At 34.9% G+C, this 231457-nt stretch overlaps 1 protein-coding gene across 2 annotated transcripts; it reads left to right on the top strand.

Moving 5' to 3' along the window:
* The first annotated feature begins 44330 nt into the window (after positions 1–44330).
* Positions 44331–219891, top strand: LOC101897309 (breast cancer anti-estrogen resistance protein 1). 2 transcript variants are annotated; one of them, XM_059118948.1, is made up of 5 exons: positions 44331–45068; positions 175825–175968; positions 183137–183487; positions 212556–213295; positions 214510–219891. In XM_059118948.1, exons 1-5 carry the CDS (start codon positions 44424–44426, stop codon positions 215639–215641), a joined length of 3012 nt encoding a protein of 1003 aa, XP_058974931.1. In that variant the 5' UTR covers positions 44331–44423; the 3' UTR covers positions 215642–219891. The 2 variants fall into 2 exon arrangements, with proteins under 2 accessions (XP_058974931.1, XP_058974932.1); XM_059118949.1 differs by lacking the exon at positions 44331–45068 and adding an exon at positions 125022–126420.
* Positions 219892–231457: the final 11566 nt, after the last annotated feature.

Here is a 231457-nt window from a genome sequence, read left to right as displayed (position 1 = left end):
GTTGTAAACAATATAATGAGCTGTCACTGGAGTAATTTTAACAGCTGTCGGACGAATGACTTAGAAACGACAGCAGTCAGAATTTGGTTGGAGTTTTTTCATATCACTCTGTAGAGATCTTAGTAATTTCAATATATTCCTCCTTTATTAATATTCAATAGATATTGGCTGAATTTTTCAACATTACTTCCAGTTGAATTTGAATATGGGATTTTTCTGGTCAATAAAATGTCAAAGTAGGGCCACCAAACCATGAAGCCGTTAGGAACATTTTAGTATAATTCTTTAATTGCGGTGGCTATGAATGATAACATTTCTTTTTATTTTCCTTTTCATGATTTTAGTTTCTTTAAAAATCGCTCACCTACATTCTTCTACCCTACCAGTATATATTTTTTTTCTTCTAAAATTTTATTTTATTATCTAATAAGCATATTAAAAGAATTTTACAAAAAAATATTTTTTTCTTTTAAAATTTTATTTTATTATCTAAGAAACATATTAAAAGAATTTTAAACCAAAAACCTTGCTGAAAATGTTTTTTTCAGAATAAATAAATAAAACAACTGCGCTGGTATACTTAATAAAATAAGGAAAGAGAACATAACTTCTAAAGCATCTTACAAATTAGTAAAAATAATTTTTATGTATACTAAATTTTAAATTTACATTTATCTAAAACAAAACAAAACAAAAAAAATTCTAAATTAAAAATTTCGTTTAATTGGAATTTTTGAAACCTATTAAATTAAATTTGAAACAAACAAAGAACAACAAAAATGAAATTTATTTGTTGTTTTAATTGGCCACAATTGGATTTAAACAAAAGGTTTGTTAATTTTGGTTTTTATTTTAGTTTTAAAATTTTAAATATTTTTTTTTTTTTCGAAAAAAATCTTTGTTCTTGAAAATTCACATTCGGTATTCTCTTCGAGAAAAATAGAGTCTCTATTTATTAGGCCATCCATGGACCTCGAAACATACATTTCAGACCCCACAGAGTATATATATATATATATATTCTTGATCAACACAAAAATTCTATGTCGACTTGGAAATCACTTTAGCTTCCGAACGAAATGAAGTAGGTTGATAGAATTTTGCTCAAATATATATTATGTCTGCCGGAATCTTGGTATTGAAAATGGGCCATTTAGGTCCACGTTTTGGTATAGCCCTCATATAATGGTACCTCCCTATTTTCGGTATTTTAGTGATTTAAGCGACATAATTCACCGGAAGAGTTTCAAATTTGGTATTTGAAGTTCGAAATGGATACTACAGCCTATGACAGAAAATTGTCGGTGCAGATCCACGTCTTCGTATAGCCCCCATATAACGGTACCTTCCGCTTTTCGGCATTTTGATGATTTTAGCGATAATATTCAACGGAAAAGTTTCATATTTGGTATTTGAAGTTCGAAATGGATACTACAGCCTATGACAGAAAATTGTCGGTGCAGATCCACGCCTTTGTATAGCCCCCATATAATGGTACCTCCCGATATTCGGTATTCTGATGATTTTAGCGATAATATTCATCGGAAAAGTTTCAAATTTGGCATTTGAAGTTCTTACTAGATACTACAGCCTATGACAGAAAGTTGTCGTTGCAGATCCACGCCTTTGTATGGCCCCCATATAATGGTACCTCCCGAAATTCGGTATTTTGATGATTTTAGCGATAATATTCATCGGAAAAGTTTCAAATTTGGTATTTGAAGTTCGAAATGGATACTACAGCCTTCGTATAGCCCCCATATAACGGTACCTTCCGCTTTTCGGCATTTTGATGATTTTAGCGATAATATTCAACGGAAAAGTTTCATATTTGGTATTTGAAGTTCGAAATGGATACTACAGCCTATGACAGAAAATTGTCGGTGCAGATCCACGCCTTTGTATAGCCCCCATATAATGGTACCTCCCGATATTCGGTATTCTGATGATTTTAGCGATAATATTCATCCGTTTAATTTATTTGGAGTTCGAAATGGATACTAAAGCCTAAAACAGAAAATTGTCTATACAGGTCCACGTTTTCGTATAGCCCCCATCGGTAGTTTTAAGAGTATAAAGGAATTTTTAACGGTTTTTTGGCTTTTTGAAAATGCCAAATTCGTTCTAATATGGTAGATGGTATTCAAAGTTGGGCCCGGCCGAACTTGCAGCTTTTTTACTTGTTTTTTTTTTCCAAAAGGAGATATAAAAATCCATTGGTTTTGAAAGTAGAGCTAAAAAGAGAACACATGCGAACGAAGTTTTAATTTTTTTCGCAAAGTAATCTAAATAGATACCGCAAATTTCCCCATCAATTTCTTTTTGATATGAGGAATGTTTTGGTAGAAACTTTTGATTTTAAGTTTATACGAGGACTTGGTTCTATAGTGCCCGACTTAAAATGCAATATACTTTTGACAGAAATATAAAGTTGGGACCAAATCGGATGTATCGCAATAGATTGGACGAATGAATAAACATAACCTGAAAGCTACATAGATCGGTTAATGAATTCTATCTCGAGGAAATGTGAAAGCGGTTCCGATTAGTTGTCCTTGCTGGAGGATCGCTATCCATATCGCGCTCTTAATATATCAAATTCAATTTCTTTAAATGCTTTAGATCGCTGTTAGAAGAAAATTTATTTATAAATATCCGCTATTGTTGTAAAACTCGTACATTGGGTTATATGGATGGGTCTTATTTAGATAGGTAAGGACACAAAGAGAAAGGTAACTTAACATTGGGTTGGTTATTTTTATACCCTCCACCTTGGAAAGGAGGGTATATTAACTTTGTCATTCCGTTTGTAAATATTCATCTTAGACCCCATAAAGTATATATATTCATAATCAGCATAAAATTCTTAGACGATATAACAATGTCCGTCTGTCTGTCTGTCTGTCTGTCCGTCTGTGTGTTGAAATCACGATACAGCCCACATTATTTGACGTAGAGCGCCAAAATTTGGCAGAGCAATTTGCATTGTGTCTAGGATGGTTGGTATTGAAAATGAGTTATATCGGTCCACGTTCTGGTATAGTCTCCATATAACGGTACCTCCCGATATTCGGTATTTTGATGATTTATGCCATATTTTTTCACGGATTTGTCTGAAAATTGGTATTTGTAGGTCATAACGGGTCCCTGTGCGTGTGGCAAAACATTGCATGTATAGGTCCACGTTTTGGTATAGCCCCCATATAAAGGTACCTCCCGATATTCGGTATTTTATTTTTTTTCCACATTTTTTTAACGGATTTGTCTAAAAATTGGTATTTGTGGGTCATAATGGTTTCCAGCTCCGGTGGCGAAACATTGCATGTATGGGTCCATGGTTTGGTATAGCCCCCATATAACGTTACCTCCCGATATTCGGTAATTTGATAATTTTTGCCACATTTTTTCACGGATTTGTCTGAAAATTGGTATTTGTTGGTCATAATGGGTTCCAGCTCCCGTGGCGAAACATTGCATGTATGGGTTCATGATTTGGTATAGCCCCCATATAACGGTACCTCCCGATATTCGGTATTTTAGTTTTTAGCCACATTTTTTCACTGATTTGTCTAAAAATTGGTATTTGTGGGTCATAATGGGTCCTTGTTCGTGTGGCGAAACATTGTAATTCACGTCCACGTTCCACGTTTTGGTGTAGCCCCCATATAACGGTACCTCCCGATATTCGCCACATTTCTTCTAATGTTTCTTTTACCCTAAGGTGGAGGGTATTAAAAGTTTGGCCAGGCCGAACTTAATATTTTTTATTTTATTTGTTTAAATTTGCATGGATTTAAGCTGAAGAACGATTCTAATACTCCATCGACTAGCTAGCTAGTCGGGAGTTGTTGCGGTGGCACCAATAACCCGAAAACCGATGCAGAAGGCACAATCCCCCCAAACTGAATACCGGTCCCGTAACAGTATGGCGCTCAATAAAATTTTGATCTGTTACTGTATGCCATCAAAACGTTAGTTAATAATTAATATACCTTCAAACAACATTCTCATGTTTTACCGACTGAACTAGCCGAGCTATGTTGCGGGCAACCAATAACACGGAGGCTGAAGGCTCAGTTACTGTATGGCGCCCAATATGTATTTTGATACATAAACCCACGCACTTAAATTTAGGTTCTCATCGACATAGCTAGACGGGCTTTGTTGTTAGGGAACTAATAACCCAAAAGTCGTGCCAGATGGCATTACCCCCATGTCGAATGATATGTTTGCATCCAAATATATAGCAAGCAGCCCCAAATATATACATACTATTTCGAACGTGTATTTTTCTGCGTGTATATTTTTATATATATATTCTTCAATTTGTTTTTAATCAAATTAAGTTGAACAACTCCTAAAATAAAATCTTTACAAATATTTTTTATTGTATATACGAAAATAAAAGTTCGAAGGATATTATGCGTAATGTTTAGGGATACAGTCAGTTTTGCTATAGGATTGTTGGAATTTAACAAGGTGCTTAATATTAATAATTATAATTAAGAAAATTTAAAAAGTAAACTAAACACTGAGAAAAAAAAACGATATGAAAAAACAACAAACATTGTATACGATTTAAGGACCTAAAAAAAAGCGGTTTATGTTTCGTCAGAGTAGTAGTGTACGCTCAAATATCGATTGCGGTGTAGAGCCATATGCAAATCGAGGTGAAAATGTGGGTAAAGAGAGAGAATATAAATGAGAAGAGTTTTTAAAACAGAGAAATGTATATCCATTCTAACTGATATCCTATATTTTGGTTGAAAACAAATAACTTTTTTCAAAACCAAAAAAAAATAATTCTAACAAATATGTTTTCTCATTGGGTTTTCAAATTGAATACTGAAGCTCATAATCGGTTATTTTATTATCAATAAATATTTCTAAAAATATAAAATTAATTTCTTGGGACAAGGACATTTCCTATTATTTAGTTTTAGTTCTTCAGGATGGTCATTTCATTCTCACATCCTCAAAATAGATATTTAAACCCAGGAGCTCTCTTTTCAAAGTTTATTTTACTCTTTATCTCACTTGTCGATATTTGAGTTAAAGTGCAATAAAAAAATAATATTTTTGTATATAAATTATATTTACAAAACAATACATTATAAACATTGAATTATCACTCGTTACAAGCTCTATATATAAAATAAATATACACCTTATTAAGAAAATTAAATATAAATTATATTTAAAATTAAAAAAAAAACAACTTATATTTATTGTAAAATTTTCCGAAATATAATGGTGCAATACAGAAAAAGAGAAACAAAATAACATTCAATTCAAAAAAAAAAAAGAAATGTTATTAGATTAATGTAAGAAAAACAAGAAAAAAAAACACAGTAATAATATAACTAAATTAAGATTTACAACTATATCTATACATACATGGTTAAATAAAATATTTACCTAAAGGCATAAATTCATTCATTCACACACACATGCATACATATAAAATATAAACTATATATATGTATAATTACGATAAACTTACTATCGATAACTACTATTATCATTAAGAACTGTATAAAATTTACAACTACAGTAACAACACTAACTGCATATTTATTTAAACAACAACCAAACAAAAGAATAAAAGGCAAAATATTATTAATAAAAATTATATTTATATATCTATATAAATATATATATATTTAGACTATAGGCAAAATATTGTATATACATATATACAATTAATGAATTAAACTAATAAAATATACACAAAGTTATGGAAATGATACAAACTAAGACGATGAAAGAAAACAAGCAACAACAACAACAAAAATACACTTGTGTTTTTATTAAATATTGGGGTTTTTAAAATTCGATTTGTTAAATGTGTGAGTATGGATAGTTTTAATAGCCCACCATGGATGGAGGGTTTATCTTTCTCCATTTCAGTACCCATCGGTTTTAGTAGATATAACCTTTACATGGTTGTCCATATTCGACGGACCCATCTGGCAACGCCATAATTTTTGACAGAGATGTCACATCGCTTAATGACATACCGCGTTTGAAGCGCAAGTCCAAGCAGATTTTTACCATGAACCAATACACGCCACGCAAGCGCTCAGAAATAGTTGAAATTTACAATAAGTCAATTGTGAAAACTCAACGTGCTTTTAAAACATTAAAAAATGTGAGAAGTGCGCCTTCTAAGAACACCATTAAGCGTTTATATGAAAAATTTTCGACTGGTAAGGCTCTTTCTAATCCGAAGAGGCCATATAAAAGTCGAGCAAGGCGATCGGTCGAGAATATCGCTGCCGTACGAGCCAGTGTTGAGAGGTCCCCAAGAACATCCCAAAAACGCCGTTCTCGGCAGTTGGGCCCGAGCCATGCCCACTTTACAACGGATTATTCGCATTGATTTGCATTTGTTCCCGTACAAAATTCAATTGACGCAAAGAATGTTGCCTGCGGACATGCCTCGTCGATTGGAATGGGCCCAAAGGTCTGTCGAATATGGGCAACCCTGTATATGGTACAAGGTGGCGTAAAAGTAAACTTCTGATGTTGTTATATACCCTACACCACAAGGTGGTCAGGTATTATGTCTCTCACATTCTGAGTCGATTTATGCATGTCCATCCGTCTCCGTTTATTACCCGATCCAGATGAAATTTTGCACAAATCATTTGTTTGGTCCAAGGACGAACCCTATTGAAATTGGAGATAATCGGTAAAAAATTAGATATAGCTCCCATATATATCTTCGTCCGCTTTGCCTTTTATTGTGCACCAAACGTGTAATATCAGCCCAAATAGTATGCACATATAACCAAATTAGGCCTGAAAATAAGTATGGCAAATTTGATCAAAATCGGTTCAGATATAGCTATAGCTCCAATATATATTGTTCATCCGATTTGTTATTTTAGTCCTCCGCAGCCGTAATATACACTCTGTAACAATAATTTTTGGGGAAATACATCAAATACAGCTCAGAAATACCTTTGCTAAATTTTATCGAGATCGGTTCGGATTTGGATATAGCTCCCATATATATATCAAATGGGCAATACAAGTCCGAGTTTAAGAGATACAAATGCTTCGGCATATTTAGTCTTTTGAACTTTAAATTATAATTATAATCATAGGGTGTGTGATTGAATTCTCCCATAAAAACTTTTAATTGTTGTGTGGAGCTCTACTAAATTAGCAAAGTGGTGTAGGGTATCATAAAGTCGGCCCGCCCGACTTTAAGACTTTCTTTACTGATTTTAGCTGCAAATAAAGAAAATGAAATACTTTGATTCTTCTTGTGGACTATTTTTTATTAGGTCCTTTAGTTTTTATACCCTCCACCATAGCATGTAGGGTATATTAAGTTTGTCATTCCGTTTGTAACACCTCGAAATATATATATTTTAGACCCCACAAATATCCGGAGATTTAGGTGGCCATTGTGCGCTGGAAATGAAGGGAGGAACCTCATTTTGTAAACATTCTTGGGTGGCGCGTGCTGTGTGCAATGGTGCTGAGTCCTGTTGGAATGTCCAAGGTTTGCGGCCAAATGTTTGCATGCCCAGGGCTTTAATACGCCCTCCAGAATATTTTCGCGATAATATTCGGTATTTATTCTGATGCCGCGGTCGATTAATACGAGCGGGGAGTGACCATCGGCTGTTATGGCGGCCCATACTATCACCGGCGCTTGAGTTCTGGTGACCCCAGATGCACATTTTCAGCGGACCCCTTTGGCAAGTAAACACGATCATTTTGTTTGTTTACAAACTGCTGGGCAACGATTGTTTTCTCATCGGAGAAAAGCAAATTCGGCAGTTCACCACTTTCGACCAGGCAAAGCAACTCTTTAGCTCTTTTGAGTCTATTTTCTTTTTGGCTATTTTTCCATTTTTCGGCCACTGCAACGCAACGGGTTTCGATCAAGTCGCTTCTTTACTTTTCGAATAATTTCTGCTGATGTTGCTGTTTTCTTCAGTCCACTTCCTTTACGTCGGTATCACGGTAAAGAGCGATGGTACGACACACAAAAGATTTATTCACATTTAATTGCTGGAGTGCCCTAACGATAGCCACTTGTGGTTTTCCAGCCAAATATAAAGAAACCACACTATCACGCTTGAATTCCATCACGAATAACTTTTTTTCCTGAAAAACTCTCACCAAAATGCTTTTGTACGCTTGTAAACAATATAATGAGCTGTCACTGGAATAATTTTAACAGCTGTCGGACGAGTAGCTTAGAAATGCCAGCAGTCTGAAGTTGGTTGCAGTTTTTTAATCTCACCCTGTATATATATTCTTGATCAGCATAAAATTCTATGTCGACTTAGCGATGTCCGTCCGTAGGTGGAAATCACTTTAGCTTGCGAACGAAATGCAGTAGGTTAATAAAATTGTACAGTGTTGCCCATATTCGACGGACCCATCTGGCAACGCCATAACTTTTGACAGAGATGTCACATCGCTTAATGACATACCGCGTTTGAAGCGTCAGTCCAAGCTGTTTTTTACCATGAACCAATACACGCCACGCGAGCGTCATCGAAATGGCCGAAGATGACGAGCAATTTTGGAACAAAATTATCATGTCCGATGAAGCCCATTTCACATTGAATGGGACCGTAAATAAGCAAAATTGCCGTTTTTACGCCACTGAAAATCCTCAGGAGATTCAAGAAGTGCCTCTTCATGACGAAAAAGTCACAGTTTGGTGCGGCGTTAGTGCGAAAACGGTCATTGGGCCATTTTTCTTCCAAAATGAAAATGGCCATGCTGTTACCATCAATCAGGAGCGTTATCGCGACATGATGACCAATTTTGTGATGCCAATTATTCGTCGAAAGCGTGTGAGGCAGTTCTGGTTTCAACAAGACGGCGCTCCACCGCACACAAGTCGCATAACAATCGATTTTCTGAAGAATTTGTTTTCGGGGTCCGTCGAATATGGGCAACCCTGTACTCAAATGTGTATTATGTCTGCAGGACTTTTGGTATAGAATTGTACCTCACTTTTTTGGTATTTTGGTGATTTATGCGACATTATTCACCGGAATTATTTCAAATTTGGTGTGTGAAGTTCGTAATGGATACAACAGCCTAAGACGAAAAAATTGTCGGTGCAGATCCACGTCTGCGCATAGCCCCCATAGAACGGTACCCTCCGATATTCGGTGTTTTCATGATTTTAGCGACATTATTTACCGAAATAGTTTTAAATTTTGTGTTTGAAGTTCGTAATGCCTAAGACAGAAAAAGTTTTTTTTCAAGTTTCGCATTTTAATATTGTAATGGTTTTTAACAAAAGTTGCCAATGCAGATGCACGTCGTCGTAAAGACCCTACTACAACGGCTACAATCGTAGGCATTTTTAAGATTTTTGAAAATATTTTTTGAACCAACAATACATTTGAATTCTAACGTTATGTGAGTCACCCCTTGCGATACGAAACATGCTGTTTCGATGTGTAATGAGTAGTCTAGACAACCATCATGTACTAAATGAGACTTGACTAAAATGCTACTTTCGTGGCACTAACCAATACTAGATGGCACTACTATCGTTTCATTCGGCAGTCGGCAAAAATATATAGCGATATTTTCGTTTAGAATTTTTATACCCTCCACAATACTAGGAAGGGTATATTAACCTTGTCATTCCGTTTGTAACTCCTCGGAATACTCATGCCAGACCCAATAAAATATATATGTTTTTTGATTAGCGTAAAATTTTCGATATGGCGAGGTCTGTCTGTTGTAATCAGGATATCTTTCAAACGAATTGAGATAGGAGGCTAACATTTTGCACACATGTGTATTTTGCCACAAGGTAGATTAATTTCGTAAATGAGTCATGTCGGTCCACATTTTCATATAGCCCCCATATAACGATACCTCCCGATATTCGGTATTTTGATGATTTTAGCGACATTATAAACCGGAATTGTTTCAAATTTTGTATTGGAAGATCTTAATGGGTACTACAACCTTTGACAAAAAAATTACTTATGCAGGTTCACGTCTTCGTATAGCCCCCCCCCCCACATAACGATAATTCTGAATATTCTGTATTTTCATGATTTTACCGACATATAGGTCGGAATTGTTTCAAATTGTGTATAGGAAGATCTTAATGGGCACCACAGCCTATGACAAAAAATTAAGTATGTAGGTCTTCGTATACCCCAATGCAACGGTCTTCATCTAGACAGTATCCTTCGACGATTTCTTTTTACATTTTTTAAGTTTCGTCCAAATGATGGAGGGTATTAAAAGGTCGGCTCGTCCGAACGTAGGTGATTTTTGACATATTTTGATTTGATTCTGCATTACCAACGTATAGAAGTACTTTAAAAAGGTTTTCGGCCAAAAGTCTAAGTATATATCGTATATTTGAAATAGTGATAGAAAGTTCCATCCTCATCCACATTAATATGTACGTACAGGGTTGCCCATATTCGACGGACCCATCTGGCAACGCCATAACTTTTAACAGAGATGTCACATCGCTTAATGACTTACCGCGTCGAAGCGTCAGTCCAAGCAGATTTTTACCGTGAACCAATACACGCCACGCGAAATAGTTTAAATTTACATTCAACAGAAGAAATCAATTGTGAAAACTCAACGTGCTTTTAAAACATTAAAAAATGTGAGAAGTGCGCCTTCTAAGAACACCATTAAGCGTTTATACGAAAAATTTTCGACTGGTAAGGCTCTTTCTAATCCGAAGAGGCCATATAAAAGTCGACCAAAGCGATCGGCCGAGAATATCGCTGCCGTACGAGCCAGTGTTGAGAGGTCCCCAAGAACATCCTAAAAACGCCGTTCTCAGCAGATGGGCATGGCTCGGTCCACTTTACAACGGATTATTCGCAGTGATTTGCATTTGTTCCCGTACAAAATTCAATTGACGCAAAGAATGTTGCCTGCGGACAAGCCTCGTCGATTGGAATGGGCCCAAAAAAAAAAAAAAAACAGTAAAGAAAGTCTTAAAGTCGGGCGGGGCCGACTTTATGATACCCTACACCACTTTGCTAATTTAGTAGAGCTCCACATAACAATTAAAAGTTTTTATGGGAGAATTCAGTCATTCACGCTATGATTATAATTATAATTTATAGTTCAAAGGACTAAATATGCCGCAGCATTTGTATATTTTAAATTCGGAATTGTATTGCCCATTTGGTGCACAATAAATTTGAAATCGGATAAAGATATATATGGGAGCTTTATGCAAATCTGAACCGATCTCGATAAAATTTGGCAAAGATATTTCTGAGCTGTATTTGATATATTTCCCTGAATATCGTTGTTACGGAGTGCATAGTACGGCTGTGGGTAACAAATATAACAAGTCGGATGAACAGTATATATGGGAGCTATAGCTATATCTGAACCGATCTGCACCAAATTTGACATACTAGCTTCTAGACTCTATTAGGCCGTATATGCCAAATTCCATCCCATTTGGACAAATATTAGACGTTTGGTGCACAATAAAAAGGAAATCGGACGAAGTTATATATGGGAGCTATATCCAAATCTGAACCGATCTAGATATAATTTAGCAAATGTATTTCTGAGCTGTATTTGATATATTTCCCCAAATATTGTTGTTGCAGAGTGCATATTACGGCGGCGGTGAACAAAAATAACAAATCGGATGAACAATATTTATGGGAGCTATAGCTATATCTGAACCGATTTCGATCAAATTAGGCATACATATTTTCAGGCCTAATTTGTGTGTATATGCAAAATTCCATACAATTCGGGCTGATATTACACGTTTGGTGCACAATAAAAGGCAAATCGGACGAAGATATATATGGGAGCTATATCTAAATTTTGACCGATTATCTCCAATTTCAATAGGGTTCGTCTTTGGGCCAAACAAATAATTTGTGCAAAATTTCATCTGGATCGGGTAATAAATTCGAACTGTACTTTGTTCAAAAAATACATGGACAGACGGACGGACAGACAGTCGAACATGCATAAATCGACTCAGAATGTGATTCTATGCAGATCATCAAAAGGAACTATGGGTTTATCTCGTTTCATTCTGCCTGTTACAAACAAATACACAAAGACATAATACCCTGACCACCTGGTGGTGTAGGGTATACACATGGGTCCGTCACATATGGACAACCCTGTACGTATATGTTATGGATGGAAATCTCCCATAAACAATATTTTTTGGTAAAAGTGTCAAAACAGGGAGGAACTTCACTCCCGCACCCCTTCAAGGGCATTCATACTAACAATTGTGGATTTTTAAATTTTTTAAATATTTTTTCAATAATAAGATTTTTTTAAGAGTTTTTTTTTTTAAATATATATTCCTCCACCGTCTCCGGGCGTCCCTCAGGATAAATGTCTATATATACTTTCTAACTTAATCATTGTTCATTTCTTTGAAATGGCATTCAGCTTTTATTCAATATTCTTGTTCATTGTTCGCTTCTTTCAATTAGCATTCGACTTTTGTTCAATATTCCCTTCGATTTATATTTTTCATCCAATAACTATTCGGAATGAATGATCACAGCCAGATTCCTTTCAAACTAAATGTAAATGTCCAATAAATAATTCCAAGAATCTGAAACATACTTTTTTAATTTACAGCTAAAAAAAATATCAACATTTTTCGCTTTTGACCATTTTAAGTGGGTTGGGAAATTTTCCTTCATTTTAAAGTGTCTACAACTGGTTGCATGGAAAGAATGAGATGGTGGCTGCCAGTGGCCACAATCTTTGTTCTCTATCGATTCCCCCCCTCCATATTTGCAAATAAAACAATTTGTCCATTTGTTGTGTTGTTGCAGTTGCTGCTGTGTAGCCGGGAATTGTTATTTCTATTTCTTTGTTTTGATTGAAGGCCAGCCAGCCAGCCAGCCAACCAGCCAAGAGACAACAGAGAGTCAAAGTAAGTTGGTCTGACTGTGTTTGGTCATGGACAGCATTTTCTAACAACGCATCGAAGCGGAGTGTGTGTAGCATATATATTTTGTGTTTCCATCTTCATATTTGGTAGTGAAACGTGTTGCTTGTTTACGTTTTTTTTTTCAATCCCAAAAGTGAACAAAGAAAGGCAGGCCACCAATTTCGTAAAACCAACCAACAGCCTCTGTGAAATGATTTCTTCTGACCGCTGGCGAATGCTGTTGTTGTCGCCGTCGTCGTCTTCTGCACTTAGCATTGGTGGAATGTTAGATTTGACCAAAAATCGTTACAATGACCCTAGATGGTCATTAGATGTGGCCGGTCGCTGTTAGATTTCTATGGGAAGGCTAGAAATAACCTCAATACACGGGCTGCAGAACAAATCAAAACGCGTCAGATAAAGTTTTGAGTAACGGCATGGTCAAGGAAACTTTGTGCCATGAGGAAAATTATGATTTTTCACATATCTAAAGGATACTACAGCCTAAGACAGAAAATTATCTGTGCAGGTCCACGTCTTCGTATAGCCCCCAAATGGCCGAACTTACAGCATTTTTTCTTGTTTTTTTTTCATAAATGAGATTTAAAGGTCTTTTGTCTACAAAAGAGCTTTGAAAGCCCTTATATGAGAGCTTTGAAACATGTTTTATCTATTAAATAGCTTTGAAAGCTCTTCTATGTCTTCTACGATTTTGAGAGTCATTTGTCTATAGAAGGGCTTTGAAAAGTTTTCCGTTTATAAAAGAAGATCTTTGAAGATCTATGAAAAGTCTTCTATCTTTAGAAGAGCTTTGAAAAATAATTTATCTCTGGAATAACTAATAATAATCATTGAACTGTGAAACAGGACTTCTGTATATGGAAAATAATTTAAAGGTTAATTGCCTACAAAAGAGCTTTGAAACGCTTTCTGTCTAAAGACATTTAAAATATTTTTTTCCGTAGAACACCCGTTAGAGGCCTTTGACTTTCGATGTGTATTTTATAGATAGAAGGAAAAAAATTAAGGTCGGTTAAGGTAAAATTTTTCAAGGGCTAACAATGCCAACCAACGAATATTATTTCTAGAACCACAAGCATATAGACCGTGGATTTTTTGAACACCTTGCAAAGGTCTTTTGTAGGCCTTCATTCTACGACCTTAGGACCAAACATTTGTTTAAGATCGTGGTGTTTTTGCGGTTACTTTTTTCAAGGACAACAAAGCCATCTAACGAACATTATTTCTAGCATCTAGGATTTTTGAGATTATTTTCATGAGTAAAGGTCTTCTGTAGACCATCAGTTAAGGTCCTTTAGACCAACTATTTTTTAAGGAGCAACGGTCATGGTATTTTTACGAACATTTGTTCAAGAACCAACAAGGCCAACGAACCAGAACAGACTGAATATATTAAATGAGTCTCCTGAAGATAGAAGAAGGGTTCTTAAGGGTCCTTTGTCTATTACAGGCAAAAAAGAGCTTCAGTCGAGAAAAGACTGTTAAATTGTTATTTGTCTATAGAAGATCTGTAGGCCTTCAGTCAAGGATTCTTTTAAGGTCGTGGTGTTTTCGCGGTTATTTTTTTCAAGGGCCAAGAAAGTCATCCAACGAACATTATTTCTAGGACTACAGGCCGTTTGGACCTTCAGACCAACTATTTTTTAAGGATTAGCAGACCAATGGTCATGGTGTTTTTATACCCTCCACCAAAAAAGGTATGGAGGGTATATTAAGTTCGTCATTCCGTTTGTAACTCATCGAAATAATCATTTTAGACCCAACAAAGTATATATATTCTTGATCAGCGTAAAATTCTAAGACGATTTAGCCCTGTCCGTCCGTCTGTCCGTGTGTTGTAATCACGCTACAGTCTAAACGAATTAAGATAGGAAGCTAAAATTTTGCACAGATCTCTCTTTTGTCTGCAGGCAGGTCAAGTTCGAAGATGGGATATATCGGTCCACGATATCGTATAGCCCCCATATAACGGTACCCCCACGGTATTCGGTATTTTGATGATTTTACCCACATTTTTCAATAGAATTGTCTGAAATTCCACAAAAGGAGTCCCTTGTGGGCATTTTACCTCCTCAAAAAGAATTGTCTATATAGGTCCACGATATCGTATATCCCCCATATAACGGTACCCCCCGATATTCGGTATTTTGATGATTTTACCCACATTTTTTAACGGAATTGTCTGAAAATCCACACAAGGAGTTCCTTGTGGGTACTTTATACCTCGGCAAATAATTATCTATATAGGTCCACAATATCGTATAGCCCCCATGTAACGGTACCCCCACGGTATTCGGTATTTTGATGATTTTACCCACATTTTTCAATAGAATTGTCTGAAATTCCACAAAAGGAGTCCCTTGTGGGCATTTTACCTCCTCAAAAAGAATTGTCTATATAGGTCCACGATATCGTATATCCCCCATATAACGGTACCCCCCGATATTCGGTATTTTGATGATTTTACCCACATTTTTTAACGGAATTGTCTGAAAATCCACACAAGGAGTTCCTTGTGGGTACTTTATACCTCAGCAAATAATTATCTATATAGGTCCACAATATCGTATAGCCCCCATGTAACGGTACCCCCGATATTCGGTATTTTGACGATTTTAGCCACATTTTTCAATGGAATTGTCTGGAATTCCACAAAAGGAGTCCCTTGTGGGCATTTTACCTCCTCAAAAAGAATTGTCTATATAGGTCCACGAAATCGTATATCCCCCATATAACTGTAACCCCCGATATTCGGTATTTTGATGATGTTCGCCACGCTTTCCAATAGAATTGTCTTAAAATTAACACAAGTAGTTCCTTGTGAGTACTTCACCCCCTGATAGAGAATTGTCCATACAGGTCCACGATATCGTATAGCCCCCATGTAACGGTACCCCCCGATATTCGGTATTTTGATGATTTTACCCACATTTTTCAACAGAATTGTCTGAAAATCCATACAAGGAGTTCCTTGTGAGTACTTTACACGCAGACATAGATTTGTCTTTATAGGTCCACAATATCGTATATCCCCCCATATATCGGCACCTTCCTATATTAGATATTTTAAAGATTTTAAAAGAATTTTTATTGGATTTTATTTTTTTTTTTAAATTTTCTAATTCGTTCTAAATGGTGGAGGGTATTCAAAGTTCGGCCCGGCCGAACTTACTGCTTTTTTACTTGTTACGAATAATTTTTTGAGGGCCAACAAAGCCAACGAACCAGCTTTATTTCTAGTACCACCGACGTAGAGATCGTAGATTTTTTGAGAATATTTTCTTAATGATAGTGGACTTCAAGGAATATTTTTTTAAGGGTCAACCGATCAGAAGACTTGTAATCGTTTATATTTTAAGAACTTCTTTTCAGAACCAAGAGAATATTTTTTCAAGGGTCAACAAAGCCAACATATTAATTATTATGTTTTTTGAAGAAAAATTTTTTGAGGACCACAAAACTAATTAATTTCAATTAATGCTTTTTTAAATTTATAAAAATATGTTTCAAGGACCACAGACCTATAGATCTTTGATTTTTTTGAGAATATTTTTAAAAGACCATGATTCTATAGATCGTGGATTGCTTAATAATATTATTTCTAGGATATTATTATTTTTAGGACCAAGGTTCTAAAGACCGCGGATTATTTTAGAATATTTTTTTAAGAACCACAAACCAATGATAGTGAATAGAGGGATATTTTTGAAGACCAAACGATCAGATGATCAACAGTTTATTTATTTATTATTTATTTATTTTTTTTTTGGATCAACAGACCAATAATCGTGGATTTTTGTAAATAATTTTTAAGGGCTAATAGAAGATGTAATGGATTTTTAGTCAAATGTTTTCAAGGACCAAAAGAACAATATTAAAAAATTTTTAAGAATATTTTTTCAAGGACCAACAGACATATAGTCGTACATATTTTAAGACCCACACACACCAATAATCGAGAATTTATTTAATTTTTTTTCAAAGGACCAACAATATGAATATTTTTAAGGACCGACAGACCAATGTTCGTTGAATGGAGGATTTTTAATAATAGACGGAGGAGGGTTTTTAGAACATTATTTGTATGACCAAAAGACTAATAATCGTGCATTTTTTTAGAATATCGTTTGAATAATTGTGAATTTACTTAAAAATATGATCGTGGATTTTTTATGAATATTTTTAAGGACCAATAGACCGATTTACGTAGATTTTTTTCATAGGACTAAAAAAGCTACTATTTATGTTTTTTTTTACGAAAGGGAAACTTACCAGTAATTATGGATTTTTAAGAACATAGTGAATTTTGAAAACATATGGCTGAGGCATATTAAGACACTTGATTCGAACACAACGTGTTCCGTCGAAATAAGGTCTCTTTGTACAAATCCGTTTCAGGACATTTAGAGTCGATCCAGCGAAGTTCGTCCGTCCGTCTGTCTGTCTGGCTGGTGTGCGCGATAACTCTCAAAGGGAGTATCCGATTTGATGCAAACTTGGTACATCATAATATTATTATCAAACTTAGATCTAGTTCGGAGATGGACAATATCGGTTCACTTCTTCTGGTACCTCCCCCACAACAGTTCGAAATTTTCAAATGAATATTTTGTTGCCCAGAAAGAGAAGGTATAATCCGATATTGCTTCATCTTTGCAAATCCTAATGTTTGTGTCAGGTGCAAAAATGAAGAATGTCGGTACACTCCATCAAATACCTCCCCCACAAAGGTTCAAAATTTTGAATAATTTTAACTCATATAAAATATCAAGTAAGAGTCCGATTGTCTTCAAGATACACACATCGCAATACAGGGTTGTCCATATTCGATGGACCCATCTGGCAACGCCATAACTTTTGACAGAGATGTCACATCGCTTAATGACATACCGCGTTTGAAGCGTCAGTCCAAACAGATTTTTACCATGAACCAATACACGCGCTCTGAAATAGTTGAAATTTACATTCAACAGAAGAAGTCAATTGTGAAAACTCAACATGCTTTTAAAACATTAAAAAATGTGAGAAGTATAAAAGTCGACCAAGGCGATCGGCCGAGAATATCGCTGCCGTACGAGCCAGTGTTGAGAGGTCCCCAAGAACAACCCAAAAACGCCGTTCTCAGCAGTTGGGCATGGCTCGGTCCACTTTACAACGGATTATTCGCATTGATTTGCGTTTGTTCCCGTACAAAATTCAATTGACGCAAAGAATGTTGCCTGCGGACAAGCCTCGTCGATTGGAATGGGCCCAAAGAGTCATGGGTTCGTCGAATATGGTCTGGTGTAAAGATGAAATATATAGGTCCACTCCTTCTGGTACCCCCCCACAAACGGTCTGTGAATATCCATGAGTTGAATTTTTTAACGTTTCAACGCCGTTCGTAATTATCAATAAAGTAAAATTCGTAACAGGCATTTATGACATTAAATACTTTCTTCAAACAAAAGATACAATAATTACATGCCGGCCTGTAACTGGGATATCATCAAAATTTCAAACACGTCCAATATAAACTGGAAGAATTCACACAAATCTTGACGACTTGTTGTGGTCATTCTGAAACTGGTAGGTTGGCTGGCAAGCCGCCAGGCTACCAGTCTGTCCGGCAGCTGTTTTAACTGCTACTGACACTGTCATCCACCTACTTCAAAGCTCTTGAAAATCTTTGCAATATTTCACATGTTTGGATATAATTCGCACAATTGTATATTAGGGTGGCTAAAGGAATAACGTGCTATTCAATTTTAAGAGAAAAATGAAAGGTCCGGTCGACACAAAAGTTGATGTGAAAGAAACACACTATTTTTTTTTAAAAATTTTCATTCACTCTTGTATCGTTATACAGAAATGGACCCTAATTTAAAAAAAAAAAAAAATATGAAAATCAATTTGAAATATCAAAATTCAAGTTAAATTTAGAAGCCGAGGTAATAAAATGTATTTTTATACCCTCCACCATAATATGGAGGGTATATTAACTTTGTCATTCCGTTTGTAACTCCTCGAAATACTCATGTCAGACACAACAAAGTATATATATTCTTGATCAGCGTAAAATTCTAAGTCGATTTAGCGATGTCCCTCTGTCTGTCTGTCCGTCTGTCACTCTGTTGTAATCACGCTGTCTTTCGAACGAATTGAGATACAAGGCTAAAATTTTGCACACAGGTTTATTTTTACAGTAGCCAGGTTAAGTTCGTAAATGGGCCATGTAGGTCCACGTTTTCATATAGCCCCCATATAACGGAACCTCCCGATATATGGTATTTTGATGATTTTAGCGACATTATTAATCGGAATTGTTCAAAATTTGGTATTTGAAGTTCGCAATGGATACTACAGCCTAAGACAGAAAATAGACCCTGTAGGTCCACGTCTTCGTATAGCCCCCATATAACTGTACCTCCCGATATTTGGTATTTTGATGATTTTAGCGACATTATTAATCGGAATTGTTCAAAATTTGGTATTTGAAGTTCGCAATGGATACTACAGCCTAAGACAGAAAATTGTCTGTTCAGGTCCACGTCTTCGTATAGCCCCCATATAACGGTACCTCCATATATTCGGTATTTTGGTAATTTTAGCGTCTTTATTCACCAAATTTTTTTCAAATTATGCATTTAGAGTTCGTAAAGGAAACTCCAGTCTGTGACAGAAAATTGTCTATGCAGGTCCAGGCCTTCGTATAGGCCCCATATACCAGTACCTCCCTATATTCGGTATTTTGACGAGTTTAGGTACAATACTCACCGAAATTGTTTGAAATGTCGTATTTGAAGTTCGTAATGGATGCTACAGAATATGACAAAAAAATGTCTACGCAGGTTCAGGTCTTCGCACAGTTCCGATATAACGGTACCTCCCTATATTCTATACTTTGATGATTTTAGCTACATTATTCGCGTTTATTTTAAGTTGAATTTGAATTTGGTAATGACTCATGACAAATAATGCCTGTGTGGGTCCACGTCGTATACGCACCAATATAACGTCAATATTCGGTACTTTTAAAATTTTACCAAATTTTTTTCAGGATTTTATTTCCAAATTCGTTCCAAATGGTGGAGGGTATTCAAAGTTCAGCCCGGCCGAACTTCTGCTTTTTAACTTGTTTAAAATTATAAAGTTTCACCCTGATAACTCCCTCCCTCCTATTATCAGACTTAATTTATGACGACTTGCCACTATTGTTGCCGTTGTTGTGATATGACATTTCTTCATCGTCATAATCATTCCAACATTTATTTTTTGTTGATATGTTACCATCCAACCATATTTGGTCTGATGATTGGACAAAAACAACAAATCCAATAAATCTCTACAAATCATTAAAAGGATCAAAGAACCAATACTTGAGTGGTTTACTGTCGCAGTCCGTAGGCCTTTAAGCAAGAAATTTAATGGAAAAAGTACGGACGGTATCGGTTTAGTGGGGCTGTGCTTGCCCATTGTCCGCCTGAATGTCTTAACGACAATGTCTGTCGTCAAGAATTTTTATGACAGATTCATTTCATCAGAAATGAGATTCAATGAAAATCACCCGCTTCTGTAACAAAAGAAATGATGTCTTTGACTGTTTTTGGTCACCTAAAAGATTGGCTTAGTATGGCCTCAGATGAGGTGGATGGTACTTCTGGCCACTACATGCAGGAATGATGGCCTGATTTAGGGTTCAATGAAATTGTGACACAAATACTAAACTTTTTAAGATATTTCACTATCATCATTAAATGATGATGCTTAAAAAGTATTCCTAAAAAACTAGGTAAAGAAAAAAATGTTATACAAAAGTATCTGGGTTCAACTTTAAACTACAAACTCCACTAAGATTGGTAGGATAATGCAGTCAGAGGGAGCCATAAAAAACGGGAGCCTATATAGACAATTTTATACTACTACCAAAATTGTAATCTATTGCGAGTCTTAAATACCAAATTGGACATAATTTCGTGGGTAAATGTGACTAAGATTATCTAAATACTGAATATCGGTCTATATATAACATACCGAACCGTTGTATAGAAACCCTTGACCAATATGGACAATGTTTTGGCACCGGTTGTAGAACCCATTATGAAGTACAAATACCAAATTTCACACAAATCTATTAGAAAATTTGGCTTAAATCGTCAAAATATCGAATATCCTAAGGTACCATTATATGTTCGCTATAGGAAAACGTGGACCTAGATATTCAATGTTCTGCCACCGGAGCTAGAATACATTAAAAACTACAAATACCAATTTTTAGTCAAATCCTTGGAAAAAATACAAAATACCGAATATCGGGTGGTAACGTTATACGGCGGCAGAACCGGGGCAAACTTAGAATTTTATGCTGATCAGGATTATATAGTTTATGAGGTCTATGACGAATATTTAGAGATGTTACAAACAGAATCACAAATTTAATATACCCTCCTTTCCAAGGTGGAGGGTATAAAAATTGACGACCTTTAGACGGTTGGTCTTTGAAAAAATTCTTAAAATATTCCCGATCATTGGACTGTTTGTCCTTGACAAAATATTTTTATGAAATCAACGATCATTGCTCTTTTGGTCCTTAAAAAATTATCTTAGGGAATTCAGGATTATTTGCCTGTTAGTCCTTGATTTTTTTTAATTCACAATTATGGGCCTTGAAAATATATTCTTAAAAAACACGATTGGTCCTTGAAAGGTTTTTCTTAAAAACCTTAATTGGTTATTGAAAGGTTATTCTTAAAGAAATACCACGATCGATCCTTGAAAGGATATTCTTAAAAAAACATTGTTCCTTGAAAGGTTATTATTAAAAAATTCCACGATTGGTCCTTGAAAGGTTTTTCTTTAAAAAATACAACGATCGATCCTTAAAAGGATATCCTGGAAAAAAAGATTTGGCCCTTGGATATTCTTAAAAAATACCACGCTTGGTCCTTGAAAGGTTATTCTTATAAATATATTACGATCGATCCTTGAAGGGATATTCTTGAAAAAAAAAATTGGTCCTTAAAAGGTTATTCTTAAAAAAATACCACGATCGATCCTTGAAAGGATATTCTTAAAAAAAACATTGTTCCTTGAAAGGTTATTATTAAAAAATACCACGATCGATCCTTGAAAGGATATTCTTAAAAAAATACCACGATCGATCCTTAAAAGGATATCCTGGAAAAAAAGATTTGGCCCTTGGATATTCTTAAAAAATACCACGATTGGTCCTTGAAAGGTTATTCTTACAAATATATTACGATCGATCCTTGAAGGGATATTCTTGAAAAAAAAAAAAAACGATTGGTCCTTGAAAGGTTATTCTTAAAAAAATACCACGATCGATCCTTGAAAGGATATTCTTGAAAGAAAAACACGATTGGTCCTTGAAAGGTTATTCTTAAAGAAATACCACGATCGATCCTTAAAAGGATATCCTGGAAAAAAGATTTGGCCCTTGGATATTCTTAAAAAATACCACGATTGGTCGTTGAAAGGTTATTCTTACAAATATATTACGATCGATCCTTGAAAGGATATTCTTGAAAAAAAAAACGATTGGTCTTTGAAAGGTTATTCTTAAAAAAATACCACGATCGATCCTTGAAAGGATATTCTTGAAAAAAAAAACAACAATTGGTCCTTGAAAGGATAGTCTTAAAAAATCCTCGAGCTTCGATAGTGATATTTTGGTCCTTAAAGAAATATTCTTTATAAATCCGCGTTTATGACGTTGAGGGTCCCTAACAATATTTAAAAACAAAACACATTATTGGTCTCACGATCCTTGAAATTATATTCTTAAAAAAACCACGATTATTGATATGTTGGTCATGGAAAAAATATTTTTTTTAAATCCACTAAATTGTCCACAAGGACAATAGAACCAGAAATGTGGATTTTTTAAAGAATATTTTACTAGGACATTCAGAGCCATAAACGTGGATTTTTTTAAAAATATTTTACAAGGACAATCAGATCCAGAAATGTGGATCTTTTAAAGAATATTTTTCAAGGATCAACAGAGCTAGAAACAAGGATTTTTTAAGAAAGATTTTTCAAGGACAATCAAGGCCATAAACGTGGATTTTTTAAAAAAGAGTTTTCAAAACCATTAATGTGGATTTTTTAAGAAATAGTTTTCAAGGACAATCAAGGGTATTCTTAAAAAATCCTTAAGGAAATATTCTTTATAAATCCGCGATTATGACGCTGAGGGTCCCTAACAATATTTAAAAACAAAACACATTATTGGTTTCACGATCCTTGAAATTATATTCTTAAAAAACACGATTGTTGATATGTTGGCAATGGAAGAAATATTTTTTTTTAATCCACTAAAAAATAAAAAAATTCAAAAATGCACAACAATGGTTCTTAAGGTCCTTACAAAATATCTTATAAAAAATGTCTTATAAAACTTTTACGGTCTTATGTCTTATAAAGACTTTTACGGTCCTTTGAAAAAATATTATTCTAAAAAATCCATTTCTATGTCCCTGAGTGTTCTTTGAAAAGTTATTCTTTAAAAAATCCTCTGATTCTTGCTTTGCCAAAAACAAAATTCAATGAATAATTCACAAAAAAAAAAAAAAAAAACGATGCGAAAAATATTTATGTCAAACAATGTAATTGTTATTAATTAATAATTGTCACACGCTTATACGTTAATAGAAACACACAGCAGCAATTGACAACCACAAGAATCATTTGGCCATTCCAATTCCACTATGGCCATAGGCCCACGGAAACGCCCAAATGAAATCTCCATCCATGATTGAGTCAAAAGGCACAACAAAGAATTGAGACCAACTACATCGAACAAAACTACAAACATACATACGCATTTGAAAATTGTTTAAAAATATAAATAAAAAATTGAATTTTTCGCTATTACGTTTCATTAGAAGCCATAGAAGACGTTGGAAAAAATGACTTTTTAATAGAAACAATTAACCCAAAAGTTAACTGGCAACAACATAAGAAAACAACAACAATTCAGACAAATCAACAATTCAATAAAAAAACCAAAATGATGAAAACAGCAAGACCAACCGAGGCAATAACATCAGCATTGAGGCATAACATCAAAAATGAAATGAAATTTAATCGAAATGTATGACCATAAGCCGCAAACGAAAAACGCCCAGGGAAAACGAAGACATTGTCATATTGAGAGCAACAACAACACCAAAAACATCACCATCAAAGACATCAAACACTGAACGATGGATCAGGTCGAACTTGAGATGAACTACATAAACCAATGAGGAGGATTTAAAAAAAAACAAAAACATTTTTGTCAAGACCCATCAGAGCCAGAAACCATGATTTTTAAAAGAATAGTTTTTCAAGGACACACCATAAATATAGATTTTTTTTAGAAAATTGTCACGGTCTTAGAAAGACATTAGCGTTGAGTACTTAAAAAATATTTTTCAGAGATTTTTAAGTGGTTGTTTTTAGTAAATATTATTGAAGGACTAACTGATATATAACAGGCAATAAACTTGGATTTTTAAAATAATATTTTTCAAGCATCGTGAATTTTTTAAACAATATTTTTTAAAGATGATCAGAGCTATAAACCCGGATTTTTTACACAATATTATCAGAGCCATAAACGTAGATTTTTAATGAAATATTTTTTACATGATTTTTTCAGAACCATCAGAGCCAGAACATGTATTTTTTAAACAAATTATTCAAGGTCCACAGGAGCCACAAACGCAGATTTTTGAAACAATAATTTTCAAAGATCATCAATACATGAACTTGGATTTTTTAACAAGGCCATGAACGTGGATTTTTTAAGAAATAGTTTTCAAGGACCATCAAGAACGTGAATGCGGATTTTTTAAGAAATAGGTGCATTTTTTAAGAAATATTTTTCATGGACCATCAAGGACATGAATGTGGATTGTTTATGATATATTTTTCAAGGTCGATTTTTTAAGAACTACTTTTCAAGGACCATCATAGCCAGAAACGCGGATTATTTAAAGAATATTTTTCAAGGACAATCAGAGCCAGAAATGTGAATTTTTTAAACAATATTTTTTAAAGGACAATCGGAGCCTGAAACGTGGATTTTTTAAACAATATTTTACAAGGACAATCAGAACCAGAAATGTGGATTTTTTAAACAATATTTTACAAGGACAATCAGAACCAGAAATGTGGATTTTTTAAAGAATATTTTTCAAGGATCAAAAGTACTAGAAACAAGGATTTTTTAAGAAATATTTTTCAAGGACCATCAATGCCATAAACGTGGATTTTTTAAAAAAGAGTTTTCAAGGACATTCAAGGCCATAAACGTGGATTTTTTAAAAAAGAGTTTTCAAGGCATTCAAGGACATAAACGTGGATTTTTAAAAAAAAGAGTTTTCAAGGACATTCAAGGCCATAAACGTGGATTTTTTGAAGAAAGAGTTTTCAAGGACATTCAAGGTCATAAACGTGGATTTTTTAAAAAAGAGTTTTCAAGGACATTCAAGGCCATAAACGTGGATTTTTTAAAAAAGAGTTTTCAAGGCATTCAAGGACATAAACGTGGATTTTTAAAAAAAAGAGTTTTCAAGGACATTCAAGGCCATAAACGTGGATTTTTTGAAGAAAGAGTTTTCAAGGACATTCAAGGTCATAAACGTGGATTTTTTAAAAAAGAGTTTTCAAGGACATTCAAGGCCATAAACGTGGATTTTTTAAAAAAGTGTTTGCAAGGACCATCAGGGCCATGAACGTGGATTTTTAAAAAAGTTTTTGCAAGGACCATCAGGTCCATGAACGTGGATTTTTAAAAAAGTTTTTGCAAGGACCATCAGGTCCATGAACGTGGATTTTTAAAAAAGTGTTTTCAAGAACCAACAGGGCCATGAACGTGGACTTTTAAAAAATATTTTTTAAGGACCATTAAGGACATGTATTTGGATTTTTTAAGAAATATTTTTAACGATTTTTTTCCGGCTCATCAGAGTCATAAATATGGATTTTTTAAGAAATATTTTTAACGATTTTTTTCCGGCTCATCAGAGTCATAAATATGGATTTTTTAAGAAATATTTTTAACGATTTTTTTCCGGCTCATCAGAGTCATAAATATGGATTTTTTAAGAAATATTTTTAACGATTTTTTCCGGCTCATCATAGTCATAAATATATATTTTCAGGGACCATTTTTGAGCCTCTAGAGCCATGTCACAAATCTGCAACATCCTTGGTCTCAACCTAAACATACATCCATATAGCTATAGGGTAAATTTAACGTGGTCTGATGCATATTTTGCTGAAATCGAATTGGGCACGAATGTAGATGATAATAATAATAAAACGCACGGAACGCCAAACTGATTGTATACGAAACAAAAATCACAAATGCACACATGTTGTTAACATGTGTCCGAAGCTTGTAGTCCATGCTGTCGAACGACGTTGATAATTGTCGCTCTGGCATGCCACGGTTTCGATCCCAAACAAATCCCAGACCAATACATTAAATGAAAATGCATTGAAAAAATATCCATTGCAGTCGGGCCGGGCCATTCAATTGGGGACAATGAACAAACCGGCACTGCAAAATGAGCATAGAATAACAAAAAAAAAAAAGCCCGCAATAAAAGCAAAATATAAAATGCGTTTATTTACATTCTAAAAGGTAATAAAAATGCTGGCAAAAATACACAAACGCATCGATGAAATGTTTATGAACCGTCAAAGAATTTTCAAAAAAAAAAATCATTTTTTTTTCTGGAGCATAAATTTTTGTGTTTTGATAAATTCAAACATATGGAAAAATGCGATTTTAAAATTATGCTTCGTATAATAGACACAGGTCTTGTGTCTATACAAACCTGTTAACGATCCTCCTCTACAAATTACTCTTAAATTTAGCATTACTTAAACTCACCTCCAAATCTCAACCTTAGATACAAACAGTTATCTACATTGCTCTGCTGTACAACCTCCAAGAAGCTACTAGTTTTACAAATTTTTTTTATACCCTACACCACAAGGTGGTCAGGGTATTATGTCTTTGTGCATTTGTTTGTAACAGGCAGAAGGAAACGAGATAGACCCATAGTTCCTTTTGATGATCTGCATAGAATCACATTCTGAGTCGATTTATGCATGTCCGTCCGTCCGTCTGTCCGTCTGTCCGTCCGCCCGTCTGTCCATGTATTTTTGTAAACAAAGTACAGGTCGCATTTATTGCCCGATCCAGATGAAATTTTGCACAGATAATTTGTTTGGCCCAAGGACGAACCCTATTGAAACTGGAGATAATCGGTCAAAATTTAGATATAGCTCCCACGTATATCTTCGTCCGATTTGCTTTTTATTGTGCACCAAACGTGTGATATTAGTCCGAATAGCATGGAATTTTGCACATACAACCAAATTAGGTCTGAAAATAAGTATGCCAAATTTTATCGAAATCGGTTCAGATATAGCTATAGCTCCCATATATATTATTCATCCGATTTGTTATTTTTGTCCTCCGCAGCCGTAATATGCACTCTGCAACAACAATATTTGGGGAAATATATCAAATACAGCTCAGATATACATTTGCTAAATTTTATCGAGATCGGTTCAGATTTGGATATAGCTCCCATATATAACTTCGTCCGATTTACCTTTTATTGTGCACCAAACGTCTAATATTTGTCCAAATCGGATGGAATTTGGCACTTACGACCGAATTGAGTTTAGAAGCTACTATGTCAAATTTGGTGAAGATCGGTTCAGATATATATATAGCTTCCATATATATTATTCGTCCGATTTGTTATATTTGTTACCCACAACCGTAATATGCACTCCGTAACAACGATATTCAGGGAAATATATCAAATACAGCTCAGAAATATCTTTGTCCAATTTCATCGAGATCGGTTCAGATTTGGATATAGCTCCCATATCTATTTTTATCTGATTTCAAATTAATTTTGCTCCAAATGGGCCATACAAGTCAAAATTTAAAAAATACAAATGCTTCGGCATATTTAGTCCCTTGATCTTTAAATTATAAATATAATCATAGCGTGTATGATAGAATTCTCCCATAAAAACTTTTAATTGTTATGTGGAGCTCTACTAAATTAGCAAAGTGGTGTAGGGTATCATAAAGTTGGCCCCGACCGACTTTAAGGCTTTCTTTACTGGTTTTTGATTTAAAAAAGGAAATTCGGTTATCGTGGTAAGAATATTTGCATTTGTTCCGTTTTGGAACAGACCAAATATCAATATCCCATCACCCAATACCAAAAATAGTAAAATTTAGTGCACATATTCAAAAAAATCTTCATTTCTCTATCCTAGATACCATTGGTGATCCTTTGTTACTTTTCAAACAATTATAGTACGCATTTGAAAGACCATCATCACCAGCTACCAAAATAGATCTTAATGCCAAATTTCGTGATTCCAGCTCTATACATCCACCAAATTTAGTAACATTAATTACTTTTCGAAGAATACCAGAAACCAACAGAGACCTTCATTTCAAATTTTGCGGATTCTGGAGCTCTATCTCTTCCCCCAATACCAAAATTTAGTAGTATTTAGTACGTTTCGTTCAATTATAGTGCATATTTCCAAAACACCTCCAGATCTCAATTCCAGATAAGAAATTTCAGGGTTTTAGCACAATCCCTTCACCCTTGGTATTGGGTATGTAATACCATTTAGTACTTTAGTGCCGCGAAATCTCAAATACAGATAGCATCAGTAATCGAATACTTCATCCAATACCAAACTTCAGATTTTAAGAACTATCTGTTCACTAAATACCACATTGTTCCATATGTAGTATTATTTGTAATTTTCGTACACCTCTTTATCACAAACCTACCACCCACGTCCTCTCTTTATTGAGGACTTCAATGGGATATGTTATCTATTGAAAATCAATAAAAGCCCTTCGGTCTAAAAAATACATTGAAAAGCTCTTCCGTCTAGAAAATATGTTAAGAAGACGCTTAAAAGCTCTGTGCTTATAAAATGCTTTCAAAAGCTTCTCTGTCTATTAAAGTCCATTGAAAGGTATTCTACTTAAGAAAGGCGTGTCCTATAAATGACTTCTAAAATCTATTCTACCTATAAAACACCTTTAAAAGCTTTCTGTCTATTTTGGAGCTTAATAAGGTATAGTATCTATAGAAAATCTACAAAAAATCTTCCGACAGCACCGTTTTTCCTTTTCTCTGAAAGTTTTTTGGAAATGAGTTCGGTTGCTGGAAGAAATTTAAAAGCTCATTGGTTAAAAAAAATGAAAAACCTCCTCAATCGACAAACAATTCTCAAAATCTTTTTTTCTCGATTGATCTTAATGGGATATTTATACTATAGAAAATCAATAAAAGCTCTTCGGTTTTGTAGATTATTTTTCAAAGATCTTTTGTTTATTTAAAACCTATAAAAATGTTTAATTGTATACCATCTATAGAGAACGTCTAAATGCCTTTTGGTCTCGATATACAGAATATATTTAGAAGTTTTCTTGTCGACATAATATCTTTAAAAGCCCTGCAAAAGCTTTTCGGCACATAGATTTTTTTAAAAAGTGCTTTTGTCGTATATCTAAAGAAGAAGTGTAATCCCCTTCTACATGGATTACACCTGTGACATTATAGAATACTTTTATAGAATAGTTTTGAAAAAGCTCAATTCTCAAGAGAAGACCTTTGACATATATTAGACCAATAGAAAATCTCTAAAAGCTCTTTGGTCTATTGGAAAATGGTATTAACCTCTTCAGCCATAGAAGACCTTTAAAATCACATTTTTTTAAACGCTCTACCATACATAGTATGAAGGGTATATTAAGTTTTTCATTCCGTTTGAAATTCATCGAAATAATAATTTTAGACATAACGAAGTATCTAAAGGGTGAGATGAAAAAACTGCAACCAAATTCAGACTGCTGTCACTTATAAGCCAATCATCCGACAGCTGTTAAAACTATTCCAGTGACAGCTTTTCCCGACAAGTGTGATAGTGTGATTTCTTTCTGGCTACGATATACCTTATTTTGTTCATATAAGGTCTTCTGTCTAGAGAACTGCGTCTTATTTGTGTTGTCTTCGTGACATATCACTTGTGCTGTCGTCTATTTTACGTTCAATTCAATTGATCTCTTCCCAGGTAATTGAAATTGTCATTAATATCATTTCTCGAATAACTCAAGTGTGATTATCATCTGTTTGGCTTTTAATCCGACACTCAAGTTTTATCCGAATTAGTTGATGTTTGGCACTTAAAAGCCATGGCTGGTGGTGGGTGTAAAAGGCATTGCTTGAACAACCATCACGACGTGAGCGTTGGAATCAAACGTTGCGCTTTAAACCGAGTAAACAGACATTCAATTCACATTCGACTGCAAATAAAGCAAACTGCAAAAACGAAGTTGAAAAGCTATAAAAACAAAAGATTTGTTGCAAGAGAACAAAGGGGTTTGTTTGTCGTCTAAGAAGAAGATGGAAAAGTAGTAACAACAAGAGAAGTTCAAGTTGGCACTTGAAAATACAACAAATAGCCCCAAACGGCGAGACTGAGAAGAGTATGTGTGACACAAACGACAAGGAACAACAAACATCAGCCATGAAGAGCCCAATGTTGCCAAATCAATCGTCGTTGCAAGACGCGTCGATTGTGTGAAATATCAGATACCCGCTTAGACGACATGGTGGCCCAAAGATTTTCCAACTGAAACAGCCAACAGCCACACAGACTGTAAGCCACTCAACCAGCCAGCCGGCTTAATGGCCTTGTATTTGTTACCATAAACGAGTACAACAAATTTATTTCAACTATAATTCTCTATTCTATGGATTTGTTTGTGCAAATTTATGTTCATTTTTTTTTGTTACACTAGTTTTTCGCTCTATTTGATGTCGACAAAATTGCCGAGAGGAGATTAGTTCATGTATCGCTGCCCCAACATCGCTCATTCACTCAGTCAGTCATTGTTTCGGAGGATGGCGTTGATATTTACAGAACAGCGAAGCCTATAATTTTATGGATCCATGGAGATGAAGTAAATGAATGGCCTGTTATGTCAATACCCGCGAATTTAGCTGTTTGCATAAGCGAGTATCGTCGACGCCGGGTAATGGCATGGAAAACTATATAATTGAAATAAATTATAAGATTGATTTGTAGCCACACACACAAACGCGGATAGACATACAAACGGACACACACATGTAATTTAAGAAATCTAAATTAATATAAATGTATGTCTTTTTTCAATTATGAATGGTCTCTATGTGTCTGTGTGTGTAATTTGTTAAACATTGCCACAATAGATATTGTTGGCAGACATTAAGGGGCAAGGTCAATAAATTTGCTGAATGCAGTGACCATTTAAGTAATAGTTAGAATGAATTAATTTCCGGCGAAAAAAGTAGAACGCTTTAAATAAGGTCTTCTCCTTGTATAGTATAGTATAGTATAGTATAGTATAGTATAGTATAGTATAGTATAGTATAGTGTAGTATAGTATAGTATAGTATAGTATAGTATAGTATAGTATAGTATAGTATAGTATAGTATAGTATAGTATAGTATAGTATAGTATAGTATAGTATAGTATAGTGTTATAGTATAGTAGAGTGTTATAGTATAGTATATGATATAGTATAGTATAGTGTTATAGTATAGTATAGTATAGTATAGTATAGTATAGTATAGTATAGTATAGTATAGTATAGTATAGTATAGTGTTAGTATAGTATAGTAGAGTGTTATAGTATAGTATAGGATATAGTATAGTATAGTTTTATAGCATAGTATAGTATAGTATAGTATAGTATAGTATAGTATAGTATAGTATAGTATAGTATAGTATAGTATAGTATAGTATAGTATAGTATAGTGTTATAGTATAGTATAGTGTTATAGTATAGTATAGGATATAGTATAGTATAGTGTTATAGTATAGTATAGTATAGTATAGTATAGTATAGTATAGTATAGTATAGTATAGTATAGTATAGTATAGTATAGTATAGTATAGAATAGTATAGTATAGTATAGTATATTATAGTATAGTATAGTATAGTATAGTATAGTATAGTATAGTATAGTATAGTATAGTATAGTATTGTATAGTATAGTATAGTATAGTATAGTATAGTATAGTATAGTATAGTATAGTATAGTATAGTATAGTATAGTATAGTATAGTATAGTATAGTATAGTATAGTATAGTATAGTATAGTATAGTATAGTATAGTATAGTATAGTATAGTATAGTATAGTATAGTATAGTATAGTATAGTATAGTAGTATTAGTATAGTATAGTATAGTATAGTATAGTATAGTATATGTATAGTATAGTATAGCATAGCATAGTATAGCATAGCATAGCATAGCATAGCATAGTATAGTATAGTATAGTATAGTATAGTATAGTATAGTATAGTATAGTATAGTATAGTATAGTATAGTATAGTATAGTATAGTATAGTATAGTATAGTATAGTATAGTATAGTATAGTATAGTATAGTATAGTATAGTATAGTATAGTATAGTATAGTATTGTATAGTATAGTATATTATAGTATAGTATAGTATAGTACAGTATAGTATAGTATAGTATAGTATAGTATAGTAAGTATAGTATAGTATAGTATAGTATAGTATAGTATAGTATAGTATAGTATAGTATAGTATTGAATAGTATAGTAAAGCATAGTACAGAGTGAGATGAAAACTGCAACCAAATTCAGACTGCTGTAATTTCCACTCGTCCGACAGCTGTTAAAATTATTCCAGTGATAGCTCATTATATTGTTTACAAGCGTACAAAAGCATTTTGGGGAGAATTTTCCAGAAAAAAAGTTATTCGTCATGGAATTCAAGCGTGATAGTGTGATTTCTTTATATTTGGCTGGAAAATCACAAGTGGCTTTCGTTAGAGCACTCCAGCATTTAAATGTCAATAAATCTTTTGTGCCTCGTACCATCGCTCGTTGCCGTGATACTGGTAGCGTAGCCCAACGTCAAGGAAGTCGACGGAAGAAAACAGCAACATCAGCAGAAATGGTTCGAAAAGTAAAGAAGCGACTTGATCGAAACCCGCGTCGCAGTGGCCGAAAAATGGTTCGTGTGCTGAACATATCGCAATATTCCATTCGGCAAACATTGAAAAATTTGCTCGGGGTAAAGCCATTGAAATCTCAAAAGTACAAGGACTTACACCGCAAGAGAAAGAGCTAATGAGTTGTTACGCTTGGTCGAAAGTGGTGAACTGCCGAATTTGGTTTTCCTCGATGAGAAAACATTCGTTGTCCAGCAGTTTGTAAACAAACAAAATGATCGTGTTTACTTGTCAAAGAGGTCAGCTGAGAATGTGCAACTTCGGTAGGCCACCAGAACTCAAGCGTCGGCCATGGTGATGGTGTGGGCCGCCATAACAGCCGTTGGTCCCTTGCCGCTGTATTAATCGACCGTTGCATCACAATAAATGCCGAATATTATCGGCACTCAAACATTTTGACCGTAGACCTTGTACCAATAGAACTCAGCACGCGCCACCGAGGAATGTTCACAAAATGAGGTTCCTAGCTTCATTTCTAGCGCACAATGGGCACCAAAATCTGCGGATACCAGTCCGTTGGACTATTGTATCTGGAGTATTTTGGAAAGCAAGGTTTGCACTAAAAAAAACCAAATCGCTACGGCGGGAATGGGCAAAAATACCGCAGAGCAACATTCGGATAGCGTGTGACAGTTTCATTGGCCGTTTAAAGGTTACAAGTCGTGCCAAAGTTGATCAAATCGAACAAATCTAAACTTATTCTAAAAATTTAAGCTATTTTCGAAATTTTTAGCTTTTATTCAATAAAATTTAAAAAAATAATAAATATTCGTTATAGACCCCATAAAGTGCATATATTCATGAACAGCATAAAATTCTAAGTCTGGTTGTCTGTCCCTCTATTTGTCTGTTGAAATCACCGAGTAGCCCATATTATTTCATGTGGAGAAAAATTTGGCAGAACAATTTGTATTGTGTCTAGAAAGGTTGGTATTGAAAATGAGATATACCGGTTCCACGTTTTGGTATAGCCTCCATATAATGGTATCTCCCGACATTCGGCATTTTGATGATTTTCGCCACATTTTTCCACGGATCTGTCTAAAAATTTGTATTTGTAGGTCATGATGAGTTCTAGCTCCGATGGTGAAACATTGTATGTATAGCTCCATATCTTGTTATGCCCCCATATAATGTTATCTCTCGATATTCGGTTATTTTTATTATTTTTGCCACATTTCTTCACGGATTTGTCTAAAAACTGGTATTTGTAGTTTGTAATGGGTTCTAGCTCTTGTGTATGTATAGGTCCACGTTTTGGTATAGCCCCCATATTACGTACCTCTCAATGATTTTTATGATTTAGCCACATTTTCCCACGAATTTGCCCAGAAATTGAATTCAGATACTTTTATATGGTGGAGTAATTTTTTTACTTGTTGAAAAAAATTCTTATATTGGCCATAAATTTATATTTAATTTTTTTACGGAGCTTTGTTTATTCGTTATACAAAATCAGTAAAGAAAGTTCTAAAGTCGGGCGGGGCCGACTTTATGATACCCTACACCACTTTGCTAATTTAGTAGAGCTCCACATCAAAAGACTAAATATGTCGAAGCATTTGTATCTTTTAAATTCGGGCTTGTATTGCCCATTTGATATATATGCGAGCTATATCCAAATCTGAATCGATCTTGATAAAATTTGGCAAAGATATTTCTGAGCTGTTTTTCATATATTTCCCTGAATATCGTTGCTACGAAATGCATATTATGGCTGTGGGTGACAAATCGGATGAACAATATATATGGGAGCTATTGCTATATCTGAACTGATCTTCACTTCTTTGTAAGTGCCAAATTCCATCATATTTGGGCAAATATTAGACTTTTGGTGCACAATAAATGGTAAATCGGACGAAGTTATATATGGGAGCTATATCCAAATCCGAACCGATCTCGATAAAATTTAGCAAAGGTATTTCTGAGCTGCATTTGACATATTTCCCCAAATATTGTTCAGAGTGCATATTACGGCTGCGGAGGACAAATAAAAAACAAATCGGATGAACAATATATATGTGAGCTATAGCTATGTCTGAACCGATTGTCCGTCTGTCTATCCATGTATTTTTGTAAACAAAGTACATTTCGCATTTTTTCCCGATCCAGATGAAATTTTGCACAAATCATTTGTTTGGCCCAAGGACGAACCCTATTGAAATTGAAGATAATCGGTAAAAATTTGTTAGTCCTTTGAACTTTAAATTATAATTATAATCATAGCGTGTATGATTGAATTATCCCATAAAAACTTTTAATTGTTATGTGGAGCCCACTCAATTAGCAAAGTGGTGTAGGGCGGGGCCGACTTTAAGACTTTACTAGTTTTATTATATTTTATTTGAATTTTTGGTTATTAATTTTTTTTTCTTATCTAGATTCAAAAATGAAATATTTTAATTTAATTAATCAAAAATATGACAACTAGGAATCTACGTGCAAAAATTTGGGTCTATCAATGGAAATAATCGAAGATGATTCACGGCAACCTTTGAGTGTGAGAACATGTACACGTACGCACCGAAATAGAAATCTGAATAATTTATCTTTCAATGTTTGACATTTTTGGATTTGAGTAGTACAGGTTTGTTTGGGGAGAGAAAATTTCATATGTCATATGATGACAGTTTTTATTTTTAAATGTTCAGCAAATAAATCAATGAGAATGTGTGTTTTCTATTATTTTCCCCCACTTTAAAAGAACAACAACAACAATACCAACAAATGCATCATTAAAATGCAATTTATGCATGTCGGTCGAGTCCGATGGACGGACCGTTGGCGGGTGATCGACTCATAAAGCGTTGTAAACACCGCTGGTAATTCAATACGCGCTTAAACTCAACAATGTTCAGCTCAACATAGTTTGGCTTAGTTTTATCGCGTTTTGGTGGAGCGATAAGATCTCGTTCACATACTCGCTGACATGTGCATACAATACGCTTGGGATTTGAACGTTACGGTGCAAACTCCATATCTAAAATTTTTCTATTTTGTTGCTGAAGACATGAAACATTTTGTATTCTACCTTCAACGAAACCAACAAAAAAAGAAAAAAAATGTCACAAAACTCTGTTGGTGGTCATTTTTGTCCATCAGTCAGTCAGCTCTTTAGTTGTCAGCGTCATTGTCATCATTTGTTGTAAGCAAAATGGTGTAACCGCCAACAATCACAGTGGATCTTCTATAACAAAAACCCTTCTTACAATAAAAGAACAGGCGGCCTTTTTATACCCTCCACCTTGGAAGGAGGGTATATTAACTTTGTCATTCCGTTTGTAACATCCCTAAATATTCGTCGTAGACCCCATGAAGTATATATATTCATAGTCAGCATAAAATTCTAAGTCGATTTAACGATGTCCGTCTGTCCGTCAGTCTGTCTGTCCGTCTGTTGAAATCACGATACCGCTCACATTATTCGACGTAGAGCGTCAAAATTTGGCAGAACAATTTGTATTGTGTCTAGGATGGTTGGTATTGAAAATGAGATCGGTCCACGTTCTGGTATAGTCCCCATATAACGGTACCTCCCGATATTCGGTATTTTGATGATTTATGCCACATTTTTTCACGGATTTATCTGAAAATTGGTATTTGTAGGTCATAACGGGTCCCTGAGCGTGTGGCAAAACATTGCATGTAGAGGTCCACGTTTTGGTATAGCCCCCATATAACGGTACCTACCGATATTCGGTAGTTTGATAATTTATGCCACATTTTTTCACGGATTTGTCTGAAAATTGGTATTTGTAGATCACAACGGGTCCCTGAGCGTGTGGCAAAACATTGCATGTATAGGTCCACGTTCTGGTATAGCCCCCATATAACGGTACCTCCCGATATTCGGTATTTTGATGATTTATGCCACATTTTTCACGGATTTGTCTGAAAATTCGTATTTGTAGGTCACAATGGGCAAAACATTGCATGTATAGGTCCACGTTTTGGTATAGCCCCCATATAACGGTACCTCCCGATATTCGGTATTTTGATGATTTATGCCACATTTTTTCACTGATTTGTGTAAAAGTTGGTATTTGTGAGTCATAATGGGTCCTAGTTCGTGTGGCGAAACATTATAATTATAGGTGCACGTGTTGGTGTAGCCCCCATATAACGGTACCTTCCGATATTCGGCATTTTAATGGTTTTTGCCACATTTCTTTTAATGTTCTTTTACCCTAAAGTGGACGGTATTAAAAGTTTGGCCCGGCCGAACTTAATGTTTTTTTACTTGTTTTCTAATACCCTTGGAAGGACTCATACTTATGGAGGATATGTTTTAGGTCATCTGTTTATAGAAGGACTGTTGAAGAGCTTTTATGTATTGAAGGACTTGCATAAAGTCTTGTATGGGTAGAAGACCTCTGGAAGATATTCTGTGGATCATGGACCTCGGAAGTTCTTTTATGAGGATCAGACCTGCAGAAGGTGTTATCTGTGGCCGAAATTTTCATAGACTTTAAACCGTATTAGACCTCTAGAACGTTTCTTATTAGAGGAAAACGTTTGATAATGTCAATTAAGGAGAACCTAAGGAGGTTCCTAAATATTTCCACCCACTGTGCTTCTGCATTGCCCCAACGTTGCAGCCTTCTTTACACGCATTTTATGCATTTAATTGTTATATTGTCTAAATGGTTATATGTTATTGTTGTTTTTTTTTCTTTGACACAACACTCATTCATCTGATACTGGGTTGAATATCAAACCATAACATTGTAGAACAACAATAGGAGCAGCCATGGCGGATGTGGCCATAGAATAACTGAAAATTTTAATGTCACCGGTCATATTTGCATAATAATAAATGTGTTGGTTGGCCGTTTGACAAACCAAGCAACCATCCAACAAACCAACCAACCATCTAACCGAACAACAACAAAAAGAAGTTTCATTTATTGTTCTTTCATTGTTGTTGCTCATATTTTGTTTTCCAAAAGAATGTCTGCACTTTTTGTTGCTCTGGTCTACGTCGATCTTCTTGTTATGGTCGCTGCTTCTAAGGTCGTCAATAAAATGCCATGGCGTAGGTGAACACTTTTTTTGGAACAAAATAGAGCGGAAAAATGATAGCATTTTTTTTGATGTCATCATGGCTATTACCAGCACCTTTATTTTCAATTACAACAACAACACTAGCGACCTCATCTACTTTTTTTTTTTTTAAAGAACAAAGGGCTCCAGTTTACATGACACTCGAATAGCTCTAATGAATGCTTAAATGGGTATTATATTTCAGTACAGAGTTGTGTGGGGGGCTGCATGGAGGAAAGGTATGAAGATCAAGCAAATGTTCAAAAAATATCGTTGGTGAAACATAGTACCTTGTTAGACTCAAAATTATTAGGATTGAAATTTAATAACGCATTTATGGCCGGAAATGTTATTTCTGAACAAGATCATAAATTAAACGCCATGAAACCATCGCCTCTTCCATAAGAAGAGCATCAGTTTTTCTGGGAGAGATTAGCTCTTCTGTGAGAAGAGCATCAGCGGTCTTCTCAAAAATATTGAGATTTCTTACAAAAAGATCATGAGCTTCTTTTCCAATGAAAAAAAACACCGATTTCTTCTATGAGCCGAAGGTCTTTTAAAGGAGGACCCTGAAGTCTTCTATGAGTAGGCCATAAGTTCTTCTAAAAGAGTACCATGACGTCTTCTAAAAGAGGGTCTTCTATAACAATGCCTTGGAGTCTTCTATGAGAAGAGCATGAGCTCGTCTATGAGAAGAGCATGAGCTCGTCTATGAGAAGAGCATGAGCTCGTCTATGAGAAGAGCATCAGCTCGTCTATGAGAAGAGCATCAGCTCGTCTATTAGAAGAGCATCAGCTCGTCTATGAGAAGAGCATGAGCTCGTCTATGAGAAGAGCATGAGCTCGTCTATTAGAAGAGCATCAGCTCGTCTATGAGAAGAGCATCAGCTCGTCTATGAGAAGAGCATCAGCTCGTCTATGAGAAGAGCATCAGCTCGTCTATGGGAAGAGCATCAGCTCGTCTATGAGAAGAGCATCAGCTCGTCTATGAGAAGAGCATCAGCTCGTCTATGAGAAGAGCATCAGCTCGTCTATGAGAAGAGCATCAGCTCGTCTATGAGAAGATCATCAGCTCTTCTCCGAAAATACCAGAGCTCTTCTCCGAGAAGATCAAGAGCTCTTCTCCGAAAATACCATGAGCTCTTCTCCGAGAAGATCATCAGCTCTTCTCCGAAAATACCAGAGCTCTTCTCCGAGAAGATCAAGAGCTCTTCTCCGAAAATACCATGAGCTCTTCTCCGAGAAGATCAAGAGCTCTTCTCCGAGAAGACCAAGAGCTCTTCTCCGAGAAGACCAAGAGCTCTTCTCCGAGAAGACCAAGAGCGCTTCTCCGAGAAGACCAAGAGCTCTTCTCCGAGAAGACCAAGAGCGCTTCTCCGTGAAGACCAAGAGCTCTTCTCCGAGAAGACCAAGAGCTCTTCCATAAGCTCTTTTCCGAGAAGGCCATGAGCTTTTCTTTTCAAAAAAAAAAAAAAAAAAATTAAATAAATAAAACTAAAAAAATAGCGCTTCTTAATGAAGAAAACCATGACCTCTTCTTTATAGTAAAGACGAGCTCTTCTACGAGAGGACGATGAATTCTCCTCCGAGAATGCCATGAGCTCCTCGAAGGAGAAGACTATGAGCTCTTCTGGGAGAAGAGAATCGGCTCCTCTGGGAAAATTGTATAGTGGTTTCTGGAAGCTTTAGCTCTTCTGGAAGAAGATAACTTCAGGTCTTCAACGGGACGGGTATCTGGTCTTATGAGAGAAGACTATAAAATCTTCTAAGATAAGGACACCTGGAGGTATATTAAAAACACAATCATGTGAATATATTAACAGGTATGTAGAGAAGAAAAACAGTTTTTAGAGAAGGCTACAAAGTTTTCTATCAGACCAATGCCCTTATCAATAGCATACGTTGAAATATATGAGAAGACCAACAAGATCTTTAAAACAGGGAATATTCGTCAACGTACCAACGTTCGTACCAACCAGCCCTTCAGAGGAACTCGTTTATGAGGATTTCTTAAAAAAATTGTGGCGGTTTGAGTTCAGAAAAAGGGATCCCTCTGACTTATATTCCAAGTCTTCGAAACATAATCCTTGTGCCCTACAGAAGAGCTGGTATATTAAGAATCCATGAATCTTTGAGATTTGAGAGACTACCTGTGACTCTAACAAGATTTATCTGCCTGTGGTAGGCCTGATAAAGTCCTTTATAAAGCAGGCAATATATCATATGAGGATTCATTTTTGAAATATCCGTCAGAAGTTTGTAGAAAAAGTTAAATTATTGAACTGAATTGGATGTAACATCCCCCTAGAGAACGTTTTGTTCAGTGAAAGTAGTAAAAACCAAAATTTCAATTTCGATAACAAATTATCACCAGTTTTCCAGAAATTTTCATCACCACTTCCGAACAACATCCATAAAAACTGTCATTTATCAATGCTCCAAGGAATCATTAAAAAATATGGAGTTAATAGCTAAAAGTTCTAAATGTTATAAATAACACACACACACTTCCATATATGTATCCTCACAAAGGGTGTGAATTTACTATCCATCCAAATTACGTTTTGGCTTCGAGCGGCAGGGGAAGGAAATCCATTGTCAAAGACTGAATCAACGACCTATTTGTAGTTGTAGTTTTTAACCTGTTCCTGTTCAATGAATTGCTGGCTGGCGGGCTTACTGTCTGTCTGTCATTGATTCGCAAAAGACAAAGCAACCAACAAACTGTCATTCGAGTGACAATAATGACAAAAACATTGATTCAACTGTGGATGGCGATAAAAATGCGCGGGAACTTTTGCAGAGATTTTTTTTTTTTTTGCAAATAAGTGATTGAAGAAAGAAGAACAGAAGACCGAGAAACAATCGAAAAAAACACCCCCACTTGACATACATGTCGATGGCTATAGAGACGAGTTTGAGGGTAATGTTTAAGGGCACAGTGTTCGGATAAAAAGTTTTTTATACCCTCAGCCATATGGCTAGAGAGGATGTATATCATTTGATACGGCCAAAACGTGCCACATGGAAGTAACGGTTTCAGACCCAAGGTCTCTTTGGACCAAATCCGTTTCAGGACATTTGGGGTCGATCTAGCGATATTCGTCTGTCCGTCCGTCTGTGTGGATGGCGCCATAATTCTCGAAGGGACTATCCAATTCGGTCCAAACATGGTACGTAATATTATTATAAAACTTAGATCGAGTACGGAGATGGGCAATATCCTGGTACTCTTTCCGGTAACACCCCCTCAAAACTTAAAAATTTTCAAAGAAAAAAAAAATATATAGAATCCGATTTCTCTCCAACTTTTCAAATCAACAGTGCTATGTCAGGTGAGAAAATGGACAATATCGGTCCACTCCATCAAGTACCTCCCCGATAAATGGTCAGCATTTTGAATAATTGTAACTCTTATAAAATTTGATGTAAGAGTCCGATTGTCTCCAAATTACTCATAAATATATCGGTTCACTCCTTCTGATACCGCCTCCACAAAGCGTCAAAATTTTGAATATCTGTGAAGCTCAAAAACAATTTCCAAAAAACCCGTTTCAATTCAGATTTCTATCAACGTTAGATCTGTTTAAAGTGGTGGGACCATTCCTTTTGGTATCTCCCCCCCCCCCCCCCCCAAATGGTCAAGGTTTTGAATAACCAAAACGATTATACAATCCAAAATAAGCACCCGGTTCTCTTCATATTTCACACATCCCGTTATTTCTACTAACACAAGACCTGCTGTGAAGATTGGATGATCAAAGGATAACAATTTTCAATACTTTTATCTGTCATAACTTGGGAAACAAGCCTGCGATGCTCTGCAACTGAATGTTTCTCTCAAACAGAAATCTGAGATGAATATGGAATTAATAATTTCGAACCAATTGTATATAAATCTTCGATTTTCTTGTAATTTTGCCAATACCAATATTTTTACCCTACACCACATAGTGATACGGGCATTATGTCTTTGTCAGTCCGTCTGTCCGTACGTCCATCCATGTACTCTTGTATACTCCTGCTAATATAACTCCAAATGACCTATATTTTGTTACATCCCACCGAATTCAGTCTAAAAGCAAGTAAATCAAATTTGGAGAAAATCAGTTCAGATATAGCTATAGCTCCCATATATATGTTTCATCCGATTTGGGGTTTTAAGTCCCTCACATGCTTAGTATGCACTCCAGAAGAATGATATTTGGTACCAAATATCAGATACAGCTCCGAAATATGTGTATCGAATATTGTCAAGATCGGTTTAGATTTGGATGTAGCTCCCATTTATATCTTCATCCGATTTCGGGTTAATTGTGCACCAAATGGCCAATATCAGTCCAAATGACCTGCATTTTGGCATATCCGACCGAATTCAGACTAGAAGCAAGTACATTAATTTCGGAGAAAATCGCTTCAGATATAGCTATAGCTCCCAAACATAGGTTTCATCTGATTTGCTGTTTAAGTCCCTCACATTCGTAATATTCATTCGACAAACATTGATATTTGGTACCAGTTCTCAGATACAGATCAGAAATACCTTTGCCAAATTTGATTAAGATCGGTTCGGATTTGGATATAGGTCCCATATATATCCTCAATCGATTTCGGGTTAATTGTGTACCAAATGGCAAATATAAGTAAAATGACCTGAATTTTGGCATATCAGACCGAATCCAGAGTAGAAGCAAGTACATCGAATTCGAAGAAAATCGTTCAGATATATCTTTAGCTTCCATATATATGTTTCATCCGATGAGTGTTTAAGTCCCTCACATCCGTAATATGAATTCGACAACAATGATATTTAGTACCAGATTTCTTATAAAGCTCGGAAATACCTTTGCCAAATTTTATAGAGAACGGCAAATATTTGGATATATCTCCCATATATATTCTTAATCCGATTTCAGGTTTATTGTGCAAATAATGGCTAATTGGCTAATTTCATATATATATATATATATATATATATATATATATATATATATATATATATATATATATATATATATATATATATATATATATATATATATATATATATATATATATATATATATATATATATATATATATATATATATATATATATATATATATATATATTTTAAATACAATTCAAGTGATATCATACACTCTGTAACTGCTCTAAATCAAAATGTTGATAGATGGAATGATCTACTTGAAATAATTTCTTTTGTTAAGGGATCTCTACTAAATATGCATAGTGGTGCAGGGTATCATATAGTCGACCCGTCCAACTTTTGGCTTTTCTTACAAGTTAACTTGTTTCCTCACTAATGCACAAACTAATTTGCACTTGGATGCCTGGAATTTCTTCTAGGATTTGCCCTTGAAAAATTCACAAATTCTATTACCTTCCCCACAAATGTCACACCGCACCCTTTAAAAAACAGAACACAGGACTTATTTCCTTAAAAACAACGAATCTTCTTGCCTCATCCCAAACACTGTGCACTAATGGTTAAGTCTTTTATCCCTCACCCCTCTCCTACATGCTGAGGCACAACCCTCGTTGTGTTTAACACGTTAAGGGGTTTCAATCAAACAATACTGTGAAATTATTTTTATATGTTTTGCAATTATTTTCAGCTCAGCTTTTTTGTGAGTTTGATTTGTTTCATACAGCGTCAGGCTGCCTGCCATCCTTGACGTCGATGTGTTTAATAGAGTAATGCTGATAATGATGCCAGAGCGATGGTAAACGTTGGGGGATGAGAGCGGCTGACTATGACTACGTCAAATCTATGTAAAATCCAGGGGGCGAACTCTCAGGAATAAAGTGCGCAGTTACAAAATGTACTTCCACCGTGTTGGTTTGTTTTGATTTTGTGTTTTTGTTGGTGTTTTTTGCATTGCGGTCTTTTGCTTTGCGCGTGGTTAAACTAGGCTGATTTTCGTCGAAGAAGTATTGCCATTTGTTGTTGGCGAAGTTAGTATGAAATCCGGTACAGAGCAGATTACAACGACGACGAGGATTTTTTTACGAAGTATCACTCACCGTTGATAAGAAAATTTTGGTAATTTCTAGTGTGTGCGTGTGCGTTGTTTGCGTGGCGACCGGTAAACATATTCGCAAGAGTATTGGAGATATTGTTTACAAGAAAATTAAAAAAAAAAATAAAATGTGAAAAAATATTAAAAAAAAATTAAAAAATGTTATCTATTTAAAACCTTTGGCAATTATTTTCTGCAATTGTTTGCAAAAAATATAAATAAATTTGAAAAAAATAATATTTTACTCAAAATATACCATATTGCCACAAATCTCTTTGAAAACCAAAATTAATAGCTTGTTAAATAGCCAGTGAAGTGAATTTTAGAGTCATATCAATGTCCAATTTAGAAATAAATAAATCACCGGCACAATTGCCGGCAACACCTCAAGTCCACCAACAAGAACAACAACAGCAGCCGCCACAACAACCTCCACAGCAAGAAAATGCAATTATGGCTGTTGGTGGTGGTCAACCATCGAAAACATCAACAGAACAAACAATGACGGCCAGCTCGTTATCGACCACAGACATATTAACCCCATCAACAGCCACCACAACAACAGCAATTGCAACTGCAGTTACCATAGAACAGAAGGAAATTGGCTGCAGCTCAATGCCGGCCATGGATGGTGGTGTACAGGATGAACAACAGCAGCAATCAAATGTGGTGACCGGCCAACCTCAACGCGACGAGTTGAGTATGGACGGAGTCGAAAAACAAGAATTGCATCAAACATCAAAAGAACAACAAACATTGGCTGTGGCGGCAGCATCATCATCCTCATCAACATCAACAAAACATCAATTTTTACCTACAACACCAATAAACATCAATAAATGCCAACCAACATCAACAACATCAAATCTTCAAACCTCGTCCAACTCAAATGTGGGAAATACTGGCGGTGGTGGCTCCGGCTCCTACACAACTTCGTCAAATGCCGCTTCGGCTACACCATCCTTTCGCAGTACTGCGCAGGTACGTATCCCTCGTTTGGCTGGCTGTAACAAAGGAGAAATTCCTAACAAGCTTTTAACTGACTCAACTCTTTGTTATTGCTGCGAGCGTTAGAGCTCTAGACCGACCACTACAGAGGAAAGCATTAAGCTTCGTCTTTGTTTTGTTAACAGAAGTAATGAAGAACCATTATGGGTGGATTAGTGGAGAGCATGGACAGCATATGAGGCATGGAATATTTCAAAATTGAACTTATTGGAATTTAATTTGCGAAACATCTCTGTGGGAGAGTTTCTCAGCAAAAAGTCTCATTGCAAATCTGATTACCACCCCACTACTTAACAAGGGCATGTTGCACAACATAAGTAGATATTTTCTGCGACATGGTCACGTTAAAATAATGAGTTGGTAACGAATACTTTTAAACTGTCCATTAAAGTATGGAGGGTATATTAAGTTTAAAATTCTTGTCCGTTCGTCTATCTGTCCGTCCGTCTGAGAAAATCGCTTTAACTTCCAAACGGTTCATAAATGTGTGTGTTTGGTCTCCAGGAGTTTTGGTATTGAAAATATACCATTTGATACGTCCAAAACGTGCCTCATGGACTCAGGACTCTTGAAGGAGTATCCTATTTGGTCTAAACTTGGTAAATTGAAATATTATTATCAAACTTGGATGGAGTTCGGAGATGGGCAATATTGGACCACCACCAAAGGTCGAAATTTCCAAAAAAAAAAAAAAATACAAGTAAGAAAACATTAAGTTCGGCCGGGCCAAACTTTTAATACCCTCCACCTTAGGGTAAAGGAAACATTAGAAGAAAGGTGGCAAAAACCATAAAAATGCCGAATATCGGGAGGTATCGTTATATGGGGGATATCCCAAATCGTGGACCTACACATGCAATGTTTCGCCAACGGAGCTAGAACCCATAATGACCTACAAATACCAATTTTCAGACAAATACGTGAAAAAAAAATGTGACAAAAATCATCAAATTACCGAATATCGGGAGGTACCGTTATATGGGAGCTATACCAAAACGTGTACCTATAATTACAATGACTCGCCATGAGAACTGGGACCCATTATGATCTATAACTACCAATTTTCGGAGAAATTCGTAAAAAAATGTGTCAAAAATCATCAAAATACCGAATATTGGGAGATACCGTTATATGGGGGCTATACCAAAACGTGGACCTATACATGCAATGTTTTGCCACACTTACAGGGACCTGTAATGACTTACAAATACCAATTTTCGGACAAATCCGCGAAAAAATGTGGCATAAATCATCAAAATACCGAATATCGGGAGGTACCGTTATATGGGGGCTATACCAAAACGTGGACCTATACATGCAATGTTTTGCCACACTTACCTGTTATGACCTACAAATACCAATTTTCAGACAAATCCGTGAAAAAATGTGGCATAAATCATCAAAATACCGAATATCGGGAGGTACCGTTATATGGGGACTATTCATTTTCAATGCCAACCATCCTAGACACAATACCAATTGCTCTGCTAAATTTTTAAATCGACTTAGAATTTTATTTTATTATTGTGAATATACATACTTTATGGGGTCTACGACGAATATTTAAGGATGTTACAAACGGAATGACAAAGTTAATATACCCTCCTTTCCAAGGTGGAAGGTATAAAAATACTGCACAGAAAGAGAGAGTATTATCCGATTTTGGTCCAACTTTCCAAATCCAAATATTTCCATCAGCGCTACGTCTGGTGCGAAAAGTACCTTTCCTATTATAAAATGTGATTAAAGAGTCTAATTGTCTTCAAATTACACACATTTTATAAAGATGTTAGATATCGAACCATTCCTTCTGGTACCTCCCCGCAAAGGATCAAAGTTCTGAAAAACCAACACGATTATAAAATCCGAAATAAGCACCCAGTTCTCTTGATATTTCACACACCCCATTTTATCCCCACAAACACAAGATCTGCTATGAAGATGGGATATATCGGTCGACTACTGCTGGTACCACCCCCAGAAAGGGTCAACATTTTGAATATTAGCTCATAAAACGCGAAAATAACATCCGATTACATTCAGACTTGGTATATCTTAATCAAAACCAGATCTTTTATAAATATGGTAGAGATCGGACAATATATTCTGGTATCTCCACACATAGGGTTCAAGATTTGACTATATCTGGTAACTTACACACTATTTAACATTTTCTAAAAATTATCACATATTTCATATAAAGTGAAGGAAACAGTCGAACAAATCTGAAACTGGCATGTATAGCTCAATAGAACTATGGCCCAATAGACAATATTGGTCCATTCCTTCGGAACCTACTCAAATGAGATGTAACCTCTGTGGACAAATGGCTGAAAGTATAACAAGTTAAAAAGCAGTAAGTTCGGCCGGGCCGAACTTTTAATACCCTCCACCTTTTGCAACTAATTTGGAAATTTTTAAAAAATAAAATCCTTAAAAAAATTCTTTTAAAATTTTAAAAATACCGAATATAGCCGTTATATTGGGGTCTATACGACGTGGACATACATAGGCATTGTTTGTCATAAGCCATTACAATATTCAAATTCGAAACTTGAAATAAACAGTGAATAATGTAGCTAAAATCATCAAAATATCGTATATAAGTAGGTGCCGTTATATCGGAGCTGTGCGAAGACCTGGACCAGAATAGACAATTTTTTGTAACAGGCTGTAGCATCCATTACGAACTTCAAATACCACATCTCAAACAATTTCGGTGGATATTGTACCTAAAATCGTCAAAATACCGAATATAGGGAGGTACTGATATATGGGGCCTATACGAAGACCTGGACCCGCACAGACAATTTTCTGTCACAGACTGTAGTTCCCATAACGAACTTCAAATACCAAATTTGAAACAATTCCCGTGAATAATGTCGCTAAAATCATCAAAATACCGAATATCGGGAGGTACCGTTATATGGGGGCTATATGAAAACGTGGACCTACATGGCCCGTTTACGAACTTAACCTGCCTACTGGAAAAATAAACATGTGTGCAAAATTTTAGCCATCTATCTCAATTCATTCGAAAGATAGCGTGATTACAACAGACAGACAGACAGACAGACAGACGGACAGACAGACGGACATCGCTAAATCGACTTAGAATTTTACGCTGATCAAGAATATATATATTTTGTTGGGTCTGATATGAGTATTTCGAGGTGTTACAAACGGAATGACAAAGTTAATATACCCTCCATAGTATGGTGGAGGGTATAAAAAGAACTTCTTAAAAAAAATAAAAATATTATGGAGCAGAGTCGATCTAGACCATGTTAATTTGTCCGTCAGACCATGTTAATTTGTAATCACACTGCAGGTCCCAATTTTGGCAAGAGCATTAAAAAATTTAGCATGGAGGTGGAGTTAGGACCAAATTGAAGCCTACTTTGAAGATGATGGCAAAATGGACCAAAAACAGAAAAATGTCATAATTTTGCAGTTCTAGAGTCATAATTTGGGGCTAGAGTTTAAGGCTGTGAAGAAGTCTTCCCTTTTGTCAAACGCACCATATCTTTTATATAAACTCGAATCTAAGCCCAGACGAAACGGCTGAAAGTAGAAATGCAGATCGCATTAATTGTCCGATTGAGATGAAATTTTGCAAACAATATTTGTTTGGCCCAAGAACGAACCCTATTGAAATTGGTGATAATCGGATCAGATTTAGATATAGCTTGCATATATCTTCAACCGATTTCGGATTAATTGTGCACCAAATGGCCAATATAAATTCAAATGATCTGAATTTTAGTTAATCCCACCTAATTCAGTCTAGAAGCATATACATCAAATCGTTTCAGATACAGCTACCGCTCCAGATATAGCTATAGCTCCCATATATAAGTTTTATCCGATTTGGTGTTTAAATCCGCCACATTCGTAATATGCACCCCACAGAAATTATGTTTACAGTCAGATACAGTCCAAAATTACCTCTGCCAAATTGAAATTGAAGTCGGTTCAGATTTGTATATAACTCCCATATATATCTTCAACCGATTTCGGGTTAATTGTGCGCCAAATGGCCAATATCTATCAAAAAGTCCTGAATTTTAGTACATCTGGCCGAATTCAGTTTAGAAGCGAGTGCATCAAATTCGGAGAAAATCGGTTCACATATAGCTATAGCTCCCTTATATATGTTTCATCCGATTTCGTGTTTAAGTCCCTCACATTCGTAATATGCAACAATAATATTTGGTACTAGATATCTTATAGATAGAATTTTCCGCAATCTCTGCAATTTACCAACTACTACTAATATGTTTTTTTAGAACATACGTACCTTCACTTTATTTCAAGTCCTGTAGGACTTACTTGTCCTGTCTGCCCTCTGTTATTTACACTATGCACACAAGCACACAAACCTACCCATAACAGTGGACGCAAAATCCAAATAGCCCCAAGTATGAAGATAATTGTAGCAAATGTAAATTCTGCAAATGCCGACCGGCCGGTCGGTCTGTTGGTTCTTCGGCCTCATGGCCGGTTAAATTCGTCTTTAAATTGCCTTTGTTTGCAATTCGTTTTGGTTTGTTTTTACTGCTGCTACAGAGTCTCGGCTCTGTAAAATGTCTATTGTCTGCAATTCTGCACAACGCATGCCATGCCGCCACACAGGAAGGCAAGAGGACGAACTCACATCACGACTACTGTAAACGTTGTACCAGTAATTGTTGTTGGGTTGGATGGTTGGATGGATGGATGATTTTAATGGCATTTTTCCCTTGACTTTGAAACATAAATTCATTTTAAAGCATTCCCTTTAGAAGTTCAACTTGAGTTACTCCAGTCAATCGTAGTGATTGCAGGGTTGGGACTGGAGTATGAGTTATTGGCCATTGAAAATTGAAATGTTGATGGAAAAATGATGTAAATGAAATATCGACCACAATAACACAATAGCAAATGAGAGTAAATTGACAATTTGATATGGGCCATTAACACATAGTTTTTGGGAACCAAAAAAAGGGACGTTTTATTCTGGTGAATAAAAGATAAATTAAGGCAATTATTTTAGAGATTCGAGGGGAGAAAAAAATCATTTGTTATTCTTTGGACAAAGGATCTTTTTATATCCACGATTTTTGATTTTTTTTTTGGTTCTTCAATGTTATCTATATGTAAGAGAGTTGTGAAATAACTGACTGACTTAACTAGAATCTACGCCCAACCGAAAAGGCTGAAGGTAGAACGAACCAGTAAAGAAAGTCCTAAAGTCCGAATGAAGTCCAAATGAATAATATATATGAGAGCTATAGCTATATCTGAACCGATCTTCACCAAATTTGGCATACTACCTTCTAGACTCAATTCGGTCGTATGTGACAAATTCCATCCAATTTGGGCAAATATTAGACGTTTGGTGCACAATAAAAACTAAATCGGACGAAGTTATATATGGGAGCTATATCCAAATCTGAACCGATCTCTATAAAATTTGGCAAAGATATTTCTGAGCTGTATTTGATATATTCCCTTAATATCGTTGTAACGGAGTGCGTATTACGGCTGTGGGTAATAAATACAACAAATCGGATGAAAAATATATATGAGAGCTATAGCTATATCTGAACCGATCTTCACCAAATTTGGCATACTACCTTCTAGACTCAATTCGGTCGTATATGCCAAATTCCATCCCATTTGGGCAAATATTAGACGTTTGGTGCACAATAAATGGTAAATCGGACGAAGTTATATATGGGAGCTATATCCAAATCTGAACCGATCTCGATTAAACTTAGCAAAGGTATTTCTGAACTGCATTTGATATATTTCCCCAAATATTGTTGATACAGAGTGCATATTACGGCTGCGAAGGACAAAAATAAAAAATCGGATGAACAATATATATGGGAGCTATAGCTATATCTGAACCGATTTCGATCAAATTTGGCATACTTATTTTAAGGCCTAATTTGGTTATATGTGCAAAATTCCATACTATTCGGACAAATATTAGACGTTTGGTGCACAATAAAAAGCAAATCGGACGAAGATATATATGGGAGCTATATCTAAATTTTGACCGATTATCTCCTTTATTTCAATAGGGTTCGTCCTTGGGCCAAACAAATGTTGTTTGGAAAATTTCATCTCAATCGGATAATAAATACGACCTGCATTTTGTTCACAAGAATACATGGACAGACGGACGAACGGATGGACAGACGGACTGATAAGCATAAATCAACTCAGAAAATGAATCTATGCAGGAACTATGGGTCTGTCTCGTTTCCTTTTGCCTGTTACAAACAAATGCACAAAGACATAATACCCTGACCACCATGTGGTGTAGGGTATAAAAAAATTTAAATTTTGCAAGAGGGCCAGAAATTCGTACTAAACGGTTACGAAAAGTTCTAAGATGGTACGAAAAGTACTAAAATGTACTAAAAAATTTAATACTTTGTATTAAGCAAGCGGAATGAGGTAGAATTCTGAAATGTGAAATTAGTGTCATTGATGGGGTGTAGGATAGGATACGCTATTTGGAAATTCGAACGTTAAGATTACGAAAAGTTCGAAAACGGTACAGAACTTTTTAAATTGTATCATTTTTTGTGGAGGCAAAAACTTGGCATTTGGTACGAAAATCAAGGTTGGCAGAGTAAGTTTGATGTATGAAGGAGGTTTTGGAAGTTAATACTAAGTGCAAACTGTACTAAATGGTATTAAATATGGTGTAGCTAGGCTTAGGACGAGGCTGGAATTTTAAAATTTTTGTATTGGGGCTCTTGTTGGTGGTAGGCTTGTGACAAATAGTTGGTTTTGGAAATGTGTATAAGCGCACGAAAAGTACTCAATAGTACTACATTAGTCACAATTTGGTATTAGGTGAACATATATTGTTTGAAATCTGAAATTTGGTAGTTGGGTCGCTGTTCATGTGCAGCCTGGACATATGGAAAGGTACTGAATGGTACTCTATTTGGTATTGGGTGAAAGGATATATTTTGAAATTTTATATTTAAATTACTGATAGATTTCGGTTTGGCGGTGGTTTAGAAATGCGCCCTATATTTGTACGAAATGCTCTAAAAAGTACTAAACTTGGTATTAAGTGTAGTAATAGAGCTCAAATCCCGATATTTTATATTGATGTCTCTCTTGGTATCTGGAATTAAGATATTGAAGTGGTTTTGAAAATGTATTCATATATTGGAGGACTTCTGAAAAAAAATAGAAATGGAAGACATCTCAAAAAATTAAAGGAAAAACATCTACCATTGTGTTCCTGGAGAAATTGAACAAAAAATGATGAAAATGTCCATGATTGTGTTCCTGAAAAGCATGGGAAAAATGTCCTTGAAAGGACGCGAGATATACCCTTAGTTACTTTTGAGGATCTTCATAGAATTACTTTTTGAGTCGATTTAAACATGTTAGTCCGTCCATCTGTCCATGTATTTTTGTGAAATGCAGATTGCATTTATTATTCGATTGAGATGAAATTTTCTGAATAATATTTGTTTGGCCCATGGACGAACCCTATTGAAATTGGTGAGAATCGGTTCAAATTTAGATATGGCTCCCATATAAATCTTCAACCGTTCCCGGGTTAATTGTGCACCAAATGGACAATATTAGACCAAATGACCTGAGTTTCGGCACATTCAACCGAATTCAGTCTAGAAGCAAGTGCATCACATTTGGTGAAAATCGGATAAGATATAGCTATAGCTCACATATATATGTTTCATCCGGTGTAGTGTTCTAAGTCCCTTTCATGTGTAATGTGCCCTCCACAACAACGATCTTTGGTACCAGATATCAGATAGATATCAAAAATAATTGCCTAAAATTTCAGATTTGGATATAGCTCCCGTATATATATTTATCAGATTTCAGGTTTATTGTGCACCAAATGGTTCATATCAGCTCAAATGAACTGAATATTGGCACATCCGACAGAATTCATCCCAGAAAAAGGTACCTTAAAATTGGTGAAAATCGGTTCAGATATAGCTCTCAAGTACATGTTTCACCCGATTTAATGCTCAAGTCCATCACATGCGTAACATACACTCGGTTCAGATATAGCTATAGCTCCCATACATATGATTCCTTCGATTTGAGCTTTTAAGATCCTCACATTCGTAATATGAACTCTAATAAATGATATTTATTACCAGATATCAGAAAAAGCCCAGAAATACCACTGCAAAATTTTATGAAGATCGGTTCGGATTTGGATATATCTTCCATATATACCTTTATCCGATCTCAGGTTTATTGTGCACCAAATGGCTAAAATCTGGCCAAATGAAATGAATTGTGGCACTTCCGAACGAATTCGAACTAGAATAAAGTACTTCAAATTTGAAAAAAATCGGTTCAGGCATAGCTATAGCTCCCATATACATGTTTTACCCGATTTGATGCTTAAGTTCCTCACATGCGTAACGTACACTCCATAAGAATGATATTTGATACTGAATTTTATCGAGATCTTTTCAAATTTTTATATACCTTCGATATACATCTTATCAGCCCAAGTTGGATAGATTTTTATACCCTCCACCATACTATGGAGGGTATATTAATTTTGTCATTCCGTTTGTAACTCCTCGAAATACTCATGTCAGACCCAACAAAGTATATATATCCTTGATCAGCGTAAAATTCTAAGACGATTTAGCCATGTCCGTCTGTCTGTCTGTCTGTCTGTGTGTCTGTCTGTCTGTCTGTTTGTCCGTCTGTCTGTCTGTTGTAATCACGCTATCTTTCGAACAAATTGAGATAGAAGGCTAAAATTTTGTACACATGTATATTTTGCCAGTAGGCAGGTTAAGTTCGTAAATGGGCCATGTAGGTCCAAGTTATCATATAGCCCCCATATAACGGTACCTCCCGATATTCGGTATTTTGATGATTTTAGCGACATTATTCACCGAAATTGTTTCAAATTTGGCATTTGAAGTTCTTAAGGGATACTACAGCGTTAGACAGAAAATTATCTGTGCAGGTCCACGTCTACGTATAGCCCCCATATAACGGTACCCCCATATTCGGAATTTTGATGATTTTAGCTACATTTTAAACAGATTTTTTTTCAAGTTTCGCATTTAAATATTGTAATAACTTATGACAAAAGTTGCCTATGCAGGTCCACGTCGTCGTATAAGCATTCGATATTTTTAAGATTTTAACAGAATTTTTAACGGATTTTATTATTATTTTTTTTTTTTGGAAATTGCCAAATTTGTACCAAATGGTGGAGGGTATTAAAAGTTCGGCCAGGCCGAACTTACATCTCTTTTACTTGTTTCATATTCAAACGAATTGTTTCATTTGGTGAAACTCGGTCCGGTCCGGTCTATTGCTCCAATAAATATTTGTTAATGTTATTTGGTACCGTCAAATTTGTTGAAAATCGATTCAGAGTTGGATATAATCTTTGAAAAATAGTTTTATAAAATCCTCGAGGTTCACGAGTTCTTGTAATTTCATACTGCCGTAGTTTTCAAAGCCAGACTTTCATAAAAAATGCACGAGTTGTAGTAGTTTTTAATAAATAATTATTTAAAAAAATAATCCTGAAAGGCTTTTAAAGTATTTTTAAAAAATCCGCAAGATTCAGTATTTTTTTGAAAAATATTAAAAAAAATCTACGAACTCTTGTAATCTTTGAATCATTGAAATCCGCAAGCTTTTATTAAAAATCTTAGATATTTCTTAAATTCAAAACATAATTTTTTCCAAATGAGGTTAACATATTTTGCTTTCTGTGCATTGCTGCGGAAACAAAAAACGGGTTTTCCCTGTGCTATGTGTTGTGCCGCTACTTCATAGGCATTGGGCCATGGTGAGCAGAAAAGAAAACTTGAGCTAACAGAATGCTCCACAGCAGGACGAAGGAAACACAACACACATGCACAGCAAAAGGAAAAAAAGAAACATCCTCCAAAAAGTTGTTCTTCGCGAAATTTCTGTCCGTCTGTGTGTCTTTCTCGTGAGGTTCATTCATCAGAGTGCTCTGATGTGGAATTGATTTGTTGACGCCATTATGATACGAAAGTCAGGAGGGAGACGAACGGCAAGACAGTAGGGTAAAAAAAAAAAAACATAGAAAACAGCAGAGTCCAACAAACTCGCTGGAGCATAACCGAGGATGGGTTTGAAGATGGGCTGACGGATGCCTTGTTGAGAATGGTTGTCATTCTTATCCTCCCCGGATTGTGCCTTCGGCCCAAGAAGTCATTGGATTGTTTTGGGCTTGAATGCGTATCTAAATGTATTTAAAATGTTATCGCCTCCATCCGTGTGCATATCCTTGCTAAGCGTCGTCTGTAAGTTCGTGGTACATTAACTTTGTGGCAGTACAACGACAACAGCAGCAGCAGCAGCGGCTACGGAACACAATTGTTTGACTTCATTTCGTTTCTTTTTTTGTGGATATTTGTTTAAGCCGTTTTTTATTGCAGCCGAGAGATTTATTCTATCGTTTTTTTTTTTGGATTCCCCAAAAATGTCCTTAAAGTCATTGCCTGAGTATTTGTGTTTACTCTCCTCATGGGTGTCTGGAATCCCTGGCAAGTGGAAGGTTCTTTTGTTCGAATCTTAAGGGACTTGAAAAGGGTGCAGATTTACTTACTTATGTACAACCACTACCCTCGTTGAGTTACTTTGGGTGGTTGTGGTGATGGCTCAGCCTGTGTGGGGGTGGTGGTGTTGTTTCCAAGAAAAAAAAATCCTGTCTTGATTTGTTGCGGATATCCTTGAAAATGTTAGAGATTTTTTATACCTTCAGAATTTTATTTGAAATTCCTACTGCATTTAATTTTCATTGTTGTGGAAGCATTTAGTTCTTCTTCTTCTTCTTATTTTCCCTCTCTTTTTCTTTCGAAATACTCGGTACCAAGTGTTCTTCTATTTACTTGGTTTATAAGGCAAATATTACCAGGCGAAATGTTTGCCCTCAATTGAACTTGTGTTAAGGACTACACCACACATCCCTGCTATCATCTTCCCTGCAAAAAATGGGGATGATTTTACGTGTTAGCATTGTGGAGTTTTCTGCTCATTTCCATCTGTTTACGTTGTTGTGTTAGCCCTGAGGGTATTGTATAAATGGAAAACAGCGAGGTAGCTCGCAATGTAGCTATTCAATGGTAGAGATGGTTTCGCAACTTAAACTTTAAACGCTTTAAAACATAAGTCTGATATTCCATCATTACCGGGGCCGTATGAATTTAATTAAAAAATTAGCTTAAACGTAAGCGCTTTGAACGCCTTCTGGGGCGTTAAGGCCTTAGAGGGGATGATTTTTTTTGCATTATGGAAATTAAGTAAAAATATTCCTAAAAGGCATATTGAAAGGTCCAAGAGCATATTTGGCTCTCGATATTATTTTCAAAAAATCCATAAGCTTTTATTGATTTTAAAAAGGATTTTCATATATTTTTAAGACTGAAGTCTTAAAAAATTACAAAAAAAAATAAATAAATAAATAAATAATTTAATAAATTATGAAACTTTATAGAATTTCATAAATTGTTTAAAATTTAAAAAATTTCCAAACAATTTACAAAAATTCTAAATAATTTCGAAAAAAATTGAAAAAGATTCACGGGCTTCTCCATTGTTTCAAAACTAATTTTAAAAGTCAGAGCAATTCCGGAAACTACTATGATCTTTAAATAGTAATTATACCCTACACCACATAGTGGTAAGGGTATTATGTCTTTGTGCATTTGTTTGTAACATGGAGAAGGAAGCGAGATAGACCCATAGTTACTTTTGAGGATCTCCATAGAATCACTTTCTGAGTTGATTTATGCTTGTCAGTCCGTCCGTCCGTTTGTCCATGCATTCTTGTGAACAAAATGCAGGTCGAATTTATTATCCGATTGAGATGGAATTTCCCACACATCATTTGTTTGGCCCAAGGACGAACCCTATTGAAATTGGAGATATTCGGTAAAAATTTAGATATAGCTCCCATATATATGTTCGTCCGATTTGCCTTTTATTGTGCACCAAACGTGTAATAACAGTCCGAATAGTATGAAATTTTGCACATACAACAAAATTAGGCCTAAAAATAAGTATGCCTAATTTGATCGAAATCGGTTCAGATATAGCTATAGCTCCCATATATATTGTTCAACCGATTGGTTATTTTTTTCCTCCGCAGCCGTAATATGCACTCTGTAACAACAAAATTTGGGCAAATATATTAAATGCAGCTCAGAAATAACTTTGCTAAATTTTATCGAGATCGGTTCAGATTTGGATATAGCTCCCATATATAACTTCGTCCGATTTACATTTTATTGTGCACCAAACGTCTAATATTTGCCCAAATGTGATGGAATTTGGCACATACGACCGAATTGAGTCTAGAAGCTAGTATGCTAAATTTGGTGAAGATCGGTTCAGATATAGCTATAGCTACCCAACAAAATTTGGGCAAATATATCAAATGCAGCTCAGAAATAAATTTGCTAAATTTTATCGAGATCGGTTCAGATTTGGATATATCTCCCATATACAACTTCGTCCCATTTACCTTTTATTGTGCACCAAACGTCTAATATTTGCCCAAATGGGATGGAATTTGGCACATACGACCGAATTGAGTCTAGAAGGTAGTATACCAAATTTGGTGAAGATCGGTTCAGATATAGCTATAGCTCCCATATATATTGTTCATCCGATTTGTTGTATTTGTTACCCACAACCGTAATATACACTCCGTAACAACGATATTCAGGGAAATATATCAACTACAGCTCAGAAATACCTTTGCTAAATTTTATCGAGATCGGTTCAGATTTGGATATAGCTCCCATATATAACTTCGTTCGATTTACATTTTATTGTGCACCAAACGTCTAATATTTTCTCAAATGTGATGGAATTTGGCACATACGACCGAATTGAGTCTAGAAGCTAGTATGCTAAATTTGGTGAAGATCGGTTCAGATATAGCTATAGCTCCCATATATATTGTTCATCCGATTTGTTGTATTTATTACCCACAGCCGTAATATACACTCCTTAACAACGATATTCAGGGAAATATATCAAATACAGCTCGGAAATATATTTGCCAAATTTTATCGAGATCGGTTCAGATTTGGATATAGCTCCCATACATATCTGTATCTGTTCAGTCCTTTGAATTTTAACTTTTAATTATAATCATAACGTGTATTATTGAATTCTCCCATAAAAACTTTTAATTGTTATGTGGAGCTCAACTAAATTAGCAAAGTGGTGTAGGGTATCATAAAATCGGCCCAGCCCGACTTTAGGACTTTCTTTACTGGTTTTATACTAGTAAGGAAAGGACAAAAGTCGGGCGGACTATATGATACCCTACACCACTATGCGTATTTAGTAGAGGTCCCGTATCAAAAAAGATTTTATTTGGGAATTTATGTGAAGTAGATCATTGTTGTATAGTATATTATATGACGTCGATGAGGATTATATTAAACAATATTTATTGGAGCAATTGATATACCGGACCGAGTTTAAACAAATAGAAAAATTCGGTTGAATATGAAAACATCTATTCAATTTGGTCTGATATTACATATATGGTGAGCAATAACCGTAAAATCGGATAAAGATCTATATCGAAGCTATATAAAAATCTGGACCGGTCTCGATAAAATTTTGCAAAGGAAATTTCGATGTCCGGTTTCAAATATTATTGGTGTGGAGTACATATTACGCATGCGAGAGACTTTATCACCAATTCGGATAAAACATAATATGGGAGCTATAGCTATATATGAACCGATTTTCGTTGGAAATGCCCAAATCCAGCCCATTTGTTTGCTGATATTAGCCATTTGGTGCACAAGAAAAACCTGGTATATGATAAAGATATATTTATGGGAGTTATATCCAATTCTGAATCGATCTTGACAACATTTTAAACACTTATTTCTGGGCTGTATCTCATATCTGGTACCAAATATAATTATTGTGGAGTGCATATACTCATGTGAGGGTCTTTAACACCAAATCTGATAAACATAAATATGGGAGCATTTGTCAAACAAATATGGTTTGGAAAATTTCATCCCAATTCGATTATAAATGAGACGATCTTCCATAGATTTTAGAAAAAAAAAATTAAAAAAAATATTACATGCTTCTCAGACTCTCAAAAATAATCTTAAAAATCCACAAGCTTCCATAGACTATTGAAATCGTTATCGTTATATTCGGGACTTATAGTCTTTCAAATACATTTTTATACCCTACACCACAAGGTGGTCAGGGTATTATGTCTTTGTGCATTTGTTTGTAACAGGCAAAAGGAAACGAGTTAGACCCATAGTTCCTTTTGATGATCTGCATAGAATCACATTCTGAGTCGATTTATGCATGTCCGTCCGTCCATCCGTCTGTCCATGTATTTTTGTAAACAAAGTATAGGTCGCATTTATTGCCCTATCCAGATGAAATTTTGCACAAATATTTTGTTTGTGCCAAGGACGAACCCTATTGAAATTGGAACCCTTTTGAATTTAGATATAGCTCCCATATATATCTTCGTCCGATTTGCCTTTTATTGTGCACCAAACGTGTAATATCAGTCCGAATAATATGGAATTTTGTACATACAATCAGATTGGACCTGAAAATAAGTATGCCAAATTTTATCGAAATTGATTCAGATATAGCTGTAGCTCCCATATATATTGTTCATCCGATGTGTTATTTTTGTCCACCGCCGCCGTAATATGTACTATGCAACAACAATATTTGGGGAAATATATCAAATACAGCTCAGAAATACATTTGCTAAATTTTATCGAGATCGGTTCAGATTTGGATATAGCTCCCATATATAACTTCGTCCGATTTACCTTTTATTATGCACCAAACGTCTAATATTTGCCCAAATGGGATGGAATTTGGCACATACGACCGAATTGAGTCTAGAAGGTAGTATACCAAATTTGGTGAAGATCGGTTCAGATATAGCTATAGCTCCCATATATATTGTTCATCCGATTTGTTGTATTTGTTACCCACAGCCGTAATATACACTCCGTAACAACGATATTCAGGTTTGGTTTAGGGTGAACGGTTGAAGCTGGAATTTTGTTTTGAAATTTTGTTTTATGGTCTCTGTTGGTGGTAGGTTTGTGATAAAGAGGTCGTTTTGGAAATGTGTACTACAAGTGCACGAAAAGTACTAAATAGTACTAGTATTTGTTACAATTTGCTATTCGATGTTAGGGTCGCTGTTCATCTGTAGCTAGGACATATGGAGGTGGTTTCGGAAATGTGTACTATAATTGTGCGAAAGGTACTGACAGGTACTATATTTAAAACAATTTGGTATTGGATGAAGGGATAGCAATAAAATTCTAAAATTTTATATTAAGATTACTGATGGCATCTGTGTTTCAGATTAGGCGGAGGTTTGGAAATGCGTCCTGTATTTGTACGAAAAGTATAAAATTTGTTATTGGGTGAAGGGATAGGGCTGAAATCCTGAAATATGATATATATGTCACTGTTGATGGCTGTGGTCGAGAGAAGGAACTGGTTTTTAGAAATGTGTACTATGGAAATGTGTACGAAAAGTACTAAATAGTACTAAATTTTGTATAGGGTATAGATAGGGCCGAAAACCTGAAGCTTATATCCTGAAATTTGATTTTGAGGTCACTGTTGCTATCTGAGGTTGAGATGTGAAGATTTTTTTTGAAAGGTGCCTACTTTAACTGTATGGAAAGAACTAAGTGGTACTAAATTTAAACTTGGTTTGAGGGAAAGATATAAAATTCTGAAATTTGATATTTATATAGCTGATGGTATCTGAGGTTGAGATTTGGACGTTGGTATGGAAATGCGTACTATAGTTGTTCGAAAAATACTAAATGGTACTAATTTTTGTTTCAGGTAAAGGGCTAGAGCTGAAACCGTGAAATTTTATATTGTGATAACGATGGGTGCCTGAAATTGAAATACAGAACGGTTTTCCAAATGAGTAGTAAACTTATATGGAACGTACTAAATGGTACTATATATGGTATTGAGTGATTATGTAGAGCTGTTGGCATCTGGTGGTGGTTTTCCAAATGCGTCATATATTTGTACGAATAGCAGTAAATGGTACTAATTTTGGTATTAAGTGAAGGGATGGGGCTGGAATTCTGGAATAATTTGATATTTAGATTACTGATGGTATCTGTGTTTGAGATTTGGCGCAGTGGTTTTTAAATGTGTCCTAAATGGCACTAAATTTAGTATTAGGTGAAAGGGTTGGGGTGTGGAAGGCTCAAATTTAATATTGAGGTCTCTGTGGGTATCTGGAATTGAGATATGAGGGTTGATTTCGAAAATGTGTAACATATTTGCACGAAAAGTACTAAATTGGTATTTTGTGAAGGAAAAGAGCTGATATGCTTAAATTTTATATGGATGTCACTGTTTGTGCCTCTGGTTGAGAGAAGTACTAAATTTGCCATTGAATGACTAGAGCTGAAATGAATCAGAAATTTTATACTAAGGTCCATGTTGGTTTTTACGAGACGTTGAAATAGTTTTGGACAAAAAAAAAAGCATTTTAAAATGGCTATTTTTCCTCTTTAAATATCTGCATTCAAAATGATGCCAAAAACCCCGAAATGTCAATATTTAAGGAGTTATGAGCATTTTAAATTTGGCTATTTTTAACCTTCTCGGTAAACTTCAAAAAGAAGGAATTCTAAGACTTTTTGGTGTAAAAGACAAACTTTTTCCTTTCCCAAAACAGAGAAACTTGAATATAAATTAGACCTTGAAAGTCTGAAAATGTTGTACGGTATATAAAGTTTTGATTAAGAAAATTTGCCAAACTGAACAAATCGCGCATTTAGAGTGCCAAAAAGGCCTAACACCAACTGTTGAAATGAAACTAAAATTCTTACTCGTGATTAATATGTATATCTATCTATTTTTACCTCGAAATGTTTGTCGTAAATCACAAAAATTATAATTATATATATTCTTGATCAGCTAAAATTTTTAAGTCGATGGCCTAGTCTGTTTGTTGAAATCACGATAGAGTCCATATTATTTAATATAGAGCTTTGAAATTTGGCACTAGGGGTGATTGGTATGGAAAATGGGCCATATGGGTCCACGTTTGTATTTAGCCCCTATACAACGGTACCTCAAAGACTTTTGGTGTTTCGAAGGTTTCTGCAACCATTTCCAACCAATTAAGCTAAAACTTCAAATTTGGGGAGGGGGTAGGTCTATTATCTCCTTGCAAAACAATATTCGCTAAAGGTCCACTAATTGGTTTAGCCCCATATAACGGTACCCCCTGATTTTCGGTATTTTCAAGTTTCTGCCACAGTTTTCAACCAAAGTAGCTGAAACTTCACAATTGGTGTTCTAAGTTAACATATTTTACTTTTTTATACCCTACACCACAAGGTGGTCAGGGTATTATGTCTTTATGCGTTTGTTTGTAACAGGCAAAAGGAAACGAGATAGACTCATAGTTCCTTTTGATGATCTGCATAGAATCACTTTCTGAGTTGATTTATGCATGTCAGTCCGTCTGTCCGTCCGTCCGTCCGTCTGTCCATGTATTCTTGTGAACAAAATGCAGGTCGCATTTATTATCCGATTGAGATGAAATTTTGCAAACAACATTTGTTTGGCCCAAGGACGAACCTTATTGAAATTGGAGATAATCGGTAAAAATTTAGATATAGCTCCCATATATATCTTCGTCCGATTTGCCTTTTATTGTGCACCAAACGTGTAATATCAGCCCGAACAGTAAGGAATTTTGCACATACAACCAAATTAGGTCTGAAAATAAGTATGCCAAATTTTATCGAAATCGGTTCAGATATAGCTATAACTTCCATATATATTGTTCATCCGATTTGTTATTTTTGTCCTCCGCAGCCGTAATATCCACTCTGTAACAACAATATTTGGGGAAATATATCAAATGCAGCTCAGAAATACCTTTGCTAAATTTTATCGAGATCGGTTCAGATTTGGATATAACTCCCATATATAACTTCGTCCGATTTACACTTTTTGTACACCAAACGTCTAATATTTGTACAAATGGGATGGAATTTGGCACATACGACCAAATTTAGTCTAGAAGGTAGTATGACAAATTTGGTGAAGATCGGTTCAGATATAGTTATAGCTCTCATATATATTGTTCATCCGATTTATTGTATTTGTAACCCACAGCCGTAATATGCACTCCGTAACAACGATATTTAGGGAAATATATCAAATACAGCTCAGAAATATCTTTGCCATATTTTATCGAGCTCGGTTCAGATTTGGATATACTTCCCATATATATTTTTATCCGATTTCAAATTAATTTCGCACCAAATGGGCAATACAAGTCCGAATTTAAAAGATACAAATGCTTCGCCATATTTAGTCCTTTGAATTTTAAATTATAATCATAGGGTGTATGATTGAATTCTCCCATAAAAACTTTTAATTGTTATGTGGAGCTCAACTAAATTAGCAAACTGGTGTAGGGTATCATAAAATCGGCTCCGCCCGACTTTAGGACTTTCTTTACTGGTTTTTTTTTTTGATAAACATTGTGGTGGAGGGTATACAAGCCCAAGTAAATACTTCAACTAAAATTTTTCCTGTTTGAATATGGTTGCCTTTTTGCTGGCCATATGTCGGTCATTTACATTCTGTGGGCTTTTTTATGTCAACATTATTATAATCTTTACGACGTCTGTCTATTTTGATTATCATATTATTATACAAAAAAAAAAAAAAAATAATACCAGGCCATGATAAAGAGATACAACAGGGAATATGACAAAATGATACACAAATCTCATCATGACTATAATGTTGAAAATTTATCATTTTTATTTTTTTTCTCTGGTGAAACATTATTGTGACGCATAATTAAAATGGAACACGAATTTTACATGACAAAGGAAAGCGCGTAAATTTTACCACCAAAAAAAAAATGATGTAAAGACATACCAGCAAAAGAATTACAAATTTTAAGGGATTTGCCTCCAAAAAAAATTCTGTTGCTTCTGTTCTTTTGTTTTTGTGGATGACAATTAAAAAAACACGCCCCCGCACGAGCTTTCAACGTAAATTTTATGGGGGGAAATTATAAAATTTAATATCTCTGGCAAACGATGTTGACAGTAGTTTATGCCGGTATTACCCTCCTACAGTAGATGTCATGGTGTTTGTGCGTAAATTGTTGTCAAGTCCTCCCCGGATCAGTCTTGTCAAAGACCATATGACGTCTGATGGTCTTATCTGTGACTTGGCCATTTTTTGTATTTTTTTCATAAATAATAACAAGAGATTTCATGACTTTTTAAGATATAATCCCAGGAATTTGTACATGTCATATGGTTTTGCTAACATTCTCTATTCGTCAAATAAAGATTTTCACACAATAATTTAAAGAAAAAAAATTAAATGTTTCAAAATATCCACTAAAAACCAGAAAATGAACTTATTTAATAAAATCCCCAGGATTTCCTGCCCCATATTCCCAATTGAAAACTAGTAAAGAAAGTCTTAAAGTCGGGCGGGGCCGATTTTATGATACCCTACACCACTTTGCTAATTTAGTAGATCTACACATAACAATTAAAAGTTTTTATGGGAGAATTCAATCATACACGCAATGATTATAATTATATCTTAAAGTTCAAAGGACTAAATATGCCGAAGCATTTGTATCTTTAAAATTCGGAATTGTATTGCCCATTTGGATAAAGATATATATGGGAGCTATATCCAAATCTGAACCGATCTCGATTAAATTTGGCAAAGATATTTCTGAGCTGTATTTGATATATTTCCCTGAATATCGTTGTTACGGAGTGCATATTACGGCGGCGGTGGACAAAAATAACAAATCGGATGAACAATATATATGGGAGCTATAGTTATATCTGAACCGATTTCCATCAAATTTGGCATACTAGCTTCTAGACTCAATAGACTCGTATGTGCCAAATTCCATCCCATTTGGACAATTATTAGACGTTTGGTGCACAATAACAGGTAAATCGGACGAAGTTATATATGGGAGCTATATCCAAATCTGAACCGATCTCGATAAAATTTAGCAAAGATATTTCTGAGCTGTATTTGATATATTTCCCCAAATATTGTTGTTGTAGAGTGCATATTACAGCGGCGGTAGACAAAAATAACAAATCGGATGAACAATATATATGGGAGCTATAGCTATATCTGAACCGATTTCGATCAAATTTGGCATACATTTTTTCAGGCCTAATTTGGGTGTATATGCAAAATTCCATACAATTCGGGCTGATATTACACGTTTGGTGCACAATAAATGGCAAATCGGACCAAGATATATATGGAAGCTATATCCAAACTTTGACCGATTATCTCCAATTTCAATAGGGTTCGTACTTGGGCTAAACAAATTATCTGTGCAAAATTTCATCTGGATCGGGTAATAAATGCGACCTGTACTTTGTTTACAAAAATACATGGACAGACGGACGGACGGACATGCATAAATCGACTCAGAATGTGATTCATCAAAAGGAACTATGGGTCTATCTCGTTTCCTTTTGCCTGTTACAAACAAATGCACAAAGACATAATACCCTGACCACCTTGTGGTGTAGGGTATAAAAATTAAATATTTCAAAATATCCACTAAAAATCAGAAAATGAACTTATTTAATAAAATCCCCAGGATTACCTGCCACATATTCCCAATTGAAAAACATCTTTTGAAATTTTCCCACTCAATTCAAAATCCCCTTTCCCCCGTGGTTTCTGACGTGGCAAATAAAAAAAGCGTTTTGAAATTGATATCCATTTTTTATTAAGTTCCATCAAATTGAAGTGACAGTTTCAAGTATTTATAGCTGTCACATAAACAAATAAAAAAAACGATGATCAAAGGTGATCATCGGTGGTGATGATGATGCTGCTTCTGCTGCATCCGTTTCCAAAACAAAGAAAATGACAAATTTCATTGCCTATTATTTGTTTAGGTCGGCTCACGCTTTACTTTTTGAAATTAATTTATTGTAAAATGTGTGGTCACACACATCAGAGATAATTTAGTGGCGATATCCAACATTGTTGGCACACTCAATCATTGCCATCTTTCAAAATGAATTTTCTTCTCTGGCCTGTCTCATTTGGTAGCGTTTTTCGGATGGCACCCGCCAAATTGACATGTCTCTATTTTTTTGTTTCTATTTTAATTCGATTATCTTGTTCTACATCAATTCGTAATCCAAAATGATTTCATATTTTCTCGTTGACCTTACCGTAGATGTTTGACAATTTTGGAGATGTTTCTAAATGATATTTAGGTGTAAAAAATGTAGCTGTATTTTTGGAACAGATATAATTTATTATAAAAAATAAACAACAGAAACAAAACAAAAATGAAATAAATTATTGGGGGTAAGATTTAATTTTGGGATATTTTCAAAAGAAAGATTTGTTTTAAACTTTAGTTTTTCAAGGACCAACATAACTGTATTTTTATACCCTACACCACAAGGTGGTCAGGGTATTATGTCTTTGTGCATTTGTTTGTAACAGGCAAAGGGAAACGAGATAGACCCATAGTTCCTTTTGACGATCTGCATAGAATCACACTCTGAGTCGATTTATGCATGTCCGTCCGTCCGTCTGTCCATGTATTTTTGTAAACAAAGTACAGGTCGCATTTATTGTCCGATCCAGATGAAATTTTGCACAGATCATTTGTTTGGCCCAAGGACGAACCCTATTGAATTTGGAGATAATCGGTAAAAATTTAGATATAGCTCCCATATATATCTTCGTCCGATTTGCCTTTTATTGTGCACCAAACGTGTAATATCAGTCCGAATAGTATGGAATTTTCCACGTACGATCAGATTGGACCTGAAAATAAGTATGCCAAATTTGATCGAAATCGGTTCAGATATAGCTATAGCTCCCATATATGTATATTGTTCATACGATTTGTTATTTTTGTCCTCCGCAGCCGTAATATGCACTCTGCAACAACAATATTTGGGGAAACGTATCAAATACATCTCAGAAATACATTTGCCAAATTTTATCGAGATCGGTTCAGATTTGGATATAGCTCCCATATATGACTTCGTCCGATTTACCTTTAATTGCGCACCAAACGTCTAATGTCTGCCCAAATGCGATGAAATTTGGCACTTTCGACCGAATCGAGTCTAGAAGCTAGTATGTCAAATTTGGTGAAGATCGGTTCAGATATAGCTATAGCTTCCATATATATTGTTCATCCGATTTGTTATATTTGATACCCACAACCGTAATATGCAATCCGTAACAACGATATTCAGGGACATATATCAAAAACAGCTCAGAAATATCTTTGCCCAATTTTATCGAGATCGGTTCATATTTGGATATAGCTCCCATATATATCTTTATATGATTTCAAATTAATTTTTCACCAAATGGGCAATACAAGTCCGAATAATTATAATCATGGTGTGTATGATTGAATTTTCCCATAAAAACTTTTAATTGTTATGTGGAGCTCTACTAAATTAGCAAAGTGGTGTAGGGTATCATAAAGTCGGCCCGCCCGACTTTAAGACTTTCTTTACTGGTTTTTAAAGATATTAAGGAGCATTATAACTGCAAAACACGAATTAAAAAGAATACCCCCAACAAGACCACACAACTTTGAATTTTTTAAAAATATTTTTCTGAAAACCAAAAGCAAAATCAACTTTTTTGTTTTTTTTTTTTTTTTTTGAGAACCACATAGTTTTGTTAAAATTTTTTATCGGACCTAGACAAATATAGAGTTTTAAAAAATATTATTACAGCGACCGAAACCCGGAGGATTTCCTAAATACTTTTCTTGATTGTGGATTTACTCAACCTTGAGGATTTTTTAAAAATAATTTTCAAATAATAACAGATCTCGTGGAGTTTTTAGAATGATAAAAGGTATTTCTCTTTTAAAAAATGTAAATAAATTTTTGGAACGAATTCAATAGATCGTGAATTTTTTAAAATATTTTTAAAATACTTTTCGAAATTGTTGATTTTTTTTATATACTACCACCTATTTAAAAATACTTTGTAATGAAATTAATAGCATTAAAATATTTTTTAAAATAGTTTTCAAAGACTTCTAGAGCTTGTTCGTTTTTTTAATAACTTTTTTAAAATGATATCACAGCTACTGGGTATTGAAAAAAACAATTAAAATTACTAGCACCCATGGTACAATGATATCAAGGTAGGGCAGAACTACCATATGATTTTAATTTTTTTATTTTCTTGGCTTAATATGTCATATTTATTTGTTTATGTATGTGTTTTCTTTGCAATAACAAAAAAATTGTTCAGAAAACATTCAAATTCGGGTGTTTTCAAAATGTTTATTTCAACGTATGCATCGACAAAATCTAGAGTTTTTGTATCGAAATAATCCTTTAGAGATATATTGTACATGATTTTGAAAAGAAGTGTTGACCTTTCATTCAACTACCGCGGTTTTCAATTATTTTTTCAAAATAAATGCAACAAGTTGTTTGATTTTTTATTGTTTTGATACTAATTCTGACATTACAAGCCAAGCATGTAGACCTCTATACTTGCAATTTTTTCAAAGTTGACCTAACTTCTCTTCATTGTACCATGCTAGCACCTATGTATTTTTTTTTAGATTTTCAAAAGACCACTACAATTTTTGAATTTTAGTTTTTGAAAAACTACTACCGTTTGCGGATTTCTTGAAAAATATTTTGGAATAGTCTTTCCAACAACTTTTGGAGTTTTTTAAAATACTCTTCAGAGATTACCAGAGCTTTTGAAGGACTATCAGTTTATTAAAACATTTTCAAAAAAAAAAAACTAGTAAGGGAAGGTCAAAAGTCCGGCGGGCCGACTATATGATACCCTACATCACTATGCGAATTTAGTGGAGTATATTGGGAATTTATGTGAAGTAGATCATACCACCAAATAACATTGCTGTATAGACTTCGAAAAGCATTATGTTAAACAAGTAAAAACGTTGTGAGTTCGGCAGGGCCGAACGATGAATACCCTTCACCATTTGGAACGAATTGGGTAATTTTCAAAAAAATAAAATACTATAAAAATTCTGTTAAAATCTTAAAAATACCGAATGTAGCCAATATATTAAGGTCTACACGACGACGTGGAACTTTTGTCATAAGCCAATACAATATTCAAATGTGAAATTTGAAAAAAAAAATCGGTGAATAATGAGCTAAAATCATCAAAATACCGAATATAGGAAGGTACCGTTAAAAGGGGGTTATACGAAGACGTGGACCTGCAAATACCAAATTTGAAACAATATCGGTGAATAATGTCGCTAAAAATCGTCAAAATGCCGAATATCGGGACATCCCTTATATGGGAGCTATGCGAAGGCATCGACCTGCACGCTCAATTTTCTGTCATAGACTGTGGTTTCTGTTACGAACTTCAAATACCATATTTGAAATATTTCCGGTGAATAATGTCGCTGAAGTCATCAAAATACCGAATATCGGGGGTACCGTTATATGGGGCCATATGAAGACGTGGACCTGTACAGACAATTTTCTGTCATAGGCTGTAGTATCTATTACGAACTTCAAATACCGAATTTGAAACATTTCCGGTGAATAATATCGCTTGAATCACCAAAATACCGAAAATATGTGGGGGCTATACGGACGGACATCGCTAAATCGACATAGAATTTTATGCTGATCAAGAATATATACTTTGTGGGGCCTAAAATATATATTCCAAGGTGTTACAAACGGAATAACAAATTTCATATACTCTCCATACTATGGTGGAGGGTATATAAATTGGAAATATTTTTGGTCCTTTTTTGGGAACATTGATGGAAACATTTTTTTTTATACCCTCCACCTTGGAAAGGAGGGTATATTAACTTTGTCATTCCGGTTGTAACATCCTTAAATATTCGTTGTAGACCTCATGAAGTATATATATTCATAATCAGCATAAAATTCTAAGTCGATTTAACGATGACCGTCTGTCTGTCCGTCTGTCTGTTGAAATCACGATACAGCCCACATTATTTGACGTAGAACGCCAAAATTTTGCAGAGTAATTTGTATTGTGTCTAGGATGGTTGGTATTGAAAATGAGATATATCGGTCCACGTTCTGGTATAGTCCCCATATAACGGTACCTCCCGATATTCGGTATTTTGATGATTTATGCCACATTTTTTCATGGATTTGTCTGAAAATTGGTATTTGTAAGTCATAACGGGTCCCTGTACGTGTGGCAAAACATTGCATGTATAGGTCCACGTTTTGGTATAGCCCCCATATAAAGGTTCCTCCCGATATTCGGTATTTTGATGGTTTTTGTCACATTTTTTCACTGATTTGTCTAAAAATTTGTATTTGTGGGTCATAGTGGGTCCTAGTTCGTGTGGCGAAACATTGTATGTATAGGTCCACGTTTTGGTATAGTCCTCATATAACGGTACGTCCCAATATTCGGTAATTTGATGATTTTTGACACATTTTTTCACGAATTTTTCTGAAAATTGGTAGTTGTAGATCATAATGGGTCCCAGTTCGTGTGGCGAGTCATTGTAATTATAGGTCCACGTTTTGGTATAGCCCCCATATAACGGTAATTTGATGATTTTTGCCACATTTTTTCATGTATTTGTCTGAAAATTGGCATTTGTAGGTCATAATGGGTTCTAGCTCCGTTGGCGAAACATTGCATGTGTAGGTCCACGATTTAATATAGTCCACGATTTGGTATAGGTAACGTTATACCTCCCGATATTCGGCATTTTAATGGTTTTTGCCACATTTCTTCCAATGTCTTCTTTACCCTAAGGTGGAGGGTATTAAAAGTTTGACCCGGCCGAACTTAATGTTTTTTTACTTGTTTTGACATACAGTGGAAATAGAGATTTATTTTCTTTGTTGATTTAAGGTAGTATTTTATGAAGAATATTTTTGTCTTCGACGCTATCTTTCTAAAATAATGCTTTATTAGATATCTAGGTAAGATTTAGACTCTTGACGTCTTTTGGATCTATGTTAACATTTCATGACAAATAATTTTGAAGAATATTTTGACTTACTACGATCCCGTTTAACGATGTTTTCAACCATATTTAAAACAAATAACAAAAGACAGGAAAGGGTCTTCAATATTGCAATATTGGCGAGGACACGAAATACATAAAATGAATGGATTCTGAGGAATCTTTATTCGAAAATTTCCAAAGTATGTTAAACGGGAGAATTTGCTCCCACTTTTTGGTCACTTGTCGATGTAACCTTTCAAAACGCCGATACACGTGTCTTCTTTTTTGTTAAAATCTACATTCGTAATTTGCTGGATTTTCCCCGTAATTATTGAAAAAATTTGTAACACAGTGTTATTCACCAGCTCTAGTTAATTCGTAATCCCGGCATTTCGACCAAAGACATCGGGGATTCATTCAGCCTACACGTCATGGAATATCTAGGAAAAAATAACTAATTACCTACCCAAGTATAAGCATCCAGCTTGCCATTATATCATCCATCCAGACAACCATTGCCATTATAAAATCATCCAATTACAAATTGATGAAGGACATTGATCAACTTTTGTTTTCAAAAGTGAAAAAGTTTTGCTAATCACTGGAAATTCGACCAAAATTCCTCTTGCCTTAATTTAACTAATTAATAAACCATCTGCTAAAATTTCTTCGACTACTACAAATTATTATTTTTGAATTAGATGCCTTCCCAAATACCATGAAAATATTTAAGTTTTTCAATGAAAAAGGGAAACGAAAATCCTTTTCTTATTAAATTGTCATTAAATTTTTCAAGCAACCATCTCTACATTCCTGTCTCGTTTAAAAACATGCGGATTTTGATGAAAACAAAAGAAAGGTTTGTCATGTGATAAGGAATCTTTGCCAAGCAAGCCAATATCACATTGATTATATCCCAATTATTGGTTTTCACTCCGAACAACAACAACAGAAAAAGGAAAAGAGAAAATGCTGGCTTTTTGATATACTTTTTTTGGTTGCCAACAAAGGCGGCTGACTGGTAAAGTTACTTCAAGTCCATTTAGCCGATACGTTTGAAAAAAATAAAAACACCCACAGATCTAGCCGTTGGCAGTTTTAATCGACAAAGCAATTGCCAACAACGCCATTGAAGCACAAAAACCCATCAAACGGCAAACCATCATTACCGCTATAACCATCGCCACCAGAATCATCATACACCCTCAAAACCACCACCCCATCCTCCAACATCAGCGACATCTGAAAGCACAATGGGGGTTTTGATAAGATAAGACCAAACCGAACGTCTGTCCACATTTAAAAAGAACCCCCTCGTCCACCTCTCCTCTCCGCAAGATGATGGGCAAATACAATTAAACTTACTGGCGTGTAACAACCCCTATCGGTCGGAAAAAAAGCTAAAAACACTAAAGATGATATTTTGGGCAAAAAAAAAAAAAAAAAAAAAAAATTGGAAACGAAACGAGCGACAAATATTGACAGTGCCAATGGCATGATTGTTGTGTGGTACAGCGGTAGCGGGATAAATGTTAATAAAAAATAAATTCGATTAAAAAAATAACAAAAAACATTAGGTTTCAAAAAATATTATTTTGTATGACTTTAATTAATTATTATACCCTACAACACTACGTGTTGGGGGTATTATAAGTTTGATTGGGCCAAAAATTATGTAACACCTCGAAATATTAGTTTCCCACATAGGAAAGGATCTTCCTATCTCGCCGAGCTGAGTTGATCTAGCTATGTCCGTCCGTCTGTCCGTCTTTCCATGTTAATTTGTAATCACTCTACAGGTCGCAATTATGACCCGATCTTCACGAAATTTAGAATGGAGGTGGGGCTAGGGTCAGAATAGAACAGGAGATGATCGCATAATATTTAGGGGTTGAAATGGACCATAAACTGAAAAAATTCCTGATTTTGCAGTTGCTCTACAAGTCGCAATTATAGACCAATCGACGTGGAAGTTATCATGGGGCCATAGCTTAGGGCTGGGCAGAAGCCTTCCAATTTTGATGGTCATCGGGTAATATTTAGTGGGTGAAATAGGCCACAACATTTGTGTTAAATAATAGTCAAATTTTCCATTAAACCATGAATATTTTTAATCCCAGCGAAATCACAAATAGACGAACAGGTCAATTCTGACCGTTACGTAGATGCCGATAGAAAATGTCGGATATATATAGCGAAATATATAAAATGTGTATATACAAAGGAAGGGGATGTTAGTTAGAATGTCTATATCTCAAGAATGGCTGGACCGATTTTGACAGATTTTGTCAATTCAGAATGCCCTCTTAACATAAAAGTATGAAATCTAAAAAAATCGCGGAAAATATGCCAATAATGACGTTTATATAGATTTTTTAGTATTTTGTGACATTTTTTTATTTTTTCATATTTTTTATCGCATGCGATTCTTTCAATTTGAGTTATAATATTTTGTAATATTTTTTTCACCTTACAACACAGGTTGGGGTTATTATATAAGGATTGCAAATATCGTTCGATCCTCACGAAAATTTTAACGAGGGTTAGGCCTATTGTTTGCAAAGATGTCCGCAATATATTAGGTGTTGAAATGGACTAACAACTAAAACTTTTCCTAATTTTGCAGCCGTTATAAAGGTCACAAATAGAAACCAATGGAAATCTCGCATAAAGTTAGAGTTTAGGACAGTGGGTACAATGAACCACTAATTTTGTGTGAAAAAAATACCAGCATTACTTACAGGCTATATCCGAAATACACAAAAGGCGAACTTCTGGCTATTTTATGCTGATTTCGTTGACGAATATAACCAAATATCGTAGACAAGCAAATCATATAGATGGGTCTAAATTTGGAGATACAGAGGGGCTTCTTGCTTTTGGAGATGATTGCAAAATATTTAGGGGTTCAAATTAACCAAAAACAGAAATGTTTTTCCTATCACACCATTGAAACCAATCGGCACGTCTGTGAAGAGAGTTAAGTAGAGGGAAGAATTCTAGCATTTTGGATGACCATTGGATTATATTTTGTTGTAAAATGGACTACAACAACTAACAGCATGACGGATTGCATAAATATTGGGCAAATTTCCCTAGTCAAAATCCTAATTTCAAAAGCGAAATCTTCCAAAAGGGATTTGGACATAAGGGGGCTTCTAACATATTGTAGTGTTGTAGGGTATCACATGCTCGGCCCCGCACGACTACAGCCTTTGCTTACTTGTTTTTTAAAATATTTTAATTTTTAAGCATTTCTAATTTATTAAAATCTTCCCCATATTTGGTGTACTTTGTATGAATTTCCCGAGGGATTCCCTCATACCAAATTCCAAAAGGCTTGGTTTTTAGTAGTTTCTGGTCTTCCTGTATACCACCGATGATAGATGGGGTCACGCTAAACCTCTCCTCTGAAGCTAAATACCTTGGCACTATCCTCGACCGGGGCCTCAAACCACACTTACCATTAGATGGGTGTATGAGTCCCATCCTAACCTATGGAGGTCTAGTCTGGAGGCATTCCTTGAGTAAATCATTTTACTTAGGTTACATTGACAAAGTTCATCGAGCCGCATCCCTACTAATAACGAGTGTATTCAAGATCACACCTCAAGCTGCACTGGACACCCTACTATGCTTAAGCCCACTGAGCGTACACTTAGAGGAACACTTGGGCTGTAACAATCCACCTGGGCCTGAAACAATCCACCTTTCTGCGGCATAGCTGTCTAGACCGACGGTTCAAAGATGGAATGCGGAACGGGAGATGGTGTTTTCTGTGACACTCTTAATGTTCGCGAATCCTACAGGCTTAGAAACGACTGTATTGTATTCCAGGCGATAACTTTTGCGGTCTAAAAGCCATACAACTGTTGGTAACGAGAAACAACGAGGTTATAGGTGACTATATAGGTCGATAGTCAAGCGGCACTGAAAGCCCAAAACTCTTCTACTATCAAGTCTAAGGTAATTTTGGACTACAGGAAGTCTTTGGAAAACGCTGGGTTGTCCATCAAGTTCTGTTGGGTTCCTGGAATTGAGGATTTTTTTGGAAACATCGATGCAAAGAGTTTTTATACCCTACACCACAAGGTGGTCAGGGTATTATGTCTTTGTGCATTTGTTTGTAACAGGCAAAAGGAAACGAGATAGACCCATAGTTCCTTTTGATGATCTGCATAGAATCCTAAATAGGCCTGCATAGGCCTAAAAATAAGCATGCCAAATTTGATCCAAATCGGTTCAGATATAGCTATAGCTCCCATATATATTGTTCATCGGATTTGTTATTTTTGTCCTCCGCAGCCGTAATATGCACTCTGTAACAACAATATTTGGGGAAATATATCAAATGCAGCTCAGAAATATCTCTGCTAAATTTTATCGAGATCGGTTCAGATTTGGATATAGCTCCCATATATAACTTCGTCCGATTTACCTTGGATTGTGCACCAAACGTCTAATATTTGCCCAAATGGGATGGAATTTGGCACTTACGACCGAATTAAGTCTAGAAGGTAGTATGCAAAATTTGGTGAAGATCGGTTCAGATATAGCTATAGCTCCCATATATACTGTTCATCCGATTTGTTGTATTTGTTACCCACAGCACTCCGTAACAACGATATTCAGGGAAATATATCAAATACAGCTCAGAAATATCTTTGCCAAATTTTATCGAGATCGGTTCAGATTTGGATATAGTTCCCATATATATTTTTATCCGATTTCAAATTAATTTCGCACCAAATGGGCAATACAAATCCGAATTTAAAAGATACAAATGCTATGGCATATTTAGTCCTTTGAATTTTAAATTATAATTATAATCATAGGGTGTATGATTGAATTCACCCATAAAAACTTTTACTTGTTATGTGGAGCTCATCTAAATTAGCAAAGTGGTGTAGGATATCATAAAATCGGCCCCGCCCGACTTAAGGACTTTCTTTACTGGTTTGTTATACAATGGAAACAAAGAATTCTTTTCTTTGGTGACTTGTAATAAAATGTGAAGAACAATATTTCTGTCTTTGACGTTAACGTTGTAGATTTTTGCTCAAACTCATTCAAAGTACGGCTTTAACCCTAAAATATGTTTTTAAAAAATATATAAATTCCTATTTTAAAAAAGGTCAAAAAAGACCCCATTGTTGACTCGCTTGAGGTTTTACATTATCCTCGTAATTTAATCTGCAATATTGCCGAAGACATTATATACCTAGAATTCCCGGATTTCGATGGATCTTAGTCCGAAAATTTCCAAAAAGGTAGAAGAGGGGGAACTTGCCCCTCTATATATGTTAATTTGTGATCTAAACATTCAAAACGCCAATACATATGTCTTTTGTAGCTCTATTTACGAAATCAGTTTTGTCCCAATGGTTACGTAAATACACAGAATTACCGAATTTAGAGTGAAGACCAAAAGCTACCAATGCCTCCAGAAAAATAGCAGTTTGGTGCGTGCTTGCATGACATGAGGGACCGCCTAGATCATGCGATATAACACTTTTATACTATTTTTTTGTGGGGCTAATTTTAAGCTCATGCACAGCTGTGTAGGGTATCATATAGTCTACCAAGTCTTCTGATATGATGAGTATTTTAGTAACTCTCCATATTTAAGTATTTCATTCTAAACTAAATTAATTTTCCATTGTCTAAACTAAAGGGCCATTCAACTAACGAAACGTTTTGAGGGTTATTGACAACACAAGCACCTGGAATATCTTCTACAAATAACAAAAAAACGAAGTTATTTTAGTTTATTTTTTGCAAAACAAAACAAAAAAACAACAATATTTATGTTATCGCAAAGATAACAACAACACCTCTTTTAGCCAAAAACAAAGGGCTGTTGCTCGCTTACAAAATATCACACATCCGTTTCATGACTTACTGAGAATTTTGTTGCACTGCGATAAGATTAGATAAAATACTTCAAATGCTTTTTATGGCAAACTGCTTTGGAGTGGAGCAGGGAAGTACCTCGTCGAGCAGACTGATGGTATACAACACTGTGCAACAAAAAAAAAAAAAAAAAAAAAAAAAATTGATGGAAAATTTTGCATATGAAGTTCGTCATTAACCCCAAAATGTTTATTTAATATTCATAAATTTCTCACGTTCATTAACTGAATTTACAGGTTTGATGTCTTCTGGGAGAATTTTTAGCAGTTCCATTATAAGGTTGTTTCTAAGCATTTTTTGCAAATGGGACCCAAAACAACCCTATTGAGGGCGAACTTGAAAATCCTTGTACTGTACTCAGTAATAAAAATACGAAAATACCATGTAACCAAAATATAAGAATAACAGTGGATTTTTCTCCAAAAATCTAAAAAAAACAAGTAAGCAAAGGCTACAGTCGAGCGGGGCCGACCGTTGAATACCCTACAACACTATAATAAATGATACAGTTTATATAGGCGAGATACTCGAAAGAATTCCACAAGATATTGTGACAAATAATAAAAGAAAACCATCAGGTTTCGTTCTCTAATTTTCGAATAATAGCAACTTCAACTAATTTGCTCATTTCCAATTTATTGGCAGATGTTGCACGTAAATGGTCTTCCTAGATCTGGAACCAATATTTCCCAAAGACCTATAATCTCTCAGAAGTGGCAAAAGATTAACATTTATTATTGGTTTTTGACTGAAACGCATCTATATGAGATACAGACATTTGACTATATTCTTCAACGAAATCAGCCTTAACGAAATAGTCAGAAGTGTGTCTTTCCTGTATTTGTGAATTCTCCAAAAAGTCACTGGAATGGATATTTTCGTATTTTGTCTACAAAAGTTGGCAAACTATTTCACACATTGAAAATTTTTTTAGGATGGCCATCCAAAACTACTTGGCTTTTGCAATGTCCGGTAACCTCCATTCAAATGCGCGTGAGGATCGGGCGATTATTACGACTTGCTTACAATTTTGCAGTTTTTTTTTTGTCCATTTGAACCCCTAAATATATGGCGATTATCTCCAAAAAGAGTAGGCATCTATTCTGACCCTCATCTTATCCCCATGCAAAATTTCATAAGGATCGGGCCATAAATGCGATCTGTATATGATATCCTGATATCCTAACTACTTAGTTTTGTTAGCTATAGAAATATTACCAAATGTTTAATTCAAAATGAGAATATGCCAAAAATATGACAAAATTGAAAAAAATATGAGAAAATATTACAAAATCAATATTTTCATCTGTAGAGAGATATTTGTATGCGTTTTTAGACGTTTTTCCTTTCCTGCCAAGAGGCCATTCTGAATTAATGAGAACTGTCGAAATCAGTTCAGTCGTTCTCGACATATAAGAGATCTTTCAAGCATATCTCCTTTGATTGACATATATATCGCACATATTTTGCTATATATCCGATTTGATGGATGTTAACTTCAAGATCAGAAGTAACCTTGTCATGGCTTTGTGGTTTAAAATATTCGCGGTTTAATGAAAATTTTTGAATTTTTTCAACACAAAAGATATGATCTATTTTACCCGCTAAATATTATCCGATGACCACCCACATTGGTAGGTTTCTTCCCCGCCCTAAACTCTAGCTACATGCGAAATTCCGCGTCGATTGGTCTATAATTGCGACCTGTATAGCTACTGGAAAATCCGACATTTTTTCAGTATTTGGTCCATTTCAACCCCTAAACATTTGGCGATCATCTCCAAAAGAAATAGGATTCTATTCTGACCCTAACCCCACCTTCGTGCAAAATTTCGTAAGGATCGGGCCATAATTGCGACCTGTAGCGTGATTACAAATTAACATGGACAGACGGACAGACGGACGGACGGACATACATAGCTAGATCGACTCAGCTCGGCGAGCTAGGAAGATCCATATATACTTTCCTATGTGGGAAACCAATATCTCGAGGTGTTACATAAATTCTGGCCCAATCAAACTTATAATACCCCCAACACATAGTGTTGTAGGGTAAAAAAATATGGTAGAGTGGAGAAATTGTCCCCTCTTCTGAGGTTACTTTGCGATACAAACTTTGAAAACGCCATTACACATGTCTTCTATTTTTATACCCAGTATGGAGGGTATTGTAAGTTTATCATTCCGTTTGTAACACCTCGAAATATACATTTTAGATCCCACAAAGTATATATATTCATGATCAGCATAAAATTCTATGTCGATCGATTTAGCGATGACCGTCCGTCTGTGGAAATCACTCCAGCTTCTGAACGAAATGAAGTAGATTTATAAAATTTTTCTCAAATGTATATTATGTCTGCAGGACTTTTTGTATTGAAAATGGGCCATGTAGGTCCACGTTTTGATATAGCCCCCATATTACGGTACATCCCGATATTCGGTATTTTGATGATTTTAGCGACATTATTCACCAGAATTGTTTCAAATTTGGTATTTGAAGTTCGTAATGGATACTACAGCTTATGACAGAAAATTGCCTTTGCAGATCTCCCCGGTACCTCCCGATATTCGGTATTTTGATGATTTTAGCGAATTTATTCACGGGAATTGTTTCAAATTTGGTATTTAAAGTTCGTAATGGATACTACATCCTAAGGCAGAAAATTGTCTGTGCAGATCCACGTCTTCGTAGAGCCCCCATATGACAGTACCTCCCGATATTCGGCATTTCAATGATTTTAGGGACATTTTTCACCAGAATTGTTTCAAATTCGGTATTTGAAGTTCGAAGTAGATACTACAATCTAAGACAGAAAATTGTCTGTGCAGGTCCACGTCTTCGTATAGCCCCCATATAACGGCACCTCCCGATATTCGGTACTTTGTAGATTTTAGCGACATTATTCACCGGAATTGTTTCAAATTAGGTATTTGATGTTCGTAATGGATGTTACAGCCTATGACAGGAGATTTTCTGTGCAGGTCTACGTCTTCGCATAGCCCCCATATAACGGTACCTCCCGATATTCGATATTTTGATGATTTAGCGACATTATTCATCGGAAAAAAAAAGTTACCTATGCAGGTCCATGTCGTCGTATAGACCCTAATATAACAGCTACATTCTGTATTTTTAGAATTTCTACTGAATTTTTAAACGGATTTTATTGTTTTTGAGAATTGCCAAATTCGTTGCAAACGGTGGAGGGTATTCAAAGTTCGGACCGGCCGAACTTACAGCTTTCTTACTTGTTAGCTCTACTTTCATAAACTACTTGGTTTTTGGTGTTATTTTCGAACAAATATAATTCTTTGTCGAACAGTGTAATTTTGGGCGCTATGCGGTGTGGGCAAAATGTAGACATTGTTTTAAATGAATTCCATACTCCAGACATTGTTTTACCCCCTTCTATATTGCACAAGAGCGTAATGAGCATTTTCTTCGAGTGTAAAACTGGAGTGTAAACAATTTTCGACGTATTATCATTTAACAAAATTTCAACGGAAAAAACTCTGATGTAATGTTGCACAAATATAGAATAACAAGCCGTGGAATGTAAGAGTGATATGGTGAGCGAGCAGGACAGAGAGAGAGAGAGAGAGAGAGTGATGTAAAAACACTTACATTCATATCATTTTTTTCGGCTTGATAAGATATTTGTAATATGCAACAATGGTTCCATTTAATTCTGGCGTTGCGATTGTTGTTGACGCTGATGATGGTGATGATTTTACCGAATTTCCTCGTATTCGAGTTGTCATCCAAATACGCAATTTCCCTGCAAATAGACGTAGTGGCAACCAAACAATACACCTCTACCTGTACAAAGAGATAGACAGATATACATACCCACATATCTATTGAATATTAATAATGGAAATAAATCATTGATTTATAAATAGCAACAACGATAACAAATATAAATTACTTTTCTATTGAACTTTTTTAGGAGGATAAACAAAATATAATTTTGGGTTGTGTGCCTGTATTAGTGCGCTATTGTTGACATATGGTTTATGTATAGAAATTTATGATAGAAAATACGCAAATTTGTTCTTCAAGTGATATAAATTACGTTATAGTGTCGTGTTTTTTTATTGTAACAAAGAGGCAGTTATTATAACGTAAATAAAGTACGTCAACCAACTACGCACATATCGCATTGTAGAACTATTTTTTGGGGTTAGGGTCTGCAAGTGTTGGATTGAGGTACGGTTAGGTTTAATGGCATTAGGTCAGTAACTCATAACTCCAACAGTGTCCTTGGACCAATAAACATAAATTTAGATAAAGAAAATTTTTTCAAGGACCGACAGACCAATAAGCCTGGAGTTTAAAAAAACATCTTGTCAAGGATCAGCATACGTCTCAAAAAGGATAAGGACCAGAAGTTGGTCTTCTCATCGAAGACCAGCATTGAGTCTTCTCGTCGAAGATGAAGAACAATTAGTCTTTCCCTAGAAGATCAGTAGTTGGTCTTCTCATACAAGACCAGTAGTTGGTCCTTGCAAAGAAGACCAGTGGTTGGTCTTCGCACAGAAGATCAGTGGTTGGTCTTCGCACAGAAGACCAGTAGTTGGTCTTCTCATACAAGACCAGTAGTTGGTCCTCGCACAGAAGACAAGTAGATGGTCTTCTAATGGAAGACCACTGATTGTTCTTTCCGTAGAAGACCAGTTGGTCTTCTCACTGAAGTTCAGTTGGTCTTATTCCTGGCCAGTTGATCCTTTCATAGAAGTCCAGTTGATCTTCTCGTTCTTTACTCTGCACTGCAGCATTTAATGAGAATAAATCTTTTGTGTCTCGTACCATCGTTCGTTACCGTGATACTGGTAGCGTGGCCCGACGTCAAGGAAGTGGACGGAAGAAAACGGCAACAACTGCAGAAATGGTTCCAGAATAAAGAAAAGAAGCGACTTGATCGAAACCCGCGTCGCAGTGGCCGAAAAATGGCTCGTGAGTTGAACATGTTGCAATATTCCATTCGGCAAATATTGAAAAATGAGCTCGGAATAAAGAAATTGAAATTCCAAAAAGTGCAAGAACTTACACCGCAACTGAAAGAAAATAGACTCAAAAGAGCTAAAGAGTTGCTTCGCTTGGCCGAAAGTGGTGAACTGCCGAATTTGGTTTTCTCCGTCTCCGATGAGAAAACATTCGTTGTCAGCTGAAAATGTGGACCTTCGGTTGGCCACAGAACTCAAGCGCCGGCCATGGTGATGGTGTGGGCAGCCATAACAGCCGATGGTCGCTCTCCGCTCGTTTAATCGACCGACATGAATTATCGAAAACTTTAAAATGACCATAACTCCTTAAATATTAAGTTTTCCGCGTTTTTAGCTATTATTTGTGATCACTTTTTTAAGCATGAATTATTGAAAACCTTAAAATGGCTATAACTCCTTAAATATTGAGTTTTCCGCGTTTTTAGCTATTATTTGTGATGACTTGTTTAAGCAATTATCAGAATAATTGCCGAATATTATGGAGGGTGTATTAAAGCCTTGGGTACGCAAATATTTTGGCCGCAGACTTTGGACATTTCAACAGGACTCAGCACCTTCGCACTCAGCACGCGCTACCCATGAATGGTTACAAAATGAGGTTCCTCGTTTCATTTCCTGACCACCACAATGATCACCAAAATCTTCGGATACCAATCCGTTGGACTACTGGGTCGGGAGTATTTTGGACAGCCAGGTTGGCCCCAAAAATACCAAAGTACCGATCACCTCAAGCAAGCGCTTCGCCGGGAATGGGCCAAAATACCGCAGAGCAACATTCGGGCAGCGTGTGACGGATTCATTGGCCGTTAATTCATAATTCCATAATTCGTGCCAAAGGTGACCAATTCGAACAAATCTAAACTTATTCTAAAATTTAATGCTATTTCCGACATTTTTTGCTTTCACTCAATAAATTAAAAAAAAAAATGTTAAAATTATGGCGCTTGAATTTATTGCAGTTCTTTTATCTCACCCTGTATGTCTGCGAACGCCTATCTGGTACCTCACACACAAAGGGTAACAATTTTCAATAATTTTATCTGTAGAAACTTGCAAGCAAGTCGGCTATTCATTACAACTTGCTGTATGAAAATGTTTCTCTCAACCAGAAACCTGAGATAAACATGGATTTATGATTTCGCATAAACTTGGATATAAATGTTCAATAATCTTGCAATTTTTCCCAGGCCAATATTTTTATCTGTATTAGATGAAGTATGAGAATGGAATTCTCCGGTCCATCATATCTGGTACCTCACGCAAGTTATAACATTTTCTTAAAAGTATCACATATCTCATATAAAGTGAAGGAAGTAACCAATATAGTCCGAGCAATATGTATAGCATATTTATTTAGGTCAGATACAAAATGTACAATCTTGGCCCATTCCTAATAACCCACTCCATAGAGGGTCGGCAATTTATATAATCATAACAGAAGTCAAAATATTTTTGAATAATCGAACATTGGCTAAGGGTATACACTTGTCGGCAAAACCGATTGATGTTTATACCCTACACCACAAGGTGGTCAGGGTATTATGCCTTTGTGCATTTGTTTGTAACAGTGCAACAGGAAACGAGATAGACCCATAGTTCCTTTTGATGATTTGCATAGAATCACATTCTGAGTCGATTCATGCATGTCCGTCCGTCTGTCCATGTATTTTTGTGAACAAAGTACAGTTCGAATTTATTACCCGATCCAGATGAAATTTTGCACAAATTATTTGTTTGGCCCAAGGACGAACTCTATTGGAATTGGAGATAATCGGTAACAATTTAGATATAGCTCCCATATATATCTTCGTCCGATTTGCCTTTTATTGTGCACCAAACGTGTAATATCCGCTCGAATATTATGAAATTTTGCACATACAACCAAATTAGGTCTAAAAATAAGTACGCCAAATTTGATCTAAATCGGTTCCGATATAGATATAGCTACAATATATATTGTACATCCGATTTGTTATTATAGTCCTCCGCAGCCGTAATATGCACTCTGTAACAACAATATTTGGGGAAATATATGAAATACAGTACAGAAATATCTTTGCCAAATTTTATCAAGATCGGTTCGGATTTGGATATATCTCCCATATATATCACCGTCCGATTTACATGTTATTGTGCACCAAACGTCTAATATTTGCCCAAATGGGATAACATTTGGCACTTACGACCAAATTGAGTCTAGAAGCTAGTAAGTCAAATTTGGTGAAGATCGGTTCAGATATAGCTATAGCTCCCATATATATTATTCATCCGATTTCTTATATTTGTTACCCACACACGTAATATGCACTCCGTAACAAAGATATTCAGGGAAATATATGAAATACAGCTCAAAAATATCTTTGCCAAATTTTATCAAGATCGGTTCAGATTTGGATATAGCTCCCATATATATCAAATACAAGCAATAGAAGTCCGAATTTAAAAGATACAAATGCTTCGGCATATTTAGTCTTTTGAACTTTAAATTATAATTATAATCATAGCGTGTATGATTAGATTCTCCCATAACAACTTTCAATTGTTATGTGGAGCTCTACTAAATTAACAAAGTGCTGTAGGATATCATAAAGTCGGACTCGCCCGACTTTAAGACTTTCTTTACTGGTTTTTAACTTGTTATACCCTCCACCTTGGAAAGGAGGGTATATTAACTTTGTCATTCCGTTTGTAACATCCTTAAATATTCGTCGTAGATCCCATAAAGTATATATATTCATAATAAGCATAAAATTCTAAGTCGATTTAACGATGTCCGTCTGTCTGTTGAAATCACGATACAGCCCACATTATTTGACGTAGAGTGCAAAAATTTAGCAGAGCAATTTGTATCGTATCTAGGATGGTTGGTATTGAAAATGAGATATATCGGTCTACGTTCTGGTATAGTCCCCATATAACGGTACCTCCCGATATTCGGTATTTTGATGGTTATTGCCACATTTTTTCACGGATTTGTCTGAAAATTGGTACTTGTAGGTCATAACAGGTCCATGTAAGTATGGCAAAACATTGCAAGTATAAGTCCACGTTTTGGTATAGCCCCCATATAAAGGTTGCCACATTTTTTCACGGATTTGTCTAAAAATTGGTATTTATTGGTCATAATGGGTTCCAGCTCCGGTAGCGAAACATTGCATGTATGGGTCCACGATTTGGTATAGCCCCCATATAACGGTACCTCCCGATATTCGGTATTTTTATGGGATTTGCCACATTTTTTCACGTATTTGTCTGAAAATTGGTATATGTAGGTCATAATGGGTTCTCCGTTGGCGAAACATTGCATGTGTAGGTTCACTATTTGGTGTAGCCCCCATATAATGCTACCTCCCGATATTCGACATTTTAACGTTTCTTCTTATGTCTCCTTTACCCTAAGGTGGAGGGAATTAAAAGTTTGGCCCGGCCGAACTTAATGTTTTTTTACTTGTTTCCTTTAATTTTGGAAAAAAATAAATTTTAGTGTTCTCTCTTTTAAATATTTATATAAATATACTTTATACTTAAATATACAGCTTTCCAACAGCCCCATTCATTTGCTAGTAAAGTACCGCCAACCCCTCTATTTGTTTCTATTAATTGTTTATATTTCATTACAGCAACAAATTGGCTTTATTGTCAATTAACAGTTCATTTATTCCTCCATTCCATTTCAATTTACTTAACTAATAATCCAATTTTTCTTATGTGTAATAAAAAAAATGACTCACTTCCGACGCCTTTCCTTTCGAACATTTCCATGTTGTTGTTCTGCTTCTTTCTTTCAAATTGTGTGTGTGTGTGTGGTAATGCAATATTTTTCACAAAGAAAAACAACAATATTAATTATTTCTTTTTTCAAAATCTTTTTAATTGAGTTGTTAAAAATGTTAACACATTCTTTGGCCATTCCTCAGAAATTCTTTACTTAATTCTTGCATCATAAAGACATACACCATTGACACCTTGCAGATGGCCGCCAGAGACAAGATATGAATGTTGTTGGTGTTGTTGTGTCTGCCATCCAGTCAGCCATTCTTATCGTTGTTATCGCCATGGAATGAATGCCTGGCTGACTGCCGCTACATGCAATATTGTTGCAATCAATTTTTAAACGATTTTCATAATCATAAAAATAACATTATTCTTGAATGTTCAATTCTATTTTTATCAATGGGGTATTAACAGTTCGTGCCTGATTTTTACACAATTGCCTGAAACCATGACGAACGAGCGTGATGATGACGATGAGGCAGTAAATCAGCCAAGCAACCAACCACACACTGCAATAGCGTTAACATCAGCATCAATATCATTGGCTTTGTTGTAATGGCTATCATCAATAACATCTAAGATAGTCACACATAGAGTTTTAGTACAATGGCGAGGGATTCACTCGGAGAATAGTTTGGTATCAGCATCGAAAACCATAAGAAGTCCACATTTTTAGTACAAGTGATAGTCCTTTTGGAAATGTTAGAAAATATATCTTCTGTGGTCAATGACGGTTCTTGGAAAATAGTCTCGTAAATAGCCAGATTTTTTATTTTGATGTCAATGTAAAAAATCTAGGTTTTTGGTGGGCCTCTATTGGCGGAAAATAGAAAAATATTAATAACAAGTAAGCAAAGGCTACAGTCGAGCGGGGCCGACCGTTGAATACCCTACAACACTATAATAAACGATACAGTTTATATAGGCGAGATACTCGAAAGAATTCCACAAGATATTGTGACAAATAATAAAAGAAAACCATCAGGTTTCGTTCTCTAATTTTCGAATAATAGCAACTTAAACTAATTTGCTCATTTCTAATTTATTGGTAGATGTTGCACTTAAATGGTCTTCCTAGATCTGGAACCAATATTTCCCAAAGACCTATAATCTCTCAGAAGTGGCAAAAGATTAACATTTATTATTGGTTTTTGACTGAAACGCATCTATATGAGATACAGACATTTGACTATATTCTTCAACGAAATCAGCCTAACGAAATAGTCTGAAGTGCGTCTTTCCTGTATTTGTGAATTCTCCAAAAAGTCTCTGGAATGGACATTTTCGTATTTTGTCTACAAAAGTTGGCAAACTATTTCACACATTGAATATTTTTGGATGGCCATCCAAAACTGCTTGGCTTTTGCATTGTCCGGTAACCCCCATTCAAATGTGCGTGAGGATCGGGCGAATATTACGACCTGCCCGAAATTTTTTCAGTATTTGGTCCATTTCAGCCCCTAAACATTTGGCGATCATCTCCAAAAGAAATAGGGTTCTATTCTGACCCTAACCCCACCTTCGTGCAAAATTTCGCTAGGATCGGGCCATAATTGCGACCTGTAGCGTGATTACAAATTAACATGGACAGACGGACAGACGGACGGACGGACATACATAGCTAGATCGACTCAGCTCGGCGAGCTAGGAAGATCCATACATACTTTCCTATATGGGAAACCAATATTTCGAGGTGTTACATAAATTCTGGCCCAATCAAACTTATAATACCCCCACACATAGTGTTGTAGGGTATAAAAACTAACCTTTAGTATCCATCAAGGCACTTGAAAATCCACATGGGTGTAAGTCTTGAAACATATTTTTTAAAAATGGGACCAACCGTGAAAATATATTTCTGAAAACTCTCTTGGTACATCAACAGGGTGAGATGACAAAACTGCAACCAACTTTAGACTGCTGTCATTTCTAAGCCATTCGTCCGACAGCTGTTGAAATTATTCCAGTGACAGCTCAAAAGCCAGATTTTTTATTTTGGTGTCAATGAAAAAAATTAGGTTTTTGGTGGACCTCTATTGGCGGAAAATATAAAAATATTAGTAAAAACTAACGTTTAGTATCCTTGAAGGCACTTTAAAATTCACACGTGTATAGCTCTGACGGTCCCATTTGGAATATTCTTAAAAAATTGCATTTGGTAACTCGGTAAGTCTTTGAAACATATTCTTTAAAAATGGGACCAACCGTGAAAATATTTATAAAAACTCCATTGGTACATCTACAGGGTGAGATGACAAAACTGCAACCAACTTCAGACTGCTGTCATTTCTAAGCCACTCGTCCGACAGCTGTTAAAATTATTCCAGTGACAGCTCAAAAGCCAGTTTTTTATTTTGGTGTCAATGTAGAAAAATTAGGTTTTTGGTGGACCTCTATTGGCGGAAAATAGAAAAATATTAATAACAACTAACCTTTAGTATCCCTGAAGGCACTTGAAAATCCACATGTGTGTAGCTCTGACGGTCCCATTTGGAATATTCTTAAAAAATTGCATTTGGTAACTCTGTAAGTCTTTGAAACATATTCTTTAAAAATGGGACCAACCGTGAAAATATATTTCTGAAAACTCTGTTGGTACATCTACAGGGTGAGATGACAAAACTGCAACCAACTTCAGACTGCTGTCATTTCTGAGCCACTCGTCCGACAGCTGTTAAAATTATTCCAGTGACAGCTCATTATATTGTTTAAAAGCGTACAAAAGCATTTTGGTGAGAATTTTCCAGAAAAAAAGTTATTCGTGATGGAATTCAAGCGTGATAGTGTGGTTTCTTTAAATTTGGCTGGAAAACCACAAGTGCCTATCATTAGAGCACTCCAGCATTTAAATGTGAATAAATCTTTAGTGTCTCGTACTATCGCTCATTGCCGTGATACTGGTAGCGTAGCCCGACGTCAGGGAAGTGGACGGAAGTAAACAGCAACATCAGCAGAAATGGTTCGAAAAGTAATGAAGTGACTTGATCGAAACCCGCGTCGCAGTGGACGAAAAATGGCTCGTGAGCTGAACATATCGCAATATTCCATTCGGCAAATATTGAAAAATGAGCTCGGAGTAAAGCCATTGAAATTCCAACAAGTAAAAAAAAATTGAGTTCCCTCCTTTCCCTCCTTTCCAAGGGGGAGGGTATAAAAAGTGCAAGAACTTACTGCGCAACAGGAAGAAAATAGACTCCAAAAAGCTAAAGAGTTACTTCGCTTGGCCGAAAGTGGTGAAATGCCGAATTCGTCTCCGATGAGAAAACATTCGTTGTCCGGCAGTTTCTAAACAAACAAATTGATCGTGTTTACTTGCCAAAGAGGTCAGCTGAAAATGTGGACCTTCGGTTGGCCACCAGAACTCAAGCGCCGGCAATGATGATGGTGTGGGCCGCCATAACAGTCGATGGCCGATCTCCGCTCATATTAATCGACCGTGGCATCAGAATAAATGCCGAATATTATCGGGAAAATATCCTGGAGGGTGTATTAAAGCCTTGTGCACGCAAACATTTTGGCCGCATACCTTGGACATTCCAAGAGGCCTCAGCACTCAGCACGCGTCACCCAAGAATGATTACAAAATGAGGTTCCTCGCTTCATTTTCAGCGCACAATGGCCACCAAAACCTCCGTATACCAATCCGTTGGGCTATTGTGTCTGGAGTATTTTGGAAAGCAAGGTTGACAATAAAAAATACCAAAGTGTCGATCACCTTAAGCAAGCGCTTCGCCGGAAATGGGCCAAAATAAAGCGGAACAACATTCGGGCAGCGTGTGACGGTTTCATTGGCCGTTTGAAGGCCATAAATCGTGCCAAAGGTGACCAATTCGAACAAATCTAAACTTATTCTAAAATTTGATGCTATTTCCAACATTTTTTGCTTTCATTCAAAGGAATTAAAAAAAAAAATTAAAAATTATGGCGTTTGACTTTGTTGCAGTTTTTTTCTCTCACCCTGTAAATCTTTAAAATTAAATTTTTGGAAATCGCGAAAATCCTCGTTTTTAGCCTCTGGAAGATGTGGAAAAAATATTTTTGAAACACCAGATCGTGTTATTTCTTGAGTGTAGAGATCATGCTGCCGCATGATATCGAAGCAACAAATGAAATGGAAACGAATCATTGTTCGTCGCCACGTTATAGCAGTATGTTTCCAACACCATCAAATGTGTTCCATATTCGAAACCTTCAGCTATTTTTCTGAAAGTGTCATTCATTAGCAGAGCAACGAGAAAACAATTGAAATATGCCGAGTGTTGGCGATGGTGGTGGTGGTGGGAGGAGAAGGAAGAGTCAATGCTATGAAATTTCCAAATATATTTTCATGATGCTATTAATTTGCAATGAAACCATGGTTCAGCATTACAACAAATAGGATGCTGTTTGCAGCTATCGATGACAATGATGCCACACCATCATCAACATCGAAAACGATGTTCCAATTGACGATGACGATGATGCTGATAATGACGATGATGTTGATAGTAATAATATTGATTATGTTTTCATTTTGAAATGTTTGACATCCTACCATGTGGTTTGTTTTGTGAAATTGTATCCATTTGACACGCACACACACACACATACTCTTAATGTGAAACCAATTCTCTTGACATAATGTTTATTGGTTTCAGTTCGGTCGAATGGGGGGTGGTGGTGGTGGTGCTATATTTTGTTTGTTTGTCATAAACGATATTAAACAGAAACTGAAATCTCGCAAAAACTAGATGCCATGCCAAGGGGTATCAAATTTCACAAAATAAACACATAGACACTAAAAATAATTTTCATGCATCATACATTGTTTCCAGCCTGACAATATTTTGAAACTTTCAATTATAGTTTTGTATTTCGTAACCCTTAAAATTTGCAGCAAATTTGCGGTTTTGTGTCAATACAACTTAACGAAAATGCCAGTTGATCGATTTTGAAATACTCGAATATCTAGACAGACGTCTATTGGCGGTTTAGATGGTCTACCCTTCAAAATTATTTAATGAAATGAAAAATAAATTATTTTTAAATGACGATATTGTCATTGAGGATACACAGAATGTGATAGAACCACTAAATACGAATATTTAGGAATTTTTTAAAAGGGTCTTCTGGACCTTAAAGCGTGGATTTTCAAAATATTTTTTCAACAACCAATAGAACCACAAAACTTGATTTCAGGAATGTTTATTTAAGGTTCGTCAAAACCGAAAAAGTACAGACTATTTTAGAAAAAATTTCAATGGGTTGCAAGGGTCTCAAACGAGAATTTAAAACAATACCACCTCAAAATGTGTATTAAAAAAATAATTATTTTTTTATCGCCTACATGGTCTTGAAGCATTATTTTCCAAAGGCTACCGAGACCTCAAAACGTGGATTTTTATAAATATTTTTTAAGTCCACCTTAACACGTATTTTTTATAATTTTTTTTTTTCAAAGACTGCATTTTGTTCGAAACATGTAATTCTAAAAATTGCAGAAAATAAAGTTAATGGAATATTTTTTTATACCCTCTAACATACATAGTATGGAGAGTATATGAAGTTCGTCATTCCGTTTGTAACTCATGGAAATAATAATATTAGACCCAACAAAGATATATATACTATTGATCAGCGTAAAATTCTAAGACGATTTAGGCCTATTTGTCGAAGCTAAAATGTTGCACCGATCTGTATTTTGTCTGCAGGCAGGTCAAGTTCGTATAGCCCCCATATAACGCTACCCCCACATATTCGGTATATCCAGAATTTTGGCGACATTATTCACCGGAATTGTATCAAATTTCGTATTTGAAGTTCGTAATGGGTACTACAACCCATGACGGAAAATTGTATATGCAGATCTACGTCTTAGTATAGCCTCTATACAACGGTACCTCCCTTTATTCGGTATTTTGATGATATTAGCGACATTATTCACCGGAATTTCGTCAAATTTCTTATTTGAAGTTCGGAATCGTTACTACAACCTATCACAAACAATTACTTATCCAGCACCACGTCTTGGTATAGCCCCCATATAAAGGTTTTCATTTGAGAGGTATTTTTCGGCGGATTTTGTCTTGTAATTTTTCAAATTCCTTCCGAGGCTATAAAAAGTTCTGCTTCTTCACATGTTTAATATCTGGCCATCTAAAAGTGTATTTTTATACCCTCCACCTTGGAAAGGAGGGTATATTAACTTTGTCATTCCGTTTGTAACATCCTTAAATATTCGTCTTAGACCCCATAAAGTATATATATTCATAATCAGCATAAAATTCTAAGTCGATTTAACGATGTCCGTCTGTCTTTCTGTCCGTCTGTCTGTCTGTCCGTATGTCTGTTGAAATCACGATACAGCCCACATTATTTGACGTAGAGCCCAAAATTTAGCAGAGCTATTTACATTGTGCCTAGGATGGTTGGTATTGAAAATGAGATATATCGGTCCACGTTCTGGTATAGTCCCCATATAACGGTACCTTCCGATGTTCGGTATTTTGATGATTAATGCCAAATTTTTCACGGATTTGTCTAGAAATTGGTATTTGTAGGTCATAACGGGTCCCTGAGCGTGTGGCAAAACAGTGCATGTATAGGTCCACGTTGTGGTATAGTTCCCATATAAAGGTACCTCCCGATATTCGGTATTCTAGTTTTTTTTGCCACATTTTTTCGTGGATTTGTCTAAAAATTGGTATTTGTGGGTCATAATGGTTTCCAGCTCCGGTGGCGAAACATTGCAATTATAGGTCCACGTTTTGGTATAGCCCCCATATAACGGTACCTCCCGATATTCAGTAATTTGATGATTTTTGCCACATTTTTTCACTAATTTATCTAAAAATTGGTATTTGTGGGTCATAATGGGTCCTAGTTCGAGTGGCGAAACATTGTAATTATAGGTCCACGTTTTGATGTAGCCCCCATATAACGGTACCTCCCGATATTCAGCATTTTAATGGTTTTTGCCACATTTCTTCTAATGTTTCCTTTACCCTAAGGTGGAGGGTATTAAAAGTTTGACCCGGCCGAACTTACTGTTTGTTTACTTGTTATGAATATTCTTTTCAAATACCATCTGAGTCTGAAAACATTGATTTTATTTTATTATTTTTTTTTTTTTTTTTTGTCAAAGACCACCCGATCCTCAAAACTTGGATTTTGAAAAATATGTTTTCAAGAATCAATAGAACTACAAAACGTGAATTTTTGGGAGTATTTTTATCAAAGGCATCTGGGCCTCGAAGCGAGTATTTTTCCTATCTGATCCTCAAAATATGGATTTTGAAAAATAAGCCATAACCTACTGGGCATAAACATAAACTTTGGTTGTTTAAGTATTTTTTAAAAGGTCTCATGGCCCTCGAGACCTGTATTTTTAGGAACCAGTACAGCCACAATATTGTAATGCTTTAAAAATTGAATATTGTAATGGCTTATGATAAAAGTTGCCTATGACGGTCCATGTCGTCCTATAGACCCTAATATAAAAGCTGCATTTGGCATTTTTAAGATTTTAAAAGAATTTTATGCGGATTTTATTATTATTATTTTTTTTTTTTTGAAAAATGCAAAATTCGTTCCAAATGGTGGAGTGTATTTTAAGTTCGCCCGGCCGAACTTAGAGCTTTTTTATTTGTTTTATGAAAAATCAAATCTAAAAATTATGAATTCTTTAAGAATTTATTTCCAGGACCACCTAGTCCTGATTAGGTATTTTAAAATATTTTCAGAGCCAACAAACGTAGTTTTTTTAATATTTTTTCAAACTGATAAAAATTTATTTTAATTTTTTTTTAGCAGACCTTCAGCTGACTTTGACATTTTCAAAAAAAAAGAACCTTCATCCCATCATAACAAGTGATATTAGATCACCTAAAAGGTGAATGACATTTGTCATGTGTGTATTTAAAACGACAAACCAAAATATCCCCTTCGGGCCATAGCCAAAAGACACAACACCGCAACAGACTTGAAACCTTAGTAAAGGCCACAACGTTTTTGGCTACCGTTCCCTCCACTGGTGACAAATCTCATCAGAGAAAAAAATCAAAATCTTAATGAAAAAATATCGAATAACAAATTACTTTTCAGAATCCCAACACAAGGCACAGAGGGATACGAAAATACGGCTAACGTCCGCTTGCCTTCGAGACGTATTTGTTTATTGGCCATAATTCGTGCCAAACAGTGAATATCATCAACTTTTCAGGGGAGATGTTTATGAATGGATTGATAGTTCAGCCGTCTGGGTTATTCAAATGGACAGTAGTTCAATTTCAGATTTAGGTTTTAGATAAAAAAAGCTTCCAAATTTCATGCATAAATAGGAGACCTTTTTGTGTTGAAGGGATTTGAATGGTTTTAAATCTGTAGACGCCCTTTGAAAGGTCTGCTGTGTATAGAAGCTTGTGCTGAATAAATTTAATGTCGTTTTAAGATTAGGTTTGAGACTATCTCAAGGCCTCCTATAAGTAGAAGGATTTTTAGTCCTCTATTTTCAGCGAACATTTTGCACCTCTTCCATATATAGAAATAGCCTTTATATAAAGTTGTCCCACCGTCTCATTTCCCAATATTTCCCTCATCGATGATAATATTTAAGAACAGCAAAATGCCCAAGTTATGTTAAAACCAAACCAAAAAGCGAAAAAAAATGAAAACAAAATAATTTCATGCCGGATGCAAAAATTATACATTTTTACACGTTTGCCTTGTGCATATTCTTCTCCCCATGTTCATCACCAACGTCGTCATCGTCATTCATGTCGTTGGGACACACAACTGGGATAGGTTGAGGTTGTTTACAGCAGGGCCATGTAAACGCTACCGCAGCTACTGTTTTGCTTGCCTCAGGTTTTTGGCCACATGCTCAAATTACCCGATCATCAAACTGTTGTTGTATAGCCCTGTTGCTGTTGCATCTTTCTTCTTCATCTTCGCGCGTTTCTTTTGTTTTCGTAATATTATTTTCTTCACCTTTCGTGTTGAGAAACGATATGTAGGGAGATAATGTTGTGGTTGCAACAGCGGCTTCTTCGTGTTGTTGCTGTTGTTGTTTCTTCATCCCATTGTAAGTGAATTTTACAAATTTACGCTTCCCATTGACTTTTATTGAATCTTTCGTCATTAGCATCATTGCGACCGCCATCGATTCATTCATACCTTCCTTCGGCCGTTGTTGCCTTGTTTATGCCACAGCGAATGTTCCCAACATATTTGTGGTTAAAATTAGTTCGTGTAAAAGTTTACACATTGTCACATTTTCAGGTCGCTCGTTTTGGTTTCTTTTCCTGGTGAAATTTTCAAAACATTTCATTTTTTTCCATTCGGCATAGATAGTCCCAGGAAATATCAGAGATACAAACCGGTGATTAAAAAAAAAAAAACATCCAAAGACTAACAGAACGACTAAAAGTTGTTTCCAAAAAAAAAACCAACAAAGCCGAAGTAAGTGAACTTTTTTAAGAATAATTTTCCAAGGACCAATAGATCAACCAAAAGCGGATTTTTTAAGAATCATTTTCAAAGATCAACAGAGCCATCAAACGTAGATTTTTTAGGAACATTTTTCCACCAAATGTGGATTTTTAAAAAAATATTTTTTCAAGGACTTAAATAAACTTATATTGGCCAATAGAATGGATTTTTTGAACAATTTTTCCAAAGATTGGATTTTTAAGAAAAAATATTCTCAAGTACTCTTAAAACTAACAAATGTAGATTTTCTTAAAAAAAGTTCCCAAGGCCAACAAGCTATAAGTAATTTTAAATTCTTTGAATATTTAAGAATATTTTTCCAATGACGATCAGGACTATAAAACCTTTTTATTTGAATATTTTCCAAGGCGCATCAGAGCCCCTGATTTTTAATGGCCACCAAAAACGGATTTCCTAAGACTATTTTCCCTTCAGAAGCTAATCAAAGAAATGTTTTTAAGAATATTTTTCTATGAACGGTTCGATTCAAGAAACATGGGATTTATGATGGGATAGAGGTTAAAATGTTTTTTTTTTAGTTTCTGCAAATGTCGAAATCCGACGGAGGTCTTATTAAACAAGTAAGAAAGCTTTAAGTTCGGCCGGGTCGAACTTTTAATACCCTCCACTATTTGGTACAAATTTGGCAATTTTCAAAAAAAAAAAAAATAAATAAATAAATAAAATCCGTTAAAAATTCTGTTAAAATCTTAAAAATACTGAATACCTATACGACGACGTGGACCTGCATAGACAACTTTTGTCATAAGTTATTACAGTATTTAAATGCGAAACTTGAAGAAAAATCTGTTTATAATGTAGCTAAAATCATCAAAATACTGAATATAGGGGTTACCATTATATAGGGGCTATACGAAGACGTGGACCTACACAGACAATTTTCTGGCATAGGCTGAAGTATCCATTACGAACTTCAAATGCCAAATGTTGCTAAAATCATGAAAATACCGAATATCGGGAGGTACCGTTATATGGGGGCTATATGAAGACGTAAATCTACATGGCTCATTTTTTGACTTAGGATGTAGTATCCATTTCGAACTTCAAATGCCAAATTTGAAACAATTCCGGGGAATAATGTCGCTAAAATCATCAAACTACCGAATATCGGGTATATAACGGGGGCTATATGATAACGTGGACCTACATGGCCCATTTACGAACTTAACCTGCCTACTGGCAAAATATACATGAGTGCATAATTTTAGCCTTCTATCTCAATTCGTTCGAAAGGTAGCGTGATTACAACAGACAGACGGACATGGCTAAATCGTCTTAGAATTTTACGCTGATCAAGAATATATATACTTTATTGGGTCTGATATGAGTATTTCGAGGAGTTACAAATGGAATGACAAAATTAATATACCCTCCATAGTATGGTATAAAACAATATATGGGTATAAAAACAGTATATGGGTTAAAGATGCAAAAGTCATTTGGCAATATTCATGGATCCTTAACCCATAATTATACCCTACACATTGAAATGGAGGGTATGTTCACTTTGTCATTCTGTTTGTAAAATCCCTAAATATTCGTCCTAGACCCCATAAAGTATGTATATTCTTGATTAGCATAAAATTCTAAGTCAATTTATCGATGTCCTTCTGTTTGTATATTTGTCTGTTTTTCCGTCTGTCTGTTGAAATCACGATCACTTCAAAATTTGGCAGAACGATTTTTCTTTTGAGTAGGAAAATTAAATATATCGGTTCACATATTGGAATAGTCGCCATATAACGGTAACTCCCGATATTTGGTATTTTGATGATTTTTGCAACATTTTTCGATGAGTTTGTCTAAAAATTGGTGTTTGTAGGCCATAATGAATTCTAGCTCCGGTGGAGAAATACTGTATGTATAGGTCCACGTTTTTTTTTATAGCCGCTATATAACAGTACCTCCCGATATTGGGTATCTTGATGATTTTCACAACATTTTTCCACGAATTTGTCTAAAAATTGGTAGTTGCAGTTCATGATGGGTTTTAGCTCCGGTGGCGAAACTTTGTATATATAGGTCCAAGTTTTGGTATAGACCCGATGTCACAGTACCTTCCGATATTCGGTATTTTGATGAATTTTTGGTATGGTATGGCCCCCATATAACGACTTCACCCACTTTATGGTTTTGTGAAAAGTTTAACAGCATTATGCAAATGGTTTTACTGGTACTTGTAGTTTAAAGTGGAAAACGTTTGAATTCAGATTCTTTGATAAAAAAAATTGTGAAAATTTTACCCAATGGTAGAGGGTATTAAATTTTCGGCCCGCTTAAACTTAATGTTTTTTTTACTTGTTTAAAATCCACGTGTTTGCGACTCAGATGGACCTTCAAAAAATATTCCTTAAAATTCATGTATTGTCCCTAGAGGGACCCTTAAAATAATATTCTTAAAAATCCACGTTCTGTGGCTCAGATGGTCCTTGAATAATATTCCCGAAGAAATATTCTTTAAAATCAACATTTTGTAGCTTAATCTTTAACCACCTAAGTTATGTGGCTTATATAGTCCTTTTATAATAAATCTACGTTACACACACGGCACACTCTGGTCAGCCTTGAAAATCCATGCTTCAAGATTGTATGGTTCTAAACAAAATTTAGCAAACTTAAAAAAAAATCAAAAGAGGGCCCAATATTTGTTTTCGATCAACGTGGTTACGTTGGCCAATTTTTTTAATGTTCACACTATCCTTATAAAGAGGACCCTAAAATTTATCATAAAAATATAGTTGGCAGCTCAACGAAATGGCCTCGAAAATCTCTTGAGAATCTTGGTGGTAGCCTTTTAAACAGAATCTTAATAATTCTTTAAAAAATATATATAAGAAATAAACTTATTATCCTTTTGAAGTGAGATTTTAAATTTAAAAAAAAAAAAAAAAAACAGCGTAGCATTATAAATAGATTCTCAAAATTTTCTTTAAATTCACACGTTATACCTATGCAGAGACACCCTAAATTCTTTAAAAAAATCTTCTCCAGAACTGGAAGGTCACATTAAATGTTCTTAAAAATTCTTGAGCATCCTACCTCAATATTTCTTTAAAAAGAGCCCAAAACGGAAGTTTTCGTCTGTAATGATTTCAAAAATTATAAATATAAATTATTATATAAATTATAATCTAAGAAAATTTATCTTCAAATTATTTTTTTTTTAAAATATTCGTTTAAGTTCACATCGAGTGGTCAAATGATCAATGAAGATCCTTGCTCCTGAAACATAGCTATTTTTAGTCCTAGCAGACAGTTCTTTTCGATATCACTTTGATTTCTTCTTTTAAAAATTGTTTATGGACCAACACACATTTTGGTATAGCCCCCACATAATGGTACCTCCCTTTTTTCGATATTTAGATGATTTTAGAGACATTATTCACAAAGAAGTTGCCTATGCAGGTCCACATCATCGTATAGAAACTAATATAATGGCTACGGTATTTTTAAAATTTTAACAGAATTTTTAACGGTTTTTTATGAATTTTTCAAGATTTCTTTCCAGAACGGAGAGACCAATACTTCTTCAAAAAATATCATAAAGAACACCATACAAGTTAGCTCTTGAAAAATACTTTTTTTATACCCTCCACCATACTATGGAGGGTATATTAACTTTGTCATTCCGTTTGTAACTCCTCGAAATACTCATGTCAGACCCATCAAAGTATATATATTCTTGATCAGCGTAAAATTCTAAGTCGATTTAGCCATGTCCGTCTGTCTGTTGTAATCACGCTATCTTTCGAACGAATTGAGATAGAAAGCTAAAATTTTGCACACGTGTTTATTTTTCCAGTAGGCAGGTCAAGTTCTTAAATGGGCCATGTAGGTTTTCATATAGCCCCCATATAACGGTACCTCCCGATATTCGGTATTTTGATGATTTTAGCGACATTATTCACCGGAATTGTTTCAACTTTGGTATTTGAAGTTCGAAATGGATACTACACCCTATGACAGAAAATTGTCTGGGCAGGTCCACGTCTTCGTATAGCCCCCATATAACGGTACCTCCCTATATTCGGTATTTTGATGATTTTAGCGACATTATTTAAGCGGAATTGTTCCAAATTTGGTATTTGAAGTTCGAAATGGATACTACACCCTATGACAGAAAATTATCTGGGTAGGTCCACATCTTCGTATAGCCCCCATATAACGGTACCTCCCGATATTCGGTATTGTGATGATTTTTGCGACATTATTCACCGGAATTGTTTTAAATTTGGTATTTGAAGTTCGTAATGAATACTACAGCATAAGGAAAAAATTTGTCGGTGCAGGTCCACGTCTTCGTATAGCCCCCATATAACGGTACCTCCCAAAATTCGGTATTTTGATGATTTTAGCGACATTATTTAAGCGGAATTGTTTCAAATTTGGTATTTGAGATTCGTAATGGATACTACAGCCTATGACAGAAAATTGTTTGTGCAGGTCCACGTCTTCGTATAGCCCCCATATAACGGTACCTCCCAAAATTCGGTATTTTGATGATTTTAGCGTCATTATTCACCGGAATTGTTTCAATTTACGTATTAAGAGTTCGTAATGGGAACTACAGTCTGTGACAGAAATTTGCCTATGCCGGTCCAGGTCTTCGTAAAGGCCCCATATATCAGTACCTCCCTATATACGGTATTTTGACGAGTTTAGGTACAATACCCACCGAAATTGTTTGAGATATCGTATTTGACGTTAGTAATGGATGCTATATTCTGTGACAGAAAATTGTCTATGCTGGGCCAGGTCTTCGCACAGCTCCGATATAACGGTACCTCCCTATATACGATATTTTGATGATTTTAGCTACATTATTCACCGTTTATTTCAAGTTTCGAATTTGAATATGGTAATGGCTAATGGCAAACAATGCCTATGTAGGTCCACGTCGTATAGACCCCAATATAACGGCAATATTCGGTATTTTTAAAATTTAACAGAATTTTTTAAGGATTTTATTTTTTAAAAATGTCCAAATTCGTTGCAAATGGTGGAGGGTATTAAAAGTTCGGCACGGCCGAACTTACTGCTTTTTAACTTGTTTAAATTCGAAATTATGTGGTTCTGCAGGATGTTGAGCAATTATTTTGCAAATATTTATTTTATTGTAAAGACCATGAGTATTCATGATTTGGCTCCAATGGTTTTTTGTAAGAAAATTTTTGAATCCTTAAAAGTAATGACTTAGATTCCATCATTAGCTGCAAAACATGCCAACATTTTCATTACTTTTCCTTAGAAATATTTCATCGAAATATTTCCCACATTAAATAGAAAGATTACAGTTAATAATTTTGAATATTGAAAATATTTTTCTACAAAGAATAACAATCCAATATTCATTTTCCCAAACCAAGCCCTCTAAGTGAGGGGGCGCTATGTGTAATTCAATAACTTGGTGTTGTTTTTCTTTTGCATTCTTAAGTAAAAGTAACAATTCCCAAGATAATTTCCAAAGGGTTATGGGAGTTCATAATTGAAGATTTATTCCAAGAAAACGATATATGACATTTAATATTCCAGACATTGTTGTTCGGTATTTTTCAATAATTTTGTTTGTAATGAACCCCCCACCTCTCTGTTATGTGTTGGTGTGTGTGTGTGTGTGGAGGGAAAATCCAATGCTCATTTTAATCTTAAGTGTGGCTTATGAAAATATCAACAATTAAACGTTCAATAGTTTCCTAGACATATGCCACCCCCCCACCCCCTTGCCCTTTCCCAAATATTGTAATGAATGTGGCCATGTGTGTTGTTTATTGGATTCTTTCTTCTTGGTTTAATCTTTAATGAATTTCCATCGTTTGCCTGCCTCGTCGTCAATTAGTGGCAAAGATGTGTCGAACAAAGTGGAGGTTGTAATTTGTTTGCCCACCATCACCACCACTTTCTCTAAAGTAAACACTTCAAACTCTACTCCTCTCGACTGGATGTTGGAGGGGAAATTTCCATTCCTCTGCTTAGCCGGGGTGGCCGGCCGTGGATACATTCATCCATCCATCTGTTTGCCTTTTTTGTGGTTCATTGGCAAGAAGTTGCTATTGGGAAAAGCGTGACTTTTTCCAAAACAAAATTCCACTGTCAAGATATGGCAATGAAGCAATTGAATTCTTTGTGGTGGTTCACAAGATTTCTTCAGTTGTTGTTTTTGTCACTTGGTATTCATGCTACGCATTCAGCAATGCACATCCAATTCTCCAATTTTGTTCTGCCCTCAACTTGAGAAATGTAACAAGAATTTTGATCCTTAAACTACTTTGAGTGGCACAGGCATTACTAATTTGCTTCGGGGTCGTTAAATGCAATAGCACCAACAACAAAAACAACAATTGAAATAAATAATGCTTAGCATGGTATTTTGTTTATGACGGCTTCTTCATTTGGCATTCATTCATTCATTGATGAATTCTTTCGCACCACCACCACCACTGCAACCACCGAGAGTAGAGAGAATAAGGCCTTCCTTTGTTTACACAAAGTAGGGCTCTTCGGGGCGGTTTCTTTGAAAAGGGCAAAAGGCTTTATGAAGAGGACATAAACAATGTGTTCTTGGAACTAAGAATGAGCCTTCGAGGGGGTACTAACTGCTGCCTGCCACTACTTGTTGGCTTGCAAACAAAACATCAATAGTGTTTGTGTGCGTGTGTGTGGCAACTTGTTACTGTATTTACACACAGATAGATAGATGATATACATATGCGTTCATACAAATCCCTCTCAATATGTTCTCCTAAGGCTATTGGTTTATATGAGTGTGTAGTTGTTATATTTTTGTAACAAAGTGTTTTCCTCAACTCAAATATTGAACTATTCAAATAAATTCCTATTTCTTAATGGGCACTTCTGTACTTTTTTAGAAGGCATGGAATACTTTCAGAAGGCCTGAGAGGAAAACAAGTTATAAAAACAATAATATTATTTGCAATTAGTTAGAGTTGGAGGATTGTACGTCCATATGTGAGAGTTCTGCTCATAAATATTTCAAAGGGACGAAATTATTACTTTCACACATAATAAAATATTTCTTAAATGACTTAAAAATAAAATTGTTGAATCTCCTTAATATACAAGCAATTATCTATAAAAAGGCTTTGAGGACACTTGAATTAGTTTTAAGGATATTTTTATACCCTACACCACAAGGTGGTCAGGGTATTATGTCTTTGTGCATTTGTTTGTAACAGGCAGAAGGAAACGAGATAGACCCGTAGTTCCTTTTGATGATCTGCATAGAATCACATTCTGAGTCGATTTATGCATGTACGTCCGTCCGTCCGTCCGTCTGTCCATGTATTCTTGTAAACAAAGTACAGGTCGCATTTATTGCCCAATCCAGATGAAATTTTGCAAAGATCTTTTGTTTGGCCCAAGGACGAACCCTATTGATATTGGAGATAATCGGTCAAAATTTAGATATAACTCCCATATATATCTTCGTCCGAATTGCCTTTTATTGTGCACCAAACGTGTAATATCAGCCCTAATTGTATGGAATTTTGCATATACACCCAAATTAGGTCTGAAAATATGTATGCCAAATTTGATCGAAATCGGTTCAGATATAGCTATAGCTCCCATATATATTGTTCATCCGATTTGTTATTTTTGTCCACCGCCGCCGTAATATGCACAACAATATTTGGGGAAATATATCAAATACAGCTCAGAAATACATTTGCTAAATTTTATCGAGATCGGTTCAGATTTGGATATAGCTCCCATATATAACTTCGTCCGATTTACCTTGTATTGTGCATCAAACGTCTAATATTTGCCCAAAGTGGATGAAATTTGGCACTTACGACCGAATTGAGTCTAGAAGGTAGTATGCCAAATTTGGTGAAGATCGGTTCAGATATAGCTATAGCTCCCATATATACTGTTCATCCGATTTGTTATATTTGTCACCCACAACCGTAATATACACACCGTAACAACGATATTCAGGGAAATATATCAAATACAGTTCAGAAATATCTCTGTCAAATTTTATCGGGATCGGTTCCGATTTGGATATAGCTCCCATATATATCTTTATCCGATTTCAAATTAATTGTGCACCAAATGGTAAATACAAGTCCGAATTTAAAAGATACAAATGCTTCGGCAATTTAGTCCTTTGAACTTTAAATTATAGTTATAATCATAGGGTGTATGATTGAATTCTCCCATAAAAACTTTTAATTGTTATGTGGAGCTCTACTTAATTAGCAAAGTGGTGTAGGGTATCATAAAGTCGGCCCCGCCCGACTTTAAGACTTTCTTTACTGGTTTTCAATTTTTAAATGTAAAAAATTTTATATTTAAAAAATTTAAGAGTTACTATACCTGAAGGCTATAGAGGGTATTTATCATATCTTACGCAAAAACATGCCTCATCGAAATAACGGTTTTAGACTCTAGGTCTCTTTGGACTAAATCCGATTCAGGACATTTGGAGTCGATCTAGCGTTGTCCGTCCGTCCGTCTGCAAGATAACTCACGAAGGGAGTATACGATTTAGTCCAAACTTGGTATTTCGTAATATTGTTATCAAACTTAGAACGAGTTTGGAGATGGGCAATATCGGTGCACTCCTTCTGGTACATACCATACAAAAGGTCAAAATTTTCAAAAAAATATATTTTACTGCGCTGAAAGAGAAAGGATAATCCAATTTTGCTCCAACTTTGCAAATCCTTGTATTTGCATCAGTGCTGGGTTAGGTGCGACAATGGACAATAACGATTCACTCGATTAAGTACCTCCCACACAAAGGGTCACAATTTTTAATAATTATAAGTCATATAAAATATGATATAACAATCCGTTGGTCTTCAAATCACACACATCATAATATTTTTCTTAACCCAAGATCTGATGTGAATATGGAATATGTCGGTCCATTCCTTCTGGTACCTCCCCCACAAAGGGGAAATAACAAAAACGATAATATAATACGAAATAAGCTTCCGATTCTCCTCACATATCCCATTATTTTTACTAACACAAGATCTGCTGTGAAAATGGGATGTATCGGTCCGCTACTTATGGTACTTCTCCCACGAAGGGTAAAGATTTTGAATATCCATGAAGATCGAAATTAACATCCGATTCTATTTAGACTTAGTACATCTCAATATTTCTATCAACACAATATACAGGGTGAAATGAAAAAAAAAAACGGCAACCAACTTCAGACTGCTGTCATTTCTAAGCCACTCGTCCAAAAGCTGTTAAAATTATTCCAGTGACATCTCATTATATTGTTTACAAACGTACAAAAGCATATTGGTGAGATTTTTCCAGAAAAAATGTTATTCGTGATGAAATTCAAGCGAGATAGTGTGATGTCTTTATATTTGGCTGGAAAATCTCAAGCGGCTATCGTTAGAGCACTCTAGCATTTAAATGTGAATAAATCTTTTGTGTCTCGTACCTTCGCTCGTTACCATGATACTGTTAGCGTAGCCTGACGTCAAGGAAGTGGACGGACTTGATCGAAACCTGCGTCGTAGTGGCCGAAAAATGGCTCGTGAGCTGAATATATCGTAATATTCCTTTCGGCAAATATAAAAAAAACAAGTAAAAGGGTATCGGCCAGTTTTGCCGACAGATGTATACCCTCAGCCAATGTTCGGTTATTTAGAAATATTTTGACTTCTGTTATGAATTTTCAAAATCTTGACCCTCTATGGAGTAGGTTTTGAAAGAATGGGTCAATGTTGTCCATTTCATATCGGACCTATAAATATTATTATGAATATATAAGAAAATCAAATATTTATATCCAATTTATGGAAAATCTTAAATTCCATATTCATGTCAGGATTTTGGTTGAGAGACATATATTTAGATATAGCAAGTTGTAAAGAATCGCTGAGTTGTTTCGCAATTTATGACAGATAAAAGTATTGAAAATTGTGTCCCTTTGTGGGTGAGGTACCAGAAGGGGTTCGCAGATATATAGCATCTTCACAACAGATCTTGCGTTAGCGAAAATATTTGTGTGTGTGAAATTTGAATAGAGTTGGATTCTTATTTCGCTTTTTCAAAATCGCGAACTCTATGTGGAGCAGGTAGCAAAAGAAAAGGTCCGATCTTTACCATCTTTATAACAGATCTTGTGTTGATGGTAAATTTTAAATGTACCATGTCTGGAATGGTACCTCGCTTTTTATGAGCTTCATGGATATTTAAAATTTTGAGCGTTTGTGTGTGTTACCAGAAGGAGTGTTCCGATATTGTCAATTTTCGCAAATATTAGGATATGCAAACTTGGAGCAAAATGGAATTATCGTTTCTCTTTCTGTACAAAAAATAAAAAAAATACATCACATTTAATGAGCGTTGTAATTATTCAAAATTTTGACCATTTGTGAAGGAGGTACTTGATGATGATATTGTCCATTTTCGCACCTGACCTAGCACTGCCGTAAATATTAGGATGTGCAAAGTTGGAGCAAAATCGGATTATCCTTTCACTTTCTGTGCAAAAAATATTTTTTTTGAAAATTTCCATCTTTTGTGAGGGATGTATCAGAAGGAGTGGACCGATATTGCCCATATCCGAACTCGATCTATGTTTGACAAAAATATGACTATGTACTAAGTTTGGACCACATCGGATACTCCCTTCGATAGTTATTGTGCACACCCGCCAGCCAGACAAACAGACAGACACACCGACGGACGGACATCTCCAGATCGACTCCAAATGTTCTGAAACGGATTTGGTCTAAAGAGACCTAGCGTCTAAAACTATTATTTCGACTAGGCACGTTTTGGCCGTATCAAATGATATATACCCTCTGTAACCATATGGCTGAGGGTATAATGAGCTTGGGGTAAAGCCATTTAAATTCCAAAAAGTGCAAGAACTTACACCGCAACAGAAAGAAAATAGACTCAAAACAGCTAAAGAGTTGCTTCGCTTGGCCAAAAGTAGTGAACTGTCGAATTTGGGTTTCTCCGATGAGAAAACATTCGTTATCCAGCAGTTTGTAAACAAAAAAAAGTTGATCGTGTTTACTTGCCAAAGAGGTCAGCTGAAAATGTGCACATTCGGTTGGCCATCACAACTCAAGCGCCGGCCATGGTGATGGTGTGGGCAGCCATAACGATGGTCGCTCTCCGCTCGTATTAATCGAGCGTGGGATCAGAATAAATGCCGAATATAATCGCGAAAATATCCTAGGGTTCTTATTTAAGCCTTGGACACGCAAACATTTTGGCCGCAGACCTGGGACATTCCAAGAGGACTCAGCTCCATCGCACTCAACATGCGCCACCCAAGAATAGTTACAAAATGATGTTCCTCGCTTCATTTCCAACGCACAATGGCCACCAAAATCTCCGGATACCAATCCGTTGGACTATTGTGTCTGGAGTATTTTGGAAAGCAAGGTTGGCATTAAAAAATACTAAAGTTTCGATCACCTCAATCAAGCGCATCGCCGGGAATGGACCAAAATGCTGCAGAGCAACATTCGGGCAGCATGTGATAGTTTCATTGACCGTTTGCAGGCCATAATTCGTGCCAAAGGTAACCAATTTGAACAAATCTAAACTTATTCTAAAATCTGATGCTATTTCCGACCTTTTTTTCGTTCATTCAATAAAAAGTTATAAAAGTGTAAAAATTATGGCGTTTGACTTTGTTGTAGTTTTTTATCTCACCCTGTATATCTGTGAACCCCTTCTGGTACCTCAGCCACAAAGGGTCATAATTTTCAATTCTTTTATCTGTCAAAACTTGTGAAACAAGTCAGCGATTCTGTACAACTAAATATTTCTCTCAACCACAAACCTGAGATGAATATGGCATTTATGATTTCGCATAAAATTGGATATAAATACTCAATTTTCCTGTAATTTTGTCCATACCAATATTTTTATCTGTATTCGATTAGGGTCAACAATTTGAGTAATCATAACAGAAGTTAAAATATATTTAAATAATCCAAGATTGGCTTAGGGTACAGGGTTGCCCATATTCGACGTACCCATCTGGCAACGCCATAACTTTTGACAGAGATGTCACATCGCTTAATGACATACCGCGTTTGAAGCGTCAGTCCAAGCAGATTTTTACCATGAACCAATACACGCCACGCAAGCGCTCAGAAATAGTTGAAATTTACAATAAGTCAATTGTGAAAACTCAACGTGCTTTTAAAACATTAAAAAATGTGAGAAGTGCGCATTCTAAGAACACCATTAAGCGTTTATACGAAACATTTTCGACTGGTAAGGCTCTTTCTAATCCGAAGAGGCCATATAAAAGTCGACCAAGGCGATCGGCCGAGAATATCGCTGCCGTACGAGCCAGTGTTGAGAGGTCCCCAAAAACGCCGTTCTCAGCAGTTGGGCATGGCTCGGTCCACTTTACAACGGATTATTCGCATTTGTTCCCGTACAAAATTCAATTGACGCAAAGAATGTTGCCTGCGGACAAGCCTCGTCGAACGGCCGGTAAAACAGACTGATTCTGGAACATGTTTTAGCTCTATTTTCATAATATACTGGAGTTTTCCTGTAACTATGAAAAAAATTGAATTTTTCCGATCAGTGTTACCTTGTCACCACAAAGGCAAACAAATATTTTTGAACTTTTATGGATCCTTCAATAAAACAAAAACAACATTTTTTTAATTTCTATCTCATGTTGTTATAACTAAAATAAGAAATTCAATATTGCCTCCATTGCAGGGGGCATATCAAATTGGAATTTCAATACTTTGTTGCCATTTTTATTTCCCTCATAATTTGAGGGAAAAAATAAACTTCGACGACCATAAAATAATAAATGAAATTCATTGCTAATAGATGTTGTTTGAATCGAAAATACCAAAAAAAAAAAAAAAAAACTAGCATTTTAATCCAGAAAATTTGTTGTATTTTCCATGTCGTGTCATGTTCCCCTTCGTGGGTTGTCTGATGGTACCCCTATAGAATAACGTTGTCACTCGAAGGTGGGGTACCATACAAGAAATTTATGTGTGAAATTGTTACAAAGTTTCGGTTTTGGCTTGTTTACCAATGGGCCGGTCGCCCCGCATCGATAACATTTCACATTTTAACACTTTTAATCAGTCAGCCAGCCAGCCGGGTGGGCTGGCCAACGAGTCAAAACAAGAAGTTAAGTGCGTGTGAATATTGTTGTTTGTTTAAACAAAAGGCATTGAAATTCATAAAAAAGCTATACGCATTTTCTTTGTTTATTTATGATTATAAAAACATTTCAACTCTTTAAAAAGAAATAAAATGCATTTTTTTCAACAGAAATATCGATGACATTTGGAAATCTGCAATAATTGTGAAATGCCAATTGGGTTGGGTTGATAGGGTAACACTTTTTACGGCGAGATTGTGGGAATGGTGAAAAAATGTGATATTGGGAGGGAAACAAATATTAATAATGGCCTTGAAATCATCAAGTCAATAAGTCAACTGATAAAAAACGTAATTTTTTCAAATAATTTTTTAAGGAACAATTTTTTGAATTTTGTAGAAGTATTTTGTAAGGAAAAATAAGGGTGAGAAATAGTCCAACGGATTAGTATTCGGAGATTTTGGTGGCCATTGTGAGTTGGAAATGAAGCGAGGAACCTCATTCTTTAACCATTCTTGGGTGGTGCTTGCTGAGTCCTGTTAAAATATCCAAGGTCTGCGGTCAAAATGTTTGCGTGCCCAAGGCTTTAATACACCCTCCAGAATATTTTCGAGATAATATTCGACATTTATTCTGATGCCATGGTCGATTAATACGAGCGGAGAGCGACCACCGGCTGTTGTGGTGGCCCACACCATCACCATGGCCGGCGCTTGAGTTCAGGTGGCCAACCGAAGATGCACATTTTCAGTTGACCTCTTTGACAAGTAAACACTAGCATTTTGTTTGTTTCTCATCGGAGAAAACCAAATTCGGCAGTTCACCACTTTCGGCCAAGCGAATCAATCTCTTTAGGTCTTTTGAGTCTATCTTCTTTCAGTTGTGGGGTAAGTTCTTGCACTTTTTGGAATTTCAATGGCTTTACCCCGAGCTCATTTTTCAATATTTGCCGAATCGAATATTGTGATACGTTCAGCTCACGAGCCATTTTTCGGCCACTGCGACGCAGGTTTCGATCAAGTAGCTTCTTTGCTTTTCGAACCATTTCTGGTGATGTTGCTGTTTTCTTCCGTCCACTTCCTTGACGTCGGCTACGCTTCCAGTATCACGGTAACGAGCGATGATACGCGACACAAAACATTTATTCACATTTAAATGCTGGAGTGCTCTAATGATAGCCACTTGTGGTTTTCCAGCCAAATATAAAGAAATTACACAACCACGCTTGATTTCCATCACGAATAACTTTTTTCTGGAAAATTCTCGCCAAAAATGCTTGTAAACAATTTTTTGAACAATATTTTCAGAAGAGCACAGCATCGTGGATTTTTAAAAATATATATATTTTGAATTTTTTGTGGATTTAAAAAAAGAATTTTTTAAAGAGCTCGGCAACGAAAATTTTTTAAAAAAATATTTTTTGAAGAGCTCAAGAAAAAAAAAATATGTAAAAAATGAAGAGGCAAGCAACGTGGATTTTTTAAAAAATAATTTTTTAAATAGCTCGGCAATGTGAATTTAAAAATTCTTTTTGAGGCAACGTTGATTTAAAAAAAAAAAACCAGTAAAGAAAGTCTTAAAGTCGGGCGGGGCCGACTTTATGACACCCTACACCACTTTGCTAATTAAGTCCACATAACAATTAAAAGTTTTTATTGTAGAATTCAATCATACACGCTATGATTATAATTATAATTTAAAGTTCAAAGGACTAAATATGCCGAAGCATTCGTACCTTTTAAATTCGGAGTTGTATTGCCCATTTGGTGCACAATTGATTTGAAATCGGATAAAGATATATATGGGAGCTATATCCAAATCTGAACCGATCTCGATAAAATTTGGCAAAGATATTTCTGAGCTGTATTTGATATATTTCCCTGAATAACGTTGTTACGGAGTGCATATTACGGTTGTGGGTAACAAATATAACAAATCGTATGAACAATATATATGGGAGCTATAGCTATATCTGAACCGATTTCGATCAAATTTGGCATACATATTTTCAGGCCTAATTTGGGTGTATATGCAAAATTCCATACAATTCGGGCTGATATTACACGTTTGGTGCACAATAAAAGGCAAATCGGACGAAGATATATATGGGAGCTATATCTAAATTTTGACCGATTATCTCCAATTTCAATAGAGTTCGTCCTTGGGCCAAACAAATGATTTGTGCAAAATTTCATCTGGATCGGGCAATAAATGCGGCCTGTACTTTGTTTACTAAAATACATGGACAGACGGACGGACAGACGGACGGACGGACATTCATAAATCGACTCAGAATGTGATTCTATGCAGATCATAAAAAGGAACTATGTGTCTATCTCGTTTCCTTCTGCCTGTTACAAACAAATGCACAAAGACATAATACCCTGACCACCTTGTGGTGTAGGGTATAAAAAATAGGAGAGCTCAGCAACGTGGATTTTTTTTGAAAAAATATTTTTTGAATAGCTCAGCAAAGTGAATTAAGAAAATCTTTTTGAGGCAACGTTGATTTAAAAAAAAAAATATTTTTAGAAGAGCCCAGCAACGTGGATTTTTTTTTTGAAAAAATATTTTTTGAAAAGCTCATTTTTTAAATAGCGCAGCAATGTGGATTTAAAATATATATTTTTTGAAGAGCCCAGCAATGTGGATTTTTAATTTTTTTTAAGGGCGCAGCAATGTGATTTAAAAAAATATTATTTTAAGAGCCCAGCAACGTGGTTTAAAAAAAATGAAGAGCCCAGCAATCTGGATTTTTTAAAAATATTTTGTGAAGAGCCTAGCAACATGGATTTTTAAAAAAAAATATTTTTTGAAGAGCTCAGCAAAGTGTTTAAAAAAATCCTTTTTGAGGCAACGTTGATTTAAAAAAAAATTTTTGAAGAGCCCAATAACGTGGATTTAAAAAAAATTTCAAGAGCCCAGCAACGTGGTTTTTTTTAAACTTTTTGAGGAGCCCAGTAACGTGAATTTTTTAATATTTTTTGAAGAGCCCAGCAACGTGGATTTTTTTAATATTTTTTGAAGAGCCCAGCAACGTGGATTTTTTAATATTTTTTGAAGAGCCCAGCAACGTGGATTTTTTAATATTTTTTGAAGAGCCCAGCAACGTGGATTTTTTTAATATTTTTTGAAGAGCCCAGCAACGTGGATTTTTTAATATTTTTTGAAGAGCCCAGCAACGTGGATTTTTTTAATATTTTTTGAAGAGCCCAGCAACGTGGATTTTATAATATTTTTTGAAGAGCCCAGCAACGTGGATTTTTTAATATTTTTTGAAGAGCCCAGCAACGTGGATTTTTTTTTAAATATTTTTTGAAGAGCCCAGCAACGTGGATTTTTTTTAAATATTTTTTGAAGAGCCCAGCAACGTGGATTTTTTTAAATATTTTTTGAAGAGCCCAGCAACGTGGATTTTTTTTAAATATTTTTTGAAGAGGGACGTTTAAGAAAAAAATGAAGGGAAGCAACAGGGACATTTTTTATAGCCCAGCAACGTGAATTAAAAAAAAAAATATTTGTTAAAAATCCCAGAAACGAAGATTTTTTTAAATATTTTTAAAGAGCCAAGTAACGTGGATTTAAAAAAAATATTTTTAAAGGGCCCAGCAAAGTTACTTGGCATTGTACATTTCCAAAACGCTAAAACACGGGTCTTATATATTCTGTTAACCTGTCCTTTCATAATCCATTGAGTTTTTCCTGTAATTACTTCTTTGTAATGCCCAATGTAATTGAATTCATAATCCTGCAACACATTGAGAATCTCACGGACTACATTTCATATCCTTTTGACAATGTCATAAATTTTACGTTAAATTAAAAGATGACATAAGAAGTGACATACCCAGCGTCGGCCTTCTTTCAATTATCCAAAAAAGAAGTAAATGTGATTTTATTACAAATTTATTTGAAAATGATGGTCCCCGCTTCAATTGCTCCGTGCGTTGCGTCTAAATGCAAATAATTATATTTTTATGTAAATTATTTTTCTTGCGCTTGATTTGTTGTTGTTGATTTTACACACACACACACCCAAAGGCATAGAATAAATCCCAATTGCCATTAATTTTTTACATGTTCAAATACAGATGTCATTTCCTAACAAGTTCAGGCCCCCTCTGGTTAGTTAATAAGGCAAGCAGGCAAGCCAGCAGCGTGCTGCTACGAAGTAATCACCACCCTCATTTTAAAGAACCCCATCACAATTGTGGACATGAAATGCAGTATTGTTCCTCATGATTTCACAAAGCAAAAGACCCAACAACAACAACAACAGAAGAATAAAAATAACAACAACACCCACGCCAACCATAAAACTGGTAAACAGTGGCAGTTTATTTTTGTTTTTCTCTTTTGGAATTTGCAAAGTCACGTGACCAGCATCAGTTTCTTTTCAAAAAAAGAAATTTGAAATGAAATCAATAATGAAACGAAAATCCAAATCACCCACCAACCAACTTTGAACTCAACGTGGAATTATTTTCAATTCTTTTACAAAGAAGAAGGTGGGGGCACGATACAATGTTGCAGAACTTTTGTTCCAGCTGCGTGATTATTTGTTTGCCATGTGTTGGCGCCTGCCATCATCACCCATTTCATTTCATGTTCGCCAGTTTCCAAATTTGCACACAAAATTTACAGTTTTTTTGTTCTGAATGACTTGAATATATTTTTTCTTGCTAATCACGTTATCGAGGGGAAATCAAAATCGGTCATTAGCATTTTGTACAAATTGGAAAATTGATTGTTTGGGGGTTCTAATCATGAGAGAGTGTGGTTGTTTTGGGATTTGAAATCATACGAAAAATTAAATCACATATGGGAATAACTCCAGAAATCGAGTTTTGACTGTCTGACATCAAGATTGAATAAGGTTCTTGAAAAATACACAATTATCGGGGTTATGGTCCTTGAATATACATTTTGTCACAAATACGCACATATGCTTAAAAGTTACTGAATGTTGAATTCCTAGTTATTGAAAAAAATTTTAAAAGATATACCATCATAGATCGCTTTAACCTTAGAAATTAATATGAAAAGTTAAAATTGATCGATCTGTTGTCTTTAAAGAAATTCAAGCCCAATTATGGGCTTGATAAATTTTATCAAAAAAAAAAGTTTTGTCTTTTAATAATTTTCTGAAAAATCCTCGAAAATGTCCTCGGCAATATTACAGATAAAAGTACGAAGAATATTTTGCTACAATATATTAACCCTCAAGCGAGTTATGAAAGAGGTCATTTTGGTCCTTTTTTTAAATATGAAAAAACACTTCCTTAGTAGTATGAATGAAAATTCTTCATCAAATTTTACTATAAGGCATAAAAGTGAAGAAATCTCCATTTTCCAAATATGTCAAAAAATATTGGCATCAATGTTCCAAAAAAATCCGAAAATAATAATTCACCGGAGTTGTTTCAAATTTCGTATTTATAATTCGTAATGGCTATTACAGCCTATGACACATAATTCATATAACGGCACCTCTCAATATTCTGTATGTCCATGACATTATATACCTGTGTTGTTTCAAATTTCGTACTTAGAGTTCGTAATAGGAACTGTAGAAAATTGTGTATGCAAATTTATAACTCCAAAGGAAAAACCCTTCGTGTATGCGGACTAAATTTGACATGTTCCTGCTTATCTTATGGTCAGCTGTTCCTGGCATGTTCACGCGTTGGTAGACCGGGCTATTTATACCCTACACCACAAGGTGGTCAGGGTATTATGTCTTTGTGCATTTGTTTGTAACAGGCAAAAGGAAACGAGATAGACCCATAGTTCCTTTTGATGATCTGCATAGAATCACATTCTGAGTCGATTTATGCATGTCCGTCCGTCTGTCCGTCTGTCCATGTATTTTTGTAAACAAAGTACAGTTCGCATTTATTGCCCTATCCAGATGAAATTTTGCACAAATTATTTGTTTGGCCCAGGGACGAACCCTATTGAAATTGGAGATAATCGGTAAAAAATTAGATATAGCTCCCATATATATCTTCGTCCGATTTGCTTTTTATTGTGCACCAAACGTGTAATATCAGTCCGAATAGTATGGAATTTTGCACGTACGATCAGACTCAAACAAGTATGCCAAAATTGATCGAAATCGGTTCAGATATAGCTATAGCTCCCATATATATTGTTCATCCGATTTGTTATTTTTGTCCTCCCCAGCCGTAATATGCACTCTGTAACAACAATATTTGTGAAAATTTATCAAATACAGCTCAGAAATACATTTGCTAAATTTTATCGAGATCGGTTCAGATTTGGATATAGCTCCCATTTATAACTTCGTCCGATTCACCTTTGATTGTGCACCAAACGTCTAATATTTGCCAAAATTGGATGAAATTTGGCACTTACGACCGAACTGAGTCTAGAAGCTAGTATGTCAAATTTGGTGAAGATCGGTTCAGATATAGCTATAGCTCCCATATATACTGTTCATCCTTTTTGTCATATTTGTTACCCATAGCCGTAATATGCACTTCGTAACAACGATATTCAGGGAAATAAATCAAATACAGCTCAGAAATATCTTTGCCAAATTTTATCGAGATCGGTTCAGATTTGGATATAGCTCCCATATATATCTTTATCCGATTTCAAATTAATTGTGCACCAAATGGGCAATACAATTCCGAATTTAAAAGATACAAATGCTTCGGCATATTTAGTCCTTTGAACTTTAAATTATAATTATAATCATAGCGTGTATGATTGAATTCTCCCATAAAAACTTTTAATTGTTATCCGCAGCTCTACTAAATTATCAAAGTGGTGTAGGGTATCATAAAGTCGGCCCCGCCCGACTTTAAGATTTTCTTTACTGGTTTTGTTACAACAATAACAATATTTAAGTTTTTTAAATTTTTGAATTTGTCTTATTTTTTTTTTAAACCAACAAATACAGGGTGAGATAAAAAACTTTAACAAAGTCAAACGCCATAATTTTTATATATTTTTTTAATATTATTGTATGAAAGCAAAACATGTCGGAAATAGCATCAAATTTTAGAATATGTTTGAATTTGTTCGAATTTGTTCGAATTGGTCACCTTTGGCACTAATTATGACCTTCAAACGGCCAATGAAAACGTCACTCGCTGACCTAATGTTGCTCTACTGTATTTTGGCTCATTCCCGGCGGAGCGTATGTTTGAGGTGATCGACACTTTGTTAATTAATACAAGCGGTGAGCGACAATCGGCTGTTATGGCGGCCCACACCATCACCATGGTCGGTGCTTGAGTTCTAGTGGTCAACCGAAGGTGCAAATTCTCACCAAATGCTTTTGTACGCTTGTAAACAATATAATGAGCTGTCACTGGTATAATTTTAACAGCTGTCGGACGAGTGGCTTAAAAATGACCGCAGTCTGAAGTTTGTTGCAGTTTTTTCATCTCACCCTTTAGATATAAATTTTGGAATACTGTTATTTTCAGTAATACTAAAAGTCGAAAATACGCCTACCACATTTTTACTGCTACGCTGGCGGACGGAATTATATGGCTCATAAGAATTTTCTCGCCAAGGCATTTCTGGGTATTTTCATTTTGTTTTTGTAAATCAAGTCAATAAAACTTGTCTCTATTGGTTTTCACTAATCTCTCCATAGTATAGCTATTTGATTACAACCCTTTGATTTTATTTGTTTTTAACAATGCATTTATTTTCTTTTATTTCCAGGTAAGCTTTTGGATATTACAAAACATGCAACCGAATGGTGAGCAACAATCTTTTCATTAGCTGTCTTTTAAACATTTCCTTAATATTTTCCAAAGCTTTTTTTTGGAAATCAATAACGAATTTTATAGATCCAAAAAAACGTCAACCAAATGAATCCAAATTGGTCAATAAATTTTATTTTAGCTACTGACTGAGTATTGGACACTAAAACGCCTACCCATCGCTTTGGCAAAGTGAAAGACAAAAGACGAATTACCTTAAAAAGTGTTGAGCAAATTGTGGTTCAAACGACAAGTGTCAATTTTGGTGGCTCTTAAATTTTTCAGCCGAGGCGTTTTGCCATCATCTGTCTGCCTTAGTTATTTAATGGCGCTGTCAATAATCAAGTCAATAAATGAAGAAGGTAATAAATATTTCTAAAAGTGGAATTATGGAATTAGCTCTTCATTCAAGATTAACAAGGCATAAAATGAAGATTGTGATGATGCAGACGATGATGATTTTGATATCCAATTATGTAGGTGGCATCAGAACGGAAATGGTTTTGGTCAAAAATTTTTGATAAGAACACATGTTCCAAGAAAAACAACTTTGAATAAGTGAGATTTTCTATGACAGTTTTCAAGATAGGAAAACAAATTACATTACAGCGAGTAAAAGTTGTCAATAAACACACAATTTTCCAAGGGTTTCCATGGAATTAAGTGATCATCGCATTAACAAGCCCCTTCCCCAAAAAAAAAAAATCAAAAGAGAGATGTGCCGATGATTGAATTGACTGATTGGCTGGAAGGCTGGCTTGTTGACTTGTTGGCTAACAAGAAAGGTAAGGGCGTGTGGGATGTTGTTGTTACAAAACCCATATTTCCTATGATATTCAACAAATATTGACTTAACATGTCAATGTCAAAAGTCAAACTTGCATAACCAAGAAACGAAAAAAAAAATAATGTAAACGAGTGAAAAATAAATTATGGAAATTGTAAAATCAAAGAAAGGTGTGGTAGAGTCGAATATATTTGGCTTTAAAATATTTTCACCCAGGGGAAGACTTACTTCTAAGAAAAAACAAAAGAAATAATTAACTGAAATTGTAGAAAAAGATAGGCTGGTCTTTATAAGAAGAAAAAGATCTGCAGGTCTTACAAAAAAAAATGTGGAAAAATCAGGATGATCTTCCATAAAAAGAAGGGGACCAACGGGTTTTTTATTTTAAATCATATCAACTGTTCCCGAGAAGACAAGTTGGTATTCTATTGAGAGAAGAATAGTTGATCTTCTACTCAGAGAAGACTAAAGGAAGATAGGTCAGGGAGTCTTCTTTTTAATATCTTCTTCCAACAGAGTTGTTATGTCTGCAGGACATTTGGTGTTGAAAATGGGCTATGCAGGTCCACGTTTTAGTATAGCCCCCATTAAATGATACCTTCCTATTTTCGGTATTTTGGAGATTGTAATCACGCTTTCTTTCGAACGAATTGAGATAAAAGGCTACAATTTTGCACACATGTAGGCAGGTTAAGTTCTTAAATGGGCCATGTCGGTCCACGTTTTCATATAGCCCCCCATAAGACGGTACCTCCCGATATTCGGTATTTTAGATGATTTTAGCGACATCATTCACCGGAATTGGTTCAAATTTGGTATTTGAACTTCCAAATGGATGCTACAGCCTAAGACAGAAAATTGTCTGTGTAGGTCCACGTCTTCGTATAGCCCCAATGTAACGGTACCTCCCTATAATCGGTATTTTGATGATTTTAGCGACATTATTCACCGGAGTAGTTTCAAATTTGGTATTTGAAGTTTGTAATGGATACTATAGCCTAGAAAATTGTATGTGGAGGTCCGCGAAGAAAATTGTCATGGCAGGTCTAGGTCTTCGTATAGGCCCCATATATCAGTATCTCCCTATATTCGTATAGCCCCCTTATAACAGTACCTCCCAATATTCGGTATTTTGATAATTTTAGCGTCATTATTCGCCGAAGTAGTTTGAAATTACGTATTTAGAGTTCCAAATGGGAACTACAGTCTGTGACAGAAAATTGTCTACCCAGGTCCAGGTTTTCGTATAGGCTCCATATATCAGTACCTCCGGTATTTTGACGATTTTGGGTACAACACCCACCGAAATTGTTTGAGATGTCGTATTTGAAGTTCGTAATTGATGCTACAGCCTGTGACAGAGAGTTGTCTTTGCAGGTCCAGATCTTCGTATAGCTCCGATATAACGGTACCTCCCTATATACGATATTTTGATTTTAGCTACATTATTCACCGTTTATTTTACGTTTCGAATTTGAATATGGTAATGGCATATGACAAACAATGCCTGTGTAGGTCCATGGGTATAGACCCCAATATAAAGGCTATATTCGGTATATTTTAACAGAACTTCGGATTTGACGGATTTTTTTTTGAAATTTCCAAATTCGTTCCAAATGGTTGAGGGTATTCAAAGTACGGCCCGGCCGAACTTACTGCTTTTTAACTTGTTTTTTTTTATGTTTCGTATTTGAATATTGTAATGGCTTATGACAAAATTTGCCTATGCAGGTCCAAATCTTCGCATAGACCCAAAAAAATCGCTATATACGGCGTTTTCAATCATATTTTCAAAAAAGGTCCTAACCAACCCTTCTGATTTTAAAATTTAATACCAAAATAATCCTCGTATTTTTATCTATACTACAATGGAAGCATTCTTAGGAAACTTAATCCGAAAATTTCGAAAAGTGTGGAAGAGAGAGGAATTTCCCTTCTATTTAGGTGACTTTGCGATGTTAACTTTTAAAAACGCGATAGCGTGTTTTCTTTTTTTTTAGCTCTATTTCTATAAGGTGCTGCATTTCAAAGTAACTAGTGAAAACAAGCAAAACATTTTTATACCCTCCACCATTTGGTACAAATTTAGCAATTTCCAAAGAAAAAAATAAAATCCGTTAAAAATTCTTAATTAAAATCTTAAAAATACCGAATGCCTATACGATGACGTGGACCTGCATAGGCAACTTTTGTCATAAGTTATTACAATATTTAAATGCGAAACTTGAAGAAAAATCTGTTTAATGTAGCTAAAATCATCAAAATACCGAATATAGGGGGTACCGTTATATGGGGGCTATACGAAGACGTGGACCTGCACAGACAATTTTCTGGCATGGGCTGAAGTATCCATTACGAACTTCACATGCGAAATTTGAAACAATCCCGGTAAATAATGTCGCTAAAATCCTCAAAATACCGAATATCGGGGGGCACGGTATATGGGGGCTATACGAAGACGTGAACCTACTTGGCTCATTTTTTGACTTAGGATGTAGCATCCATTACGAACTTCAAATACCAAATTCGAAACGATTCCGGTAAACAATGTCGCTAATATCATCAAAATACCGAATATCGGGGGGTACCGTTATATGTGGTCTATACGAAAACGTGGATCTGCACAGATAATTTTCTCTCTTAGACTGTAGTATCCAATACGAACTTTAAATGCCAAATTTGAAACAATTCCGGTGAATAATGTCGCTAAAATCCTCAAAATACCGAATATCGGAAGGTACCGTTATATGGGGGCTATATGATAACTTGAACCTACATGGCCCATTTACGAACTTAACCTGCCTACTGGCAAAATATACATGTGTGCACGATTTTAGCCTCCTATGTTAATTTGTCTAAATCGTCTTAGAATTTTACGCTGATCAAGAATATATATACTTTGTGGGGTCGGACATGAGTATTTCGAGGAGTTACAAACGGAATAACAAAATTAATATACCCTCCATAGTATGGTGGAGGGTATAAAAATCTGAATTGGTCGCACATTGTTATCTACTTAGTTTTTCCTGTGTCAAATAAAACAATTTCCGATTCGAAATGCTGTAGGGTATACATCGCCCCCAAAAAAAAAATATTGGAAGATCCAAGAAAAGGTGGTATTTAATAAGAAATTATAACATGCACTTTTGTTGGATGGGCTGGAAATGTTTGCCTGAGCGAATTGAAGTGAAGGGTTTCGGGGTTAACGAAGAAAGCCAAGAAACAAATAAAGGAGTGTCTGGCCAACTGACTTGTTAAGACTTAACAACGGCAATGTAACAAAAACCTCAACAACAACAACAACATCACTGGGAGTTCATAACACCAACTTCTTTGGTTTGGGGTTCAACAAGACTTCCTTTCGTTTCACTTAGGTTTTTGTTTTTGGTCAATTTGGGGTTATTTTGAGGTTTCCTCCCAAAAACAAGCCATTGTGTCAAAGTCGTTTTAAAGAGGGCCATATCAAATGTCAAAACCAATTTTTTCGGGAGTTTTAACTTATTTAACTTTTATGATTTCTGTTTTAAGCCAACTAAATGTTGGCAGGATTTTATGTCTGGGATACTTCAAATTTTGTTTTCCGACTATAGAAAACAAAAATAATAACCTGTTGACAGGAGTATTGCCACCAGTTGATTTTTTTTGGTGGTGAAAAAAGAGAGTCACATTGCTTTCGTTTTGAAAACCTTTCTTCTGTTTGAAATGTGATTCATTTCAGTGGGAATGTTTTGTGACACACACACACGCTCTCAGAATTTCACCTGTTTTCTTTTCAGTTTATTTTTGATGATATTGTTAAAGTAAATATTAAATCACTTCCAGTGACAACAAAAACAACAGCAACACCACCAGGCGATCCATGATAAACTATGTAAATATGTAGCAATGTGTAATAGAGCCTACAATTGTAAATCGCAAAGCAGAATATGGGGCAAATTATTTTAATACAGGAATAACGACGCAGTTCGTAGTTTGTTGTCGGACAGATTAAATGGTAGTCAGGAAGAAAATGTGTGGGTATTACACAGGATAACAACATATGACAAAGTATTATTTTTTAATTCTTTTGTCCAATACTTGTAAAACTTCTAGTATGGTCCTTTATATAATCTTAACAAAGGGCGAGGTTTTGAATAAATCTATGGCTTAACAAAAAATATTTTTCAAAAAAAAAAAAAAACAAGTTAAAAAGCAGTAAGTTCGGCCGGACCGAACTTTGAATATTGGAACAAATTTGGAAATAAAATCCTGAAAAAAATTTTGGTAAAATTTTAAAAATACCGAATATTGCCGTTATATTGGTGCCTATACGACGTGGACCCACACAGGCATTATTTGTCATGAGTCATTACCAAATTCAAATTCGGAACTTGAAATAAACGCGAATAATGGAGCTAAAATCATCAAAGTATAGAATATAGGGAGGTACCGCTATGTCGGAGCTGTGCGAAGACCTGAACCTGCGTAGACAATATTTTTGTCATATTCTGTAGCATCCATTACGAACTTCAAATACGATATTTCAAACAACTTCGGTGAGTATTGTACCTAAACTCGTCAAAATACCGAATATAGGGAGGTACTGGTATATGGGGCCTATACGAAGACCTGGACCTGCATAGACAATTTTCTGTCACAGACTGGAGTTTCCATTACGAACTCTAAATGCGTAATTTGAAAACATTTTGGTGAATAATGTCGCTAAAATCATCGAAATACCGAATATCGGGAGGTACCGTTATATGGGGGCTATACGAAGACGTGGACCTGCACAGACAATTTTCTGTCTTAGGCTGTACTATCCATTGCGAACCTCAAATACCAAATTTTGAACAATTCCGATTAATAATGTCGCTAAAATCATCAAAATACCAAATATCGGGAGGTAAAGTTATATGGGGGCTATTCGAAGACGTTGACCTGAACAGACAATTTTCTGTCTTAGGCTGTAGTATCCAGTTCGAACTTCAAATACCAAATTTGAAATAATTGCGGTGAATAATGTCGCTAAAATCATCAAAATACCGAATATCGGGAGGTACCGTTATATGCGGGCTATATGAAAACGTGGACCTACATGGCCCATTTACGAACTTAACCTGCCTACTGTAAAAATAAACCTGTGTGCAAACTTTGGATGTAATTGTAATGCAAAATTTAGGTCATTTGGACTTATGTTAGCCATTTGGTGCACAATTAACCCGAAATCGGTTGAAGATATATCCAAATCAGAACCGATCTTGATACAATCTATTATCTGATACCAAACATCATTCTTGTGGAGTGCATATTACGAATGTGGGAGAGCTATAGCTATATCTGAACCGATTTTCTCCGAATTCGAGGTACTTACTTCTAGACAAAATTCGGTCGGATGTACCAAAATCCAGGACTTTTAGACTGAAATTGGTCATTTGGTGCACAATTAGCCCGAAATCGGTTGAAGGTATATATCGGTGCTATATCCAAATCTGATCCGATTATCACCTTGGGCCAAACAAACTTTGTTTGAAAAATTTCATCACATTCGCATAATAAATGCCTGTTGGTCGTTTTGGGTATGTGTACAAACGTGCACGAAAAATACTAAATGGTACTATATTTGGTACAATTGGAAATCGGATAAACATACAGTGCTACAAATCGGAAATTTGGAATTGGGGTCGCTGTTCATGTGTAGTCTGGATATATAAAGTCAGTTATGAAAATGTGTACTATAATTGTACAAAAAGTACTAAATAGTACTAAATATGCTATTGGGTGGAAGGGTAGATATAAAATTCTGAAATTTGATATTTAGATTACTGACGATATCTATGTTTGAGATTTGGCGGTGTTTGGAAATGGGTCACATATATATGTACGATAACTACTAAATGGTACTAAATTTGTTATTGGGTGAAGAGATGGGGTTGAAATGCCGAAATTTAAAATTGAGGTATCTGCTGGTATCTGTGATTGATATATTTAGGTGGTTTTGGAAATACGTATTATATTTGTACGACATGTATTAAGTGCCACTAAATTTGGTATTGGGGTGAAGGGAAAGAACTGCAATATCGAAATTTGGTTGAGAGGAGGAGTAGGTTTTGGAGAGGCGTACTCTAATTGTGTAAAATGGTACTAAATATGGTACCATTTGTTTGTATCTATCTATCGTAATTGTACTTTAATAGTTCGAAAAGTACTAAATGTTAATAAATTTGGTATTGAGTGAATGTCTAGTGTTGAGATCCCGAAATTTCATATACAGGGTGAGATAAAATAACTGCAACAAAGTCGAACGCCATACTTTTAACATTATTTTTTAATTTTTTGAATGATAGCAACAAATGTCGGAAATAGAATCAAATTTTAGAATAACTTTACATGAAAACGCCAATGAAAACGTTACACACTGCCCGAATGTTGCTCTGCGGTATTTTGGCCCATTCCCGGTGAAGCGCTTGCTTGAGGTGATCGACACTTTGGTATTTTTTAGTGACAACCTTGCTCTCCAAAATACTCCAGACACAATAGTCCAACGGATTGGTATCCGAAGATGTTGGTGGCCATTGTGCGCTGAAAATGAAGCGAGAAACCTCATTTTGTAACCATTCTTGGATGGCGAGTGCTGAGCCCTGTTGGAATGTCCGAGATCTGCGGCCAAAATGTTTGCGTGCCCAAGGCTTTAATACACCCTCCACAATATTTTCGCGATAATATTCGGAATTTATTCTGATGCCACGGTCGATTAATACGAGCGGAGAGCGACCACACAACCACCATGGCCTGCGCTTGAGTTCTGATGGCCAACCGAATGTGCACATTTTCAGCTGACCTCTTTGGCAAGTAAACACGATAGTTTTGTTTGTTTAAAAACTGCTATACAACGATTTTTTCTCATCGGAGAAAATCAAATTCGGCAGTTCACCTTTAAGTCTATTTTCTTTCTGTTGCGGTGTAAGTTCTTGCACATTTTGGCATTTGAATGGTTTTACCCCGAGTTCATTTTTCAATATTTGGCGAATGAAATATTGCAATATGTTCAGCTCACGAGCCATTTTTCGGCTATTGCGACGCGGGTTTCGATCAAGTCGCTTCTTTACTTTTCGAACCATTTCTGCTGATGTTGCTGTTTTTTCTGTCCACTTCCTTCCATCACGAAAATTTTCTACTGGAAAATTCTCACCTAAATGCTTTTGCGCTTGTAAACAATATAATGAGCTGTCACTGGAATAATTTTAAGAGCTGTCGTACGAGTGGCTTAGAAATGACAGCAGTCTGAAGTTGGTAGCAGTTTTTTCATCTCATCCTGTAGTCACTGTCACTGTTGGTGTCTGTGGTTAAGTTGTGAAACTTGAATTAAACATTGTAAGTCTGAAAGTTTTCGTTCTCTGCATGACGTAAAAAATCCACCATTAAAAAACAAATATGACACTAAATAACCCTTTGAGGAAATTTCCAGGGTCCCATAAATACCTATTACGAGTATTACATTATTTTTTCAATACCAAGAATTGGGTATGGTATGGTTTTCACACACATTTGTGTGACACTAACTTATTGTCATTTCATTGATTCCTTTGAAAAACAATCCCAAAAAGAAAAAGGATTTATTTGACAATGGGAATCCTTTTTCCCATTTTCACGTCATTTTAAGGTAAAACATCAAACGACATAAACCGAGTTTCGGAAATTCTTGTCAAGGATGTGATTATTTCCCTTTTTTGTCCACTTACATAAAATCCCAACACAGTTTGGCGGCCAACCAAGTTACCTGTTGAATAGATGTTATCTCGATATTGTTTATGTGTGTCCTTAAGATAACAAGATAGATATTTCCGGAATTTCCATTTGGAAAAATTCCCAACATATGTATATTTGTGTTCTAGCAAGGGGCCAAAACAAAAGAAAGGTTGGCCATTCCCTTCTCTTTGGCAACATGTTGCCGCAACATTTCAGGTAAACAAAAAAATATCTAAACATTTAATGTATCTCAACATCGAATAACCACACTGCGTACAAAATGTATCTGCAGCAGTAGACAACTTAGTACTGCGAGAAACTTGCTGGATTACGGTTTGTTGTGCGGACGATAAAACCCGGCCATGTCATTTACACGATAAGTTTCATTCGATTTTATTTTACGACAAAATAACCAAGTGTTGAAAACAAAATACGTTAAGAAGTTACTAACAAAAAAATAATAACCTTAAATGAGCTATGAATTGAAGCTAATAAAAACGAGGTGAACAAATAAAAATTGTTGAAAAAAAAACAACAACGATACAAAGTCTTTATCTAAAGGAAATAAAAGTGCTTAGAAAAATAAGAAAACAAAAAAATTAGTGCAAAAATATTCAGCCGAAAAAACAACAACAAAACTTTGTTTTGAAGTCGAAAGCCAAGTTAAGAGATACGAACGTCTTACATCTTAAATTCGGTGATCACATTCACGTACCTTTTTGGCCTGGCGTCGGATTGAAGTGAAGCTAACTGGCTATTTGTGTCTGTCTGTTTGTCGCTCTGTCCATCATTTGCGGTTTTTGTGAGCGGGTCCAGCAGATTTTTGTTATTGTTTCTTCTATTCGTATATTTGTCGGTTGTGTTGTTTATCCGAAAATTTTGTTTTGTTAAATTTTTGGCAATTTTTGAGAAACCTTTTCTACCGTCTACCACGACCACGATGATGATGATGTTTTGATATTTGCCTGATGATCATCGTTCGATCTTTTGTTGCCTGCTGTGTGTGCTGTATTTCAATATTCTGCCAGTATATATTTTTTCTGTGTGTGTGTCTGTTTCAAACTTGATTTTGTGTTAAATGCGATTTAAGTCGCCTGTTTTGTTTTTGCAAAAGAAATCTGACAACGAAGACAATAAAAAATGCAGACCAAGGAAAAAAAATTGAAGAAAACATGATTGAAATACAAACAACGTGATATTGTGTTTTTTCCACAAAAAAATCGAAATTTTGGTATTTTAACAACATCAATACACTGAGAGAGCGAAAAATGAAATTGAAACAAAATCCTCAGATTTGAGAGCAAAAATCACTAAAAATTTGAAAACCAAACAAAAAAAAAGTGAAGTTAACATTCTTCGAGTTCCTTTATTTATATTGTCCTGGATTAAATATATTTAAAGAGAGCTCGAATCAAATCCTTGTGAAATTTAAGAAGATTCTAAAAATAAAAAAAACCAAAATCTCCAATCAACCATGAAAATGTTAATCATGTTTGTGTAGATTTTTAAAAGCAAAAGAAATTCAAAACTTCCCAATACACAAGTGTTTTTCCCAGAATTTCGGTGAAACAATTTTTGAACGAAAAATTCCTATTTTGAATCCAAAAACCCAAACACACACACACATTCTCATCAAAATGTTGGATAAATCAAGCGGTTACTGTTCATTGGATTATGATGTACCGGTCACAAGACCCACCAAAATCAATAAGGTTTGTTTTTTTATTTGTTTGTTTTGTGTCATGACTAATATTGAATTTTCTCAGAATTAAACAACAAAATGTGTTTCGATTTTTTCAAAAAAACAAAATTCAGAGTTGGGTATTTTTCTTGGGGACGGACCCGGGACCAGAGATTATATAGATAGATAGGTAGACAATAGAGATATCGTTTGGAAGCTTATGAAAATACCTATCCAACAAATGGGTCTTAAACACGGACTTTCGGGTCAAAACTCTGGGGCCCCATAAGAAAAAAATAGTTTCCCGGAATCAGGGTAAAAATACCGACCTCTGACTTTTTGTCGAAAAAAATCTTAGATTTTTTACCAAACTAGAGTTAAGCCAAATTTGAAAAAAAAAAAATATTTTTTTAGCCATTTAAATTTGTTACTTCTGCCGATACGTAAATGATCACTGCCTAAACTAGGTACTTAAGGAAGTTAAAAGGAAATTATCAATTCAGCTAATTTCGAGAAGAGTTTGAAGTAGTAGTAGATTTAAGTCAGCAAATTACTTGGCACGCATAAAGCCGGTTTTTGCCTCCAGTAATTGGTTAAACCAATTTTAATTTTTTTTCTAAAGTACATTTTAAAGTCTTTGGCCTAAAAACAAATAAAAAGCAGCAGTTCAGCCGGGCCTTTTTGTATACCCTCCGCCATTGGGTGAGAAAAACATTTGTATCTAAAATTATCTAAATTCAAACGTGTTCCACTTTAAACCACAAATACCAATAAGACCGTTTGGATAAAGCTGCTAAACTTTTCAAAATACCATAACATGGATGAGACCGTTATAAGGAAGCCATACGAAAACGGGACCCTCTATAGACCATTTGAAACTTCAAGGATTGTTGTGTACCAAATTTGAAATAATTTCGGGGCTAAATGTGACCATTTTTCCGCTATAGGAAAACATGGACGTACAAATTCAATATTCCGCCACCGGAGCGAGAACCCATTACAAACTACAATTCCATGAAAAAATGCGGAAAAAATGATCAAAATATTGAATATCGGTCGGTTATATGAGGGCTGTAGGAAAACGTGGATCTATACATACTATGTTTCGCCACCGGAGCTAGAACCCATTATGATCTACAAACATAAATTTTTGGACAAATCCCTGGAAAAATGTGGCAGAAATTATCGAAATACCGAATATCGGGAGGTACCGTTCTGTGGGGGCTAAACTAACACGTGGACCTATACACACAATATTTGCCACCGGGACTAGAACCCATTATGTCCTACAAATACAAATTTTTAGACAAAAATCTATCAAATAATCGTCGAAATACCGAATATCGGGAGGTATCGTTATATGAGAGCCATATGAAAACATGGACGCATACATACTATGTTCCGCCTTGGGAACTAGAACATATTATTACTTTCAAATACCATTTTTTAGACAAATGTGGAGGAATCTGTTTCAAAAACATTAAAATACCGAATATCGGGAGGTACCGTTATATGGGAGCCATATGAAAACATGGGCCTATTTATACTATGTTCCGGCATCGGAGCTAGAACCCATTTAGACCTACAAATACCAATTTTTAGACAAATCGGTAAAAAAAAAGTGTGGCGAAAGTCATAAAAATACCGTATATCGGTAGGTACCGTTATATGGTGGCTATACCAGAACGTGGACCGATATATCTCAATTTCAATACCAACCATTCTAGACACAATTGAAATTCGTGTGCCAATTGTTTTTTTTTTTTTTTTTTTTTGTATCGTGATTTCAACAGATGGACAGACAGGGAGACGGACGGACTGATAGACAATTGACTTCGAATTTTATGCTGATCATGAATACACATACTTTCTACGACGAATATTTAAGGATGTTACAAACGGTATGACAAAGTTAACATACCCTCGGTCTCAAGGTGGAGGGTATAAAAAAAATCGAACTTTGACCTATTACAATCAACTAAAAATCGATTTTCAATTTCTTTCGGAAAAGGGAAATCTATTAACTAAAACAAAGATTAGGGGCATGAATGCATCGTAGAGGTCATAAGACGACCTTCAGTTTCATTCGACTTCCGCCATCAGGATCTCAATCTTTTCGATCGAAATATCGATTTCCAATTTAGTCGTTTAAAATCACAGCCGATATCGATTATAAACTTTTCTTATTGAGTACTTTTCACACAATTATTTGAACATCGATTTTCTCTATTGAGTTTTCAAATCTATGATGATGGTATTTTTGCAATTTCAAACGATATTTTTAAACCATGGTTGAAAATCTCAAAAAAGTCGAATTTCGATATAATGCAATCAATTAAAAATCGATTTTAAATTTCGGAAATGAAAAATCTATCAACTAAGGCATAGATTGAAGACTAAGGGTGGAAACACATAAAGCGCATATTTGGCTGGCTTAAGTCACCGGCTGGCTTCTTCATAGATGAACAAAGGAGTTTTAGGTTGACTTAGTGCCAATTTGGCCCTATGCTCCTTTGTTCATTTCCGAAGAAGCCAGCCGATGACTTAAGCCCGCCAGATAAGCGCTTTATGTATTCCCACCTTAAGAGTGTCTCGTAGGCCTTTGATTTCATTCGACTGCATTTTTGTACTTTCAAACTATTTTTTGAAACCATGGCCATCTTTTCACAATCTGCAATTATCATCTATTCTTTTCAAATGCTTCATATTTCCGATATTTCAAAAAATTGTATTTTTAATAGTTTAATAACTAACCTTACCCTTATCTCCCGCAAAAAAATGAGTCTTTTTTAAAAAAAAATATTCTAGTCATATTTTTCTGGTCAATGGCTTATCGGAAATAGCTTTGCCAATTATAACCCTCAAAATCAGCGGCAGTTCGATGTGAGTCACATGGCTTTTTGTTTGTCTATGGGTATTTGCTTACTGCTGGTCGTTATATATAATATTAGCAAAGACATTATCAGCGAATCTTATCTCTGTGGTATATGGAAAGAAAAGAAAAAAAAAATAAAGCAACACAGAATAATAAAAGATGCCAGTAAGGGCTATAAAAATGTTCTACGAATACAAATTATTATAAAACAAGTAAAAAGCAGGCAGCTAAGTTTGGCCGGGTCGTACTCTTTATACCCTTCACCATTTGGAAGGGACTTGCAAAATGTAAAATATTTTGAATTATGCCGGTATAATTTAAAAAAATCGGATATCTGGTATTACAGTTATATGAGACCAATGCGAAAATGTGGACCTTCGTCGGCCAGAGAAGAAGGTGCCCATTACGAACTCCAAACACCAAGTTGAAGATAGTTCGGTTGAAAAATGTATCTAAAATCTTAAAAATACCGAATATTGGGAGGTGCCGTTATATGGGGACCATACGCAAGCGTGGGTATGTACAGGAAATTTCTTGCCATAGGAGATTGTACCCATTGAGAACTCCATGTGCCCAATTTGAAAGAATTCTGATGAAAACTGTGACATAAATCAATAAAATGCCGAATATCTGGAGGTAAAGTTATATGGGAGCTATGCCACATCTTGGACCTATATGCATAGTTCCCTGCAAGGAGGTTACCTACGTATTGGGAACACAAACTGGGGTCTATACCAAAACGTGGGCATATAAAGCCTATTTCCAATACCAAAAATCCTCTTGACCTAAAACAATCCTCTTGACCTAAAAACACATCTGAGTAAAATGTTATCAACCCATAACATTTCGTATGGAAGCTAGAATGATTTCGGCAGACGGACCGACCACTTAGTCCTTTTTTATAACAATTTTTTCCTAAACCACCTCTATATCTCAATTCCAGATACAAACAAATTTCAGGATTTCATCTCTATTACTTCACGTAATACAAGGTTTAGTACCAGTTAGTACTTTTCGTACAAATGGAGGACGCATTTCCACACCACCGTCAAATCTTAAACACAGATACAATCAGATGATCTAAATATCAAATTTCAGAGTTGTATCTCTACTCCATCACCCAATACCAAATATAGTTCCTTTCATTACCTTTCGTACAATTATGGTATACATTTCCGAAACTACCTCCATTTGTCCAGGCTACTAATGAACATCGACCCTAATACCAAGCACTATCCGTTCTGGCAATATTTTTTTTTTTTTGCACATAGAGTACCATTTAGTACTTTTCCTACAATTGTAGTACACATTTCCAAACCCTCCTCCAAATCTCAATCGCAGATTCCAAACGATACCTCAATATTACATTTCAGGTTTCCAGCCCTATACCTTCACACCTTCGCCCAGGGGTGGTACCCAATGTAGTACCACTTGGCACTTTTCAAACAATTATAGTACACATATGCAAAATCAACGCCAAATCTCAAGCTCAAATATCATCAGTAATCTAAATATCAAATTTCCGAATTTTATCTCTATCCCTTCAGCCAAGATCATGTTTGGTGTCATTTAGTACTTTTCGTACAATTATAACACATACTTCCAAAAGAACCTGCACTTGTCAAGGCTACTCATGAACATCGACCCAATTACCAATTTTCAGATTTCAAGCACTATCTGTTCACCCAATACCAAATTGTGCCAAATATAGTACTACTTAGTACATTTCGTACAAAAAGAGGACGCATTTCTAAACCACCACACAATTTCAAACACAGATACCATAGGCAAATCTAACTATAAAAATTTTAGAGTTTTATCCCTATCCCTTCACCCAATTCCATATAAAGTACCATTTAGTGCTTTTCGTACATGTATGGTACATGTTTCCGAAACCACCTCCATATGGCCCGGCTTCTCATAAACAGCCACCCTTATATCAAGTTTCAGATTTCTAGCAAAATCAGTTCACCCAATACCACATTGTACTATTTAGTACCTTCCGATCACTTGCAGTACACAGTTCCAAAACCACCTCTTTATCACAAACCTAGCACAAATGCAACTTTCTTTACTTTCCCCATTCTTTGTTGAAAGTGTCATTGCCTTTTGCACTTTTTTCTTAACGGTCAATTTTTAAGCAAAATAAATCTCTTTAATTCCCCCCCATTACATCAATTAAATGCCCACTTTAAATCTTTTCATTCAAATCCCTTTCAATTTCATGAAAACTGCCTAGCCTAGGCCTCCTCCTATTGTCCACCATTCATACACACTGACTGACAAGATTAATCAACATCTTTGCAAATTTGAATAGAGATCAGGCCACCACATCAATGGGGCCAATGGCAAACTGACTAGCTGGCCTGCTAGCTTCGGCATATGGACATACGCACACACACACTCACTCACCGAGTTTTTAATGTAACGACTAAATGGTGTGTAATTGAGGAATTGTTCGCCATTTCAAATAACATACCTACACTCTCTAATAATACTAATAATGGTCAATGATAGGCCTGACTGATCTGCATATTGGACGGATGGATGATGCTCTGAATCTGTTCTTTAGTTGCCAACAACACATGAAGTGCAGCCGGACCTTTATGTGGCAATTTCAAGAAAATAGGAAAATCAAAAGACAAGAATCACTTCATTTTATGCGAAACAAACATTTCAACGGACGGAAATGTTCGAATGGCTGGCCAACCATGCTCATCATCTTCACCGGCTGCATTAGGTTTGAAAAGAAGATCCGACATTTAGCTGCGATATTATGTACCTCAATACCGTGGTGGTCTTAACTTCACATCTATCCATTCTTGCATTTTTTTTACCATATCTATTTTTTCCAAGTGAATAGGCAAAACTGGTCAATCTCTAGAAGGAAATCATACATATATGTGTGTGTGTGTGTGTTTGTGATGGCTGAAGGCATCACAGTTACATGGCTGGCATCTGAACATTTGCTGTCATCGCTCATTTATCTGGACAGATAATTCTATTGCATGGTGTAGACAGGGGAATATTGTTGGCAAAAGCAAACTTTAAAAGGAGCAGAGAAAACATAAAATCTTCTTAACCATTTATTAGACATTTGCAGATTTTAGAATACTTAGGCGTACACACATACTTAAATACATGTATTAGAGCGGTTAAATAGAGAGAAAATTTATGATTTTTTTTGACATCCACGTCCTTACAAAATATTCTTTAAAAAATCCATGTCGTGGAATATCCTTTATAAATATTCTTTAAAAAAGTCCATGCATTGGAATATCCTTAAAAAATATTCTTCAAAAAATCCATGTCCTGGAATATCCTTAAAAAAATTATTTAAACAATCCACGTCCTTAAAAAATATTCTTTAAAAAATCCATGTCCTGGAATATCCTTAAAAAATATTATTTAAACAATCCACGTCCTTAAAAAATATTCTTTAAACAATCGACGTCCTGAAATAATAAAAATTCTTAAAAAATCCACGTCCCTAAAATATATTCTTTTAAAAGACTATGTCCTGGAATATTCTTAGTAAATATTTTCTAAAATATCCATGTCCTGGAATCTCCTTAATAAATATTCTTTAAACAATCCACGTCCTTAAAAATATTCTTTAAATAATCCATGTCCTTAAAAAATATTCTTTAAACAATCGACGTCCTGAAATATCCATAAGAAATATTCTTCAAAAAATGCATTAATAGAATATCCTAAATAAATATTCTTTAAAAATACATATACTTAAAAAAATCCATGTCCTGGAATATCCTTAATAAATTTTCTTTAAAAAATCCACGCTCTAAAAAAATTTTCTATGTCCTTGAATGTCCTTAAAAATATTCTTTAAACAACACGTAACTAAAAAATATTCTTTAAATAATCCATGTCCTGGAATATCCTTAATAACAAATCTTTCAAAAACCATCCTTTATAAATTTTCTTTAAAAAACCATGTCCTGGAATATCCCTAATAAATATTCTTAAAAAATCCACATCCTTAAAAAATATTCTTTTAAAAGTCTATGTCCTGAAATATCCTTAGTAAATATTCTCTAAAAAATTCATGTCCTGGAATATCCTTAATAAATACTCTCTACAAAATTCATGTCCTGGAATCTCCTTAATAAATACTCTCTACAAAATTCATGTCCTGGAATATCCTTAATACATATTATTTAAAAAATCCTTGTCCTGGAATCTCCTTAATAAATATTCTTTAAAAAATGCATGTCCTGGAATATCCTTAATAAACATTATTTAAAAAATCCTTGTCCTGGAATCTCCTTAATAAATATTCTCTAAAAAATGCATGTCCTGGAATATCCTTCATAAATATTATTTAAAAAATCCTTGTCCTGGAATCACCTTAATAAATACTCTTTTGTATAATTAAAAAATATTATTAAAAAAATTCGATGTCCTTGAATGTCCCTAAAAAATATTCTTTAAAAAACAACGTACCTAAAAAATATTCTTTAAAAAAACAACGTCCCCAAAAAATTTTCTTTAAAAAACAACGTCCCTGAAAAATATTTTTTAAAAAATCCACGAAAATATTTCTGGTTGTCTCTAAAAATAATATTTTGGTTTTCAAAATCCCCGGTTATAGTCCTTTAAAAATAATTTTTGAAAACTCTCAATCATATCTCTCAACCGATGTATTTTTCGAACCCATCTATTATCTACGTCTATTACAAATCTCTACATGCTAAAATATGCAAATTTGTAAAAATGTGTGTACATGATAGATGGATGAATGGCTAGCTAAATGGATAGTTAGATCATCTCCAAGTATGAGTATCATGGAAATCAAACACATACATATATACAGTAACAAACACACACACCAAACATAAACCATGATTAGCTGCTGACATTAGAGCAGATGTAACACCGTTCCACACTGTCCGTCAAATGGAAAATTTAAGGCACATAACCAACTGTCTATCTAAATGTCTGCCAAAACACAGACAGACACACTTACATGTTAACTCTTCCCTGGAAATGGACACTTTTCATCAAACGAGAAGAAGAAAAAGAAGAAGTGGCATCAGAAGACGCACAAGAAGGCAACATTTTATTTGATGAATAAACACTCAAATGTAATTGGATCTGGCTTTTAAAAGATCATTGTTTTAAATTGTTGTTGTTGCTGGCCGTGTTCTTGTGGCTCATAGCGGTGTCTTGGTTTCTATTTGTCTACAGAAATGATTCTTGTCATCATTCTTCTCATTTTCCAAAACTCAAACAGAGATGAAGTCTGAGATAGGTAGTATGCAACTAAAACTATAAACAGTTTGCCGATATTCCAAGAATGGGAATTTGAAAGGGAAGGAGAAGGGTTTGAAGAAAGCGATAAAGGATGAAATGCCGAAAGACATTTTAAGATTTGTAATCTACAAAAGAAAGTTTTTTATCTTAAATGCATTAGTTAGAGAGTTGAGAAAAAGTATTCCTGTGTGGAATTGGTGTGACTAAGAAGTTCCTTGAAAAAATATTCTTAAAACCCATGTTTTGGGTAGGTCCATGGTAAAATATTATTAATTTTATTTTCTATTTTTTATATAATTTTTTTGAAAAAATATTTTTAAAAACCTATATAAACCATAGGTTTTTAAAAAAGATTCTGGAAAATATATTGTGAAGGACTCTGGAGAAATATTTTTCAAAATATAGAATTTGTGTAGATTCTTGAAAAATAAACGCCTTAAAAATATTTTAGAATAGGCCGAGTACCTTAAATAAAACTTAAAAAAATCCTCGTTTTACAGTTTTTAAAAGCATTTGAAATATCCTAAAAAAATATTCCATAAAAAATCCTCGTCCTAGAATATCCTTAAAAAATATCCTTCAAAAAATCCACGTCTTGAAATAACCAAAAAAATCCAAAAAAATATTCTTTAAAAAAATCCTTTTGCTTTTAAAAATCCCAAAAATATTCTTAAAATGATACTTTTCTTTTAAAAATCCACGTCCTGAAATATCCTAAAAACTATTCTTAAAAAAATCCTTTTCTTTTAAAAATCCACGTCCTGAAATATCCTAAAAACTATTCTTAAAAAAAATCCTTTTCTTTTAAAAATCCACGTACTGAAATATCCATAAAATATTTTCTTTAAAAAATCCACGTCCTAAAATATCCATAAAATATTTTAATTAAAAAATCCACGACCTGAAATATCCACAAAATATTTTCTTTAAAAAATCCACGTCCTGAAATATCCATAAAATATTTTCTTTAAAAAATCCACGTCCTAAAATATCCATAAATATTTTAATTAAAAAATCCACGACCTGAAATATCCACAAAATATTTTCTTTAAAAAATCCACGTCCTGAAATATCCATAAAATATTTTCTTTAAAAAATCCACGTCCTGAAATATCCATAAATTATTTTCTTTAAAAAATCCACTTCCTGAAATATTCATAAAACATATTCTTTAAAAAATCCACGTCCTGAAATATCCTTACAATATATTTTTTAAAAAATCCACGTCATGGAATATCCTAAAAAAATATTCTTTAAAAAATCCACGTCCTCCGATATCCTAAAAATATTCTTTAAAAATCTGTGTCCTGAAATATCCATAAAACATATTCTTTAAATAATCCACGTCCTGAAATATCCTTAAAAAATATTCTTTAAAAAATCCACATCCTGCAATATCATTAAAAATATTCTCTAAAGAATCTGCTTATTGGATTATTCTTGCAAAAAAATGTTTAAAAAAACCTACGTCCTGAAACATCCTTAAAAGTATTCTTTAAAAAATCCGCATCCTGAAATTTCCTTAAAAATCTTCCTTAGTATATCCACGTCCTTTAATACCCTTCAAAATATAAAAATATATAAAAAGTCAAATCTGATTTTCTAAAGGTCCTAAAGCCATTCTTTACAAAATCTTCGTTTTTGGTATTGGAAAAATATTCCGAATAAATTCACGTTTTGTGGCTCTGAAAAAATTTAAAAAAAAAATGTATAACAAACTCATTTCAAAATCAAAGTTTTTGGACTCTGAAGGCCTTCCCAATAAAATCAGGTTTTGTGGCTCGGAAGATTTAAAAAAAATGTTTATAACAAATTCAACTTTTATAGCTTGGAAGGTAATCGAAAAATGTTCTTAAACACATCCTTGATTTGTGGCTCTGTAGTTTCATGACAAAATATTCTTCAAATATTATAGAACAATTTTTTAGCTCAGAAGGTCTTTGACAATTAAATATTCTTAAAAAGTTCACTTTCTGTGGGCTTGAGACTCTTCAGCTATTCAGCTATTTTTAGCTGTGAAGATCAGTTATAAATATTAATAAGAAAAGGCCAAATATAAAAGGTTTTTTAGATGGTATGTGGTTTTAAAAAATATTAAAAAAAAAGAATTGTGGATCAAAATATGCGTAAAAAATTCTGATTTGTTGGCTCTGAGGGATTTAGAAAAACGTTAAAAAAATCCACGTTTGGTGATTCTGAAGATGGCTCTGAAAGTCGCTTAAACGTTTTCTGATATTTGCAATTTTTAAAAGCATTTTGTATGGCCTTTAAAAACACGATTGGTGCTCAAAAAGTCACACAAAAATATTTAAAATTAATCGCTCGAAAAAATTCCAAAAAAAAAAACAAAATAAAATAAAATCACAATGTACTGTGTGTCATACTTTATTCAGAAAACTCATAGGGGTAACCCATAAGAAGTAGCAGCATTCCTCTCTTTTAGTAGCTTACAATAACCCAATTCCCAGTAAATCAATCATATATTCCAAACATTCATACATTCCCATTTTCCAACCAGCATTTTGAAAGCGCAACTCGCTTTTTATCTCCATTTCCCAAAAATTAAAGCGAACAAATAAAATGGGAATTAATATCAAATTACATGGATTTATTGCCCAATAGTTATGAAATTTTTAGGCCATTCGGCGCACACACACACAACACATCACTGTGGTTCTGTCACTCACACAGATTCTAATCCGAAATTCTTGACACATGAAGAGGAGTGCGACGCACACACACATAAGCCTCGTCGTCTGAGAATGAAGTACCACTGACGACGATAAGATATAAAACAAATTAGTAATGCATTTCTTATCAAATGAAAAGAACGAGAAGCAAAAAATAGTTTACCAAAAGAATTTAATCTTTAGTTTAGGTTTTTTTTTTTTTTAATTTCATAGGAGGAGAGAGAGAGTGGCAGGAGGGGGCCTTAAATAAATCTCTTTTTTATTGCCTTCTGTTTTTTTTGAGCTTTTTTGAAATCTGAAGACTTTTAGTTGGTTTGCCGACTTGTGAGGTTTCTGTGGTAGCTTCCTCAACGAAATGAGGTGGTAGACAACTGGTGAAGGGGGCCAAGCTGATGTGACAGACAGACGGTAATCCAAGAAGTGATGCCATTTATGACCATAAGTGTTTCTTTTGATGTGTTGTTAAGTGGCATGTATCCATCCATCCATCCATCCAACCAGCCAAGCCAACCATCCATCCATCCAACCATCTATCTTTACAACTACCAACAACAGCATCACCATAGCTTTGAGAAGGAAGTGTGTAATTGATATTAATTGTCTGCGTTTTTCTTTCTTTAAAGTTGCAAATCTGCATTTCCCCCTTTTTCTCAAATTGCCTTGACATTTCTCGAGTCTCATCTGGTTCTTGGCCTGGAGCCTGGCTTTAATGGCCAATTTATTTGATTTTAAATGATTGATAAATCTCTGCCACTTTGTCTATATTTGTCCACAAAAACACAGAGATTGGTCATGCAAATGCCAGAAAATGCATTACAACAATAACAAAAACAACAACAATACAGAATGAAAAGCAATAATTTATCTTTAAGCAGACATAAATGTTGCTCTGTAATTTATTAATTGCAACAAAGTTGTTTCCGTCGGAGAAGGACGAACAAAAAATTGAATTTAAAAAAAAATGATATAAGGAGTGGAAAAATGTTCAGGTCCCCAAAGCTATAATCGTGATTTTTTTAAATGCTAATTGTTGCAGGACGTGGACTTTTCCAGGATTTTCATACATATTTTTAAACGGACCTATAAACTATCGTTCGATCCTCACGGAATTTTTCGAATGGATCAGGTTAGTGTCAGAATAAAAGGCTATTGTTTTTGAAGATGTTCACAAGCTATTAAGGGGTTGAAACGGACGAAAATTAGAATTTTTACAGTTGCTCTACAGGTCCAATTAAAATCCAATCCATCCGAAATTTCGTATAAGGCTAGAGTTTCCATTATCATCGGAAAATATTTAATGGGCAACGATATAGGATAACACTTTTGCAGTATTAAAAAGCATTATGTAAAAAACGAAATAGACATAAATGGGTTTGAACCACAAGACTATATCCGTGGTTTACTTGGTTTGTAAATATTTTTGAAGGACCATATTTTTGGAAGTATTTTAAGCGACTCTACGTATTTAGTGCCTTAGTTTGGAAATAAGTTTGAATGACAATATGTAAAAAACAATATTTTTCACGGATATTTTGAAGGGCTCCAAGAATGATGGCCTTCATACGGCCAATGAAACCGTCACACGCTGCCCGAATGTTGCTCTGCGGTATTTTGACCCATTCCCGGCGAAGCGCTTGCTTGAGGTGATCGACACTTTGGTATTTTTAGTGCCAACCTTGCATTCCAAAATACTCCAGACACAATAGTCCAACGGATTGGTATCCGGAGATTTCGGTGGCCATTATGCGCTGGAAATAAAGCAAGGAACCTAATTTTGTAACCATTCTTGGGTGAGGCGTGCTCAGTGCGATGGTGCTGAGTGCGATCCCGTTGGAATGTCCAAGGTCTGCGGCCAAAATGTTTCCATGCCCAAGGCTTTAATACACCCTCCAGAATATTTTCGCGATAAAATTCGGCATTTTTTTTGATGCCACGGTCGATTAATACGAGCGGAGAGCGACCATCGGCTGTTATGGCGGCCCACACCATCACCATGGCCGGCGCTTGAGTTCTGGTGGCCAACCGAAGGTGCACATATTCAGCTGACCTCTTTGGCAAGAAAACACGATCATTTTGTTTGTTTACAAACTGCTGGATAACGAATGTTTTCTCATCGGAGACGGAGAAAACCAAATTCGGCAGTTCACCACTTTCGGCCAAGCGAAACAACTCTTTAGCTCTTCTGAGTCTATTTTCTTTCTGTTGCGGTGTAAGTTCTTGCACTTTTTGGAATTTCAATGGCTTATTTTCCAATATTTGCCGAATGGAATATTGCGATATGTTCAGCTCACGAGCCATTTTCGGCCACTGCGACGTGGGTTTCGATCAAGTCGCTTCATTACTTTTCGAACCATTTCTGCTGATGTTTCTGTATTCCTCCGTCCACTCTCTTGACGTCGGGCTACGTTCCCAGAATCACGGTAACGAGCGATGGTACGAGACACAAAAGATTTATTCACATTTAAATGCTGGTGTGCCCTAACGATAGCCACTTGTGGTTTTCCAGCCAAATATAAAGAAATCACAATATCACGCTTGAATTCCATCACGAATAACTTATTTTCTGGAAAATTCTCACCAAAATGCTATTGTACGCTTGTAAACAATATAATGAGATGTCACTGGAATAATTTTAACAGCTGTCGGACGAATGGCCTAGAAATGACAGCAGTCTGAATTTGGTTGCAGTTTTTTCATCCCCCCTGTATATACTTTGTGGGGTCTATAAGGTATTTTTCGAGGTGTTATAAACGAAATGACAAACTTAAAATAACCTCCATATTTTGGTGGAGGGTATAAAAAGGGGATAACAAAATGTCTTTGAAAAGGTCATAAGGGCCATACAAGATTCTTTGCATTTTTTCTAAAACTCAAAAAAGTTTTTTTTGTGAAAGTCTCTAGGTTATTTAATTTATTTATTTTTATTTATTTATTAATTTTTTTGTAAGATTTTATATGAATTTGCAAATTTTTTAGAATTTTTTCCCCACAATATTTTAAATTTAAAAACTTAAAAACCTCATAACGCCTCATAACGCCACCTCAAATGCCACATGCATCCGATGATTATGATACAGATAATTAATTTTTAATTAAATATAATTCAATTATGACAACATCTCTCACATATGTTGGAAAATGATGTGCAAAAAAGTAAAAACGCAAGGATGAGAAGTGGGTCCAATGTGGGACTATCGTTTTTGGTGGGGGCATTTAATGACGTTTCCATTTAGCCATAATAAATAAAAATTAAACCAAATTAAATATTGTTGAGGTTTAAAAATTAAAATTGAATTTATATTTGCGGATGATTGGCAGCAAAAAGATTTATTAGCTTCCAGCTATTTTGAGTTAATTATCAGCTATTAAAAACAAAAATAGTTTTTAATTAATAACCAAAACACAATGGCGGAGGCTGCTATCATAATTACAAATGTGCAGCATATGGTCATGGTTAGAGATTTCGGAATTTTTTTATTGTTTTAGGCATTGCAGCTAAAAACAAACAAATGAGAAATTTGCATAGGAACGTTTTAATGTTGTATTCTGATATTTCTCCTCAGAAAAATACTTGAAATCAGAGCCAAGGCGTCGAACTTATTATTTGAGGAATTTTTCTATATCCATAATTTTTCTATAATAAATTAGATTTAAAGGCCCATATTTTCTACGTCATTAAACCCTACCTTCTTTTCACTCCTTAGTACTTTAAAGAGAAGTTTGAACGTGTATTCGTGAAATTTCTCCTCAGAAAAATACTTTAAATTAGAACCAAGGCGTCGAACTTATTATTTAAGGAATTTTTCTATATCAAAATTTTTTCTATAATAAATTAGATTTAAAGGCCCATATTTTATACTTCATTAAACCCTACCTTCTTTTTACTCCTTAGTACTTTAAAGAGAAGTTTGAACGTGTATTCAAATTATTTTCATATTTCAGCCAACAATCAAAAGACTCAAATCCAATATAGCAAAAATCGAAATTTATGTTATTATTTTTTCATACTTCCAAAACTAAACGCTTTAATATGAATTCGTTACCCTTGTTGTTTCGTTTTTTTTTTCTTCTCTGAAACCATAGCCAAAATTCAAATCGAAAACAAAAGCGAGTCATTTAATTTTCCCAGAAATATTTAAATATTCAAAAACTAATCACCATTTGTTTTGAGCGTGGAGCGAAAGAGAGCACGCAAATCCTCAAATTTAAGTGTTCAATTCGTTTAAGCGATTTGGCGCCCGACACAAATACCCAGCACACCCTTGTAAACTACATGGCGTGGTGGTGGTTAAAAAGCTGTGGTGTTTCCAATAAACCGCAAAGTCCACTTCATTTAAAAACAATTTTTTAATTTAATTACCTAAATGCTGTTTGGAATTGAATGATATTTTTTTCCCAATAACACTTGTTCGGTAGAGTACAGAGAAAATAAAACCAATTAAGTTATTATTTTGTGACAGACGCCAATAGATTTTTGATGAGAGTGTGCTCACTTCAGGGGCTCCTACGCGAATTTGGTTATCATAGTTTTATTTATTTTTATTTTTTTACAGACCGCAAATTATTTCAAATATCTTTCTGATGACAACATTGATTAGATGGCTTCTAAGGTGGACAGGTGACCCATAGAAAGTATTGTACGAATGGCAAAAAAGATTTCAGATCTCCTATGAATTATTATTAAACAAATTTAGTAGCCATTAAAACCCCATATTTTATTTTTGTACATGGTTGAGATTTACCAAGCTAAAATATTTTTTCAGATTGAAGATTAACAAGGGTGATTTTTTAAAATATTTTTAGGGTTCAGAAGAATCTTGTGTATTGATTTTTTTATAATAAAGTGGAGGTTTAAAAGAAGCTCATGGATTTTTTTGTAATATTTTGGAAGATTCAGCAAGAAGCTTGTGGATTTATAAAAAAAAAAATCTAAAGGCCATAAAAAACTCAAAATTTTATTTTTAATTATTTGAAAGATTCAGAAAGAATCTCGTGGATTTATAAAAAAATATTCATATTTTAAAAATATTTGTAAAGGCCACTTATGATTTTTTTGTAATATTTTGAAAGGTTTAAAAAGAAACGAGTGAAGTTTTAAAAAAAAATTATATTTAAAAAAATATTTCTAAAGGCCACAAGAAACTCATGATGTTTTTTTAATATTTTGGCAGATTCAGGAAAATGCCCGTGGAAAAAAATGTATTTTAAAAATATTTCTAAAGGCTACAATAAACTCATGATTTTAAGCGTCTATAAGAATGTGGAAATTTAAAAAAAAAATATTTCTAAAGGCCATTAGAAGCTTAGGGATTTCTTAAAATATATTTTAGTCGTCCATAAGTCAAAGTATTTTTAAAGTTTCAGAACTTTGTCATTACGTTTGTAACATCCCTAAATATTCGCCGTAGACCCCATAAAGTATATATATTCATAATCAGCTTAAAATTCTAAGTCGATTTAACGATGTCCGTCTGTCTGTCGTTCTGTCTCTCTGTTGGCATAGTCTCCATATAACGGTACCTCCCGATATTCGGTATTTTGATGATTTTTTCCACATTTCTTCGCGGATTTGACTTAAAATTGGTATTTGTTGGTCATAATGGGTTCTAGCTCCTTTGGCGAAACCTTGTTTGTATAGGTCCACGTATTGGTATAGCTCCCATATAACGGTACCTCCCGATATTCGGTATTTTGATGATTTTTGGCACATTTCTTCGCGGATTTGTCTAAAAATTGGTATTTGTGGGTCCTAATGGGCTCTAGCTCAGGTGGCGAAACATTGCATGTATAAGTCCACGTCTTGGTATAGCTCCATAGAACGGTACCTTCCGATATTCGGTATTTTGATGATTTTTGCAACATTTCTTCGCGGATTTGTCTAAAAATTGGTATTTGTTGGTCGTAATAGGTTCTAGCTCCGGTGGCGAAAAAATTGGTATAGGCCCCCTACAACGGTACCTCCCGATATTCGGTATTTTGATGATTTTTGTCACATTTTTCCACGGATTTGTCTAAAATTGATATTTGTTGGTCATAATGGGTTCTAGCTACGGTGGCGAAACATTACATGTATAGGTCCAAGTTTTTGTGTAGCCCCATATAGCGGTACCTCCCGATACTTGGTATTTTGATGATTTTGCCACATTTTCCTATGAATATGTTTAAAAATTAATATTTGTGGGTCATAATCGATTCTTATGTTTCCTTTACCCTTAGTTCGGACTTACTACTTTTTTTTACTTGTATAAAAATAAAATTTGTGGAAGCATGAAAGACTTATGCATTTGTTTTTAAATATCTTAGGCGAGCAAAAATTGTTTCTGGGTTTTAAGAAATAGTTTTGAAGGCCCCCAGAAAGCCTAGTAGATCTTTTTAAATCTTATTGATTATTTATATAGGATATTTGTATTTTTCACATTTTTGAGGGTCAGTGTTACAAGATTTGTAGAGGAGCCCTAATTTTATCTAAAGAATAGTAGAGGTTCTTAAGGGATTTTAAACATTGTCAACGACTTGTGGATTTCTTACCTCGTTGTTTTCTAATTTTCAGAGGGCTACAAAACGATTGTTTTTATTAATTTTCTATAAAAGCTGTAGGAAAATTGTAACTTATGGCGTGAGAATGTTTTACTGCTATTTAGAAACTCTTGGACTTGTAATAATTTTTTTAACCCAGCCCTTACCATTAATTGGAATAACGATGCCATTTTTAAACACCACATCTTAATTTGGAGGAAAATCCCATGTTATTCTAATTAACAAAACACGCCCCACATACATTTATTTCATTGACAATTGTCGATTTATCAAAGAAAAAAGTAAAATATTTAAGCTAAGGGTCACAGACACAAAATGGTTTACCGAGCCACAAATTCTCTTTAAACATTTCCTCCCCAAAAGGTCTTATATTAAAATTAAGCAATGGACAAAAATATGATTAATAATCATCCACATGGTGGACATGGACATTAAGTGACTTAAATTTCATTAAAAACTCATTTCCTTCCATTCACAAAAAAAAAACACACACACATTTAAACTGGTTTTCAAATGAAGGTCATTTATTTTGGGTAATGCCTTCTCCCATTGCAATAATGATGACGAAGTTTATGATGGTTGTTGGCTTGCATTAAATTACTCCATTTAATTTATATTTTTAAGAAAATTTCCTCGAAAATTTAACAGATGTCCGTTTAAACGCAGAAAACTGAATTAAAATTGACGTCACAGAATTGTTGTTGGTTTATAACACTACACTGAGACCCTTAGCATACCTTTGGCCCCAGTACAGTCATACATCCACACACACACACACATAAATGCCATAATCTCCCAGCATCACAAATGAGATGAGATGCAAACCATCTGAAGCTGATGACTAATGCCTGAGGGTCCAACGGCTGTCTGATTGAATGGCCGGCAGCAATAAAAAATATTTTGGGGAGGCCAAGGGAATTAATGTAAAGCTATTACAACAACGTCCAATACCAAACAAAAAACGTCACACATGGTTATTTTGTTGTCTTCTCTACAGCTTCTTCCTCTTCTTCTTTTTATTTTTGTGTGACTCAAACGCGTGCTTGTAATACAAGAAAATAATAATGTGTTTGACTGATCGATCCATGCCGCTGCGATTTTCAAGTGAAATTAATTCACACCGAATTTTTTTAACAAAAAAAAAACCCCAATTTTTCTATCTGTGTGTGTTTATTCACTCACATTTGGGAACAATCGAAATTAAAGAAGAATTTTTATGATCATCTCTAACAATGTTAGATGTGTGTTCCCCCCCTCCCCATCTTTTACATCATCAAATTGAGTGTTGGATTGAAATGATCTAAAAGATATGCATTCTTTGATAATGTCTTCTTGGAGAAAAAATTCCATCATGTCTATGGGAATGATCTTTTGAACATCTCGCCCTACACTCCATTTGTATTTAATGAATTGGTGTGTGTTTTAGTGCCTTCAACCTACAACCCACATTATAACATTAAAAGCTCCAATGATCAAAACCCACACAATGGAAAATATAACAAAATCTAACCAGAGAGAAAAAGGTCTGGGTCAAAGCTCATAAACTTTCTAAAATCTTATTGGAAATATAGTAATTGTATCTCTAGAAAAAGAAGCCTTAATGAGTCAATAAGGAAAAAAGAGTCCCATGGGGTTTTTTTTTTTAAAAGAACAGGAAAATTTCATGGACAAAAAAAAAAGAAACAAAATTAGAAAACTTTAAAAAGATGGAGAAAGGAGAAAATCTTAAAAGCCCAAAGGTCCATTACTGTCTCTCAAAAATTATAAAATAGGCACGATCCTTTAATGGCTCCCCAAAAAGCCTAAAAAGAGCATTCAAGATCCCTCCAAAAATCTTAAAAAGCTCAATAGCTTCTTAATGATCTTTTTATGATCCGTAAAGTGATTAACCAAAATAAAATCCTTGCAAATATAAACAAGTAAAAACCAGTAAAGGAAGTCTTAAAGTCGGGTGGGGCCGACTTTATGATATCCTACACCACTTTGCTAATTTAGTAGCATAACAAAAGTTGTTATGGGAGAATTCAATCATACACGCTATGATTATAATTATAGTTTAAAGTTCAGGGGCTAAATATGCCGAAGCATTCGTATCTTTTAAATTCGGACTAATATTGCCCATTTGGTGCTCAATTAATTTGAAATCGGATAAAGATATATATATGGGAGCTACATCCAAATCGGAACCGATCTCGATAAAATTTAGCAAATATATTTCTGAGCTGTATTTGATATATTTCCCTGAATATCGTTGTTACGGAGTGCATATTACGTCTGTGGGTAACAAATATGACAAATCGGATGAACACTATATATGGGAGCTATAGCTATATCTGAACCGATCTTCACCAAATTTGACATACTAGCTTCTAGACTCAATTCGGTTGTAAGTGCCAAATATCATCCTATTTGGACAAATATTAGACGTTTGGTGCACAATCAAAGGTAAATCGGACCAAGTTATATATGGGAGCTATATCCAAATCTGAACCGATCTCGATAAAATTTAGCAAATGTATTTCTGAGCTGTATTTGATATATTTCCCCAAATATTGTTGTTACAGAGTGCATATTACGGCTGCGGAAGACAAAAATAACAAATCGGATGAATAATATATATGGGAGCTATAGCTATATCTGAACCGATTTCGATTAAATTTAGCACACTTATTTTCAGGTCCAATCTGATCGTACGTGCAAAATTCCATACTATTCGGACTGATATTACATGTTTGGTGCACAATAAAAGGCAAATCGGACGAAGATATATATGGGAGCTATATCTAATTTTTTACCGATTATCTCCAATTTCAATAGGGTTCGTCCTTGGTCCAAACAAATGATTTGTGCAAAATTTCATCTGGAACGGGCAATAAATGCGAACTGTACTTTGCTTACAAAAATACATGGACAGACGGACAGACGGACGGACGGACATGCATTAAACGACTCAGAATGTGATTCTATGCAGACCATCAAAAGGAACTATGGGTCTATCTCGTTTCCTTTTGCCTGTTACAAACAAATTCACAAAGACATAATACCCTGACCGCCTTGTGGTGTAGGGTATAATTAGCTAAATTCGGCCGGGCCTAACTTTCAGTACCTTCTTCCAAAAAGTAAAAAATCCATTAAAAAATGCTGCAAAAATTTCAAAAAATGTCCAAATAGCAGGTGTTACGCTTATGTGGGGCTATACGGAAACGTTTACATTACAAACTGCTAATATCATCAAATTACCGAATATTTGGAATTACCATTGTATGGAGGCTACACGAAGACGTTAATTTGTATGGATAATTTTCTGCCAAGGAAAGTAGTATCCACAACGAATTCAAAATTCCAAATTTAAAAAACTTCCGGTGAAAAGTGTAATACAAAGAGCTATACGAAGATATGGATCTGTATAGGCAAATTTCTGTCAGTGGAGGTAACATCCATTACGAACGCCAAATAACATATTTGATAACGATTCGGTGAAAAGTATGACACAAATAAGCAAAATACCGAATATCTGGAGATAGAGTTATATGGGGCCTATACTAAACTATGGGCCTCTACAGCCAATTACCTGCCTGAGAAGGTGCTGCCTATTACCAGGTGCAAATGTACATTTTGATATAATTCCGTTGAAAAATGTGGCTTGTATCATAGAAATATCGAATATTGGGTGGTACAGTTTTATGGAGTCCATACCAAAATTTGGACCTATATGAACAGTTCTTTGCAAGGAAGGACCATCGCTCATTACCGTGATACTGGTAGTGTAGCTCGAAGTAGACAGAAGAAAACAGCAACATCAGCAGAAATGGTTCGAAAAGTAAAGAAGCGACTTGACCGAAGCCCGCGTCGCAGTGGCCGAAAATTGGATCGTGAGTTGAACATCTCGAAATATTCCTTTCGGCAAATATTGAAAAATGAGTTCGGGGTAAAGCCATTAAAATTTCAAAAAGAACAAGAACTTACACCGCTTCGAAAAGAAAATAGACTAAAAAGAGCTAAAGAGTTGCTTTGCTTGGCCGAAAGTAGTGAACTGTCGAATTTGGTTTTCTCCGATGAGAAAACAAAATGATAGTGTTAACTTGACAAAGAGGTCAGATGAAAATGTGCATCTTCGGTTGAGCACCAGAACTCAAGCGCCGGCCATGGTGATTGTGTGGGCGTCCATAACAGCCGATGGTCGCTCTCCGCTCGTATCGATCGACCGTGGCATCAGAATAAATGCCGAATATTACCGCGAAAATATTCTGGAGGGTGTATTAAAGTCTTGGGCACGTAAACATTTTGGCCGCAGACCTGGGAAATTCCAACAGGACTCAGCACCATCGCACTCAGCATGCGCCACCTAAGAATGGTTACAAAATAAGGTTCTTCGCTTCATTTCTAGCGCACAATGGCCACCGAAATCTCCGGATACCAATCCATTGGGCTATTGTGTCTGGAGTATTTTGGAAAGCAAGGTTGGCACTAAAAATACCAAAATGTCGATCACCTCAAGCAAGTGCTTCGCCGGGAATGGGCCAAAATAACGCAGAGCAACATTCTGTCAGCCTGTGACATTTCATTGGACGTTTGAAGGCCATAATTCGTGCCAAAGGTGACCAATTCGAACAAATCTAAACTTATTCTAAGATTTGATGCTATTTCCGACATTTTTTGCTTTCATTCAATTAAATTTAAAATAAAATGCATAAATTATGGCATTTGACTTTGTTGCATTTTTTTATCTCACCCTGTATATATTTAAAAAATTTTAAATTTATGGGACTTTTCGCATATAAAAAAATCGACAAACTGTTTCTAGTCTAGCTTTTTACAATATTAAAGTTTTTTTAATTCTTCAGCTTTTAAATATTTTTTTTTAAATCCAAATTTTTATGAATTCTTGATCCTGTAGTCTTTAGAAAAAATTACTCAATATTATTACCCCACAAAAAATTTGTTTGTTCTGCAAAAAATTCTTTAAACTCTTGCACATAAAATTTAAAATTACACTTTTTTTATTGGAAAATCTGTCATCCGTGTTTTATGGCACCATGCTTAAGGGCAATGGAGTTCAATGAAATGCTCATGACTATGCCATAAAATGCAGCTACACACACTCTCACACACATTTGCCATATTCCCATTTTTATTGATGGAAATGCTTTAATATAATTTGCTGATGGATTACAAAACACGCTGCACGCTCCGAGCAGAGCACTTAGCCCAAAGGGCAGATATTGATTTTGGTTGTTGTTGTTGTTGTTTTTGCTTTACATCAGACAATCATGTAAGAGAAGCTATCTATCTGTCTGCCAGGCTGCATACCTGAAATAAACTCACGAACATCAAAAATTGCTCAAGTGGAAAAAGTTATAAAATTTTCGTTGAAAATGAAGGTGTTAAATGAAAAATACAAAAAAAAAACATGAACAAAATAAAATTGTGGAAAACTTAATTATAGGAAAAATGTTAACACGGCTACTGACTGTTAGATAACCTTGAATGTTTTCTTTCGTTGTCTGCACCATTTTGGGTTTTCCATTCGAATGAAGAAAATAGAAACCAGTAAAGAAAGCCTTAAAGTCGGGTGAGGCCGACTTTATGATACCCTGCACCACCATATTAAATTAAAAGTTTTTATGGGAGAATTCAATCATACACGCTATGATTATAATTATAATTTAAATTTCAAAGGACTAAATATGCCGAAGCATTTGTATCTTTTAAATTCGGACTCGTATCGCCCATTTGGTGCACAATTAATTTGAAATCGGATAAAGATATATATGGGAGCTATATCCAAATCGGAACCGATCTCCATAAAATTTCGCAAAGATATTTCTGAGCTGTATTTGATATATTTCCCTGAATATCGTTCTTACAGAGTGCATATTACGGTTGTGGGTAACAAATATAACAAATCGGATGAACAGTATATATAGGAGCTATAGCTATATCTGAACCGATCTTCACCAAATTTGACATACTAGCTTCTAGACTCAATTCGGTTGTAAGTGCCAAATTCCATCCCATTTGGGCAAATATTAGACGTTTGGTGCACAATAAAAGGTAAATCGGACGAAGTTATATATGGGAGCTATATCCAAATCTGAACCGATCTCGATAAAATTTGGCACATGTATTTCTGAGCTGTATTTGATATATTTCCCCAAATATTGTTGTTACAGAGTGCATATTACGGCTGCGAAGGACAAAAATAACAAATCAGATGAAAAATATATATGGGAGCCATAGCTATATCTGAACCGATTTCGATCAAATGTGGCATACTTATTTTCAGACCTAATTTGGTTGTATGTGCTAAATTTCATATTATTCGGGATGTTATTACACGTTTGGTGCACAATAAAAGGCAAATCGGACGAGGATATATATGGGAGCTATATCAAAATTTTTACCGATTATCTCCAATTTCAATAGGGTTCGTCCTTGGGCCAAGCAAATGTTGTTTGCAAAATTTCATCTCAATCGGATAATAAATGCGACCTGCATTTTGTTCACAAGAATACATGGACAGACAGACGGACGGACGGACTGACATGCATAAATCAACTCAGAATGTGATTCTATGCAGATCATCAAAAGGAACTATGGGTCTATCTCGTTTCCTTTTGCCTGTTACAAACAAATGCACAAAGACATAATACCCTGACCACCTTGTGGTGTAGGGTATAAAAAGAAAAATTGCCTTAACTGAAATTGCCTTTTTGGAGTAATTTTTTTCCTGGACTTAAAAAGCAGAGATGGAATGTTGTTATTACAAAAATTGTTTGTCATAAAAAATTCTAATGATACTTAAAAAATAATTCTTAAAACTTTACATTTTACACCTCTATTGTGGGACCTTGAGATTTTGCCATCAAAACGTTTTTTACGGTTGTGTGAATTAGAATTATTACCTTAAGTGTGAAAATGATCACCTCCCCTTTCCAACACCTCTGCTTCGCTCCCTTTCTTAGAAAAATTGTTACATTTGTATTTCCTAAAAGTCTGGCTATTTGAAATATTGCCACAATTAGCCTAGTGTAGTTGTTGTTGCTGTTCTATTATTTTCATCCATTTCAAATTGTAATATCCATTAAAATTGTTAAACTGTGTAAACATTTATTTTATTTCATGTCTAATCTGCCTGCTATAGTTGAGTAGCAGCGTTTTTTTTTTTTTGTTTTTGTAGCCAGTCCATGGAGATTTCGCAGCCCGCCATAAGTAGTCGCCGATATATGTGTGTACTTGGCCCCTGTCAGTCGGACCCATTCATTTCATTGTGTTGTTGTGTTATAATCTTAGCTCGTAACTCGTAAACTGGCTCCATTAGATACGTTTTTACATACATACCTACAAACATCCATCCATCTATATATCGCTACAATGGTAGCAGATACGAGAGGTACGTGTGCAAGCAGATATAATATTTAGTACTTGCCAGCACTTAAATTGATAACCGAATGAACAATTACCCGAGGAGCAGTACTTCTACCTGCTAGCCAAATTGGATTGCTCTCGCTCGCACTGGCTCTCTCTCTCTCTCTATCTATCTTTTAACAAGTTCATGTAATGAAGCAAGTCTGAAGCAAGACTGCTCACACAGGTATTGCGGACATGTTGGCTGGCCACTGCAGTCGTCTGTGTCTGCCTGCATTCGATTCGACAAAATGTGTTAAGTTTATTAGCCATTAAAACTATGAAACGAACATTTGAAGTACTCTAAAATTTACGTAAGGCCAGACGAAAACTGGCAGCCTGCTTTTTTATTTTATCGTGGATTATTTTTTTATTATTATTGTTGTTGTTATTGCTGGACAATTTCTAGCGCCTTGATTACAATTTGATTTCTTAGTTTTAGGCTTTTGTTGTCTAATTTTTTTTTTGAGGGGGGCGGGGAAACTATTGCAAAATCCACGCACATGCGTCATCTGGATAACAATTTTGATGATTATGATCTCCATTGATAATGTCATAAAAATGTTTCTTTAAAGTACATACACGCGCAAACATGGAGCAATGTACAAAATACTTGAACACTTAAAGACCTGGACGTTCCTAATAAAATTGTTACTCTAAATACAGTAGAATGGCAGTCGTATATAATTAAATTATTGAATTTTTCTTTCAAATAACATAAGTTGTTTTTGTGGATTTTTTTATATAAAATATTAAAAAAAAATAAGTAATAAAAAGCTTGTGGGTTGTTTAGAAAAGTACTGTGAAAGACCCTAAAAATATGTTAAAGGGCCCATAGGAACCTAGTGATTTTTTTTAAGTTCAGCAAATTTGTGAACTTTTTTTAATATTTTAAAAAATTATAAAAGGTTAGTAGGTTTTTTACGAATATTCTGAAGACTCTAAGACACTTATTGGTTAAAAAAATCTTCAAATGCCAAAGATATCCCTGGGTTTGTATACCCTACACCATAGTATGGAGGGTATATTAGGTTTGTCATTCCGTTTGTAACACCTCGAAAAATACATTTTAGACCCCACAAAGTATACAGGGTGAGATAAAAAACAGCAACAAAATCAAACACAATAATTTTTATACCCTCCACTATACTATGGAGGGTATATTAATTTTGTCATTCCTCGAAATACTCATGTCAGACCCAACAAAGTATATATATTCTTGATTAGCATAAAATTCTAAGTCGATTTAGAAATGTCCGTCTATCTGTCTCTCTGTCTGTCCATCTGTCTGTTATAATCACGAACGAATTGAGATAGAAGGCTAAATTTTTGCATACATGTTTATTTTGCCAGTAGGCAGGTTGAGTTCGTAAATCGGCCATATAGATCCACGTTTTCTTATAGCCCCCATATAACGGCACCTCCCGATATTAGGCATTTTGAAGATTTTAGCGACATTATTAACCGGAATTGTTTCAAATTTGGTATTTGAAGTTCGCAACGCATACTACAGCCTATAACAGAAAATTGCCAGTGCAGGTCTACGCCTTCGTATAACCCCCATATAACGGCACCTCCCGATATTCGCGACATTATTAACCGGAATTGTTTCAAATTTGGTATTTGATGTTCGTAATGGATAGTACAGCTTAAAACAGAAAATTTTCTATGCAGGTCCAGGTCTTCGAATAGGCCCCAGATATCAATACCTTCCTATTTTCGGTATTTTGACGACTTTAGGTATAATAATCACTAAAATTGTTTGAAATTTCGTATTTGAAGTTCGTAATGAATACTGCAGCCTATGACAGAAAATTGTACATGCAGGTCCACGTTTTGGTATAGGTCCATATAATGGTACCTCCTTCTATTCGGTATTTTGATGATTTTAGCGACATTATTCACCGGAATTATTTCAAATATGGTATTTGAAGTTCGTAATGGATATTACAGCCTATGAGAGAAAATCGTCTGGGCAGGTCTATGTCTTCGTAGAGCCCCCATATGACGGTATCTCCCGTTCTTCGGTATTTTGATGATTTTAGCCACATTATTCACCGATTTTTTTCAAGTTTCGAATTAGAATATTGTAATGGCTTATGACAACACTTGCCTATGCAGGTCCACGTCGTCGTATAGACCCCAATATAACGGCTACATTCAGTATTTTAAATATTTTAACAGAATTTTTAACGAATTTTATTTATTTGAACATACAGCAGTTTAACTTGTTTTTTTTTTAACTACTATCTTCGTCTGCGAAAAGTCCGGAAAGACAGCATAAAACTCTAAGTCGATTTAACGATGTCCATCTGTTTGTCTGTCTGTTGAGCTTCAAAATTTGATACAACAATTTGTATGGTGTCTACGATGGTTGGTATTGAAAATGAGATATATCGGTCCATTCGTTTTGGTATAGTCCCCATATAACGGAACCTCCAAATATTCGGTAATTTTATGATTTTTTCACATTTTTTCACGGATTTGTCTGAAAATTGGTATTTGTGGGTCAAAATGGGTCCTAGTTCGTATGGCGAAACATTGTATGTATAGGTCCACGCTTTGGTATAGCCCCCATACAACGCTACCTCCGGATATTCGGTATTTTGATGATTTTTGCCACATTTTTTCACGGATTTCTCCAAAAATTGGTATTTGTAGTTCGTTATGGATTGTAGCTCCTGTTGCGGAACATAGTATATATATAGGTCCACGTTTTCATATAGCTCCCTATACAGCGGTACGTCCCAATATTCGGTATTTCGATGAATTTTCAACATTTTCCCACGGATTTGTCTAAAAATTGGTATTTTTAGGCCATAATGGGCTCCGGTGGCAGAACATTGAATATGTAGGTCCACGTGAACATATATGACGATACCCACCGATATTCAGCATTTTGATAATCCTAGTCACGTTTACCCACGAAATTTGGTATTTAAAAAGATTTGGTAGATGACAATCCTTGAAGTATAAAATTGTCTATAGAGGTTCCCTTTTTGGTATGGTCCCCATAAAACGGGCTCACCCACTTAAGGATTTTTTTTTTTAAGTTTAGCGGCATTATCCAAACGGTCTTACTGGTATTTGTAGTTTAGAGTGGAACACATTTGAATTCAGATACTTTTTTATAAAATTTTTATACCCTACACCGTCCGTCCGTCTGTCCATGTATTTTTGTAACAAAGTTCAGGTCGCATTTATTGCCCGATCCAGATGAAAATTTTCACAGATCATTTGTTTGACCCAAGGACGAACCCTATTGAAATTGGAGATAATCGGTAAAAATTTAGATATAGCTCCCATATATATCTTCGTCCGATTTGGCCTTTTTTGTGCAACAAACGTCTAATAATTGCCCAAATAGTATGGAATTTTGCACATACAACCAAATTAGGCCTGAAAATAAGTATGCCAAATTTGATCGAAATCGGTTCAGATATAGCTATAGCTTCCATATATATTGTTCATCCGAATTGTTATTTTTGTCCTCCGCAGCCGTAATATGCATTCTGTAACAACAATATTTGGGGAAATATATCAAATGCAGCTCAGAAATACATTTGCTAAATTTTATCGAGATCGGTTCAGATTTGGATATAGCTCCCATATATAACTTCGTCCGATTTACCTTTTATTGTGCACCAAACGTGTAATATTTGTCCAAATGGGATGGAATTTGGCACTTACGACCGAATTGAGTCTAGAAGCTAGTATGTCAAATTTGGTGAAGTTCGGTTCAGATATAGCTATAGCTCTCATATATATTGTTCATTCGATTGTTATTTTTGTCCTCCGCAGCCGTAATATGCATTCTGTAACAACAATATTTTGAGAAATATATCAAATGCAGCTCAGAAATATCTTTGTTAAATTTTATCGAGATCGGTTCAGATTTGGATATAGTTCCCATATATAACTTCGTCCGATTTACACTTTTTTGTACACCAAACGTCTAATATTTGTCCAAATGGGATGGAATTTGGCACTTACGACCGAGATGAGTCTAGAAGCTAGTATGTCAAAGAAGCTAGTATGAAGATCGGTTCAGATATAGCTATAGCTCCCATATATATTGTTCATCCGATTTGTTATATTTGTTACCCACAGCCGTAATATGCACTCCGTAACAACGATTTTCAGGGAAATATATCAAATACAGCTCAGAAATATCTTTGCCAAATTTTATCGAGATCGGTTCCGATTTGGATATAGTTCCCATATATAACTTCGTCCGATTTACACTTTTTTGTACACCAAACGTCTAATATTTGTCCAAATGGGATGGAATTTGGCACTTACGACCGAGATGAGTCTAGAAGCTAGTATGTCAAAGAAGCTAGTATGAAGATCGGTTCAGATATAGCTATAGCTCCCATATATATTGTTCATCCGATTTGTTATATTTGTTACCCACAGCCGTAATATGCACTCCGTAACAACGATTTTCAGGGAAATATATCAAATACAGCTCAGAAATATCTTTGCCAAATTTTATCGAGATCGATTCCGATTTGGATATAGCTCCCATATATATCTTTATGCGATTTCAAATTAATTGTGCACCAAATGGGCAATACAATTCCGAATTTAAAAGATACAAATTCTTCGGCATATTTAGTCTTTTGAACTTTAAATTATAATTATAATCATAGCGTGTATGATTGAATTTTCCCATAAAAACTTTTAATTGTTATGTGGAGCTCTACTAAATTAGCAAAGTGGTGTAGGGTATCATAAAGTCGGCCCCGCCCGACTTTAAGACTTTCTTTACTGGTTTTAAGTTTAAAGTAGTTTAAAGTGGAACACATTTGAATTCAGATACTTTTATATAAACATTTTTCCTTTACCCAATGTTGGAAGGAATTCAAAGTTCGGCCGGGCCGAACTTAATGTTTTTTAATTTTTTTTCTATATCTCTTTCAAAAAAAAAAAAAAAATAAATAAACAACAGTTTCATGTTTTTTTTGTTCTTCAAAAACGAAGTCATAACTTTTATGATTTTTCTTAGTAGGCCTTCCAAAATCAGTACTCCGAATTCTGCCTCAAACGCAACCCAGTTAATTAAACAATAGCACACACTTATGTCGGTATATGCATGAATGTGTGTGTGTGTGCCTGTTTTGCATCTTATGTAAACCAATGAAATGAAAACACAACTTCAAAGAGCAACCGCTAATGAGTTCAAAAGGAACTTCGTTTATTTTTCCTCCACCATTTTTGCAAAGTTTTCAGCAAAAAAAAACACCACCATCTGAAACAAAATACCGAAAGAGACTCAAGCAAACAAACAAAAGAGTTTCATTGATATCTCGACTAATTCTCTGGAAAAAAATCGCTTGCCATTAAAAAATATGTGTTACACATTTATTTACTTAAGTATTGAACAAATATGAAAAAAAGCAACAACAAAACAAAATGCCAAAAAAGTGAGACATCATAGGCCAGATTGTTATTGTCATATTGTGGCAATTATTATCGACCATATGACAGAGCGACAGCCAGCCCAACAATGGGGTAAATATGTATGGCAATGGAAATTTAAAAGAAATATGTATTTTTTCTGGCATTTTAAGTAACAAATACTGTAGCAGTTGTTGTTGTTGTGTCTTTGTGGACCTTTAAATATTAGCTCTGGTTTTTGTTCAATAATTTTTTTTTTTAATAGTAAATCAATGTCATTTTCAAGTGCATGGGGGAATTATTCTTAATGTGTAAACAAGGGACCATGTCCGAAAGCTTTATTTTTGAAATTTATTATAAAGACATACAATTCAGAAATGTACTTACGTGTGTACATATTTTTTTTTTTATTTTCCTTGGAAAATATTGTAAATCAATTGAGAGCGTAACTAAAAATCCGAAGAAAAACGGTCTCATGTAGAACAAAACACTTGGGTGGCGGTGTCTTTTAAGCTGCAAGATTTTTTGCCATTGCTTGTTCCATTATCATATTTTTTGTGAGTCCATTGATGAATGCTGTGCTGTGTGTATGAACGGCGTTGAGACGAATGGCGAGACAGCCAGCCAATACAATAGGCGACAATTGATATGTGCATTGTTGAACATAGAATCGCCAATACTTTTAATATTTACTGGACATGCAACCGAATCGACCCCTTGAATACAGCAAATTGTGATTGGTTGCACAATTAAGTCAGAGGCGTAGATGTGCTTGAGGGTGAGGGAGGAATAAGTTTTGTACAACTTGGCTATGGAAGGCCAGTGAAAGCTCCTCTGAATTGGGGAGATCCGTTAAAGGGTTGTTGGCCATAGAAAGCTTTTGTGGCCCCAGGAGTCTTGTAAAAGCTATTTTAAGGGTTTAAGAAGGGTCTTCTAATCTGAAAGGCCTCGAAAGGGTATTCTGGTCAAAAGAAACATCCAAAAAGTCTTCGGTCACAAAAAAAAAAACTTAAAAATAAGAAGACCTTAAAAAGGTCCTCAGGCCATAAAAGACCTAAGAAATGTCCTAGAGTCACCGACCTTGTTGCCCTGAAGTACGTCTTTAACCTTAGAAGATCTTAAAAAACTATCCTGTTTATAGAAGATCTAAAAATGCTCACCTTTTACACAAGGCATGAAAAGGTTATTCTGGATATAGAGGTCAGACCTGTAAAGGCTTTTTGGGTATAGAAGGCCTCAAAAAAACCTTTAAATATGGGAGACCTGAGAAACGTCTGCTAGTCCGGCGACCTTCAGAAAGTGTTCTGATCATTGAATAAACTTTTTTGGTCATGGAAACACAAGAAAAAGCTCTTTGGACCATAACAGACCTCAAGGAGGTCATTATAGGTCAGGAGACCTTCTGTATGCCTTCTGAGGTCACAAGTCATTCGTTAGGTTTTCTGAAACCTAAAGTCCTTATGTAGGTCTTCTGAGGCCAGGAGTATTTCAGAAGGTCTATTGGGACCGGATGACCTTTTTGGGTCTTCTGAGACCAAAATTACTTCTGTAGGTCTTCTAAGACTAGCAGAAAATCTTTTGTGGATATTTTGAGACCGGAACACCTTCTGTAGGTTTTTTGAGACCAGAAGACCTACCGTCGGTTTAAAGGCAGAAATTCTTCTATAAGTCTTCTGAGATCAAAAGTCTTTCTATAGGTCTTCTGGTAACAGAAGTTCATCTGTAGGTCTTTTGAAGTCAGACGATTTTCTGAACGTATTTTTAGACCAGAAATTCTTCTAGAGGTCTTCTGCGACAAGAAAATCTTTTGTGGGCCTTTTGAGATCAGAAATCCTGCTATATGTTTTTTGAGAGACTAAGACTTACCGTCGGTCTCTAAGACCAGAAATCCTTCTGTAGATCTTTTGAGACTAGATGTTCTTCTGTAGGTCTAACCAAAGTAGAAGACTTTCTGTAGGTCTTCAGAAACCAGAAGTTCTGATATCAAAAAACTTCTTCTAGGCCTTCTGAGGCCAGAAGTCGTTTAGTAGGTCTTTTGAGACCACAAATCGTTAAGTAGGTCTTTTGAGACCACAAGTACTTCTGTGGGTCTTCTGGGACCAGAAAACCTTTTGTGGGTCTTTTGGAACCAGAACACCTACTATGGATGTTTTGCGATCAGAAAACTTTCAGTAGGTCTTCCGAAACCAGAAGACGTACCGTCGATCTTCTAAGCCCATAAGTTCTTCTGTAGAAATCTTTCAGTTCTGAGACTAGAAGAGCTTCCGAGAATCTTGTGTTAATAGAAGCCTGAAACCAAAAGACCCCCTGTAGATCTTCCGCGATTCGAAGACCTTCTGACACCAGAATATCTTGAGTACGTCCTCCAGAAGTCTTTCGAAGGTCCTATGTCAAAGGAAAACTATCTTTTGATATTATAATTTCTTTCTGTAATTCTTTTGAAACCAGAGTAACTTTTGTGGGTCTTTTAAGACCAGAAGTCTTTCTGTAGGCCTTTTTAGACCAGAACACTTTCAGTTGGTATTCCAAGACCTGAAGTTCTTATGTAGGTCTTCTAAGACCCCAAAACCTTTAACAAGTCTTCTAGACCAGAAAGCCCTAAACAAGTCTTCCATGACCAGAGGAGCTTTCAGAGGTCCTCTAAGCTCCCTTTAATACACCACATAACCTTACCCTTCTTAACGCATCTGGCTGGCGTTTTTCTTCAACGATAACAACAACAACAAAAACACAGACTTCATACTCTTGAGGCCTAGCGACAGACTTCTGACGCGACGTGATGTGACGTATTAATTGTTGAGTATGGCAAAAATTGAAACGAATACCAACATCAACAACAACACTACACATTGCGAACTTAAAGTTCCATTTAAAATTGTTGTTGTTTTTGTTGTTTGGCTTGTCTGTGTGTGGTTCGAAAAATTACACATTCAATGTAATTACGCGTAAATGTTAAGGTAAATAATTACATTTAATTATAAGCCACGTTTGACTACTGGATCGAATGAACGTATTAATGTGTGAGGAGGTTACGGAACCGATACACAACGGCAGCAGTTTAGAAAACGTGAATAGAACAGAACCAAAAACAGAAAAAAAAGTGAAATAACAACAGCATTGGTGGATTGAAATGTAAATAATAGAGAAAAAAAAACATTGGCTAGATCAGTATATTGAACTCTGTGGATTTTGAAATTTGGAATTCCGAGATCAAAGTTACCCGCTAATAGAGAGAGAGATAGAGGCAAGGTGATCTAGAAAAGTTTTTTGCTTGCCAGGGTGATTATTGATATAATTTTTGTAAATTGTTACAGTTGTAACATTTTGTCTACGGGGTCATGAGAACAAAATTGAGGTCAAAAAAAGCAATCTCAATAAAAATCGGTTGAGACAGGGTTAAGAAACTATATGTTATTGTTTGGGAGCTAATAGGAAATGCCTTAATTACCCCCACCCCTTTCTTCTACATAACCTCACAAATCTCGCCTAATACATTTCAGAATCTGGCATTAGGTGTATAAAACTTTACAACATCTTTACAACCATTTTGGGTCTTATCCATAAAACGCCTTTGAGCGAAAAAGAAATCAAGAAAACCAAGTGACCATATAGGGGGTTGGCGAACATCTCTTCTCACACCTGTTATACAATTTGCCATTGTTGTTGGCAAATAATTTACAACAGCAACAAAAAATGTTATTGTAAATACAAAAAACCAGGAAAGGTTTGATGCGATGCGGAATATTTTCCGAACGCCTAGCAATGCCCACATAAAGCAGCACTCAGGTGTCACATTGTCACATTTTTTTCTGCTGGTGTTGTAATTTATATATTCAACAACAAGTGATGACATTTCTATTGAAATAAAAATGACATTCCATTGTTGTAACGTACGAGTGTGCGAATGTCTGTGCGAGTGTCTGTGTGACATATAACTTATACAATATAATTAAATTTTAAACAAATAATATGACAGCATAAATTATTTACAATGGAAAAAATTGTAAATGGCAAAATAAAAAAACCGAAAACGAAATTTGCATATGTCAAAGTACTCCATTTTTGGGAAAATGGTGGGGCATTGAAATCAGGCATATGACATATATATGTGTGTGTATATATACAGATACACAGGTGTACTGTGAATATGACCTTCAATATTGTTATTGATATTTATAAATAATTTACTGAACTTTGTAAGTCGATGAAGTGCTTTAATTTTTAGCATTTCTGTATTAATAAGGGATGTATACTATGATAATTTATGTAGATAAAATGCAAAATGGACTAAGTGGAAAAATTAAAAAAAAAAAATAATAATAGGATTATTTAAGAGCATACCAGTCCGGCAAGGGAATTAATAAAGTTCTTTAATTTTTTTACACTTCTGCCTTTTCTGGGATGGACAATGTGGTAGCTAATACAGATAAAATGCAAAGTGGACTAAATTAAAAAAAAACTGCAAAATAAAAGAACTGTATAAATTCTAGTTATAAAACACGTTATAAAGCTTTAATATCTTCTTCTTATGAGACCAGAAGGCCTTCTTTAGATCTTCAGAGACCAGATGTCCTTCTGAGATCAAGAGATCATACACAGGTCTTTTGAGAGCATAATATTATATGTAGATTTTCAGAAGTCCTGTAGTAAGTCTTCTAAGACCTTCAGCAGGACTTACATCAAAAGACCTTCTGTAGGTTTGCTAAAGCAGGTAGGTCTTCTGGGACTGGAAGGTCTTCTGTAGATTTTCGGAGACCAGAAATTCTTCTTTAGGTCTTCTCAGACCAGAGGATCTTCTATAGGTTTTCTGAAACAAGAAGGAATTATGTAGCTGTTCAGAGACCAGAAGTTTTTTTTTAGGGAGAGTAAGTTTTTTGAGAGCATAAGATTATGTGTAAATTTTCTGAGACCAGAAGTCCTTTAGTAGGCCTTTTTAGGCCAGAAGTCCTTCAGTAAGAATTAACAAAACACCTTCAGAGACCATCTGCAGGTCTTTTGAGAGCATTCGATTATACGTAGATTTTCAGAAGTCCTGTAGTAAGTCTTCTAAGACATTCTGTAAGACTTATATCAAAAGACCTTCTCTAGATCTTCGGAGAGCAGAAGTTATTCTTTATAGGTTTTCTGAACCCAGAAGGAATTTTGTAGCTTTTCAGAGATCAGTAGTGGGATTCTCTAACTCATTTTTTGAGTTACCGACAAAAATCGGTAATTTTGAAACCCAAAATTTCGATATAAAAAATAAGTTAAAGTTGACAACATTGTCATTTATCGTTAGGTCTTAGCGAGTACTTTGATTTCGTCGCTAACTTACCGCCAAATTTCGTTAATTATCGAAATTATTAGCATTTCAATTTTACCGACTTTTGTCGGTAACCCAGAAAATGAGTTGGGGAATTCCACTACAGGAGTGCTTCTGTTGGTCTTTTGAGAGCATACGATTATGTGTAAGTTTTCTGAGACCAGAAGTCCTTTAGTAGGTCTTATTAGAAGACCTTCAATAAGAATTCTGTGATCAAAAGCCCTTCTGTAGGCTTTCTGAAGCGAGAAGAACTTCTGTAGGTCTTCTGGAACCGAAAGAACTTCTATAGATCTCCGGAGAGCAGAAGTTCTTCTTTAGGTTCTTTTAGACCAGAAGACCTTCTATAGGTTTTTTAAACCCAGTAGAAATTCTTTAGCTTTTCAGAGATCAGGAGCTGTGGGTCTCTGAGACCATCTGTAGGTCTTTTGAGAGCATACGATTTTCTGAGACAAGAAGTCCTTTAACAAGCCTTTTAAGCCCAGAAGCCCTTCAGTTAAACTTTCGAAATGAAGAGACCTTCTGTTGTTCTTCTGAGACCAAAAGACCATCTGTAGGTCATTTAAGACCAGAAGTCCGCCAGTAATACTTCTGAGATCAAGAGGTCTTCTGTAAGTCTTCTGAGCCAAGAAAATCCTTCTGTAGACCTTCTGAAACCAGACGACTTTCTGTAAATCTTCTGAGACCCCAAGTAGTTCTGTAAATATTCTGAGACTTGAAGTCCTTGGGTAGGTCTTTTGAAACCAAAAGTCCTCCTGTGGCCAGAATATCTTCTGCAGGTCTTAAGAGACAATTTTTAAAGTACGATTTCAACAATAGAATGTGTTTTAATTTTTATTAATTCCCCACTTTTAGGAATATTTACAAATTTGATGTATTCCGAGACCTATAGTAGAATTCTATGACAAATAATATTTCTGAAGGCATTATATACAAAAAATGTAAGGATTCCGCAGAATCTTACATGGCTTATAATGAAATTTGATGAACACTGATACCAAAATTGGCAACTTATATTGATCAAGTTGAACTGCATTGGACCGGGTGAAATATAGTGATCATGATGAACTACAATGAATCTGGTAAGTCCGGTGAACATGGTGAGCTATTGTTAACCTGGTGAGTCTGGTGGATTATAGTAAACGGTGAGCTCTAGGTGAACTATAATGAAGTGTAGCGAAACTGATGAACTATAGTGAACCTTGTGAACTGTAGTAAAATTGGTGAACTGCAGTAAGTCTGGTAAACTGTAGTGAAACTGGTGAACTTTACTGAACTGATGAACCACAGTGAAACTGGTGAACTATAGCCATCCTGGTGAACTATAGAGAGCCTGATGCACTGTAGTGAACCATGTGTACTGTAGTGAAGCAGATGAACTGTAGTGAACATGGTGAGCTGTTGGGAACCCGGTGAATTGTATTGAACCAGAAGACCTGTAGTGAACCAGGAGAACTATAGCAACCCAGGTGAATTGTAGTGAACTATAGTGAGCCTGGTGGACTGTAGTGAATCTGGGGAACTGTAGTGAAAATGGTGAACTGTAGTGAACCTGGTGAACTATAGTGAACCTGGAGAACTGTAGTGAACCTGGTGAAATGTAGTGAACCTGGTGAACTATAGTGTGCCTGGTGAACTGTAGTGAGTCTGGTGAACTGTAGTGAGCCTGGTGAACTGTAGTGAGCCTGGTGAACCGTAGTGAGCCTGGTGAACCGTAGTGAACCTGGTGAACTGTAGTGAACCAGAAGTACTGTAGTGAAACAGAAGAACTGTAGTGAAACAGAAGAACTGTAGTGAACCTGGTGGCCTGTAGTGAACCAGGTAACTATAGTGAGCCTGGAGAACCGCAGTAAACCTGGTGAACTGTAGTGTGAACTGTATTGAGCCTGGTGAACCGTAGTGAACCTGGTGAACTGTAGTGAACCTGTTGAACTGTAGTGAACCTGGTGAACTGTAGTGTATCAGAAGTACTGTAGTGAAACAGAAGAACTGTAGTGAACCTGGTGACCTGTAGTGAACCAGGTGAACTATATTGAGCCTGGTGAACCGCAGTGAACCTGGTGAACTGTGGTGAACCTGGTGAACTCTAGTCAGCCTGGTGAACGGTGAACCTGCCGAAATATAGTCAACCTGGTGAACTATGGTGACCCTGGTGAACTGTAGTGATCCTGCTGAATTACAGAGATTCTGATCAACAAAGCTGAACCAATGTGTAATATGAAAACATAATTAGACTGATGACTAACTATCCATACATAGAAAAAATTGCGTCTTATCTCACGTTATGTAATTTGCATTACTCACACCGATTACATACTCTGTGCATTTGTTACATTCATACCTATATCTATCGCATTGTGTTACATTCACGTCCATACATATATCTGCCACAGGTATTTACCGATCGTACGTGATTTGTAAATAAAACTGTACATTAATGCAAATTCTTCGGTTCTGTAAAATATGACTGCTGCTTTAAGCATTATCTGTTTTTTTCGCAAAACAAAAACAAAAAAAGAAACAGCACAGCTTGAAGATACCTTGCAAATCATGAGCTGAAGTATAAATATGGATCACAGATGAGTTGGAAAATTATCACACCGAGTCAGCACGTTTCATTCTTTCGCCATGGTCTGTTTTTTGCAAAATGTGTTGTTTGTCAGAAAAAAAAAAAACAGAATTGAAATAAAACACAATCCACCAACAGCAATGGGATTAATGAGAAGAATGTAATGATGATCTGAATGTAAATCCAGAACAGAAAATAAAACCATAGATAAAATGTTGATTAATGTTGTTGGCATTTTTTTTCTTGAGAATACTGTTTTTTTTTTCTCAATGAATGATAAAAAGAATTCAAGGATTTTGTTTAGAGAGTGATTCGAGGAAAAAAGTCACAAAAGAAATATATGATTTCTAGAAAAAAATCGTATTTCTTAAACAAGATCTTAATCCTTAAAATGTTGAAATGGTGAGCTGCAACAAGATTTGTGCAAAATATGTGACCAGAATAAAACAGTTCAGAATAGTTTATATTATTTTCAATTGAAAAATGTCTGAAAATAGAATTTTTTTGGAAAACCCAGCTGAATTCTAGTGAACATGATGAACTAAATTGAACCGAGTGAACAAAACTGAACCAAATGAACTGAAATGAATCGGTTGAGCCAAAGTGAACCTAGTGATGGGAAGTGATCCTGGGGAACTAAAGCGAGCTTATGGTGAGCTTATGTGAACCGGGTGAACCACATTGAACCAAGTAAACTTAAATGAACCGGGGAAAGTGATCGTGGGGAACTAAAGTGAAAATGGTGAAGAAAAGTGAACAGGGTGAACTAAAGTGAACATGGTGGACTGAAATGAACTAAATTGAATTTGGACAACTGGTGTGAACTTGAAGAACTAAAATAAATTTGGAAATTTGATATAAACTTGTTGAACTGTTTTTTTTTTATAAGTTTGATTGGGCCAGAATTTATGTAACACCTCGAAATATTGGTTTCCCATATAGGAAAGTATATATGGATCTTCCTAGCTCGCCGAGCTGAGTCGATCTAGCTATGTATGTCCGTCCGTCCGTCTGTCCATGTTAATTTGTAATCACGCTACAGGTCGCAATTATGGCTCGATCCTTACGAAATTTTGCACTAAGGTGTGGTTAGGGTCAGAATAGAAGCCTATTTCTTTTGGAGATGATCGCCAAATGTTTAGGGGTTGAAATGGACCAAATACTGAAAAAATGTCGGATTTTGCAGTAGCTATAGAGGTCGCATGTAGCAAGAGTTTAGGGTGGGGAAGAAGCCTACCAATTTGGGTGGTCATCGGATAATATTTAGCGGGTAAAATAGACCATATCTTTTTTGTTGAAAAAATTCAATATTTTTCATTAAACCGCGAATATTTTAAATTCCGGCGAAATCCCAAAGCCATGACAAGGTTACTTCTGATCTTTACATTGATGTTAAGATACAACAAATCGGATATATAGCAAAATATGTGCGATATATATGTCTATCAAATAAGATATGCTTGAAAGATCTCATATATGTCGAGAACGGCTGAACTGATTTCGACAGTTCTCATTAATTCAGAATGGCCTGGAATGGAATGACAGGAAAGAAAAACGTCTAAAAAAATATCTCTCTTAAGATGAAAATATTGATTTTGTAATATTTTCTCATATTTTTTCAATTTTGTCATATTTTTGGCATATTTTCATTTTGAATTAAACATTTGGTAATACATCTACAGCTAAGAAAACTAAGTAGTTAGGATATCAGGATATCATATACAGATCGCATTTATGACCCGATCCTTACGAAATTTTGCATGGGGATAAGACGAGGGTCAGAATAGAAGCCTACTCGTTTTGGAGATGATCGCCATATATTTTGGTGCTGAAATGGACCAAAAAACGGAAAAATTTTCAGCTGGTCGTAATTATCGCCCGATCCTCACGCACATTTGAATTGGGGTTACCGGACATTGCAAAAGCGAAGCAGTTTTGGATGGCCATCCAAAAATATTCAATGTGTGAAGGAGTTTGCCAACTTTTGTAGACAAAATACGAAAATGTCCATTCCATTGACTTTTTGGAGAATTCACAAATGCAGGAAAGACGCACTTCTGACTATTCCATTAACGCTGATTTCGTTGAAGAATATAGTCAAATGTCTGTATCTCATATAGATGCGTTTCAGTCAAAAACCAATAATAAATGTTAATCTTTTGCCACTTCTCCAGATCTAGGAAGACCATTTAAGTGCAACATCTACCAATAAATTGGAAATGAGCAAATTAGTTTAAGTTGCTATTATTCGAAAATTAGAGAACGAAACCTGATGGTTTTCTTTTATAATTTGTCACAATATCTTGTGGAATTCTTTCGAGTATCTCGCCTATATAAACTGTATCGTTTATTATAGTGTTGTAGGGTATTCAACGGTCGGCCACGCTCGACTGTAGCCTTTGCTTACTTGTTTTTTTGAAAATAAATATTTTTGTTTAGAGAAGATCGTAATCCTTAATGCTTTTACACTTTGAGCTGAACTTATTACTTGAAAATTGAAAGTGAAGAGCATAAACTATAATCCCACCACCAATCCTCAGCAGTTACATTGATTTTTGGCTTAAGAATATTCTCGCCATTAATTAAATTAAGCTTTTCAACATATCTATGCTTTCCTTCCCAAATTTTTAATTCAAACCTTCTTCTCCTTTATTTTACTGTGATTGGAAAACTTAATTTTTTATGACGAGAAAATTAGCAAACTGCATGACTAAGAGGAAACGCTTAGCTCATAGCGACCATTTCTACCCTGCTGTCTGTCAGTGCCCATTCACAAAAATCGAAGTTTGCCATTTAATGCTTCATTGGCTGGCTATTCGGATGCCCCCTCTTCTAATGGATGGATGTATCTCCACTTCATCACATTTATATATCTTCATAGACTCAGTCGTCTTCTGACAAGTGTCTCTGCTCTGTTTGAATATTTATTTCTCTTTTAACGCAGTGCTAATTGAAAAATCCACAAACAGCAACTCGAAGAAAAGGCAAATAGAAAAGACAAACAACAACAAAGAAAAAAATGAGAAAAAAAAAAAAAAACACAGAAATGAAAAAATCTTAGATGCTAATGAATTATCAGCAAATGTGAAAAAAGAAATGAAAAACAAATTGTGTATTTGTCATAAATGTTAATGGGCATTTCCTCCGCTGTCTTCCTAATTTTTCCACTGGTCTGGTACTCGGAATTGCATTTCAATAAATGTGTAGCCATGGATGTATATTTTTTTCCATGTATGTTTTTTTTTTTCTTTTTGTACTGACGTACATCAATGCCTGTTGTACATCCCACTTGACCATCATCACTGATTGTTCGTCTCTTACTCTTCATGTTGCCTGTTGCTGTGGCTATATCCAGCAACATGACATTCATTGCATTGTCTGTCGCTGAGACGACGAAGCAACACTCATGCCAAGTGTCTGTCGGAGATGCAATTGATTGTCAATATTTACAGAGGGCAACAGCATTTTTTTAAACAATTTGGGGATGAACCTAGCACTAAAGCGAACGATGGTAAGGTTTCTGAACTATGAGAATTATAAACACAAAGAATTTATAGAAACCCTAAAAATGAGAAAGTAAGTACAACCCAGTAAGCTATGACGAACCTGGACTAAATTGAACCTGAGGAACTTCTATTATCCTAATGCAAATTAACCTGTTTTGAACCAGCTGGACTTCAATGAACTGTAGGAAATATTTAATCGAAGTGAACCTGGTAAAATAAAGTGAAACTGGTGAACTATAGTGAACCTGGTGAACTTTAGTGAACCTGGTGAATTATAGTGAACCTGGTGAATTATAGTGAACCTGGTGAACTATAGTGAACCTGGTGAACTATAGTGAACCTGGTGAACTATAGTGAACCTGGTGAACTATAGTGAACCTGGTGAACTATAGTGAACCTGCTAAACTGTTGTGAACCTGCTAAACTGTTGTGAACCTGGTGAACTCTTGTGAACCTGGTGAACTATATTGAACCTGGTAAACTATAGTGAACCTAGTAAACTATAGTGAACCTGGTAAATTATAGTGAATCTGGTAAACTATAGTGAACCTGGTGAGTTATAGTAAACCATAGTGAATCTGGTGAACTGTCGTGAACCTTGTGAACTATGGTGAATTGTCGTGAACCTCGTAGACTATAGTGAAATATAGAAAACCTCGTGAACTATATTGAACCTCGTGGTGAACTGTAGAGAACCCGGTGAACTACAGTGAACCTAGTGAACTATAGTGAACCTGGTGAGCTACAGCGAACCTGGTGAGCTACAGTGAACTATAATGAACCGGTTGAGCTACAGTGAGCCATGTGAACTATAGTGAACCAAGTGAGCCATGTGAACCGCAGTGAACCAGGTGAGCTACAGTGAGCTATATTGACCTCGGTGAACTATAATGAGTCTTGTGAATTTGCTAAACTATAGCGAACCGGGTCAGATGCAGTGAACCTGATGAGTTGTAGTGAATCTGGTGAGATACAGTGAACTTAGAGAACTATAGTGAGCCAGGTGATCTGTAGTGAACGTGGTGAACCGATGAAGTATAATGAATTCGGTGAACTGTAGTGATCCTTGTGAACTATAATGAGTCTTGTGAATCTGCTGAACTATATCGAACCCGGTGAGCTGCAGTGAACCTGATGAGTTATAGTGAATCTGGTGAACTCTTATGCACCTGGTAAATTGTAGTGAATCTGTTGAACTATCGTGTGCCTGTTGAGCTATAGCGAACGGAGTTCACTTTAGTGAACTTGCGGAACTTTTTAGAGTTTGAGGAACTTCTTGTACCATGGCGTGCCTAGTAAACTTTAGAGAGTCTATATACAGGGTTGCCCATATTCGACGGACCCATCTGGCAACGCCATAACTTTTGACAGAGATGTCACATCGCTTAATGACATACCGCGTTTGAAGCGTCAGTCCAAGCAGATTTTTATCATCACGCCACGCGAATTAGTTGAAATTTACATTCAACAGAAGAAGACAATTGTGAAAACTCAACGTGCTTTTAAAACATTAAAAAATGTGAGATGTGCGCCTTCTAAGAACACCATTAATCGTTTATACCAAAAATTTTCGACTGGTAAGGCTCTTTCTAATCCGAAGAGGCCATATAAAAGTCGACCAAGGCGATCGGCCGAGAATATCGCTGCCCTACGAGTCAGTGTTGAGAGGTACCCAAGAACATCCCAAAAACGCCGTTCTCAACCGTTGGGCATGGCTCGGTCCACTTTACAACGGATTATTCGCATTGATTTGCATTTGTGACCGTACAAAATTCAATTGAGGCAAAGAATGTTGCCTGCGGACAAGCCTCGTCGATTGGAATGGGTCCAAAGGTCCGTCGAATATGGGCAACCCTGTAACTTTTTTTTAATCGAACGAGAGTGTAATTTAATCGCTAAATTTAAAATTTAATTAACGAAACTTCATCACTATCAAGAATTTAAGAAAAAGATTCCATTTTTTTTGTAGCCTTGTGTAGCAGAAACTTATTTTTGTCTTTTTCTCCCAAGTTGTTTTTCTTTCTTCACTGCACTTGCCAGAGCCTCTAAGTGTTTGTCTTCGGTCCGGTGTTGTTGTTTTTGTCTTTTTAATAGAGGAAATGATTTGTTTACAATACACTTGACTTAAAAGTCAAATTACAAATTTGTTAAACTATCTATTGATCGTTTAGTTGTTTTTTTTTTTTTTTCCTCTTCACTAAATGTCTGTCCACCTGTCTGTGGGACCGACCATCTCTCCGCTCTTCTTCATTAAAGATAAGTTTGTTTGTTCAGTTTTTTTTTCTCTATAAAAAGACAAATGATTTTATTGTTGTTTGCATGCGAATGAAATTCAATTCGTATTGAAAATAACAAAAAAAAAAGAAAGAAATATACTGAATTACAAATAACAAACAATGATAGATTATTTTGAAAGACAAGAAAGTTAAGTCAACAAAATCGAAAGAAATAAAGAAAAATACAACGAAAGAAGCTCATATTCAAGAAAAAAGGCTTTACTTTTTATTTTGCCACAACTCAACACAAATCCCTCATATATATTTTTGGGGAAATAATATGTGTTTATTTATGGCTTTATTTTTCATAGATCGTGGCAGTTACAATCTTATCACAATTTTTTTTATATTTTCTGTTAGCAATTAATTATTTTCAATGACCTTTAGAGTTATTGTCAAATTATTTAGTATCGCCTTGAGGAAAAAGCTAATAGACAGTGAGCAAATAGAATATTTGCAAAGAGATAAAATATACGCTTTAAATTAATCTATTTTAACCATTTGTACTTCAATGATTAAACAATTTCAACGGAAAATACCTGACTGGTGTCACCTACCCTTGCGGAAAACCTTTGGATTTTGGACTCCATTTGATATATTCAAATTTGTCGTGGTAATCCACGACTCAAAGTTCACGTTTTGCATATTTTTTATGATGAATCATGGAAGATCACTTATTGGATTTCCATAAAATGAATTAAATATCATTGAGAAATTCTAGAATTCCATTGTTCTTTATTTGTATCTCCCTTTGATATAACTGTAATCAAATGACACTGGAATCGCTGCTGATAACTTGCGACAATTAATTGAATATTTTGTTGTCAATTGAAATTTTCGAAAACAATGGCCAATTTTATTTAAGATTATCAAAAAAGTACGAAAATAAATAAACAACGTTTAAATCGGCTACAAATGATTATTGTGACCCTGGTGAACCAAGCTGAGTTCGGTGGACTTATATATTATATTAAATTATATTATATTCACAAGTGTTGTTCATAATAAACCTGCTGACTTATTGAACTATCTACAGCTAAAATGAACGTTTGGAACTAAAGTTAATCCATATGAGCCTTATGAACCGTAATATTCCTGGAGACTTCATTGACCCCGTCGAAATATGCTTAACCAGAAGAACTAGACCAGATTAGTCATATTATTTTTTGCTAAAGCGAGGGGGATAATATTAACATAATGTATTTAACCTAGTTTATTTCAGTGAGCCTTACGAACTGTAATGAAAGTGCTAAACAATAGTTAGCCCAGAAATTAGGGGAGCACGTTTGATTTATAGCAAGTTGTAATTCTGCTTCCAATACTAACAGAAACAGGGCGATAATAATAAACCAGTAAAGAAAGTCCTAAAGTCGGGCGAGGCCGATTTTATGATACCCTACACCACTTTGCTAATTTAGTTGAGCTCCACTTAATAATTAAAAGTTTTTATGGGAGAATTCAATCATACACGCTATGATTATAATTATAATTTAAATTCCAAAGGACTAAATATGCCGAAGCATTTGTATATTTCAAATTCGGACTTGTATTGCCCATTTGGTGCGAAGGTAATTTGAAATCGGATAAAAATATATATGGGAACTATATCCAAATCTGAACCGATCTCGATAAAACTTGGCAAAGATATTTCTGAGCTGTATTTGATATATTTCCCTGAATATCGTTGTTACGGAGTGCATATTACGGCTGTGGGTAACAAATACAATAAATCGGATGAACAATATATATGGGAGCTATAACTATATCTAAACCGATCTTCACCAAATTTGGCATACTACCTTCTAGACTAAATTCGGTCGTATGTGCCAAATTCCATCTAATTTAGAAAAATATTAGACGTTTGGTGCACAATAAATGGTAAATCGGACGAAGTTATATATGGGAGCTATATCCAAATCTGAACCGATCTCGATAAAATTTAGCAAAGGTATTTCTGAGCTGCATTTGATATATTTCGCCAAATATTGTTGTTACAGAGTGCATATTACGGCTGCGGAGGACAAAAATATCAAATCGGATGAACAATATATATGGGAGCTATAGCTATATCTGAACCGATTTCGATAAAATTTGGCATACTTATTTTCAGGCCTAATTTGGTTGTATGTACAATATTTCATACTATTCGGGCTGATATTACATGTTTGGTGCACAATAAAAAGCAAATCGGACGAAGATATATATGGGAGCTATATCTAAATTTTTACCGATTATCTCCAATTTCAGTAGGGCTCGTCCTTGGGCCAAACAAATGTTGTTTGCAAAGTTTCATCTCAATCGGATAATAAATGCGACCTGCATTTTGTTCACAAGAATACATGGACAGACGGACGGACGGACAGACGGACTGACATGCATAAATCAACTCAGAAAGTGATTCTATGCAGATCATCAAAAGGAACTATGGGTCTATCTCGTTTCCTTTTGCCTGTTACAAAGAAATGCACAAAGACATAATACCCTGACCACCTTGTGGTGTAGGGTATAAAAACCATTAATAAATTGTTAAACTAAAAAGAAACTGGTAAATTAGAAACAAGTTAAAAAACATCAAATTACCGTATATAGGGAGGTACCGTTATATCGGAGATATACGAAGACCTGGACCTGCATAGACAATTTTCTGTCACAGACTGTAGTTCCCATTACGAACTCTAAATAAATACTCCGGTGAATAATGACGCTAAAATCATCAAAGTACCGAATATAGGAAGGTACCGTAATATGGGGGCTATATGAAGACATGGACCTGCACAGACAATTTTCTGTCTTAGGCTGTAGTATTCATTTCGAACGTCAAATGCCGAATTTGAAACAATTCCGGTGAATAATGTCGCTAAAATCATCAAAATACGAAATAATACCATTATATGATGCCCGTGAAGATAAATTTTAAAATATAAATGCAAAGACACAAGTCACTTGTATTTTGTGTTGGTGCGCAAGGGGTTAATTGAAAAATAGTTTTTTTTAATATTAATGATTTTTACCATTTTTTTTTTTTTTTTTTTTTTTTTTTTTTTTTGATAAATCAACGTATTTTTAAATTAATTTAAATTAAATTAATTTATTAAATTAATTTAACAGAAAATGACACAATTTCCCGACGAGGACGAATAACCAGAGTGGTTTTGGCGGTAGGGAAACTGCATGGAAAATGCTGAATTGCACAAAAACTATGCTAGCTGCGTCATTGAGGCGGGTCTTAAATGAAAGGTCCCGAGGATTACTTTCTGGCTATATATGCCTTATATTCCCAACTGATTTCAGATAATTGAATTTTTTCGATTTTTTAACCAAAGTGGCGGTTTCGGTAGGGAAACTGCAGGGAAAGGATATTGAAATGTGAAATATAGTGAAACCGTTGGAAGTTATTGAAAAGTGTGGGCCATTGTAAAGCTATGAGTTATAGTGAAGATGGATGAAGATTTTACAGAAGCTATATTAAATCTGCTGGTCTATGGAAAGTTCGCTGAACGGCGTTAAAGCTAGCAAGCTATACGCGAGCGTTTTGGTAAATAAAGTAATCTGCAGATAAATCTTGGGAAACTACATTGAATGTGGGTAATAAAACGGAGGTTAAGCTGAAAAGGTAATCCATTTGAAGTCTGGTGAGCTATGAGTATCAAGGTATGAAATTACATCGTGTGAGCTATATTGAAGCTGGTGAGATACTATGAAGCTATAGGAAATTCAATAACTTATATACATTTTTCTGAAGGAAGAAACAAACGGAAACAACACTTTTTTTGGCAAACAAGTAAGCATCAGCATCGAGATCTCACATATGACTGTAATGGTATAAAAAATCTCACCAGGTAATAATGGGTGCCCGTTTCTTCCATTAGCCTTCAGATTCTTCCATATTTGCAGATCCAGAATTCAGATATAATGGGATCATAAAATATATGATTTATATATGTCTAGCTTAGCGCCCAATTTTCGGCAGAATGTAATAAGTTATATCTCTTCCACTTTTAAATTGTTTTATAGCCAATATATCTCTTCTGTCTGTTTCCTTCTAAATGCATGCAGGATTTTTAATTTTTCCTTTCTCTTAAATTGGCCCAAGTGTGAGATTTCTTTTCACAACTTGGAAATACCTCACAGAACGGAAATGTTGTGCCAAACATGTTCAAATACCCACAGCTTCGTTGGGTGGATGTGTAGATATTCTCTGATTAAATTTTTCGTTCACCTGATCACTTCGAAGCTAAACAAAACTATATTTTCGGGTATTGAAAAACTCCTAATTCTTAGCATAGAAAATGCGTTTTAAAAATCGAATTTTTCTTTTCATCCCTTTCAAAAAATGTTGCAACGACCTACCTTCGAAAACCACAAAAGACTGGATGAATCATCCAGTATCTTGTCCCATAATGTCAAATTCGAGGGTTGTAAAATACCGCAAATTACCAAGCCCTGTCTTGACAAGACATACACTGCCCCACTACAATAATCTACATTAATGCCCATGTATGTATGTTTGAAATTCGTGTCAACATTTGTAACAATCAAAGACGCAGTCTGACGTTTTTTTTTTTTTTTTTTCAAAAACATAAAAACAATTGAAATTTTAAGTGTTGCCTGTTACACTTTTAACGCTCTTCATCGCAGAGTGACACAGGAAAAAGTTTATTTTTTGACGGGCATCAAAAAAAAAAAAAAAAAAAAAAAAACAAAAACACCACAGCAATTGCCTTCAATAGCAAAGCCATTAAACTTGAAACCAGAAACTGAAGTCTAGAGATGGAACAATAAACAGAAAAAAACAACGCATTGTTAAAAGCAATTTAGATTTATTTAAAAAGTCAAAGTACAACGCGTCTTCTTTTGACAAATAAAAAAAGAGTTTCCGCTTTACAACTGAAGAGCGTGTGGTTTTGAAAAAAAAAACTGAAACTTGGAGAATGGAAAGTAAAGAAAATGGGTATCTGAACAAATTAAAAATTTGTAGAGCCTGATCAAATGGCAAGTATTCGCATCTCCATACCTGAACTTAATAATGTTTTGAAAATTGCCTTCAATAGCAAAGCCATTAAACTTGAAACCAGAAACTGAAGTCTAGAGATGGAACAATAAACAGAAAAAAACAACGCATTGTTAAAAGCAATTTAGATTTATTTAAAAAGTCAAAGTACAACGCGTCTTCTTTTGACAAATAAAAAAAGAGTTTCCGCTTTACAACTGAAGAGCGTGTGATTTTGAAAAAAAAAAACTGAAACTTGGAGAATGGAAAGTAAAGAAAATGGGTATCTGAACAAATTAAAAATTTGTAGAGCCTGATCAAATGGCAAGTATTCGCATCTCCATACCTGAACTTAATAATGTTTTGAAAATGTTTTAATATTTTTTTGCTACTTATTTTTGCAGGTATTTTTATTCAAATTCCATAGAAAAACTTCTAAAAAACCTGAAATGCGAATTTCAAATTCCTGTTAAAAAAAACAACAACACAAAATTCTGAGAATTTTATAAATGTTTGCTGCTACTCTCAAAAGATTATTATTAATAACCCGTTTAATGCTCAACCTCATCTAATCTTTGTTTGCCTTCTTGTTGTTTTTTTTCATTTCAGAAACTCTATGCCAAAGCCTTGTACGACAATGATGCTGACTCACCCGATGAATTGGCCTTTCGCAAGGGCGACATATTGACCGTGTTGGAACAGGACACTGAAGGTTTAGTCGGTTGGTGGTTGTGTACATTACGCGGACGTCAGGTAAGTGTCGGACAAGTTTCGATTTCACAAGTCAGTCGCGGTTTTTTTTTAGAGATGCATATCATCAAAATACTCAACTCCCCGGCATACAAGACATGACAGAAACAAACTTAGCCAGTTCTTGGCTGGTCAATTTTTCGTAAAGGGTGGCACAATAAAGAAGTTATGGATTTTGAACCAAAAAATATTTTTCAAACAGCCATTAGAGCTAACGGGCGTCCCATTTAGAAAGCAATTTGTTAAATTGGGCGCCATTTGTAGTGTCATAGTTTGACATTTGAATAATTGTTATTGGTTGCTAGTCGCAGGTACGAGGTTATTTAAAATGGGGCGCTACACGTCTGAAAATTGTCATTGTGAAAATGTTTTTTTCCGAATTGGTGAATGTTTTTCGTCTAAGGTACACAAATTGCACCAATATTGGGGCCCCAATAGTTCCCCAAACGAATCAACTCTAAACAGATAAATGGATAAAATTGGCGAACCTGGGTTTTAGTAATGTAAAGACAACAACGCCACTTCGACTTGTTCGATCGACCGATAATATCGTTGATTTCGTTCATACTTCATCCACCTCAATTCGAAAGCAAGCTCAGCAAATTAATTTCTCCAAATCCACTAAGCATTCCGCTATAATATCCATATCTATCTCTTCGATAGATCCAACTTCTCAACATTTTCTTCCAATATCTTAAGACATTCTTCCCTCATTATTGTACAATTATCACTAGATTAGCGACTCCTGATTCCAATATACAGTAGATCCAAGCAAAATTCGTACAGCTTATAACTTCCAAAAATCAAAATTTACAAAAAAATATTGGAAGATTAAAATAAATATAACAACAAAGACCTCAAGCTCGAAAAACACTTGTTTCATTAAAAATATAATAAATAGATATAAAAAGAGATTATATTTCAATGCCAAACCCAAACTCGTACACTTCGTATAATTTAAAGTATTTCTAGACATTAATATTTTGTATTCATTCACTCACTTTTTTTTTACCATTTGTAACCTATTTGGCATACTTTTAACAAGTTTTTGCAAAAGCTAGGTTCAATTTTTTGTCATTTTTTCAACAAAGTTTTCTTCAAATATTCTTTGCAAGATATAGAATGCTGGCGGATTTTTCCATCGTGATAGCACTATAAATTCTCTACGGGGTTTATGTCTGGACTCTGGGCTGGTTTATCCATGACCTGGAGACAATTATATAGCAGCCATGACCGCACCTTATAAGCCTTGTGTTTCAGATCATTCTCTGGATAAAAGTAATTATCTTCGCCAAGGCCGAGTTTTTTCTTACGGAGTGGCAAACTTTCTTTCAAAATGTTAAGGTACATAGTCTGATCCAATATACCCTCAATAAAATGCAATACACCAGGTCCAAAGGCTGAAAATGAACCCCATACCATTACTGACCCACCACCGCGTGTTTCACTTTAGGCTTCACATTTTTAGCAAGGAGCGTTTCATTTGCATTTTTCCATACATAAGGTCTGCCATCTGAACCAAAAAGGCTGAATTTGCTCTCGTCCGTGAATAGCACATTCTTCCAAAATGAAAAGTCTTTTGATATGTGCGCCTTGGTAAATAGCAATCTTACTTCTTGATTTCGCTTGCTGATTAGAGGTTTATGTCTAGCTTTTCTTCCATTGTAATTCGACTTATGCAGTATATTTCTTATTATTTGAGGGCAACATACTTTTCCCAAATCCTTTTCCGCAATTTTGCGAGATTCGGTGTACTCAAACATGGTTCCTTTTTTATCTGCCATAAAATAGACTTCTCATCACTCAAGGTAAATATTTTATTATTTGTCGTTTTTGATTAATTTCTACACATTCATCTTTTTTTAAAGCGTTTTCTGATGTACTGAACTATATATCGGCTTCTATTAACAATTTTAGATATGTCACATATCAAGTTGTGGTGGTTACTTTAAAACAGTGATTTGTCCCCCTTGTCTTCCCATTTTTTTAATAATTAGGTCAGAAATTTATCACGTTGAAATTTGTGATAAATTAGCTTTTATGGACTTCCCCAAATACATTTTCAAAACTCGCGTGAAGTTGGACGCAGTTCGAAACAGGGTTGCCGTATAAATGTAGCTTTTGCATAGAAATTTGGTGAGTTTTAGAATAAATGCCATTATTTTGTTAAATAAATAAAAACAGTAAACTTTTGTTCTACGGCTAGTTCTAGTACCCTATACACTTATAAAAAATACAGGTTTCTCCTGGAAGTGCATTTGATAACAATCATATATTGCTTTGGAGCTACTTTATTTAAAACTTGCTTTCGTCTGTGAACCTCTTTAATATATTTTTTGGCCAGTTTCACGCTCTTACTCTGGTTATTATTTTATGTAGACGGCTATTTTCACGCTACTCGAGATATTTTTGTAGGGATTTCCCATTTTCACAATGCACGATTCCTTGTGACCCACCCTGTTACACAACCATTGCCAAGTTAAAAGTTTATTTAAACTCCCATTTTTTTGAGATCTTTAAAGACAAGCTAAAAGTTAAACCTACATACATATCTAAACTTGTAATCATACAATGTTTCTTAATATCTTTTACCCGATGTTGCAGTCGTTCACCACATTTTTTTGCGGTGGTCTTGTATTCTTACCCCCATGGATGTGTGTGTCTGCATCAACTTTTGACTTGGTATGTCAATCAAAATTAACAGTGATTTCCTGCATAAAAATATCTTCGCAAATGAACATTTTTTTTCGCAAATGAAGCAGCTTGTTGTAGTTTGACTTTGAATGAAATCATGGTTTAATCATGAAATTAGTTCATTTCCATTGCCAAGGAGAACAAAATTTGTAATTTATTTTGATTACCCCCCATCAAAAAAGGGAACATCAAACCAAAATGCAAGAGAACGATTTGAAGATAAAAAGGAATTTTTAAATAAGCCATGAAAGAAATGACACGGGCATTCACACATTTTTTTTAGGAATTGATTATAAACCTTGGGGATATTAAGGCAAATTAAGAAAACATAAATTAGAATATAAAAATTGGAGTAGGAAAAAAATATTCCTTAAAAATCGAGACGGATTCTTCGAAGGAATGCTGAGGCTTATGTATCGCCATATCTTCATTTTTGTCTACAAGTAAACGATATTATAAAAGACTTCTAATAAAATTCAGTTTTATTCAAAATAGAAAGAGTCAAGTGACAGAAAGCATCTGTAGCGGAAGTGGAGATTCTCATTTCGTAAAGCACTGTAAAATATGTTGTGGAGTTTGCTGAAGGTTTTGGGCAGTTTTTTTTTTAAATTTTCTGCCTTTGTAAAGGAATTAAAAAATGTGTATTGAAGCAGAATCTTCATGAAAATGTTCGTATAAGCCGCTAGCATTAATACAGGAAGCAGGTATGCGGATACCTCTTTCCGAAGTAGCTTTCTCGGAAGAGGACCCCAAGTCTCAATTAGAGAAGTATTCCAGGCTGTAATTGTCATATAGGGATATAGGATCACTTTTTTTCTAATTTTTCTTTTTATGTCTAGATGTTATATAAACTATCATTTAGGGATTGAAAATCACATATTTTTGTATGTCGTGTGGTTGCGATTAGTAGCTCCAAACGAAACACGTACACTTAGTAAATAATTTTCTTTCATGCAATGTATGATTGTTACCAAATTCACTACCAGAATGAACCTATATCTTTTTATATGTGTATAGGATACTATAACTAGCCGTAGAACAAGAGTTTACTGTTTTTTATTTATTTAACAAAATAATGGCATTTATTCTAAAACACACCAAATTTCTATGCAAAAGCTAAACTCGTACAGTTTATATTTATATGGCAACGCTGTTTCGAACTGCGTCCAACTTCACGCGATTGTTGGAAAATGTGTTTAAGGAAGTCCATAAAACCTAATTTATCACAAATTTCCACGTGTTGTGTAATTTACCGACGTAAATATTAAAAAAAATAGAAAATGGGAAGACAACGAGTACAAACCTTTGTGAAGTGAAAAATTTAGTAATTAAATATTTAAAAAACAATAAATAGCTAATTGAGATATCTTATATTGTTAATAGAAGCCGATCTACAGTTGAGTACATCATAAAACGGTTTAAAACAGATGGTTGTGTTGAAAATACGTCAAAAACGTCGAATAATAATAAAATATTTACCTTGAGTGATGAGAAGTCTACTTTACGGCAGATGAAAAAGGGTCCATTTTTGAATGCACCGAAGCTCGCAAAAATTGCTGAAAAGGATTTGGGAAAAGTATGTTGCCCTCAAATAATAAGAAATATATTGCATAAGTCGAATTACAATGGAAGAAGAGCTAGATATAAACCTCTAATTAGCATGCGAAATAAAGAAGTAAGATTGCGATTTGCCAATAAGCACATATCAAAAGACATAAAATAAATTCTTTTATTTTCATTTAATTTACCTGACCATTATAGCCCAAATAAACCCATGTAGAAAGATTTTTCATTTTGTAAGAATGTACTGTTCGCAGACGAGAGCAAATTCAACTTTTTTGGTTCAGATGGCAGTCCTTATGAATGGAGAAAGGCAAATGAAGCGCTCCTTGCCAAAAATATGTCAGTATGTCAGTAATGGTGTGGAGTTCATTTTCAGCCTCTAGAGCTGGTGTATTGCATTTTATTAAACGTATTATGGATCAGACTGTGTACCTTAACATTTTGAAAGAAAGTTTGCCACTCTGTAAGGAAACGCTCGGCCTTGGTGATGACTGTTATTTACTATTATTTTTTATCAAGACAATGATCTGAAGCACAAGGCTTACAAAGTGCGGTCATAGCTGCTATATTATTGCACCCAAGACATGGATACACCAGCTCAGAGTCCAGACATAAACCCCATAGAGAATTTATGGAGCTATCTCGATGGAAAAATCCGCCAGCATACCATATCTTGCAAAAGCTCAGTTGGAAGAATGGCAACAAATTGTACCTAGCTTCTGTAAAAAACTTATTAAAAGTATGCCAAATAGGCTACAAATGGTAAAAAAATGTAAAGGAATGCCTACAAAATATTACTTTTAATTATACAAAGTGTATGAGTTTGGCTTTGGTATTGAAATATGATCTATTTTAATATTTATTTATTTTTTTTTTTTACTTTAAATGAATTTAATTTTTTTTTTGCTTTTTAAATTGCTCACATAGTGTACTAATAAAATGTAAAAAAAAAACATAATTTTTATTTTTGGAAGTTATAGGAAAAATAAATTTTTTTTCTTTAACTGTACGAGTTTCGCTTGGGGCTACTGTACGTCAGATTAGTTCTTGATGTACTCAGCGGAACAATTTTGAAATAAGAACTAGAATTGAAAACCAGTAAAGAAAGTCCTAAAGTCGGGCTGGGCCGATTTTATGATACCCTACACCACTTTGCTAATTTAGTTGAGCTCCACATAACAAGTAAAAGTTTTTATGGGAGAATTCAATCATACACCCTATGATTATAATTATAATTTAAAATTTTAAGGACTAAATACGCCGAAGCATTTGTATCTTTTAAATTCGGACTTGTATTGCTCATTTGGTGCAAAATTAATTCTAAATCAGATAAAGATATATATGGGAGCTATATCCAAATCGGAACCGATCTCTATAGAATTTGGCAAAGATATTTTTGAGCTGTATTTGATATATTTCCCTGAATATCTTTGTTACGGAGTGCATATTGCGGCTGTGGGTAACAAATACAACAAATCGGATGAACAATATATATGGGAGCTATAGTTATATCTAAACCGATTTTCACCAAATTTTCTAGACTCAATTCGGTCGTATGTGCCAAATTCCATCCCATTTGGGCAAGTATTAGACGTTTGGTGCACAATAAAAAGTAAATCGGACGAAGTTATATATGGGAGCTATATCAAAATCTGAACCGATCTCGATAAAATTTAGCAAAGGTATTTCTGAGCTGCATTTGATATATTTCCCCAAATATTGTTGTTACAGAGTGCATATTACGGCTGCGGAGGACAAAAATAACAAATCGGATGAACAATATATATGGGAGCTATAGCTATATCTGAACCGATTTCGATCAAATTTGGCATGCTTATTTTTAGGCCTAATATGGTTGCATGTACAAAATTCCATACCATTCGGGCTGATATTACACGTTTGGTGCACAATAAAAGGCAAATCGGACGAAGATATATATGGGAGCTATATCTAATTTTTTACCGATTATCTCCAATTTCAATAGGGTTCGTCCTTGGGCCAAACAAATGTTGTTTGGAAAATTTCATCTCAATTGGATAATAAATGCGACCTGCAGTTTGTTCACAAGAATACATGGACAGACGGACGGACGGACGGACAGACGGACTGACATGCATAAATCAACTCAGAAAGTGATTCTATGCAGATCATCAGAAGGAACTATGGGTCTATCTCGTTTCCTTTTGCCTGTTACACACAAATGCACAAAGACATAATACCCTGACCACCTTGCGGTGTAGGGTATAAAAAGGAAATTTCGAAAAGATGTCTTTCCATCTCCTCAAGATCGAAAAAAATACTTATATTTTATGTTCCTTAAACACTCTCGATTCTTGCCTTAATAGCATATTAAAAAGTCTTAAAAATGAAACACATTTTCGTATGCCATCATATTTTTGAAGAATAAAACATTTTCCAAGTTGATTGCAAAATAACACATGTTTAATTTAAACAAATGGCAGCGTGATTTTTATTTCCTCCTCATTACCGACAACGTAAAAAAAGAAACAAGATCATACAATTTACTCAATTAAAATGTCAGACTATGGATAAAGGCAAAGAGAAATATGTATTTTAAATTTCAAGTCGGATGGTTGTTTATTCGGTAGTCTAAAAGACAAAAAAATTAAGGCAAACAACCTTCTTCATCATAAACAAAATTGAAATAAACAACATTTGGTTTTAAATGCAATTCAAGGTTGAAGAAAGACACCGAAGAAAAAACAACAGAACAAACTTTAAGACAGGCGGAATTTAAAATTCAATGTTCAATAACTCTTAAATAAATTACTTGCTTTAAAACTAAACAAAGAAGTATCCTTAAACCACCAGCTATTAACTTTTTTATATATGTTTGTTTTTTTTTTTCTTATTCTCATTTTTATTTCACATCCCATTGCGCCACCACAAACAGGGTCTTTGTCCTGGTAATCGTTTGAGAATATATAATTCATACGATTCCGGTTGCTTTTCACCATCGCCCTCATCGTCACCATGCCCCTCCCTGGCGGCGAGTACAGCCACACTGAATAGCTCCATATGTTCGGCGGATATCTATGAGAATATATCGATTATAAGTGGTTCCGGTAGCAGTGGCATCAGTTCAAATAGCACTGGGTCCAGCGGTAGTGGTGGTGGTGTTGGTGCCGGCAATGGCATTAGCGCCAGTCAAACCCAACTGAATACATCGACACCATCGTCATCAGCCATAAACTTGCAGCAACGCCATGGCACACGAAGGTCATGGCATGTGTCACCCAACAAGGTAAGTTCAAAACCATTTGACTTGCATATACCTATAAATGTATACATATGTAGCTCTTGAAAAAAAAAACTGTAGATTCCATCGACATATATTGCATGTTGTCCAGGTAGGTAGCCTGCTGGCAAATAGCAGTGGCTACTGACTGACAACCAGAAGGAAAGCAGGAAAAATTTTGCTGTGAAAAAATAAAAAAAATAATCCAGCAATGTCTGGCGGTAAAATAACATCATCAGCCGCCAACCGACCAACATGAGATGAAGGAAATTTCTTCATTTCATGTTTGGTTACTTATGCTAAGGTTTTTATGCGTTTCTCTCTCTCTCTCTCTTTTTGGGAGGAACAACACTCAAAACAAAATATTCAATATTTCTGGGAAACGATTTTAAACACAACTTTTCGGGGAAATAGAATCTGATGCATGAAAGGAACAATCAATTTCGTGTTAGACAGGAAGTCTCAAAAGCAAAAAAATATTAAACACAAACCATCTTCGCATTGGCCCCATATATCAGTACCTTCATATATTTCGTATTTTATCGATTTTAGGTACAATATTCACCGAAATTGTGTGGAATTTCGTATTTGAAATTCCTAATAGGTACTACAGCCTGTGACAGAAAATTGTCTATGCAGGTCCAGGTCTTCGTGTAGCCCCTATATATCGTTATCTCCCTATATTCCGTTCTGTAACGATTTTAGGTACAATATTCATTGAAATTTTGTGGAATTTCGTATTTGAAATTCCTAATAGGTACTACAGCCTGTGACAGAAAATTGTCTATGCAGGTCCAGGTCTTCGTGTAGCTCCTATATATCGATATCTCCCTATATTCCGTTCTTTAACGATTTTAGGTACAATATTCATCGAAATTTTGTGGAATTTCGTATTTGAAGTTCGTAATGTGTACTACAGCCTGTGACAGAAAACTGTCTTCGTATGGCCACCATGTATCGGTACTTTGATGATTTTAGCTACACTTTTTTAAGATTTTAATTAAATATTTAACTGATTTTAATTTTTTTACCCTCCACCATAGTATGGAGGGTATATTAAGTTTGTCATTCCGTTTGTAACGCCTCGAAATATACATTTTAGACCCCACAAAGTATATATATTCTTCACCAGCAAGAAATTCTATGTCGATTTATCAATGTCCGTCCGACTATCCGTCTGTGGAAATCACTCTAGCATCCGAACGAAATGAAGTAGGTTGATAAAATTTTACTCAAATGTGTATTATGTCTGCAGGTCTTTTGGTATTGGCCATATAGGTCCATGTCTTCGTATAGCCCCTATATAACGGTACCTCCCGATATGCGGTGTTTTGATGATTTGAGCGACATTATTAAACGGAATTATTTCAAAAATAATATTTAAAGTTCGTATTAGATACTACGACTTAAGTTCGATAATGATCCATGTAGGTCCATGTCTTCGTATAGCCCCTATATAACGGTACCTCCCGATATGCGGTATTTTGATGATTTTAGCGACTTTATTAACTGGAATTATTTCAAAATTAATTTTTAAAGTTCGTAATAGATACTACGGCTTAAGTCAGAAAATGAGCCATGTAGGTTCATGTCTTCGTATAGTCCCCATAGTCCCCGGTACCTGCCGATATTCGGAATTTTAATGATTTTAGCGACATTATTAACCGGAACTTTTTTCACATTTGGTATTTGAATTTCATAATGAATAGTACAACCTATGACAGAAAATTGTCTGTGCAGGTCCACGTCTTCGTATAGCTCCCATATAACGGTACTCCTCGATATTCGGTATTTTGATGAGTTTAGCGACATTCTTTGCCGGAATTATTTCAAATTTTGGATTTAAAGTTCGTAATGGATACTACATCCTATGCAAGAAAATTGTCTGTGTGGGCTTATGACAAAAGTTGCGTATGCAGGTCCACGTCGTCGTATAGACCCCAATATACGGCTCAATTCGGTATTTTTAAGATTTTAAGAGAATTTTTAAGGATTTTAATTTTACAGATTTTTTTCTTATTTTATTTATTTTATTATTCTTTTTTATATAGTTTACTCAGAGATTAACAGTGAAATTTTGTGTGGAATATTTTTTTATTCTAGACGTTCTTGTTTCTCTTCTTTCTTGTCTGAAGACTAAAAAGACAGAGGAAAAATTGATCAAAAAAATATTAAATAGTTTCGCGCTTTTGGTAACATTAATACAGATATTTTGTTGATTTGTAATTGAAAAAGAGAATTTCTCTTTCTTTCTCTTTGGTGACTTACATCGAAATCTAATCTGGAATATTTCTTCCTTTAACACTTTCCTCGAAATTTAACACTTTCCTTGAAATTTTTGGGCAAACTTTGTCTTTGAATGGAAACGTCTTAAATTTGTCAGGACTTTAATTTCTATTTCCCTTGAGTGTATTTTTTTTTTCATACATACCTTTTATATCTCCACACCACTTTTATGGTAATTTTTGAGACACGCACAAAACTCGGATGATGCATCTCAAAAAAAAAAAAACAAATTCTTTCATTGCCATTTTACAAAATACCCAAAGAGACATGGAGTGTGAAAGTCTTTTTGTATCGGTCTTTTACTTCTTCTCCGTCTGGCGTTGACTTTATGCCAACCAAACAACACATGGCTAGCTGGTTGGCAGGCGAGATTCCTGAGGAACATCATAATTTTTTTATTTTTTCATTGTTGTTGGCTCTTTTTGCATCGGGGGATAGGGCCAGCAACCGGTCGGCTTGTGTGGCTCATTAACAACGCCTTGCAATGTTTGCAAAATTGTGGCGCCTTTTTTACTGCATTTTTTCGTTTACAAATTTTTAAGTCATGTTAATGCAGATCTTTGATGATGACGATGGTGATCAGCATCCACATTATCATGATCATCAGCATCAGCGTCATCCACATGCCGACCATGTCTGCATGTCTGGAATTACAAGTGAAAGGAGTCAATTTGTGCCAACATAATTTACTGCTGGCAAATACCAGACCAGAATCCACCAAGCCTCTTCAATCCATATGTTATGTGAAATATTTTTGTTTTTTTTTTTTTTTTGAAGACATTTAATTCAGTTATTTGCACTTGAAATTTTCTAGAGCTACTAGTTTTTGTGTGTGTGTGTTGCATGGAAAGAAATGTCAATGATTTGTTTATGTTTTTGCTGGAATTGATAATAATTAAATTAATTAAAAATTAATTAATTAATTTAAAAAAAATTTAATAATTTTTAATAATTTTTTTAATTTTTTTTAATTTTTTTTATTTTTTTTTAATTTTAAGTTTTTAATTTAATTTAATTTAATTTTAAATAATGAAAATAATAATAATAATAATAATAATAATAATAAAATAAAAATAATAAATAATAAATTTTAATTTAATTTAATTTTAATTTAATTTTAATTTTTTTTTTAATTTTTTTTTAATAAAAAAAAATAAAATAGAATTAATTAATTAAAAATTAATTAATTAATAACATTAATTATTTAATTAAATTAATTAATTAAATAATTAAATAAAATAAATTGATAATTGCGTGATAATTGTAATGGGGTTTTTTATGATTTTTCTTAATTTATTTTCAAAAAGCAATTAACAAGGAGTGTTTGGAAAAACTCAAACAGGTTCAATTGGAAAGTTATCAAATGGTAATGTGACTTCAAGGAAAATTGGCAATGCCAAGTTTTTAAAAAATGTTTTTTTTTTAACTCATATTCATCCTCGCTCACTTATCATACCTCCCATATTAATTTATTTTTTCCTTTTGTATTAAACAAAATTGCTGTAATTGAAAGCTTATGACGATGTTGGACTTTTTACCATAATTCCCCGCCAAATTCGTATTCACATATTTTGCCTTAAACCCTAAATTATAGGCAGTTGCTAAATGCCCTCCCCCCCCCTCCCCTTTCCCCTTCTCTGTAAATCTGAAATTCCATAAATTACAGCGAGCAGATAACAATGAAGAAAAAAAAACTCCTTTCCAAAAAAAGCTAGAAAGAAAAAAATGTATTTGACACACATTTCAAAAGTCAAGAAAAACAATCACTCAAAAAACATACAAATAACAACACATAATCCACTTAAAAAAAGACTTAACAAATTGTAATAATTACAATACTTCTGGACTGTTGAACTGTACAAAACACCGTCGTATCGCAATGTACTACAGATACTCGGACACACACACATTCCAACAAACCGCAGGCATGCACAACATAATCTATGAATTGTTAGCCCAGTCGCCATAAGCATATCACTTGGTTGGCATTGCATGTGATGTATGCAGAGACACTCGAGAAAAAATGTTAGTTGCATTTTATGAAAGGTTAGGTTTTAATGCATTGAGCCCTATCGCAAAAGAAGAAAGTAAGAATAATAGAGAGTACAACTTCTGGTGAAATTATACTCAAATTTCAAGCGATATCTGAAAAAGTGCTAAATTTATCGGAGTTTTCAAAATTGGTTACATTTTGCTAAGGTCCATATTAAGTTTACACATTTCTTTTGTTTGGAGACTCACAATGAAATTTGATCTAGAATATTTCTCTCTTTGACACCTTCTCCAAAAAATTAAGTGTTTAGGGAGATTTTAACCTAGAATGGAAACGTCTTGCGGTAAAAATATGTAAACGCATAAATTTTCACAATAAATCCCGAATTGAATTTTCTTAAAAACAAGTAAATGTAGATATATGGTTTATTCTGAGATTGACAATGAAATTTTGTGTAGAATAATTCTTCTTTTGAGACTTTTTGCCTAAAACGAAATTTTATTTTACTTTCAATCACGAAGTCTAAGAAAGAAAGTGAAGCATAGATCGAAAAAAATAGGAAATATCTTCGGGGTTTTTTTTTTTTTGCAACATTGATCCAAATATTTTGTTGTTAAATAATAGAAATTGAGAATTCTTATCTTTGATGACTTATATTAAAATCTGATCTAGAATTTTTCTTCCTTTAGCACTTTCCTCTAAAATTTAAGTATTTCGTGAGATTTTGCCTTGGCATTGAAACGCATTACATTTGCGGTAAACAGAAAATTTTCACTTACCTATATTTATAAAAATCAATTGTTGTTCGTTGGTAATTGAATCAGAAAAGATCGGCTTTTGCCGAAAAAAATATGCAAATCGGTTCGTCATACTCGGAGTTAGGTTTTTTATGGAAAGAAATATAGACCCACCCATTTTTTCGATTTATTTACAACACAAATATTTACCAAAATAATGAAGATATCTGTTTGAAAGTTAGTATACGATATGCTGTTGACTTTCCCTCTAACCCTAAGTTCTTATTTTGGGGCTCAGGAACTCAGTAACTATACAGGGTGAGATAAAAAAACTGCAACAAAGTCAAACGCCATAATGAAAGCAAAAAAAAATTAGAATAAGTTTAGATTTTATCGAATAGGTCACCTTTAGCACGAATTATGGCCTTCAAACGGTCAATGAAATCGTCACACGCTGCCCGAATGTTGGTCTGCGGTATTTTGGCCCATTCCCGGCGAAGGGCTTGCTTGAGGTGATCGACACTTTGGTATTTTTTAGTGCCAACCTTGCTTTCTAAAATACTCCAGACACAATAGTCCAACGGATTCTTATCCGGAGATTTTGGTGGTCATTGTGCGCTGGAAATGAAGCGAGGAACCTCATTTTGTAACCATTCTTGGGTGGCGCGTGCTGAGTGCAATGGTGCTGCGTCCTGTTGGAATGTCCAAGGTCTGCGGCCAAAATGTTTGCGTGCCCAAGGCTTTAATACACCCTCCAGAATATTTTCGCTATAATATTCGGCATTTATTCTGATGCCACGGTCGATTTATACGAGCGGCAAGGGATCAACGGCTGTTATGGCGGCCCACAACATCATCGCTTAAGTTCAGGTGGCCTACCGAAGGTGCATATTTTCAGCTGACCTGTTTGACATGTAAACACGATAATTTTGTTTCTTTACAAACTACTGGAAAACGAATATTTTCTCATCGGAGAATACCAAATTCGGCAGTTCAACACTTTCGGCCAAGCGAAGCAAATCTTTAGTTCTTTTGAGTCTATTTTCTTTCTGTTGCGGTGTAAGTTCTTGCATTTTTTGCAATTTCAATGGCTTTACCCCGAGCTCATTCTTCAATATTTGCCGAATGGAATATTGCGATATGTTCAGCTCACGAGCCATTTTTAGGCCGCTGTGACGCGGCAAGTTCACCCCTTTGGCCAAACGAAGCAACTCTTTAGCTCTTTCGAGTTTGTTTTCTTTCTGTTGCGGTGTAAGTTCTTGCACTTTTTGCAATTTCAATGGCTTTACCCCGAGCTCATTTTTCAATATTTGCCGAATTGAATGTTGCGATATGTTCAGCTCACGAGCCATTTTTCGAACCGCTTCTTTACTTTTCGAACGATTTCTTCCGTCCAATTCCTTGACGTCGGGCTAGGCTACCAGTATCACGGTAACGAGCGATGGTACGAGACACAAAAGATTTATACACATTTAAATGCTGGAGAGCTCCAAAGATAGCCACTTGTGGTTTTCCAGCCAAATATAAAGAAATCACACGATCACGCTTTAATTCCATCACGAATAACTTTTTTTCCTGAAAAATTCTCACCAAAATGCTTTTGTACGCTTGTAAACAATATAATGAACTGTCACTGGAATAATTTTAACAGCTGTCGAACGAGTGGCTTGAAAATGACAGCAATCTGAAGTTGGTTGCAGTTGTTTCATCTCACCCATCTCTCATTAAATTCTATGTCGATTTAGCGATGCCCGTCCGTCTCTGGAAATCACTCTAGCTCCCGAACAAAATTAAGTAGGTTGATAAAATTTTACTTAAATGTATATTATGTTTACAGGACTTTTGGTATTGAAAATGGGCCATATAGGTCCACGTTTTGGTAGAGCCCCATATAATGGTACCTCCCTTTTTATAACCTCCACCTTGGAAAGGAGGGTATATTAACTTTGTCATTCCGTTTGTAACATCCTTAAATATTCGTCGTAGACCCCATAAAGTATATATATTCATAATCAGCATAAAATTCTAAGTCGATTTAACGATGTCCGTCTGTCTGTCTGTCTGTCCGTCTGTCTGTCTGTTGAAATCACGATACAGCCCACATTATTTGACGTAGAGCTCCAAAATTTAGCAGAGCTATTTGCATTGTGTCTAGGATGGTTGGTATTGAAAATGAGATATATCGGTCCACGTTCTGGTATAGTCCCCATATAACGGTACCTCCCGATATTCGGTATTTTGATGATTTATGCCACATTTTTTCACGGATTTGTCTGAAAATTGGTATTTGTAGATCATAATGGGTCCCTGTACGTGTGGCAAAACATTGCATGTATAGGTCCACGTTTTGGTATAGCCCCCATATAAAGGTACCTCCCGATATTCGGTATTTTGATTATTTTTGCCACATTTTTTCACGGATTTGTCTAAAAATTTGTATTTGTGAGTCATAATGGGTCCTAGTTCGTGTGGCGAAACATTGTATGTATAGGTCCACGTTTTGGTATAGTCCCCATATAACGGTACCTCCCAATATTTTGAAGTAAAGGCCAAAGCCTTTGCTGGCTCGTTTGAGGGTTATAATCTTAATCGGAGAGTTTGAAAAAACTTAGAAAAATGGAAACTTGAAGGGAAAATCCCCGAAGCATCTGCCTTATATTTTAAGTTCTACTTTTCTAATCTACTGGATTTTTCCTGTAATAATCGAAAAAGTTAAATTTTGTAGCACAGTTTTATTAGCCAGGCCAGCCTGATCCACGGAAACAGTGACTTTAGAGATGCCAAATTGAGAAGAAGTTTCATATCATTAAAATTAAAATAATTACCTTATGTTATCCCTACTGCTTTTATTTTTTCCTCGAGTACATCTCCGGATTACTTCACTTGCCCTTAGAGAGAATGTGTCAACAATTCTCAACACGAAATTGCAAAACAAAAAAAATCCACACAAAATTCTTAAGAAAAAGTGATTCCAAGACACACACACACAGAATGCCCACACATTTTGTGCACTTTGTCCGTCGTCGTCATGTCAATACGTCAATTGGATTATATAATCAAGTAAGTATATTTTTTGTTTTCTTTAAAAAAATCCAAACTGGAAAGGAAATCACAAATCGAAAGCAATCAAAAACGAATTTTTCATCATTCGAATGCATTCGAAATAAATTTTCGACACGCACATGGAGTCAAATAAATTTTGAAAAAAAAAACAGCAACTCCTACGCCTACTTTGACTTGGCCATAGAATTGCTGGCAAATAAGTTGGTTAATAAGCGGTTAATAAAATTCAATTGTGTAGAACGGAAAATCCTATTAAAAGAGAATTCAAAACGGAGGGAGACCTAATCTTGTGGCAGCCATCAGATAGAATGGATTATTTGGTATAAGAAGTTGTTAGGTTGAGTTTTTGAAATTGTGTGCGGTGGGAAGGTGGGGGAGGGAGAGACAATGGAGGGTAATAAAAATCAGAGATTCATAGAGTGGATTTTGTGAAGTGGGAAGGGAAGTTCAATTCAAGGAAAGGAGGTTAAGATTTAAGACAGGGGAGGGGTAACTAAAATCCATGAATGGAGGTGCGGATTCCAAACCAGCCAACCACACTTATCCCCAAGTTGTTCTTTATTTTAATCACATGTATGTTTGCATGTACTTGGAGTTACTGAATGGATCCACAATCGGCAGTTGTCTTATGTCGGCTCCGTCCGTCCGTCCAATCGACCGGCAGACAGACGGACCAACCAAACTGCATGCATACGAATGCTCATTGCTTTTTATGAATGAATGAATGAACGAACCAACGAACAAATGAATGAGACATTAAATAAATAAATGAATGAAACGTGTTTTGATTCATGCCTACTTCATTCCGATCTTGTTGTTGTTGTTGTTGTTCTTATTGCCGAGGCAGACACAAATTGATAAAAAAAAAAAAAAATCAGACACACACACACACAGACCACAGCTAACCTCTACTTCTTAGAATTTAGAGCGGAAATGTAAATTGTGTTAAACATAACACGCCTCTGCTAAGCACGATTTGAGGAAAAAAACAAAAAACAAAAACAACAACAACGACCATTGAGCAAAAAACTGCAAGCGATTTCCATAACACAGACATTACCCATTCAGATATTATTTGAAATTCGGAAATTTTTCAAGCACCGCCCTCCCCCCCAGATCAGATGCTGGCCTATGGTACGACATTTACAGTTGCAATATGTGACATTCGGTTGCAGTGACGTTTGCTTGCATGGTTGGCTGGCTGGCTGGTTGCAACAAGTTTCCTTAGATGTCAGTGGGCTGGCTACCACCACCGACGATTTGTGTGGCAACCTAGTTCCTTGAGCCCACATATGGTCAGTAATGTGTCTGCTAAACTGTTGCCAGTTATGTCAACCCATTACGGGTGATTTCCAATGTTTTAGTGTTCGACAAACGATGTCGAGATCTTCGATGGAATAGCTTGAAAAAATCCACATGCCACAGTGTGGTAGGCGAGGATGATTTTTTTTAGGTTTGGAACGAAGGTCACAGGTAGACCTTATATAAAAATTCAAAAAAAAAAATAATTATGAACTGTTCGTGGATTTTAATGCCCCACAAGAATTGTAACACTGCGAAATATTGGTTCTAGACCCACGATGTTAATTATGGATCTTCCTATTTCGCTGAGCTGAGGCCGCCCGTCTGCTCCTCTGTCCACGTTAATTCGTAATCACGCTACAGGTCCCAATTATGGCCCGATCCACGTGAAATTTTGCATGGAGTTGGAGCTAAGGTCAGAATATAAGTCGCAAGGTATTGAAATGGACCAGAAACAAACATTTCTGATTTGCATCTTGAAATTTTGCACCACGATCAGTCTTGGTGCGTTGGTGTGGATTTTGGAAATTCGTACTAAAAAAAACGAAACGTACCAAAATGTACTAAAAATTTAATACTTTGTATTAGACAATAACATAGAATTCTATAATTTGGAATAGACCTCATTGATGGAGTGTAGGATAAGTGCATCAAAGCATTATTGGAAATTCGAACTTTAAGGTTGCGAAAAGTTGAAAATGGTGCCTAACTTCTAAGATACATCATCTAAGGTACCATTTGGTATTATTTGAACGGATAAAGCAAAAAAAAATTAAATTTGGGATGGGCATCAATGTTGGAAAGAAAGTTGGCTGAAGGTGGTACTGGAAATGTGTACTTTAGTGTATGAACTGTACTAAATAGTACTAAATTTGGAAAAGCTTGCTTTGGGGCAAACGAATGAAGCTGGAATTTAGAAATCTTGTTTTGGCGTCCACCTAGGTGGTAGGTTTGTTATAAAGAGGTTGTTTTGGAAGTGTGTACTACAAGTGCTAAATGGTACTATATTTGGTACAATTTGATATTGGGTAAAGAGATAGTGCTTGAAATCTGAAATTTGGTATTACGATCGATGCTTATGTGTAGCCTGGACATATGGATGTTGGATAGAGGGTTTCGAAAATGTGTACTATAATTGTACGAAGAGTACGAAATTTTTGAAGAAATTTCGTACAATTGGTATTCGAAAACAGGTAGTGATTAGAATCAGAAATTTGGTATTAGAGTCGCTGTATATATGTAGTCTGGACATTTGGAGGTGGTTTCGGAAATGTGCACTTTAATTGAACGAAAAGTACTACATTTGGTATTAGGATAGATATAAAATTCTGAAATTTTGATATTGTGATAACTGATGCTATATTTGTTTGAAATTAGGCGATCATTTGGTAATGCTTCCCATAATTGTACAAAAGGTATTAAAAAGTACAAAATTTTTGTATTTGGTGAAGGAATAGACCTGGAATCCCGAAATTTTGTATTGAGCTCTCTGTTGGTATCTGGGATTGAAATAGAGATGCAGTTTTGGATATGTGTACTACGTGTGTACGAAAAGTACTAAATAGCACTAGCATTTGGTAGAGTTTGGTATTGCGGTAACAAAGAGTGCTTAAAATCTGAAATTTGGTGTTAGGGTTGCTGTTCATGTGTAGCTTGGACATATGGAGGTGATTTTGGAAATGAGTACTATAATTGTACGAAAAATACCTAAGGGTAGTACTTAATTTGGTATTGGGTGAAGGGTTAGAGCTGGTATCCCAAATTTTGGTAATGAGGTATCTTTTGGTGTTGGTTTCGGATGTATGTACTATAATTGTATAAAGAGTACTAAATAGTACTATATTTTGTACAATTTAGTATTGCGTAAACATATAGTGCTTTAAATCTGAAATTTGGTATTAGTATAGCTGTTCATGTGTAGCCTGGATATATGAATGTGGTTTCGGAAATGTGTACGAAAATTACAAAATGGTACTAAATTTAGCATTGGGTGTAGGAATGGAAATAAAATTCGAAATTTAATATTTTGATTGCTGAGATTTGACGATGGTTTGGAAAATGCGTCCTACATTTGTACGAAAAATATTTAATGTTACTAAATTGGGTATTGGGTGAAGGGATAGCGCTGGAAACCTGAAATTTGTTTTTGAGGCCTCTGTTGGAATCTTGGATTGAGATAAAAAATTTTTAATGAAATTTTTCAGAGTCAAAAAAGTCCTCCGAGCCATAAATGACGATTTTTCAAGGACACATAGAGACACAAACCCAGAGATTTCTAAAAAATTTAAATCTTTTTAAAAATGCCTCAAGTTTTTTTTTTAATTTTTCAAATTTTTTTTTAATAATTTTTATAAAATCATAAAAAGTTTGAAAATAATCTAAAAATTTGTTTTAAAAAGCTCAGAATTTACGGCTCTCCAATAAAATTTTTTGACAACAAGAAAGCAAAGGCTGTAGTCTTGGAAGCCGATCACGTGATACCCTACAACACTTCAATTTATTGGAAAACCCTCCTATTTTGAAAGAATACCATAGAGTTCTTATAAAATGTCCTCCATTCTTTCAAAATAGGAGGGTTTTCCAATAAATTGAAGTGTTGTAGGGTATCACATGATCGGCTCCCAAGACTACAGCCTTTGCTTTCTTGTTGTCAAAAAATTTTATTGGAGAGCCGTAAATTCTGAAATTTTTAAAACAAATTTTTAGATTATTTTCAAACTTTTCTTGATTTTATAAAATTATTAAAAAAAATTTTGAAAAATTAAAAAAAAAACTTAAGATATTTTTAAAAAGATTAAAATATTGGAAAACCCTCCTATTTTGAAAGAATACCATAGAGTTCTTATAAAATGTCCTCCATTCTTTCAAAATAGGAGGGTTTTCCAATAAATTGAAGTGTTGTAGGGTATCACATGATCGGCTCCCAAGACTACAGCCTTTGCTTTCTTGTTGTCAAAAAATTTTATTGGAGAGCCGTAAATTCTGAAATTTTTAAAACAAATTTTTAGATTATTTTCAAACTTTTCTTGATTTTATAAAATTATTAAAAAAAATTTTGAAAAATTAAAAAAAAAACTTAAGATATTTTTAAAAAGATTTAAATTTTTTAGAAATCTCTGGGTTTGTGTCTCTATGTGTCCTTGAAAAATCGTCGTTTATGGCTCGGAGGACTTTTTTGACTCTGAAAAATTTCATTAAAAATTCCACATTTTTTGACTCCGGGGAGATACTTGAAAATTTTTGTCTTTTTAATTCGAAATTTTTCAAATTCGAGTCTTTGAAAAATTCAAGTCTTATAGCTCTTAGGGTCCTTCAGAAACTATTTCAGCAAAATCACTTCTTGAGTCTCTGAGTGTTCTTGAAAAAAACCCTTGAAGCTTTGAAAAAAAAATATTCATAAAAACCATAATATTTATAAAAGTCCTCCACGTTTTCTAGTTCTGAGAGTCCCTGAAAATATATTCTTTTAAATTCCTTGATTTTTTGGCTCTGAGGATCCTTGAATAACAGACTTAAAAAATCAACCTTATGTAGCTCTGATAGCAATTGGAAAAATAACATTAAAAATCCACATTTTGTGCCCCTGTTGTTGCCGGAAAAAATATTCTTACAAAAATAATTTCCAACAAATTCAAGATTTGTTGTTGTTGTTCCTTCAAGAAAAAATATTTGTTGTTCTTAAAAAAAAATACACCAATGAAGCTCTTTTGAATCCACTGTTCGCCATCATTGGCCAAGTTACTTAATTTGTGTTTTGTTTGTTGGTTTTCTTTTTTGCCTCTTTTCGTTTTGTTTGGGTGAAACAACTACAAATTTGTTGTAACTCGAAATGGCAAATCAAGTAGGCCCCCAGAAACCTAACTGTTTGCATCTCTTGGCATACATCCTCCTGATAACTGTCTTTTTTCTCTTCTATGGCACACAGCTGAACAATGGCATCATCTGCTTCTTTTCCTACTTTTGGTACTACTCCTTTTAAGGCTTTTTTTCAATTCTGTATTTTTTATACCCTCCACCATAGTATGGAGGGTATATTAAGTTTATCATTCCGTGTGTAACAACTAGAAATATATATTTTAGACCCCACAAATTATATATATTCTTGATCAGCATAAAACTCGATGTCGATTTAGAGATGTCCGTCCGTCTGTGGAAATCACTCTAGCTTCCGAACGAAATGAAGTAGGTTGATAAAATTTTACTCAAATGTATATTATGTCTGCAGGACTTTTAGTAATGAAAATGAGCCATGTAGGTCCACGTTTTGGTATCGCGATACCTCGCGATATTCGATATTGTACCTCGCGATATTTGGAATTGTGATTATTTTTAGCGACATTATTCACCGGAATTGTTTCAAATCTGGTATTTGAAGTTCGCAATGGATACTACAGCCCAAGGCAGAAAATTGCCCGTGCAGGTCCACGTCTTCGTAAGCCTTCATATAACGGTACCTCCCGATATTCGGTATTTTGATAATTTTAGCGACATTATTCTCCGAAATTGTTTAAAATTTGGTATTTAAAGTTAGTAATGGATACTTCGGCCTATGACAGAAAATGGTCTGCGCAGGTCCACGTTTTGGTATAGCCCCCATATAAGAGTACCTCCCTATTGATGATTTTAGCTACATTATTCACCGATTTTTTTTCAAGTTTCGCATTTGAATATAACAATGGTGTATGTAGGTCCACCTCGTCGTATAGACCCTAATATAACGTCTGCGCAGGTCCACGTTTTGGTGTAGCCCCCATATAATAGTACCTCCCTATTGATGATTTTAGCTACATTATTCACCGATTTTTTTTCAAGTTTCGCATTTGAATATAACAATGGTGTATGTAGGTCCACCTCGTCGTATAGACCCTAATATAATGGCTACATTCGGTATTTTTTAAGATTTTAACAGCATTTTTAACGGATTCTTTTTTTTTTTGAAAATTGCCAAATTCGTTCCAAATGGTGAAGGGTATTCAAAGTTCGACCCGGGCGAACTTACAGCTTTGTTACTTGTTTTTTTATTTGTAAGAAAACTCTTTAACCAACCTTTGAGGAAAACAAAACAAAGAAAATCCTGTCGTCAATTTGATCATGTCTACTGTGATGGTGACTAAAATATGTCACTAAATGTGTTGTTGTTTTCAACTACTCCATCTTGTTGTTGTTTGTGGATTAATGTGGGGGTAGCGTTCGTTGCTATCCCAAAAATGGCTTAGATGATTTTCAGACATTGAAGCTTGGTCGTTTTTTTTTTTTTTTTTTGGGAATCTAAAAAAACCTAACGTCTATAAATATCATCCAGTCCTGAGCAGACTCGAAAAGCCGGCTTACTAGTTTTCCGTAAACATTGACAAATCAAATTTGTGTTGTTGTTTTTTTAATGGGGGGAGTTTCGTAAAATGCAGACATTGCATTTAAAGTTTGTTGTTTTTATTTTTGTTATTTTTGTAATGATGAGAATGACAATGCTTGTTTGTAAACGGAGAGCAGATATCTGCAAATAAACAGAGGCTACGAAGTTTTTTTATTGGGAACTTATGTTAAATGACACTTAATTTTTTGGCGTCTTGAAAAAGTAACGTATTTTTGTAATGTGATTAGGCTTGAAACTTAAGATACACATTTTATTATACTTAATTTTATATATGTAGTTTCTCACAATTTCATTTCTGAAAAAAAAAGAAGGGAAAAATCTAATTCTGATTAAATTTGAATTGTTATAGTTGAAAAAAAAACAACATAATTTTTAACCAGTAAGGAAAAGTCAAAAAACGAGGGGGCCGACTATATGATACCCTACACCACTAATCATATTTAGTAGAGCTACCGTAACAAAAGAATTTATTTGAAGTAGATCATACCACCATTTGGTGCGAAATTAATATGAAATCGGATAAAAATATATATGGGAACTATATCCAAATCTGAACCGATCTCGATAAAATTTGGCAAAGATATTTCTGAGCTGTATTTGATATATTTCCCTGAATATCGTTGTTATGGAGTGCATTTTACGGCTGTGGGTAACAAATACAATAAATCGGATGAACAATATATATATGAGCTATAACTATATCTGAACCGATCTTCACCAAATTTGGCATACTACCTTCTAGACTATATTCGGTCGTATATGCCAAATTCCATCCCATTTGGACAAATATTAGACGTTTGGTGCACAATAAATGGTAAATCGGACGAAGTTATATATGGGAGCTATATCCAAATCTGAACCGATCTCGATAAAATTCAGCAAAGGTATTTCTGAGCTGCATTTGATATATTTCCCCAAATATTGTTGTTACAGAGTGCATATTACGACTGCGAAGGACAAAAATAACATATCGGATGAACAATATATATGGGAGCTATAGCTATATCTGAACCGATTTCGATAAAATTTGGCATACTTATTTTCAGGCCTAATTTGGTTGTATGTGCAAAATTCCATACTATTCGGGCTGATATTACACGTTTGGTGCACAATAAAAGGCAAATCGGACGAAGATATGTATGGGAGCTATATCTAAATTTTTACCGATTATCTCCAATTTCAATAGGGTTCGTCCTTGGGCCAAACAAATGTTGTTTGCAAATTTTCATCTCAATCGGATAATAAATGCGACCTGCATTTTGTACACAAGAATACATGGACAGACGGACGGACGGACGGACGGACGGACAGACGGACAGACGGACGGACTGACATGCATAAATCAACTCAGAAAGTGATTCTATGCAGATCATCAAAAGGAACTATGGGTCTATCTCGTTTCCTTTTGCCTGTTACAAACAAATGCACAAAGACATAATACCCTGACCACCTTGTGGTGTAGGGTATGAAAACATATTCTTTTAGGTTCCAAATCATGGAATCATGGAAGATACCAAATTGTGGATTTTTACAAATATGTTTTGGAAGCCTTTGGGAGATCAAATCCAGAGTTTTTAAAAATATTTTTTAAAGCCTTATACGGTGTTGTTGCAAAATAGTTCGGCTTAATCCCATATTTGTTGTTTTCATAAAAAAACATATTTATTAGTAGAGAAATATGGCAACCTTTTCTAGGAATTACGGCCGAAAATACCATGTTTTCGGAAAGGGCCACCAATCATCATCAGTCCCTTGGTTTATTTGTGATATTTTTCAGGATTTGAATCTATTAAATCATGGACTTTTAAAATTCTTTTTCAATCCAGGAAATTTTTATACCCTCCCATTTGTAACATCCCTAAGTATTCGTCGTTATTTCCGATATTCGGTATATTTGTGTGAATTGAACCACGATCTTTCCAAAAAAAAGATAATAATAATAAAAATGAAATAAAATATTATTTTGTTCGAGAACACCAGTATCGGCACGTATACATTTTCACCACACATTATAAATACTTTGTGACATACCTACAGTGAATATAATCTCCCCCAAGTGAAATATTCGCAACTCAAAAATCCCCTATATTATCAGCAAAATAAGAGCCTTATCAAAAACAAAAAACTAAAAAATAGCACAGGTCAATTTAGTCAAGGCAGTTCGACTGTTAGACAGTACGTAATAATAAATCAAAACTTTTTCGCCACATAAAACAAGCTCAGAAGAAGAAGAACTTTCTCTTCCTTTCATTGCTCAATCGGTGAACAAACCTTTCTTCTTACCACTCCCTAATTGGAGGAAACCAGACAGCAAAAACAAAAACAAAAGCCATTGAGAGAAGTAAAAACTATAAATGGTGTTCACAACACACAACTTTATAACTTTATTAAGGATGACATGAAAAGAATAAATTTTTATCAAAAAAAAAAAAACTCAAGTAACTTATCCTGACAAAGGACAGCCACCGACAATAGACTAATTTAGGTTGGAAAAATATTTTTCTTTATTTTTTTTTTCGTTAATAAAACTGGGATGGGCCTTTTTTGAAAAAAAAAAGAAAACAAGTCCAGAGTGGCTGGTTCGTCAGTCATTTTATGATTAAATGAAAATTAATGAAAATATGAATGGCGAACGAAGCAGAACAAATCAGACAGCTGTTTTCATTGTTGGTTGTTGTCTCAAAGGCCAGCAATAATAAATTGAGGGTGGAGCGTAGAACAATTCTGCGAGTCATGTGTTTTCGTTTTAATTTTCTTCAAAGAAAACAAAAAAAAAATACACAACAATTTCATAATTGAATGGAAATTGACGTTCGTAATTGCTGGAAGTTCTTAAGGGAGGGTATGACAGGATGCAGTTACATTAAAATAATATACAAAAATTTTTGCAGCTAAAAAATAAATTATTATTAATTATAAAAATTAAGACGAGGTCGGAGATGGGCAATATCGGTCCGCTCCTTCTCCACAAAAGGTCCAAATTTTCAAAAAAAAAAAAAAAAACAGTAAAGAAAGCCTTAAAGTCGGTCGGGGCCGACTTTATGATACCCTACACCACTTTGCTAATTTAGTAGAGCTGCGCATAACAATTAAACATTTTTATGGGAGAATTCAATCATACACGCTATGATTATAACTTAAAGTTCAAAGGGCTAAATATGCCGGAGCATTTGTATATTTTAAATTCGGACTTGTATTACCCATTTGGTGCACAATTAATTTGAAATCGGATAAAGATATATATGGGAGCTATATCCAAATCGGAACCGATCTCAATAAAATTTGGCAAAGATATTTCTGAGCTGTATTTGATATATTTCCCTGAATATCGTTGTTACGGAGTGCACATTACGGCTGTGGGTAACAAATCGGACGAATAATATATATGGAAGCTATAGCTATATCTGAACCGATCTTCACCAAATTTGACATACTAGCTTCCAGACTCAATTCGGTCGTAAGTGCCAAATTCCATCCCATTTGGGCAAATATTAGACGATTGGTGCACAATAAAAGGTAAATCGGACGAAGTTATATATGGGATCTATATCCAAATCTGAAACGAACTCGATAAAATTTAGCAAATGTATTTCTGAGATGTATTTGATATATTTCCCCAAATATTGTTGTTACAGGGTGCATATTACGGCTGCGGAGGTCAAAAATAACAAATCGGATGAACAATATATACGGGAACTATAGCTATATCTGAACCGATTTCGATCAAATTTGGCATACTTATTTTCAAGCCTAATTTGGTTGTATGTACAAAATTCCATACTATTCGAGCGGATATTACATGTTTGGTGCACAATAAAAGGCAAATCGGACGAAGATATATATGGGAGCTATATCTAAACTTTGACCGATTATCTCCAATTTCAATAGGGTTCGTCCTTGGGCCAAACAAATGTTGTTTGGAAAATTTCATCTCAATCGGATAATAAATGCGATCTGCATTTTGTTAACAAGAATACATGGACAGACGGACGGACGGACGGACATGCATAAATCAACTCAGAAAGTGATTCTATGCAGATCATCAAAAGGAACTATGGGTCTATCTCGTTTCCTTTTGCCTGATACAAATAAATGCACAAAGACAAAATATCCTGACCACCTTGTGGTGTAGGGTATAAAAAATATTTTACTGCACAGAAAGATAAAGGATAATCCGATTTTGCTCCAACTTTGCAAATCCAAATTTTTGAATCAGTGCTAGGTCAAGTGCGAAATGGAAAATATCGGCGCACTCCATCAAGTACCTCCAATATTTTGAATAATTCTAACTCTTATAAATGTAATGCAAGATTTTGATTGTCTTCAAATTACATACATCACAATGTCTGCTGTGAAGAAAGAGTATATCGGTCCACTTCTTCTAGTACCTCCAACAGAAGGGGACAACATTTTCAATATCCATGCAGTTCATAAAACGCGTATTTATCTTCCGATTCCCTTCAGACTTGGAGCATCTCAAAATTTTCATTAACAACATGAACTTTTATAAAGGTGGTAAAGATCGGACCATTCCTTCTGGTATCTTCCCCACATAGGGTTAAAGATTTTGAAAAACAAAACGCTCAAAATAAAGCGAAATAAGCATCCAACTATCTTCAAAATTTCACCATACAAACATTTTTGCTAACACAAGATCTGTTGTGAAGATGATATACAGGGTGAGATAAAAAATCTGCAATAAATTCAAACGCAATCATTTTTTTAATTTTTTTTTAAATTTTGTTGAAAAAAAGCAGAAAATGTCGGAAATAGCATCAAATTTTAGAATTAGTTTAGATTTGTTCCAATTGATCACCTTTGGCACGAATTATAGCCTTCAAACGACCAATCAAACCGTCACACGCTGCCCGAACGTTGCTCTGCTGTATTTTGGCCCATTCCCGGCGAAGCGCTTGCTTGAGGTGATCGACACTTTGGTATCTTTTAGTGCCAACCTTGCTTTCCAAAATACCCCAGACACATTTGTCCAAAGGGTTGGTATCCGGAGATTTTGGTGGCCATTGTGCGCTGGAAATGAAGCGAGGAACCTCATTTTGTAACCAGTGCTGAGTGCGATGGTGCTGAGTCTGGCCAAAATGTTTGCATGCCCAAGGCTTTAATAAACCCTCCAGAATATTTACGCGATAATATTCGGCATTTATTCTAATACCACGGTTGATCAGTACGAGCGGAGAGCGACAATCGGCTGTTATGGCCGCCCACACCATCACCATGGTCGGCGCTTGAGTTCTGGTGGCCAAAGACCAAAATTCGGCAGTTCACCACTTTTGGCCAAGCGAAGCAACTTTTTAGCTCTTTTCAGGCTATTTTCTTTCTGTTGCGGGGTAAGTTCTTGCATTTTTTGGAATTTCAATGGCTTTTCCCCGAGCTCATTTTTCAACATTTGCCAAATGGAATATTGCGATATATTCCGCTCACGAGCCATTTTTCGCTTCTTTACTTTTCGAACCATTTCTGCTGATGTTCCTGTTTTATTCCTGCTTTTGTACGCTTGTAAACAATATGAGTTGTCACTGGAATAATTTTAACAGCCTTCGGATGGGTGGCTTAGAAACGATAGCAGTCTAAAGTTGGTTGTAGCTTTTTCATCTCACCCTGTAAATTCTATTGATCCTTGAAAAGCACTCAAAAAGGACTTTAACTCATTATCTCGAATATCAAACAATGGAACATCTTGAAGCCATTTGCCTTTTGATTGCCTTCCTACCCTATCACTACTCATCAATCCTTAGCCAATTTTATTTTTTCGGTAATTAAACGCAATCCAATTTTCGAAAATTACCACAACTGAGACAAATAGCAAAGCAAACAAAGAGCGTGCCAAAATTATTTAATTTGTGCTGCTGGCTCAGCACAACTGCTGTTTTGGGACCTTTTGTTTCGTCGTTCGTCATTTTGAAGTTGTGACTCACATTACCGGATATCGATATAAACAACAACAACAACAACGAAGCAGTTGTGTTTTTCAAATTATCAAAATTTTTGTTATTCATTTATGACCCTCGGCCAACACCACCTCTTGGCTAATGAATAGATGAAATGGAATTTCCACATGTTTCCGGACTACCTGGATTATTATTTCAGTTTTCTGTAACTCAAATTCTTCTACAAAACAAATTTTGCAGATGGCTGCTGCAGCATCTCTAGATTGGCATCAAACACAGACGCAGTCACAAAATAGCACACATCACAGCCAAACAATTATTTTCTAGGGATATCCCCAACGCTCAGCGGATGTGTGTGTTTGTGTGAGAGAGTCCTTTTGTTCTATGCCATTGTTTTTGACGTTTGACCCGTGTTACATGTCAAATGCACAGCCCATTCATGATTCGTATTATTTGTTGAAGAGATGAAAACAAAAGATATTATTTATTTTTCCCTCCCATTGAAGGTCATGCAATTTTATATTTATTTTCGAAATTTTGAAATTCCATTTTCTAACCGTAAAATTTAGTTTCAATTCCATTGTTTTGAAAGCAAAACCGTGATTTGATTGTTTTGTTTTGAACTGAATATCCTTGACATTGCCGGCAGCATTCATGCATACCGCAATGCACTCAGAAAATTCTATGGAGCTGCTTTTGTTATACAAGAATCTGCAGCATGGCTGCTTATTTGTTTTCTCTATCCTTACTACGAACTATACTCAAAGGACCGTTGTAAATTTCTGTAAACATAGTAGAATGTTATTGAACTTCTTTCTCGAAATATTTTGCAAAAAAAATGAAGAAGAAAAGGAATAATATGGGAAAGGAAAATAGTATTGATTGTGGACATTTGTCTGCGCTTTTCTTATGCCACCACTCAATAGGGTGCCAGCATGGCAAGGGCCCTGAACACAAAGGGGCCTTTACAGATGGAAGCAATATTAATCCTTTAAGACTTTATTTCGTCTTCAAAAAATTGATATAATAATCCACATTAAAATTATCCTTAAAATTACTACATTCTCAGCACTTCAAGGACTTCCGAAAAGGTCTTCGAATATGTCCACCCCCCGTATCCTTAAAAAATCCATATCTCTCCAAGACCTTGAAATGTTGAGGCATTTGTTTCCCAGGACTTATATTATTTTATGCTCACGACTTTGTCCCTCCAAAGATCTTGAAAATATTTTTAAAAGTCCACAATTTTTTCTTCCAAACGTTCAAAATGTTTAAAATATTTTTACGATTTTATGTATTTAAGGACTTTCATAAATATTGTTATAATCTCAAGGATTAAGTCTCTTCAAGGATTTGAAATTTTGACCCACCCTAAGCCTTAAAAATATTTAATACATATCACCAATGCCCTCAAAAAATATTTTCGATAACTTAACGATTTGGTTTCTCTAAGACATTTAAACATATCCTTAAAAAGTCCTGATCAAAAAACCCTAAAAATCCAACTCCAGCAACTGCAAATAATTTCTCAAAATCTTCACAATTCTTTCTCCAATGACCTCAAAAAAATACACCCCACTTGTTGGTGTTTTGAAGAGGTTTAAAAATATTTTTAAAATTCCCTAAAGCGAATTAAACATTTTTTTTTTTTAAATTAGATTTTTAGTCTTTCCAAGGACAGTAGATTATTTTCAAGTGCTCTGAAAAATGTGAAAAAATTACACAAACTGTCCTCTCCCAAATCTTCAAAAATATATTGGAAAAATTCCCTTTTTGGGGGCTCTAAGGCTCTCTCCACAAATATTCTTAAAAAAATCCAGAATCCGAGCAAACAAACCATTTTTTTTTAAGTTGATTTTGAGTCTTTCCAAAGGACATTAGATTATTTTCAAGTGCTCTGAAAAATATGAAAAAATGACACAAATTGACCTCTCCCAAATCTTCAAAAATATATTGGAAAAATTCCCTTTTTGGGGGCTCTAAGGCTCTCTCCACAAATATTCGGAAAAAATCCAAGATTTGATATCTATGCGGTCTAATTTAAGATATTTTTTGAAACTCAAACTTAGATTTGCTCTCAACTGTGGTCTTCTGAAAACAAATATATAAAAAACGTCTCAAAAAATATTCTTTAAAAATGCAGAGTTTTTTTCTCTCCAAAGCCTCCAAAAAAATATTTATAAAAGAAAAATGCAAAATTATGGCGTTAATAGATTCTCTAAAAATTATTTAAAAAAAATCCAGAATAATGGTTTTGCTAGGCCTTTAAAAATATACTTAAAACTCCACAATTAACTTTTATATCCTTGATGTTCTTTTCAAAAGAAGCTCCAATAATATTCTCCAATAAGCTTCATAAAAAACATGTTTGGTATGCCTTTGGTGTTTGCTTTTCTTAACGATTCTTATAAAAATATTCTTAAAAATCCACTTTTGGTGCCCAAAAAAAACACACATCCAGATGTAGGCCTTGCAAAAATATTCCTAAAAATCAGCGTTTCATATCGCTTTCGTGTCCTTGAACCCTATTCTTAATAAACCCACAATTGGTCTTCTTTGTGATTCTTGGAAATATATATTAATTAAAATCCTCATTGGAGTACTTGATGGTCCTTGCAAATATATTCAAGTTTGATGTACGAGAAAAAAATATTCTAAAAAATTACTTTGTCCTTGATAGTCCTTCGACACATAAAATATAAGTTCGGTGTACTTGATGGGCCTTGGAAAAATATTCTTAACAATCCACCTATAGTGTCCTTGATGATCCTTGAAAAAATATTCTTACAAAATGCACGATTGACATCCCTTTCGTGCCATTGAAGCATGCCCCTAAAAATGCACATTTGGGTTCCTGGTGGGTTGGGTTCCTTCATATTCATTCATATAAATACGCATGTCCTTAAAAATGCACATTTGGGTTCCTTGGTGATCCTTCATATTCATTCATATAAATATTCATCTACGTTCGTTGTGCTTGGAAACACATTCTTAAAAAAATATTCGTAAAGGTCTAAGTTTTGTGTAGTTGTAGTTTTATACAGCCATTATTGTCCTTGAAAAATTTCCAGAAAATTTACGTTTATTTATAAAAATCTTAAAAAAATCAAGTTTATAGCATTAAGGATCCTTAAAAACATATTCTTAACCCTGCAAAATTCATGTTTATAGCCTTTATTTTCCTTGAAAAAAAAATCGCATTAAAATTATATATCCTTGAGGTCCTTGAAAAAATAATTATAACCAGTAAAGAAAGTCTTAAAGTCGGGCGGGGCCGACTTTATGATACCCTACACCACTTTGCTAATTAAGTAAAGCTCCACATAACAATTAAAAGTTTTTATGGGAGAATTCAATCATACACGCTATGATTATAATTATAATTTAAAGTTCAAAGGGCTAAATATGCCGAAGCATTTGTATCTTTCAAATTCGGACTTGTATTGCCCATTTGATATATATGGGAGCTATATCCAAATCTTAACCGATCTTGATAAAATTTGGCAAAGATATTTGTGAGCTGTATTTCATATATTTCCCTGAATATCGTTGTTACGGAGTGCATATTACGGTTGTGGGTAACAAATATAACAAATCGGATGAATAATATATATTGAAGCTATAGCTATATCTGAACCGATCTTCACCAAATTTGACATACTAGCTTCTAGACACAATTCGGTCGTAAGTGCCAAATTCCATCCCATTTGGACAAATATTAGACGTTTGGTGCACAATCCAAGGTAAATCGGACGAAGTTATATGGGAGCTATATTCAAATCTGAACCGATCTAGATAAAATTTAGCAAATGTATTTCTGAGCTGTATTTGATATATTTCCCTAAATATTGTTGTTGCATAGTGCATATTACGGCGGCGGTGGACAAAAATAACAAATCGGATGAACAATATATATGGGAGCTATAGCTATATCTGAACCGATTTCGTTCAAATTTGGCATACATATTTTCAGGCCTAATTTGTTTGTATATGCAAAATTCCATGCAATTCGGGCTGATATTACACGGTTGGTGCACAATAAAAGGCAAATCGGACGAAGATATATATGGGAGCTATATCTAAATTTTGATCGATTATCTCCAATTTCAATAGGGTTCGTCCTTGGGCCAAACAAAAGATCTTTGCAAAATTTCATCTGGATCGGGCAACAAATGCGACCTGTACTTTGTTTACAAAAATACATGGACAGACGGACAGACGGACGGACGGACATGCATAAATCGACTCAGAATGTGATTCTATGCAGATCATCAAAAGGAACTATGGGTCTATCTCGTTTCCTTCTGCCTGTTACAAACAAATGCACAAAGACATAATACCCTGACCACCTTGTGGTGTAGGGTATAAAAATCCACAATTTATGACCTCGGAAAATATTAAAAAAAAAAACCTTTAAAGCTTTAATTATCCTTAAATAATATTCTTAAAAAATTTAAAACGTACCTTTCATAATCTTTTAGAAAGAAACTCCTTAAAATCAAAGCTTGAAAAACATAATAAAAGTCCAATAATCTAAAAAGTTGTTGAAAAATGTCTTTAAAATATCAAAGGTACCCAAATACTTTCTCTCTTGAGGCCTCCTAAAGGCCCTCTGAGGGGAATTGATATTTTTAATTTTCCTTCTTTCTTATTCTTCATGTTCCAAACCATGGCGACCTCTACAAACAATTTACAAAACCTTCCAAAATGAAAACAAAACAAAAAACCATGAAACAAAAACATCCACCACCCACGCATGTAAATAAAAATTGCCGCTCTCTCTTACTCACATTCTCCCAGTAAGTAGACATGCGCATTGACGCACCGTGAAGGAAATGAGCATTGACAGGACCAAAGGATAACAGAGGAAAGTGTATGTTTACTCTGCAATAACAATATGCCACTGAGACAGTAGTATTTTTCATAGTTAATGGCATAGACCAAAAAATAATCGGGAAAAAATTAAACATTTTTTTTAACAAGAGAACAGAACTTCGGGAAGGAAATATTTTTATACAGAATTTTTTAAGAAGAAAAAAGTGTTGAACATTTTTAATTTTAAAATGGACTTTTTTACCAAATGAAGTGTAATTGAAAACTGTGTTATGTACAAATGAAGTGAAGAGGGTAAGGGAGAGCGAGAAAATCAATATAAAGTTGTAGAGTGCCACAAATGTTTCCTGCAGGCCAGACAAGTTGCCTTGCAAACCCAACTCCGTGTGTGTTCGTTCGCTGTGTGTGAGTGAGTGCAGGGTGTAAAAGGTGTGTATGGAAAAATCCTGGTGAAAAATTTATTATGAAATATTTATTTATTTTTCTAAAAAGTTAAATGCTCAAAGAGTTAATAATGTTGTATGTTAGTTGTTAGTTAACAAAAAAATTTAAATGATTAATTCTTTAAACATGAGTGCATGAGGAGAGTCTACTTCGGCTCTCATAACATTGAAATACGCGCTGCTGTGTGTGAACTTGTAGTAAAAACGTGTCCTGCCTTCGTCAAATCCCCTGAGTGCACAAAAAAGGTGTGGATGGAATGTGAAATGTCTCAAAAGAGACAAGACAGCAAGATTTTTGTTAAATTTTTAATGGAGTTGAAATGAAAGTTTAAACAGTATGCCAATGGAAGAGATTTTTTTTGCAGATATTTGCGATCTGCGAAAAGGAATATAGTTATATTAATTTTTTGACTTAAGGTAATGAGAAAGCGAATGTAAAGAATGCGATATTTAAATTAAGTTGTTGATCCGGAAAAGGGTGTGGAAAAGTGAAGTTTTCCAAAAAGGAAAAAGAGTGGGCAAAGGACAATTACTGTGAATATCAAGTTGATAAAAAAAAATCAGCTGCTTAATTGCAAAATAATTTTTAAATCAACATAAAGATGAGGTGTAAGTGGGAACTCTCACAAAAAATAAGGTATTTAGCTGACTAAATTATGAGGATTTCAATAGGAAAAATTTTGAACTGTTAATGAAAAACCAATAAGATACGATTCTACTCAATGCAGCTCTCTGAACTTATCTTGATGATAATACACAAAAATCCATGATTTTACCCCGTATCCGATGAAAATCCACTATTTTCTCCTAAAAGAATAATCAAATAAATAATCAAAATATTTGTCTAAAAAAGACTTAGCAAAAAAAGCAGACTTTGAAGTTCCCTTTAAAAAAAAATAAATAATAATTTTAAGTAAAACAAATTGACGATTATTATCCAGTACACCTTTTCTTTTAATGACTTCTTTGGGAAGGACTTAACAAATTTTACTGAAAAATCCACTACTTCTCCCGCAAGATGTCCTTCCGTCTGTGGAAATCACACTAGCTTCAGAACGAAATGAAGTAGGTTGATAATATTTTACTTAAATGTATACTATGTCTGCAGGACTTTTAGTATTGAAAATGGTAGGTCCACGTTTTAGTTTAGGCTCCAGTGGTACCTCCCTTTTTTCGGTATTTTGATGATTTTAGCGACATTATTCATCGGAATTGTTTCAAATTTGGTATTTGAAGTTCGTAATGGATACTACAGCCTATGACAGAAAATTGTTATTGCAGGTCAAAGTCTTTGTATAGCCTCCATATAACGGTACCTCCCGATTTTCGTTTTTTTTTTTTTTTTTTGATGATTTTAGCGACATTATTCACCGTCCTTTTTTCAAGTTTCGCATTTGAATATTGTAATGGCTTATGACAAAAGTTGCCTATGCAGGTCCACGTCATCGTATAGACCCTAATATAACGGCCACATTCGGTATTTTTAAGATTTTAACAGAATTTTTAACGGATTTTATTTATTTATTTATTTTTTTTTTTTTGAAAAATGCCAAATTCGTTGCAAATGGAGGAGATTATTCAAAGTTCGACCCGGCCGAAATTACAGCTTTTTTACTTGTAAATCCATAAGTTCTGCTCTAAATTTTTGTTCAATAAATCTGTATTTTGGACCTGGAACTCTGTTGAAGCTGCTCTACAACTTTTCTGGAATGCCTCGAAAATAATATATTCAATAAATCCAACATTTTCCCCTAAGGCTCTAAAAGAATTAAATTCTTAAAATGTCAAGATTTTTCCCGAAAGAGCTTTTTAAAATGTATTTTAAATTCACGATTTTTTTCCCAGAAGAAATTGAAAAAGTATTTAAAATTAATCCACAAATTTACGATTTTCCCCGGAAGCCTTGGCCTTTAAACTTACCGTACTTAAAACGGTACAAAAAGCACTAAAATGTACGAAAAAATTTGAAATGAGAGTGACTGATGGAGTGCAGCATAAATGTACCAAAGGGTTTTGGAAAATTCGAACTTAAAGGTTACAAAAAGTCCTGAAATGGTACTAAACTTCTACAAATGGTACCATTTGGTATTATGAGTTAAAAACCTGAAATTTGGCATGAGGATCAGAGTTAAAAAGTAAGCTAGAAATATTTTACAGTGGTAATCCCAAAAATATTTTAAGAAAATCTTACCTGTGGTAGTCCTTTAAAAAATTCACGAGCACGATTGCTAATATCTGAAAAAAATTGAAAAAGAAAATTCCAGGTTATACAGGTAGTTCCAAAAAAGTAACTAAAATAAATCCACAAATTTACGATTTTCCCCGGAAGCCTTGGGCTTTTGGAAATTCGTACTTAAAACGGTACAAAAAGCACTAAAATGTACTAAACAATTTGGAATGAGAGTGACTGATGGAGGGCAGCATAAATGTACCAAAGGGTTTTTGAAAATTCGAACTTAAATGTTACAAAAAGTCCTGAAATGGTACTAAACTTCTAAAATGGTACCATTTGGTATTATGAGCTAAAACCTGAAATTTGGTATAAGGATCAGAGTTGAAAAGTAAGCTAGAAATATTTTACAGTGGTAATCCCAAAAATATTTTAAGAAAATCTTACCTGTGGTAGTCCTTTAAAAAATTCACGATTGCTCTGCTACTACCTGAAAAAATATTGAAAAAGAAAATTCCAGGTTATACAGGTATTTCCAAAAAAGTATCTTCAGTATATCCACGTTAATATGACAGTCTTAAAATCCAAATAAATAGGCCTTCAAGAAAAATTAGTTGAACACTTCGTCTATGAAGGTCTTTAAAAAGTCCAAAAAAAAGAAGAAAATATTGACCAAAATTTTCACAGGACATCATTGCAATTTGTTATTTTCAAAAATCTTGGCTTCTTGTGAGGGAGGTAGCAAATATGAGAGAAATATGAACCTATATTATTTCTATATCAATTTTTCACACTTGACTTAAATCTGATTAGAATAATAATATATATAGTAAATAAAAATATAGAATCCAAGAAAAATCACAAATTTGAGCCTTGCTGAATTTAAAAAAAAATACCTAATATTTCCAAAAACAAGTATTTTCTAAATTTTAATGCACCCCCTTTCTCCCTTTGGTTTCCCTTGCAGGTCATTACACCACAACGTCATGGTGATGTTTATATTTACAATATACCCCAACAACAGTTGCACCATCAACAACAGCACCAACACCAGCAACACCTATCACAGTCACACTCCCATATCCAACAACAACATCACCAGCAACAGATCTATCAAAATCTTCCTGGGCGCTCACTAAGTCACGAATTCGAAACGTACGACATACCCAAACCGGCAGTACCCGTCAACTACGATACGCCAGTTAATATTAAACGTAACATGGCTCAGTTGTATCCGGCCACCATGAAAGCCTGCTCCACACCGATACAAGAAGAAAACTACGATGTGCCAAGACCACTAAATTCTCTGCATCAGCACACGCTGACGCCGAGCAGTTCGAATTCATCGCTGCTGACCAGTGAAAGTCTGTCGTTGTCATTTTCATCATCGAATCGTTCGTCGCTGGCCAATATGCCGGATTATGATGTCCCGAGAAGTAATCCGTTGCCCGTGAGGGCAGTGTTGCGACAACAGCAGCAGCAGCAGCAGCAGCAACAACAACAGCAGCAAAGACCCTCATCCAGGGCCTCGGTCAATGGTAATTGTTCGACCTATGATTTTCCCATACCCACAAATGGTGGTCAGGACAAAAATGGCCCGGTTCAGGGTGGTGGGGTGGTTGCAACCAAAGAATTACCGCTGGAATTGTCATCGGCATTGGAAACGCTGGCTAAACTGCAGTCGGAGACGACAACGGCAATAACTAGGTGAGTAAGAATGCATTTCGAAATAAAAGTTATCTTAAATCCGTGTTGCGTAGAAAGTTTCTGAAAATATATTTTAAAATATCACGGGAACTGTTACAGTCCCGATAAAGTATTTTCGAAAAATCCCCTATACTCGGATAGTCCCTGAAAAATATTAAAAAAACAGCCCACTGTGAGAGTCCTTGAAAAAAATTAAAAATCAATGCCAATGTCCTTCCTTCGCCCTTACAAATAGTTTTTTTTTAAATTTTGTTGTTGCAAAATTGTCAGGCTTAAACCCTTTATTGTTGTTTTTATAAAAAAACGTTTGTTTATTATTTTTTTAAAATGTCAAAATGGATGACCATAACGATTTTTTAAATCCCTGTTAATATGAATGACCTTAAAAATTTTTTTAAAAAAAATCCACGTGGCCGTAGTCGTCCTAAAAAAAATATTTAAAAAAATCCACGTGGCCGTAGTCGTCCTAAAAAAATATTTTAAAAAATCCACGTGGCCGTAGTCGCCCTAAAAAAATATTTTTTAAAAAATCCACGTTGCTGTGATCGGCCTTTAAAATATTTTTTAAAAAATCCAAGTTGCTGTGGTCGTCTTAAAAATATTTTTAAAAAAATGCAGGTTTCAGCGGTCATCTTAAAAAATATTTTTAAAAAATGCACGTTGCTGTGGTCGTCTTAAAAAAATGATCGCTGCGGTGGTCTTCTTACAAATGTTTTTAAAAAAAATCACGTTACTGCTGTCTTCCTTAAAAATATTTTAAAAAGTCCATGTGGCTGTGGTCGTCCTTAAAACAATTTTTAAAAAATTCACGCCCTTAAAAAATATTTTTAAAAAAAGCTCGTTGCTGTGGTCTTCCTTAAAAATACTTGTAAAAAATCCACGTTTCTGTAGTTGTCTTAAAAAAAATATTTTAATAATTTTACATTGCTGTTGACCTAAAAATAGTTTTTTAAATCCAAGTAGACCAATATGCTCTCGTAGTCTCCAAGAAATATTAAAAAAAAAAACGATCGATAGACGTTAAAATTATCCGAAAAAAAATATTTTTTGACTCGAAAATTGTTTTAAAAAAATATATTTTTCAAACAGCCAAATTATTCGATGTTCTCTATATATTCGAAAAGTTTCGGAAAAATATCTCTTAAAAATGACATATCATAATTTTTTTTATTGATCCAACAATTCTCCTCTTCTCTTCTCCCTTCTCATTCCAGACTTTTGGCTTTTGTCTCTCCCGATTGGCGTAGCCGTGACAAATTCGAACCTGTCCTAATGGAGGTTAAGCTGGCCGCGGTGCGTTTGCGTACCGCTCTCCATGATTTAGCTGAATTCGGTGAAGGAGCTTTGGGTAATGCCTCCAAATCTGAAGATCGCACCTTGGCCCAGAAACTGAAACCCATTATTCGCGCTCTTCGAGATGCCAATAAATTGGTACAGGAATCCTGTGAAGTCCTTGAGGCTAACGGTGGCTGGTCACTGGAGCAGCTGGTGCGTAACGATGACAAAGGCACTTGCAAGTCTCCGGATAGTCTGGATCGCCTAATAGCCTGTGCTCAAACGCTTACCGAAGATGTCCGCTCCACAACGTCCTTTATACAGGGCAATGCTTCGCTGCTATTTAAACGGCAATTGAATGAAACCATTGTCGAGGAATCCTCGGTCATCAATCAAACCACATCGGTGCCACATACGCCCACTGCCAACGATCCTGGAGATCACAGTCAGGCTGATTGGTTGGAGGACTACGATTATGTCTCCTTCGAGTCGAAGGAAGCGGCGGCCAGGAAAAACTCCTCACTACGTGAAAATATCCAAGATAATTTGAAGAATAAATTCGACACCGAACTGAAGGTGGCCGAGAACACAGTGCTCACCATGGCCAACAGCATGTCACCCTCAACGCCCAGCAATGGCAAAAAGCCAGCCCCTGAAATGACCGATAAAGATAAAATGCTGGTACGCTACTATGCCGTACAGATCTCCACCCACATGGGCAATCTAAGGCAGGCCATTGATTCCTTCCTGGAAACTGTGGAGAAAAATCAGCCACCCAAGTTTTTCATTGCCTATGGAAAATTTGTGGTGGTAAGTGCCCATAATCTGGTGACCATTGGCGATATTGTGCATCGCAATGTTTCCAAAATGGATTTGAAGGAAAAGATCCTCAGATGTACCAATAACCTGGCGGAGGCTTTAAAAACCTGTGTCCTTAAATCCAAACAGGCAGCTGCCCATTTTCCCAGCGTCACAGCGGTCCAAGAAATGGTTGATTCCGTGGTGGATATCAGCCATTTGGCTTCGGATTTGAAAACAGTCATGCTACATGCCGTGCAATTGACAACCTAAAGGAAGTCATGTGGAAAAATAGAATCAGGATACCCAAACAAGGCTTCAAAAGTCTTCCATATACATATGAAAAGAAAACAATGTTTTTCTCCCCCCAAGAAAAAAAAAGTGAAGCTTTTTGGCAACGAAGAAAACTAAATCATATAAAAAATTCAAAATCGCACACACACACACAGCCACTGAGAAAGCTGTTGCTAAAAAGCTTTAAAAGCTAGATACCATATTTATGAAACAGAAACCCAGATCATGGCTTTTTGTAAAGAGAAGCTTAAAGATTTAGTATGAAACACTTTGAAGAAAATGAGCTTGGCTAAAGCTTAATGCAACGATTAGTTAGTTTGTCAAAGCTTTGTTGAAGTTTTCTTTATTTTTGTAATATTTTTTTTTTAATTAACTACCAGATAACCAAAGAAATTTGTTTTTAAGAAGAGCAGCATAACAGGCGAAAGCTTTTAGGAAGGTAATCGAAGGAAATAATGAGTAAAATTAAGTTACAACTCTTCTTTGGAAAAAAAAAAACACAAAATTTCATCTGACATGTAACGAGAAACAAAAAAAAAAGTTGTGGAAATTTTGGCCGTTTCTGCACAAAAAGCTTTTCACAATGCTATAGGTTTAAAAGCTTTACAATTCCAAAAAATATATATAATTTGAAATTATAATGTAAAGTTAATGAAAGACAGGTGCCACTATTTTATTTTAAAAAGCTTCCTTTTAGAGAGCTTTTTGCAATACAATAGTCCAAAAGCTTCAAGAATCCAAACTTGATTTCTAAAGCTCCAGTAAAGCATTATGAACCAAACACAAGGATTTTTTGTCATACGATAGCCTAAAATATTTAAGAATCTGGAAATTGTTTTTTAGCATTTTACAATACAATAGCCTTAAGGCTTTAAGAGTCTGGAAATTGGGGAGAGATATGACTGCAACATACCCACTCAATGTGCTTTGAATAAAATCACAATCTCAGTATCGATTTGAATTCTTTATGACAATTAGATGGAGCTCTGCTCTGTTTGCTTGTCCTCCATACAAAAACGTGAGAAATGACTCAGTCTGGCTCAAGCCGCTGTTCTTTCGATTGCCAATCTCACCTGTCGTCTCAATAAAACCCTCCTTGTAGTTTGCTGAAAAAAGGCTTGGGTTTTAGGACAAGTAGATGGCGCTTCGCATCTCACGAAATTGTGCAATAGACAACACTAAATAGTAGATCTTCTAAACCTGGGTGTGCAAGGTCATGATTTAAGTTTGCTTTGGGGCTGTATTTGAGATTTACGACAATTAGATGGCGCCCTGTTCGTTTTGGATTCCATACAAAAAACGAGAGGAGAGAGAGATAGAGGAATGACTGCAGTTTCTGTCGGCCTTTCAGAAAAATCAACCACTAGTACTTGTGATGGCAGACTTAGCTGGTGTCTTGCGTAGCATGCTTCAAGTTTGCTTCAGAGCTGCCAAAAATATTTGAATATTTATGAAAAGTAGATGGCGCTTTCTTAGTTTGGATTTTGTTCCATAGCAACAAGGGAGAAAAGACATAGCTGTCTCTGTCCCTCACAAAAATCAAGCGGTATTTCTAACGTCTTAATAAAGTCATCCTTTTAGTTTGCTGCATAGCGCTAGGGTTTTTTATGACATACAGATGACGACTCATATTAAACGGATTTCTAAAAAAAGCCAAAAGAAATTGGCTGTTCCTTTAAACTTTGGTGTCGATTTTTCTCTTTGTGCGCGTTAATGGGCAAAACATCAGCATTGCCTTATATACATAAGTGATTCATAGATGGCACCATGTGTTCATTATTGTTGATCAGCCGTCAGATTAACACTGTCATTAACTGACCTCAAAACGATTATCTTTTCATGAAAGAATATAGACTGGCAAATTGTTCGATTCAGAGCATTTGAAAATGTTCCAATTTCGTGACAAATAGATGGCGCCTCTTAGTGAACGGATTTGTAACATAGCCAACAAAAATAGTCAAAAATCAATCAAACTTTGGTGTGGAATTTTAGTTTCGTTAGCTTGTGAATGATATTTACCGCTGAAATCTCACTGAACTTTATTAATGAGCAAAAGATCAACATTGCCTTATGTAGATGAGAAATAGATGGCGCTAAATTGATTTTTAATGGACTGGAAAAGTTCCGATTCCGATTTTTATAATCTTCGAGAGGTGTTGAAAGATTTCCATGGCTACCGTTTTTAATTCAGTCACTAGATGTAGTGAATGGCCAAGATTTGAATGCGGCCTAGGATTACTTTCTTCCCTTATGATCCAGTAATTTGGCTGTCTTGCATTTTTGGCCTCTCTCCTTCTGCTTCCCTTCGTCTTCTCTAAATACGCTCAAACGACAGTTTATTTAAATCTTAGTAGATTCTGGCTCTTGCTTTGCTAAAAACGGGACTTTTAACGTGTCATATTGACAAATAGATGGCGTCTTTTGTTGAATGTTTTTCAAAAGGATATTGAAGCCAATCGACTTAATTTCAAACTGTTGGAGAGGTTCGGAATTTTTTAAGTAATTATGATAAATATTTAAAGCTAAGGACGAAAAGAATCTGACTTTAGGTTTGCTTCAAAGTGACAACTATCGTTTTCCGTTGATGACAAATAGATGACGCCTTTGTTTTTGAAATGTTTTCAATGGAAATTAAAGTTCCTCAAGTTAATTTGAGATTGTTGATGAGATTTGGAATATTTTAAAATCGATCCTCACTTTCCGCATGAGTGCCTCTGTTTGAATTACATTGCCAAATTTATTGAGTCCCTATGTCGTAATCCCCGAATGACAAGTAGATGGCGCCGCTTGTCTGCTGGAGAACTATCTGAGCTACATTTTTTGCATTTAATTCCTACATTGTATGGACCCTTGGAAAACATATAATCCTTTGCATTTCTCTGTTTAGACAACATAATTCGAAGCGTTTGATTCATTTCAGAACTGTTTATATCTCTTAGATTTCTCGGCATGTAGATGGCGCCTGTATCTCTTGTTCTATAAAGAAAGAACAGATTTGTTTCTTTTCAAATTACAGAACTCCATTTAATTGTAGAAGATCTATATTGTGAAAATACTACCCATGACTTTGACAAATCAAGAAGCAAATCAGAATTGTTGTAACTTTACGTGGCCAGTAGGTGATTTCAAATTTTTGATATTCCAAGCTTTTTCGTAGACCCTCTTTGGACTATTTCCATCATTTAACCCATCATTTGAATGGAGATTTTCGCCAATTTTTGGCAGGGGTTTTAATTTCGGGTTTTTGTGCACAATGTTCCGTTGTAAAAAAACACTCCTTAATTTATTCAAAAATTTCCCTCAATTTTTTTTTCTTGGTTTCTCGTTACAATTATAAAATAACAACAAGCTAAAATAACTAAAATATACATATAGTCTGAAATCAGCGTATCGTTCCTTACAAAATACAAAAACACATATACATATATGTATGCATACAATACAAAATTATATATCAAAAAAAAAACTAACAATAACGATTGTCTATTTTATTAGCTGTAATTGTTTCTCTCCCCCCCTCTCTCCCAAAAATTGATCTGTTAACTTTTTAATTATTTTTGTAAATGTTATTAATTTTTAAGGCAACACAAAAAAGAAAAAGGAATTGATTCATGATAGACACACACTCACACCAAAACGTGAAAGGCCAGATAAAGTAGGGAAACACAGTCCCCTAAGATTTTTTACCCTCTTCATATAGTTCCCTGCTAGAAATATAGTCCAGTTATTAATTAGTCCCTGTAAATATTATTTATATTTATTATTTTTATTTTTTTGTAATTTCCAATTTGTAAATAGTTCATTAGGTCCTTTTGTATTTCGTAATTATTTTTTTATTTTCCCATTTCCTTCAACCTCTCACGAAAAAATATGTATTTCTCTTTTTTTTAATAAATAAAAAATAATATCTTAATCAGAAAAAAACAGAAGGTATTTTTATTTACCTGAAAATAAAAACCAACCCACAAAAGTACTTAGCAAGAAATAAGGCATAAAATAAATAGAAAAACAAAACATACAACAAATCCAAATGAGAATTAATTATAAGTTCTTACTTTGTATACAAAAAAAAAAAACAACAAACAAAAAAACAGTAAAAACTAACTAACTAACATTTAAGTTAAGCCAATTAATGTGAATTCGTTTGGATTAAGGCAATAGCAACAAAGAAAACAAGTCTTAAAGATTTTTTTCTTTGCCATTTTTCTGTAATACAGCAAACAACAACAGCAAAAACTATAAATATAATATAATTAATATTAATAATAGTTATTGAAACGAAAAAAAAAAAAACAAAATAAATAAGTCATTTGTTTGTAGGTCTTATCTATAATAATTATATACCTAAAATATAAATATATATTTTCATTGTATATTTTATTCATATTGCATGCTGCACATATGCATCTAAAATTTGAAAACCGAAATATCTTTCAGAATTTTTTGCTAAAAAAAATATCCAAAAATATTGCAAATAAATCGTAAATCGTAAAGTATATTACAATTAAGAATAAAACAAATATGAAATAAAGCATACCCATGTAGAGGAATATTATTACAAAAAAAAATGTTTTTTCTTTTATTGAAGAATGGCAATTTGAATAGCGAAGGTAAGGCGTATAACAATCGAAAATCTGAATATGGATTTCGACAAACTCTTTGCTGCATAGATTCGTGTGGTGCTGTTATATGGGACTTACCTGGGACCTAGACCCGAGAGACTTAAAGACTGAGGTTTTACAGTTTCGACAAAATTCGCCCTCGCATTATTATTATTAACACTGTACAGGGTGAGCTGAAAACAAGTGAAAAAGCTGTAAGTTCGGCCGGGCCGAACTTTTAATACCCTCCACCATTTGGTACGAATTTGGCAATTTCCAAAAAATAAAATCCGTTAAAAATTCTGTTAAAATCTTAAGAATACCGAGTGCTTATACGACGACGTGGGCCTGCATCGGCATATTTTGTCATAAGTAGTTACAATAATTTAAATGTGAAACTTGAAGAAAAATCTGTTTATAATGTAGTTAAAATCATTAAAATACCGAATATGGGGGGGTACCGTTATATGGGGCTATTCGAAAACGTGGACCTGCACAGACAATTTTCTGGCATGGGCTGAAGTATCCATTACGAACTTCACATGCGAAATTTGAAACAATAAATAATGTCCCTAAAATCATCAAAATACCGAATATCGGGGGTACGGTATATGGGGCTATATGAAGATGTGGACCTGCACAGAAAATTTTCTGTCTTAGGCCGTAGTATCCATTACGAACTTCAAATACCAAATTTGGAACGATTTCGCTAAATAATGTCGCTTAAATCATCAAAATACCGAAAATCGGGGGGTACCCTTATATGGGGGCTATACGAAGACGTGGACCTACATGGCTCATTTTTTGACTTAGGATTTAGTATCCATTACAAACTTCAAATACCAAATTTGAAACGATTCCGGTAAACAAAGTCGCTAAAATCATTAAAATCCCGAATATCGGGGGGTACCGTTATATGGGGACTATATGAAGACGTGAACCTACATGGATCATTTTTTGACTTACGATGTAGTATCCATTACGAACTTCAAATGCCAAATTTGAAACTATTCCGATGAATAATGTCGCTAAAATCATCAAAATACCGAATATCAGGAGGTACCATTATATGGGGGCTATATGATAACTTGGACCATGTTCGAACTTAACCTGCCTACTGGCAAAATATACATCTGTGCAAAATTTTAGCCTTCTATCTCAATTTGTTCGAAAGATAGCGTGATTTCAACTGACAGACGGACAGACACACAGACAGACAGACAGACAGACAGACGGACATGGCTAAATCGTCTTAAAATTTTACGCTGATCAAGAATATATATACTTTGTTGGGTCTGACATGAGTATTTCGAGGAGTTACAAACGGAATGACAAAATGAATATACCCTCCATAGTATGGTGGAGGGTATAAAAAAGCGGCAACCAACTTCAGACTGCTGTCATTTCTAAGCCACTCATCCGACAGCTGTTAAAATTATTTCAGTGACAGTTCATTATATTGCTTACAAGCGCACAAAAGCATTTTAGTGAGAATTTTCCAGAAAAAAAGTTATTCGTGATGCAATTCAAGCGTGATAATGTGACTTCTTTACAGGGTTGCCCATATTCGACGGACCCATCTGGCAACGCCATAACTTTTGACAGAGATGTCACATCGCTTAATGACATACCGCGTTTGAAGCGTCAGTCCAAGCAAATTTTTACCATGAACCAATACACGGCACGCGAGCGCTCTGAAATAGTTGAAATTTACAAGAAGTCAATTGTGAAAACTTAACGTGCTTTTAAAACATTAAAAAATGTGAGAAGTGCGCCTTCTAAGAACACCATTAAGCATTTATACGAAAAATTTTCGACTGGTAAGGCTCTTTCTAATCCCAAGAGGCCATATAAAAGTCGACCAAGGCGATCGGCCGAGAATATCGTTGCCGTACGAGCCAGTGTTGAGAGGTCCCCAAGAACATCCCAAAAACGCCATTCTCAGCAGTTGGGCATGGCTCGGTCCACTTTACAACGGATTATTCGCATTGATTTGCATTTGTTCCCGTACAAAATTCAATTGACGCAAAGAATGTTGCCTGCGGACAAGCGTCGTCGATTGGAATGGGCCCAAAGATCCGTCGAATATGGGCAACCCTATATTTGGCTGGAAATCCGCAAGTGGTTATCATTAGAGCACTCCAGCATTTAAATTTGATTAAATCTTTTGTGTTTAGTACCATCGCTCGTTACCGTGCTACTGGTAGCGTAGCCCGATGTCAATGGGGGTGGACGGAAGAAAACAGCAACATCAGCAGAAATGGTTCGAAAAGTAAAGAAGCGACTTGATCGAAACCCGCGTCGCAGTGTCCGAAAAATGGCTCATGCGCTGAACATATCACAATATTACATTAGGCAAATATTGAAAAATAAGCTCGGGGTAAAGCCATCGAAATTTCAAAAAGTGCAAGAACTTACACCGCAACAGAAAAAAATAGACTCAAAAGAGCTAAAAAGATGCTTCGCTTTGCCGAAAAAGTTGAACTACCGAATTTGGTTTTCTCCGATGAGAAAACATTCGTTGTCCAGTAGTTTGTAAAGAAACAAAATGATCGTGTTTACTTGCCAAGAGGTCAGCTGAAAATGTGCACCTTCGGTTGGCCACCAGAACTCAAGCGCCGGCCATGGCGATAATGTGGCAACCATAACAGCCGATGGCCGCTCTCCGCTCGTATTAATCGACCGTGGCATCAGAATAAATGCCGAATATTATCGCGAAAATACTCTGGAAGGTGTATTAAAGCCTTGGGCACGCAAACATTTTGGCCGCAGACCTCGGACATCTAAAAGGACTCAGCACCATCGCACTCAGCACGCGCCATCCAAGAATGGTTGCAAAATGAGGTTTCTCGCTTCATTTCCCGCCCATAATGGTCAACATAATCTCTGGACACCAATCCGTTGGACTATTTTATATGGAGTATTTTGGAAAGCAAGGTTGGCACTAAAAGATACCAAAGTGTCGATCACCTCAAGCAAACGTTTGAATACAGCAGAACAACATTCAGGCAGCGTGTGACGGTTTCATTGGCCATTTAAGGGCATTATTCGTGCCAAAGGTGATTAATTCGAAGAAATCTAAAGTTATTCTAAAATTTGATGCTATTTCCGACCTTTTTTTGCCTTTATTCAATAAAATTTAAAAAACAAATGTAAAAATGCATATTACGGCTGCGGAGGACAAAAATAACAAATCAGATGAACAATATATATCGGAATGGATTTCAATCAAATTTGGCAACCTATTTTTAGGCCTAATTTGGTAGTATGTGGAAAATTCCATACTGTTTGGGCTGATATTACACGTTTGGTGCAAAAAATAGGGCAAATCGGACGAATATATATGTATGGGAGCTATAGCTTTAACTGAATCAATTTCAATGGGTTGGACAATAAATGCGACCTGCACTTTGTTTACAGAGGCACGGACGGACAGACGAACATGCATAAATCGACTCAGAATGCAATTTTAAGCAGATCATCAAGAGGAACCATGTATCTATCTCATTTCCTTTTGCCTCTTACAAACAAATGCACAAAGACATAATACCCTGACCACAAGAAAAATCAAAGTTTTTATACCCTACACCACAAGGGTATTATATCTTTGTGCATTTGTTTGTAACAGGCAAAAGGAAACGAGATAGACCCATAGTTCCTTTTGATGATCTGCATAGAATCACTTTCTGAGTTGATTTATGCATGTAAGTCCGTCTGTCCGTCTGTCCATGCATTCTTGTGAACAAAATGCAGGTCGCATTTATTATCCGATTGAGATGAAACTTTGCAAACAACATTTGTTTGGCCCAAGGACGAACCCTATTGAAATTGGAGATAATCGGTAAAAATTTAGATATAGCTCCCATATATATCTTCGTCCGATTTGCCTTTTATTGTGCACCAAACGTGTAATATCAGCCCGAATAGTATGGAATTTTGCACATACAACCAAATTAGGCCTGAAAATAAGTGCCGAAATCGGTTCAGATATAGCTATAGCTCCCATATATATTGTTCATCCGATTTGTTATTTTTGTCCTCCGCAGCCGTAATATGCACTCTGTAACAACAATATTTAGGGAAATATATCAAATGCAGCTCAGAAATACATTTGCTAAATTTTATCGGGATCGGTTCAGATTTGGATATAGCTCCCATATATAACTTCGTCCGATTTACCATTTATTGTGCACCAAACGTCTAATATTTGTCCAAATGGGATGGAATTCGGCACATACGACCGAATTTAGTCTAGAAGGTAGTATGCCAAATTTGGTGAAGATCGGTTCAGATATAGCTATAGCTCCCATATATGTTGTTCATCCGATTTGTTGTATTTGTTACCCACAGCCGTTATATGCACTCCGTAACAACGATATTCAGGGAAATATATCAAATACAGCTCAAAAATATCTTTGCCAAATTTTATCGAGATCGGTTCAGATTTGGATATAGTTCCCATATATATCTTTATCTGATTTCAAATTAATTTTGCACCAAATTGGCAATACAAGTCCGAATTTAAAAGATACAAATGCTTCGGCATATTTAGTCCTTTGAATTTTAAATTATAATTATAATTATAGGGTGTATGATTAAATTCTCCCATAAAAACTTTTAATTGTTATGTGGAGCTCTACTAAATTAGCAAAGTGGTGTAGGGTATCATAAAATCGGCCCCGCCCGACTTTAGGACTTTCTTTACTGGTTATTCGTCAAATATTTATGAAATTTATATAAAATTGATTAGCAGACTCATTATTTTGGAAATGAAAATTTTTTGCTGGGTTCTTTTATTTTTTGCGAGTATATAAAATAATTAACATTTCTCGTTTGGATATCGAACATTATTTTAAACGATTTTCTTGTTTTTATTGATGAGTTCTATTTATGAAAATAAAAATCAAACTCAAAACGAATAACAATAATAATTTCTATTTTTGTACTGCACTTAACAATATTCAATCACTTTGTTTGTTGCGACTTGTACACATAATGCCCTGGATTGTTTAGTTAAGTATTGAGTTTAAAATAAACACGTTTAGTGAAAAACATATTAAAAAAAGAACACTCTTCGTGATAAAAATATTGCAAAATAATCTACGTTTAAGGGAAAATTAAAAATCCACCCTTGGAGACGTTGAAAAACATTTTTCCAAGATACATGGCAAGGGAAACATATTTTTTAAAAACACGTTTAGTGAAAACAACATTTTTAAAAATAAATCTACGTTTAGGAGAAAAAAAATAAAAATTGACCCTGGGAGCCCTTGAAAATAATAAAATAAAAAAAATATTTTATATAAATTTTAAACAAAAATGTTGGCCCTTGAAAAAAATATTTTTTAAAAAATCCACGACTTTTGGCCCTTGAAAAAAATATTTTTTAAAAAATCCACGACTTTTGGCCCTTGAAAAAAATATTTTTTAAAAAATCCACGACTTTTGGCCCTTGAAAAAAATATTTTTTAAAAAATCCACGACTTTTGGCCCTTGAAAAAAATATTTTTTTAAAAAATCCACGACTAGTAGTCCTTAAAAAATATCTTTTAAAAAATCCACGTCTAGTGGTCCTTAAAAAATATCTTTTAAAAAATCCACGTCTAGTGGTCCTTAAAAAATATTTTTTAAAAAATCCACGACTAGTGGTCCTTAAAAAATATTTTTTAAAAAATCCACTAGTGGTCCTTAAAAAATATTTTTTAAAAAATCCACGACTAGTGGTCCTTAAAAAATATTTTTTAAAAAATCCACGACTAGTGGTCCTTAAAAATATTTTTTAAAAAATCCACGACTAGTGGCCCTTGAAAAAAATATTTTTTAAAAAATCCACGACTAGTGGTCCTTAAAAAATATTTTTTAAAAAGTCCACGACCAGTGGTCCTTAAAAAATATTTTTTAAAAAGTCCACGACCAGTGGTCCTTAAAAAATATTTTTTAAAAAATCCACGTCTAGTGGTCCTTAAAAAATATTTTTTAAAAAATCCACGACTAGTGGTCCTTAAAAAATATTTTTTAAAAAATCCACGACTAGTGGCCTTTGAAATTTTTTTTTAAAAATCCACGACTTTTGGCCCTTGAAAAAAATATTTTTTAAAAAATAATTAACATTTCTCGTTTGGATATCGAACGATATTTTCTTGTTTTGATTGATGAGTTCTATTTATGAAAATAAATATCAAACACAAAACGAATAACAAAAATAATTTCTATTTTTGTACTGCACTTAACAATATTCAATCACTTTGTTTGTTGCGACTTGTACACATAATGCCCTGGAGTGTTTAGTTAAGTATTGAGTTTGAAATCAACCCAAATGGATTAAAAAACAAACTCAAAGAGGATACAAAAATAGGTACTACTCGCAAGTTACCATTATTTCAGTGATTTCAGTTTACACTTAACACAGTTCTAGAATAGCTTTTGTATGAAAAAGTATGATTTTCGTTCGAGAAACCGGTCGATTTTCTTTGGTGCTAATAGTTTTTAGTTAGCGCCTGCTTATTACGCACAATCTCATCTATCATTTTAGAGTGGAAGTTGTGTTCTTTGAAATATAATTTTTAGTAGCGTTATGATTTTTTTTTTTTTAGGAAATTTTAAGTCAACATTTACTTTTTTCTGTGTTTTGCTTTCCTCGCTTTATTCTGACATGACTTTGAGGCGTTAAAGTCGATGGTTAATAACCTTAGCAAGTTATGATTGCTGGCTGCCGCAGCCGCTGATGAAATTTGAGTTGTTAGTTTAAATGTTTTTTTTTTTTTTTTTGTTTAACGTCTGTTGTTCCTCTTTCTAGCCAATAATAAATTGCTGTTTTAGCAAACTCAAAGAAATATTGTGGCGTGATTTTTCTGTCTTTAACCCCTTAAAATTGTTGGCTTACTAAGATAGCTGTTGGATTTGTAACATGCCAAAAAGTTTTTTTTTTCAACATCCAAAGAATACCAAAAATATTGAATGCATGAAAGACCGATCGAATATTTAAGTTGTTACCGCTGTTTTTCGATAGCAAAGGGTATGCCCTTGAAACGCCCTCTGCCTTCATAACGTTTGGGTATTCCATCAACAGAAGACCAGTTCAAGATCCACACTTTTCAAAGGTCCATTATGTATGGAAGACCTTTAAGGGCTCTTCTCTCTATAACAGACACGTCAAACGTTTTCTATGTTCATAAGGCTTTTAAAGGAATTTCTACATATAGATCTTTAGAGAAAAAAATATTAAAAAAACAACGTTAAGCCAAAAAAAAAAAATATTGAAAAAAAACACGTTTAGTGAAAAAAAAAAACATTTTTAAAAAAAGCACGCTTGGCGAAAAAGTATATTTAAAAAAAAACACGTTTAGTGAAAAACATATTAAAAAAAGAATACTCTTCGTGATAAAAATATTGCGAAGTAATCTACGTTTAGGGAAAAATTAAAAATCCACGATTGGAGACGTTGAAAAACATTTTTCCAAGATAGATGACTAGGGAAAAATATTTATTATTTTTTAAAAATAAATCTACGTTTAGGGGAAAAAATTAAAAATTGACCCTGGGAGCCCTTAAAAATAATAAGAAAATATTTTATATAAATTTTAAAAAAAAATTTTTGGCCCTTGAAAAATATATATTTTAAAAAATCCACGACTTTTGGCCCTAGAAAAAAATATTTTTTAAAAAATCCACGACTTTTGGTCCTAGAAAAAAATATTTTTTTTAAAAAATCCACGACTTTCGGCCCTTGAAAAAAAATATATTTTAAAAAATCCACGACTTTTGGCCCTTGAAAAAATTATTTTTTTTTAAAAAATCCACGACTTTTGGCCCTTGAAAAAAATATATTTTAAAAAATCCACGACTAGTGGTCCTTAAAAAATATTTTTTAAAAAATCCACGACTTTTGGCCCTCGAAAAAAATATTTTTTTAAAAATCCACGACTTTTGGCCCTCGAAAAAAATATTTTTAAAAAAACTACGACTTTTGGCCCTTGAAAAAAATAATTTTTAAAAAAACTACGACTTTTGGCCCATGAAAAAAATAATTTTTAAAAAATCCACGACTAGTGGTCCTTAAAAAAATATTTTTTAAAAAATCCACGACTAGTGGCCCTTGAAAAAAATATTTTTTTAAAAAATCCACGACTAGTGGCCCTTGAAAAAAATATTTTTTAAAAAATCCACGACTAGTGGTCCTTGAAAAAAATATTTTTTAAAAAATCCACGACTAGTAGCCCTTGAAAAAAATATTTTTTAAAAAATCCACGACTAGTGGCCCTTGAAAAAATATTTTTTTTAAAAATTCACCACTAGTGACATTAGAAAAAAAAATATATTTAAAAAATCCACAACTAGTGGCCTTATAAAATATCTTTAAAAAAAATCCACGACTTTTGGCCCTTGAAAAAAATATTTTTTAAAAAATCCACAACTAGTGGTCCTTAAAAAAATATTTTTTTAAAAATACACGACTTTATATTTACGAAATATATTTTTTTAAAAATGCACGAATTGTAGCCCTTGAAAAAAATATTTTTTAAAAAATCCACCACTAGTGGCCCTTGATTTTTTTTAAATCGGAGACTAGTGACCCTTGATTTTTTTAAAAAATCCACGACAAAAATCCACGAGTGGATTAACCAAGTTTAGTGAAAAAAATATTTTTGAAAAACATTCAAGACTAACAGCCCTTGAGAGAAATTTCTAAAAATTTAATACTTTGTATTGGGCAAACGGAATGAGTTGGAACTCTGAAATTTGGAGGGTTTTTGGAACTTCGAATTTTGAACTTGTGAAAAGTTCCATTTAATTTCGTTCCATTTCTTATTATGTGAACTTATTATTAAGAGAACCAAGGGTGAAAGTAGGTTTGATACAAGTGTGCGAACTGTACTAAATGGCACAATGGGCCGGAAATCTATCGCTGTTTATATGGAGCCTGGACATATGAAGGGGAGGTGATTTTGGAAGTGTGTACTATAATTGTACGAAAACTATTAAATGGTATCAAATTTGGTCTTGGTTGAAGGAATAAAATTCCGAATTTTTTATTAAGATTACTGATGTTATCAGGTGGAGGTTATAGAAATGCGTCCTATATTTGTTCTAAGAGTACTAACTGGTACTAAAGATGGAACTGGGTGAAGGGATAGGGCTGGAATCCTCAAATTTGATATTGAGGTATCTGTTAGTATCTGGAATTGAGATATGGAAGTGGTTTTGCAAATAAATACTTAAATTATACGAAAAGTACTGAATGTCACTAAATTTGATATGGAGAAAATTTATAGAGCTTGTATACCGAAATTTGATATTGAGGTCTCTGTTAGTATCTAGTTCGGAAATGTGAACTTGAAGTAAGCGAAAAGTAGTAAATATCAATAAGAATTTGGTATTGGGTGCTTGAAATCCGAAATTTGCTGTTAGGATCGCTGTTCGTGTGTAGCCTGGAAGTATAGAGGTGGTTTGGAAATGTGTACGATAATTGTACAAAAATTAATAAATGGTACTAAATTTGGTATTGAGTGAATGTATATGGCTGCAATCCTTAAATTTGATATAGATATTGCTGTTGGTGTCTGTGGTTAAGATATGGAAGTGGTTTTGTAAATGTGTACTATAATTGTTCGAAAGGTACTAAGTGATACCAAATTGGGTATTGGGTGATGGGATAAAGCTGGAATCCCGAAATTTTATATTGAAGCCTCTGTTGGTATCTGATGTTGAGATCTTGTGGTTGTTCTGAAAACGAAAACTGTTCGAAAAGTGATAAATGGTACTAATTTTAGATCACTGTTGGTAAAGTTCAAAATTAAAGATTTTGAAGACTTTAGGATGTGAAAGGTAAACATTTTTCTATTCTTCGCGACAAAGTAGCGGAGATTTGTTAGTTACATATAAACGATTTTTAGAAAGTTTCCGGTATAGGGCTTTTCGAATTCGTCTTTTGAATTTCCAAATTAATTGTTTTTACTTCTTTATTTTTACATTTCTTCACCGCCAAAAAAAAACATGAGTGCCGTAAAATCTGCATGATATTGTAAATTGTTTTGCTGGTTTTTGTTTATCACAAGTTTGTTGGTTAGTTTATTTCTTTCTTCTTTCTTTTTATGGCTATGATTTGTGATTTCGAAAGTGGTTTAAATCCAGTATTTTTTTTATTTTATGCACGAGTGTGTGTGAGTCTGCAATAGTTTAGATGGTAAGGTGAAAATAAATATGAAATGTCATTAAAAAAAAATTTTTGCCAAATGGCAATGAAAATAATAATAATTGTTATAAAACTATTAAAAATAGTTATCTTTATTATGAGTGAAGAAATAAACCAGCAATACTAAACAATTATGACTCACTTATTAGTTTTTGCTTTAGATTCTTAACCTTGTTTGAAGAGCGGCTTTTTTTTGGTCAATTCATGGAACAATGCGACCATGGAATGTCGCTGTGTAACAGAATCTATACTGTTATGTCTTAGAGCACGTTCGAATAAACCTAGTTCCAATAATTAGGGTTAGTAATACCCCAAATTGTTTCACGACCCATTTATAGGTAATTCAATGGACTTATATTAGAAATATAACCAATTGATAGGATGGATAAGCTATTCTATTCAACGACCAGTGAAGAAAGTCTAAAAGTCAGGCGGGGACCCTACACCCCTTTACTTATTTAGTAGAGCTTCATATAAGAAAAAAAAAAACTGTAGGGTCTGTAACACCCTCCGCCATTTGGAACGAATTAGGCAATTTTCAAAAAAATTAAACCGTTAAAAATTCTGTTAAAATCCTAAAACAACCGAATACAGCCATTATATTAAGGTCCATACGAAGATGTGGACCTGCATAGGCAACGTTTGTCATAAGCTATTAAGATATACAAATGCGAAACTTGAAAAAAAAAATCGGTGAATAATGTCGCTAAAATCGCCAAAACACCGAAAAAAGGGAGGTACGGTTATATGGGGGCTATACAAAGACGTGGATCTGCACAGACAATTTTCTGTCATAGGCTGTAGTATCCATTACGAACTTCAAATACCAAATTTGAAACAATTCCGGTGAATAATGTCGCTAAAATCGTCAAAATATTGAATATTGGGAGGTACTGTCATATGGGGGTTATATGAAAACGTGGACCTGCACAGACAATTTTCTGTCATAGGCTGTAGTATCTATTACGAACTTCAAATACCAAGTTTGAAACAATTCCGGTG

Source organism: Musca domestica, unplaced genomic scaffold (assembly GCF_030504385.1).
Source record: "Musca domestica strain aabys unplaced genomic scaffold, Musca_domestica.polishedcontigs.V.1.1 138, whole genome shotgun sequence".
Taxonomy (NCBI): Eukaryota; Metazoa; Arthropoda; class Insecta; order Diptera; family Muscidae; genus Musca; species Musca domestica.
Note: the sequence above shows the minus strand (reverse complement) of the source record. Positions and strands in the feature narration are given on the sequence as shown.

Bases quoted from the DNA above. Each gene is read 5' to 3' on its own strand.
- LOC101897309 (XM_059118948.1), top strand. From the start codon at position 44,424: ATGTCCAATTTAGAAATAAATAAATCACCGGCACAATTGCCGGCAACA. The intron at 175,969-183,136 runs GTAAGTGTCGGA...CACCACAAACAG, and splicing joins GTACATTACGCGGACGTCAG to GGTCTTTGTCCTGGTAATCG. The intron at 213,296-214,509 runs GTGAGTAAGAAT...TTCTCATTCCAG, and splicing joins ACGACAACGGCAATAACTAG to ACTTTTGGCTTTTGTCTCTC.